This window comes from Pleuronectes platessa, chromosome 12, assembly GCF_947347685.1.
Source record: "Pleuronectes platessa chromosome 12, fPlePla1.1, whole genome shotgun sequence".
NCBI lineage: Eukaryota > Metazoa > Chordata > Actinopteri > Pleuronectiformes > Pleuronectidae > Pleuronectes > Pleuronectes platessa.
In genome coordinates, this window is record NC_070637.1 from 2,600,692 (window position 1) to 2,827,923 (window position 227,232).

The 227,232-nt window shown below is 39.7% G+C and overlaps 3 protein-coding genes and 2 long non-coding RNA genes across 22 annotated transcripts; 3 read left to right on the forward strand and 2 right to left on the reverse strand.

Moving 5' to 3' along the window:
- Positions 1-1,482: 1,482 nt before the first annotated feature.
- LOC128453346 (cadherin-1) lies at positions 1,483-16,192 on the forward strand. 4 transcript variants are annotated; one of them, XM_053436180.1, is made up of 18 exons: positions 1,483-1,571; positions 2,249-2,509; positions 2,808-2,922; positions 4,297-4,385; positions 4,898-5,137; positions 5,648-5,788; positions 6,133-6,288; positions 8,070-8,214; positions 8,605-8,777; positions 9,224-9,352; positions 9,790-9,975; positions 10,519-10,763; positions 11,418-11,560; positions 11,665-11,756; positions 11,858-11,990; positions 12,370-12,588; positions 13,550-13,628; positions 13,796-16,192. In XM_053436180.1, exons 2-17 carry the CDS (start codon positions 2,444-2,446, stop codon positions 13,606-13,608), a joined length of 2,331 nt encoding a protein of 776 aa, XP_053292155.1. In that variant the 5' UTR covers positions 1,483-1,571; positions 2,249-2,443; the 3' UTR covers positions 13,609-13,628; positions 13,796-16,192. The 4 variants fall into 4 exon arrangements, with proteins under 4 accessions (XP_053292155.1, XP_053292156.1, XP_053292158.1 ...); XM_053436181.1 differs by having other exon boundaries at positions 2,420-2,509; XM_053436183.1 differs by lacking the exon at positions 2,249-2,509.
- rasgrp3 (RAS guanyl releasing protein 3 (calcium and DAG-regulated)) lies at positions 14,118-55,464 on the reverse strand. Of its 7 annotated transcripts, none has more exons than XM_053436189.1 (18): positions 55,269-55,464; positions 49,823-50,025; positions 36,338-36,456; positions 35,597-35,699; positions 33,774-33,836; positions 33,270-33,401; positions 32,585-32,732; positions 31,111-31,284; positions 27,831-27,947; positions 27,459-27,737; positions 26,497-26,577; positions 24,764-24,877; positions 24,544-24,659; positions 23,086-23,233; positions 22,767-22,803; positions 21,922-22,071; positions 19,314-19,690; positions 14,118-18,228 (listed from the first exon to the last, which is right to left on the reverse strand). In XM_053436189.1, the coding sequence occupies exons 3-18, from the start codon at positions 36,405-36,407 to the stop codon at positions 18,220-18,222; spliced, it is 2,118 nt and encodes a 705-aa protein (XP_053292164.1). In that variant the 5' UTR covers positions 36,408-36,456; positions 49,823-50,025; positions 55,269-55,464; the 3' UTR covers positions 14,118-18,219. The 7 variants fall into 7 exon arrangements, with proteins under 7 accessions (XP_053292164.1, XP_053292165.1, XP_053292162.1 ...); XM_053436190.1 differs by lacking the exon at positions 55,269-55,464 and adding an exon at positions 53,669-54,097; XM_053436187.1 differs by lacking the exon at positions 49,823-50,025.
- Positions 55,465-56,524: 1,060 nt separating this feature from the next.
- On the forward strand, positions 56,525-59,664 carry LOC128453348 (uncharacterized). 2 transcript variants are annotated; one of them, XR_008341494.1, is made up of 5 exons: positions 56,525-57,057; positions 57,466-57,648; positions 58,273-58,359; positions 59,031-59,180; positions 59,417-59,664. It is a non-coding gene; the product is annotated as an uncharacterized LOC128453348 (long non-coding RNA). The 2 variants fall into 2 exon arrangements; XR_008341493.1 differs by lacking the exons at positions 59,031-59,180; positions 59,417-59,664 and adding an exon at positions 58,487-58,678 and having other exon boundaries at positions 56,906-57,057.
- Positions 59,665-66,645: 6,981 nt separating this feature from the next.
- Positions 66,646-208,001, reverse strand: ltbp1 (latent transforming growth factor beta binding protein 1). 6 transcript variants are annotated; one of them, XM_053436744.1, is made up of 31 exons: positions 207,221-208,000; positions 202,442-202,512; positions 185,054-185,393; positions 161,188-161,339; positions 149,109-149,276; positions 139,413-139,613; positions 137,464-137,762; positions 136,595-136,697; positions 132,810-132,869; positions 127,946-128,068; positions 124,820-124,987; positions 113,815-113,988; positions 110,348-110,367; positions 109,749-109,851; positions 108,235-108,321; positions 107,214-107,339; positions 106,175-106,300; positions 96,926-97,045; positions 95,273-95,395; positions 89,848-89,973; positions 89,302-89,430; positions 83,890-84,018; positions 80,030-80,167; positions 78,337-78,498; positions 77,796-77,885; positions 77,242-77,370; positions 75,799-75,939; positions 74,701-74,877; positions 73,017-73,178; positions 70,205-70,354; positions 66,646-70,116 (listed from the first exon to the last, which is right to left on the reverse strand). In XM_053436744.1, the coding sequence occupies exons 1-31, from the start codon at positions 207,574-207,576 to the stop codon at positions 69,944-69,946; spliced, it is 4,626 nt and encodes a 1,541-aa protein (XP_053292719.1). In that variant the 5' UTR covers positions 207,577-208,000; the 3' UTR covers positions 66,646-69,943. The 6 variants fall into 6 exon arrangements, with proteins under 6 accessions (XP_053292719.1, XP_053292718.1, XP_053292722.1 ...); XM_053436743.1 differs by having other exon boundaries at positions 110,348-110,370; XM_053436747.1 differs by lacking the exon at positions 149,109-149,276 and having other exon boundaries at positions 110,348-110,370; positions 207,221-208,001.
- On the forward strand, positions 116,565-127,820 carry LOC128453703 (uncharacterized). 3 transcript variants are annotated; one of them, XR_008341535.1, is made up of 5 exons: positions 116,565-116,802; positions 119,452-119,633; positions 119,842-120,825; positions 121,361-121,533; positions 124,785-127,820. It is a non-coding gene; the product is annotated as an uncharacterized LOC128453703 (long non-coding RNA). The 3 variants fall into 3 exon arrangements; XR_008341536.1 differs by lacking the exon at positions 124,785-127,820 and having other exon boundaries at positions 116,580-116,802; positions 119,842-120,490; positions 120,723-120,825; positions 121,361-121,667; XR_008341534.1 differs by lacking the exon at positions 124,785-127,820 and having other exon boundaries at positions 116,569-116,802; positions 121,361-121,667.
- Positions 208,002-227,232: the final 19,231 nt, after the last annotated feature.

The window sequence follows — 227,232 nt, forward strand, 5'->3', positions numbered from 1 at the left end:
AGTGTGCCTTTGCATGTTTGTGCATGTGTTTGGGACTAATAAATGCATCTTAATCTTAATCTTAATCTTAATATTTTGTGTGTTGCTTGTGGTTTTGCTTTCCTGTTTTCAAGCATACACAGAGATTCAAACACATTGTGGGCTCTAATGTGTTTGCTGTCTTATGTCTTAGGTCTAATGTATTCATGCTAATTTAAATATATCTATGTATATTTTCTATAATTTGATATAGTTATGCAATTGTATTTTAAAAATGTTTTATATTCAGTGCTGTGCAAAAGTTTTAGGCATGTGTGAAAAAATGCTGTAAACTAAGAATGCGTGATGAACATAGCCAAACTCTGCTACCAATGTGAGGTTGTGATAGACAGTTTGATGTCACAGGTCATACACCATGGCAAGACTGAGCACAGCAACAAGACACAAGGTAGTTATACTGCATCACCAAGGTCTCTCCCAGACAAAGATTTCAAAGCAGCCTGGGGTTTCCAGATGTGCTGTTCTAGCTCTTTTGAAGAAGCACAAAGTAACAGGCAACGTTGAGGATCATAGACACAGTGGTCAGCCAAGGAAACTTAGTGCAGCAGATAAAAAATACATCAAGCTTATTTCCCTTAGAAATCGGAAGATGTCCAGCAGGGCCATCAGCTCAGAACTGGCAGAGGCCAGTGGGACCCATGTACACCCATCTACTGTCCGGAGAAGTCTGATCAGAGTGGTCATCATGGATGAGTTGCTGCCAAAAAGCCATACCTCCGATATGGAAACAATGCCAAGCGACTCAACTATGCACGAAAACATAGGAACTGGGGAGTAGAAAAATGGCAGCAGGTGCTCTGGACTGATGAGTCAAAAGTTGAAATATTTGGCTGTAGAAGAAAGGAGTTTCTTCTGGTAACAGTGAAGCATGGTGGAGGTTCCTTGCAAGTTTGGGGCTGCATTTCTGCAAATGGAGTTGGAGATTTGGTCAGAATTAATGGTATCCTCAATGCTGAGAAATACAGGCAGATACTTATCCATCATGCAATATCATCATGGAGGCGTATGATTGGCACCAAATTTATTCTGCAGCAGGACAATGACCCCAAACATACAGCCAATGTCATTAAGATCTATCTTCAGCGTAAAGAAGAACAAGAAGTCCTGGAAGTGATGGTATGGCCCCCACAGAGCCCTGATCTCAACATCATCGAGTCTGTCTGGGATTGCATGAAGAGACAGAAGGATTTGAGGAAGCCTACACCCTAACTTTTGCACGGTACTGTATACAGTTATATAAAAAACACAAAACATGTTTATATTACCAAAATCACAATAGACTTATAATTCTGTATAAAACATTGTTTTAAACAACAAAATACAAATTCATCTGGTTAGTGCATAAGGAGATTTTGGTCCCCTCCCAATCTTCATGACTTCAGCCTTGCGTCATACACTTTGAGTTGTGCTGGATTAAGAAACATTTTTCTTTCCATCTGTCAGATTTGACGGTTCTACTTTGATGACATCAAAGCAATCCTCCCAGAGCCACAACCTGCCCCATCCTCACCTTGACACTTCTTTGTATCCAGGTAAAGTACAGTTGTGTGTTTTTTTTATTGATTATCCTATTTATACCAGAGCTACCTTGCCAAATTACTCATTTAAAACTGTTTTGAAGTGTAGAAAGAAATTTATCTGAGAAAAAGCCAATTCCATGAATTATAAGTTTTTGGTTTGCATTATCTTTTTTTAAATGTTTTTAAAATATTTGACCTCTTCACAAATTCTACAAATTTAGTATCGGCATGGTCTGTAGGCATATTTCCTCATCACTCCCCCATTATATTATTGAAACCTTGTGATGAAGTCAGAGCCTAGTAGCCAAACTAATTTATGATCTGTTGCTGTAATAGATATTTCAAATGTTTTTAGCACTATGTCTTTAACACGCTGAACATGCTTTTGAAGCTAAATGATTGAGCTTGAATCCGTAACTGTACAACTATAATTTATTCACAACGAATTTATAATAAAAATATTTTTTTAGTAGATTATTTATGAGATGTTGAATGACACGCTGAATACAACAGTAACTTGCACAGACACATACTGACATTACACTGTGAATACATTATAGATATTTATATGAAAATGGGGAACCTAAAACTTGAGATACTTTGCTGGCTGGTTTATCACACATGACACTTTTGAGGTTGTCTAGTTTCTGTGTGCATGTGCATGTGTGGTTAGACTGTCGTTTCTCTAGATACAGGCTGGGGGATGGCTGGTGATTGTAATCATGCAGCTCACTCAACTCAGAAACATTATTTCCTGCTGGACTCACTCTCACTGAAACCAGCTTCATGAAGCAAGACAACGGAGCCACAACAATTTAAGGGACATATTTATAATGACAATCACTTTTTTTTTTTGTTAGTTTCATTGTGAGGAATAAAGTCAAATGATTTATGAGAAGATGGCGCCCACTTGGTTCATGGCTGTGGGCATTTTATTAATCGTATTTCAGGTAAGATTTCCAGCTGCGGCTGGGATTGTTTCTTTTGATGTCCACCCATTTCCGTTATGTAAAACAAATGAACTGTATAAATAGATGGACGACAAGAGTGCAGTCCAGTAGTGAAGCCAAAGCATCTTCATTAGGTGGCCATGAAACCGCAGACTGTCTTAAGTCTTAAGCACACGTCAAATAAATGTTTTTGAGTGTGGATTTTTCTGGTATCTTTGGCTTTAATATATATATATATATTTGGTGACTGATTACACATTTTCCATGATTGGATTGACACTATGGTTTTCCCTTCTAGGCCTCAGCTTTAGAGAGCACAGAGGAGCCAAAATGTGTACCAGGATTCAAGTCAGATGTGTTGATCTTCAGAGTGACCAGAAAGCACCTGGGGCCGGGTACAAGGCTGGGCAGAGGTGAGAACCATCCAGGAAGCTGCTCTCAGACGCGGGGCTCTGAATGAAACTTGAGTGTTTATTTCTTTCCTACATTCATTGTCCGTATGATTGGATATCGTTTTTTGTCTGTGCATTTAAGGAAGAACATTTTATTTCAGAGAATTCAGATAAACATTCCAAGTAAGGGGCAGGCGGATGATATATGATAACTAGATGAACTGGTTTATGTGATTTCAGGCTTGGCTGTACGGGGATGATCATGAGATTTTCCAACGAGTTGTAACTACCTTTAGGTCAAGGGTTCATAGATAAGTCAGATTTAGAGGTTGCTGCAACCCCTCCACCTCTGCCTGTGCTTTGAGAAATATGAGTCATAATATGGGTGGGGGGCGCTGCTTCATTTAAAACTACATTTTCACCAATTTGCAAATAGGTTTCAGTTAGACATATTAAATCGATCGGTTGGTCCATTATCACATCATTAATATGTAGGCTTTTTGGATTGAGTGGCCGGATATTTAATAAAATGTTCTTCTTCTTTAAAAAAAAATTAATTTTAGCCTTTGATTTAATTAATTTAGGTTTCTATAGGATAGTGTGAGGGATATTGTGAGGGTGACTGCTCTAATAGAAGTGCAGAGAAGCGTGTAAGACTGCAACTCTGCCTCCTGGTCTCAACTCTGTATTGTCATGGTGTGGACTACTGTACTATCCCTAACAACCAACCCCCCATGAAAATGTTGTCATATTTCTAGATATGAGAGCCGCTCCAACCAAAGTTGGATGAATGTAATCTCTCCTAATCAGACCAGGTTTTCCCTGAAACTTGTGTGGCTATACATGTCATCCCTGGTCATATAAGGCGGGGGTCCAGAGTTTAAAATCAAGGAGTCCGACATTGTCTTTGCATGTGTACACACCGATTCAATATAGATTTTTGTAACTTTCGACTGACATAGTCAGTCTTTTTCAGCCTCTCCCTCTTGTATATGCAACCTCGGAATCCACTCTTAAGATATCCAGTCAGCTAACCATCCTGGGTCACGTCAGTCCTGTGAACTGTGGCTGGTTCATATGCTGTAACTGAAAATGTAACAGATTATAGAACTGTTGTGACTCTAGGAGGCTGATGTGGCAGCTATCATCTCTTATTTTATGAACTGAAATGACCCTTTTGTACAAGTTGTTTTTACATGATTTCTTCAAAGTAGACATTTATCATACATCATGCAGCCCTAATTGAACCATTTATGACAAGCTACCTCTTCCACATGATATTTAGCTTAGTGTGTGTGAGTGTTTTTAATCCAGTGAATAATACTTTGTCATGAACTGAAAATTTGCTGATTTATTTCTCTGTATGCGCTAATTGTTTCTTGTGTTCAATCCCAGTGGGCTTTAATGACTGCACACACCGCACAAGATTTCCTTTCATCAGTAATGACAGACGTTTCATCGTACATCCAGATGGGATATTGATGGTGAGCAGACTTTGACAGACTCGATGCCAAAAAATGCTTTCTAATGCTTCACCCTATATGAGTTAAAATAAATGCCACAGTTGGTTAGGTAGTAAAATAGAGTATAAGAAGGTGTTGACATTTTAAGTATATATTTTCCTGCATGTAAAATAAATGCTTGTTTTATTCCCAGGGCTTTCTATTTGGGAAACCAAACGGACTGAAATACAATTATTGGGTTTCAGCCAGATCTTCAAAATGAAAATCAGCTTTGACTCTTAGACAGCTCAATTATGAGGGATATCATACATAATATGACTCACGTGAACTCCAGGATCCACATCTATTCCCTTTGTTTAAACATCCAGCATTGCTAAACGTTTTGTCCCTTCTACATCCTCAGTAAATATTGACGGGATCCAGCGTTGAATATCATCAAACTGTCCCAGTATGCCTTATTTGTCATGTACAGTTTTCACAAGTAAAAAAGTTAAAGCGTGCCCAACTTCTCTGAGGATTTTTTTCCCATCCAGGTAAAGAGAATGGTTGCTCTTCTTGAAGGACACCAGGACTTCTTTATCCACTCCTGGGACTTGCACGGCCAAAAAATTACTGTTCCAGTCACAGTCGTGCACTATGGGCATCTCCATGGACAAAATGATGGGCATCACCATGGACATCCCGAGCAAAATGTTGAGCATCACATCGGAGAGCACAGTCACCACAACAATCAGCACCACTTGAATGAAGTTGACTCTGCTAATGAAACAGAGGTATGATTAAAGGCCCTGTTGGAGGGGAATAAAGAAAACCGGAAACTCATAATATAATTTATTTATTTAAAAATAAAATTAATTTCAAAATAACAAGTTTGATAGAATATATTGTTTTCAATTCCAACATGCACCAAGGAAAAAGGCTCTGCACTTTTTTCCTCAACAAACACTGCCCTTCTGTGGCCACATTAGATTGAGAACAAGCTGTGTGCTCATAGGATCTCAATGTAAAATATCCTTCTTTTGCCACACAGACTCAGTATTTCAGTAAAATCTGTAATATAAATTTTATGGCATGTACTTAATTATTTGTTTAATGTAGTGCCTACATGTTAATACCTATTGTCAAAACCCTGGAATGGGGTACACTTTGGACAGTAACAGGTTCATGATGATCGGAGCTAAAGCTTTTAAGCTAATGTGGATGCCGGCTCTCGGATTCAAGCATTTCTTTAGAGATTGTCTAATAAACCCTGTACTAATTAAAATGTATGCACATTTTTATAGAATGCAACCACCCCAGAGGTGCCTGTTCTGAAATTCCCCAAGTCTGGTGATGGATTGAAGAGGAGGAAGAGAGACTGGGTTATTCCTGCCATTAATGTTGCTGAAAATCACAGAGGACCCTATCCCTTTAAAGTATCTCAGGTAAGGTGAACAATTTGCACAATCAAATGTCAAATGCAAAAATATTTTAATAACAATGGTTGCAGAAAAATAGATGTTTCCTTGTAATAATGATAACAACGTTCTTTGGTGCACCATGGCTGATGTGATTTAACAAGGTTGAGATCACAAGGTAACTTACTTGATCAGAATGTAGAATATGGTAGCCAAGCCAGTCTTGTTTTTCTAGCCCAGAAATTTTAAAGCAGCAAACTTCAAAGAACTTAGCGCTTCTTCTTTGCTAAATGTAAATGGTTTTGCAATGTATTAACTATGGTTACATTCAGTCAGAATTGTATAACTGACACCTGTTGTGTTTTGACCAGATCCGTTCTGATAAAGATGATGTGAAGATGATATATTACAGCATCACTGGTCCAGGAGCTGATGAGCCTCCCTACGGCCTTTTCACAATGGACAGGATCACTGGTAGTTTGTATCTGACACAGCCTCTAGACAGAGAGAAGGTGGACAAGTACACGGTAAGCAGCCTCTTTGATGTTAGTTTTATATCTACACTTTTTGTCTAACATTGTGTTTTTCTTTTCACTTTCATTTTATGCTTACTTCCTAGTACAGTGAAGTGCATTCATCTACACTCAATAGCCCTTAATAGAACATGTACAAGTGAACCAAAAACTCATTATAGACCTTTTGCGATCAATTTGTGGTGAGTTAAGATCAGGATATTGCTATGAAACCATTTCTAAAGCTGACTCATCCCAGGACCGTAGGGATCTCATTAGTTGTGAGACAGAAGAGGTTTGGAACCAAAGGTCTCTTCTAGAGCTGCATGTCCAGTCAAGTTCACTAACCATGGTGGGCTGAGACAGGGAGATGGAAAACCAATGTATATATTTCAGTGGCTCATTTTGGTGCCTGAGCTATGTACTGAAATAGTTATCCTGCTTAGAGGTAACATTAACATCACTCCACGTGCCTCTGGTGCCAGCACAATCTACATGGCTTTGGCAGCACTTAATGTCAACCTACAGTTATCTAGTAGCTACCTCAAACTGAAGTAGACTAAACTACAAAATACCTGAAGATAAACTGTCTAAAGTATGTTTATATTTTATGCGAAAGGATTCTGACGCTAGGACATGCAGCAAATGTGCGAATAAGCCGGAGAGCCGAGAGCAACTGTAGTCCCAGGAGCAACAGCTTATAGAGTTGGTGGTCTGTTTTTTATGATCCACCAGAAAATTAGAGGAGAAGAAGGAAGACAAAATAATTGTCTGGTTCCTCCTGACCGTGAAAAAGATACTTTTGAAAGCCCCAGTCTGAACCATCTGCATGCCGAAGTGTCCTTGGGCAAGATGCTGAACCCCGAATGGCCCCCCATAGAATAACAAAAGTGCTGCAAGTAGATGCACTGTATGAATGTGTGTGTGAATGTGAAACTGTAATGTAAAGCGCTTTGAGTGGTCATCAAGACTAGAAAAGCGCTATATAAATACAAATCCATTTACCATTTACCTTGAAGATGTTCCTTGAAGAAAACCTGCTTCAGAGTGAACACAACCTAAGATTGACATGACTGTTAAACTCCCAGTGGGACAATGATTTTAATCATAATGCCAAGACAAAGCTGGAGAGTCTTCAGGACAGTTCGTGTTGCATTAAACACACATTATACAGTGTCATCCAGACTTAAACACCATAGAAACTCTGTATAGGCTTGAAGCTCAGATACCAAACAAGAAGACTTGAAGCTGTAACTGCTGCTAAAGGAACCTCTACAAAGTACTGAACTCGGGGTCTGAATACTTCGGTAAAAGTGAGGTTGATTCTGAAACCAAGTCAGTATGGGTTATAAATTGTAGACAATGGAAAAAAAATGGGAACTTGGTCCATTTTTGAAAATAATATCTTAAATACTATGTGTGGAAAAAAAATTCTGAATACTCAGATCACTATATGCAATCGAGTAGTAAGAAACAGGCAGTAAAGCCTACCTGCATTTGGGTTGACACATCAACTGCTTTTCTTAAAAAAATGTCATAAATTACCAATAATCAAAATGCCTTCTGGAGATGTCTTGTAAACAAAGTTACTTATGTTCTCCCTCTTAATGCATTTGAAAAGTCTTCTTTTAAATGTATTTTACAGTGGTGTCAAGTTTACTTGCTACTAGTATTTCTCACAGCCTACTGAGTGTAAAACTCATGGCTGGAATATACCTCACATCCCCTGAATAAAATCATCTACATGAATTATTTTAACATGTGTTGTATTATGATACGAATGTGTCTGTTCGCAGTTTGCAGCACATGCCGAGGCAGAGGGGTCACGAAATGCCGACGAGCCGATGGATATTGTAGTGAATGTAATAGACCAGAATGACAACAAACCTGCTTTTTTTCAAGATACATTTCTGGGAGAAGTTCCTGAATCATCACCAACAGGTACAGTGAGATACTTTCATTTATGATTGGATAAATAAGTTACATTTAACAGAGAAGAGCTGGCAGTTATACTCTGTGCCAGCACTGATATTTTTGTGGTCTTCTCACTTCAATTATTCACTGATTCAGGTTTCTTATAGCCGTACATTATATTTAAAATGGGAGAATAAAAGGGTGGCAAATGGAAAATCTCCAGAATGTAACCTATTAATAATTTGAAATTAAGCATACATGTTAAAAATTAGCAGATCAGTGTTTGTGGGTTGAGATGTTGAGTAGAGTCCAGAAAAATGGGGAAGAATGATTCTGCATAATATAGAAGATGTAAAATTGTTCACTTTGTGACACCTCTGTACTTAAATTCACATTTCTGAAATCTCCTTTTTGCAGGATTTGAGGTGATAAATGTCGTGGCCACAGATATCGACGAGCCGGAAAATCCAAATTCGATTGTTCGTTATCGTATTCTGACCCAGGATCCAGAGTTTCCCAGTGGCCCACTGTTTGCGATCAACCCAGTCACTGGAGCAATCAGAGTCAATGCCCGTGGGCTAGACAGAGAGGTGAAGATTTTAAAATGTACTGTATTAGCATTTTAATTCAACTGTGCTAGCATTCATCATTTTAGATATGTTAGATTATTATGAAGCCTCTGTTGATCTTGTAGTCACTTTACCAATTATAAGAGCTGTCTGTCATTGGCTGCCGGATTGGGCTGTAAAGATGAACTGAATCCATATTTGGGAATCAATATTTAAGACGCATATGATTCCACTGATGAAACTACAGATTCTGGGTTTCCAGGAGAAGTTGTTTAACAAGTGTGGAACACAAAACAAAGTCTGTTTTGCAGGTATTTGGACAATGGACACAGCAATGAGATTAGTATTACCTTTTCATCACTATGTGAGGCCTGGTATAGATTTAGTGTCTTATGATCAGAGAGTGATAGCAGAGTTTTTTAAATGTCCATTTGATGAGTTACATTAATTGTATGTCTCCACAACAGAAACACCCAAAGCACACTCTGGTGATAGAGGCAGCAGACATGGAGGGAGAAGGGTTGACTGTAACTGCAAGAGTAATCATCACTGTATCAGACAGCAATGACAACCCTCCAGCTTTCACTCAGTCCACTGTAAGTAAAACTGACAAACAGTTCAATCACAGCTCTGCAAGGATGTCCACTTGTCACCAAGCAGTGTGCTCTTTTTCTTTTGACTTCTGTCTGAAATACAGTACAGTGTTATAAAAATGATTAGAAAATCTGCAGCCATCATGCAGACATGTCGTACAAGTACAACAATCTTTACAATCACAGGAGAACAGAGCTGATCATAATCATTTTGAGTGATGAGCAACAAACAATTATTGTTTTTCATTTTATCGGATTTCAGTTTAGGTTCTGAATGTCTACGACATGATTGGATAGTAATTATTTGTCATTTACACTTTTCACATGTGACAACAAATCAAACTGAAATTCAGATATTGATGTAGGAGGGTATCTTTAAGAAATAAACTTTTATGTCAGGGAACTATACTTTTGTCAACATATCCCTTGCTTTCTCACAGTATGATGCAACGGTACCAGAGAATAGAGTGGACGCTCTGGTCATTACGATGGCAGTAACAGATGGTGATGAGCCACATTCACCAGCCTGGAACGCCAAATTCAAGATTGTTGATGGTGATCCTGGAGGCCTGTTCACAATCACAACAGGAAGTAACAAACAGGAAGGGATCATTACTACTGCCAAGGTAGGACCAAATGCATGAATTCTCAAACAAGCTCAAACAAGATTAGAGATATCAGTGAACATTTTTATTCGGAAAACTACACCTATACTAGGTAGTTCCTCCCTCAACTCCACAAGATTATAGAAACTTTCCATAGAAATTCTGTTGAGTCTTTATGCTCAGTGTGGATCACGGTTGGGTTGATCCCTGGCTCCTCCAGTATGCATGCCTCTTTGGGGGGAGACACTCTACCCTAAATTACCCTGATGGAGTGTGAATGCTCGGTGATAGTGTGTAGCTAATTTGCATGAAGACGCACTAAATGAATGTGGGAGAATTTGATGAATTTGTATGATTTATAGAATAAAGCACGAGTGGTCGTTAAGACTAAAAAAGCATAAAAAAGCATTTAAATATACATGTTCTCTTCTGTGACCTGTTGCTGTAATGAAGTAGCAGTGTTCAAGTGGCTTACTCTTTTAGAACAAGATTGTGTTGTACAGCAGAACAAGATGTAACATCGTTATCTGATAAATCAATGTACTGTTTCCTCCATCCAACCAGGGTCTTGACTTTGACATGATCAGCAAGCACACTCTGTTGGTTGCAGTGGAGAATGACATCCCATTTGCTACTCCACTGCCTACTGCCACAGCCACAGTGGTGGTGAACGTGCAGGATGTCAACGAAGCTCCAGTCTTTGAACCAGTTGAAAAGTTTGTGTCCAAACGGGAGAACCTTCCAGTTGACAGTGACGTGGTGCAGTACATTGCTTCTGACCCGGACATTGCATGCAAACAGACAGTCATGTAAGAGAAAGCTGATGAAAATTACATCATGTTACTTTGAACATTTATCAAAACACATTAATCCCTGCTGCAGAAAATAAGACACTAGAGTTTAAAACGCTGTTCACACTAGTTTCATGTGGGATTGAAATATATACGATGTGAGAAGTCCAGCTCGATTACACAAGAAGATGTACAATTAGTTTTTCTAAATAAACTGCTAGAAAAGATGGAATGTAGCTTTGTCTTATCTGATAAATAATCGCTTAATCAAAAAACAATTGCCAGATTAATCGATTATCAAAATAGTTGTTGGTTGCAGCCCTTGACTGGATACTGGTGTACAGCAATTACAGCATGACCTGTAGAAAACACTCATGTACATCTCATCATGTATCAAATAAATTAGATAATTGATCATCGTCCCACAGTCCCAGTTCACATCAGTGACACTCGCATGTCTGACAGAGTTCCTTTTCAGACTTCTTCAATCTAGTGGCTGTTGATATCAAGTACATCATCTTTACGTGATGTAAACACATAGAAGACGCTCACTATACTGTGTTGAATTCAGTATTGTTAAATTGACCAGTTGTTTGAATGTCCCATTGTGAAGCTTGTTTTTGTGATAAGCTTCACAGAAATTGACCTCACATCATTTCTCTGACTGTCCAGGTATAAAATAATCAGCGACCCTGCAGGCTGGCTGAACGTGGCCAAGGACACAGGCCTGATCAAGGTGAAAGGGATCATGGACAGAGAGTCACACTTTGTCAAGGACAGCAAATACACAGCACTCATTGGTGCATACGACAATGGTAGGTGTGACATTAAGCCTGATAATCACTTCAGAAGAAGTTGTCTAACTGTAGACTTGAGTATACATTTTATTCTGCTCACCTTGTGTTTTTGTTCTCACCAGATGAAGTCCCGGCCACAGGAACTGGTACTCTGATTATACAGCTTGAAGACGTCAATGACAATGCACCCATAATTGAGGAACGTACAATAAAGGTGTGTTTCATTTCCCAGATGCTGAACAGTTGTCATGTGTTTGAGCATTTAATTGATCTGGAAATTCAAATATTTCAATATTACATTTTGTGTTTTCTCAGGTGTGTAACAAGGAATCTGCTCCTCAGCTGCTTTCAGTAACAGATAAAGATGGACCTGGCTTTGCTGCTCCATACAGTGTCTCTTTACAGGGCATGTCCAAGAACAACTGGACCGCTCGGAGGAATGATTCCAGTATGTGCACTGATACAGGCTTGTTGTTTTACATTTAAAAAAAATAAAAAATCCCACAAATGTAACTTTTCTAACATGTGTCAGGGCTTTTGGTGCTGTTCTATTTCAGTTAACGAAAAGTAAAAAAATCTGATAAGTATATAGAATTCTTCCTCCCAGTCTGTGTACCACACAGCTCCTAAATTTGCAATGTAGCAGGTTTGTTATGGTAAATGTGTACTTTAAAGCAATTGTCGGAACAAAATGAGCGCGGCTTTGGAAATGAATCGGGAGTTAGATTAAATTACAGATTCCTGAGATATATATATATATATATATTGACATAGAATAATGCAGGGGATATAAACTATTCTTTCTTCTCATTTCTTCTTTGTTGCAGAAACGGGCATCGTACTTAATTTAGCCACTGAGCTGGAAAGTGGAGAATACACTGTGGTCCTGAGGCTTAGAGACAACGATGGCATGGAGCAGGACAACACCGTCCAGGCCACCGTGTGTGACTGCACAGGAAAGATTGTGTCCTGTTCAGGGACAATTGAGGTTGGAACAAGCCTGCCCATGATTTTTGGAATATTGGGAGGCATCTTGTGGCTGCTCAGTGAGTCTTTGATTGTAGTTCAATTTAAAAATATTCATATGGAAGTCCCAGGGATGAACTTTAGCCTTTAACTCAAAGAACAGTCATGTAGCTTTGCATCTCAACCTGCAGCTGTTTGATTTTAGTGCAGATAATTTGTTTTGTATGACATAGGAGAAGCTCTGCCTGTTTCAGTAATCTGAAAACTGCTGGAGAGTTTTAGCATAAATTATATTTCTGTATACAAATTACGTAAAGTTTGCTTTTAATTTGGACATCAAAACTGTGCATACGTTGGTGAGATAAATAACCACAAGACGTGTGGAACCAAACATGTTGGATGAGAGATGAAATGTTTCACTGAATCACCCAATGAAGCCTCCATAATAGGCTTTGGTTTGACTCACACTGACTGCATTGATTCTGATGACACAATAGTTACTAAAAACATATGGACCTATTTTTGTGTACAATGGCGCACAGAACGTGATTGTGCGCCCTTGGCATTTTGGTGACAGGATACTTGGCGCATGTTGAAACAGGAAGAGATTGAGATGTACTGGGTGTGTTGGCGATGAGGATTGACTTAACCAATCAGACATTGTTTTAAACTTCCCTTATCCTACCCTTTAAGGAGAGTGCACACTGCTTAACAGACTGAGGGCTGTCATAAGGTACATCTGTAAACTATCTATCCCCCATTCCAAATACATATTTAGTTTCATAGGATAAATCTACTTAAATGGACGGTCTGGTTATCCCGCCGTACATCCCACCCAGTACATCAATATCAGTAACTGCTAATTGAAAAGAAATGAAGAGCGATGCAGTCCATGCTACTATGAGCACGTTGCTCCTACGTTTATTATTCCATCTATGCAGTGGTACTCTCAACCCTTTATGTACACTTTCCTTTCTCGGCTCACAAGTGGTTACCTAATCCTGTAGGTGTGTTGGATTAACCTGTATGCTCTGTGTTCAGTGCTGCTACTGCTGCAAGTGTTGCTGCTGCGGCTGATGTTTGCGAGACGGAGAGGATAGAAGCTTCTCATGAATCTTATGTAAGTTCATTCAGGAAGACTGTACTCTCCCTGCCGTTTCTAATCACTTGAGTGTGGGTGTTTTCAGTAATCCAATAAGATTTTGTCATCGTCTTAATCAGCCAGTAATTATGTTGCTGTCAGGCTTTAGATGATCACCTTTCAAATGCTACTTGCTGTCATTTCAGTGATTTGCTGCGATTGTCCTCATCCCCAATTGTCTGCAGTCTCCATATTGAGCAGCTGAGTCTACATTTCATCTCATTCAAATCTTCTACCCATCTCCATTCTCTTCCAACCATCAACCACCACCAGTGTCTACACTGAGTATACTATACTCAGCTTCACACACTTTCTATCATGATGAAATCCTGAGCTTCCTGACATCACTTCCCCTTTTTTTGGGCACAGCAATACAATTTTATATTCTATCTGAATTAAATGATAAATAGTGTATTTTCTAGTCTTGATGACCACACAGCTCTTTACAGTACAGTTTTACATTCACCCATTCACACACACATGCGTACAGTGCATCTATTAGCAGCACTTTGTTGCTCTATGAGGGGCAATTTGGGGTTTAGCATCTTGCCCAAGGGCACTTTAGCATGCAGATGAGAAAGACTGGGGATTGAACTGCCGACCTTTAGGTTGGAGGACGACCACTCACCTAGGTGAGGTTGTACTTTAAACTAAAGGTAGCACATTAAAAGGTGAGGATCGATTTCTAAATTGCAAATCAACACAGCAGTGATAAAGGTCGGGAGATAATTCAACTTTGTCCCTTTTATCATCACTGAAATTCCTAAGTCTAAGCATTTACAGGTGCTAATTGTGTCCTGCAATATCCACAAATGATGCCATTTGAGTCAGCATCCGTTGGGTCTGAAAACTAGTAAAGAACTCAAAGGATATGGAGTTAACAAGAAGTGAGTTTCTAAACTCTATAAGCAGCATAACCCACCATCATCTCTGACCTTATGTTTCAGTGTCTGTACAAAACAACAGTTAGGAGAGGTTGTCCATATGCACCAGCAAAATAGTGCATGATGTAACATCATGAACTTTGGACAGGATTTGACAGTAAAGAGATATGAAAAAGATCTGTGGTTTAGCTATATTGATTTTTAAGTCTGACAATGTTTCAGTACAGTGCTGAATCTTACAAGTAAACAAGCTGGATCTTTTCACAATAGAGATCCCCCCTTCCTTCCTGGGTTGTATGGGCAGTAGCTCCTGGAAGGTACTGTACATGTGAACAGTACAGCTTCTAGTACTGCTTGTTAAGTCTTCAGGTTGTGTAACGCCACTGGAGGGAATGACGGTGGTGGACAGTACTTTCATCAGTCCAAAGCCTGATGACTCATATCATTTTTCTCATCAACCCATTCAGTGGCAATGAATGCAATCCCAATGACAGTGAATCATGTGAATTTTTGTTTCAATACTCATTTATTCAGGGTTTTCAAGATTGAAGATATCATCTTAAGCTATGGGGAGCTAAGCTATTTTTAAACTTCTCTAACATTTGATAGGCAGCAGCTTCAACTGCTGTATCATCAGAATGTCAAGTTCGCAAAAAAGAGGAAATACACAGGACCATATCTATTTCTGCTTTCAGTAGTGAAGTGCAAAGTATACGCACATATATGGCATATATACACACGCATTTCTCAATCAGCATAGAGTATATCCACTTCAAAATTGCCTGTGGTTCATTAGTGTCCTGCAATACATATTTGTCCTAGCACAGTGAAAACATCACCTGCTTTACTCTGCCTCTGATTTGTAAGCTGGCCTGCATTCGTTTTTTTGCAAATGTAAAGTTCATACAGAGTATTCTCACCTTGAGTCTTCAATCCACGTATCTGCCATACTAATCCCAGCATACAGACAAATTCTGGAGTTTTGTACATAAATTCTGGCCAGGGGAGGCTGTCTTAGCAGAAGGCTTGAGCTGGAGGAGCACATACGCTGCATCCAGAAGCATAACTCAAAGTATTAGGAAATAATCTGTCACTTCAGTGCCAGTGAAGCAAAACAGAATTATGCAACAAGAATAACTGTCTTCAAAGACAGCAGATGCTTATGGAAGAGCATCCAGGTCATTACAACCTATTGAGTACAAACATAATATCACACTGTTCAGTCTCCATGAAACAAAATTATCTGTGCAAGAATGAACAGGTTCATTTAAGCTGATATAAGTATGTACATGTTGATTAGTTGAGTCATGAGCATTGTGTGATTCAGGCTAATTCAGGCTCCATAAATCCTCTTCCTTTTTAAAGCACTTCTTGGACACATTTGACTGAGGGTAAAACACCAGCTTGTAGTTTCCACCTGTTATAACCTCCCTCTATGCCAGAGCCCTCTGCTGTCAACAGCCTCTTCACGTCACATTCACCTGACCGAGGCCTCCGAAATGTTTTTATTAATTGACTTTTGACATTGCACAAATGCATTATTGCTTTTGACATAAGTGAGAACTTGATAAAGAAATTGTTTGTGATATTTTTGTTTTAAGATGTTGCCCTCTTATACATTTAGTAATGTGTTCTATAAATAAAAAAACGTTATTATTATGATGTTTATTTTTATCCAGTGCAGAGTTCTGGTCACTGAAAACTTATTTTTTTCTTTTAAATATTACAGTTAGTTTATGTCTAGATGGTAAAAGGATAAATTAGATACATTAAACAAAATAAAGGAGAGTATGTAAATATAAAGTAAATTTAAATGTTTTAATGCTCCTTTAACTATTTTCTTTCCTATTACTCAGAATCATAAGAGCAGAACACAATTTTTTTAAATATTAAATAAGTAATTATGTAATGAATAATCACATTTATACAGTAAATATTAGGCGAGAGAAGACTGAGGAGGCTGCAGCGAAGCTTTGGGAGAGAATCACCAAGGAAGATACAAAGCATTTGCTGAGGTGTTTGAGTCAAAGACTTCACACAGTCACTGACTGTAAAGGAGCTTCCACTAAATATTGAAATACTTTAAACACCAGAAGAGCTGATGATAAAAAAAGTTGTAAGTCGTATGTCGTATGACGTAAGTTCTTTCTACATTGTTTTCAACCTACTGGGACTTCCCACTAGCATCATTTTATTTCATATGCTGAAGCAAAAAATGTGTAACTGTCCAAACACTTGGCCGTCATTGTAAAATAAGTTAATAGAAATACAACATTTATAGTAAATAAATCTATTTTTGCAGTATTTAGGGAGGTAGAGTTATTTATTGGTCTTTTAAATCTGTGTGCGAACTGGGCCAGACCTAGTTACAGTGTGATTAACTCACAACATTTACCTTTTCTAAAACGCCAAATGTATGTCCCCAGATAGCAGGTTACACCTACCAGGTCTCTTACAACTATATACAGTATACACCCAAAAACTACATCCCTGTACACTATCACTTTGATGACAATTTATAAATGATTCAATCAAAATATATATCAATCAATCAACCAGGAGGAACACATTTTCCATGCAACTCATCAGAGCACACAAAGGGGTGTTTTGTATTTCAGTATTGTCCACAAGAGGACAGCACACAATTGTCCTGATGAGTTTTCGTGAGGTGAGAGGGAGCTTCTTCCTTCTTCAACACAAAGTCACGTCATCAGTCTCAGTGACAATCCACTTCATATTGCGAGGCCCATGGGTTGGCTTCTCGATAGCAAATGATAACAGCGGATCATCTTTCACATTGTTTCTGGTTGACACTTTGGTTGTGCATCTGTTAATTACTCTGGTATGAATGTGAATGTGAATTTAAATGGTTGCTTGTCTGTGTGTGTTGGCCTTGTGATTGACTGCTGTCTTTTCGCTAAATATCAGCTGGATTGAAAGAAACCATAGCTCCAGTCCCCCTGCGAAATTAAGACATACTGGACGTATGAATAGATCGATTGTGACAATTGGAGTTAAGTCAAAATAAAGTTTATGTTAAAAACAAATAAAAATGTATGATTTGCATACTCTTCCATTCCAAGGGTCCCATTTGATTGTTGGTTGGTTGCCCTTAACCTTCACTTTCAACTTGACTTTCCCTTCATTTACTGCCCCACATACAAATATCTACTCAGTCTCTGACATGCACCGTGCTTTCTCTCATCAGTCCAATTTGGAAAGTGACAACTAAGAACTTTCTTTTTGCTATCCTCAGATCAAGCAGGATTTGACTTTATCATAGTGAACCCAAGCTGGGGTTTAAACCTAGCTGTTATGCGCCACTAAACTGAACCAGATCTGCGACCGTGTAAGGAATAAAATATGCTTCTTCTTATTCTACTTCTCACGTTTTCCAGTGCAGTTTATATGTACATTCTGGACCAATAACCCACAACTAAGTATCATCTTAGCATTCCACGTAATTCACAGTTGGTGTAGGTCAGTTATCCACTGAGCCACCCTTCCTGATTGAGCTACACTGTCTCCTACTCTAGCTGGGTCTGTGCTGAAGTCTAGAGAGGCCATGAGAACTTCACGTCACTGAAGGGGGACCTCAGGCAGCCCAGCACCTCCCCCACAGAGAGGAGCTTCCTGGTTCCTGCTGCCAGGGGCTTTCTGGACCTTCGGGATTTGCCCTCACCAAGTCAGCTGTCCTGAAGGGAGGAGGATACATATTTGTTAATTTGTATCTAGATATATGGCAACTGCATTTTTGTAATAAACCACATTTACTAAACGATGACTCTTACATGTCTTTCATTGTAATCTGGATTTCATTTTGTTTAGTTAATGTCCGACATCATTCTGTAATAATGTCCTGTGTAGTACATACAGGATGCTCAACATGTTTATATCATATATATATATAGTAAATGGTTTTGTGTTTATATATCGCTTTTCTAGTCTTGATGACCACTCATAGCTCTTTACAGTACAGTTTTAGATTCACCCATTCACACACACATTCATACAATGCATCTATTAGCAGCACTTTTATGTTCTATGAGGGGTTCAGCATCTTGCCCAAGGACACTTCAGCATGCAGATGCCCCTCAGCCACATATATGTATATACATATATATTGTCTTATCAACCACTCAAAGTGCTTTACAGTACAAGAACCATTCATAAACATTTATACAGTATTTCCACATGCAAATTTAGCTGTGTGAGAAAGTCAGCATTTTATATAAATGCTCCAAACAGGCAGCCAAGTCGCACAGTAATTCAAAATCATGAAAGCAAGGTAAGGCAGTTTAAGATGGCCACCATGAAGTGCAGCAACAACAGTTGGATGTTTCATCTCTCTCGTCTTCATTTAACCAACTGCTGACACCCAATAAAAGTTGTAAAATGGCCTCCAACACAAAAAACTGTAGAAGGGACTATCAAAGATATATTTGTAATTGAGCATTGATGATTGGTTCCCACTTGCTATATAAGCCTTTATCTGGAACACCAACATCAGTTGTTTTTTATTTTATGGTACATTGAACCACCAAATCTAGTTAGTAGACATGATTTTGTTTTGTTTTTGCCCATGGTAAATAGATGGACTTTCATGCTCAAGTAATTCCACCTACACAGATTTAATTTCGCCATGTGCCATATTTAGGTTGTCTCAAGAAGAATATATATATATATATATATATATATATATATATAGTGATGTTATTATTTATGTTAAAAGATTAAACATCATATTTAAATAAAACTTTGCAGCCATTTATTGCATTACCTTCCCTCTGAGTGTAAAGCCGTTCTTTACAAGCTCCCCTAAGCTGTCCAGCTTCTCCTGAGACTCCAGACTGCACCGTGAGGAATCCGCCTGGTGCTGCCCACCATTTTGGTTTTCCCAGCAGGCAAAACCTTTATTTTTAGATGTCTTCCTGTGAGTCCTGTATTTCATTTTAGGAAAGGTATGGGAGCCACCATCTCTGGCCCCCCAGTTGTGATCAGACCACAGGGGTTCAGTCTGGGTGGCCTGGCTGGTGGTGGCCCTCTGCAGGCGCACAGATATTCTCTGGGCTGAGCCGGTCATGAGGGTGATTGACTGAGTGTCCAGAGCTGCCCCTGCTGATGTGACAGCTGGAAACTCAAACACCTCATCCTCATCTGAAGGAGGAAACACAGAAGATAATGAAGTCATGAATTTTAATATGGTGAGTAAAATGTGTCTGCAGTCAGTGTATGAGGTGATTACAGTAATCACCTCATACACTGCACAAAGTAACAAGTAATAACAATATAAAGAAGATGAAAAACTTTCAAATAGCTTTGGTTCTGCCTGGGAGACAGTTAGGGGAGAGCGGGGTAATGTGGGACATCGGGTGATGTGAAGCACCCCCTGTATCTAGGCAACGGAACACATTTGTGGTCATGTGATTATTATGTTTAAAAGCCCCTCCCATTCCCCCCTTGCAATGAAGGATAAGTTGGTACAGGTGCTGTGGTAAGTATGTTTTTTCAGAAAAACTTATATCATACATGTTGATGAACTTCCAACATATAAAACCATGTGATTGATGCTAGCTGAAGATTAGCCTGAATTGCTAAGAGATGTTGTTTTTCTAAAATTGTGGCTTCGGGGTAAAGTGGGACAAATGCTGTGGGGTAAAGTGGGACAGTGTCTCACTTTACCCCTCCATGAAGCACAAGTTAAGTTTAGTCTTAAACATATTTTAGTGTTATATTACATTATATATGTTTTATTTTTAATGTCATAAACATTTTAGAAAAGCCATCATGCCAAGAAACTACACCAGGAAGACAACCTGTGGCCAAACACCCCTCGCATAGATGGAGAGTGCAGCCGCTGAGGTCATGCAAGGAAAGAAGTCCTTAAGAAAAGCTGGAAGGGATAGAAATATTGATAAGACAACCCTCAAAAGATTCATAAAGAAAAAAGAGAAAGGGGAAGTAAAATCAGTAGCCTGGGGTGCAGTAGCTGAGGTAAAGAGAATATTCACAGATGAGATGGAGGAGGAGCTTGCCAAACACTTGAAACAACTAGCTGACCAGTTCCATGGCCTTGCTCCAGTTAAGTGCCGTGAACTGGCATTTGAATACGCAGAGAAAATCAATATCCCTGTCCCTGCCAATTGGACAGAGAAACAATGTGCAGGTAAGCTAGAGTGTGCAAGAGATCACATGAATCATTATAATCATAAATGTGCTTAATTGACCAATCCCAATGATTCTGTTACTAGTCCGATATAAGTGGTTGTCAATCTAGCTGTCGGGATTTTAACTATGGTAGTTTAAAGTGGAAAAAGTAAGACCATATAGACCACTAGTAGGAGTAGGACCACTTTACCCCGTAGCTGGGGTAAAGTGGGACACAAGACCACTTTTTTTAAAACAATCATATTTTCACTGCCCTTTGTCCTGAAGACATTCCGATCATTTCCATTGCTAGAAAACATCCTGAATTATTGGGAAATGTGTAAATTTTACTGATATATCAGTTTAGCTCGCCTAGAGGGGAGCAAATGTAAAAAATGTCCCACATTACCCCGCTCTCCCCTACTTGGTATAAAAAAAGTTGTATCTTATTGAAGTGTGAAAATATCTTGCACTTTTTCTCTCTACTTGTGTTCTTTCGAACTTTTGATACTTCATCAATCACAGCTCAAGTATTTGCTGCCTTCAAATAGAACTCATTAGCTAGTGGATATGTGGGAAGTTGGGCACACTCTGTGTTGGCGCTGTGATGGTTAAGTCATAAGAACACTGCAGCTAGTCAACAGCAATATAGACGCTAATGTTGGCATCTGAAAGCTACAGAGGCTAACCCTTCAGCAAACTGGCAGTCAGGTAAGATAATGCAGGAAATTAAAAAGCATAATGTAATATGGACCGTATAAAGACGCTCTAATTGTGATGAAAAAACTCAATATCCCTAAGTGTTGTCTCAGCCTGTTTCATTGAGAATTCAACAGGAGCTGATGTGTGGACTTGGGCATGGCCAAGTGCCCCAGAACCAGCAATGACAGCACATAATCTGAGCCATTCTCAAAGCTGCAACAGTTTTCATCCTGGGACATGTGAATATGGGCTAAACAAATAACATGTGATTGATTGATTGATTGATTGATTGATTGGCAGTTATTAGAGCCATTGTTTTGATTTCAAATATTTTATCCAAATAAACAATTTGATGTGATGTTCAGATCCCTAATATAACCAGCAGGTCATTAACAGGTCGCAAAATGGTCTAAATTGTTCTTCGTAATCAGGTCGAAAGGTATCCATAACATGTAGCAGCATAATTTCCTGTGTTAAGTTTCACAACATATGATCCTTATAAAAATGCATTATAGCATGTTTGTACGTTTGAAACAGACCTTCACAGGTGGGCAGTAAAGGGCTGCTGGGCAGTGAGCTGTGGGTCAGTCTGGAAGGGGAAACACTGCCCACAGAGCCGGAGCGGATCAGCTTCCTACAGGCCAGAACCAGCAGCTCCCGACACTGTTTATGACAGTTAACCCCACAGTCTACAAAGTGAATGGAGACAGGTCACATTAGGGCCAAAAGTGTTAGTGAGCTTCACAATCCACTGATGACCTTGGAAACGGTCTAAATATAATGTTTAATAAGTCTCTTAAACAGGAACTTTTGATTCTATCACAAAGTCTCAACATCTTGAACTGTCAAGATAAGCCAGTAAGCCACAATGGATGAGACATCCCAGGTGATCAGAATGATGCTCAGAATGATTTCCGATGAAGACTCTGTGATAGCGTTAGAAGCTCCAGAACAAATTAGTAGATTTTGTGTTGACTGAACTCTTTACTTACAAACTGCACATTATAAGTTGGGAATGAGCTGAGTTTGGAGTGAAGAAAAACTTTTCAAAGGAACAATATTTGCTTGACCTTTCATGGAATAGCTGTGCTTTTAAGGATTCTGTGAGGGTGTGCGTTGTAGCATCTTCCTGCAGTGTATGATTAGCCCAGATGATCCTCTAATCGCTCGCTCTCTTTGATGCAGTGACGGGCTGGACCCAAGTGACGCTGCCACTGAAACACCATGCTGTCTGATTTACCTTTAGGACAATTCATTTTTATTAAGGAAAGGCAGGCTCTTGTTTGTGTTGGCTAGCCTACCATGACTGGAGACCTCCCACAGATTTATAAGATGTTGTTAAAAACATAGAAAACTAATAAATAGGTTGAAGTGTATACCTTACCTTTGCATTTATAGCCTTGTTTGATGATTCCCCAGAGCTGCAGGTCCAGAAATATGTGGAAGTGCAGAAGGTTGAAACAGAAAAAGAAAAAAAAGAAAAAAATATCTTAGATTATGAAGAAGAGCAACATTTGCTAAAGACAAACACGACTCGGTCATAAACAGGATGTAATTCTTCACTACATGTCGTGTAATCATCTGACTTCCTGTGTCTTTATTCAGGACATTATCATACATGCTGGGGAAGGGGGCATGCAGTCAGGTCAGTTACATTACAGGAGACGTAAATAGTGCAGTGACAGGATGTTAGAAATACACACAAATCCAGCACAATGTTCACAGAAAGTGGGCTTCAGGTATGTCATCTCCTGGAAGTTGTGGATGAATCCTGGTCCCATCTTACACTGGAGCAGTGGGTTAGCCCGAAGAAAATAGGCTATCATTTCATCCTTACTGATCAGTCCATCTCTGAGAGAAAGACAGAGAGTGAGTAAGATGAAAGAAAGAAAGAGAGGAGACAGTCGATAACATTTTTCTATTAATTCCTAAGATTCAAAAATAACAACCTAGCAAAGTAATAGATCGCCCCAGGTTTTCCCTCATGCTGATTTATCACAATGCTTCTCTACCTGTGATCACTCCTGCATCTTACATGGGACCAAAACAAACCTCACCTTTAATGCAAACTACAATGTATTAAAAAAACACGCACACACATTTGGTGCAGGTCATATGTGCAGCGTCATTGAACAAGAAAAAAGCAAAATATAGAAGAAATACCTGCACACACCATTAGTTCATTCTGAGCCACAAGGCGCAACATCGTCTGTTTTGAACAACCCCAAATTAAAAGTCTGTGATGATTTGTCATTGCAGTGAACTCTGCCTATTTAGATAAAGGTGTTTAGACTGTTCAAGACAATCTGCCTTCCTTTCTCTCACACGGTAAAGTGAGAGACTGTAAACAACAGTTTTGTGATGATGTTTTAACATCATGTGACGCAAATAAACACAATCTGCGAGTATTTGCCTGTTCTCCTCTAGAAATGAGGAGGGCACTACTGGCTAAAGTGACTACATTTGCTGTGTTGTAGGTGCTGTGGAACCACCGAAGTAAGCAAGTACCATGTATGGGTCCATAAGCTCATCTAGATGAGCACACAGCTCAGGTACTTTCACCGGCTTCTCTAGGCGCTATGACTAGATGCAGTCATTTCAAATGCTACCTGAAGGCAACCCATGGCTGGATTGATCACTCTTTATTCCAGGTCTGTGCCAGGACCTAAGTCCCCTGAATTTAGTTCTAAGCACTGATTAGCTTTCCAAAACCAAATGTCTCGCCCAAGTTCAAATATTGAACACAAATGGACGGAAAATGTGTTTTATCGTTAATTTACCATTTTGAAATTGTTTTGCATTTGTTTTGGACCCAGCATTAGTAAGCTACATGCTAATTTTAGTAGTTGAGCAATGACAACCCAATAATTTGTATTGAAAATAATAAAATACAATGCAAGGTACTTCAAGGGACATGTACTGTTAAGTAAAATCAGCAACATCTGCACTCTTTATTCTGCTGTGTATGTCGTTACAAGTGTAAATGTAACATGATTTTGAATGTAGCTGGAAAGCCATAACGAAATCTGGCTAAACTAGGAGTGTTACTACATTTGGTATTGCAGACCATATATTGAAAACTAAGGCACACCAGGTGGAAGTCAGTGAAATATCACAGCTAAAAAGTACAGTTAGTGTGTATAATTATTTTCCACACTCACTGATCTTTGTCCAAAACGCAGAAGGAGTCCAGGAAGGGAAAATTAGCAGCGATGCTCTCAAAGTCCTCTTGAGAAATATATCCATCATGGTCATGGTCATAATTCCTGAAGACAGACTTCCAAAAACCAGACAAGAAACACATTACTCCAGAAACATTTCATACACATCTAGGTTGTTGCTTTTCTGTGCATATTTTGAAAATGGATGATGTCTACTCACATCCACCACCTTCCTGATGTGTTTATTGACTAGAGAGGGGTCTGGTTTGGTGGTGATACCTGAGGCCCAGTCAAGTGGGGCCAGGGGCTTATTGGGAGTCGTTGGAGAAGACAGCTATGAAAATAATTCACATACACAGGACTTGAAGCACAGAGAAACTGAAATATAACATGACAAAAGATAATGAATTCAGACGCTTTGACATGACACAAGGTTAGGGTCAGTCACCTCCTATTTCTTTTGATCATCTTTCAGATTGTATTTCGGTCATCAGTTCAGTTGACTGGACATGATTTGGAAAGACACACAACATCTGCCTATATAAGGTCTGCCAGCTGACAACACACAAAAGAGCAAAAACCAAGCTGTGAGTTTGAAGGAGCTGCTGGCAGAGCTCAGAAAAAGGACTGTGGCACAGATCTAAGGAGGGCTGCTAGTGGCATTGGATCATCAAGATGGATTGAGGATCATGGTGGCATCTGATCATGGACTATTATTAAAACAAGACCGCTTGAAATATAATATGCCTACTCACATATTCTGCCATTACTGACAAGAACTCTTCCATTTCAGTTGTCATTGCTTCTCCCTTCATCTCTATCAGATATTTTCTTATGTGTAAATTCTATAAACATTGACACACTTTCCATTACGTTACAAACTGTTTCCTCTAATCAATGTTGTAAATTCTGTTATTTTGTTGATGTCCATTTCTCATCTATTGCACTTCTATCCATACTAGGAGAGGGACCCCTAACATGTGGCTCTCTCTGAGGTTTATACGATGCTTTTTAATTTTTTTTCCTGACTCTTGTTGAGGTTTAAGAACAGAGGGTGTCGCACTTTGTCAAGCTCTATGAGAAGAATTGTGATTTGTAAATATGGGCTATACAATTAGAGTGTTATAGGGTGATTGATTGATTGAAAATGTCCTACATAAAGGGGAAGAAGTTTGGTTGGAGATGCTTCTCACACGCAACAGACACAAATATGAAAAAACCATACCAAAAATAAAACATATCTCCTGATGAAAAAGCAGTGACACACACAAAAAAGACACAGACAAAAGGGTTTGTAGTTTGTACGCAGCAGAATTGATAAGTTCCATCCTGCTTCTCCCTAATGCACAACCCCTCGCCTGAAATCTTTGGGAGAGTTTGTTGCTGTTGTGAATAGGTATGAGTAGAGAATCTCACACTGCTTCGTTCATGTGTGAAAGACAAGCTGCGGAGAAAGTCCAGACCCAATACCACAGAGATCGTCTGCGGGTCATGTCTGAAAATAGCTTAAGAGAGGTGACCGAGAACCTGCTTGTCACTTTTTTACTAAGCTCGGAGATTTGAGAAACTTGTAAAAGGCAACTATCACTGCAGCACTTCATTGATCTAGGCTTTATGAAAGAGTGGCCAAGTGAAAGCATCTCTTCAGTGAATTAGACATGGAAGCATCTAAAAGAGCTAAAGGACTCTGAAACTGTGAGAATGAAGATTCTCTGATCTGATGAAACCAATATTTAACTGTTCAACTACAGCGCTATGCATCACGTCTGGAGTAAACCAGGCACCACCATCATTAAGCATGTTTGTGGTATCTTCATCTGTGCTGTGTATTTCAGCAGCAGGGATGGGGAGACACGAATCAGCATAAATATCAAATTCGTTGGAACTGGTCTCAATCAGTGTGGAAAAACCTGCGCACAAAATATTAAAAAAAACATGGCAGTTGACACTTACCAATGATTTGGGGTTACGTGGTTCCCTGAGCAATGACAGCTCATAAATCTCATCTTCTGTGTAATAAAGGTCGAGAGAAAGCTAAAAACACAAGATCATGGATTTGATTAGTTCAATAATCATTCTACAGATGGTAGCAGTTTTGTAAATGTTCTTAAAATAGACTAGAACTTTCTAATAGATCACCTTGTATGTTTCCAGTATTTCAAAGTTGAATTTCTCCTCAACTAACTAATTGCAATCTACAAAGAACTTTAAAGAAGTTTTCAAACTAGAGTTTCTCAATAACATTTTAGAAAAACAGCTCTAAGAAGTTCTTCTTTCCCCCCAGCGTGATAACACCATTTTGGCTGAAAGGTTGTTGCAAGAGAGCGGATTCCCAAGAACAGAATCGAACAGGTTCTTTAGATATCACAAATAAAAATTTCGACTGGTTTGTAGTCTCATGCTCTTTAAGACTGCTTGAAATTGAGTATAATGAACAGCTTCAAGCAACAGTCACAAATTAACTATAGGGACATTTATCCAAATGAAATTGGCCATGACATTTCATCCCAGAAATTCAAATCTTGAATCACTGCTGATTCTCATTTGGTTCAGTTTAGTGCAAAGATATTTTTTCTAAGATGTCTGCAAATAAAAAAACAATCCAAAGCTTCCATATAGCAGAAAATTACACACAATTTGAGCCCAAAAAGAAAAATTCTGATTAAACAAGAACTCATCTTGACACTGGCTCACACCAGGTGGGACACCCACCAGAATGTTGTTCTGACTATGAGCACTCATTCATATTTCCTGCATTATTACTGAGCAGTCATTATTACATTATTACAAACATAGTCAGTAGACATTACTGAGTAATTATAGCATATTTGTTATTTACCTACTTTAAAATGTTTGACCCATTACTTCCTGATTTCTATCTTACAGCTGTTTTCAGTGGAATGGTAATCCCTCACCGTTAGCAGGTAGATGAGGTCCATGTTGGGCTCCACTTGAGCTGCTGCACTTTGCAATGACACCAGCTCATTGAAGGTCATGTAGAGCTGATTCATTTTCACCAGGTTCACTTTATTACTGTCGTCAACCCAGTCAGGAAAGACCACATGCACCGCAATGAGGTCTTTGAGGTGCACACCCAAGATGGGGATTTTAAAGCCCTGACTCTCGATGAAGGCCTTGCGATAGCAGGAGTAGTTGTTGCTGGAAGATACCAACTCTGTCATCTCACTCCAGATCTGAAGTGGGGGGGATTGAGTGAGCATCATGGCTAAAACGCAGACTTGATCAAGAAATGCAATACAGATATTGAATTACATTTAAAGCCATACCTTCACAACCTCTGGAGCCAGATAAGAGTGAGTCTCCTTAAGTCGAGATATGGAGCTGTGGCTCAGTCCCCCCACTACCGCCATCAGAGTGTTGAAGTTCTGCAGCTGCAGAAGTTTCTGCTTAGAGAGAGAGAGAGAGAGAGAGAGAGAGAGAGAAGGACGTGGATTTTTATACATTTTCTATACTGCTGATCACCCCCTCTGAATTCATGACATCTGTTAACATGATACAATATTACAACACATTTTAAAATAACGGACAGACTTTTTAGCTGATAATAATATGGTTTGTACTTGTATTTGTACTTAGTATTCCCCTTTAATGCCATGTTATACCTTTACTCCACTCTTTATATAAATAAAGAATAACTGCCCTTCTCATTCCATTTAGTTTGTTTAACAGCTGTAGTTACTTTTTTCTTTATACAGACAGTGACACCTTACCTATATTTTAATGCTTCCAAAGAGACAAAACTCTAAAAACAGTCAGGAATGTAGACACGATTTAAAAAAGTTATGAGTTATTTAAACTTCTATATTTCATGTAGTTAAATTAAAATTGTCATCATCGGTTGGTCATTTGCTTAAATTGTAAATTCTCAGCCAAAACAAATCTAGATAAATGGTATACAGAATTATTTTTGACCCTATGTTAGTATTATTTTCTCATATTAGATTTGGGTTACTATATCCATACAACAAGCTCAGGTTTTAACTTGAAACAGATTTTCAATTTTTGCACATAAATGATGTTTTCTTTTAAGAATATGAAGTTAAAAGCTATAATATATTAATAATTGGAGGACATGACCATGTTGTTCCTAGTGGTGCTTGTTTTTGTCATGTTAATTATCTGAATAACAGAAACCCGTTTTTAGTATGTAGGAGAATCTATGGTGACCTTCATTTAACATTAAATTGTGAAATGCCCTCTCTCGAGCTTTTGTATGGATTTGGTAAACTACTATGTAACTTGGTGGATTCAGAAGAGGAAATCTTGATGTGGATAAAGAGGGCTCATTCTAAGTTCACAACGATTTTAAGTCATTACACACTAATGAAAACATCCTATTAACATTGACTTGTAAAGGAACATTTTTAAAGCACAGTATTACCCTTTTCAATTAACTGAAGTAGCTGTGTATTTCTTTCACATTGGCAGTTGGATTTGGTGAGAAAGGACATGTTCCCTTAGTGAACTCTCTCTAATCCTTCAAACCCATAATGATGGAGAATTTAAGCCTGATGTAAGGTAGTGTCTCTGCATGTATTAAGGCTAATATTATGCTACAATAGACTGAATATTGAGAGAAACAGACCAGCAACAAATGCTCTAATTTCAGCATTGAGAAATAGTCTTTAAATGCTTTCATCATTGAGCCCATCTGCACACAGAGACAGGATCACTGAGCTCGGACCCTGATCCATTTCTTTCAAGGCTGATGGAGGAGTATTGGAGAAGCTCTTTCGCCCCCACATTGGAAGGAGATACCCATCACAATTACCAGTAACCTTCAAAATGAATATTAATGAGACAGCTTTTATGATGGAAGGATAAGTCAACTGCATCTATATGTAAAAGAAAGAATAATGGCATGAATAATCCATGTCCAGGCACTCAAAGTGGTTTGAATATAAAGGCCTTTATTTAAATAGGCTTGACACTGAAGAAGGCATAGGCCAATATGGTGGATTTTAAAGCGTCAAAGCCCATTCAAATAAAGGGATTTTACATTTTTCAAAAGACTTTGAGTGCCTAAACCTGGATTCTCCATGCAATTATTCTTTGGACAAAAGTTTTGCAATTATTTTTTTCTGCATCTATTATTATGTTAATGAATGTAACATCTGCAACTTTTGCTTGAAAGACTGTTACTGAAGATAGAAACTGTCATCAAGTTAAATGTATCGAGTCGAAACATATATATTCACATATAAGGGTTGAACCTTATGACAGTAAGCTGAATTTGGTTTAAAGGTTCAGTGTGCAGAATTTAGTGTCATATAGTGGTGAAGTTGCATGTTGTAGTTGGATCTGTGCAAATGAGAGGAGCATTTAACATGAGCTGGACAAAATGAGCTCAATAGAATCTCAGACGCATCAGGTTAAATCTAGATATCATTTGGATATTAAATATATTTTAGCTGCAGGTTTTCAGGCTGTGGCTGAGGGGTAGAGTGGTCGTCCTCCAACCTGAAGGTCGGCGGTTCGATCCCCAGTCTGACCCATCTGCATGCCGAAGTGTCCTTGGGCAAGATGCTGAACCCTGAATGGTCCCCCATAGAATAACAAAGTGCTACGATTAGATGCACTGTATGAATTTATGGGTGATTGTAAAACTATACTGTAAAGCGCTTTGAGTGGTCATCAAGACTAGAAAAGCGCTATATAAATACCAAACCATTTACCATTACCATTTATATAGAGTTAAGTGGGTTTTAGTTTCAGCTTGTGAGGGATTTCATGATGGAATGTGCAGGCCTGCTAGTTAAATTCCCACCTCCTCCTGTCTAAATGTCAAATTGGCCCAATCCTATTTCACCCCTTGGCCCTCCCTACCCCTTGTTTTCGAGGGTTATTTTGCCCCTTGAAACGTAGTCATAAGTGGCAGTGGTTGAAATCTTCCCTTACGAATTCGGACAGGCTTTCAACCTGGCGCACTCGCAATCTTTTCTTTTTACGGTTGTGGTGAAAAAACTGACCATAATACGTAAAAAATATATCAAACTAAGATATTACAATCATTATTGTAATTTATTATCCTTATTAATGGAGAAAATACTATATTTATGGGTCTATTTCCCAGCTTGCCAGTGATAAACAAGCATTCTGGGTATCGCTCCGTTTGAAGTGAGGGTCTGAAAAATCTCTGTTTAGAGGGGTATAGCACCCCACCCCTCGGCTCTAGCCCTCCGCCCCCAACAGGTATTGGGGCACCTACCCCTACACGAAGGAGAAGCGCTAAGGGGTAAGGCCTAGGGGTGAAATGGGATAGGGCCTTTACTTTTCTTGAGCAAGAGATTGAACCCCTATTAATCCTGATGGGCAGGTCAGTGTCTTGCATGGCACCACCATCAGTGTGAATGTGTGTAAAGAGGTGAACTAGTGGGGCAATTCACCTGTTTAAAAAAGCTATATAAATGAAATCCAATTGCAATTTACCGCGTGGAAGCCAATCAGCCTCAGAACAGGATTTTAGTCACTTAAAGCCATTTTCATGTTTAAAGAAAACATTGAAGGTGGGAATCCTCTACATCGACTACCTCCTGCCTATCTTACCTGAGCCACATGGATGTATTTGGTGATGACTTCTGCACGGGTCTGAGGTGTAAGCTTGCTGAGCACCATGAGCTGGACCCACTGAGACACGCCGTTAAACAGCGCAATGGAGCGCTCCAGAGTTGGGTTGTCCACAAGGCAGCCGTGAGTCACATAGCTCTGGTAATCAGTGAACTGGGGACAAAAAAGATTTACAGATGAGATGTTAATTTTCAGTACTTTCTGCACACTGTCACCGTTGTAAGGTTGTACTTCAGCCTTTAAAAAATCCTGGGTGTAACATAACATCAACCAATCCATGCGCCATCTCCCCTTCCTTTTAAATCAATTGAGCTTGTACCCTGGTGGATGGATATCATAAGGATAGATATTACAGAAAGAAAGAGAAAACACATTGTGCACCCGCCTAAGTGAGTGCATGATACTAACACTGTGGCCTATGATAACAGTGAAATATTATCACTGACTTATGTCAGTTTGTCATTTTCTTCCTGCTGCCTCAAGATAAGATACGCTAGAACTGTACCTGACCACAACTCATTTAAGACCAAAATGCCTAAGATTGCTCAGATGAGAGCAAGGGCATATAGGATTAAACAACATGGGCCCTGAACAGAAAAATGACATCTGCATCATTCATGGTTGAATGCACTTATTGTAAGCTGCTTTGGATAAAAGTGTCAGCTATATGAAATGTAATGTAATGTAATGTAATGTAATGTATCTGAAACTCACAAAAAATTGCATTGCGCTTGGTGCTGCTTTGCTTCAGGTATTAGATAGGTACCAAGGTGTTACCTTCAAATGTTTATGTTTCTATCCAAATTCCAATAATGACTTAAATACACACTTTAAACTGTGTTGATGATGTTAAAAACCTTGATATATTAGTCAGTAGCTACAATGACCTCTAGCAAACAAACACCAAGTTTTCTAAGCTGAACAAGCTTATATCATCTTTCAAATAAATTCATCTTGTGTGAATATGCTATTTGCATAGCACCAATATAAGCTTTGCATTGTTGTAACCTTTAGCAAAATTCCTTGTAATATCCTTTGCATACACTGTACACAGCATTGCTTTGAGAAAAATGCTTATATGCTGGTGCTGTTTTGTTTGCTAACATCTATTTAAAGTACAGCAGAGGCGGATGGTACTGCATTTTACAGGTATGTTGGAGCTGAATGACAAGTCATAAAATCACAAAAACTCTTACAGGTCTGTGGCAAGTTCAAATATCTGTACTTCAGCATGCTACTAACAGTGTGCGAAAATAGAGGGGGTCTAGGGGGTCCCTGTGTTTTAACTTCATTGTTGCAGAATAAGCGACGCCCTGTTTATCCGGAAACTATTTCAGCAGGTTATTATAAAGATCAGTTCTACTTGTGAGTGATTAGAAAAGAGCAGAAAAGCAGAGACACTCTCATTGTAGTGTGGCAAATATAATTGAACAATTAAACTAAAGCTGTTTACCGATATCCTCCGGATAGACTTGAACTCTAGGAAGGTGAGATGTTCAGCCAGCTCCATTGGCTCCAGGTGGTCAAACAGTAGTGAGGCCTTGCCTTTCTTGGCCTGCTTCTTCCGCTGGGTCAGCTTACGCATCCAATCGTATGATGGACTACAAGGAGAACAAAATATCCAATGTAACAGCTGCAAAATAAGAGACTAGGGACAAACAAATGTCCCATTTCCATATGTGATGTAGGGTTAGTGCTCATCTAACCACTGCTATTCAGGACCCCCTTTAAAAATGAAGGGAGAGACAGAAATTCCTGAGTGATTTATGAACAGATGAAGAGAATCAACATGGCGACCACTGCCAGTAAATCTCTTATAATTGTTAGCCTCAAATCGTAAAAAATAAACAGGAAAAAAATATTTTAATCAAGCGCAGTGTCCAGAGGCAAATGAAAATGCAATTTAATTCCTTTGACGAATGTTTCAGGAAAATCTCTTTGGTGGTGGTGCATCCCCCCCGTAGCTCTTTTTGGAGGAGGACACTACCAGCAAAGGGCAAATCATATCTAGGAGTAGGGACAAGAGGGGGAGGAATTGGGATAGGGCCTAAGTTCCAGCCACAATTAACATGCATCTTGCTAACACTGATAATGTTAATAGTTATTAAAAGTGAGTCTGCATGCATTTGAAATCTTACATGGTTGAGATGTCTATGAGTTTGAAATGATCCTCACAGCCGAGCTGAGTAGCCACGTCCCTAAACTCCTCTGTTATCCTGATCAGACCCAAGTCCAGGTTGAACTCTGCAGGGAATGTCACGATCCAGTACCTGAATACACACACTCACATTTATAAATGTTCAGCAAATATTTGGACTCTGATAAGACATGTGGTAGAGTGGAAAATGTATTCAAATGAAATTTCCACTGAACTAGATGATGACCTTGTGACATGCAACTCATGTAGTTCAGTACTGCTTGTTTTGTCAGCCTTTTTGGCCTCCTTTTATAACAGTGTTTTCCTTAAATCTCAGGGTTAAAAAAATAACTGTGACCTCGGTAATCAAAGTGTGAAAGCTTTAAACTGTAAAAAGGGAACGTTGCCATATCTAGACAAGGGTTTAAATTGCTCTGGGTCTGAGAGGTCCAGTGAGAAAAGTCTTAATGTGTTGGGATGAATGAATATGTATGCAGCACCTTACCTCATTAAATGACAAATCTTCAGTCTGGTGTCCTGGCAGCTGTCGTCACTGCAGTCCTGGTACGTGGGCTTAAGTTAAGGTTTTTATTCACAAGATTTGACAATTGATTACTGACACTTATATTTGTTATTGTCTGTAGATAACAAATGGGAGGCTATCCTCTCCACACCATTCAGGTGCATCTCAGCCACGACTGCATCGTCTACAAGCGTCTATGCAGCATGTGTTACTGCTAATTTGATATGGTCCTGACATCACTCCTCTGCTCAGATGGCAAACTGATGTGTAGCAATGTCCTCAAGCAGAGAGACAGTTATCTTGACCAAAACCTTTTCTTATCATACCATCCCAACCACACAATCAATCACTCACATCGTCCTCACACATCGGCTGGACTGGGGTTGTAAGTGAGAGTAAACAGATTATCAACATCTCTAACAAGTCACAACATTTTCTTTTCACACAACTACATTTGTCAAATTAAAATATGATTTATTTGCATGACATATCAAAAACTAATTTACTAGAACAGTACAGAAAACTATCAACATTGACAAATGAATAGCAATGAATACAGTAATAATATATGAATATTTATGGATATGCAAACATCAACCATCATATTGAATACAGATTGTTAAATTGTATTCAATTTGGCACAAGTCTAGGTGTATGTGTCTTAATCCACTAGTCTAATGGCACAGACTTTTTTCGAAGTGCATTGTTGGAGAGGCAAGTATTTAGTCTGTCATTGGGTGTATTTTGAGTGTAATATATATATAATCGACAAAAAATGACAAGAGCTGCTTTGGTTATGAGATAGAGCCATCAGACTCCTGATTATATCTGTGCAAACCATTTCAGGATCCTGACATCACTAAAATATTGCAGATTGCATATTTTGTATTCTCTCCTGGAAGTGTGCTGATTGTCTTACACCTTCAGTTCTTCATGTACTCCAACACCACCAGACTCCAAGGAATCCTGAACAATCTCCTGTCGTTCAGGGTTTATGTTTTATGGAAATGGGTCAAATCAGACAACTGCTGCAAACTGTTCATTTCACTGCGTCTTGCATTGAAAACATTGAGCCTTAGCTCTTATCTTCAAATTCATGCAAAATAAATGCGATGTGCTGAAGTAAAAAGCCAAAATTACAAAGCTGTTATTATTTTCTCATACTACATTAGAAATGAAGAATCTGTAATTTGTTATCCTGACCTCAGTTTTCACAAACAAGAGTCTTACGTTTAGCTTTTATTCCTGCAACGAAACACCAGTTACTTGTCCTTTGTACTGTACTGCATAGCAGATCACTCCGATGGTCTCTCTGTCTTCCCATTTACACAAGAAGAATTACGTGTGGATTCAAGATTCTCTCTTTCTATCTATTTTAGTAAACTTTTGAAGGCTTAATTTAATGATTCACCAATGATTCTGTTATTCCTGCTGTAAATACAGTTATAAATTGGAGACTTCAGGAAGGTAGAGGCACAGGAAGCTACCCTGACATCTGACAGCTCAACAGACCACATAGTGAGCCGATCCAAGGAGATCCGCCCTGGACAGGATCAATATTGCTAATTTTTTACATTAACAATAGTAGTAACACAAGCAACAAGAAGAGAGCTGAGTGACTGAGGTGAAGTAAAACATGAAGAGCATTACTAATCATCCCACTTCCACTATCAAAATAACATATTTAGATTGGGTTTCCTGTAAAGCAGCATTCTACAGTAGGTAAATTAGCTTGCAATATTGTAACATATTGTAAAAGGAATGGGGTTGCATAAAACAGTGCAGTATTTTGCCAGATGGGATATATCATCAGTAGTTTCCCTGCCAGCTCTGAGGATGTCACATACCATTGATGCATCAGCAGTAGGGTTCGAGGAAGCAGGTTGTCCTGCAGCTCCCCATTGTCATCTGTGAAGAGAGCACAAAATGTCACCGGATTTTAACTGTGACAGTCACTATGTTAGTGACCCTGAGGGAAGTCATTGTATTATTTTCAGACTTAATCTTAAAGGATAAGATCTGTGATATTTCTTCTTTTTCTTTTCACCAATTAATACCTTTCGTGTGTTTAATCTTTTTGTTTTGTGCCATAGAAATCCCCTGTAAAATGCAATAATTCTCCTCTTCTCCAACAAACTCCTCAATGATATGACACTATGATAACTTAAAGAGCTCATAGTACCATATCACCCCACTAGAGCACTGCGCTCCCGGAATTCAGGATTACTTGTCGTCCCTAAATTCTAAAAGTAGAGTAAGAGCCAGAGCTTTCAGCTATCAAGCTCCTCTCCTGTGGAGTCATCTCCTAGTTTCAGTTTAGGTGGCAGACCCTCTATATGTTTAAGAGTAGTAAACTTTTCTTGTTGATAAAGCTTATAGTTCGGGCTTGCTCTGATCTGTCTTGGACCAGCTGTTAGTAATGCAGCTATAGGCCTTGATGGGGGATAATAGATGAAACATGGATCTTCTCTTTCCTCCCTTCCCTCCTCATTACATTAGTTGTCATCAATGCATGTTATTGATTGATTGATTGATGTGGTACTCACCAAATGTTTGAATGCATTCATTTAAAAGAGCATTAAGAGATGCTGCCTTTCCCAATGTGGATGATCCCATAGTCCCAAGCTGAGAGTAGGACAGAGGTCAGCACTTCTTCGCCACGGTTCTGTACTAGTCAGGATTGTTTTTGGAGCACGAGAGAGACAATCATCAGTCAGAGTGAGAGAACATTTTATGAAACAAGAGGGTAACAAGTTATCTGAAGAAGCGATGAAGCATTTCTTCTTATTATGTAGCTGATTTTAGCCAATGAGTAGCAGTAACAATCTGTTTGGAATCTTTATATGTCCATTTTAAATAAAAAACAATGGAGGCACTTAAAAATGTTGTACACTCGCCTAATACCCTTTCAATGGGTTATACATTACACTATAAGTTAGAGATCTTATAAGTTATTATAAAAAAAATGTAAACAATATAAAAGTGTGTCAGGACAAATGAGACATACCTACATTGTGGCAGATGGCAGATTGCCACAATGTAGGTAATTAATAGGAAACACTGAAACATGAGCAGGGGTTCCCAAACTTTTCAGCCCGCCACCCACAAAATAACGGTGCCAGAGAATGGCGACCCCCACGACCCTGGATGTGTTATATAATATTGCGCACAGCCATGCACACAAACTATTGGCCTATGCAAACACGGGCATTAATACAACACAAAAGAACAACAGCCTTACAGCCGTGATATTATTTTATAGCAATTTAAGAAATAGAATATAACCAGAATATAGGGAAACACCATGTATAAACAGCAGGGCTGAGTGAGCATATACTGTAAGTATAAAAAAGTGCACAGGTGATGTCTGTGCACGTTTGTATGCATAAGGAGCAGCAGACACCTTATTGCTGCCATGTGCAAAAACTTGAGGGTTATTTTAATTTCTTAAACTCACTAATGAGATATGTGGGCAATATGAATGCAGCAGAGCAAGTCCATTCTCGGCTTTATTTTGGCGACTCTGAGATCATTCTCCATGTTTAGCTGCGCTCTGTATTTATTCTTTATGTACGTCAGGGCTGAGAGAGTTGTTTCGCACAAGTCCGCCAGCCTTGTTAACCAGTCAGGGTCAGTGAGGTGGTCAGCGAGCTAGGATCCATACTCCATCATATGCGCACCTCGTCCCGCAGCTAATGTTCTGAGTTAATATGGTGTTGAGTCTAGTTTAGAGTCTAAACGCTTAAAAGTCTCTCGTTACTCAACAGCAATCAAAGACTTGGCCAAAATAGTATTTTGAGTTTTGCCAATGCAGCGCTTGCTTCATGACCCCTCACTACATAGTAAACTACACAGTGTTCATTATGAAGACAAAGGTGAATGGGAGAACAAGGAAGTGTTTCTTAACATAAAGATCTAATTAAAACTTCTTCTGAATTTATAGGACAATCGTAGGATTTTTATGAGTAAGGGTTAGATGAGGTCCAAAACAAACATGAACAGTACACACACTCATGTTTCTGCTACTACACTGGTTTTCTGCATGGACATTTGTCACTACATATTAATCCAAATTCATGTTAAGCTCCACAAAGACGGCCCATGATGGCGCTTGTCACATGGACTATCATGGCCACATTCTATTAGAGGAGTAATATCAAAGAGTGTAATGGTAAAATTACATGGATTAATTACAGTAATTTAGTTACTGCAAAATCATCAATCTTTTGATGAAACTTTATGGCTGATTATTTAACGAAGAAAAATCATATCAACCTCCATGATATAGTGTGTCTTCACATTTTGAGAGATGTGGAGAGGCTTTTAAAATGAACCGCGTTTCTCTCATGACAAATGAGTTTCCCTGCTCAGAGGTTTGCTATGAAATGTGGCTATTATAATGGGAAAAGTTGGGTTATGTGTTTAAAAATGTGAATCTGTTATGAGGAACTTCAAAGCGAGCTTTTAAAGTCTTAAGACCAAGCTGTGTCGGATCCAAGTAGTTGAGATCAGCTGATGTTTGTGGTGCACAACCATTTAAATGTACTCTGATCACATTTAAACCAATATGTTTCATTTATGATGCTCAACATGTTTTTAGATGAAACAGCTTCATGTCAGTGACATTTCTATCCACAACAAGATAAGGTACAAGGTATTTCTCCTCATCACCTGCCATTTTAATCCAGGATGTCACTGTTTATAGCTGCAGGTTGGCTGTTGCTTGGTAATGATGATATTTAGAGTTGTGTTTCAATTATCAACAATGGTATTTGCTCATATAAAGCAGGGAAATATATAACTACAACAATCAAAGTTATACTAACAACAAAGAAATGTCTGAGTGTGACTTGACATTTTCAACATTCAAAATTATAAATATTAACCAAAGCTAAAAGCGCCCACACAACTGGGCCTTTCTCGCCTGAGCAGCTTGAAGGGATACTTGTTGAGGCTGCCAGAGAAATTAATTTCATGTAATAAATCAGTCTATATGGGAGGGGGTCATGCTTCTATTTGAGTTTATGAAAGCAATAAAAAAATGTTGGGGCCATAAGGGGGAAGCTTTGCTGCAACATTGACATATTGTCACGTCATAAAGTTGTTACATTAAAATCCTTTTGTAGTTGTGAAGCATAATCAGCAAGATTTGGCAGCAAGCAGTGGTTCCACAGTAAATGTCCTTCCAATGACATTATCATGGTAATGGTGAATGATGATACTGATACACTTTTTGTCAATGTGTAAGAAGCATTTTGCTCTAAAACCTGGTCAAGAAGATGCACACATATGTTCTCTTCTCCATTCATTGCTTCTGGTTTAGTTTTGATTTTTCAGAAAACGGTTGATGACCAAAGGGGTATTGCATCAAAGTGGCTTTTTTGGTCTTTGATACGGAGGAGAAGATGCCTTTTATATATTTAACGGAGAAACATGTTAAAAAATAAGCTGATTAAGTTGTTGGTAAAAACTACTTCTTTCATTCCTGCAGTAAAATGTAAAGTTAAACCTGATGAAAAATGCAGACACATTCAAAATATGTGTTACTTGGTCTTAACTCTTTCTTCCCGTATTTATGTAATTATAATAATTACAATTATAATTTTATTTGTATAGCAGCTATCTAAACGAGATGACAAAGTGCTTCACACAAAAGTCCATAGCAAAATGATAAATATGTTGTAATAAGAGATATTCAATAGCCATTCACAACATAATAAGGTCAAGACCTTAAGTTTGTAGAGAAAACCCAACAGTTCTCACTGTAGCTGCAGGTAAAGTCATACTTGTCTGTCTTCCTAAAAAAAGAACAATGTATTTGGGGGAAAAAAATTACATTTAGGTTTATTAGGTCAGCTGGTCAGAGTGGTTTACACATACCTCATCATCTTACTAAGTAAAAGTACATGTGTTATAGTGAAGTCAGTTGCCTTCAGCATCATTTCAAACATATCCGACATTATCTAGCTTAATATCCAGAGTCTAACTGTATCTCGTGATTTGACAAATGATTTATTAAAACATACATATTTGAACAATGTAGGCTGTGGAGAGATATTACGATCACATGTGAAACTGTTTAGTTTGTAATAAAATTCTCTTCCAGGATGGACACCCAGGACCTGGATGTCTCAGGCTCTGCTCTCTCTCTGCTCTCATCCTACCTCAATGAACGCATTTACTGGGTAACTTGGTGAAGATCTGTGTCTGAACCTTGTCCCCTCACTACTGGGGGACTACTGGGGGACTACTCAAGGTTCCGTCCTGGGTCCCCTCCTCTTCTCTCTGTACACCAACCCTCTCGGCTCTGTCATTCACTCACATGGATTTTCCTACCACAGCTATGCTGATGACACCCAACTAATCCTCTCTTTTCCCCAATCTGAAACACAGGTAGCAGCCCGAATCTCTGCCTGTCTGACTGACATCTCTCAGTGGATGACCGCACACCATCTGAAAATTAATCTAAATAAGAGTTAACTACTTTCACTTCCAGGGAAAGGCTCTCCCACCCACGACCTGACTATTACCTTTAACAACTCTGTGTTAGCCCCCACCCAGGCTGATAGGAACCTGTGTGTGACACTCGACAGTCAACTCTCCCTTACTGCCAACATTACTGCAATAACAGGTTCCTGTAGATTCATGCTGTACAACATCAGGAGAATACTCCCCTTTCTCACTCAGAAGGTGGCTCAGGTTCTGCTCCAGGCCCTGGTCATGTCACCCCTACGAATGGATCGGGTCCAGTCTACATCCAGGACATAGTCAAACGTTATAGACCCCAGCCCGATCACTCTGCTCTGCATCAGCCAATTGGCTTGTTGCTCCCTCACTGCGAGCTAAACACTCAACAAAATCACGACTGTTTGCTGTCCTGGCTCCGGAATGGTGGAATGAGCTCCTCAATGACATCAGGACAGCAGAAAGTATACATCTTCCGCCTCATACCATACTGCTCTGGGTTTGCACCCTCATGGTTGAATGTACTTATTCTAATTCGCTTTGGATAAAAGCGTCAGCTAAATTACATGTTATAATAGATGCCACTCCCTCCTCAGAATTTTCTTTCCACATGTAGCACTATAATCCTAATCTGTTGTAGAAAACTTTCACATTCAATATGTCAGATATTTTCTTTCATGACGTCTCCCTAGCCTTGTTGATCATGACATTTCCTTTCTATGTGAATATGAGTGAATTCTTCATAGAGCTCAATGATCTGTTGCTCTGCTGCAGAAAAACAAACCACACATGTTTTTGTGTCTTTCAGGGATATTGTATGCTCTTTTCTACAATTCTTTATACTGGGCTGCATGCACATGCCCGACACAATGCTTATTAAACCCAGGCTAGAATGGCCTTGATTAAACCAAGCTGAATTGTGGTAGTGGAAAGGCTTAAGCCTCAAGTTGAAGTTGAAGCTCATTCAAGCTGGACCTTTCTACTTAAGCCTGGAATAGTTTAGCCATTGGTATTTAATCGCCTTATCAGGGCCATTCATTTGAATTTTTTTTAATCATGTGAGATAAAGGGAATGAAGGGATGAAAGGACTGTGTTGTGGGTGGTGGGTAAGTGGTATTTTAGACCTCTTGTTGAGAGATTTTATTTTTTGCTATGTTTACTCCTGGCTTCCATATTAACCCAGTTTTTCCAAACCCCTAAAAGACAGACTTTTAGAAAAGCCATCAGTCATGTTCAAGTCTAAAAACTCTTGGGATGCATTTTAGTTTAAAGAAAAATAGATAATGTCATATTCGACACAAACTGTGGTGAAAGATAATTTTCACTGTCCATTTTGCTGCCCCTTTGTCCCTGTTCTGCTGGTATTTGTGTATGCATAAGTTAAAGGTTTATATATGAGATATATACCACTCAGCCTCTCTCCAATTCCACCTGCACAGATGATCTGCATTCAGTAGTCAACAACTCACCTCCTGACAACATTTAACCAGCATCTCAAGCAAACAGACTCCGGCACTTCGTCAATCTACACTTGTGCTTGTTGCCTGTCTCACTTGTTCTGTACACAACACCGCAGCTCTGCCTGCTTTCTGTTTGGCTCCCAGCCCGCTCTTTTTGCTTTAGACTCTGGAGTTCAAAGATAATCTCCTCAGATCTGGTACCCAGACTTTTATACCATCGTCATTGAACCCTGTTAAATCTTTCTTGTCTCTGCTCATTCATTCAAACAGAGTCCAGACAAAAAGTTGAAACTTGTTATATCCGATAATTGCCATGTTAAACTTAGATTTTATGACTTTGTTCTACTTGTGAAGAACTCTTATTTGGTTTAAATAGTGCTCTATAAATACATTATTATTATTATTATTATTATTATTATTATAAGGGCATTATAAGGGCTATACAAATAAAAGTTTATTGGTTTATATGTGTTGATATGCAACTTTTCCATACTGTAAACTAAAGTATATTAACCCATATGTTAATGATATATTTGTATTTGTCTCTTTTATATAAACTGAATGATAAAGATAAAGTTATAACTAATTATTATTGTAGGGTTAGGGTTAGGGTTAGTCCTAACATCTTAAACAAGTTTTAAAGCAGATGCAGGATTTCAACAAAAGGCTCTTTATATGGATAATCTTGTGAATTAATCATAAGTAATTACTTACCAAGACAATAACCGAAACCTCTATGCTCCTAATAATCAGTGGTTTCTCTTCCCAAACACAATGTCTTACATAATCAGTTGAAAATGCAACTTTAGCTGACAATGAATCTTCACCTGAACAGGATTTAATCTAGTCCAGTGTCAACAAAAGTCATATCGATCCCACACGTATTGTGGTTTGTTGACATGCTGGGCCGTTTGGAATATCTGTATCATAGCAGCCAACCACATCATCCAGGCAGCTGGATGAAGACTAGCAATGCATTGTGGGAGCTGGGACCTTGGACCTATAAGGACTCAGTTTCTAATCAGCTGCCATCAGAGGCTAAAAAGACGTCACAGGCCAGTATCTAGTTCATTCTGTAATACTTGAAACAACATTAACAATCATTGTGTCTGTGTGTCTGTGTGTCTGTGTGTACACGCTAAAAGAATGAGGGCACTGTATAAAAGAAATGTGTAAATGGATAAGATCTTGAACAGGAGTAATCTTAGATGTGGTAATTATTAGTGTGTCTGGTGATTTCAACACTAACATCACCACAAAGTTCTTATTGATAAGGAATTGGAGCGCAGTGACATAACTTTTGACTCCTCCAGATTCTGAGCTTTATGTATGTGAATGCAAATAGAATGCCTAGCAGTTATGATGATACATGAACCGCGGAGACACTGCATCAAGAAACACATATGAGAGTTTGTAGGTTATGCTACTGATGGAAAATTACTATATGCACCATAAGCATCAATGCTATATTGTTGGATAAAGGCCACTATGATTACTGACTATAATTGGGTTACTGGCATTTTTGCTCTCAGAGAGAGCTTAGCTCGACACAACTGTACGTGATTTGGTTCATGATTTGAAAATGTGGCATAATGACATAGTGATGGCATAGTAATCCCATGCAGTTGAGCTGCAGTCTAATTTTTATAATAATAGGAACAAATCTTGTGTCTATTTATATTTAATCTTTATTCATATATTTATCAAATCTCTGTCTTTTCTTTTCCAGTAAAAGGGTTTTAATTGTTGATGATACAAAATGACGCATTCCTGCAGTGATTCTGTGTCAATTATTTGAACCTTTCTGGCATTTTTTACCTCCCTGCTCGGGCATAATTTATACTTAAGTTAGCGACAGGCACACAGGGACCTAATCTGCTCAACTCATTGGTTACATCTACAGGAAAGTATATGATTCTGAGGCTGTCCACTGCACCTCCAATTTAAAAGTTGTAAAATATAAAAACTCATTTGAAATAAGAACCCTTGTCTCGCTGAAGCTCCACCATTTCCTGAGCTTCAGCCAAACACATCTCATATCAGCGTACAGCTGGCAAACCAAAATATAAGGCAGAAAGATCTGGTACTGACGTACTTTCCAGGGCAACTTGTTGACCCTCCCAGCAAAGGAACCAGTTTCTGTTACACAATCACACACTTCTGAATGATCTCTTTCTGTATTTATTGAAACTGTGGTGAAATAATTCAGATTCGTTGATTCTTCATCAAATCAACAGCAATTCAACAATCTAAAAAGGCTCCTACATTTACATTTACATTTTTCATTTAGCTGACTCTTTTTTTCTAAGCGACTTAGAATAAGCGCATTCAACCATGAGGGTACAAACCCAGAACAACAAGAATCAAGAAGGTACCATTTCTACAAAGTGCTATAAGTAAGTACCATATTAGTGCTAATAAATTGTTAGTTTAAACTTCTAGTCAAGGTATACCATAACTTTTTTTTTATATCAAATGCATTTACAAGTAGTTTAATGTTAGACCACGTAGAGATATTTTTATAAAAAGCAATTCATCATTTTGATAATCAAGCACAAACAATAGGTACATGCGATGGATCACAGTAGCTGTAATGCCCCTAAGTATTTTGACATTGTGACCCATGAGTATTCCGTAGTCATTACTACATTCTGATGTAGGACATTTATCTTCTTCATGACCAAATCAAAGCCCTTTACAGTAGAGTTTTAAACACATACATTTGTACAGTGCATCTACGGGGAGAGTTTTTTCTATGAAAAGGCAATGCCTTCAAGGGCAATTTGCAGTTCAGCTTTTTGCCCATGGACGTTTGTGGAATGTGGAACACTGGGATGAAACAGCTAACCCTGGTTAGAGGATGACCCGCTCTACCCCCTCAGACACAGCTGTCTTGTGTGATTGATATTTTCACTATTTTCAGATGCTCAGTAAAATCAAAACCAACGTGGGAAAAAAATGACTCGTAATCCAGCCCTCAAACAGTTCATTCATAGGAGAGGATAATCTATGATTTTTAGGATGGTCTAACCCAAGTGACTGGAGTGTCCTTTACAAAATGAAGAAGAAGAAAATGTATTAATGTCCTTTAAAAGAATTTGCAAGAGAAGCTCAGAGTCAAAGAGTTTGGACCTGATCAGCTAGACATTATGGCTAGCTCTGCTATTATTTTTCATATACATCAGAAAGACAAAAATAAATGTTTATTTAGCTCAAAAATACAAATAAAAGACTTATTTGTATTTAAATACTCTGTTGTAATACCTTCATACATATTTCAGTCAGACAACTCACGTTAACGGTTTATTGCAGAAATGGTCGTGTTTTATAGATGGTTTTGGAGAGTGAGGTATGTCACAAGATATATGTCACATGTATGCCTGAACTAGCTTGCAAGCGTTGCTCCATGTTTGCTTGGTTTTTGGTAAGTGTATATTTTGGCAGACAAAGCAGTAAGGAGTGAGGAAGAGACATTTCACATGATGCATTTAGTGCTCATTCTTCCTACAGAGCTCTGAGAAAAAGCCACTGGCTGTGAGTCCAGCTGCAGCTGCTGTACCTGCTCTCACTGGGGGAAGCTGTGGACATGGTTACTGCCTGCCCTGAACCACAACTGCAGCTGTGTTTGAATACATTTTAACCCTTGGTGCAGCATCTGTCAGTATGACACATGTATCACCATACACAGAAGTTTAGAAATACAAGAGCTTTAATACAACATGCAGCCAGCATGAGTGTGTGTTAATTCACTGCACACACACAACCAAGTTACTGTTACACTCATCAAAAACAATGTCTTGCAGTCAAAACAACCAATGCAAAGCCATGTCTAAAGCCACAATCGCAGCGACAGCAGAAGCTACACATGCTTTAAGACCACCACAGTAGTAAAACAGTTTATATAATAGATAGATAGATGCTCAACAACTAAATAGGAATGTATTGAAGGATTCAACATTTTTGACGTCGGCCTTAAATCAGTGAATCCCCATATGAATACTGCAAAACGATTTTTCTACATCCAACAATTCCTCTCAATCATGCAGGGCGTGAAAAGAGGGGGGACAAAATTTGTACCCCTCATTCTGTAAAAAATAGAGTTAAAATATGTAACTTATTTAAAGTTCGTATTCAGAAGCCTAACGTCAGCTACGCAAACAGTAGTGCTGTAGTTGTAGTGTTTTAGTACAAATGTTGTTACTGGTCTGCAGTGAAGGGTAAAAAACACAAAGATATTTTTGTAAGATAAAGGCTGAAGAAAAACCTGCAGTAGTGTTCATATGGGAACTAAGACAGAGTTTAAAAATTCTAAGAAACATATATTACTGTTTAAATAAAGCCTTGACCAGCTCTGAGAACATTCAGGCAGATCAGCTGAGGACATCCCAGCTGACATTCAGATAGATATAAAATCATTGCAGTCGTATAATCCCTGCAGGGAATTACTCACATTCCCCACAGTCTGGCTCACTCATTTGATTTAATATAAGTGACTGCTTTTATGTAGCCTGACGTTGTCGTACTCATAATTCTAGTCAGAATATGAGTCCGATACTGCTCCATTGGGCTGTGATTATGGGGCGTGTTTCAACCGAACCAGGAAAAAAAAGGCCTCTACGCTCAATTCGATAGACCTACAACAAATCAGAGCCATGTAGTATGTGACGTATGTTAAGCGACGCATAGTTGTTGTCAACAGAACTCAAGCGAACTTACATCAACACCTATGATACTATGTTTACAACATTTGATTCAGGTCTGTGTGGAGAATACGTAGCCCCCCCCTCTCTTTTTATCTTTACTCACTGCTTGTGTGGCTGTAGTGGATGGGCAGAGGGGGACATTTAATAATGTCATTGGTAAAATTAAAACTCCAGGACAACAGAAGGGGAATTCAAAGTATGGGATGCATATTGATAATTTATATCGTATAAAATCATCAATATCATTTCAAATCATTTTTCAGTGTGTTTCCTGGTGCAATACGCTTGCGTCAAGTGCAAAAAATAGACTCGACCCTGAAACGATCGCTGCACGGCGCTAGGCTTACGCATCGCTTTCCTCTTTCAAAATGAATGCGCTGTCGATGTCTTCTAAAACAGACTCAATGGCAGCATCTACACATCTCAGCTCTCCAGCGGCAGGCATGTTTGTTGAAAACGAATTCAACCCAAGCGCTCTTTGGTGACATGGTTGATTACGTTACTGTTGATCATCTGTCCATCATCGTATAAAGCCCATCCTGACAATTTGATTGGTCCGAAGAGCTTCTGTTCGGGCATAATTTCTCCCCAACGGAGCGACTCCGGACCGAACTTCCCGACCTCAAATGTTTCGGGCGGGGCTAAGTTCTGTCTGGCATCCAGGCTAGCTTTTATGTCCTTCCTGGTAAAATACATTTTAAGTACTCTTCATTTATAGACAGTTCAAGACACTTAAGAGACTTACATAAAAAACACCAAATAATAAAAGTCGTCCATGACTGGCCTTGCTAAATGCTTTTCAAGGATTTGCAGCCTTTTCTGACATGTGTCCTTGTTTCAATGTACTGTAATTTACTTGACCTCAGAAGAGTTTATGCAGCCAGCACACATGGCCTACAAGCTTACGTAAAATTAGAATCTGCACAACAGTAAAGTTTGGCATCCAGTTTCTGATCTCATCGCATAATTAAACTCCATGTTCCCCACAAGGAAACATGGAGTTTAATTATGCGTGTGGAGCGATGATGCTTACTCAGGGTCCAGGTGAACAATGAGGTGGTGGGGTTTGGGAATCGGTGGTTCTTTCCCCTGTTAATACTCACTCTTTGTGAGGGTTAAGGGGAGAGGACTTCGCACCTTGTTAGGCCCTATTAGAAAACCTGTGATTTGTAAATATGGGCTATACAAATAAAATGTCATTGATTGAATTACCCTCCAGGCGTTGCCTCATTTGTTGTGTGATTGCATACGTTTGGATCATTTCTCCAAGCACATGCTGAAGGATTGATTGTCCTTCCATCCATTAGTTACGCCTGCTTATCTTAGGGTCCCAGGGGGCTAGAAGTTGTCTGTGCCTTACACATGGAACAGTAGGAAAGGTTGCTGAAAAATTGTAAAACTTGTCAAACCCATCCGTGCCAAAGCATTCACAGGTCTATTCGCACTCTACCCTAGCAACCAACAGACAAGGTGAAACATCCTTATGTCAATATTCGAGAAAAACAATTGAAAAATTGTCAAATACTTATTTTTGTGACTTAAAACCTAAACAAATAAATTATACTTTTCAATAACAAAAGAAATTTGGATTTGTAACAAGCAGTTCCAGTCACCTTTATGCTTTGCACTCTACCTTTTACACAAGTGACAATACACATCATTTCAGTTTTTATTCTCCAGTAAGTCTCTACCCAACACTGTCTCCACCAATGCAAACACCAACCCTAATAACTGGTTTACCTTTGTGGACACTTATGGTGCTAAGGGAACATGTCCTAAAGATATTTGCTAAATGGATTTATCATTAAATCTTCATAAAAATTGATTTGTTCTGTGAGTTTCACAGTGTGAAAGGGAATTGTATAATCATAGAAACACTTTCAAAGCGGATCCAAAATGAGTAAACCCCTCTGGTCCATTTCTTTTAAGCCATGACTATGCTATGATACTTTTTAAACAGAGTATTTTAAGCTGATGGCACAAAAGATGTTGCTCACTGCATCTGACGTGTACTTGCCATTTAATATGTTTCTCACACAAATTATAAAAAAAAACTCTCTGTATCCTCATTAGATAACATTTGCACTTAAAGTCACATTTGGGATAATGCCACGATATATATAGTGAGCAAACCTTTGAGCATCATAAAGACATGGAGAGAATTACATAACCATGTCCATTCTAAAGAAGGAAAGTTGAGCTGCTCTTCCGAGGAGACATTTTCTCTTTGTAAGTGGCTGTGATGCTAGTAGCCATGTGATGCCTGCTCTCAACGTTTGTTCATAGAGAGTTGGACATTACTTAACCAAATTTCAGCCAGCCTCTTGTCTCTGTTAGACAGATCCTAACCAGGTCGCCAGTCGATCAAAAGACGAGCTTAACACACAGTATTCACTCTCAGATTCACACCTTAGGCTTGTTTACAGTCTCCCAACCGGGGATGTATTTTGTGTGTAGGAGGAAATTGGAACCCCAAGTGCAAACCCACACAGAAATTCAAACTCGTCACAGAAGCCCCCCAACCCCCCAGTCACAGTACTTCACAACAGTACTACAATCGGAGAATGAACAGTGCCTGGTGTCAAACTAGTCCTGGCTATCACATAAAAGGCTTCTGGAGTGAATTTGATTTCAATATAGTTCATTACACAAATCAAGTGTTTACCAAATGCACTCTGAGAAATCAAGTCAAGCCATGGCATTAAATGCTACTCACAGTCTGGTGCAGACATGCATCACAAGCAACCAATGGACAATTATGAAACTGGTGTGTGTGTTCTCTTTCATTTTGTGTGTGGACGTCGTGCTGCTCCGTGTGTCAAACATTAATACATTATATGTCAGTGGCACAAGGATACACATACTAACACATTGCAATGTTTACTTCCCTTTGATTTCCCAGCTCGGCTGTGCATGTTACAGTCAGCTGTGCCCTTTAGAATGACTTGTGCTTTTCTGCTTCCACAATGGGTCTCTTTGTCTCTACCTCTGGTTTGTGGATGCGTCATTGCGTTCTTATGCACAGTCCAGTGACATACACTGCTTGTAGGTACATGCACACACACACACACACACACACACACACACACACACACACACACACACACACACACACACACACACACACACAAACACACACACCCACACACACTTCAAACCAAGTGTCAACCCTCAAACCAACTTTTCAATTCGTGAAGACCAGCCTAAATGTCCTCACAAAGTCAATAAGTCCTCATGATGGTATTTAACCAAAATTATCCCTCATAACTATTAAAAGACAAGCACACACACATTCGGACATAAAGTATCGTTTCTCTCTCTTGCAGTTAACATCTAAAATGCTGTCACAGAAATTAGCAAGTATATATGTCAACCCAAACTACACAAACAGTCAGATCTTACCGCCTATACAGCAGCGTGTCAGCAACCATCCAAGTTAAAGATTAGTCCTTTCAATGAGATAACTGTTACTGCTGCCGCATGCTGCAGGCTGCAGGCTGCTATTGGCTGGGAAGCAGAGAGACTCCCATGATGGATACTACACTATGACCTCCTCCTCTTGTTGGTAAACACAGCAGCCTGGAGCGACAGCGGTCCTGACAGTCCTGTGACGTGCGCACGCACACACACACACACACACACACACACACACACACACACACACACACACACACACACACACACACACACACACACACACACACACACAACATTTTTGTACGTCTATCTTAGTGAGTTATTTCAGTTTCACTCAAACACAGTCAATTGCTAGTAAGCTCAACGCTAACATCAGCACAGCTTGTGTATTCTAAGACGCAAATAAACATGTTTAACTAATCCAATAGATTCAGAAATGTTACATGAATGGAATGGTAGTTGTCATGGTTATCTGTTAGTTCAGTGTTTCCTGTTTATTTTGTAGTTCTGATCTCCCTCATGTGTCTCAGTTCACTTTACTTCCTGCCTTTGTGTTTCCCTCCAGTGTTGTTTGTCCCTCCTTGGTTTGTTTAACCTGCTCGCTCGGTGCCACCTGTTTTTTCATGGGTTCGGTTTGTATGTAAGTCCACTCCTCAGTTCTGTCTTTGTCCAGTCACATGCTTTGTTCCTGTCCGCTTGTTCTCCCTGAACAGTTTGAACAGTATCTCCTGCTGTGCTTGCCCCTTAGTCTATTTTATAAATTTTTCAATAAATTCAGTTTTTTGGAATGAATCCACCTCTCCTCTGCACTTGGGTCCACCAGCTAACCAAATGGCAACAGTAATAATGTGAAAACAACCTAAAAGGTGTGGATAATATGTGTAGAGCTGAGGGGAACTTGGGAGTTGGGTCGATCTATGAACTGTGATTAGCCCCTCCTTATGAACTTCCTGTCTGTAGCAGGTTTGGTGTTTCCTGTAAAATCTTTGAAAATATTATTCCTGTTTTCTTTGGCATCAGTGCAAATGTCCATAAACTGTCTTGTGATGTTGAAGATAATGATTAAGAAAAGATCCAGGCCAAAAATGAATCAGTTCCTCCCAATTAATGAAAACCTTCTTGGTGTTGGTAATTATACATTATACCTTTCTTATGACATTAGTATTATTATAATTATGGTGTTTTCTTATTAGAGCCATTAGTTGATTGATTGATTGATTGATTGATCATGGTGCCTTCACTCTCTGTTTTAGGGTTTATTTGTTTTGGCTCTGGTCTAATGCTTCTCGGGTCTGGCTCTTTTCTTATTCAGAGATTTCCCACAAACTCTGTGTTTGGTGAATCTTTCATTTAAAGGAAAAAGATGGCTTAATTATTTTCAACCTTTTTTATCCAGCCTGAATCTCTCTCATGCAGGTCAAATGCAATCAAATGCATTCAATACTTTCACCCATTTAGCATTTTTGAAAAGGCCGCATCCTTTTTAATAAAAATGCTCTGACTCATACAGTCAAATACATTTGCCCAAAACGTACAACAGCCTTTTTACAATATAAGACAAAACATAGGGCTAATGTTTTCTACCCTTTTTTTCTTTCTTTCTTTTCTTTCAAGGCCCGACTGGCACTCCTAATTATGTGAACTCTTTATGCCATGCTATGGCATAATGGCACAAACTGAAAGCACCTACTATTGATGGTAATGTATGGATATACCCATAAATCTGTATTTTCTTACAATTCATTAATAGTGTGCCTATTATTTGAATGGACAGCTAAGCTCCAGTGTTCCTGTAGCAGTGAGGGTTATTCATTAAACCCGTAGTCGCACTGTGGTCAAACTGCAGCCTGGTAAATAGGATTCTGAATAAATGGATAATGTTCTATGAATTTAAAGGAGTAAGAGTCAAATTACCATTTTCTCAGGTAACAACCAATGGAATAATTATCCTAACTAGAGTTTGAATGTGTCAGCCGTACTGCTGCTCCTTATGAATGTATGCAAGTCCTGTTGATAGTGTTGAATGAGATCCTGTTGGCACAAATGTCTGTCCACATGTTCAGATGTACCTGTAGTTGAATTAGAAAATACTGCAGTGTCACACACATGTCCATCACCCTACTCTACCAGCAGTAACTGCTTTGCTGTTTACGTGTGGATGTGAGACACGGTTGGAGTAAAAGTGCATACTGAAGGATTGTCTTTTTTAGTTTGGCAATTTATTACAGAGTCCATTGGTTGAACACTGAAATTGAATGCAAATATTTAAGTGTAATAGAGTGCTGTAAATGCTACAACCACAAAGACAGAGCATGAATCAGCTGTAATAGAACAAACAGAAGAGTTCAGTTATTTGCTACCTATTTATGGTCACCTTTTAAGTAGTGTCCATTGATAAAGTGGTTCTCTAGTCTGTCAACCACTCAAGTCTTTTTCAGTCACACTCATGCATGTTGTATGAGGAGCAGATAGGGGCCAGTGTCTTGCTCGAAGACACTTCAACACATTCTGGATGAACTAGGTATTGAAACCTCTGATCACCATGTGTCCCTGACAGCCTCCTCTCTGCTTGTAGCAGCCACAATGATGAGTACACATCCTGCTCTAATAGATTCTTAGCTGCAAATGTTAAGTCCTGCTAGTGGTTTTAGCTGAATCCCAACAGTAAAGTGAATCTCCAGGGGTCATGATTGCACCCAGAAGAGGGCAATCTGCTAATGAGACCATGGGAAATTTTCTGCAAATGTGACATCTGGTCATTAAGGTCTAGTGGAAAGTCATGATGTGTCTCAGATGGAAACAGTTCAATATGAGCAATCTGTTGATCTGATGTGAAAACAAATATGAAAACAAGAAAACAAATCAACAGCACCTCAGGCCAAACACCTATTAAGAAACATGGTGTCAGAAGACATCTTCAGGCCACAGTAAGAAGTAGTAAAAGACAGACATTTGCAAATGGCAAATTACAAAATAGAATTCTTTCAAATCTCTAAACAACACAACTGAACTATACAGAAACCTAACTGTATTTGGTCACCATTGTCTGACATGAATACAGTACTTACTGAAGTCAAATTAACAACAGGTGAAACAATTTAGTTTTGCTCTTGAATTCTGAAATACTTCACAGCGGCAATATTTCAAAAATTAAAGCAAAGATTTTCATCTGCTAATCCACTCGCATGTAGAGTCGACAAAAGACTGAGTCTTTGGGGGAAGTTTGCATCTACAAGAAAATCGGTGTAGATATAAATAATCAAAAGCAAACATAATGCATCCCTCTGTCCAAACTAATACCACAATTAAAGGTGAAAGAAGATAATTGTGTAATTAGTTAACAGAAGAAAAAGGAGTGTGTTGTCAATGTCTGAATAAATATACTGGTAATACAATCGGGGGAATTAATTGAGTTCACGTTTGTCTCCTCCTCTGGGACACACTAATTAACTCATAATGAAGACAGCAGGACACACCATGGAGAGCAGCACACGATATACACATCATCATGTAGAGGAGTGTGTAGAAGTAGTATTTCTTTCATGTAATGGAACACATGTACAGTACCATATGACGTGGGGCGGTAACACTCTGTGTTTGATACACATAGATTGTTACTGCCCCACTAAATGTCTGACACAGAGGAAACACTCTCCATCCCAATCAGCTCTATAATGACTTAATATGCTGCATATTAGAGTTAAGCACAAATCAGAATATATGTTTCAGGTTCTAATTTCACAAGGTAGTAATGTAACCCCCAGCAGTGTTTTTTTTTTAAATTAAAACCAATTGCATTTTTTCATCGAGGCAACTGCATGTGCATCTTACCTGATTTGTGACCTCCAATATGTTGAGATCTATCGGTTGACCACTCAAATCCACCTTCTAAACATGTTCACGTCTAGATCCAAGCTGTCTGTTTAAACCCACATCCAAACGCAAGACTAGCTGGATCCACAAGGACTAGCATAGCTATCCAGTCAGCGCTCAAGCGAATATTTCCCAAGTCTTTCTTGTAATGCTCCTGTGTCCCTCCGAAGCCCTTTGTCTGTCTCAGCCATATACAGCACTGCTGCTGCGTGTTCAGCCAGAACTGATCCCAGTGTGTGAGCTGTTTGTCTAAACGGCCACTAGACTTCCTTCAATTCTTTCCAAACTTAGTTTTCCTGCCTGTGTTGGTTGGTTTCCCTGGACTGAGCTAAATATAGGGACCACACAAGGTAAAGTGGAACAGAGCAAAGCAGGAAATGTATCACAATATGCGTGTGCGCACATTCATGTTTGTTTCTGTGTGTCTTCCTGTCTCAGCAACAACAACAGTCATGATGAATGAGTCCAATGACATGTGGTTAAATGTTAAGTTTATCAAGGCCTGAGTTTACATGACTTTATTTTTGTTAGTATTGGTATTGGTATTAGTATTAGTATTAGTATTAGTATAGTATAATTATAAGTTTAAGTAGCCGCTTCAGTCAGCAGGGTGGAGTGAGTGTGTGCGTGTGTTCATGGATTGTTGTTGTGTGAGAGGCTGAACCATCCCGTGTTCCACTCTAATGACGTTGTGCACATTGTTTTGTCTCTGGGTTTTGTCTAAAAATGTGTACCTAAACAAAAACACTGACGGCACATCCTGCTGCTTGCCTGGACAAAAAGAAATCACACTTTTCCAGCAAAGGGGCAGCTTCTGTAAGGACACTCCAATGTAACGATTTCTACTAAATTTGACCCTCTGCTATTGATTCCTTGATTCCCAAGGATGTTTCTTAAAAAACACATTAGCTGTTGCGGTCAAGCTTTACAGAATGTTTTTAAATGGGACCAGTTGGGGTTTATAATGAAGATGTGTTGTCAGTTAATATATTTAACAAGTATCAAATGATACAAAATGTACAAAACAACATGTTTGTTTTCCACCAGTAACTGGTCTCACAGTACAGTCTGCACCTGTTGTGACTCCAGCATTATCAAAGTGATTCATGATTCTGTTCAGACTCTCAGAGCTCTCGGTTAAGTTTAGTGGAAAATCCTGGTCTGGTTTAAAACATGAGCCTGACCTTTGCCTGCACTGCAGCTTCTCCACAGAATGAATGTTTCTACTGCACAGCTCAATGAAACTTTGGTTCATTAACCCATTTTGCCTACTTTGTCACACTAATTATAACCCACTACACTCATGGTATCACCTTTTACTACTGAGCCGTCTCTGACTGCTACATAATATTATGAAACAATTATATACTCAATCTAATATTTGATCATGTGCTCAGTTATAGTTGTCTAATGTACACTAATGTTAACTTGACTCAATTAAAACACAGAAACATACATTACAGTGTGGTCGGTGACTGCAGGTTAAAAAACATGATTACCTCCTGAATCAATACTCCTCTCATCCTGGACACACATCTGTGTTAAAGGAAACACTTACCTCACTTTGATCCAGACAAACAGAACTGCCAAGTTAGTCCCAGCTCATCAGGACCACCACTGACACACACGATGACTTCAAGTGCTGCAGGTTAACTGTCTCTGCAATAACTCAAAACACTCTCTCCCCCCTTATCTTTTCCTCTCTCTCTTTCTCTCTCTCTCTCACACACACACTCTCTCACACATACACGCACACGCACACGCACACACACGCTCACAAAGTATATAAATAGATTTTGAGTTTACTGGAAACTCAGGATGGTGTTCAGGACAGCTATGCAAATATCAGTTACAGATAGAGATAGAGTCACAGGATCTAATCCAGAGGAACAATGAACATATGAACATGTTATAAAGCGGAGGACAAAGATGAAGAAATAAAACACGGGATGGGTCTGCAGTAGTGTAATAGTGTCACACAAATTCTGCCTTTCATTACAAGATTCACAATTCAGATGTCCACAAGAGGTTTGACTCAGGTGGACTGTAAGTATCCTTTATTCAGGCAACTGGAGTTGACAAAATGAGTTCCATTTAGCAGCTTCCCGGGAGCTTTACATTTGTTTTTTATAACTTGATCCTCCTCAACAGACGGAGTTTAAACCAACATGGGTCCATAAAGTGGAGATTTCCACACCGGCACTTCCATGGCAACTGGGAAACCCCCACCAGCTGAGGGAGAACATGTGATATGATTGAGAGCTCCAGAACTGGACCTTGTGGCTTTGGGTATAAGATATTGTCGGCCAGTCAGTTGGATAGATTGTTGTGGTAGTTGGTGCAGACATGATGAATCCTGTCAACAGCAGTGATGCCCCTAACTTTGTCTAGAATGCAACCAGCTGGTTGACACTTTTTATTTCTATCTTTCGGAGGGATCGCCATCGCTACGACGCAGCTCGTGAGAGGAAAGGGAAGCAATACAAATTTCGAATACTCATCCTCAGATTCTTAACAACTTCAGATCCAAATTACTTCAGTTTTATTGTAGAGCTGGACAAGGTTCCACTGCCATCAGATTCATGGCGTAGGCAGCGAGTGGCCACACCTCCAGCAGCTAGAGTTGTTGTATTCAGGGATTATCACATCCCAATTGGCATAGACCCCAAAACCAACCCAGTCTCATCAGAAAACGTTCAATGGCAACGTTGGTCCACTTGGAACGAAGTTACCATCACACAATCTGGCCTCTCAGATTGTGAGATGGTAACATTTAGTCCTCCCATTGTTTTGCATTGGCGTGTTCTCACGTCACGTGACTCTCAAGCTCCCGTCTGCGGAGAGGAAAACATGGCGGAGATTCCTTGTTTTTTCAGATAAAAATATAATTTTATAACTTAGTTTGGGCATAAAAATACATTCTGACACCATTTCTAGCGAGAAATGTGCTCTTTGCTTCCACAGTCTTCAGCCAGTTCGTGCTTATGATAAATATTTTAATAGTTATCACGCATGTTTTTATCGTTGCTATGACGGTTGCCATGCCACCACGGCGCAGCGTGGTGTTTAAATCACAGTCCCTGCGTGGTGTCCTTCAGTGATCGTGAATGTTATTCATGTTATATAATAGTAATATTTGAGGCTAGATTACATCTCTAATGAGAAGGAACCTGCGAGTCTGTTCATACCGAGGCCGGCCCGAGTGCGCGACCGGACCGAGTGCGCGAGCGGACATTACGTGTGGCTGTCGTAAAAACCCTATTTGTAAACAACCAGTCCTTTAACTCAGCGCTACGTCATAAACACGGCGCGCTTGGAAGACCACGATGTCATCTTCCTTCTGTCAGGTAAGTAGTTTATTGTTTTTAAAGATCGTTACGATCTAGGTTTACAGTCCGAGTGCGGAGAGAGTCCGTCAATCCACACTATGGACGCTGTTCATCAGCTAATACGCCATTGTTAGCCACATGCTTCAGCCCACGGTAGCCTGTGCTACCTGGGAGGTGAATACATGGTTGTTGAAACCAGTTCAAGACGCTTAGCTCATCATTGAGGGACGCTACAATATAAATATAAACATGAATTTGATTTATGAATGCTTTAGATTAATAAGGAGTGTATTTCTCTACTATTACTCCACAATATCAGGTCAATTTGGTTTAATGTATAGTATGCACTATGACAATAATGTTTCCATGTTATGGAGTTGCGATTCATTTTATAAAACAATTGCTATGTTCTGTTTTTTAATCAAGGAGGATCAAAGTGAAGCTACAGGAGTTTCATTAACGTCAATAACTTGGACCGAACGGTTTGTTTTGCTTGATGAAGAGCAGGAAGGGCAGCCTGGAGAGAAAGAGAAGCCGGGTTGAGCCCACTACCATCATCCACGTACCACGAGGAAGATGAGGGAGAGAAATGATCCTACCATTAAAGAGGTACTTTTAAGTTACATACCAGAAACACCATTTTATATAATGTGCTAAATATACATTTTATTACATCCCCAAAGTACGCTTGCTGAAATACAAGTTTATATCACACTGAAAGAATTTTGATCAATCATGCTTCCCTGCTGTGATTGTTTAACTGGGAAAACAACTTTTTCCACAGAAAGGCAAGTAAATTTAAGGAATACATGTGCAAAGTTTTCCTCTGTTATGTATAATGATGACCCCCATCAAACATCTAATAATGTTAGCAATATTTACACCTTTTAATTTATACTGATTATTTCTGTCTACATGTGTGAATTTGCCTTCATTAGTTTCAGAAAAGAGCGATGATGTATCGGTCAGTGGGCGGCAGCACGAGACTCCGCAAACTAGTCTGTAAGCAAAGCAGACGAAGGCATCGAGGTTGCGGCCTGCCATCATTGTTATTTTTGCTTAAGGGACTGAATATGTTTCATGCAGGAATATTAGCATTTCCCTTATATCCACCAAAACTGCTTGTTTCACAGACTGTAGTTTTGTTTTGATCCGATGTGGTGTGCAAATACAACCGTATCTGCAATGGGTTGTGGGGCATTAACATTTGTAACTCTAATTTTGTTTTGACAGACTGTGAAAAGAACGTTGAGAACATCACCACTCTACAGGAAGACACAGTCCAGTAATGGGTGTCAGTAGTTCAGTAGTGAACGACAGGTACTTTGGAAAAATGTGTGTCATTGTTGTACAATGTCCTTTGACTCTGTTTACACAAGGTTAACACAAAAAGGTTTGATTGTAAACTGATATTGGTATGAATTCATGTTATTCTCCTCTTCACAAGAAACAAACAATCCAAATTACCTGCAGAAAGCCCTTGATGGACGCTTCAGCTGCATCGTCAGACTGGCCAGACAGCAAGATGCCAACTTTAATGCCAATTTATTTGTGTAACATTCTGTGACCAAATGTATAGATAACTTTTTGTAGATTGTAAAAAAGATAACCCATTTATTACAAAAAAACTACACTAGAATTACCGCACTGCGTTGTATGACTCCGCTAACCAGTGCAGTGTCCGTCTACATATTTCTACATATTTTCTCTCGTATAAATGACACTGTGTCTCTTGACAACTGAAACCATAAGATGAGGTCAGTGTGGCCTTGACCTTTTGACTTTAACACAAATACACAGTTAGACAATCCGAAAACATACAGTTATGCCAAAATATATTTTGTTTCACATTCTAGATGGCATAAGCAGAGACATCAACTCAGGAAAAATATTTCTGTAGAAAAGAAAGCCCTGTACGTGTGTACGTATGTATACATACACACGTACAAACGCACTATTGAGACGTTTTGTTTTTTATCATATATTCTCAGGCAGTACTGATGCATTTACTGAGAGGGGACGTGAGGGCCTACTCTGCGTGCTCAGAGTTCAAACCCAGCAGGCTGCAGCGGGCCTGACATATTCTGGAACAGAGCAGCACAGTCTTTGGATGACTCCTCTGAAGATGAAAACATGGCGAGGTACTTCTCCACTGATGAAGAACTGTGAGGGCTGTGATTAGCTACACTCTCTTGCTACAAGGCTACTCTTGCTACTCCCTGGCAGCCTTAGGAAGGCATTAGCTTGCTGTTGGGTAGCTGTTAGCTTCAGCATTTTTAGTTTTTAGCGGCCTGTGTGATGTTTATGTTTAAAACCAAAAAATCAGAGGGAACCATCTTCATAATTTAACACTATGGTTTGTTTGTGTGTCCTTCAGTTCTTCTCAAGAGAAGCAGTACAGGTGTGCCTCAGCTCCACGGTCCCTCCTGCAACCTCCGCTCCTGATGCTAACCTCATGTCTCCATCCCACCAAGCAGCAGACCTGGATTGACAGACCTTCTCCAGAGCTGCCCCCTCCCTCTGAAACCCCCCTCTCCAAAACACTATTTGTGTAGTTTTTAAAGTATTTTTTGCATGAGAATTGTTGATCATAACATTTCCAGCAGATGCCTTAATGTAATGTTTGTGCACAATAAATTACATTGATCAAAACATATTGGTATTTCCTTGCACTTCTACACCATGATATTGTCAGATAAGATGCTGATTACATTAAAGCAGTGAATGCAGTCATTTATAGTCACAGCAAAGCACACAGGTCTGGTTGTCTAGGGACACCCATATCATATTGTTTAAGATGTGTAACATCAAGTTTGTGTATCAGTGCAAAATACATACCGTCATTAGTCAAGAGTTCACTCTCTTGTTTACACTAAATTTAGGTGACCCAGATTTTTCACAATGCATCTGATAAGGTCTTATGAGAAACATTCTTAACATTAAAGAAATCAACACAGAGGATAGCAGTAGATGTTTGACTTCAATCCGTAGCTGATAATCAGCGGCCTGACTTATTCAAACACATTAATACTACAATGAATGAGGCAGGGGTTATCTATCAGAAATCATTTCTGGGACATTAATTTAAAAGATCTCCAGTATAAGTAAATGTGTTTTAAAATTGGTTTACATCCAAGTGAGAGGCTGTCCCATCACATGGATTTAAAACATATATATTGTTTGTATAAGCTGTCCCTCAGTTAAGTACTTGCACTTCTTGAAAAGCTCTATATAAATAAGATGTATTATTGTTTATACATTGCTTTATACATGTTTTCCTAAAAGTCACTGTAGATACAGAAACAACAGTATGGTTCAGGTGACAGTGAGTGGAATGTGAAGGTAATTTCAATGAGCTCAAGAGAAACCTAATGTGACGATATAGTTGATTTCTGATAGATAATCCCTGCCTCATTCATTGTAGTATTAATGTGTTTGAAAAAGTCAGGCTGCTGATTACCAGCTACTGATTTGAGTCAAACATCTACTGCTATCCTCTGTGTTGATTTCTTTAATGTTAAGAATGTTTCTCATAAGACCTTATCAGATTGCATTGTGAAACATCTGGGTCACCTAAATTTAGTGTAAACAAGAGAGTGAACTCTTGACTAATGACGGTATGTATTTTGCACTGATACACAAACTTGATGTTACACATCTTAAACAATATGATATGGGTGTCCCTAGACAACCAGACCTGTGTGCTTTGCTGTGACTATAAATGACTGCATTCACTGCTTTAATGTAATCAGCATCTTATCTGACAATATCATGGTGTAGAAGTGCAAGGAAATACCAATATGTTATGATCAATGTAATTTATTGTGCACAAACATTACATTAAGGCATCTGCTGGAAATGTTATGATCAACAATTCTCATGCAAAAAATACTTTAAAAACTACACAAATAGTGTTTTGGAGAGGGGGGTTTCAGAGGGAGGGGGCAGCTCTGGAGAAGGTCTGTCAATCCAGGTCTGCTGCTTGGTGGGATGGAGACATGAGGTTAGCATCAGGAGCGGAGGTTGCAGGAGGGACCGTGGAGCTGAGGCACACCTGTACTGCTTCTCTTGAGAAGAACTGAAGGACACACAAACAAACCATAGTGTTAAATTATGAAGATGGTTCCCTCTGATTTTTTGGTTTTAAACATAAACATCACACAGGCCGCTAAAAACTAAAAATGCTGAAGCTAACAGCTACCCAACAGCAAGCTAATGCCTTCCTAAGGCTGCCAGGGAGTAGCAAGAGTAGCCTTGTAGCAAGAGAGTGTAGCTAATCACAGCCCTCACAGTTCTTCATCAGTGGAGAAGTACCTCGCCATGTTTTCATCTTCAGAGGAGTCATCCAAAGACTGTGCTGCTGTTCCAGAATATGTCAGGCCCGCTGCAGCCTGCTGGGTTTGAACTCTGAGCACGCAGAGTAGGCCCTCACGTCCCCTCTCAGTAAATGCATCAGTACTGCCTGAGAATATATGATAAAAAACAAAACGTCTCAATAGTGCGTTTGTACGTGTGTATGTATACATACGTACACACGTACAGGGCTTTCTTTTCTACAGAAATATTTTTCCTGAGTTGATGTCTCTGCTTATGCCATCTAGAATGTGAAACAAAATATATTTTGGCATAACTGTATGTTTTCGGATTGTCTAACTGTGTATTTGTGTTAAAGTCAAAAGGTCAAGGCCACACTGACCTCATCTTATGGTTTCAGTTGTCAAGAGACACAGTGTCATTTATACGAGAGAAAATATGTAGAAATATGTAGACGGACACTGCACTGGTTAGCGGAGTCATACAACGCAGTGCGGTAATTCTAGTGTAGTTTTTTTTTAATAAATGGGTTATCTTTTTTACAATCTACAAAAAGTTGTCTATACATTTGGTCACAGAATGTTACACAAATAAATTGGCATTAAAGTTGGCATCTTGCTGTCTGGCCAGTCTGACGATGCAGCTGAAGCGTCCATCAAGGGCTTTCTGCAGGTAATTTGGATTGTTTGTTTCTTGTGAAGAGGAGAATAACATGAATTCATACCAATATCAGTTTACAATCAAACCTTTTTGTGTTAACCTTGTGTAAACAGAGTCAAAGGACATTGTACAACAATGACACACATTTTTCCACAGTACCTGTCGTTCACTACTGAAATTCTGACACCCATTACTGGACTGTGTCTTCCTGTAGAGTGGTGATGTTCTCAACGTTCTTTTCACAGTCTGTCAAACAAAATTAGAGTTACAAATGTTAATGCCCCACAACCCATTGCAGATACGGTTGTATTTGCACACCACATCGGATCAAAACAAAACTGCAGTCTGTGAAACAAGCAGTTTTGGTAGATATAAGGGAAATGCTAATATTCCTGCATGAAACATATTCAGTCCCTTAAGCAAAAATAACAATGATGGCAGGCCGCAACCTCGATGCCTTCGTCTGCTTTGCTTACAGACTAGTTTGCGGAGTCTCGTGCTGCCGCCCACTGACCGATACATCATCGCTCTTTTCTGAAACTAATGAAGGCAAATTCACACATGTAGACAGAAATAATCAGTATAAATTAAAAGGTGTAAATATTGCTAACATTATGTTTGATGGGGGTCATCATTATACATAACAGAGGAAAACTTTGCACATGTATTCCTTAAATTTACTTGCCTTCCTGTGGAAAAAGTTGTTTTCCCAGTTAAACAATCACAGCAGGGAAGCATGATTGATCAAAATTCTTTCAGTGTGATATAAACTTGTATTTCAGCAAGCGTACTTTGGGGGTGTAATAAAATGTATATTTAGCACATTATATAAAATGGTGTTTCTGGTATGTAACTTAAAAGTACTTCTTTAATGGTAGGATAATTTCTCTCCCTCATCTTCCTCGTGGTACGTGGATGATGGTAGTGGGCTCAACCCGGCTTCTCTTTCTCTCCAGGCTGCCCTTCCTGCTCTTCATCAAGCAAAACAAAGTGTTCGGTCCAAGTTGTTGACGTTAATGAAACTCCTGTAGCTTCACTTTGATCCTCCTTGATTAAAAAACAGAACATAGCAATTGTTTTATAAAATGAATCGCAACTCCATAACATGGAAACATTATTGTCATAGTGCATACTATACATTAAACCAAATTGACCTGATATTGTGGAGTAATAGTAGAGAAATACACTCCTTATTAATCTAAAGCATTCATAAATCAAATTCATGTTTATATTTATATTGTAGCGTCCCTCAATGATGAGCTAAGCGTCTTGAACTGGTTTCAACAACCATGTATTCACCTCCCAGGTAGCACAGGCTACCGTGGGCTGAAGCATGTGGCTAACAATGGCGTATTAGCTGATGAACAGCGTCCATAGTGTGGATTGACGGACTCTCTCCGCACTCGGACTGTAAACCTAGATCGTAACGATCTTTAAAAACAATAAACTACTTACCTGACAGAAGGAAGATGACATCGTGGTCTTCCAAGCGCGCCGTGTTTATGACGTAGCGCTGAGTTAAAGGACTGGTTGTTTACAAATAGGGTTTTTACGACAGCCACACGTAATGTCCGCTCGCGCACTCGGTCCGGTCGCGCACTCGGGCCGGCCTCGGTATGAACAGACTCGCAGGTTCCTTCTCATTAGAGATGTAATCTAGCCTCAAATATTACTATTATATAACATGAATAACATTCACGATCACTGAAGGACACCACGCAGGGACTGTGATTTAAACACCACGCTGCGCCGTGGTGGCATGGCAACCGTCATAGCAACGATAAAAACATGCGTGATAACTATTAAAATATTTATCATAAGCACGAACTGGCTGAAGACTGTGGAAGCAAAGAGCACATTTCTCGCTAGAAATGGTGTCAGAATGTATTTTTATGCCCAAACTAAGTTATAAAATTATATTTTTATCTGAAAAAACAAGGAATCTCCGCCATGTTTTCCTCTCCGCAGACGGGAGCTTGAGAGTCACGTGACGTGAGAACACGCCAATGCAAAACAATGGGAGGACTAAATGTTACCATCTCACAATCTGAGAGGCCAGATTGTGAGATGGTAACGTCGGTCCAAGTGGACCAACGTTGCCATTGAACGTTTTCTGATGAGACTGGGTTGCCCAAAACACTATGAGAAAGGGTTAGAACACTTGAAGACGGGGGTCACTAAGCTTCCTCCAATGTTTTTATAACTTGAAACACTAGGTGGGCCTGCAATGTATTTTCATTTAATAAATGAACAATCTATTAATAGCATGTAGAGTGAGCAGTGATGATAAGGCTACAATGTGACCTTGTGAATAGTGCATCTGTCTGCAAATACACCAGCACCTTCAACCAAAAACTTACTTAACAGTTATGTCTTCTTTTTCCACAAGACCCATTCCTTTCATCTCTTCCTACTCTCTTTATTCCATGAAGTAAAACGCAGATGTGAAACTTCTGTTCAGGTTAAATATTTTTAACATTTGCCTCTTACTCTCATTTGAAAGGACAGGGCAAAGGAATTTGAAATTTAGCTTGTTTATGCTCCTGTGTAAATCAGAGCCTGAATGAGGACAGATGACTTTCTAAAGATGTTTGGTGTTTGTTGGGTTCTGTTGACATCACTGTAAACTCAAGCTTCACTTGCGCTGCTGCCAACAAAAGAACAAGCTGCTTTGAAATCGACCTTTCATCCCGGATTTAAAAAAGGTCAGCTTTGTTTTTATTGGCTCGACTTTTTAAGACGTTCTACCTGTTGTCACACTCTAATGGCTGTTTTGCTGATTGCATTCTTCCCTTATACAGGAGTAATACATACATTTATTCATTTACTTACCTAAACCGGATTGAATGAGAAAACTTAGACCAAGTCTTTACCCTTAACCAGCTCTATAAAAGTGAACCAGAACGTAAGAACCAGCTCGATATATAGTTTCCATTAGTAGTTAACTGTTTCATCATAAAGTACAAGTACTCCTCTCTCTCTCTGCCTGCTCTGTCAGTGTCTCTGCAGCTTCTTTAATTACAGTCTAACAACACCTTGTGACCAGAGAAGGAGATTCTTCTTTCATTCTCCATAGGTAATCATAGGTTAATGATGAATCCCAAACCAGATAGTAAAGATAGTAAACTGTAACAAATTTGTTATATTCCATATGTATAAAAAATGGTTTAGCCCACTTCAGTTTTATTTCATGATAATACCAACATTAGTGATATAAAGCATGCAGTATTATTAGAAAATGTAATGTGTGATTTAACACACATTTAAGGTTAGACTTAAAAAGTTCCTCTTTGACAAAACTTAGTTCATCGCTGGCTCAGCTGAGTCCTGAACCATCTCTAAGTTATGTTGCTATAGGCCTTAATTGCTGGGGGAACTCCCGTCATGCACTGATCCCTTTCTCTCTCTCTCTTAGTAATTATTATTATTATTTCATTTTTATTGTGGCTGTTATTATTAATATTATTATTACACATCCTGATTTGCATAAATCCAAAAACACAACAAGAAAGGACAAGAAAACCTGGAGTGGGGCTTGCATGTTACCCGACAGGACACGTGTCACATTTAGGTTGTTGATGAACCCAGAAGCTAAGAAGAACTTAGGTTTCTCTGGGTATCTCTATGGCTTGGCAACATAATGTGTGAAATCTCTCTTGGAATGTTTCCAAATGTGTGACCTTGAGTTGATGGTCTTTGTTTTTGTTTTTTGGCTTAACTAAAAGCCACTGACAATGAAAACAGAAGCACTGGGCTCAGTGAAGCCACAGTGGCACCGTCCTAAAGGTTTTGGAAAGGTCACACACACAGCTACACAGTGACATTCTGAGGTAAAACACAACATATGACATGAGTGTATCTGCCACTGAGGACAACAGGGTCATGTCCCAAATAAATGTATGTTTAGAGGATTTTAAATGTCATGTTTCAATTTACACTCAGGTTTTCTAACATTCAGTTAAGGTAGTATTCTGAAACTCGCAGTAACTTGACCTGCAGTAACTTATTTCTTGGCCACTTGGAACCAGTGAAAATAAGGTGTGAACATACCATTGATATTTAACCACCTTCTAAGCTGTTATGGTGAACTTGTTCTTGAACTGTTGCTTATCCAGCAGTATTCAGCTCCTTTCAATCTTTACCGTCTCTACCAACTCAGACAAATATTTGCTGCATTAGCTGCTAAATGTTCCTGTTTTGTCAGCTGATAACTGAGTCTGAATCCATCTTAGCTTTTGTATCAGGTAATAAAGGAACACAGTTTAATCCACTCTGTAATAGCAGCCTCTAAATTTATATGAGGTATCTCTGGTGTGTGAACTAGGCCAGCTCAGCTGTGATCCTCTCCTCAGAGATCATTTGAATTAAGTTATATCGATGAATACAAAATATGCTTACGGGATTTTTAAACTGAGTTATGGTATTCGTACCCTAACCTGAGTGAATTAACTCTTATTACTGAAAAAGCCAATAAAACTGAACTAGTCAGCTGTCAGGCCTGCAGCCCTGAATCGATTGGATCATTTGGGCTGCTCAATTCTAGTCCACAGCTTTAAATTCCCAAGATGCAATCCTTCATCTGTAATGTAACAGACTCATGTTTGATATGGTAAAAACTAACAGGCCAACCGGTTAAATATCACAATTTGTGGTTGAATACCAAGGGGTTTATTATACATTGTATTTTGTATTCATAGAAAAAGATATTTACCCATGTACAAATTACAAATACATAGCTATGTTCTCCACTCTTTTGTTTAAATGTACATAAGTTTTTTCTGTCCCATAGCAGCTTTGCCACCTGGCAAGACTTAGCAGTGAAATGTAGTAAAGAGAAGTATGGAAAATAAAACATTTCAGTCATCTCAACACATAGACACAAGGAGGAAGGAATACCAGGTAACAAAAAGTCTTTAAGCTCTTTGTAAGAAACAGGAAACAACAAGTAGATTTAGGATTGCATTTTACAAAAGTAGTGTAGCGTGGTAACAGGCTTTTCTTAATGGCAGACAGAGGGATGGCGAAGGAGGAAGAGGAGGAGCAACAGCTGACCTCTTCACAGAATTAAATATCCACAATCAGTTCGACTGGGTGCAACATAAAACTGGATCCCCCAGCACAAGTCCAAAGGGTTTGTCAATTTGTTAAAAGAGCAATACGGCATTGTGTAACACGTAAATCTCTACTTACAAAATAAGAAATAGCAACATACATTTTATACAGTTCTGTGTTTCTACCACCAAAATACGATGACTCCCAAGAGTAGATTAAGTTGAATCTTCATCTCAAGTAAATTACTATTTGTTTCATTTAGTGTGTATTTTATACAGTGCAGAATATATGGGCTTTGATTAAGTAAGTGTGTCTGTGTTTTGTGTGTGTGTGAGTTTTTTGTATTTCTATACTTTTAAGGAACCACAGTCTCCTCAAGGATCTATGTCAATGTTTCCCAGCTTCATCTCAGCATTTACATCCCAGTTTTTAACACATACACCATGATTAAACATGATAATAAATGGCTTGTCAGCGACTCCATCAAATGTTGAATTAAGTGAAAAAATACATGTGGAGGGAAGTGGAAGGGGAAGGTTAGTTACTCAGGCAGCATAATAGTCTGTAAAGTAGCGGTTCCCAAGCTTATTATCCACACTGGTGGTGTGGCCTTAAGAATGACAGTGTAAGTAAATCCACCGTTTTGGTCCAACATACTTTCGATTTGGGTAACAACTCAGAAATAAGTTGTATAACCATCAAGTGCTATCAAAGTAATGCTCCGGTCAGGATGAACTACAGAAACTGTTTGATCCTCCAACTTTTCCTTATTATCATTTCAAAATTAGAATGTGTCCATTACTCTTTGGTTTTTCCATCAGCCTCAGCTGTGATTTGCTATTTGGCAGATGCTTGCAAGCTAACACAATAAAAAAAAGATGTTTAACATGTTGAACATTTAATAGGTCAAACATTAGCATAAAGCAGTAGAACGAATAACCTTGTTACTGCCTACAGACAAAAAATTGCATTAGAATGAGAAATACTGTCAATTGCATGTACGGTACTTTAGCTGATTGATGTCACCTTCAAATGGGACTGTGTTTATCCTGTTTACCTTTTTGGTGTATTCACGCTTTGGATGTTCATTTCTCCTTAGATGATGAGATAATGTACAGTAATTTTAGTCACCACTATGCCGATGGAGGGGTGGGTGAAGTGTTTGAGTCCACAAAACACTTCTGGAGTCTCAGGTGTAAACAGTGTTGCAGCAGAATCCAATACATTTGAAATCAATGGTGACCTACACTTCAGATGTAGTAAAACAACAGAAAAAACACAACATGCCTTCATGCAGCTCAAGTTGCGTCATCCAAGTGTCTGCAAGCCCTGAAAAAAGAGGTAATTTACATCAAGTTTTAAGCCTAAATGTCCTCTGAAATCTTCATACCAGGTGCATTCACTGACCCTCGGACACATCATCAAGTAGCTACGTCCGCTAGTTTAGCCATTTTTTGTCCACAGGACTTTATCTTCCATAAATAAATAAAGAAAAAAATAATTAAAACCTGTGTTTATTCCTTGGTATGTTCCAGGCAAAGCCACATCACCCAATATGTGTGATGTACTCATTGCTGTTATCATAGACACAGAAGCAGTATGTTGGCATGTTGTGTTTTTTTCTGTTGTCAGGTTCATTGATGCAGAAATGAGTATGTTCCCCCATGTACACAGAGGATATCAGCTGAGTAGGCTGTCCTTCAACATGGCCAAGGACACATTTGTGTTTACACTGCTTAGAGACTGTATCAACATGCGTCCCAGACCAACTCTGAACGTGGTCTGAGTGGTTGGAGCTCAATGGCCCTCGCTGGCATTTAAACCTGTTATGACAGCTGCCCAATCGTGATCGGAGCACCTAAGACACATGTTAGTGGTGGTTCTAAACAGCTTGTGTTTCACTATACACCGGTAAATGTGACTCTGAGCACTTACACTATACACTGTGCCTGAACACATTCTGTACAGACACATGCCAAGCTTTGCAGCTGCTGCTCTCACACTACAAGTCCTGTCAGGACATATCGTTCTACACGTATTTCAGCAGTTTGTTCTCTACACTGACTGTTAAAAAAATGTAAAGGTTCTGTCCTATGTCAATCACAACTCATCATTAAGAAAGAGTGAAAATACACGGTTTTTTTATTTATAAAAATGTTGTCATAAAGACGGTATGCCAGGTGTTTCCTCAAAGCACATACCTAGGCTAATGACATCTTATGAAATCCTATCATCTATCTCTCTGGAGTAGTAAACATATCCCTAAATGCCATATATTTCCTGAAACAAGGTAGACATAACAGATAAAGCTAGTTACCTTATTACCGTGCAGTCACTGAAAATCTATAGAAAAATTATACTTTCAGGCCTTTTACAAAATTAGGCCTTAACATTGGAAGTCCTTATATAATATTTGGATTTATTTTATTGGAAAACTAGTAAATGAAAAAGTATAATAAATATATTACAATAAAGGTAGACTAAAAAACAGTGATGGAGAACGGATGGGAAAGGCAGGGAGTGAGTGAAAATAGTGACAATGACATGGGTAAATGGCAGATCTGGATTTAGATAATCTTTAAATTGGGAATACGATTTGAAGTTGATTCAATGGACAAGGTTTAAATTTAAACAGTTAAAGGCTCTCTCTCTAATTTGGGTATATGACCCCCACATCTCAAATAATCTTCCCGATAACTGCTGAGGATGAGCTATGACGTGTTTTGGGAGCGCTGCTGGACACTGACCAAACCAGGGAGTTGAATTATGAGGTTACTGTTTGGATGATTTGGCACTGACCGGATGTATTGGACGTCCTCACAAGTATAGTAATACAAGCTTGTGCGTGTGTTTTGTGTCTCTTGTCACCTGTCCATGCTCACTGTGTGTGTGTTGATGTGTGGTGTGTTGGAACCTCCACACAGTAGTTGGGTTTGTCAGAAGCAGTGAACCCTGGCAGACAGACACACTGATAGGAACCCACTGTGTTGATGCACTTTGCGTTTTTACACAGCGACATCCGATTGTTCAGTTCTGAACACTCGTTCACATCTGTTGACAGAGAGGGAAACATTATGACAGATATTTCAAAGGTGTTTTCCTTTTTCTTTCGTTTTGTTGTGTGTGGCTGCTCTCTTACCAATGCAGGTCATGCGAGACAGGTCCAAGGTGTATCCATCGAAGCAGTCACAGGTGTATCCCTCCTGAACCCGCACACACCGGCCATTCTCACAGCCATTCAGTATCCCACACTCCTCTGCTCGCAAACCCTCAAATGCTTTGAATGGATCTATAACAAAAACAGACAACATTCAGTATTCAATAGATAGCACTTTTGTTTGTTTGATTAACAAGAAAGATAGTTTAAACCATCAGTAAAACAGAGGTTGATTACCACAGTGTTAAGCTTATGGTAAAAATTGTCCACCATCAAGCAAAATTAGCTAAAGTTTCCCTCACACAGGTGTGCTGGCACAGCATGAACTAATTGTTTAATCCATGTGTGCCTAACCCTAACCATCCTGAGATATATCGCATTCACAAGCCATGTGTTTTGAATAGTTACAGTGACATTGACCATTGACCACCTAATTCAGGTAATCCTTGAGTCCAATTGAACATTTGTACCAAATGGGCATTCCTGATATATCGTGTTCGGGAGGCAGACACCATCTGTTCATTTAAGAGTAGGCTCAAAACCTTCCTTTTTGATAAAGCTTATAGTTAGAGCTAATTAGTGCGGCAGAACATTACTTTTCCTATGTTCTAAAATAGGAAGCGTTTAGTTTAAAAATGCATAGCGGTATTGATGGCTGATCTACTGAGTGGGCCACATGGTTTTCATCGTACTACCATACAAACCAGTAGCCAGTCAGATTTACCTTGATTTACCTCAGCCTCAACACTGACCCTCTGAACAGTCACCATTTACATTCTGCTCCCCCACTCATACAAATACACTTACTTCACATATATTCATATTATTTAATTTAATATTCCCCACTCCTTCACCCTGTAAACTGCTGCTTCATTTGACTATGTTATATGTTACAATGTTATATGTTACAATGTTATATGTTGTATGTTATATAGAATGTTATTTTTCTATTTTGTAAAGTCGTCTACTGCGTAGATGTTGCATGCCATGTCACAAGAATTTCACTGCTCCGATGACGCTGTCATTGGTGCATGTGAAAATAAACTTTGATTTGATTTGAGTGTACTCCCAAGTTCGGCCTGTATCATTGTATCATTGTATCATTGATTACGAGGCAAAAACCCCTGATGACACTAAGACGCAAAGGGAATTTATGACACATGACACAAGGAGCTTCTCTTTCCAGCTTCTCCTTCCTCTTCTCCATCCCTATCACATCGAAGTAAGTCATATCTCATCAGTACATGTTACTGACTTGACCCCTTCCCCAGAGTCCCTTTGCTTTATCGGCCGCAGATCCGGGCCCGCTGTGGCCGCACCATGGATTACGATTGTGGATCGCGCAGCAGAGGTCGCAATGGTGGATCCAGTATGGCGGTTTCTATATCTTGCGGGCTGATCGTAGTAGTAATGGCGGATCCTGTGTCGCGTTGGCATCATATAATGGTGATGGACCACGGCCGAGGCGGCGGCTGATGATGGATCCTAATAAGCGGCAGTGGACAATGACTGTGGACTATAGTGGATCCGATCTGGATGATGGATCATGATCTTGCTGGCTGCTGACCATAGACTATGATTGCAGCAGGACTGCTTGACATATAGTATTGAAGTTATTCTTCAAAATGTTTACCCTCATCAATGATGCTAAAAACTTTAATCTTAATTATGTTTTCCTACAACTGACATCTATTGCACTTCTGTCCTTAAATCGACCACCAAAATCCAACCAGGTGTTCTTCACCTGGTTGCTGGTCTGGAGTGAGGGCAGCCGTCTTTTGGACATTGTTAATGTAGCCATAAGATTACTCTGACTTTTCATTATGCGGATTATTAATGGCGTGGCATCAAAGTTCATCAGCCCGCCATGACACACGAAATCGCTGTAGCTTCCGTGTTCATGGGTCAAACTACATGTGTGTAGCAACAGCCCCCCCCCCCCCCAAAAAAAATAACTGACTAGCTCCCCCTAAAGGGCAGCCCCGGCACTACGATATGCCTACTTCAACTAAAATCTATAGGGACATGTGTCTTTTCATGACAAAGAAATAAGTCTCTTGGACAGATATGATAAACCACACAGGAAGCCCGCCATATTGGATTTGGTGGCCATTTTGGCCATATTCCACACTTTTATTTTGATGAACTTGTTGTAGAGCTTTCATCAGATCAACATAACATTTTGTTGAGTGTCATCACAACACTATGGAGATAAAAAGTTATTAAAAGATCGATTTCTACTCACACGGTGTGACCATGGAGTGGCGTCAAAGTTTGATTACACGCCATCAAAACACAAGCTTCTGTATCTTGGACATATTTGGTCCAATCTAGTCCAAACTAGACATGTAAGACAAGAGTCGCAACCTGATGACATCTACAAAGACACTATGACTTAAAATCATAGCGCCACCTGCTGGCTACAGGAAGTAATGCTTTTATCCTTGCTGCAGAGCTTAAAACGCACGAAAGGCAGAGACCTGCGCTTGGTCATCGATCGCTCTCTCTTCACCGACCGCAACAGACTTGAAATCGCCTGTGCTCGGGCCCGTTAGTGCTACAACGTAGCCCTAGTTATAATATTAAACCAAATTATAGAAGCAGGTAAAGGTTATAATAGGAACATTCTAACTGTTTCAAAAAGGTGTTGATTCATCTTTATGATTGTTTTGAGGGCTTTTAGTTTATGCTGCTTAACAGCTGTATAATGAAATAAAGAGATGGCTGTCTAGTCTTTTGTCCAAACCAGTTCCCCGCTGTTAATATAAAGGAAACATATAATGCAAATACTTACGCTCCTGGTTCTCATAGAAGGGCAGGACAGCCTCCTGCTCAGGTGATGGAGAGTAGTCTGGCCTCACTTCATATTCATGGTCTGGGCCAGCAGTGAGGGCATCATGGCCATATGGCCGTCGCCCACCACCCAGAGGTATGTTACACATGGATGCATAATCCTCTGAGAGAGAGTGAAGTGAAGAAAAAGTAAGAAATACCAGCAACAACCGCTATGTCATTGTAAAACCCTAATATTCTTGGTTAAATCATCAATATAATGAAGGGATTTGTGTTCCCACAGGCACTTAAATGGCTAAGAGTGTGTGAGGATACTTATCCACAGCATACTCACCAACAGTGAATATCAAAGTTCAGGGCTGCCAGTTTTAAAATGAATCCCCATTTAACATTTTTGTGTGCATGTGTGACAAAAGTGACATTTTAAATATTCTTCATCTAACGATTTAAAATTTAAATCAGCAATACAACAAACTGACAGGGTCACAAATCACATCGTTTGATCTGGTGTGGTGTGTGTGTATACACTATTACAGAAATGAAGTCTAACCAACATCCGGACAGCTACTTATTCCATGAAGGTCGGTGATTCGATCACTGCCTCATCCAGTCTGTATGTTAAAAGTGTCCTTGGGCAAGATATTGAACACGTAATTACCCCAATGATATACTATTAGAGTGTGTGTGTATGTGTGTGTGTGTGTCCGTTAGAGAAGGGATTGAGTAAGTTGTACTGTATGAAAGCATGTGTGAATGTGACCTATACTAAGAACTGCTTAGAGTGGTCAATAAACTAGAAAGTGTAACATAAATGCATTATAACGAAACATATCAATTCAGTCCATTAACCATGTGTATTGGTATAATGTAATGTCACTTGCCCTGATTCTGATGGATGATATGGACAGATTTTACAGCATAAATCTGTATGCATGTTGTAACACATGCTGCTATCAAACATCTGAGCAAGTGAAATAGTTCACTAATAGGTTGGGTAAATGTAAAGATCAACACTAGGTCTTATGCTTGCTGCAAATTATCTGACCGGTAAATATCTGTATTTATATAGCGCTTTTCTAGTGTTGATCACTGAACCTAGTGGAACGGGCTAGACTGGGATCAAACCACCGACCATTTGTCAGTGGACGACCTGCTCTACCTCTTGAGCCACAGCTGCCCACTGGTGCTTTTTCCATTATGAACTTCATTAACAAACCAGCTGTTTAGGAAGATGGATGTCATAATTACTCTCCTAAAGTGAACCGAAAGCCTGGTGGCTGGCTCCTCGATGTTAATGGATGGGACACGGACCAAACTATGTCAAAATACATTTCGAATAATCTTTTCTGTAAGATCGTTTCTTTCATTCATTTGTAACATGACGCTATACAATGTCATTACTGACAGCTTAAGCTGACTCTCGGTTGGTCGAGCCCGTGTAGATGGCGGCATTTAAATCCTGGATATTTAGGCTTTATTTTTTAATAGTAGAAGGAAGTGGAGAATTGTTGTCCTCCATCTTCTTATACAGTCTATATCTGAAACGTAATAAACCAATTCATATTCAGCTTGTATCAACACTAATGATACATGCACAATGTAAATCAAGTACATTTTGGTGAACTTGAACCTGCCCTGATAGTGTGTATGTGTGAATGTGTGTGCAAGGTGTTGTATAGTTGTACCGGTGTTTCTCGGGGGGCAGAGGGCACAGTCCATGCCCCAGGCTTCTCCGTACAGACAGCAGCACTCTGTGTATGTGGTCTTCCTGTTGCGACCCAGTGGGTGTGTGCACGTCATGGTCTCTGTAACCGTCTGCCAGCAGATCCCCTGGTAGTCGATCTGCTCTATCTCATGTTGCTCTGTAAACATATACACAACAGGACGAGATGATGTCAGCTTGTGACAGATTTCTTTTAAGGATAATCTGTTCCAAGCACAGCTCAATCTCCCATTACAGTCTACGGTAAACATGTATTATAGTCTTTTAATGTATTCAAATAAAATAAATGCATAAAATTAACTGACAGTGCAGGTTAACTATGCAGTCATTTTAGTGACAGCTAATGATATATTATAATTTATTCTATAATTCACAAATATTGACTGAAAGATTGAATCCACTGTGTTGCACAATAAGCAGGTAATATGGATGTAATATGCCCTGAGTTGAGACATTGTCCTGTAACCTTTGTCTCTTTACTTTTGTTCACTCACACACTGGATCAGATTCAGCCTCAAACATGTACACATGGTTTCGAGAAGTTTCAATTTCAATCAGTTATTTTCTGTCACTAGGTTTCAGACACATTTTTTTGTAAAACTTTGACAAAAATTTCCTAAAGCTTGGCCTTTTCTAGCATATCATTGGCTGTGTATACATTTGAGTGGATGTCAAGCCAATCTGAGGAAAGTGGCTTTTAAGGATGCCTGACTGCACTTCACCTGTTTTAGTCTGAGGCTAAACTTCTCTAGTGTCCCAGAAAAAAACGGTAGAGTGATGTCAGTGTAGTCAATCAGAATTGGACAATACATTTTTCAGGTAGGGGTTTGAAGCTGTGCTCTCAGTAGGCTTCAAGAATAATATTGATGGTTTGAGGAGTCTGAGGTTGAGCATGGCTGTCTTTACTGAGATTTAAATTCGTGAAACTCGTTATAAAGTTGTTGGCTAAATTGTGTCTGAGACTTAGTTACATTTTTTGTCTAGAATTTTCTTGCTTGTCTAGTGTGACTATTTTTCACGGACACTCTGTTGGGATAAGAAGAATATGCAGGTTTCTTACCGGCCACCTCAGGAATGAAGACACATTGGTTACTGTTGGGGTCCAACACCATTGGATGTGTACAGAAACACATGAATGAGCCATCTGTGTTCATACACTGTCCACCGACACACACAGACTCATCAAGACACTCATTGATGTCTACAGAAAAGAAAAACAGAGAAAATTCTGAGAAAACCAACTCAACAAAACCAAATTATCATACCATCTGCATTATCTCAACCTGTATTACATGGACATACATAGACATACACACAAATGCATACTGACAGGATTAACCAGCTTTCTTTGTGTGTTTTCCGCGTTAATGTGTTCCAAATTGTAATTTGCAGGACTGAAATGCAGAGTGAAATCACTTTTGTGCTGAGTCTGTTTCAATAGAGAATAATAAATTGATAATAAAAATATTAGCTCAAGGTTCATTTCATTCAATGAAATAATGATAATAATTATTAAATCAATAATTTCTCAAATTGGGATCAATAAAGTACAGCTATTTAATAGCTACTTGTATGTCGAAATCTCTCTGATAGAGAGAAGACTGCCTTTACAACAACTTTCAACCAGTATGAATTCAAATTATTTGGCCTGCTTAACACTCTGGACACGTTACAAAGGCAGATGCAAAGTCGCTTGGAGGACATTGTAAATGACTCACTGTTGATTTATTATGAATAATATGGTTGTGATTTACCCTGGTTACAATAGTCATGTGAGCCACCTGAAAGATATCTTCAAGTGGTTCCATTTTGACTGAAGCTGCAGTCCAAAATGTGCCACCTTGTCAGCAGGAGGTGACTTATGAAAAGTTATTAGGGACAAAGAGGTCACTAAATATTTGGCTATGATGGAAGCTCAGATGAGCGATTGGATTGCATAACAACTGAATGCCCTGACACATGGTGCCACCACAGATGAAAAAACAGAAAGCTCTGACTTCTCTTACACCTTTAGGCTGAATACAGGGGCCAGTTTTCAGGGCATGTGAGTATAAAAAGACACAGCGTGAGCTACAGTACAGCAAAGGACAGTTTGAGACAGTTCTGCCTTCACTGCCAATGCAGGCAGAAGTGGAGAGAAGAGATAGAGGAGACTGAGAGTCTGCCAGGAAGCTGAGGTAATGGAAGGATAGTTCTTTGTCTGTTATAAGCTAATTAAAGAGAAGTGACCAAGCAAAGAGTCTCAATTTATTTTGTGACTGAGGGAGCTTTCTTCTCCTTCACAGCAGTCTTAGTGACTATGCCACATCCCTGGAAGATAACGAGACCACTTTTCTTTGAACAATATCATTACAAATACTATAGCATTTGTATTTTCAGGACAGTCAACAAAAGTGTTTGTTTACATTTTTTTTTTTTTATCATAATGAAGTATAGTATCGTATATTTTCAATTGTGGACATTATTCACATGCACAGACATTATCATATAAGCAAACCCTGACCTCTGCACTCCAGCTTGGAAGGGTCGTAGTCCTGTCCAGTCTTGCAGTAACACTCATAGCTTCCCACAGTATCCAGACAGAAGCCTCCTTTACACACCTCCTGGCCAAACAGTGTACATTCATCTGCATCTACAGGCAGAGAGAAGGCAGCACATGTTACTATTCTACTATTCTACTAGAGCAGTCATGTGGATCTGAATTCTCAGACTCTCTATCTGAATTTGTGGTTAGCAAAATAATAACATTTTATAGAGGGTGACAAATACAGTCAATATAGTTTTGGTGATTTCATGCAGGGTAAATATAGTGTGCTTAATACAATAGGACCCTCCTCTCCAATAGCAAACAGGAGAACACTGACAGTTTTTGAAACCAGTGTTGTAAGTCACATGCCGTTCCTCTCTTATTTTCCAGGAGGTGTGAACCTACCTGACACAAGACCAGTTATGTGCTGCATGTGTGAAAGTGCAAATCCAGACAATAGAGTTATTATGTGAATATAACTAACTAGAACAGGGTCCGCTATGTAGCCTACATGTGAGGTCTTGTCTTACCTTTGTAAGTGTCAGCAGTGGGTACTCCATACAGCAAGTCAGCACTGGGAAAAAAACCTCTTCCATATGGACACATCTGGTTAAAGTGGTCTGAAAGGGGACAGAAATTGAAGTATTAAGGTTGGCATGTTTGTATGTCTCAGGTATATACTGTAAGGGCAATTTATCAGGTATACCTCACTATGCAGGCTAACAGAAGAGATTAGTTCCTGCTTAACTGTTTAAATACACAGATTCAAGCCATGGTTAATGTTGGCCTTTGTTCTGATTGGACCATGTACAACATATCATATCACAGGCTCGAGTAAAATACTCGATGAAATTCATTTACCCACATTCAAAGATCAGGGACATGGTATATGCAGTGGATAAGTCTGTCTGCGGTGGTACACCTCATTAACCAACGACACACAAGGGTTTTTAAAATGATAATTAATAAAATGTGATTCTAAAATCTTATGGTATATAATTCTACTGATATATATCACAATACTGAGTGTATCAATGTGTTATGATTGTATCTCCTCCTCCCCTAACTCACCTGTGCCATTGACAGGGCAGGGATGTACCTCACAGTTGTCCCCCCAGCCAGCTCCCAGCGTGCAGCAGCACTCCTGCAGGGTGACGTGGCTGGTCAGCACACTCTCACACAGGTTCTCATCATTCAGATGATAGTAGCACTCCTTACGCTCCACCGACGACGCTGAAGCAAGAAGGAGAGAGGAACACACACACACACACACACACACACACACACACACACACACACACACACACACACACACACACACACACACACACACACACACACACACACACACACACACACACACACACACACACACACACACACACACACACACACACACACACACACACACACACACACACACACACACACAGGAAGTGCCAAGGATCAGATGGGAGATATACAATGTATTCAGCTCAGTGGTTGTCAATGATGTGAAATCAAGACAGTTGTTTCTGCAGCACAACTGAATACCAGTGCCCCTCCACACAATGTTATACTGTACATGTCATACGTATGAAAGAAAATTATTCCGTTGTAAGGACCACATAATACAGATTGCAGAATATCTATATATATATATAGATATTTATAATAAATTGGGATTCTGAGCTGAAAGACATCATCTGAAGGGACCAATGCAAACAGAACATATGACATTTAATTGAACCCAACAACGGATTTGAACACAAACCTTTTGTGAATTATTTAATAAAAATCTCTGTTTGCTCGAAACTCAGATTGATGATTAGAACTTATAAACGTCACTTATATGTCTATTGGAGATGTCACTTTAATCACATCTCAGTTGGCCCTGAAGCTCAGTCTTTGACTGGTAATATGTTCAACAGCGAGGAAGAGTGCAATGAACTAAGGGGCCTATAACACTCACTGCAATATCATGATTGTCATTCAAACAATTATATGAATGCTGAACGTGGTTTCAACTCTCTACTTATTTAATTTTTTTTAAAGCCTAATGTTGTTAAAGATAACTGAAATTCAGGATTAACAAATAAATCAAATTAGCTGGTTGAGATATAACAAGATTATCTCAGACTGATAATAACATGTGGTTACCCAAGGTTACCCTAACCCTGGACTAGTTATATTATGTTTAAAGAATTGCGTTCAACCTGAAGAGTTCCAAACTAACATTACAGAGTAGGATATCATCAAGTATATAACAGTAAATGACTAAGTAAATACATAAGCATGTGAAGATGTGCTGCTACCTTCCTTCTTTACTACATTGAATATAAGGGTTGAATGCTTGATGGCAGAACTGTGTTAATGGAGTTCTTGTGTATGAATATACATTCTTTAAATTTCCCATTACAGGATTTCGTCGTACCATCATAACACTGGCTTCATTCATCATGAAGCCAGACATTCTTTATTAAGATATTGCTGATAAATAAAGGATTATTTTGTTTATATAAACCATCTAACAGTCCACATTCATGTCTGGATTTAATTTTTGAATCATGTAATCCTTTCATGAGTGTACTGTTACGTAATGTGATTGGCTAAAGGAGACTCATCGTTGTTTACGTCATCTGGCTTCCTGGTCTTCTGTAGCAGTAACAAGAGAATTGTCTTGTCTTGTGTCTATTCACTGATATATTGTGTAAGTAGCTCCGTTAAACAAATTGTATGAAGAATTGGTAGTAGCAGTACACCCTGATGTCCTCGGGTTGCTCACCTGTCGGAACAGGCTCACACTTGGCGATCATGACGTTATAGTCCTGGCCGCTGGGACACATGCAGCGGAAGGAACCATCCAAGTTCACACACTTAGCTTCTCCACACACACTGCTCAGCAGCTCGCACTCATTCAAATCTGTTGAGAAGGAACAAAACATAAAGTTATTGGTCAGACGGATTAAAGAATTAAAGACTACATAGATCCTGTCTGTCTGCCTGTCTTTGGATGGAACATCTGTGAATTTGGGTAATCTGAGATATAAAGGGATAACAGATATACCTTGGGTGGTGATTATGCATGTAAAGCTAAAGTGTTACGAAAAATTGTGTGTGTATGTGTGAGCGGGGGGGGCACCAGTAGGAGAGGATGTGGACTAGTGGCAGAAACTTGGACTTTGGACAGAAAAGGTCTCTGGTTCGTCTCTGGTTCGACTCCACGGAGAAACAACAAAAAGAGGAACCTGGATTGATCTGTCCAAAAATCCAAGAGGATTCTCCCAACCTGTCTAGTGCCCCTGAGCAAGGCACCTCACTCCCCCAACATCTGCTCCCCGTGCGCCGTACATGGCTGCTCACTGCTCTGTGTGTCTTGCACCAGATGGGTTAAAAGCAGAGGTTAAATGTCCTACATTGCATGAGTGTGCCTGTGCATGTCTGTGCCTGTGCGCATGTGTCTGGGAGAAATAAATGTATCTTAATCTTAATCTAGCTGCATTGTGCTATAATAAATCACCTCATTCAGTTTAACCCCTTTAGGAATCTGAAAGCAGCGGGAAGGATATGTTGATTAGTGTGGCGCCTCTATTTTCAGATATGCCACATAACAGTGCAATTGTGTGTGGTTATTCATTGAGTTAAATTTTGTTGAATCACATGGGCACTCGGCTGCTTCCCAAAAACCACACACTGCAAACATCACACTGGTCAATTATATCTCTGTATTTTCTGTCTATATAAATAGCAGATGCTGGATTATGGAAGATCATTCATTCTTGGCATCATGACCTTGTATCCTAAATTTCAGTTGTGCCATGTTTTATAGGTGAAATGCATTAAAAATCCATCTTGCTGTATCATATCAATTACAATCAGATGAGATCAATCATGAAGGAACATAATTAAAACTTAAACTATTGTCTTGGTTCAGTTGTGTAAACAACGTCAACTAACTTTACATTTTTGGATTATTCATTTGACCCTTATTGTTAAATATAAGTGTAGCCTACATCTGACCTAGCAACAGATGCAGTGCTAATAATATGATTGATATATTCTATGGATCATCTAAATTCATAGACAATGTAAATGTTAGATTAACATTGTATAAATATCAATAGATGCCTTGTGTAATTAAATCTTAGATGCTCAAGTCCACTGAACAGCTTTAAATGTTACAAAGGTCAGTGGTACACTGCCAAGGGTAAAAAAGAAGACGAGGTTTCCAAAATCCATGTAAATTTCATAGGAAAGTATTTGTCTGGGCAAAGGGATATCGGAACAAGCTGTGTTACCACAACCTCTGATGCATTATTAGGACAAAACTGTTCTGCAGGAAGTAACCTGTATGTTTCTCAGTGGAGTGGTGAGAAAAGAGCAGTAAAAGATGAAGACAGATGGTTGATCAGAGCTTCATCCTACAGCAACATAATGAAAGACGAAGAGAAGCAGACAGAGGCTTCACATGATGAAGAGCAGCTCAGTCTCCAGACTCCAACCTCATTGAACAGCTTCTATGAAGTGGACACTAGATGAAAACAAAGGGCACCAACACACATACACACACACACATCTCCACATGTCTCTCTGACCCCTGCTACATTCTGTAAACATACTAGGGGGAATGGTTTATTGCCTTCATAGGGGCCAAACTGCCATTTTGAAAGCAAACTCACTCCCACAGACACACAGACACACACAAACTCATATTCACATATTTATATAGTAAGTACATATTTAGTAATTTGTGTTGTTATACTTTATTATGTTGATAATAAATGTTTTTCTTTCCCAAGTGTTCAAGAACTCTATATCCTTCAACTTTGCCAACTATCAATGTGGTAATTTTGTTGTACTTGTAGAGTTGGTGGCAGTATGCACCTTGTCGATCAGTGAACTTAAAGAAAAGGAAGGGAGGAACACGACTAGGGATGGGTATCGTTTGGTTTTTATCCGATACCAGTGCTTAACCGATACTTTTAAAACGATACCGGTGCCTAAACGGTGCCTGAACCGATACTTTTAAAACGATAGCGGTGCCTAAACGGTGCCTGAACGGGTACTTAAAAAAAAAAGTTCACAAAACGATGCTTGACGACATTTAAGAAAGGCTTTTTTATTTTCTAATATATTAACTGTTTAAAGTAGATTATAAATATAAAGAAATACAAAACACTTTTTAACTGAAAACTCTTAATTATATATGAACTGTTAACAAAAGTTTACACTATACTTAAATAAATAAAAATAAATACAAAACCGCGGCTGGGGCTGTCGCAGGCAGGCTTTGGCCCGCCTTCGTCCCCCCAAAATGCAGACGCTTTTGTGAAACCTTTATCGGCATTGACTTCCTTCCTCCCGCACTCAGCCTTTCCAAGCCGACCCAGGGTCGGTCGCGGCGCACTGCCATGGAGGAAATGCACCCGGCGGGGGCCAGCCAGCGCCGGGGAGAGGTCTCGCGAGGAGATCCTCCCAAACCTGCGCGGAAGCCCTGACGCACACGGGCAGAGTTTGTCCACCGGCAGACGCGCCCGACTCATGCAGGGGCCCGACGGGAGGCGCCCCTTCCCGTGAAGGAAGGAGTGGAAGTGTGAGGAGGCGGTAGGAACGACGACCTCAGTATTCAATTGGCTCAGGCACCGAAATGAAGCACAGAAATCTGCGTTGCATTTCGGTCCGGGTAGGTACCGGTTGTATTGGAACCGGTGCCATATTGGAACCGGTTCTCGGTACCCAACCCTAAACACGACAGATTCAATGAAGCACCTGGTGACGTACAGGATACATTAGAAGCATGACCTGAGACAAACCAGCCCCTCGCCTTTCTACCGATACCTGACCAGCAGAGGTTTAAAGTACAAATACTTTGAGACTGTCCTTAAGGAGATTTTTCAGGTATCTGTATTTTATTTGAGTGTGTATTTTCCTGTCTAATTTTTACTTTCACTACCTACATTTGAACACAAATATCTGTACTCTCTGCTCCTTACATTGTCAAAACTGGCTCGTTACTTGTTTCAACCTCCACAGATGACGACATCATGTAAAAGACATAACAACACAGAGAGGGAAAGTCAACCGCGGACAGAGGGAGTTGAGTGAGTGTACAGTTTGTGATACAGAGAAAAATACCAGCAGCGACACTGATAAAGAAAGTGAACCAGGAAACATTGCCCAGACCCTAAGCATCTGGAGGTTGACCGAGATCGAGCGCCTGTTTCTGTAATGTACATTCCTGAGGTTCATCTACCAACCCCACAAGTATCTCTACTTCCATTAAAGTAAACAATGAGTACTTTGCAACCACTGCTGACATGCATAGGATTGCATGTCAGCAGTGGCTGCAAACGAATTTGGGCTTTCACAGCCCATGACAGCCCTAGCTGCATTTTATTTCTCACCTGGCTTGTTACTCTATATTCTTGAGGAAAGCCATGCAGACATCAACTATACTGTATATATCATATTTCGACAAATGAAGATATCTGTCACTTGCAAGCACTTACAGTAAGCAAGGACTGGACCGTAAGCATATTACTTGAGGTTAATACAAAAATTAAGCTGTGGACACGTTAAAAGTAAATGCATTATAATATAATACATCCAACTTAATATGTAATGCAACAAAACTGCAACACTTACCTGCACAGCCTTGGCCATCCTCGGTCTCCCGGTAGCCCTGGTCACAGAAGCATCGGAAGGAGCCCAGTCTGTTCTCACAGAAGCCGTGAGAGCCACATTGTGTCTCATTGAGACCACACTCATCAATATCTGGAGAACAAACACACAAATACCACAAAGATCATATATATTTTTTCCTGGAGTCATTTGTTCCATACTTTGTTTATAACATCGTATTTATTGTTGAGGATCACACGCAGACAGACACATACACACACACCTAGTCGCTGCTCTTTAAATATTGCATTTTCAGTGAAGTTGAAAAAACCCATTTAGTGTAGACTTTCTCTCCATTTCAGCCATATCTGGCAGGGAGCATTGGCAGGGTTACAAGTTTGATGCTTGATACTCTGATTGTCGACCATTCACAGCCAACTTGCATTAAGTTCTTCAGGATTCCATGACTCTTCATCCTACCATACTAACTGGTCAGCCTACAAATATATTTATAATACTCAATATATAGCTCAGCTCTAATATTCTGTCTCTTTCCTGTACAGGGACATGGCTATTGACGAGTTTGTAGTTGTATGTTAACTAGTAAAGTCGACTTTGTTTCCTGCACATGTCTCTAACATCATTAAAATTACTTGAAGCCCATCTCTATATGTCAACAGGTTTCAAATGTCTTATAAGTCAATTCATCCACAACAGTCAGTTCTCACACAGGCGAAGAACTGATCAACCAATAACTGATATTGTGAGTGTCTCAGGCTTTAAAGTCATAGTTTTTGCAGACCAGGCTACAAGAATCCTTTCTTTGAAGATAAATAAAACAAACATAAAAAGGCAATGTCCCACATTGCCCTACTGTATGGCCTATAATGGCTAGGTCCTCATATAGTCATAGCCCTGGACTCTTAACACCCACTAAGTTTATAATAATGTGGATTCCTTTTGACTTGCATAAATTCTACACAGTCGCAGCAACATTCATGGATTCTGGGGAGAACTGTCAGGGCAGCTGGAAAGTATTTGGCCTTTTCAGTTTTCTGTCCCATCCTGCTTAATTTGGCTAAATATGGCATTACCATGTCTTTGTTTTGTTTTTGTGCATAGTGAGGCCACCTTCAGCAGTTTTATCCTATATTCAGCTCCAGTCCTGTTCAAAATGACCACATCTAATTAAATGTGCATGAGAAAAGGCTGAGCATCTTCAACCCTAGATTCATACACTCCTGTGCTTGTCCATCACCCATTTTATTCTTTTCAATTTAATAACACATTTGGAGAAAATATTGATATTCCAATTTTTCTCAGTCAATATGACTTTGCATTTACAACCGCTGTAAATATCAGCGTCCATGTTGCCTAGGAACCATGTTCTCACATCTTAACCAGAGTAAAAAACTTCTCACAATGTAACCACGAGAAATTATGCATTTTCACTTTTTGTTTTACACTGCAATGGTGCCACCAAGAAAATTAACGATTTGGCAACATTTTGATTAGTTTTTTCTCCAATCAAACTATATGCATAAAATTCTTATATAGATCTTTTTTATTGAAATAAATTTTTTTCATGGGCTTCACCACCACTTCCACAATGATCACCACCAGGATCCTCATTCCTCTTTCCAGAATGAACGAGTTGGATAAATCTCCATTGATTTTGAATCTAGCAGTTGGTCTGCTATATAGTGCTGCAAACGTGTCAATTATAGTTGTATGAAAGCCAAATTTTGAAAGTACTTTATATAAAAAAGACCAGCTCACTGAGTCAAATGCTTTCATTGCATCCAAACTTAGTATAAACGTCTCCAGTCTTTGTTGTGTGACTTGTCTCATAACGTGTAGTGTTTTCCTGATGTTAACTTGGGTCTGTCTTTTTCTGACAAAGCCAGTCTGGTCCTCATGTATTAATACTGGTAGTATCAATTCTATTCGTTTAGATAATATGGAGGTGAATAGTTTATAGTCGTTGTTTAAAAGACTTACAGGACGGTAATTCCCACATTCCAATTTGTCTTTCCCCTCTTTAGGTATGGTCGAAATTACCGCCTCCCTCCATGAGGGGGGGATGCTTTTGTTTTCCAAAACCCAGTTGAATGTTTTTAATAGTGTTGGAATTAGTTGATCTTGCATTGTTTTGTACCATTCTGTGGGAAAACCATCTGTCCCTGGAGACTTACCCCCTTTCATCCTCCTGATTGCCAATTGAATTCCTTCTTTTGTTATTTTAGATGTTAATTTTCCATTTTGTTCATCAGTGATCTTTGGAAGGTTTACCTGGGACAAGAAGGCATCGATTTGGTTGTCGTTGCTTGTCTGTGGTTGGGAATATAATTTTTTATAGTATTCTCGGAAGCATTGTTGTATTTTCTCCTGACTAGTTTCTATTACATGCGTTACAGAGTTTCTTATTTTATATATAGTTCTGTCTGCTTGTTATTTTCTTAACCTATATGATAAAAGTTTCAATGATTTCCCACCTGTCTCATAGTATTGTTGCTTTGTAAAAAGGAGCTTTTTTTTAAATTTCCTGAGTATTTATTTCATCTATTTCTTTTTAAATTTTATAATCTTACATTTGTTGTCATCTTTGAGAGACTTTGCATGTTCTTTCTGTATACTTTTCAAGTCCTCTTCTAATTTTTTTAGTTTTTGCTACCTAATTTTCTTCTCATATGAGGAGATGGCTATTATTTTGCCCCTCAACACTGCTTTTAATCCATCCCAGAGAATGGGTGGGGTCACTTCCTCATTATCATTATTTTCCAAATATAATTCAATTTCACTTTTCAGTTTATCTTTAATAATTGGGTTGTTCAGAATACTTGAGTTCAGTCTCCAGAGAGTAGATTTCTTATTATTACTCAGATAGATTGACATATAGATGTGACCGTGATCTGAAATAGTACTGGGTCCTATTTCACAGTTATCCACCCTAAAAAAATCTCCTTTAAGCATAAAAAAGTAATCGATGCGCGAGTATACATTGTGAGCGTGCAAGTAATGTGAGTAGTCTCGGCTCGTCGGGTTTATCTCTCTCCACACGTCAACAATCCCCACTTCACGCATCCAAATATTTAATCTTCTGCTTATGTTTTTTTTGCGTCGGATTTCCCGTTTGAAGAGTAAATTTTCGGGTTTAATCGGATGTTAAAATCTCCGCCACCTATTAAAATCCCTTGACTTTTTGTCGTCATTAAATCAATCATATGTTTATAGAAGGACCAGACACTGCCCGGGGGAACATACACGTTAAGGAGAAGGTATCACAATACCTTCTATTCTTCCTTTAACCATTACAAGTCTGCCTTCCTTATCCTTATGTTCTGATATGTGTTCATAGTTTACCGCATTGGATATCAGAGTCGCCACTCCTCTCCGCCTCCCCGATTCATGTGAAGAGAAGTAAACATGTTTATATCCTGATTTATTCAATTTAGTTTGTTCGGAGTCGCTGAGGTGTGTCTCCTGTAGGAAAGTTTGAATTTTATCTTTCTTTAATTTTGATAAGATTTTCCCCCTCTTAACTGGATTGAGTACTCCATTTATATTAAATTATGCTATTTTTAAAGACCTGTTTTGCATCTACGTGATTTCCTCCTCCATCCCAAACAAAAACCTGGTGCGCTTCCCACTCCCCGCGTAAACCGGCAGGGAATGAATAACTAACACATTAATAAACATCAAACTGAACACAATTTGTCCTTGTGACTCCCTATGTAGGGGTCTGTTAACCTGACCCTGTTGAGCCTCCCGAGGCGGCTCGAAGGGAAAAGTCTCCCTCAGTTCGGAGGGAGAGGCCCTTACCTGCAACAGTCGCATGTTGGAAAAAGGAAAAAAAAAATGAAAGGTGAAAAAATTTGCCCCGAACGAACCAGTCTATTAAACAGTGGATCTCCACCACTAATTACAGACATAGTGCATGATCGATTTCACAGTTTATTCCGTCATCCTCAGGCCGTGGGTTAAGTCCTTTAGGTCCCGGAGGGGGACGGTGATGATTTCCTGAAGGCTCGGAGCTTCTCCTTGTATCCCGGCTCCCGTTCGGCTGTGCCCTTCCTTGCCCGTCGGTCCACTCTCTTCCAGGTCAGCCGCTGTACCTGCTCCATGAGCGTCGCCGGAGGTGTGGTGGTTGTCACGGTGTAGCCTCTTCTCAGCAGGTCCTCTGATGCCTCCTCCATGGTATCGTAGGTTTTGGTCCCGTCCTCGTGTCTCACGCGCAGCCTGGCAGGGAAGAGGGTCTGGAACTGGACTTTATTTTCCTTCAGCACTTTGCATATCTCTGTGTATTCTCTTCGTTTCTTGAGTATTAGAGGTGGGTAGTCGTGGTCCAGGTTTATGTGGTTTTCTTGCCAGGCAAACCCCTTCTTCTGCCATGCCTTGCGGAGTAATGTGTCTTTTGTTTTAAAGCTTAGACACTTGATCACAATGGAGCGTGGCGGCGCGTCCGCCGGCGGCTGCAGTCCCAGAGACAGATGAGCTCTCTCAATCTGCAGGTCTGGCATGTCGTTAGTCAGCTCGAGACCTTCGCGGAGTAGATTTTCCACAAATGAGATCATTGTGGTTAATTCCTTCTCGGATCCCTCCGGTACCCCATAGATCCTTATGTTCTCGCGTCTGGAGCGGCTTTCCAGATCCAGCAACTTGTCCTCCAGCTTGGTGTGCAGCTGTAGCATAGCCGTGATGACTTCTTCGGTGTTTTGGATCCTCTCTTCTGCTCTCCCAATTCGCCCATCCGCCTCTTCCAATCTGGCATTCGCCTTAACTATTTCTTCTTTTATTGTCCCTAACTCTCTTAGTTCTAGCAGGATCAGTTCCGTGTCGGTCATTTCTCCACACTGCACCAGGCTGCTCGTAAACTTACCCCTGTTAGCTGCTAATTGTTGCTGTGCCCGTCTTTCTCAACCCCGTCTTCAGACGACGTTTACTGCTCAAAGTGGTGATATTACTTTTTCTCCCCTTTCTCTACACTTTTTGCGGAATTATTTATTTGGTTTGTATGGGGGTATTTCTCTTATAGCTCTGGCTCAATCGGGAGCTCTCTTGCTATGCGACCATCTTGACGGTGTTCCGACCGGAAGTCGTCTATTGAGCTTTTTTTATAGCTACATGTTCCACTTTGATGCTCACAGTTAAACTAATATTACAAAATCTCTCATCATATTTATGTAGATGACACACAACTTTATGCAACAATGTCACCAAGTGAATACCTTCCTTCACATTTATTATCACTTATACTTACTTATCTATTTAAATGTGCACCTTACTGAATCATAAATTGTGAACGGACACATGATTACTTACATTGTTGCCCTAAATATGTTCCCAAATATTTATTAATGCTATTAGATTTAATATAACACAAACTGTGTGTCTGTGTGTGTGTGTTTTTTTCCTTTGTATGACATTGCATCCTACCATCACAGGAGGGTGTGTCGAGGTTGGCAGTAAATCCACTCTCACACGCACACAAATAAGATCCTTCTGTGTTGAGACACTCGCCATTGGGGGAACAGAGTTCTGGCTCATCCATACACTCATCAACATCTGGGAGGAAACAGAAAGAGAGATACTTAGAGGTTTGTGTGTATGTGCCTAAGTAAGTAAGTCCATCTGTGCATGCCACAGTGCAGTGATGGTTTGACACTGCACCGCTCCTGCTGGAGGAAATTTGACAAGATGGGGGCTACAGGGGGAGAGTAAACCCAAGGAAACCACCAGCACCCATCTGCACAGACTCATTCCAAACCAAACTTTAGGAAAACCCCTGATTTTCATGTATTGCCACGATGTGTCAACAATACTTGGCAATTCAGATAATATTAACTAAACATAAAAGGCCAAAGGTAACAGGAGCGTAATACCAACATGTGTGCGATATGTGTGTTTTATTTGTTCAAGCAGAGCAACACAATCACGTGGTGGTGGAAGGATGCTTCCTTCTGTACGAGCTCCAGTGCTCACCTCTGCAGCTGGTACCATCGATCTGCTGGTATCCCCGTGGGCAGGTACAGGTGTAGGAGCCCATGTTGTTTACACACTCCCCTACAGCCTCACAGGGCCTGGCTTCCTCCACACACTCATCCACATCTAAAATATACACGTCAGACCCATTAGAAGAGTTTGTTCAGATTGAAACAGACATTTAGAGACACAATCATATACTGTTCTAGTCTTCACTATTTCAAATGACGTTTTAAGACTTGGTTTTAGGGTTAGAATTAAGGAAGTGTGTGTGTATGTGTTGGTTCCTGTACTTATATCTTCGTGAGGACCATTTTAAGCATACACCATGCAGAGTTAGAACTTTTTTGTAAAGTGAGGACATTTGAGTGGTCAAGTCTATCTGTAGTTATGAGGGCCAATTTCAGAACAATACTATAACTGTGTGCCTATTTTTTATGTTTTGAGGACATTTTGCCTGGTCCTCACAAATTCAATGGGCTGTTTGAGGGTTAAGACTTGATTTTAGGGTTAGGGTTAGAAATACGTTTACGTCAAGGTTAGACATTTAGTTGTAATGGTTAAGGAAAAGGTAAGCGGCTAGGGAATACATTATGTCAATGAGTGTCCTCACAAATATAGAGAAACGTGCATCTGTATGTGAGAATGCCCAGCTGCTAAAAGCATTGATATTTTTATCTGAGTCACCTTCAGTTGTGATCATGTGTGTGGTTACCAGCATTTTTACAGGTTGCTTTGCATTATTAGTAAAGACACTTCAAAAACATTACTGTTATCTTTAGTATTAGTAGATAACATTAATTTGCAAACATTAACAGAGGAAAATATATTTATACACAAGATACAACAGTACCTCATGGTTAACTCTCTGCCCTCTAGTGGCCCTTAGGACGAATTGATGTGTACAGACACCACAGGTTAACAGCAACATTCCTCCTCCTCCTCCTCCTCCTCCTCCTCCTCCTCCTCCTCCCCTTCCTCCTCCTCAATGTAGTACCACTCAACCACTGAATTTGCAGTGATTAATGTATTTGACACTGTGTCCTTGTTAAATTAAACATAAATACATCACATGTTTTCATGTTTAACATCATAAAAGGCAGCAGCAACAGACCCGAGGAGGTGGGATATTACTATTCACAGTTGGTCAATACGATTTTTTATATTATTACTGGAATGTAACATATTTAGAGAAAATGCTTTTTCTAGTGTCAATCAATTTACATTATGAGGGGCAAACTATAAATAACTAGAATAGCACTCAGTGGAGCACATCCCTCCACCAAGAACCATCAGTCCACTTAAATTAAATTAAACTGCACCAAAATCAACCCATTATTGAATGGGATGATTTTAAACGATATAAATTACATATTTTATATGATATAAATGATCAAATATGCATCCCATACTTTGTATTCCCCTTCTGTTGTCCTGGAGTTAAAGTTTTCCCAATTTCCCCAATCATATAATTAGATGTCCCCCTCTGTCCATCCACTACAAGCACACAAGCAGATAGACTGAGAGAGAAAGAGAGGGGTAGGGGGGGGCTATGAAGACCATCATCATTAACCCCCGAACCCCTACATTGAACGGGTTACATACAACAACAAGCGGAAAAAGCAGAATCGCGGGCTGACCGACGCGTCCCGTGTGAACAGCCTGCACTTTTGACTTTGATACAATTCTCCATTTATGTTAGACACTGTCTTTTCTCACATATATAGTAAAGATTGTTATTTTATTGACATGTTCTGTTACACATGGCAACTATTGCATTTATCAAATCCCGCCCCGCTTTTGGGAAGTCGGATCATGCTTCCATTATGCTCATCCCAACCTACAGACAGCGCCTAAAACAGTAATTCAATGCAATTCAACGCTGGAGTGCTGAATCCATTAGCACTCTCCAGGACTGCTTTGAAACAACAGATTGGCAGATGTTCTGTGTTGCAGCTGATGGGGATTATTAACGAATACACAGACACTGTCTCTTCATATCTCTCCAAATACATCAATGATGTCGTCCCTAGGGTCAGTGTCAGGACTTTCCCAAACCAAAAGCCCTGGGTAAATGGTAATATCCGTGCTAAACTCAGAGCACGGTCCTCTGCCTATAACTCTGGTGACCCAGAGGCTTTGAGGAAGTCCAGATGTGACCTGCGGAGGGCCATCAGAGATGGAAAAAGAGACTTCAGGGACAAGCTGGAATTCAACTACCTCAGCTTTGACCTGACCCCCGACACTTGTGGGGTGGCCTGCGACACATCACTGGCTATAAAGGGAGAAGACGACTGCACTCTGTCCCTGACCGTGGCTGACCTGAGGCGAGAGCTTCAAAGAGTGAAGCCTCGAAAGTCATCTGGGCCCGATGGAGTTCCAGGCCGCGTCCTCAGTGGGTGCGCCAACCAGCTAGCGGAGGTCTTCACCTCCACATTCAACCTCTCCCTACATCTCTCAACAGTCCCCACCTGCTTCAAGCAGGCCACCATCATCCCCATATCTAAGAAATCATCCATCACCTGCTTAAACGACTACCGCCCTGTAGCACTGACCACCACCATCATGAAGTGCTTCGAGCGGGTGGTCAAAACCCACATCTGCTCGACCCTTCCGAACACCCTTGTCCCCTTCCAATTTGCATACCAACCTAACCGATCCACGGACGATAACATCGCCCTGACAACACACACCACCCTCTCCCACCTGGCAAAGGCCAACACATAAGTGAGGATGCTGTTCGTGGACTACAGCTCCGCGTTCAACACAATTGTGCCTGCCAAGCTCGTCCCCAAGCTCAGGAGCCTGGGTCTTAAAACCCCCCTGTGCAACTGGATCTTGGACTTCCTGACGAGCAGACCCCAAGTGGTGAGAATGGGCAAACATACCTCCTCCTCACTGACCCTGAGTAGGCCCCTCAGGGCTGCGTACTCAGCCCCCTCCTGTACTCCCTGTACATGCAGGACTGTGTGGCAACACACAGTTCTAACATCATCCTGAAATTTGCAGACAACACTACCATCCTGGGTCTCATCTCTAACAACAATGAGACCGCCTATAGCGATGAGGTCAGGGGCTTGGCAACATGGTGCCAAGAGAACAACCTGTGTCTTAACGTCTGCAAGACCAAGGAGATGATCGTGGACTTCAGTAAGCTGCAGAGGGGGGGTCACGGTCCGATACACATCGATGGAGCTGTAGTTGAGAGTGTCTCTGAGTTCAAGTTCCTCGGTGTGTTCATCACAGATGACCTTACCTGGTCCGTACAAGCGGACCCTGTGGTAAAAACTGCACAAAAGCGCCTATACTTCCTGAGGAGACTCAAGAAGTTTGGCATGGCTGCAAAAACACTTACAAACTTTTATAGGTGCACCATTGAGAGCATCCTCTCAGGCTGCATTACTGCCTGGTATGGTAGCTGCTCCGCTGTTGATCGCAAGGCCCAGCAGAGGGTGGTGAAGACAGCGGAGCGCATCATCGGCTGCCATCTCCCTTCCGTGCAAGGCATCTACAACACAAGATGCCTGAGAAAAGCACGGAAGATCATCAAGGACCACAGCCACCCAGGCTGTGGTATTCTCACACTGCTGCCGTCTGGCAGACGTTTCCGGAGCATCCGAGCACGGACTACCAGACTCAAAAACAGCTTCTTCCCCCAGGCCGTAAGGCTTCTGAACAATCAACACTGACCCATTAAACAGTCACCATGTACATTCTGCTCCCCCACTCATACAAATACACTTACTTCACATATATTCATATTATTTTATTTAATATTCCCCACTCCTTCACCCTGTAGACTGCTGCTTCATTTGACTATGTTATATGTTATATGTTATATGTTATTAGTTATTTTTCTTTTTTGTAAAGTCGTCTACTGCGTAGATGTTGCCTACCATGTCACAAGAATTTCACTGCTCTGATGACGCTGTCATTGGTGCATGTGACAATAAACTTTGATTTGATTTTGATTTGATTTATTACATCTCATCCCTGCTAAAAGTTTTTTTGGGGTCATTTTCCTCAATCTTTTTGAGGGTTAAGGGCAGAGGATATTTAGCCCTATGAGGCAAATTGTGATCTTTGAATATGGGCTATACAAATAAAATGTGATTGATTGATATTCAGATCACATATTCAGTTGAGTTTGTTTGTTAAATATCTCACATACCAACTAGGTAAATGACTATTGAATTGGATGAAACTATTAAGACAACAGGATTAAATGTAAAGGACTTAATTATTTTTCTCATCATTGAAATTAGTTTTGGTTTAGTTTCTCTTTTGTTTCTACCTTGAAAAGATGAAACATCTGGTTTTGGGGTTAACCCTAAACTGCATGGGTCACATAATTTTTTTTTTCTTCCCATAAACAAGTTACATCCACATACATATCTTAAGTTAAAGTTAAAAAGTCTAATGCCTGGTTCAGCTTACACAATTTTTAAATAGATTTTTCACTCACTGATGATTTTTGGAAGTTGCCAACAAAAGACCAAGATCAGAGCCAAATAAGCTTTCAATTGGCCGTCGAAAATTGCTATGGGTGAACTTGTCGAAGATGGATACAAGGCGCTAAATATAGATGACTTGGTGCCAATTACAGCCAATCAGAGAGCAGGGATAGGTTGAAGGGGTTGAAGATACATCTAATGGTGAGCTGCCTCCCTTTTGCACATTTCTTTTATTCCTTACTATAGAAATCAATTTAGCAGTAAGCTAAGTTTGACTAAAACCACACAAAACAAAAGAAATGAAAGTGTGTAATATCAAAAAATAAGTACATTTTCCTGTGGTATAAAAAAGTGTAATAATGGCAAAGTTGAGAAGGCAATAAATTTCCATTATTTTACAACGATGATGTGAAGGAGAACTGTTTGACCTCTCATATAGTTTGATGTGTCATTCTGTTAACAGCATCACAAAGAAGAAAACAGCATCACAAAGAAGAGCAGGAGCATCAGGCAGACTTAACTTGTGTATGTTTTCAAATGTAGGCTTTCTCCGGCTGGAAGATTGTGTAGTGTCTTCTTATATACTCTTATGAGAGAGTTATGTTATATAAGTGAATCTGACAGCAGTCACCCACCACCACACCTGCCCAGTTCCCCACCAACCCTCTTCACATGGCTGTTATTCCTTCATTTCTCATGATCACTGTCTGCTCCTGCTCTCCTGGGCACCTGAGAGGCTCATAATTACAAGGCTGTGATCCGTTGATGAATTTCCAGTCAACATCTTTGTTCAACACTAGCATTCTGATATATATTTCCCTTTAATAGAGATGAAAGCTTTGTGTGAAGCCAAATCCAAGTTCTATATTAAAAAGCTGATAACAGATGCTACAGTAGATAATAAATACAGAAGGGTAAGCGAGTTGCTGTTTCAATCAAGGACCTAGTACTGATGGTGTTCCATATCATACCGTCACACTCGTCTCCAGTCGCTGACACTCTGAAGCCTGGCCCACACTCACAGATAAAGGAGCCTTCAGTGTTCAGACAGTGGCCTCTGGTACAGACCCGCTGATCCTGGCACTCATCTATATCTAAAACAACACATAAGGAGAAAGCAATTGACTTTTATAACATTTTTGAGCTGTGGTTTCATTGTTTAACAGCAGTGAATGTAGTGAAGCTTTGATTTAAACAGTCTGAGTGACACCGCGTTGAGAGCTTATCTAATTATATGTCTGAGGCTGAATTACCTACAGCGACCGGTTTATAAGGTAAAAGATACTGTCATTGCATGCTCCACTGCCTGATTCTGCTTTCTCTTCAATTTTTTTGACCTTGACCGTTGACTGATCATATCGGAAAACTGAATCAAGTATTATTGTACTATTATAATGACACCACAGTCTTATAAAAATCTGTCTTTAGTGATTTTGTCCAGCAGTAAATGTTGTGTGTGCAAAGGAAAGTTATCTTAACTGATAGGACGTGGAAGCTTGAGGGATGAAAATTCAACTTTACTAAATAGAGTTGAAAAGTTAGCTTGGCAAGAGTCTCAAAACAGAAAATGAAAAACCTTCATTACATCGTGGATTTTCAAAGGGTACTTTATTTAGAGTCTGTATTTCAATCATTTACCACTGCCTTGGGAAATAACATGAAGAAATGTTCAGAATGGGTGAATGAGGTACAAATACCAGCATTTAAAAATAAGCTACTAGATGTGGAATTACTCTTCAGACACACACACACACACACACACACCCACACAGCTCTAGAGGATGAGACATATTTGGCGGTGTCACACAAACATCTGCGAGCTGTGTAATTAACTTTTATAAAGGACTCTGTGGCATGGCCTTATTATTTCCTCTCTCTGCCATCATCATCCACTGCCACCCCACTGTGGCTTGGCCTGGAATGCATGATGTGGTAGCATGCAGTCAAAACCTCACAGCTAATGCTGTGTCAAGTGGGATAAAAGCAGCAGTAAACTACTGAAAAGGAGAAATGGGAACACCTTTGGTTTCTGGTAGAAATAACATCACTTCCAGGAAAATGTAGGCCCATACTGTGTGTTCTTTGGAATGAATAAGTGGTTTGACTGCTTCATTTGTGATTTTTTATTATACCTGTGTTTCCTGACCTAATTTCTGTATGTGTTGATGGCAAAAAAATCACACGCCATGTGGTTACGATGTAATCTATTTATTCCAAGAATGGTACATTCAGTTTAATGTGCAAGTAACATATTGGACATTCAGTGACTTCAGAAAGTGTCCTAACTAAGTCCAGTCGATTTAGTTTACCAAAAGGGTAATTTCAACAACAGGGTGTGTCTGACCAGTGTATGGGGTGCACAGAAATGGGGCTAATCATTTCTGTAAAAAAAAACGATTATAGTTTTAATTCTTAAATTATTTTTTGTCTTTTATTGCTATCTCTTCGTCATCATATTGGTTTTGTATAGACTAAAAAATTGTAGTTTGCCCACTCAAAAGTAAATCATTACGTTTTATTACAAGTGTAGACAGTTAATGTGACTGAAACTTGTGTCTGAATGTCTCTGAAACCACTGTACACATACACACATACTGTGGGTGCATACAAAGTGTTAGACCTACCTGCACACTGGCCTCCCTGTGCCACGAAGCCATCAGGACAAGAGCCACAGTTGTAACTCCCTGGCACATTGAAACAGATGCCAGAGGGGCATACAGTTGTGTCTATGCATTCATCGATATCTGAAAAAAATACATGAAATCATTAAAAAAGAATTCTTTCACACATAGCCAGGAATGAGAGCCGTAGAAATCTTTAAAATACTAAGAATAATCAGCGTAAGCGAAATCCACACAAATAAATAATTTAAAAAAAAATAAAGATAAAATAAACTGGATATGAATCATTAGGAATAATTCAGGTTGAATTAAATGCTAGATAATGAAAGGGTAATATTCTAAATTAGATTTAAGGATGTTTCAGAGCTTGGGGGGAGATACCGAGAAATGTTTCGGTTTTAAGACTGAAAGTTATTGAAAGAATAACCTCAGTTGCGTGGGGCAGAATATGAGATCAGGTGATCAGTGAATCAGAGCATATTGTAGAGAAATTGTTTATTTTTATAATTAATCCTGGTTTTGGAAACTAAAGGACAATTTGTAATCAGAAAAAGATGGAGTGGATTAAACCCATATTCAGATAGTTGCAGAAATCAAGATATCCTTTTAAATAAACATGACTTTAACTTTGATTTAGTTATTCATTTAGCTATGATTCTAATCTGATAAATGCTGCCCTTCACAACACCTGTTTATCAAAATTAAGACTGACACCTCTAGGAAGACCTCCGTTTAATGGCTTTTTAATCAAGCAACAGTTGTCAGTTGTACTGCTAATTTAAACTGTTTGTAGTCTGCATACCAGGGATTAAGATGAAGATAAAATAACCCAGAAATAGTGTCATAGAACTGGCTCAGAGCAGATGACTTGAATAAAGTTACAAGAAACTGAAAAAATGAAGAGAACAGCAGAAAAATTCCCTGGGACAAAGCAGACAAACAAGCAGCATCAAACTAGACATGTTTGTAACATGCATATTACTATCAGAGGTGAGGATTTGTTTAGCAAATTGTTTTGGCTAAAACAAGCAGAGCAGTATCCTTGTTTTCATAAGACATCAGACACCTTGCTAAACTCAAGCACTTCCTGCCATTGCATTAGAAAAGTATAAAAAAAGGAAAGTAAGTTGTGTTGTTTTATCTAAAATGTCAGTGGTTTACATGAATTATAAATACAATATAAAAAATAGCAATTGGCACATTGAAACAACAACGAGTACAACATGTAGAGGTTATTAAATGATGGCCTATGAAGGATGTTGTAAAAATTTAAAGGACCCTTAAGCATAACCAACAACAATTCCTCTCATATTACCTCATCACAGCAAAAAGCTATTAGTGATGTAATGGAAATATCACAAGAGGGACAAAACACAACAACAGTCCCTTCCCTTCATATGTTGCTACCATAGGGGTGGCAACACATGAAAACAAAAATGTCTGAGTTGAAACCTGTTTACACTCTGTTCCATTGCAAATGCAATTGGGTGAACATGAGGACTTGAGAAAATTTGTAAATATCATGACTGTAGGTAACTACAGCTCTTATACTGTTATGTTTCTATTGTGTTTTTACTCTCAGATGCATCTGGCATATTCTATTTTATGTTCTCATTAAAAAAAATATGTATCTTTTTGCAAATATTTTCTTTGTTACAAAATTAAATTTTTTACAGAGCCCCCCCGGTATCAGGTGAAGAAAAATAAATCTGTTCCCTCAGTTTAACAGACACAACGTTTCTCGGTTGAACATGTGACACAACACAATATGGTGTTAATTCTGACCTTAAGTGGATAAACTGGATTTAGTTAACATTACGTGGCTGGAGCCACGCCTGTAAGGAAGTCCCCCTTCTGCATGCAGAGGGTCTTCATTGGCTAAACTGAGGGCACAGATTATTAAACTAAGGGCACGGATTAGTTAAACCGAGGACATGGATTAGTTAAACCGAGGGCATGGCTTAGTTAAACTGAGGGAACAGTTTGTTAAACTGAGGGAACTGATTTTTTTAATTTTTTCTTCACATGATACCAGGGGGGCTCCGTGCATTTTCCTTTTCAACAGGTGTAATTTTGTGGTCCAATCCCAGGTACAAACTTTTAACATTAATATGGTATCACCATCTCTACAAAAGTACAGTATTATAACTTAATCATTTTGAAAATAAAACACATTTGAAATCAAATTGAAATTTGTTATCCTTGATAGAAAAAAGGTTATCTGCCCCTGAATGCAGTATATCTAAGCTTTCTTTGGAAACATGACCTTAAGACTGAAGCGAATACTTAAACTTTACAGTACTATAACTCTAAATGATAACAGCACCAGTGCAAGCAGGTTCAGCAGTTAATATATATGGTAGGACAATCTGCTTGGTTGAGTTTGACCCAAAGTGTAATAACTCTTTTTAAGAATTCAAAAATATGTCTAAAAAAAAAAAAAATCCTGCTCTTTAGCCTGTTTTTGAATTAAACTATTTTAGATGTATTTCAGAATGCATTTGACTCACAGAAAATCCCTGATCCCTCCACAGCTGAGGGTAGGAGAGTTCAGAGGAAATAACCATCAGGCCTGTTTGCCCTCACAGTCCTAATTCAGTATCATTTTGGTGGGTGGGGAAAAACTGCGTTGAAATCTCAGGAAACCACGTAATGACAGACTGCCTCATATTTATATCCCAATACGGGGGAGAAGTAGGGAGGAGGGTGGTGTAGACACTGTTTAACAGTGTGGTGGCTTGTGTCGTCCAAAATTCCATAGACTTCTAATTCTATTAGTTTGCACTTAGTGTGCTGAGCTGATCTTTGCCTAAGTATTTGACAGAATACTGACCAGCGTCAGAGGCTGCGGCTGTACATACCATACATAGTGTCCTTATCAATATGTCCATATCCATTGAACACATTCGTATCTTGACCGCTTGATCGGCAGAAAATATGGTCAGTAAATTGTTTTTTTTTACCCTTAGGGGATGATTTATAAAAAATTTTAATGGAGAAAGATATTCATGGTCGAAGAAGAAATTATAATATTTTCAGTTAGCCCGTTGATATTTTGTCTAGCAAAACCTTTTGTAAATGAAAAAAAAACAAAAACTTCAGATGTAAATCATGTTACCCGGAACAGTTATGCGTTATTAGTGCTAATTCAGTAGTGCTTATTGCTTCCTGAAAGTCAAAGATACTACATCTTTATTATCATCATACTCAGGTACAATGCAATCGTGTAAGGCTTCTCCCTCCAAGATATATCTATATACATGTGTAAAAAATGCATGAACCAGTCGAACTGGAATCTATAAGTTAAGTTGAGTTAATTTATCATGTGTCAATCAGGGAACATTTTGGATCCCAGAATTTTAGCTGCAGAATGAGCATTCCTCACTTTCTTGCTTCTTTTCTTTAAGGGTAAAATTATTTGACTCATCAAGTCACCCAGTGATTTTGACCTGGACCAAGACCGAGTCTGAGTGAGATGGTGGTAGGTTATCTGCAAGCTCCGAGGTCATTGTACCTTCTGCTGAGAAGTGGTGAATATTCAGGCCACACTAAGGCTGCTCGCTTATGGAAAAAATCATAATCACGATTATTTTGGACAATATCAAAATCCCGATTATTCAAACGATTATTAATATGTGCCCTTATTATGAAGTCTATGCTTTATTTTTTTAATCACTTACGGTTCCGGTAAACACCGGGGACGGCGGGGTGTCTTATTCCTCCGTGAAACCAGAATATCGGTGCCCGGTTATTCAAACCCTTAATGATGGCAACCCTAACACTCTTTGACCGACTGACCGGTGCGGAGAACTGCGGGTCCGGTCTGACCGGTCTGACCGGTCTGAACAGCCAGGCAGGAGCGCACCTGAGAATAGCGGGGTGCGGCGCGGCGCGGCCGCTACATGGTGTGCTGCTGCTTTTCCACTCGCGCTGTTTTTTCACTGCCGGTCACCACACACACAACTCGCCTCCTTCACTTTACAGGTGCTTGAGAGTGAGTGCCAGTCAACTGGGCCGCTGAATGCTTTGGGGGAAGGACTGAATTGAGCATGCGCGTCTCTTTCGAAAAAAATGCCTAATAATCTTTTCAACTCGATTATAGTAGTTTGGAGATCGTTTGACCCCATAATCGAAAACACGATTAAATTTCCATTAATCGAGTAGCCCTAGGCCACACCCTCTTGGGGCTGCTTCAAACTAGAAGATCTTCAACTTTTGTCGAATTAAACAAATTTGGGAGACCACCGACGTAAAAAAAAATTACATTTAAAAGACTTGAAATCTCCCAGAAACTCTTCTTCATTTTTTATGGCGCTTGGCAACAACTTTTAGGCACATTACCGCCACCTTCTGAACTAGAGTGTGATTAAATGCTTTTAATCACACTCGGCCTGATTATCCTCTAGTGCACTGCAGCCTTTAACATGAATAAGTTGTACAAACTCTAACTCTTATATCATATCTAACATTCCTGGCCTGTCCTCAGGCATCACTGAGCCAGGATGTGGACACATAGACCCTGTGACATGCAGGCAGACCTACACTGAATGAATCTTCATATCATAAAACATCAATTTCTAAATGGATTCAAAAACAAGGATTGCTGTTCTTCCAAACAAACTGCTTCTAATGACAAATATGTGTAGCACTGCCAATAATTCAGATGGAACTGACTGAAGGGGTCAACATGCAATGCCGCCTGGTACCCATGCTCAACTCATTGTCTTGACTTCCTCCCTCCCCCATTTCAGAGAGGTGCTTACCTTCAGTAATTATCACAGACTGAAGCCATAATTCCACTCTGAACTGAAAAACATCAAATTTTATTAAATGTCTGAAGCAATATGAGAAAATCTTTCAAACTTTCTTTGTTTCTTTTAAAGCCTCTATACGGACTTTTAAACTGTTTTTAAAAAAACAAACTCATTTTAATATTTCTGCCTTTTTAGGCCTACAACAAACAACAACACTTACTCCACATCATATGTGATATGCGTTAATATAAACCATATTGATACTATATATCATTTTATACAATAATACTGTCTTTTGCACACTCTGTCTACATATTCTTACACTCATAGTATATTATATTATCTATTGTATCGTCAAATACTTATATTTATACCCGTACTATATATCATATATTATATCATACTCTTTGTATATTCTTTGTATATATAAGTCTATATACACATATTTATACATGTGTACATGTTACTATTATTATTATTATATTTACTATTATTATTATATATACTGTTGCTGCCATTATTACTATATACTGCTATTATATTGGTATAATTACTATCATACATAAATATATATTATGTTATATATTATATACTATATATACTGTACTATTTTTTATATACTGTCTAACAATAACATTACCATCATATCATCAGTACTATTACCATCATCTGCCACTGCACCTTATCTACCTATTTATCTTGTGTTTCTGTTTTCTATTCTTTCTACCTCAATATTTTTTATTTTATTCTATTGTATGGTATTTTATTGTATTCAAATGTACCGGCTGCTATGACGACTTAATTTCCCTTCGGGGATGAATAAAGTAATCTATCTATCTATCAGATAAGCCAATCCAGGATAAAAATGGCTTTTTCTACAAACTTTCTTAACGTCTGTGGTCTGTGTTAACCTGTTAGATTACAGGTCAGAGCAATGATTAACGGCAGTCAGACTGGAAAAGCCTATGTTTACATTTCCGCCAGCATGAGGTTCTGTTAATTTTGGCAGCTATTTATGATTTAGTCTTAGTCTTAGTCTTTTGACGAAAATGCATATTAGTTTTAGTCACATTTAGTCATTTTTATCCTCAATAGTTTTAGTCTTGTTTTAGTCGACAAAAACGAATTACATTTTAGTCTAGTTTTAGTCGACGAAAACGAATTACATTTAGTCTAGTTTTAGTCACATTTAGTAGCCACATTAAACTCCTTTATTCTCTTCTCAGGCCCAGGGACCCTGTGTTGTGTGTAAAACTGCATAATAGTCTAGCTTGCAGTACTTAAGTTGTCCATTAGATATCCCTACCAGCATAGGTCTGTAGCAGGGGTCGGCAACCTTTACTATCAAAAGAGTAATTTTGCCCCCTCTTCCCCCAAATAAAATTTGTCTGGAGCCGCAAAACATATTTGATAACAAAGCTAATAAAGTTTAATATAAAGTTATACTATACTAAACTATAGTTTGTTGCATTTACTAAATTATAGAATGACAATAAAGAAAACTCTTGACATTTTATTGCTATTTGAACCTGTTACAACAAAGGAAAACACCGAACACTTATGAAGAGAAGAAAATACACAGGCAAGTGTCGGGCTACTTTGAAATAAATTAAACACAGAACTATGTAGGGCTATTTGAGTCCTCCCCGTATTTGTGGGAAATGTATGAAATAAGAAGTACCCTATTTTGAAATAGATAAAAACATATAGCTGCAGCCTAATAGCTTAAAAATATATATTTAGTTTTAAATGTGAAAACAAAAAGCGAGAGGAGGTCAGACTTGAGGCGGACACAGAAACTGAAGCTCGGTACAAACCAACTGCAGCTTCTGCTCTGATCAAGAAGCTGCTAGGCTGATCTCTGAGCAGCTGAGATCAGAGAAACTCAGTATTTCACTGTTTCCACTGTTAAGAAGCAGTAAGTCACTGAGCGGGTGCTTCACGTGAACGAGCTCTGATCTCACTGTGTCTCTGAGCGAGTGAGCGGGGCGGGGGGCGGAGCCTCGGGACCGGTGCGCCATCTGGGGCACACACACACACACACAGACACACACACTCACTAGCCCGATCCTGATACTTCATGACAGCCTGATACGATGATGTTTTAAAAAAGTATTGTGACTTTGTCAACCACCAACATTTTTGTCTCGTCTCGTCAACGAAAGTTAAAAAAGATTTAGTCATAGTTTTTATTTTCAAAGATCCGTTTTCGTTACGTCTTCGTCTCGTCTTAGTCATGGAAAAAAGTTCGTTAACGAATATTTTTCGTCATAGTTTTTGTCAACGAAATTAACACTGGTTCAGTTTCAACACTTTTATCGCCCTGGAGATGCTAGGCTACCCTATAGATATAGTATACAACTAAGTGCTAGAATAAAAGCTAGGCTAAAAGCTAGGGGTGGGAATTGGCGAAAATGTGACGATTCGATAGTATTGAGATATTTGGGCCATGATTCAATATTATAGCGATTCTTAACATATTGCGATACAGCGAGTATTGCGATTCGATTCTGCGATATATTGCGATTCATGTCTCCCATATTATTCAAAGGCATTACAAAAAATGAGGAAAATAAGACTGCTCAACTCAATTCAAAAGGCACATTTAATTCTGTGAACAACATTAACTGAAGGGCAAAAACTAAGAAAGGGTAGTCTCACTGAGCAGACAGATATAATAAACACACCAAATCTCTCGCTTCCTGTCCAAGCCGGATATATAAACACCTGCCGTACAGCTGCGTCTTGATGATGGTAACGGCGGAAACGACAGGACGCCAGCTGTACGGTGATTGCCTATCTTAAAGACGTTTTTAATCCTCGTTTAACACCCCTCGCCGAGCGGAATGAGGTAGGAAGCTGGTTTTCATTCCCTTTGCAACAGGTAGCGCGGAATATAAGTCGCTATGTCACATTAACCCGTCAAACTTGTCTCACGATGTTATTTGTTTGTTTAGCTTAGGTATTTTAACGGTTGTATTTGTCTTTTACTAGATGATTATGTTGTACTTGTTGTCTTCTAGTTTTACGGTGTTTCTACGGCGCCTCGATGTGATGTTTAAATAAAGAGCCGTGACGCATTAGTCTGAAACTCTCCTCGTAATGCTTTGCCAGCCATGGGCTGTTACATATATAATTAAATATTGCAATACTTTGTGCTACTGTATCGATATAATTGCGTGCGCAAAATATCGCGATACTGAACAGAAACCAGCACTATGAATCATACCTTCAAATACAACACAGTCTAATTCACTTAGAGCTTTACAAGTTTTATTTCAAATATTAACATTAACTTAATGACTGCCGGGCAGCCAATAGAGAAAATAAATAAAAATGTCCCCTATTATTGTATAGTCCCTGTCAACTGCGCAGAAACTGACAGATTAAGAAATGTATGCCACTTAGGCTACTTTTAAACAATAAATAAAAATATAAACTTTGAAATAAACAAAAAGTAGGCTATGCTGGTCAACATACTCTGGGGTGAGTTTGGTCCTCCCCCCCCTATATCGCCCCCACGTATAAAACCAATAAATATATGTTTAAGAAAAATTTAAAAAAAGAGTCATTCATAAGAATCGCGATTCGTAACTGAATCGATTTTCCCCCCATCCCTACTAAAAGCTAACCAGTACAGACCAGCGCTCCTGAGTCTTTTCCTCGTCAACTCCAGGTCTCTTACAGGATGAGATCAGAATGAGAATTTTCCTCCTAGAATATATTAGTCTATAAATCTCGTATTTAAAATAAAAAGATAATGAAAAAATACTACAAATATAATTTTTTAATGTACCAGGTTGTTAGCTTTGTGTTCTTTTGAAGTAGAGAACGGAAAGTAGAGAATGCATGGCTTCTGATTTAATAGTAATTAAATAATTACATTATCTGAATTTGTTTTGATACGAGCTGGAGAACCTTCATAACATGTGCAAATTCATCATAACACTACACTATTGTGTGAGCATCGCAGTCACACTGAACCATGTTCAAAACTTGTCTAGTTCCAAAGAGTCTTTCTTAATAGCCCATAGAAAAAAAAGAATGAATGGTGACTGACAAAAGGATTAGTCAGCTAAAGCCCTAGATTGCATAGATGTGGAACCACACAGATGTAAATTTTTCCTGAAAACGTCAAAGAAAAAAATTGAAAAAAATGTTTTGCCCAAAACTGGTAAGGCTCACAGAAAAAGAAAATTACTAAGTCTTGTTAATTTCCAGTTGAAGGAAGGGTCTATTGAATAACTCTCTTACAATTAAATTAGTTGTTTTTTTGTAATAGGAGTTCAAAATAAACCTCAAAAGAGTGACATGTACATCCTCATCACGTTTAATTTCATTTAATGGTTAGTAAAGTATTGATCGATCAAATAAAAAATACTTTACAAATACTTATTAGTCTCTTCTACAGCTGTTGGGTACCCGCTGCATATATGTTTATATATAAGGGTTTATGTAAGAGAAAATACATAGGTTAGCAGAAGTTTTGAATATTTACCAACACAACTGGTTCCCTCTTTATCAACCAGGAATCCCCATGGACACACACACAGGAAACTGCCCTCTGTGTTCTTGCAGTCACCGCCAACGCACAAAGATGGGCTTTCCAAACACTCATCTAAATCTGGATGGCACACAGCATACAACATTAGTTAGAACTGAAATGAACAACATACGTTATTAGCTGTGGCTACTAATACCAGCATATATCATTTGTAATAAGAAATTTAAAGTATATAAAAGAAAGGTCCACAGTTAAATAATTTGTCATACAAAGATACAAAACAACAGCCTCTGTGTCTTATTGGTTGTGTTATGTGAAGTTCAGTTCACCAATCAGAAGGTACTTTAACTATCATGGAAGTATTTCTCATCAGATGTGCTATTCTAAAGGCTGGAGACTTACGAGGTCAATAATAAGAATGCAGCTATTACACTGTGCTCTGCCTACCTGCTGAGGATGGTTAAAATTTGGATGGGTTGGAAGTCCTGTAACTACTTAAGATCAATGGGTGAGAGAGGGTCAGTTTGAGGTTTTTATGTTGTCATGAACATTACGCAACTGTACTGGGACAAATTGACAATGGCAGATGGTAAATGGTGAACTGTGCTTGCCTGCTGCTCGATTAACAGCAGCTGCAGATATGTGGTGATATGTAGATCCTCACGTTGTACTGTTTATGCTAAGGTTTGCGCCTTTTTTTTTTTTTAAGTGCAACTTGTCCACTCGGTAACCAGCTTATTGTCAGTTAACATGTGTCAGTTATTAGTGAGAAAAAAATGTCAAGATGACCATCCCTAATAGTTGTGGGACACAAAAACATTGACTCTTTGTGTCTTTTGAGCCCAGATAACACTTTAATTTAATTTATGTATAGGACAAACCTATCTTAGCAGAGGAGCAGATACTCTGAGTGTGAGACAAAAAACAGTGGAAGCTTCAAAATCCCTGCAAACATAGCTTGGTATAAATGAAGCCAGCCAGCTGCAGCAGATGACCTTTGACCTCAACTGACTGTGACCAATGGACACCTCACCGACACAGGTGGTTTGGGCATCATCCAGGCGGTATCCTTTATCACAGTGGCAGACGTAGCCCTCAGCGGTGTTGTAACAAATCCCCTGGCCACATATGTAAGGGTTGATCTGGCACTCATCCACCTCTTTGACCGAAAAGAGAGAGAGAAATGTATGAATGCAGCAGTTTAAGAACTAACAATGGGTCACAAAAAATATTTTTAAAAGCTGAATCAAACACAACATAAAATGAATGTACCACAAGTAACTGTTCTATATAAAGGAAACACAAGTTCACAACATGCACCACAATGTAGCCTCAAGCAACAGAGGGAGAATGCAATTCAAGTCATATAAGTCATAGTCATTAACATTTTACCAAAAATAGTAATTTGCCATGTTTCCTTCAATTCAAGCTCTTTATGTAACTGTGATGACATTCTCACTAATGCCTATGAAATACTTTATTTGTCTCATTATTTCAGGCATAAATCCTTTTTTTACTTTAACAGGTCATGCTCTCTGTCAGAAACTGCTTTAGATAGATATGTTCCCCCTAACTAACTATCCTTGTGTGCTGTCTTACCCACAGTCTAAAAGACCATGTCACAACATTTCATGACTACAATCAATGAATGTCAGTAGAATAATTATAATCACACAATCCACTAGAGGTAGTAGAGAAAATTCCTTTTTTCAGTTCAAATAATCAAGTCCGATACATGAATCTGAGCTGCTTGACACAATGAAACATTATTGACAGTCTGACCTTTAAAGTAATGAAGAGCCAGGGAACATTTCTAGTTTTCAAAATATCAACCTCTTCCTTTGACTTATTTTCTAGTCTCCAATGAAGTTACTATTAGTTTTCCAATTGACATTTTAGCAAGCCAGCCAATCCAATTTAACAAAAAGCTGGGGCAACTTTAACCTCTTAAGAGGCAGGGTGAAATTCGCCTAAGTAAACTAGAAGGGAAAAGAACATTTTAAAACTGTGAAGTAAGAAACTAAAATAAAGACTAAGGAATGTTTTGTTTTTACCAGTTGACTGGGTGGGGGCGATGTCCTGGCCTGCGTTAGATGGGAGGATCTCTACTGGTGCAGGTGGAGAACTCCTCTCAACCAGCTCTACAAGAGCAAAAACCCACAGTTACAGACATTTAGTCCATCATATCTTTATTTTACTATAGAGAAAACACACTTTCTTTGTCAAATATAACACATTGACTTTTGAATACATCCGCATCATCATTCTTAGCAGACACACACTATATTTGGCTTAAATACATTTGTATTGTTATGGAGAAGATACCTTGCTGTATGTAGCCACTGCATCATTATGACACTGGCAGCTCAGCACCTCAAAAAATGGCCTTGACAACATTTAAGGTTTAGTTTAACATTCAACATTTTAGGAAAATATGCATATTAACTTTCTTGCTGAAAGAAGATGACTCTCAGCCTACGAGCTGGAGCCCAGAGGCTCACAAATTAAAGCTCACAAATTAACGTAGAAAGTAGAAAAGGATGACTGTTCTGCTCCAGCAGATGTGCTCTCCATACAAAGAACCTCCTTTTGAGGTTTGGATGGGTGTAGTCTGCATTTTGAATTGCAATTTATGCTACTTTCCATCGTCAGCGGCCAATTTGCTGTAAGTGATCTACAGATCTGGTCTTGCTTCCTCTCCATTCATATTCAGTGTGGCGCAGTACTGCAGTGCATTTATGTTGGCAGCCAGGGGAGGTGGTCTATATTCATAAAAGGAGACCAGAACCTGGTTCAACAGCCAGTATGTATATATAGATGAAGTCTGTGCAGCAGGTTTTATAAACACCAATAGTGAGGCAAAACTTCAGACTCTGCAGCAGATCGGGATTAAAACACACTGATCATAATGAGAGCAGAGGACCGTTCTTAACCATGGCTACAGCTATGTAAAGAAGGACTCAATACAATACAATGGCATTGAACCTCTAAGTGGTTGGGTTGTAATAGTAGAACGTTTTTCCTGGAAACAGACTTCAGCAATCACCCAAACTGGAAGACTGAGGAAAATAGGAACATGGAGTGAATGTGAGTGAAGCTGCTGAGCCTGATAACATTCTTATGTACTGAGAACATGCACCTCACATAAGCCAGTATACCACTGTAATAAGACTGTTTCACCATCCTTAAGTCCATTTGTATGAATGCGTTTAAGTGTGTGCGCATTCATGGTTTATGGTTGTATTGACATTTTTTTGTTTGCAACCATCATTGTGGGGCATTTTTCCATTCCAATTTCAATAAGCTTTGTAATGAGTAAACAGTTTATTAGTGGGTTACATTTATAAAACATTACATATTTTACACAAAATAAAACGTCTAATGCCACTGTTAAAATATCAAACATCCTCACACTGAGCTGAGACTTGTTTTTCTAACAGACTAACCTAAAACTATACGGCTCATGTTAGGATTCTAATAAACTATAAAGAAACTTGAGTACACGTGAGACGGACAGCCTAAATCTGTCCGCTTTAGCACAAAATAAAAAGCGTAAAGAAACAGACACCTGGGTAGGCTGCCTCCATCTTCACAGTGGACACACCTGGAGATAGCTGGGGCTGGATAGGTTCAACTACTGGCCTAACACTAAACACAGGAACTATCAGCTCCTTCAATGAAAAGACAAACAATAATACCAGAGGGACAAGGTCAACAAAGCACTGTATGCATATGTTGCAGTCCAAAAGTAATCATTTAAGCTTTGCACACTGTCTGACATGCAAAACAGATGTTGTGCCTGGAAGCAGATTAGCATTTAGTTTGCATGGCAACTCGACTGGAGTTTAATAACAAAGCAAGAATGAACAGCTCAGAGACCAAAGCCAGGAAGTCAAGACTGCCTGCTGCTTCTACACAGACCTCTGTCTGGATTTCTTTGGAACGGAGTCCAGGATTTCAGGCCATCTATTACTGCTGATTGCGTACACACATGCATATCAAAGGTACACATACTCTGACTCCCTGCCCTTCGCTGACCAGCCAAATTCATGCAGCAGTGGCACTGACTTCATGCAAAGGTGATTCTGCAACCCCTCCGTGGCTGGGGGGAGTGTGTCTGTGCATGCACACTTTCTACAGTTTGGCTCTCGAAAGCACCCAACCTACCTGATCTGTTGCAGTTGTTGCTACTGACCGAAGGGAAAAAAGAAGCAAACATGTGGGTTTGTAACATAATATGCCATACATCGCATCTATTGATCATGGGAAATTTGAATTAGTGTTTTAAGTAACAGTTTAAACTGTTATTCCAAGTATAAGAAACTAGATATTTTACATGTTTGTCCCAACATATTAGTTGTCTTTTATTACCCCCTGTCTAATAGTTTCATTCTATATAATGGGTTGATTTTTTCCAAAACCCTTTGGACACTGCAGTTTTTAGCTTTGGTGTAGCTGAAGATTTGTTGACAACTCTAAACATGTTGGAGTACTTCAAAGTTTGAGGAAGCAGAATGGTGTATGTGGAATCAAGTCAAAATCGATAAACTGCCTTTGTTCCTCATAATGTAGACCTACATGTCAGACAATAGGTTAGCTCACCAATATATTTAAAGGGATAGTTCACCAAAAACTACAAATTGACTCATTATCCTCCAAACAGAATTTCGATGGAGGGGTGGGTAAAGCGTTTCAGTCCACAAAACCACTTTAGAGTTGCAGGGGTAAAGTGTTGCAGCAAAATCCAATACAATTCAAGTAACTGGTGACCACGTCATTAAATGTAAAATAACATAAAATGCCCCCATACTGCTCGTGTATTGTCATCAAGTTTCCGTAGGCCCTGACGTTCAAATTCGACTTGAAACGGCATAATTTACAACCTAAATGTCCTCTGATAACCCCTGGAGCCACGTTCACGTTTGCAAGCACACACCGCACACTCAGCCGAAATGCTTCTTCTGGTAGCAGACATTTAGGCTAACAACATGCTTTAAATGACGCTGTTTCAAGTCTAATTCGAATGTCGGGGCTTACAGACACTTGGATGACAAATAATGACATAGAAGCTTTTTTTTACGTTTGAAGAAGGATTTACCATTTACCTCAATTGTATTGGATTTGGCTCCAATGCTGTTTACCAATGAAACAAGTGTTTTTTGGACTCAAACACGTCACCCACCCCTCCATCAGTATAGTGGTTAGTAGATCATGAGTTAATTTTAATTTTTCTGTGAACTATCCCTTTAAGTCACATTAGCTTTAACACAATAGCTAACATGACTATTTTCAACTTTTACTAAATTAATTGATTCAATTCTACTGTAATGACAAGAATAAAAATGGTCCTCTGTGATCTTAAGCATGATCTATAAATATCAACTATGAGAATTACCTTTATTGCATAATACCTGTTGCTAAATAGGCCCATATTTCATGTTGTGAAAAGGTCATCAACATTGCAGACGATAATATAAATCTGCATTTATAAAAAAATAAAATTCTCTCTTCCTCCAACCCACAACAATTTCCTGCTGTGCCACAAGGCCAATCTGTATGGCTGCCAGGTGCCATATTACTTTCTGCTTATACCTGAACACTAATCCATGCAGGTTTTGGGTGGTAGATTTCTGTCAAATTTTTTTCAAGGCCTGTCCTGTGTGCCTGGAAAACTCAGTGCTCCTCTGTTCAAGAGAAGCTTAGCAGCAATTTGGATTCTGTCTGGATTTGGCTAAGATGTTGCACAGTTTCTCCTTCCCTTGATGTCTGCCAAGCATGTCCTGAATAATAACAGGAGAGGCTGAAGCTCCCTTCTCTCTCAAAGCCAGGTCTATCTCCCCTTCTCTGTCCCTCTCTTGAAGGCCTGTGGGCTGGGTTGTGTTTGAAGGGAGTGTGAAGTCGGCAAAAGGACTTAAATCATTGTCGTCTACAAACAAATGTCAAAATTTGGACATTTGTTTTAATGGGTTCCTAATCACAGGCAGGAGGGATCATAAATCAGGACTTCTCACGTTTTTCTTTCAAAGCTGTAATTTGCAGAAGTGAGATTGCTGTTCATCCAACGGTGTAAACATTCAGAAATAGGATATTGGCATTGTGACATGGATACATTTAAACAACAGGTTTATTCATTATGGAACAAGAAGCATGACTAATGTCTCCCGCTTTGACAGTGAGTCAGTGTTTGGACACTGAGAAGTTAGATGTACAGCTGAAGAACAATCATTTGTTATATTAGTCCATAATTAACAGAATTAGACTGTAGTTTACTGCCCTGGTAGGAGTCTAACAAACAAAAACAAGTCCGTCTCCCTTCACGTCAGTCAAATGCAATAAATCACCTCAATAACATAACTGATCAATAAAATGACAGAAAAAAGATAGTTATTAGGTTGTTTTTGGGGTTGTCCTTTGGGATGTTTACCCTCATCAAATGCTGCTAAAAACTTTAATCTTGATGATGTTTTCCTGCACGTGGCATCTATTGCACTTCTGTCCGTCCTGGGAGAGGGATCCCTCACATGTGGCTCTATCTGAGGTTTCTACATATTTTTACCTTCTAAAAGTTTTTTTTTTGTAGTTTTTCCTTACTCTTGCTGAGGGTTAAGGACAGAGGATGTCACACCCTGTTAAAGCCCTATGAGACGAATTGTAATTTGTGAATATGGGCTATACAAATCAAATTTGATTGATTGATTGATTGATTATTTCCACATCAGCTTTGAATTTGTATGTGTGAAATAGTCACAAAAGATGAGATGTGTTTCTTCTGAAATGCTGAGGTAAGGAAATTTGCATTTGACCAAATAATCAATAAAAAGATGATTATTAACCCATAGCTCAGTAAAACTGGCTGTACCTAGATTTGTTTTTCTTTTGTCAAGAGGCAGTTCACGGGTTTCATCTTGGACAAAAAATGATTTACAACGTATTAAGAATTTCAACTTTGAACCAGTGGTTTAGCACTTTATAGTCAGTCATTCAGCAAAAATATTTAACATTTACTTGATTCAGCTTTATTATTTGCCGATTTTCTCTGTTAATACCAACAGGGGATAATTGCTGCATCTTTAGGCGTTGATGTTTGTACAAAGATTTGAGAGAAAACCAAAGGACACAGGTTTTTTTCAGTAATGTGAGGAAGAGAGGTCCCCAGATTAATAGCAAGTGTAATCTTATCCATTCAGTCAAAATGTCTAACCTTACGGTCAGCTACTATGATGATATTTTCTCTCTGTGCAATCCTTAGCACTGAAAGGAGCCAATATATGTAGTTTGGGTAACTGTCCTGGCAACCTTCCTCTATAAGTGCTCTGGGCATGACAGACTTGTGGGAGAGACCTTGGTGGACACTTGAGGTACTAACTTCTCCAGCTGCACCAATAATTCCTGGGGACACCCAGGAGAGCTGGAGGAAAATCCTTGGTAAAAAGATGATGGGCTGTCTGACTCACACTGCTTCTGTTTTATTCATGTGAACCATGCTTATAAGGCAATTCAAATCTAAAAACCTTTACCCCAAACACAAAAAATTTGGCAAACATTGAGTTTGTACTAAGCCACAGTGCTTAACATGTGATGTTAAAGTAACAATGTTCAACATCCACTGGTACAATGACACAACAAATGCTCACCTGGTATCATCTCCTCTGGTTTCCCAAAAGCCTCCACCGGCCTCTCTGGCGTTGGCAGGGGCTGGGGGGGTTGAAGGTCAATGGGCTGCTGGTAAACAGTGACCGGCTTATTTACAGGTGGATTTGGTAGAACAGTGTAGCCCATTCCACCAGGACAGATCTCTTTGAACTTAGCTGGATAAAAAAAAAAATACCACTGGTTATCCAAAATCTCATCATTCATATTGACCACATGAAACTTTGTTCAGGGCAGAAAATAAATCTCCACCTTCTTTTTCAGATGATTCTTTTCTTCATTTCGACAACGGTAACTCAACACAAACCACGTCTCCCATGTGATAAGTTATTTGTCAGGGCTGCCTATTAATGGCTCTGCTGTATTTGATAACTCCTCACTGAGACCTCATAGGATGGATAACAGGACAACATAAAAACTAGTCTGGCAGACATAGTTTTTATGTTGTCCTGTTATCCACTTTCCTCTGTTTGAGTGTATCTCAATTTAGATTTACATCTTCAGTATGTCCAATTGTATTTTCCCTGACTCAAGTTCATTTGATTCCAAAGCATCGACAGTTGAAATATAAATGTTTATCTTCTCTGTGTGTAACAAATTATCTTCAGGATCTGCTATATCAGCTGCCGTGTAATTTTCTTTTCAGAGGGCAGAGTTGCTTGAATCTCTCTTTAACAGGATGGATACATTTAGTTATGATGACAATGGGAAAATTTAACTGTCAACAAATTTGTGTTAAAGTGAGTAAGTTCATCATCGAAACCTGAGAAATGATCAGGTTTCAGGGACGATTCAGGCCGATTTGTTTTACAGAGCTTCAGGGTAGGTGGGACTAGATCTTGGTAACTTATGTAATAAAAGAACAAAATCTTGTTTTCTATTTCAAACTTATTTTTACCAAATCTAACTAATTATTTGTTGTGCTTAAACGCCATTCGTTTCTTGACATTCTAATCAGCAGATCAGCCAACACAAATCCTGCTATGTAGTATCTGTTTGCAGAGTTCAAGCCATTAAAAGACTGAGCAAACCAGACATATTGTACATGCCATGCTCTGAAGTGTCAGGTGCACACACACAGAACAGAGAATGGTGACCTACAAAAAAGCCACAAGCCTACAAGGGACTGGAGGACGCATTGCTGCATATGTATGTATGTATGTGTGTGTGTGTGTGTGTGCGTGTGTGTGTGTGTGTGTGTGTGTGTGTGTGTGTGTGTGTGTGTGTGTGTGTGTGTGTGTGTGTGTGTGTGCGTGCGTGCGTTTGTGCGTGCATGTATGCATGTTTGTATGTATGTAGTGACACACCTCTTGCATATATAACAGTCCCTAACCCTGCCGAAAAATATCAGAATAGAAGCCCTAACCATGCATAGCAAAGGTCATCTCCTAAGCCAGAAATGATGTCTATGAAACTATTCCCTTGGAACATTCGATGTTTCAGCTCTACTGCTAAAAGATGCAGAGAACTTAACTTCAACAAACATATATCTACCTTAAAAAATATGGCTGCAACCGAATCTCTGACACTGTGTAGCACCATGTGTACTATAACTCATAGGGAAGGGGAGTCAGTAACTAACCTCAGTGCTCTATCATGAACAGAATGTCTATAATAGATACAAAGGGAAGATTTACCATAATCGAAAAACTTGGGTGAGACAATGTAGCTCCGAACAGACTCACCCAGCATGATCTATACAGCAAAGCGACCAGGTCACATATTATCAAAGCAGGTGATTTTTAACAAACTGAGTCCTCACCACTCCACAAATCCTAATCACCTAGTTTCCCTGCATTCTACAATCACTTTGTCTGCCATTAATTATATTGCCATCTACAACCTTACACACCAGGGAGCACAACACTATGTATTTACTAACCTTCCTTTGGCTTGCACCTGATCTAAAAAATGCTCCTAGACTACTTCCAGCAAGAATGGACATTCTTCTTAATAGACAATGACCAAACAAACATACACGCATATAACCTGCCAAAGCTTAGTCAGCCTGGAAAAAGAAAAAGAAGTTGAAGAGATAGAGACACCACTGAAAGAATCAATAATTCTAAGGAGCGTCCCTTAGTACCAAGCTGGTACAACACAAGATCATATATAAATTAGCCAACTCCTTAGTATCTACAACTATCCACACCCTGATTACAACCCAAACACAGATTACAATGTTCTTTCTGAATGAATGGCAGTGAGTTACTTTCACAACCATTGGCTTTACTATACTGTATCATAGCTACAGTATCTTACACCAGTCTCTTTTCTTTCTCTCACTTTTTCTTCACTATGGCAACCATGTCTCATCAGATACCGTGTAGTGGCAACGTTGGTCCACTTGGAAAGACGTTCCCATCTCACAATCTGGCCTCTCAGATTGTGAGATGGGAATGTCTCTGTCCGCCCATTGTTTTGCATTGGCGTTTTCTCACATCACGTGACTCCCAAGTTCCCGTCTGCGGGAAGGAAAACATGGCGGAGATTCCTTGTTTTTTTCAGATAAAAATATAATTTTGGGCATAAAAATACATTCTGACACCATTTCTAGCGAGAAATGTGCTCTTTGCTTCCACAGTCTTCAGCCAGTTCATGCTTATGATATATATTTTAATAGTTATCGCGAATTTTCGTTGCTATGATGGTTTCTATGAACGCTGCCATGCCGAAAACCACGTCGTAGCGTGCTGTTTAAATCATCGTCCCTGCGTTGTGTCGTTCAGTGATCGTGAATGTTATTCACGTTATGTAAAAGTAATATTTTATGATAGATTACACCTCTAATTCGAAGGATCTAAGGAGTCCCGGCGACTCTGTTCATACTGAGGCGGGCCCGAGTGCGCGAGCGGACCTGCCGTGTGGCTGTCGTAAAAAAAGTTTTTGTAAACATCCGGTCCATTTAACACAGCGCTGCGTCATAAAGCTGGAGCGCTGGGAAGACGACGATGTTATCTTCCTTCTGTCAGGTAAATCGTTTTGTTTTTTTTAAAGATTGTTACGATCTAGGTTTACATTCTGAGTGCTGAGACAGCGAACGCGGAGTCCGTCGATACACACAATGGACGCTATGCATCAACTAATAATCTGTTATTTTGCAACAGGCTGCGGCCCACGGTAGCCTGTGTTACCTGGGATGTGAATAAATGGTTGGTGAAACCAGTTCAAGACGCTTAGCTCATCATTGATTCTATTAAGTTTGATTTCGTTTTCTCAAATTAAGGATGGTTTATGATTTAACTTTGATTTATGAATGCTTTAGATCAGGGGTCCGCGACGGCATTGCAGGGGGTCCGCGAAATTGGCTTTGATATTTCAACACATTTCCAGATTACTCTTGAATATCGGGAAAATATCGAAAATAAAAAAAATATGTCTAAAATAATATAAAGGTGATGAGGGGAACCTTGAAACCTGCTTGGGGCTAGAAACTGCCAGTAATTTCCCCCTGTGCATGCGTGTTAAAGGTAGACGTAGAAGAGTGGTTGAGCTAGGTAGAAAAACTCTCAGGAGGTCTTGGAGATGTAGTTTGTATGATGGGAATTTTTATTTTCCAAAAAAGAAGGCCCAAAAGGGAAGAATTAATAATGAAAGTATTAAATAAAACAAAAGAGCGAAAAACAAATACTTTGTAATAAGAAAAATAAATTGGCATAATAGCCAAAACATTAATTGCAATAACAGTAAACTTTACCACGTTCGCTGGTTGAGAAACAATTTCTTAGGAGAGCTCTAGGACTAACGTCTATCCAGTAGCAGTTCTCCCGACAGAATGAATAGACACGCTTAGACGGGTCTAAGCACGCCCCTACAATTGGCACAAATAAAGATACCACTATAAACAGGAGTGTCCCAGGTAAGTGAAACCAAGAAGCTTTAACAGCTAGGGTTAGGGTTAGGATCTTTAAAGCACTTGACGATTTTTTCAAAGATCACAATATCTCATGGCAGAAGTGCGTGGCATTATGTAGCGATGGGGCCAGAGCCATGATTGACAACCAGACTGGACTGTTTGAACATGTAAAGAGGGGGGCTCCGGGGAGAATCTGGACACACTGCATGATTCATAGAGAGTCTCTGGCCTCCAAAGATCTCAGTGTTGAGCTCAGTGATGTGTTTGGTGTCGTGGTCAAGACTGTTAACTTCATTAAACGTAATGCATTGAATACACGCCTGTTTTCATCCCTATGTCAAGAAGTGAACACAGCTCTCTCCTTTATCACTCAGAGGTGCGATGGCTGTCTCGCGATTTCTTGTACGAGAAGAATTGTACTGATCTGGCCTTTAAGTTCAATGATAGCCACTGGTTAACTAAGCTGGCGTACCTCACAGATGTTTTTGCGGAGCTTAACAAGTTGAACAGCTCCAAGCAAGGGAGAGATGCAAACGTCATGCAGCTCTACGAAAAGCTCGAGGCATTCGTCAAAAAAAATGTCAAGGTGGATAGAACGAGTGGAGAGTGGAAACTTGGCGATGTTTCCTTCAGCTGAAGAATACTCTGAAAGCACTGACATCTTGTGCGTCAATTCCAAAAGTACTTCACTGATTCTAATAAGTGGCGTCGTGACAGAAAGTGGATCCTGCTCCCATTACAAACTGCATTTTTATTTTGTTTTCAATTCTTAAGCACTGAAAATTAAAAAAGTTTTTTTTGTTTTTTAACACAGATTTTTCTAGATTTGTTTGAGGTTTTTAGGTAGATATATCTAGATTTGTTTGAGGTTTTTAAATAAAACCAACATGGAAAACCAAATGTTAAAACTTCCTTCTATCCACATGTAGGCACACACACAAGTAGGCGCGCACGCGTAGGCACATCAGTGGGCCGCGGTTACTTTCTAGTCAGAATGGTGGTCCCTGGGACAAAACCAGTTGAAAACCCCTGCTTTAGATTAACAAGGAGTGTATTTGTCTACCCTTAAGCCTGAAACATGCTTCTGCGACTGCGTCTGCGTCTTTTCACGCCGCTGTGGCGCAAGACTCGTTGTCATTCATGCTTCCCCAACCGTTGCGCGTCTTACAAAGCAATTCCGCGCCAGAACACTAGGCGGAGTAATGCTTTTTGTCGAAGACGACCTGAGAGACGCCTTCTTTCTTCTTCATCGATTGTTTATTTACATAGCTACTGCGGCTCCTTGTAGCATTTTTCAGGCGGACAAATACGCCAGTCAGTGACGGGTTATACAAGTGGACATACTTTCGGATCTCTTCTGCCAAACGCTCTTCTATTTGGTCCATATTCATTCTTCTAAATCTCCCGTTGTTTCTGCCTGTATTATAGGGCATGAAACCGGAGATGCAGCTCCAGGAGGGATGTAGAGCAGACCAATCACAGCCTTGCGGGCTGAGTGAGCTTGCGGAGCTTTGCCGTAAATTTTAGAAAAGGGGGTCGACACCCGTCAGCACGTAAGGAGGGATACATAAGCACGTAAGGGACCCGGAAGGGCTCTTGCGCTTACGGGCCCGTGAAAACGCAGAAGCATGTTTCAGGCTTTACTCCACAATATCAGATAAATTTGGTTTAATTTATAGTATGCAATATGACAATAATGTTTTCATGTTAGGGAGTTGCGATTCATTTTATAAAACAATTGCTATGTTCTGTTTTTTTTATCAAGGAGGATCCAAGTGAAGCTACAGGAGTTTCAGCAACGTCAAAAACTTGGACCGAACTGTTTGTTTTGCTTGATGAGGAACAGGAAGGGAAGACTGGAGAGAAGGAGAAGCCGAGTGGAGGCCACTCCACCATCCACATACATCGAAGAAGATGAGGGAGAGAAATTATCCTACCATTAAAGAGGTACTTTTAAGTTACATACCAGAAACACCATTTTATATACCAAATGGACATTTTTATTAAATCCCCAAATTACGCTGGGTGAAATACAAGTTAATATCACACTGAAATAATTTTTATCAATCTTGCTTCCCTGCTGTGATTGTATGCAGTATTATCATTTAAGATTGCTTGTGCGTTGAAATAATTGCTTTTTGTCTTTGGATTTCAGGGTGATACAATCATATACTTTTTCAGTGGACATTGCTGATCTAGTTGAAAACCTTGTAAGCTGTGGATTGGTTCACTATATATGAGGATCTCAAGACTGCGGTTCCGGGAATGTCACATCAAGCTTTTGTTAGCATGCCTGAACATCGCACAAAAGTCTTAGGCCGTTGAGTATAAAATGGAAGTAATTACCCACTGCTTGCAATATGTTTCCCATATATTTACTGTAATATAGTGTTTGATTTTTGTCTTTTTCTAGCAGATTGTTAAGATATGCAGGGATACCATGCTAAATGCATTACTGGAATAGACCCATGCCAAATTTGAAGTTGAGGGGCTGTTTCAGGTGCAGCATTCAGTGCCCTGCGTGCACACCCTCCCTGTTGGCTTTTGCAGTGCATGGGATCCGTAAACTGTACGGCTTTAAGAGCCAACGCACCTGTCGCCTGTCTCAAGAAATACATGTGCAAAGTTTTCCTCTGTTATGTATAATGATGACCCCCATCAAACATAATGTTAGCAATATTTACACCTTTTAATTTATACGGTTTATTTCTGTTAACATGTGTGAATTTGCCTTCATTAGTTTCAGAAAAGAGCGATGATGTACCGGTCAGGCGGCGGCAGCACAAGACTCGGCAAACTAGTCTGTAAGCAGAGTAGATGTAGGCATTGAGGTTGCCGTCTACCATCATTGTTATTTTGCTTAAGGGACTGAATACGTTTCATGCAGAAATATTTGCATTTCCCTTATATATACAAAAACTGCTTGTTTCACAGACTGCATTTTTGTTTTGCTCCCATGTGGTGTGCAAATACTAACCGTATCTGCAATGTGTTGTGCGGCATTAACATTTTGTAAATCTAATTTTGTTTTGACAGACTGTGCAAAGGACCTTGAGATCATCCCCACTCTACAGGAAGACACAGTCCAGTAATGGGTGTCAGAAGTTCAGTAGTGGACGACAAGTACTGTGGAAAAAATGTGCGTCATTGTTGCACAATGTCCTTTGACTCTGTTTACACAAGGTCAACACAAAAAGGTTTGATTGTAAAGTGATATTGGTACAAATTCATGTTATTCTCCTCTTCACAAGGAACAAACAATCAAAATACCTGCAGAACGCCATTGATGGACGCTTCATATTTTCTCTCATATAAATGTCACTGTAACCTCTTGACAACTGAAACCATAAGATGAGTTCATTGTGGCCTTGACCTTTTGACTTTAAGACAAATAGTCAGTTGGACAACCCGAAAACATACAGTAATGCCTTTGGCGACTCGCTATTGCAGAGGCATTAAAATGTTAGTGTAGTAGACTGGATTTTATTGGTGTTACATTGGACATCTTGTATGGGTATACAAAAAAATATATTTGGTTTCACATTCTAGATGGCAATAAGCAGAGACATCAACTCAGGAAAAAGATTCTTTAGAAAAGAAAGCCTTTTATGTGTGTATATATACATACACACAAACGCACTATTAAAACGTTTTGTTTTATCATATATTCTCAGGGAGTACTGAGGCATTTACAGAGACGGGACGTGAGGGCCTACTCTGCGTGCTCAAGAGAAGATTGCACAGAGTTCAAGCTCAGCAGGCTGCAGCAGGTCTGACATATTGTGGAACGGCAACAATGTCTTTGGATGACTCCTGACTGATGAAGAACTGTGAGGGCTGTGCTTTGGTAAACTCTGTTGCTACAAGGCTACTGTTGCTACTCCCTGGCAGCCTTAGGAAGGCATTAGCTTCGTGTTGGGTAGCTGTTAGCTTTAGCATATTTAGTTTTTAGCGGCCTGTCTGACATTTATGTTTTAAAAATCATAATAATGGTTTTATTAATATAATAATTTAACACTATGGTTTGTTTGTGTCCTTCAATTCTTCTCAAGTGAAGCTGTACCACTGTGATCCAGCTCAACGCTCCTTTCTGCAGCCTTTGTGTAGTTTTTAAAGTCTTTTTTGCATGAGAATTGTTGATCATATAATTTTCAGCAGATGCCTTAATGTAATGTTTGTGCACAATAAATGACATTGATCATAACATATTGGGATTTGCTTGCACTTCTACACTGTTATTGGCAGATAAGATGCTGATTACATTAAAGCAGTGGATGCTCTGCTTTAAGCAAAATAAACACACAATGATCCAATGGATTTGAAGTAGAATTGGCACATTACATACTGTATAGAGTACCTCAGTTATGGAAGTCAGAAAATTACTTTCTTTATCTGAGGTTCCAGTCATTTATAGTCACAGCAAAGCACACAGGTCTGGTTGTCTAAGTGGCGCCCATATCATATTGTTTAAGATGTGTAACATCAAGTTTATGTATCAGTGCTAAATACATCCAGTCATTAGTCAGAGACCACCCTCTTGTTTACACTAAAATTAGGTGACCTAGATGTTTCACTTTAATCAGTAGCTGGTAATCTGCAGCCTGACTTATTCAGAATGATGGGAAAGATCATTGCTGATCCTTCCCATCCCGCTCACCACCTGTTCCAGAGACTCCCGTCCGGAAAAAGGTTCCGGTCCATCAGGACTAAAACCTTGCGTCACCTGAACAGTTTTTTCCCCATGGCAGTGGGGCTCACAAACAAGCACCCTGCATCACACTGACTCCGCATCACACTGACTCTGCTGACCCCCCCCCCCCCCCCCACACCACCCTTGCACATTCATTTATAACTCTATATTACTGGCACTATTACCAATCTCTGCACCTTAAAACCGCACGTAACTCTTTAACTGTATATATTGTTGTTTTTTTATATTGTTATATTGTTCGATATTGTGTTTTTTAATTTGTTGTTTGTAAAGTGCACCAACCACACCAAGGCAATTTCCTGTATGTGCAAATATACATGGCAATAAAAATAATTCTGATTCTGATTCAAACACATTAATACTACAATGATTGAGGCAGTTGTTTTCTATCAGAAATCAACTATATTGTCATATTATGTTTCTCTTGAGCTCATGGAAATGAGCTCAAGGCTGCAGGAGGGAGCGTGGAGCTGGAGCACAGTGGTTCAGCTTTACTTGAGAAGAACTGAAGGACACAAACAAACCATAGTGTTAAATTATGAAGATGGTTCCTTCTGATTTTTTTTTTTAAAACAAACGTCAGACAGGCCGCTAAAAACTAAATATGCTAAAGCTAACAGCAAGCTAATGCCTTCCTAAGAAACCATGCACTCTCTCAGTCCTCAACCTCTGTTTTTCTTGTCTGCCTCTCAGGGGGCAGCCTGATGCATGTCACAGTCCTCTCACAGCAAAGCTATCTGCCATTGAATCAAATAATTACTGAATGTCAATACCATGTCATCAATGCATTTTGCTGCTAGCAAATATGCTCAGACTGACCAGCTGATCCCAAGAAACCACAACAACTGAGCAAATAGTTTGTCATAACTTCAGTCTGCATCAAGGACATTCAAAAAGCATTTAATGGTTTCTGACACTGAGAAATTGGAAATTCCCCCCAAAATACTGAACTGCCACTTGAACGACACCACATTCCCTTTCTATGTGACCTCATTTTAATTAACTGATGTAATAACTGATGTAATATTGTTGCTTTACATCTTCCCTACAAACAACACAGCTAAAGCCAATAGGTATTATGTATATTCCACATAAATCTCTGACAATGCATTGCAACACATAACTGAGAAAATATGAGGTTTACAAGAAGACAAGTATTACACAGACAAACAATGTAAATTCCATGTAATTGCATTTGCATTGATGCATTTTCAGAATACACCAAACTGCAATGCCTAAAATGAACAACCGTCAGACTAATTAACATGATGAGTTGTGTGGGAATAAAGATATGTAGTAAAATCAGTCAGGAAAAAACTACTATAAAGGCTTTGCTAATTTTCTAAGAGCAACTACTTAGCCAAGCTGATAAACCCATGCAGGTAAAAAGCATCAGGATAAAAGAATGAGAGATTTTTTCCTTCTTTCAAGTCTGTGACTTGTTTCAAAGTCACAGACTTTGAAACAAGTTGGAAGATCTTATCCTGTTGTGAAACCCTGGTTATACCAGCATCAACCTCAAACATGAACACTGAACTTGACCTGATTATGGTTCTAGATGAAAAGTAAAAGGATAACAATATTATTTAAATTAATCCTGAGGGGGAAACCATTCAAGGATTTTTGAGACATTCCAGTCAAAAACAAAAACCTCACCCTAGAGTTTTTTACAATGGTCACGATCGTAATTCATTGAGTTAGCACATTTCCAAATGAGCACTAACGACAAGGTACAGCTGAGGCTGGTCATGCCTCAAAGTACTGGTTGAAAATAAAAAGAACAGCACCCGGTTATGAAAAGCGCTCTATAAATAAAATGTATTATTATTATTATATCAGTACATTTGAAGGGGTACATTTAATATTTGTACCAAATTCAATGTCAAAAACAGAATTCCGATTGTGTTGAAAGAGGAAAAGTCAGGGAACCATCATTAATTCATAATTTATCATTCATTGTTTAGGGGCCATGAATGTTTGGACCAAATGCGGTGCCAAACACATAGATTTTGAGATATTTCACAAGGTTAGTCAAAACCAAGGCCCAGTGGTGGCAGAACGTGTTGCTAGAGGAACAGATAGAAGACATAATGACACGACATTCCCCAGAGTCATGGGATAACATGGCTAAAATCTCTTCCAATAATTTACAAACTAGATAATTGGAATTCAATTCCTCTACTTGTGTGACTAATTTGAAGGAGGATCAAAGTGCTGCAGGAAACTGGTCTACTGAGCCTCAGATGTACTGAAGTGAAAATGTCAGTTTTTCTATTACAGTCAGTGTCTTGTTTGCAAGGCCAAACTAAACTGCAAGATAACTGAGTTGTTTTCGGTATTAAATTTGCCAGGGCATAATAATTGTTGGGCCTTTAATTGTCATTAAGACAGGATGAATGTCTGATGTGGCTGGAGACCTTACCTGTTCCTGGAGGGGGGCATTTGTCACAGTGAGGGCCCCAGGCTTTGCCCACACTGCAGCAGCAGAGCTGTTTACTCAGCTGGGCAGAAACTGGGTGCAAACACTGTCTGCCTGAGCTGACCAAACGGAAGCAAGCCCCCTTCTCCTCTTGGATGGCAGGAGTGTCGGCTGAAGAGGAGCGCAGAAGGTGGACAGAAGGAGGAGGGGGAGGTGTAGGAAGTGGAGCACCAGAGTGTAGGAGACATATACATGGGAGAAAGAGAGGACAGAGTGGAGAAATAAAGGGGTCCCTTTCACCAAAACATGTCCCCTTCTCACCTGTACAGAATTGTGCCCTTAACACTACAGTCTAAACTTTTTTCTAAATCACCAGACTACATAAAGCAAAACATATTTGTTACAGTGAGAAGTGGGGAAACTAAATATTGTGCTGGCACAAACAATGACAATGATACAGTTTAAGATTTTACACAAAACACAGACATAGAAAGCACATACAATATGTTGCAGGAAAGAAGCACATACAAAAACATGGCAAAATTTCATGCACTATGAAGGTAAGGCGTTGGCTCAGATTTAGGCATGCAGGAGGGTTTGGCTTGGTCTGTGTTTTCCGAATCCTTGAGTTTTCCATTTTGTCTGAAACTAGTTTTCTCTGGGACCCTACCTAATGTAACCAGTGAGGACATGGTAAGTGCACATCATTGATATGAAACAGTCAGGAACTTGGGAGTGATCTTTGATCCTGATTTGTCCTTTAATTCACACCTACAACAAATCTCTAGGACATCCTTTTTCCACTTGCGTAATATCTAAAAAATTAGACATGTCCTTTCGCAACAAGATGCAGAAAAACTAGTCCACGCCTTTGTTACATCGAGACTGGACTAATGTAATTCATTACTATCAGGCTCCAGCAGAAAGTCGTTAAAGACTCTACAGCTTGTCCAAAATGCCGCAGCACATGTCCTGACGAGAACCAAGAAAAGAGAGCACATTTCTCCAGTATTAGCATAGCTCTACTGGCTTCCGGTTAAATCTAGAATAGAATTTAAAATTCTCCTCCTCACCTTCAAGGCCCTTAATAATATGGCGCCTTTTTACCTTAAAGAGCTGTTAATACCCTATCAACCCACTAGAGAACTCCACTCCCAGAATTCAGGCTTACTTGTCGTCCCTAAAGTCTCTAAAAGTAGAGTAGGAGCCAGAGCTTTCAGCCATCAAGCCCCTCTGCTGTGGAATAATCTACCACTTTCAGTTCGGGAGGCCGACACCATCTGTTCGTTTAAGAGTAGGCTTAAAACCTTCCTTTTTGATAAAGCTTATAGTTAGAGCTGGTCCAGTCTTACACCTGCTCTTAGGTATGCTGCTAGAAGGTTGATTACCTCAACTGGCGCTATGCCTTAATTAGTGCGGCAGAACTTAACTTATCTTATGTTCTAAAATAGGAGGCGTTTAGTTTAAAAAGGCATAGAGGTATTGATATCTGATCTACTGAGTGGGCCACATGGTTTTCATCGTAGTACCATACAAACCAGTAGCCAGTCAGATTTACCTTGAGCCTCAGTGTACCCGCAAGTTTGGCATGTATCATTGTATCATTGATTACAAGGCAAAAACACCTGATGGTGCAGAGGAAATTTATGACACATGACACACGGAGCTTCTCTTTCCAACTTCTCCTTCCTCTTCTCCATCCTTATCACATCAAAATAATTCATATCACATCAATACATGTTTCTGACTTGACCCCTCCAAACAGAAAGTACAAGTCAGGCACACTAGCTGCTGTCTGAGTATGTACTTATAGACACAGCCGTGCTAAGCTAAGTTTTATGTCCGATTGCTGTTTTATGTCCAACGCACCAACCCCACCCAGTCAATTTCCTGTATGGAATTCTGATTATTCGATCATGGAGAAAACACTTTCATAATAACAGTGCTGATATGCTGATGTCTACCAGTTTGTTTAGCAAGATAGCAAAATATGTTTGTTTTTATGTTTGTTTTGTTTGATGAGACAAAAAAAAGCTTTTGGTCATAATACTGTGCAAAACTTTTGCAAAAAATGGATAGCAGCTAATAGGTTATTTAGTTTCCTAAATGTTCTTATATTTTAGCTCTTTATTCTCTCAGATTTGTCAAGGCCATACTTTTGATCAACATCAAAAACTGCTGTCAAACCTCACCAAGGTTGAACTTGAAAAAAAATATTTATTGGAATTTACCCAATGTCCAGCACATGTTTATAATAGTCAAATCTTTTGTTTTAGCTTTTGCTGTAATTTACCTACATTTTCGATCATAATTAAGCTATGTGCTTAGTGATTGTGAATGCACAACTGTTTTAGAAAGCTGGTAACAATAACACTCCTTTGCTGAACCTTTGTTATCATTACTAGCTGTGGTGACGGATGGACACTTGGCTTTCCTTGGCCATGAGATATAAAGAGAACCAAGACACATACACAGTACGAGTGCTGTATTACTCAATTCCAGAGCCCAAGCCCAACTGACTCGACTCAACTCAGACTTGAGGTTTAGTGACTCAGCGACAACACTGTATAGTATGCAGACAAACACATGTACATTACAAAACCAGGAAAACACATGCTCAAAACATGTCAACGTATAAAGAAAACAACAATGAGTACAGCTGATTAATCATCAAAAGGAGCAGCTTTACTTCAAAATACATCTTCCTACTGTTTCTTCTTCTCTACCCCCTCATATTATGCTGGGTTTTTTGTTCTGTGATACATGCTAGAGACAGCATCTGATTATTAAAGAAACACCATGCGTTTATCCATGCACTGCATTCAAATGTATATTAACCAGCACAATTTCCTTAGCATCATTCCTAGCAGCCTTTACTATCTAGCTAGTACTTTGGAGCAATTGACCAGGAAAATCAATGGAATATCCCCTGTCATAATATGATCACAAAGGTGCCACTCTTATATGAACATTTTCCAATTATAAATCTGCACATTAAAGAAAAACATGCAAATGCAATGCATTAATCAATTAATTAATTTAATTGAGTTTGATGATCAATGATAAATGCAATGATGAGACAAAGAAAATGTGATAGAAAATATTTGGTGTTTGCAGTGTAGATCTTACGTATGCAGGTGGTGAGTGTTGGGTCCGGGACATAGCCCGGTTTACACATACACCTGTAGCTGCCCACGGTGTTCAGACAGTTTCCATTGGGACATGCACCCTGTAGCTGGCACTCATCCAAATCTGTGAATCATCAAAATAAAAAAGACACAATAAATCCAGGGATTTTAGTATGGATTTCCTAAAAGTGTGAGACAGAAAATGTCACCACAGTCTCAATTACTACACAAATGTATGCCAGAAGTGTTTTACAGTCCATATTTTAACAATAATTTCAGTCAGCTATCTTTCATGTTGCTATCTGAAGGAATGGGTTTGAGGATTAATGTCATCAGGCAACTGTCTAAATATGCCTCATGATGCTTACTGAAGATATATCACCAAATTATCTGATATTCAAGCTTCTCCTCACAAGGTCAACAGAGACACACCACAGTATTTCAGTGAGCAAGCAAAGCAATCCAGCATCTGAATAATATAGGTGACAGCTGTTATGCCAGATTGACATAAAAGAGTTTGGATTTATCAAGAACAATAAATCAGCTGTGCTATTGAAGAGCACACTTACGATGTGATAATAAGTTGGCAATAGACACCTGAATCAAGGCTCATCTACCTGAAACCTACAACTTTAAAGACTGAAAACATAACATTTACTACACAAGGCTGACCATTTCAAATGCCCCTCCCTCCTCTAGAGAAATGTTGTCCCCAACCTTAACAGTAACCCTTCTTTTACTCAGATTAGGAGAAAATGTTTAAGTACTTTTTGTTTAAGACATTTAAGATTTCTTGTCTACAACCTTCAGAAGAAACAAAGAGCTGTCAACTGCTGTTTCATAAGGGCCAAGAATAAACTCTCAACTTCAATGCCAGCTTTGACAAGAAAGCAGTGGGCACTTTAACATTGTGCTGATGAAGACCATAAAGCATGAACAAGCAAGTACGGATCAGAACAGAATAGACACTCTGTGTGGGCTTTTCAAGGTGCAACATCGTCTGTTCTTGACCCTCAAAGGTGAGAAAAAACTACCACATCATACATTTTTTTTACAGCTACAGGATCGTGATCCAGAACAACGGCATGTTTGTGTCCAGTGACAGCTGACGTCTCAGCTCTCCCTCTACTGCATTTTAAACAGGGGTGGAAAAATTAAGCACATTTAGGGGACTTATTTATGATCTGAGATATGCGTTGTACTGAGTGCCTTCTCGTTTTAAATTTGACAATATATTTGTGATCAGAATCTGAACGTATATAATAACTACAATCAGAACCAACGGGCTCGTTGCTACAGGTCAGCCAGTATTGAAAGTAAGACTGAAGCATTCAAGGTTTTGTCCCTTAGTCTTCCTGGGATTTGGAGGAAATATACACTATGATCTTCTGAGGTTTTAATAGCTTTTCAGAATGAACAACACACTAAAACTTCAGATGAATGATCAACAACAGCAGAGATCACATCAGGTTTCACTCCTGTCAGGAACAGAAATGTGAGGCTGCAGTGACACAGACTCACCAACACTGGACATTTGAAGACAAAAAAATGTAGCCTGCTCGAAAGAATCTGCATTTCTGCTGAGGCTGCAGATGTAGAGTTAAAATCTGGAGTCAACAACATGAATCAATGAAGGCAACGTGCCTTGTGTCAACAGTTCAGACTAGTGTGATGGTGTGAGGAAAGTTTTCATTACACACTTTGGGACCTGAATACCGATCAATATTTTTTAACGTCACAGTCTATCTGACCAAGTTTGTCCCTCTGTGGCCACAGTTTACCATCGTCTAGTGGCATCTTACAGCTGGATAAGGCTCAAAATGGTTTCATGAAAATGGCAGTCAGTTCAGTGAACTTCAGTGACCTTACAAGCCCCAGAGGTAAATCCAGGTAGAACCGGAAATTAGCAGCATGAATATGCAGCTGATGAATCTGCAAAAATGGTGTGATGCGGAAAATGTGAACATGGAGAAAAATCTTTTGGAAAAGTTTACAAAATCTTGTGGAAGTAATGACTTGAAAAACTGAGATTGTTTAAGACACAGTATTATTATGGTTATTATATGATTTCTTCTGCACAACTAGCACAAACCTTGTGTTAATGAAGTCATTAGGATTTATTATTTGAAAATGATGGCAGTCAATTCAAGAGTTGATGGCAATCCATCCAATTGTTTCGAGCAATATCAGACTGAACAAACATGTTTATTGTTGCAGAGAAATCCAAAGTCAAATGTTGCAGATTAACTTTTTTTTCCATCCCCAAACACTACTGATGTTTCAAAACTCATCTGTGAAATGTGTAGACTTCAAGAAAGTCAAATTCCTTCAGTGAGAACACACTTGGCCCATATCACAGACTGTGACTCATGTCTGCATCCCAATACATTCAGTTTACAGGTGAAACGGAGTGCAAACCTTTCAGCTGGTATGTTTAAAAAGGGGTGTTATTAGCCGCCTTGGCCTGTTTACTTACTTACTTACTTTTTAAATATAATAATTCTAATTGGTGTCCTAATAAAGGAGGATATGGGAGCTCAGAGTGAGGCTGATGAAGATGTCCTTTTCATGTGGATGACCAATTTTATAATGATTTATTCATGTATCTATTGCCTTCTGTTTTCTGGCATAATCACTCCAATTACCATATAACCAGAAAACTGATGTGTTGATTTATATGTGTCTTATGAGGGATGGGCCATGATAAGGCATGACACTGAAATAACATTCAATTCCATTCATAACAATAAAAAAACTAACACAAAAGTAAAACACAGAGGAATCTGAGCCAAACCAAGTGCACATACTGTGTGTCCAAGAGTAGAAGAGAGGAGGGGCTGTTGGAAAATGATAATTATAATAAATGAGAAGAAAAGGATGCGGTGGTTTTGAGTGAGTTCCAGCTCCTCTTACAGGGTAGCCAAGTGTAGGGCTACACACAGTCACACACCCACAGACACACACACTGTGTATGGTCCGACAGCAGTCTGAAACGGCAGCGGCCCTTCTTTCTCCTGTCAGAGTCCTTTTGCTTCCAGCCACAGAGCTGGCCAACACTGTGGTTAACATGGCACTGTCCCACTTGACTGGGGCTTATGGCAAATCCAGCACCCTCTATTGTTGAAATAAGAAACAACATATGACTGTAGGAAATGGCCTCAACATAAAAATGCTTATTTCACAGGCCATTGTTGATATTTGAAGAAGGGTTAATTTAGTGCTGAAGTGTACTACTATAGACTTCAGCCACATCACATGATCTTCACTGGCGGATGGCTTCTATCTAACTCTTCTGATATTAAAGGATAGATTCAATAGATACAATTTTTCTGTCGTTAATGGTAAATGGTTTTGTATTTATATAGCGCTGTTCTAGTCTTGATGACCACTCAAAGCGCTTTACAGTACAGTTTTACATTCACCCATTCACACACACATTCACATTCATACAATGCATCTAATCGCAGCACTTTGGTATTCTATGGGGGGCCATTCAGGGTTCAGAATCTTGCCCAAGGACACTTCGGTATGCAGATGGGTCAGACTGGGGATCGAATCGTCGACCTTCAGGTTGGAGGACGACCACTCTACCCCTCAGCCACAACCGCCCAATATTTAGCTACTTTAGCTATAATCTTGATAGTGTCTTTTCACTGAAACTGTTCTGGTCAGCTGTTTAAGTCACCAATTTTGGAGCTGGTGGAGAATGTTTGCCATCTTTTGAGATAAATGAATATATACATTTTAGGACTGAGTCCTCTCTTTGTTGTTAATGTGGCAATCTTGGATAGCACATTTTGCACACCAGATCAATTGCTGCTTACTGATAAAATCCTAATTCTCTTCCACTGCATTTTGGGGGACATCAAACTGAATTGTTTGTTGGAGAAGGTGTGATATCACTTTTATGACCTCTGGAAGAAGAGCTGGAGCAACCATTGAATGGGCCACTTCCACGGGTTTCTACATCTGCTTTCAGATATCCCACAAAATCTGTCATGCCAACAGCATGCCCAAAATCGCTTCCTGTTGGGCTATTTGTCTTCATAGTAAAAGCATGGTTGTTTTGTTGCTGCAATGCCTTATATCAAGCTGCATTACAGAGCTGTTATTTTGAAAAGCGCCGTGGAGCATGTCGGGGCGAAATTCTCACAAGAACTCAAATAAATGCCCCGTCAGAATTCAAAACACATTTGGGGGGAATTGATGACAGAGAGAGTAATTTTATTCTTAAATATTGATGAATGAAGAAAAAATTGGGCTCAAGCAGAAGGGCACTTTTCTCATCCAGGGCAAAGGGGTCTATCTGTGCACGTGCCTGCTGACATAGCTGACATGCAATTTATGAACAAATAACAGCAGACCATTAAATCATTCAAACTTACATAAGCCACATGTGAACACTAGTAAAGCTAATTATTTTTTATGTTATGAAAACATGATAAATCAGGCAGGATAAACACAAAGTTTTCTGACTTGACTCTGCACCATAGACTGTTTATGAAAAGCTCTGCACACAGCATTCAGCACACAAACAAAAAAAGTCCCAGTGTTAGACCTGTTTAAAGAAGACTCAAAAACGACAAGGAAGAGTTTTGAAGTATGCCGTGGAACATTAGCACAGACCAAGCAAATATGCCCGTTTAGAGCAGGCACTGCACTAGTTTCACTAAAAAACACAAAATTCAAAGCTGTGGTGGTACCAGAGGAAAAGTCAGGGGATCAACAAAGTCAGTAGCATTCATCACCTGGGGACCATAAATATCTCAACCACAATCCATCAAGTAGATTCATATTTCACAAAGTAAGTAAAAACTTCAACCTGCCATACTGAACAACATTACACATATAAAAATAACTCTTACCTTGGCAATGCGAGCTGTTGATTCTCTTGTAGCCCTGAGGACAATCTATCAGAGGGATAGCTAATGCAGTGAAAAAAAGAAAGTAAAGTGTGAAAACACATTAGTCATTCAAAAAGTTATTGAATGATTCAGAAATATTAAACAAATACATGACATAGTATTAAATCCCAATTTCTCATCATTCAAACACTACCGCCAGTGATCATCGCTTTCATTGGGGCAGGTGTTCAGGTATTGAGTCACAGCCCTCCCATGCAAGCTGTGTCATAGACTGTATGAAAAGATGAATGACATGGTCCATAAACCCCAACTCCTCCATGTTTATAGAAAAGACATGGAACAAACTCAAGGGTCAAAATGTGTCAAATGAGATTTTCCCAAGATAGTTTAATATTTGAGCTAACTGTGATGAAATTGGTGTATTTTATACACATTTGGTTTTGTATTTATATAGCGCTTTTCTAGTATTGATGACCACTCAAAGCTCTTTACAGAACAGTTTTACATTCACCCATTCACACACACATTCATACAGTGCATCTGTTAGCAGGACTTTCTTGTTCTATGAGGGGCAATTCAGGGTTCAGCATCTTGCCCAAGGACACTTCGGCATGCAGATGGGGAAGACTGGGGATCGATCTGCCGACCTTCAGGCTAGAGGACGAACGCTCTACCATTCAGCCACAGCCGCGTTTCTGAAAAGTTTGTTTTAAATTAATTATTTGATGCTATTAAAACCGGGTGAAACATCATGATTGACAGCTGAGACTGTGTTTGGCTGTGCATGTGTATTGGCGGAACCTTGATACAACGACTCCATCTTATCTTTAAACGATGCAGACTCGGACTTCAAATGATCTCTGTCAGTTATGCACTATCCCTGCTGTTTTGTTCATAGATTGTTGCCTAATTATGTGTGATTAATTGAATGTCATTATATTCTGTATGTTATATGATCCATTTTTTATTTTAATATTTTTCAGATGTAGGCATGTCTGTTATAACATGTTTTTTCTAATAAGATTTATTGAGTATTGAGTATTTTTTATTAATAATATCACTGTTAATAATATTAAGCAATCGTATAATTTAACATTAGATCATAACAGACTTACCAGTGTTTATATTGCAACAGAATCATTGGTAGCAGGCAAAAAAAAGGAAAACATTTTTAATAATGTAAAGAAAATGACTATGAAGAAAGAATGAGATCCCCTGATGAATTAACATGAGACAGTGGGCAGAGATAGGGGGAGCTGAAGGCTGATTGGCTGGAAGCTGTTTGGAAAGCCATTAGCTCAGAATAAACCGCATATGGTTTAAATCTTTGCTGCAGGTTGGAGACGAGCCCCTGCTGTAAACCTGGACAAAGGAACACTGGGTAGGTGGTAGCCAAGCACCTGATAGCAGATTGACATTTGACTCAACAGGAAAAAACAAGGCTTTGTTTGTTCAAGCGGTAAAGCCAAATTATTTACCAGCTACCAGTTGCTCCATGGCACAAAGTGTTTTTTCACTCTTTAGTTTAAAGGGGAAAAGGTCTCATGCCACTGCCATTCCTATGGATAATTGAGGGAAGGACAAAACTTTAACTTTGTAGTGACTCCTGCTGAAATATGTGAACAGTAAGGCTGAAATGCAGTGTGGTGTTTATGAGCCAAGTGGGCTAAAAGCTGATGTAACTGATCAGTGATACACAATGTCTGACACATTTCAATGCAAAACAAGATCGAACATACTAAATTGACTGCATTGCACTTTCCCAGTATCTATTACAACTCAAATTGCTTCACACTGCAAGGAAAATTCTTCCAATTCAACACACACATTTATGGAGAGATATATATGGAGCACTTTTTTTTATTACATATCATTCGCACTCAACAATTTGGGGTTCCTTAGGAAACTTCAGCCTGCATATTAAAGGACCTGGTAAGTGGATGGTCTGCTTGCTCAAGATGTAGGAATGAAGAACAAATTAGTTAAAATCTTCTTCAAATAGAATGACTTCAATTTAAAATTCATTAAGAATTGAAGGGCACTGGAATTTTCCAAAAGAACTGACGATGGTCGAGTTGTAATGTTGGTGCCAAGATTTGTCGAGGAAGAAGCATGCACCGAACAAGCTCATGTCTCTATGCTCTCGCCTAAGGGGCAGGTGATAACACATGCAATACTCAGCAGTAACTGCAGCTATGCAGCTATGCAGCAATGCTATCGGAACTAACGATGCTACTGCACAACCCGGACGCACAACCCGGGCACACCCTTGGGCGAGAGCTTGTGTGCACTTGTGTGCACGAACGGGAATGTGGCTCCAGGCAGAAGTATAACAGAGGACATTTAGGCTAAAAACATGGTATAAATGACTCTGTCTCGAGTCAAATTTGAATGTCGGGGCTCAAGGGCACTTGGAACACACCATATGAGTAGTATGGAGGCATTTTATGTATTTTTTCTGTGTTTTTTTTTTATTTGGTCCCCCAGTTACTTTAATTGTATTGGATTTGGAATGGTTTTTACCCCTGAAAATCCCAAAGTGTTTTTTTGACACAAAGCCTTCACCCGACCCTTCATCGGCAAAGTGGTGAGTAGATAATGAGTGAATTTAAATTTTTCAGTGAACTATACCTCTAAAGCCTCTTTTAGATATTTTGAAGGGGAGGGCCGGGGTCACAGGAATTTAATTAGTTGCAATCTGAAACCTCATCACTAGATGCCACTAAATTCACATAACCTTAATTGTGTTGGCACAAACAAGACCAAACTGGATCATTTGAGTAATACATTTTTGGGGTTATATACAGGTGTACGTTATGGCCTATTTATTGATTTATTCACATTAAAGTACCACCTGTCTCCTAGGGGAACTGTAGGATTGTATTCTAGCTCTTACACCATGACATGGCTTATCTTGCCCTACATTCAATACCCATGTTCCATAGATCTATAAAGGGAATTGGGTTGAATAACCAGCTACATCATAAAAAGCACAGCCACATTCAGGCAGGCTATCCCCCCCCCCCCCCCTCCTCCCAACCCCCCCCACACACACACACACAACCACACATTCAGTTTAGCTAGGTAACAACGTCTCTAAAAAGAGCTGGGAGGCAGAGGCCAGCACCGCGTACCACCAAGATGTTTCAGTGCTTTTCCTCTCTGGAAATATCTCTTGGGGTGAAAGTCACCTGTCTTTTAAACCCAGCCCAAAACAAAAATTACCTCAAGGTTGTCTTCAGATGTCACATTCAAGCCCTTAAAAACATCTTTTGTGAGGCCATTGTGACCTTGACCTTTGACCACCGAAGTCTAATCAGTTAATCAGTGAGGCTGAGTGAACATGTGTGCCAAAGAATCCCCTTGACGTGTTCGTAAGATATTACATTCAGAATGGTGTAAAAATGACATTGACCTTTGACCACTTAATTCTAATCATGTCATCCTTGAGTATCAATTAATTGTGCCAAAAGTAATGAAATTCAGTTTGTACCAAATTTGATTTCATTCACTTTAGCTGATCTTAAAAAATATCCCCACTGTGACCTTGACCTTTGGCTACCAAAATCAAGTGAGTTGATGCTTGTGTTTCAGTGAATGTATGTGCCCGATGTGAAAGCATGCACATTTTTATTTAAGAGGTCCTTATTTGATTCTGACCTTTGACCTCCAGAAACCAAAATCAAATCAGATCACTTTTGAGTTCAAGTGAATAAAAACATTGTTCCTCAGTGCAGGCAGAGCAAAGAGGTATAAAAACAACTAAAGAAAGTAGTTGCACTTACATGGTTTATTTGGACACTTCTGGCATTTGTGGAAGCCCCAGGATGTCCCGATGGTTCCACAGCACTGCTCCTGCTTAGTGAGACCTGGCAGAGCCTTCCCACACTGTTAAATGTGATACATGTGATACATGTGATACATGTGATACATGTAACACAGTGGTAGAGGAAGACAGGGATGGAAGAGGATCAATTATTATTTATATATGATAGAAGGACACTTGCAGAGCACATTACACCCCTTCATCTCCACCCCTCCCTCCCTGACAGAGCCATATCTTTATGGCAACATTTGCTCTGTAAAATGTGACTTGGTGATTGTGACATGTGATTCATGACCTTTTCTGAAACTCATTAATAAATCAGCTTTTCATTTTACACCCCTCATCTGCAGTGCTTGATATCAATACCAAACGACATTGCTTTTTTTGGATTTTAAACGCCTTTTCTGGTCTGATTGCTTTTAATTTTTGTGTTAGTCTAGACTGGATCGGTCTTAGATATTTTCTTTTTACCGGATGCACTACGGATTAAACTGTTATTTAAATTTTTAAAATATTTGTTCACTTTATCACATATTTTCCTAGAAAGAAGAATATCTATTTGTTAAGGTACTTGATGCTAGATGGCAGCATCACTACAGGACCTCAGTAGGAGGAAAAACACTGTAACTGTCTCCTTATCATTGTAATAGACAGCTTGATTGTTTTGTATTTCATACTATGTCATGTAACCTGTCTCAACCTAGTTTTAATTGTATTGGCTGAATTTACATTTTGCAGCAAGTTCATTAATAGTGAGTCTTACTTGTTCCATGAGATGTTCTGGACTTACACAGAGCTAAAACACAGTCGGAATGTCTGACAGTGTACCTGACTGCCTGTAGTCTCCTGGAAGCAGCGGCCCAGTGTGTGTGAGGTAACAGGCTGGTACTGAGGGACCTGGTAGCCGTGCTGGCCCGGATAAACTATGTTATATCCGTGATGCTGGATCTTCTGGCTGCTGTCTGTGAGGTGGTAATTGTAGCTGGTAGATGAAGAGGAGCCTGACTGGGAACCTTTCAGCTGGTGGCCGTTGTTGTGGAAATTGTCCAGCTGGGACACCTGGTGAACCTGGACAGAGGCTTCTGGAGGATGTTTGATATGGATGTTGACGACACTGGGATTGAACACTGGAGACACAAGTCAACATGAGTGTTAACATATTTCTGAGAAAAAAAGCTGCAAAAGTGCTGCAAAGCGCAGCACTTTTGATAGGACACACAACTAATCGTAATTATTATTAAAGATGTACTTAATCGTCGTCAGGAACAGTTGCTATCTTTGCTGTCAACCAACACACTCTGATAATGGAGGGAGTTACGGTGTTTAAAAACTGTGCACACTACAACCATGTTCGCCACAGGCGAATAGCTTAGATTTTAGGCCTCTAGCTGTTGTCAGCCACTGCACATGCATTTGTGCGCAGTTTTGACAAGAAGGCATATGGGAGGGGCTGGGATGTATTGGTTGCATTTTTTTAATGTGTAGTATAATCTTGCTAGCTTTTCAAGTATTACCAACCCTAGCTTTATTATCAGTACCTCCATTCTTCTTTGGTGATTCGTCTGTTAATGGCCAAAGTTTGTGCTTGTGTTCCTGAATGTCCTTGTAATCCTTATGTTAACCTCACATGAATCAAATTTAGTTAAACTGAATTACTATATTACTTTTAAGTCAACTAATTGTTCCATAACTACAAAACAGTTTTTTTCAAGACAAGCATAACGCTGTGCTGTAAGGGAAGGAAAGGCGAAAATTCTACTTCTAAAATATTAAACTGAACCAGCTGTTATGTATAATAGTTACACCTTTAGCCTGGAGGCATTATCGTCTGATGATGGACTTGATTTGTCAAACTAGAAACGGAAACCAGAAGGCTTCTTACGTAAAATCCTCTCCTTTGCTTACCGATTTTAGATATATTCACATGCAAAATCTGTTCAAACAGATTACACCTGACGTCAGTGTCTCAGTTTTTGTATTTAATTAGTCCACGGTATGCATTGTTGCCAGTCTCTGTTCCTCTGCCTCAACTTTTTCCTTTAGTGTAACTTCAGTATATCATCATCATTTTTGTCTACTCTTAGGAGCAGTGTGTTTGGATGTGATTGGATACTGAGTTGCTCGATACACTGATAGATAGAAGAAACGCTTAATAATGGTTGAATAAAAATAATAATTAATTTGAAATATTTTCCTTTTAACATGATCACATGATTCATGTGATTCCTCTCACCCTGTATCTTGAAGAATGGATAGAGGAGGAGACAACAGGTTTTCAGAAAGTCAGAAAGTATCAACACATTTTCTCACAAATAACAATATGTAATTGCTGTATCTATTAGAGGTAAAAATCTCAATAGCTTGCTTAACTAAAACACACTAAGCTAAAAGTGCACCAGAACAAACGGACACATTATATAATGAATTGATCTTAAAATGGTTCAATGATTTAAGATTAAACAAGTTATATTGTAGGAAACAGGGGTTGTGTTACTTACAGTAGTGTGTGTACACCTGCTTTAGCCCATTTACCACTAATTATATTCTACTTAACATGATTGTTGACCACCCACCAGAGCTGCAGCAGTTTACATTTGTCACAGTGTTCCATGAAGCCTTTGAAAAGCGTAACGAGAAGTAAATGAGCTAAAACATGCTTCCTTTTGAGAAAACTGAGCGATAAGGGACAGGAAAGACTACTTTTTCCAGCGACATCTTCCATACAGCTCACAGCTGTCACTCTGCCCCTGGTATCACAGTCTTTGCCTTACACTCACCGTTACTCTGGCTGTTGCTGTAGGTCAGTGGCAGCGTGTGTGTGGAGTGGACCTGAGTTTGGCTGTAGCCGCCTGCCTGCTGCTGCTGTCGTACATTCTGAACCGGCATCTGGCAGAACTTTCCAGTAAAGTTGGGAGGACACTGACACTTGTCCCTAGAGCTGCACTTTCCACCATTTATACATGGAAGGTGACAAACCACTGAAAATAGAACAAGAAAGCCATTATGTGAATGTATAAATGACCCCGCAAACACACACCAAGAAAAATAACTTTTTCAAACTGTACTTGTGAGTGTGTTTGGATTCACATGTGTGTGACTTTTTAACACAGCTGTCAATAATTATCCTTCTGAACATGAGGATCAGACTGGGTAGCGTATCTGAAATGTTTTTTATGATGCATTTGATGCACATAGAAAGCTCAGGAAATCCAAGACGTCACATGCATGTTAACCACCTCTGTACATTAAGATTAAAGATTTGCTGTCAGGGAACAATCACTGAAAATGAACAGTGAAATAGATATTTTAAAAGAGTTATTGTCTGTTAGTAACCGCACAGTTTCACCAGACATCTATGACATGGTAAATGGTCAGTATTTACAGACAACCTGTTTGGTTTCTGATTCAAGATCTCTACTTAAACTCTGTTGGAGCCTCTACCATCACCTTCTAACAATACTTCCCATCCTTGTTTTTTTCAAAACCAGTTTATCAAAACACAAATATTTCACATTTTTCATAAATTGTTTCATTCTATATTTGACAGTTACAGTGTCTGTGACAGTGGGAGAGAGGCTTGCTGACTTTGTGCAGTACAAAATGCTCAGGATTGAAGATTTAAGAGTAAATAAATAATCCACAATTTTATTCTGGCTTGATAGTGTTTTATAATTGTGTACTTTTATTACTTATATTTATACTCTATGATCTACATTGTTTTACTGAAACTTATTTGAAATTTATTTGAACTTTCTTTTATTGTTGTATTTTCTGTTGTTTGGCTTTGCATTAGTCTCTCAATGTGAATGTTGTAAACAAATGTTTAATTTATTTATATAATCGTAGGTCTTGTCAGTGACTTTAATTTGCACATGAAGTGTTTACATTGTGCTATCTAAATTCAGTTTATTGATTGCAGTAATTAGTTTTTAATAATGTTGTCTATTGGAATGCAGTGCTACAGATTTTCTATGCTTCTTATGAAGTTTATCTTTCTCGCCTATTTGGCAATAAAAATGCATGAATTCAGAGGCTCAGTAGCAATATTTCATGAAGCTAGAAAAAGAAAACCATGACCACATAGTCACTGTTGACAACTGATATTGTGGCAGCTGGCCACCGTCTCCAAGTAGATTATACTTGGAGACAGCCCATCCTGGTGCTGAAGAGGGCTCATTCATCCTCCTCTTAACACCATTTTGTCTTTTGTTGGAGTTTTGATTTCTGTATTGTTAATTTAGCATTTCACTTTATTAGTCTGCTACTAGCTGTTTAAATATGTTTTGTTGAAAGCTACCTTCCTTTAAAGGGGACATTTATGAAAATTCCACTTTTGTAGTGCTTCTACACGTTAATTTGGGTATCTGGCATGTCTACCGTCCCAAAAAATCTGCGATCTGTTGTGGTTCCTCTATGTCAGAAACTATAAGCTAGAGTGCGTCGAATGGGATTACGACCAGAATTTACGTCATAGTCAGTCTACATGGCATTCAGATTTTTATAAAGATCAGCTCTAAGTGTGAGTGATTAGAAAAGAGCAGAAGCAAAGAATCTCTTGTTGACCGGCGGAGTAATGCACCTCAGTACCGACAAGGGGCCAGGCAGGTTCACCCTGATAAAGGATAAAGATGAAGGTATCCCCTAATATACAGTGTGTATATATATATATATATATATATATACATACATATATATATACAGGGTAAATTTGGTTAATCATTTCTTGCAATTTTTATTTCTGTGACTTATTCCGATATCTGTTTTACACATTGGATCAACATACTATAACTTTCTGTAATCCTTAAGAAGTTTTGTAACCACAATAGAAGAAAGAATGATGATATCATACTCAGAGGTGACACAGCACAGCTTTTAGTTTTCTTTAGGCCAATAAGGAAAATTCTGCCTGAGTTTGATCATCTGGGACAGGTCACTTCGTAATCTGGGACACTTTAATTAGGCAAAAAAAAACTGAATCACCTTGCTTTATGCATGTCAATAGAACCAATTTTTTTAAAGAATTATGAAAAAATTAATAAGAAAATAAATAAGAACCTTGGCTTAAATAAAGAAACTATGAAATTAATTTAAACTAGGGGAGAGCGGGGTAATGTGGGACATTTTTTACATTTGATCCCCTCTAGGCGAGCTAAAATCAGTAAAATGTACACATTTCCCATTAATTCAGGATGTTTTCTAGCAATGGAAATGATCAGAATGTCTTCAGGACAAAAGGTAGAGAAAATATGATTGTTTTAAAAAGGTGGTCTTGTGTCCCACTTTACCCCAGCTATGGGGTAAAGTGGTCCACTTACTTTTTCCACTTTAAACTACCATAACAACACATGTGGTGTGAGGGCCCAGCCGGTAAGCAGTGCCCCACATGGCTGAGGACAGCCAGACAGAGGAAATCAAGGGGCGTGGTGCTGGATGGGTGGGAGGATTAACTGCTGTCTCTCTCTCTATTGGACCAGGAAGAGCTTGTGGAGTTACCTTTATAAGCCCTCTCCCCTTTCCCTCTCAGTTTAAATAAACTCCTGAGTTTTATTCATCACAACCCCTGCGTCTGACTGCTCTTTTTCCAGTTTTGTGTACCCACTGTTCACTCTTGCAAGGCCAGGCTCCCACAGTGTTAAAAGTTAAAATCCCGACAGCTAGATTGACAACCACTGATATCGGACTAGTAACAGATCAGGGGGATTGGTCAATTAAGCACATTTATGATTCATGTGATCTCTTGCACACCCTAGCTTACCTTGAACATTGTTTCTCTGTCCAATTGGCAGGGACAGGGATATTTTGTTTTTCTCTGCGTATTCAAATGCCAGTTCACGGCACTTAACTGGAGCAAGGCCATGGAACTGGTCAGCTAATTGTTTCAAGTGTTTGGCACGCTCCTCCTCCTCCATCTCATCTGTGAATATTCTCTTTGCCTCAGCTACTGCACCCCAGGCTACTGATTTTACTTCCCCTTTCTCTTTTTTCTTTATGAATCTTTTGAGGGCTGTCTTATCAATATTTCTATCCCTTCCAGCTTTTCTTAAGGACTTCTTTCCTCGCATGACATGTTTGGCCCCAGGTTGTCTTCCTGGTGTATAATTTCTTGGCATGATGGCTTTTCTGCAATGTTTATGACATAAAAAATATAACATATATAATGTAATATAACACTACAATATGTTTAAGAATAAACTTAACTTGTGCTTCATGGTTCACAGCGTTTGTCCCACTTTACCCAACAGCCACCGTTTTAGAAAAACAAACATCTCTTAGCAATTCAGGCTAATCTTCAGCTAGCATCAATCACATGGTTTTATATGTTGGAAGTTCATCAACATGTATGATATAAGTTTTTCTACCTGACTCAATTTGTTTTGACACAACAGTTGATTAAGTTCAAAGCAAGAAAATTTATGTTTTGTGAAAAAACATACTTTCCACAGCACCAGCACCAACTTCTCCTTCATGGCAAGGGGGGAATGGGAGGGGCTTGAAAACATAATGGTAAAATGACCACAAATGTGTTCTGTTGCCTAGATACAGGGGGTGTCTCACATTACCCCGCTCTCCCCTATTCTATTATAAAGATGTATCAAATTGAACAGTTTATTCATTCAGTAACTCACCATTAATTTGAGGCTACTTAGGAAACAAACAATACGTACAGGTGAGAGACGATCATCATCATCGATCAGCATATTGTGTTCTCCACATGTTTCTTGAAACCAGTGGCTGGAGACCACAGACCAGACTCTTCTGTGCTTTTTGGATAATCGCTGTCCTAAAGAGCTCAATTTAAAAGGTTAAACCATCCAAACCCTGTTAAATCCATTTCCCAAGCCTTATATTGTCAATTTTTGTATCAATGTGAAGCCCCTCATGTCATCATGGTATGTGAGCATGTTGAAATAGATCCAACCTTTCCTTCTACTAATTCATAAATCAACACTCTTCCCTCTCCCCCGCTCTCATCAGGTAAGTGTGATAAACAAGACAGGGGCGATTTAGTATGCCTTGTCTCTTACACTTAATCTTAGCGGCAAAAAAACTTTCATCTGCCCAGGTCTGCACCCTGTCACAGGGACGAGGAAAACAGAGTAAGAAAGGAAGGAAAGAAAGACTGAGGGAAAAGGAGGAACGAAGCAAGCCTGGACAGGCTCTCGAGTCTGAAGCTCTATTTATCTACCTCCCATCAGATCCAGGTGCAATGTGAAGAAACTGTTTTGCAGGTTCTGCAGCCTTCGCTTCTGCAACATGCACGATCACAATGTCAACAGCTGCTTAGAAAATAATGAAACGTATGCCTAATTTACAGTTTTTCTATTTCTGACTAGGGTTGCAAAAATTCCGGGAATATTCCAAGTGGGAAACTTTCCATGGGAATATACGGGAATATACTGGAAATTGTGTGGGTAATTTATACTAACTATATTTACCTTGTCATATAAAGACATAAATATAAACATTTTGTTTTGTCATAGGCTGATTTGAGCCCTGAAGAAACTTTGGGCACTTGACTATATGCTTCTGGATCTTTGTGTCACTCAACATAGGTCTTTGCACAGTATTTGCAAATGTACACGGCCTTTCCTTCTACATTGACTGGGGCGTAATGTCTCCACACATGAGATAGTGGAAGTGTTCTGTAGAATAAGATGAGAAAAAAAGCTTGTAAAAAAACACTAATGCAATGCCAGAGATATAAATAGTTGGCCAAACAATTGGAATCGTCTTTAAAAATATTTTACATTGATAGATAAATGAATAGCAATAGGCTAGATGGACAGATGAACAATCCTCAATCAGCATGCTAATATATTTCCCCCAGTTATATCATCAAAACTTACCTGACTATTCCTACACACTACAGCAGGCCTCAATAGCCCTGCTGTAGTGTACAGGATCCTGGGAATTATCTGTGCATATGATGGAGAAATTCAACGTGCAGCGTGTGCTGCATTCCATATATCTTTAGAATAGAGTTTTGAATGATGTTTTTATTGCGTTTAATTTGCGAATATTTTTTTTTACAAAATTCCCAAAATTACTGAGTTCAATATTTCCATGGAAAGTTCCGGAAATTTACCGGAAATGTTCCGCCCCTTTGCAACCCTATTTCTGACTAACAGAACCTATAGCTTTTTATATATGCTGATGTATTGAGTGCTTTGGTTTTTGGTGGTTTACTTAAATTCTTCTCTAACACTGAGCCACTACAGTAAAGAGTGACATTAAATTCCAAGGAAAACCCACCTGAGTACTGACTGGAGCAACTGATGAAATCTCTGGATATTTCAGTAGGCTACATCATAACTGATGTACAAAGTGAAATAGGTTTAAACTATAATGAACAATCTACTGGAGTTGTATAATGTACACCACCATACAATAACAGCAGAATAATATTTTACAAGAAACTTTTCATCTAACAGGAAAGTTTTCCACTTTAAATGTCTCATTTTCCACAAATAAAAATTTGTCAGGTTTATTTCTGTATAGTAAAGATTTTGATCGAAGGATTAAATCTGAAATGTTGCACAAAAATCAGGAAATGGACGTAGTATTCACTGAGCAGAGATGTCCTGCTAAAATCTTTTTATCTGTGGATGTCAGTTTTGTTCACTCTTCCATCCTGGGATCAGATTCAGGCTCAAACACATACAGATGGATATGAGTAGTATCCATTTCCAATAAATTAATAACTTAGGTTCACAGTTTGCTTTCACAAGAGCAGTAAGAGGCTGAAGCATTGCTAACAGGTGTTGGGTGTGCTACCCTTTAGCAGGTTTCTGGATGTTCAGCAAATCAGAAGGGCTCTTAAAGAGGCCTGAGCTATATCACCTGTTTCATTCAGAGGCTCAAGTGAGCCGCTGCATAAAAGGTAGTCTGAGACAAACAAGGAGTTTGCAAACTGTGAATCCTACAAAGCTGTTTTGCTGGAGTCCTAAAATAAATAATAATAAATGTAGAACTATGAATTAGCATACACAAACACGCACACACACACTAGTGGCATGAGCTCAAATGAATCATGATACATCACAATACAGGTCATAATACATCCTTGTTATAGCAGAGGAAAAAATAGCACTCAATTCTGTTTTATGACTGATGGTAAACCATAGAAAATGATCATTCACTCTGTCTAAATAGAAGTCAATAAAAAAAAATGTAATCAAAAAGCAAGTTTTGCACATTTTGGACTGTTGTATGACCACCTTCTCAGAGGTCAGAGCAGGATGAAGACGTTTGATCATCGGTCATTGAGTCAGATTCACAGGTCCAAGTTAGCACAAATATCGACTCATATGCTAAAGCACTACAATAATTTTAATATCTGCCATTAGTGAATCTTGACATCATTGAAATCATTTCTGTAAACAGAAGAAATCATTCCTGCAGGCCATGTTAACAAAGGTACTGTTGCCGATGTTACTCCAGTTATACTAATTTGTGGAGCTGAGTCACACAGGAATTCATCTTGTTCTGCTCCTCCCAGGTTCTTGCATATGTCAGGGCCAGAGACGCCAATCAAAGGACTGAGGCAGGTTCAGACTTGTTGGGTTTGTGCGTCACATTAGAGAAACACCCATGAGCTCCATTACACAGGAGCTTCTTCATGATTGCCTCAGATAGCTACATTATTGTATACATTCAGTTAGAAAACATTTACTCCCAGTTTAATCATGCTACACATGTCACCCTAGCATTATTGACAATGGATCTGGCGTTCCAAAAATAACTATAACCTGTAAATGAATCAGGTAGAAATACAGATATATTGGTTATCCAAAGTGGGAAAATTCTCTAAACCAAAACGAGTCCGTCGATGCAGCTGCGTGGCCTTCCGCGGTTGCAGTCGCAGGACTATAATTCGGCCTTTACACTCTAACTCCACTGAATGACTGACATACAGGGTTATTTGATTTATATAAATTCTCTGAGCCTTTATTTGAAATGTACAGATGTGAAGACACTACTCAAAAACAGTGCTTCAAAGTGGCCGAATACATCCCCTGTCATTATTAGGGTTCCTACATCTTTCTAAAAGTTTAATTCCAGGGCTGGCCCAATTCCCTCAAATCTGGGACCCAACACAGCGCAGTTAACATTTACATTTTATAAAATATTCATAATGTCATCAGTATTACATAAGCTTGCAGACAACAAAGAGAGAGATGCTTAAACATGTGAACTTTTTTAACAGTGATGCAGACTATGTGCTCTCCTGCCTTCAAACCAACGCAAAATAATATAAAGTATGTTGTCAGTCTGACTATCATGACACAAGTGAGACAAATCGGCCTTATCTTATATCTGCTGCAAAGTCACACAACGCACAATACAAGTTTTTGCTAGTTTCAGACTGACACAGATGCCTTGACCATGAGCTGAGAAAGTAATGACTTAGTTGAACAGCCAGAGAGCATGACACAAGACAGCAGAATGAAGCCCATTTTCCAAGCAAAAACAGCACATTCAAATAACTTCAATTTAAATGTTTGTATCAATTCAAGTGCCCTCAGTGACCTTTGTCTATTAAAATCAATTACCAAAAACCTTTACAGTGATTGGACAGTTGTGCTGAAGTATAGAGAGGGTCTGACTGTGTCTCTTAAGCATGTTATTCTCTACATTTGTGACTCATCTTGACAAGGAGATCAGACACAAGTCTCCTGATGGCTCATCTGGTAGAGCATGGTACTGCAGCAGCCTAAGTACAAATCCAGCCCAGGCCTTGCTGCATCATTTCTCTCTCCCCTGTCATACCTGTCACTTTCCACTGTCTCCATAAAACAATGTGACAGGATATCTGGGCAACAGCAGGATGCAGGAGGCAGCTAAAACTGGTCTGAACAGTTAATCACTACAACCGCCTCCTTTATTAATACACATAATCATTAGATCATGGGTTCATATTAAAATACTGACTCATGTAGTTTTATGAACCCACTAAGCACCCCAGGCTGAAGGTCAGATTTTGTAAGTGCAGTTTGCAGGACTTTGAATAAGATCACAACTGGTATGTGTATAACCCTGTACACCAGGGGTCTTCAACGTTTTTCAGGCCAAGGACCCCAAAACTGGTGGAGAGATGGAGCAGGGACCCCCTACTATATAAATTGTATAAAATTGTCTTTTATATTAAGCTGGGCCTAGTGCCATATATAAACATAGCTACCCTGTTATTGTGCATTCAATACTAAGCTATTCAAATATAACACAGGCTCATATAGTCATGTTTTTAATTCAAACATGTGCTAGGTACAGGGTTGCCATGCCACTGCCATTTATAAACATACATCTTGCATACAACACCGAGCTATTAAAGTAATTCACAGATTCATGTTTTAATTTTAAACATACATGTAGAAGAGATAGTGAATCCTCAAGCCATCTCTGGATGACACACATACTCCCACATCAGTGAGATGTCTGACCCTGATGGGTAGCACACAACTTATCTAATCTTGGACGGATGGAGGCTGTCAGGCAGAGAGTCAAATCAGCCTCTCAATATGTCAGATGCATGTTAATGTGTATTTAAAGACATTTAAATTTGTGAAAAAAAATTGGTTAGAAAATAAAAAAAAAAAAAATTTTACATTAAAAAAATTCTAATCAACCAAACATTTCGCGACCCCCCTGCAGTACCTCCGCGGACCCCCTAGGGGTCACGGACCCCCTGTTGAAGACCTCTGCTGTACACCATATGTCATGGGTCATGGCAAACTTGGTTTAGATCCGCAGCCAGACGCTGTCCTATCCAAACCCAGACAAATTGTTCAGTTTTGACTGGCACTGCTTTCCTATCCCAAAAAACTCATAGAACAATTGCATATGTTGTAAACCATATAATGTGAAGCCACTCATTAAAATCTATGAATTCTGATGACCATTTGTTCCAACCGGAGTCGGTGACACACCAGGGAAAGACGAGAGATTTGACATGACAGATGAGTTATGTGAGTCAGAGAGAAGTAAGAAAAGTAACTTCAAATGAAACTTTATTAAAAAACAAATACCATTCGTTCACCAATTAAACCCACACATGTGTATGAGAATGGCCCTGATACATTTCCAGCCCAGATTTAAAATAATTGTAAAATAAAATATCTGGACATCTCTAATTTGAACTGAATACCCCAGGCGTGTTTGTGTAATCCTCTTGTAGGGACCTAAATCTGTTCACAAAGTCAGAGTATGAAAACGTGTCTAACTTATGTCAACAAAAAGCCAGTCCCTATGACGTGAATTATTACACTTTAGGGTTAAGACATGCTTAAGACATGGGTATGGTTAGGATAAGGTTTGGGTCAGGATGAGTCTCCAGGAAATGATAGTAAGTCAATGAAATGCCCTCCGAAGTCACATGTGGCAGGAAAGTCAGTGCAGATTTTTCCTTTAAGCAAAATATATATAAATTATATAGTATAAATGGTATAAAAGGTAAGTAAAAAAAGATTTCTTACCTACTCTGAAGTTGGGTGCTGTCAGGGTGTCTGTGGCATGGCCATTCTCACTGATGATGGTAGTGGTGTTTCCCAGCTCACAGTTGTTGTGACACCTGCCTCCAATGCAGGTTAACTTGCAGATGGTGGGTGTGAAGACCACCTTTATCCTTCCCGTATGGTTGCCCACTGTTGCCGAAAATATGGCGCACACCATGACAATGAGGGGTAGGAAAAGCAGACGAGATCTGATTATTCTTTGATCCATCGGAAAATGTTAGATCACTTTCAGGTTAGAGCTTGTCACAGATCTGCAGGGGAGGCTCCAGTCAAAGCAACAACAAATAATCAACAAAGAACAACTGTTCAATTCGGAAAAACCTATGACAAAATCTGCTCCCGGCACTCGTATACTATCTGTTTCTCCTCCTCCTCCACTGATCATAAGTCCAGTGGCGCCTGTGAAGCGTGAGCAGCAAAAAAAAAAAAAGAAAAAGAAAAAAAGAAAAGAAAAATCTGGGAGAGACAGAAAGACAGCAAACAAAACTCTGGGATGCCTTCCAATTCTTCATCACCCTGTAAGACTCTGAGGTGGATATTGGCATATTGACCATGCCAAGCTTTCTTCCAAAACAGACAGCAAGCATGCCACCTTTAGCCCATGCCTCTGCATTCCTCTCTTTTCAATTCTTTCTTCCTCCTTCCTTTTTACTCTTGAGGTTTGTGAACATTTGCACTTCAAATAAAAAAAAGATCTGAAATTATGTTTCTTTGAGTCAAGACGGAGATTAGGACATAATCGCACTAGCCCTTGGAAGCACTGTAAGACAAAAGCTTATCTACTCGTCTCCCCGTGTGCTGTGTCTTCTCCCCCGCCCACATCAAACCCAGCCCTGAAAGCAGATTCAAAAGAAGGAGAGAAGAGTGAAGAGTACTGTGTTCTTTCTCAAAGTACTGTGAAAGGATTATGAACATTTTAAAAGTTTGAAGCTGCTCACTGCAGATTATTACATTGCATGTCCTATGCATTAATGGAAATACCGATATTATATACCTTATGTATGTGATGTATGTATTTAGTTAATTAATCAATCAATCCAATTTTACATGTAAAGCCCATATTCAAAAATCACAATTTGTATATTAAGGCTTAACAAAACAATTAAACTTAATCTAAGTTATGGATATATAGAAATGCCATTGAGAGTTTAATTTTAGAAATTGGTTTCTGTTTTCTATACTTTCTTAGAACTGGGGATTTTTAGCCCCATTGTTGCACTTCTGTCGGTGGTCAAATCACAGACTCGACCTTTAAGAACCTAGTTTAAGAAATGGTGTCTAGGTCTCTGACCATTTTTTACTGTTCATTTAAACCAAAAAAGTAACTTTTTGGCAATGACTTACTGGTCTCAGTTTATCCCCAGCAATAAAACATGAGAGACAAGTTTAATCAAATCCAAATATTTTTGGAAATATATCTGTCAGGGCCCTGAAAAAACAAACTTGTGCTGAGAACAACTTATGGATGTTTGACCTAAAATATGAGTTTGACTCACAGCCCAGACATTCGGAGCTTCTGTGACATCAGACTAATAAGACTACGTATAGTGTGTACTGTGAGGAAACACCTTATGTTTCAATAACAGACTGTGTTGGGGCTGGGTGAGGCCTTAACAATGGTGCATGTTCTTGGACTCTGCTGTGGTAGACGTCCTGCAGAGAGGGTAGTGATGTACTTGTAAAGGCCAATGTATGCTTCTCCGTTTTGACGGACACGGACAGATAGGACCGCCTTCTCTAACGTGGATCGCCCTCTCCGGGCCTCTCCGAGGCTCCTCGGAGAGCTTTTCGTGCAGCTCTCATTTTTCTAACTACACGTCGAAATGGCAGAGAGCCCACGGATAGCCCTTGGCTGTGATTAGTCCGCTAACGCCAGCATTTCGGGACCTCAAACTTCCTGTTCCATTCCCTACATCACAATAAACAAAAATCACAACTACGACTCTATGATTAATGTGACAAGTGTGTTAAGCCAGCGGCGTTGTCCGGCTGACGGTGGCTGGTTAGAGCACTTACGGCATGTGTGTACGGTCACATACGGTTATAACAAACTTTCATAACGGGGCTAGCGGGCTAGCCACCATGCTAACTGCGGTGGGAACAGCGCAAAAACCCGCTGACTTTAATCCCACGGCTGTCATGACACTGTTTCTCAAACACCGTCAGGTTAGAAGCAAACACTTGGTAGTAGTTAGTATCGGGTGTCCCTGCTGACTGTGTGTGGAAGCTTCAAGCTGTTGCAGCTGTTGAATTACCAACGAAGTTTGGAAACAAGACTGGGGAACCGCTGCGTTAAGACACGATAACATAAGCATTGTGACGCTGGGTGTCACTTTATTTCAGCAAAAACTGTCGCGTCATCAACATCCTTTTTCTGTTAGTTGCCATCGTTCACTGTGTGTGAGGAGCTGGGAGGACGTAAATAAACTAGCGTGGACTTCTTCTATATACCTCATGAGGCAGGCTTCTCTAAGCTCGACTTCCGTTGCGCCATCTACTGTTCTGGCGGTGAATTGTTTTCACAACAAAAAGGCTCGTAGAACTATAAATCAAAAATGGTCCGTCCGACGTCCGTCCATCAGTCCGCAACGGACTCGGAGAAGCATACAGAGGCCTTAACCCTCTCAGTAGTCTTTACCACTCTCTGCAGGCGCTTGCGGTCCATTCCAGTGGTGCTCCCATACCACATGGTGATACAGCTGGTCAAGATTCTCTCAACAATGCAGCTGTAGAAGTTGCTGAGGATCTTTGGTGACATCCCGGATTTCCTCAGCCTCGTCAGGAAGTACAGCCGTTGTTGTGCTTTCTTGACCAGCTGGGGGGTGTTTAGAGTCCAGGTGAAGTAATCACTGATGTAGAAGAACAGGAATTTGAAGCTGCTTACCCTCTCCTCCTCAAGCCCACGGATGAACAATGGCCAATGAGTTCTCCTTTGCGTTTTCATGTCCATGATCATTTCCTTGGTCTTGTCCGTGTGGAGTTTGAGATTGTTCTCTTCACACCATGGCACCAGACTTGCCAACCCACGTCAATATACTGTTTCCACACTGCTGGAGGTCTTGTAGTTGGCGTGGAATTAGTTGAGCTATTCAGGCAGGGTGATCCCTGTGGTGTTGCCCTTATACTCTGTGATGTATTGCAGACCCAGCCACATCCGCCCAGCATCGACAGTAGAGTCGAAACTGTACAGTTTCTCCTTGTAGGGGAGAGCGGGGTAATGTGAGACACCCCCTGTATCTAGGCAACGGAACACATTTGTGGTCATGTGACCATTAAGTTTGCAACCCCCTCCCATTCCCCCCTTGCCATGAAGGAGAAGTTGGTGCTGGTGCTGTGGAAAGTATGTTTTTTTATTGCAGGTAAAAGTAAATTTTCTTGCTTTGAACTTAATCAACTGTTGTGTCAAAACAAATTGATTCAGGTAGAACAACTTATATCATACATGTTGGTGAACTTCCAACTAATAAAACCATGTGATTGATGCTAGCTGAACCTTAGCCTGAATTGCTAAGAGATTTTCTAAAATGATGGCTGTGAGGTAAAGTGAGACAAAAGCTGTGGGGTAAAGTGAGACATGATGCACAAGTTAAGTTTAGTCTAAAACATATTGTAGTGTAATATTACTTTACCTATATTTTATTTTTAATGTCATAAACATTGTAGAAAAGCCATCATGCCAAGAACCTACACCAGGAAGACAACCTGGGGCCAAACACCCCTCGCAGAGATGATGCAAGGTCATGCAAGGAATCAAGTCCTTAAGAAAAGCTGGAAGGGATAGAAATATTGATAAGACAGCCCTCAAAAGATTCATAAAGAAAATAGAGAAAGTGGAAGTAAAATCAGTAGCCTGGGTTAGCTACTGCACAGCTGAGGCAAAGAGAATATTCACAGATGAGATGGAGGAGGAGCTTGCCAAACACTTGAAACAACTAGCTGACCAGTTCCATGGCCTTGCTCCAGTTAAGTGCCGTGAACTGGCATTTGAATCCGCAGAGAAAAACAATATCCCTGTCCCTGCCAATTGGACAGAGAAACAATGTGCAGGTAAGCTAGGGTGTGCAAGATATCACATTAATCATAAAAATCATAAATGTGCTTAATTGACCAATCCCCATGATTCTGTAACTAGTCCGATATTAGTTTTGGAAGGTGTCGTTGTCAATCTAGCTGTCAGGATTTTAAACAATACAACATGTGTTGTTATGGTAGTTCTAAAGTGGAAAAAGTAAGTGGATCACCTTACCCCCTTGATTTCTCTGGTCTGTCTTACTTTACCCCTAAGCTGGGGTAAAGTGAGACACAAGACCACTTTTTAAAAACAATCATATTTTAACTGCCCTTTTTCCTGAACATCTGATCATTTGCATTGCTAGGAAACATCCTGAATTAATGGGAAATGTGTAAATTGACTGATATATCATTTTACCTCGCCTAGAGCTACAATGGTTGTGGACGTCTCCTCACCACGAGTTGTTGACAAACACTTTGGCTAACAGACGAGTCTCTGTGAAAATTAAAGCACAGCAGTACCTAACTTCCTGTTGTGTTATGATCCTTGCTCTCAGCTCATCAAGTTTGTTCTCCATTGACTAGACATTAGCTAGCAGGAGGCTGGGTAGCGGTGGTCGGCTCGCACAAGCTTTTAGCCTGGCATGGAGTCCCCCCTCTTGCCTCGATTGCGTCTCTGCAAAGTCACCTTTGGTCACCAATTCACCTGAGCTTGGTGCAGGGGGCCTTCACGGTGGTGGCGGTGGTCTTGTGTTGAACGAACATTGAGGTGAAGCTCTGCTACCGTGGCGATATCTAATAGAGTGTTCTTGTTGTAAGTCCAATAAAACACACATGGCGTTCAGGAGGGAAGCAAGCAAACACATCTGCTAAGGTGGGCGCCATGATCATTGAAAAAAAGTAAACACAGGTAGTTTTATCTGGGGATAATTTCAATTGAGTTTAAGTATTTGACTTTAAGTTGGAACTGGCTCTGTAAGGATTTGGTTATGCCCCTCAATGTTCAGCACATTCATATAACATTCATACAAATCTTTGCAATGTCAAAACTAAATTAACATGGTTCTGAGCAGCAGGTGCAAAGCTACAGTAACAAGATTATTTATCTGAATCCTAAAAAAGCTCTGCTACTTCCCTTAACTTCAATTCTAGGCCTCTATGCACATGTTGTTGGCAGAGGTCCTTGATTATGTCGATCATATAGAAAGGGAGTCAAACGAGCATCCCAGCCGCAATATAGCCATCAATCAACTTGAAAGAAGAAAATGTTCAGGCTGAGACTTTAGAGAGGCTGGAGAGAGTATAGTGGGTAGGGATAGAAACATATAACTACTGAGGTCAGGGGGGCATTTTTTTTCTTCTTTTTTTCTCTCTGGCAGCTGATCCAACAAGACTCCCTGACATAAAATATGCCTAGTCAGATACTCTACTGACATAAATCCTCAATTCATTAACTTTCAATTTTGTAAAAACTGTTTATTCTAATCAAGGTTACAAGTGGCATCTATTGCACTTTTACAATTTTTTGAAACAAACAATTTAGTAGCACTTAAATAGCACTCACTATAGCACTTTGTGGTTTTGCTTTATTTTTTAAGAAATTGTACTTTCTTGCTTCTTGTTGTTCTGGGTTTGTACCCTCTGGGTTGAATGCACTTATTGTAAGTCGCTTTGGATAAAAAAAGCTAAATTAAATTTGAACGGGAGTGTGGTGTATAGGGCTCGAAAGGGCAAATGATCTCCCTTCTGTAAAATGAGTGGATCAAGGAAACGAAAAGTGGACAATGAGTGCAGAGTGTTTAACACGGAGTGGACAGCAAAATACTTTTTCACCGAAGGCCAATCGAAGGCTGTATGCCTGATATGATGAGAAACTATCACAGTTTTCAAGGGGTACAACATCAGCCGCAGTGTTAATTTCGTTGACGAGCAAAAAGGACAGGGAAAGAATCAGCAAACGAAACTACAGTCTTCTTCGGACTGCATAATGGTAATTAAAAAAGACGTTTGTCAGGCAATAGGATAACATTACGCTTTTAAACTTGTTGCAAACAAGTTTAAACAATATTTTTTAAATGGATTGTAGAATCCTGCGCACAGGTATGTATACGTTTATATAGCAAGCTAGCTAACAGGCTATCTTACCGAGGAGATGTCAATCGTGACTCCTCCTCAAATGCGCGTATCCTGCTTCCATGGAGAGCAGGTCCGCCCTACAGATATTGCACCTATTTTTTTTCTCCCGAAATATTGACTTCCTGGCACGCGATGCTGTTGCAGCAGACCTCGCCATTGGTCCATGTTTTGTTTCTTTTGCATATGCGCGACTTTCAGAGATAGGAAGGGAGCGAGATGGCTCACTCCTCAGCTACTTCCATCAGCACCTCCGGTGAAACAACGTTTAGTTCAGCTGCACGGCACGAAAAACACGCGCTATGACGCAACCAACGAGTCATCGACGAGTAAATTCGTCGTCGACTATTTTTGTCATCGATGTTTGTCGACGATGTCGATTAATCGTTGCACATCAGGTTCCACTACTGCCAAGAACAGGAATGATGGTAGGATGAGAGTTTAGTATATCTGCCAAAATAGAGGTCTTCACCGATAGACCTGTGCGGGTTTTGATCAACATTATATAATCAGTCGTGTCTGGGTCGGGTCATGTTTAATTAGCATGTGTGTAGACAGACTTATAATTGTAAAAGGGTCCACAGTCCTAGCAATCTTTATAATACTGCAACAAAACTGCCAGACAGGAATAACAGAAAAACTGCCTGTATTATTTGAGCCTTCTTGGGGGATGGACGATTTGCATCACAGGCAGGCACATTAATTCCTCTTTGCAGTCTCTTTTTGTTTATATATCGTTTACAACTCTTTTTCTTTTCATGCCTCTGCGCCGGAAGCATTGTTTTCGGGGTTGTCAGTACGTCCGTACGTCCCATTCCTGTGAACATGACATTATATGCCTTGAAGGTATTTCCCCAAATTTGGTACCAATATTTACCTGGACTTGTTTATATTTTTCTTGAACATGATATCTGAGGTAATGTCTTCAAATATTGTAAACACATTCACTTTGACTCAAAAATGAATTGATAGCATTTGGTGGTCAAAGGTCAGAAGTTTAAGGTCACTGTGACATCTTAAGTGTTGACTGTGTCTTGTGAATCTCTGAACAACATCATGGGATTTTTTTCACTTTTGGCACAAACATTTACTTGAGCTTGGAGGTCAAAGGTCAAGGTCACAGTTTCTTAAAAAAAACATGTTTTGGCCTCTTGAATGTGATTTCTCAAGACTGCTTAGGGGACTTTCTTCAACTTTTGATCAGTTGTCACTTGGACTCAAAGATAAAGTGATTATGTTTCAATAGTCAAAAGTAAACGTAACAGTGACTTCAATATGAATCTGTTAGAAAGTATATGTAGAAATATGTACACAGAAACTGCACTGTTAGGCGAAGGCATAAAACTGCAGTGCATTCCGTCATGTTCAACAATATCCAACTTTTCAGGTGCCACCTTTATGAAAAATCGTGGAGTGATGCATCCTGTTTTGGTTGTGATGTTTCCTGCTGTAACCTGATCAGCTGACTGGCAACCATCTGTTCATCTCTTTCTCCCTTCATTCTGCCATAGCACCACCATTGCTTGAAATTATGTGATGAAGTCATTTAAAATATGGAAAATAGGAAAGTTTCCAACATCTTGTTGAATGTATGACACCTACAACTGAGATGTTTGAAAATCAAGGGAGGAACTACCTAGTGTTATCTAAGGGTTCCTGATTAAGTGTTTAAAAAGGATATTTAGGGTTTCCCGATGCTGTTTCCAATTTGGACCCAGATCAACACCCAAACAAATATTTAAACTTTTCTTACTTTCAAAATATAAGCCAATGACAAAATGCAATGTATTCAGAAGGTGTCACTGTCATATTTTCAAAGTTTTAGTATTTGAACCACCAGTCAAACAAGTATAAGCCTGCGTCTTTTACGTTTTTTTTTTGAGTGAAAGGATCTATGTCACTTCAGCAGTTAGTATGTCAGAGTTAAACATTCAAAGAATATTGTGGGCTAGACTTAAGTTACATATTCATGTTGAAGCTGAACTTATGACCCCATTTACACAGGCGGGTCAGACAGCTATTTGATCTCATTAAAGCATAGTGTGCATTCATCCAAGAAGTTTTCAAGAGGGATTGTCTGAATCACCTCTTACATTTTTGTATTCCATTCTAGCCAGATGTTCAAAAGGTATAAATGCAGCTTTCTCTCTGGGATACAGATACAATCTTTATTCCGCAATAGTGTAACTATGTCTGTGAGTGGAAATATATACTCATTGTCAGATTTTCTTACTACATGCATTGTCAGAGTTCTATGGCAGCTAAAGTTACACTAAAATGACACTGAAATTAGCTGTTGTTCTCTGTCTCATTTAAGCAACACGGTCTCTATATACATCAAATACAAGACACACTGAGCTGCTGGAGTGTTTGTACGGTCCCTGATCAACCACTGAATAATCTGCGTGAGAGAAGGAGGGGCAATGAAAAAAAATCTTCTCTCTTATTGTTCTTTAACATGATGCATTTAAGGATTTGTGCTAGATATTTACAGTTTTTTTTTATGCACGCTAAACTGTTAATGTATTTAAAGCGACTCTCACTTAGCATGAAGCCCGACAAAATAAAGATATGTGGTGTAAATGTATGTGCTTTAAATCTCATCTGGACACGAGGCACTGGACATCATATTTGTAAATGTGAGTGAATCTGATACATAATTCTGATGTTTTTCTTACAACGTGTGGCGGCTGTGGCTGAGGGGTAGAGTGGTCGTCCTCCAACCTGAAGGTCGGTGGTTTGATTCCCAGTCTGAACCATCTGCATGCCGAAGTGTCCTTGGGCAAGATGCTGAACCCCGAATGGCCCCCCATAGAATAACAAAGTAAGGGGATAGATGCACTGTATGAATGTGTGTGTGAATGGGTGAATGTGAAACTGTAATGTAAAGCGCTTTGAGTGGTCATCAAGACTAGAAAAGCGCTATATAAATACAAATTCATTTACCATTTATTTGATGTATACGCATATGTTTACTTTGATGTTGACTCTTCTTTCACTGACTGAAAAAATTTAACCTGGAAAAAACACTGTCAACCTTTCAAGGCAAGCAATTGTATCATTTGAACAGATCCTGTTCATGTGGAAACTATAAATTTGTAGTTACACTTGGTAGATATTTGATACAATGTAGACAACCAGTAGAGGCCTGGACAGTAATTTATAAAAAACACTTGCGATTCAAATCAAAATGTTGGTCAGACTAATTGTAATTGGATATTTTTGTCACACTATGGTGAATTCTGTGGTCTCTCATTTGGAATGGAGTACTGCTTCAGTATAAACACCCATGGAGTATCTAAGGCCCCACTCTGGTGAGATGGCACTGTACATTTTGACCATGTACAGTGCTTCAAATAATGCAAGTCTTGAAATAAGACAAGCATTGCTATATATTTATTTGGAAGCCATATATAAAACCAGTAATTTCTGTCTGGTTTCCCTACAAATGTACTGAATGTGAATGATTTGGAAATTTTGGTGGCTGCCCTCTCACCGCTGTGTATGCATCTGTGTCCCATTTCCCTCTCTAACTTTTAGGTCTCACCATTTCATTGGCATTTACATACTGTTAGCTGAAATTAAACTGAGCCAGAGGTTATTTTGACGTGTGGCCAGGTCTGGGTCTTCTCGCCCTCCCCATTAATAACCCTCAGTTGGTCTGTCTGGCTGTGGCCAGAGGCATAACCACTCAAACTACAGTCTACAGATTCTTTGAATAATATTGACTTATTCATAGATGCATACAGAAGTCTGTCACTCGATTTTGGCCTTGAATTTATGAAAAGCCGCAATAACAAACCACAAGCTTGTGAAATATGACTGATATGTAAGAGTTGCCGAAGTTGGTAAATTTTTTTTACTTTTCTGTTTAAATGGTTTGTGCAGCTAACATATGAAAAGTGTCTAACAAATATGTGAGTGCATGAAAACAATGGGATCTGCCTTAAGAACCTATGGTTCTGTTCATGCTGACAGACGCACACACTGCTTATGGTTTCTCAGCAGAAGCTAACTTGGAGTTCAACATGATAGTTCTGTGTCTCTTTGCACTTTCACCCATTTTGACACCCAATTCTCAGGCTACCTGGACCAACAACCAATCTCTCTCCCACAGCAGAACCTCTACAAATATTTAATTACTTCAGTTCATCTTTGGAGTATGTATGTTAATAAATATACTCCACCTTAAAGTGGCAGTGTGTAGAATTTAGTGACATCTAATGTTGAAGGTGCATGTTGCAGCTAAATACCCCTCACGTCATCCTCCCCTTCCAAACATGAAAAAGAACCTGTTGCAACCTACACCTTTCATGAATACTCAAAAGGGTGTTTAATTTGTCCAGTCTGTGCTACAACAAGAAACATGGCGGCCTCCATAGAGAGGAACCCCCCCCCCTGTAAATATAAAGTATTACAATTTAAGGGTCCATTCTTGGATAAATAAAACAACAATTTGTATAATTTATATGAAACACACTCGTGAAAACATCACTAGGATTACTTTATATTACATTTCTGTCAAAAGATCCCTTTCACCTAAATCTTACACTGAACCTTTAAGTTTCAGCAGCGAAATGTAAAGTGAATTCCCGGTCTAGTTCCTGTGACTGATATAGTATTCTATAATGCCAGAGGAAAGAAAACCCGCCCCCCCAGTTCTGATACAAATCTTTTTCAGTTTTCAGACAATTCCTCTAATCTATTGGTGTAGGTGAGATATTAGGACATTTATTGAGTGTAAACCATGTGAGGAGTTTAGATGGGAAAATCACGACTTGGTGGAGCTAGAGAGTGCATTGTTTTCAACAGCAGGCAATGCTTAAGTCTTTATGCCATTACTGCTTGAGCTGCAATTTGAACAAATCCTGTTATTACCCAACTGCAAGCTCCATAGTCTTCCCATTTAGTCAGTGTCAGAGCAGATGGGATGAGTTGTGTGTACGTGTGTGTGGTGTGAGCATTTGTGGACAACCTCAAGTTGAAGATTTTCCTGCAATTTCTATGATTGCTTCCCAAGAATATACAACTGTTTACCAGGGATTCCCAAGATTTCTCACTTGGCCAGTTCTCTGAGCTTGATGCTTGCCTTGCTGAACAGCACTCTGCGCTACTGCTCTGACTCTACATGGAGAGGTGCATCTCTGGTTGAGGCACTTACTAAACTATTTCCAAGTATATTTGCAGATGTTGCTTTTCTAAAAATTTACTTGATACGGACTAGAAATGTAAACTGATGTTTTGTCATGAAAATGTATTAGATAAAACATTAAGGTTAAAATCAAACAAGCATAACTGGACTTTGTAGAAAAAGATTTTTGCTCTCTCATTCATGAGTCTTCTTCAGTTCTGACTGACTGCTCGACCTCGGTATTCAACCTTATTAAGGCCAGACAAGCAAACAGACTCATCAGAACCCCAGACTGTGGCCAACTACTAGAAGGAAGGAGTAGAAAGCAGAGCCCTGAACTCCTTCAGAGGAACAGAACTGAGCCACTGATTTAAATATGTGGACAACACATTAGTTAAAATTGAAAACGAGCATGTGCAAGTCTATGCAGTAAACATTAACTCTTTTGGACACCAAGATCATATTCACACAAAAGGGTGTCAGCGACAATGACATTTTGGACTCTGCTATACACAATGAATGAGACAGGAATTCAAATCATGTCTCCTTTAGTATTGTTTATGTTCTGCAGTAAGTCAACTCAAGTAAAAGCAAGAAAAGTAATATTTGACAATGACACAAGCATTTGTGGCTATCATTGATTATTTATCTCAAGCTTGAAAAATAGTTTGAGAGAACCACAGGAAATTGCAGACTAACGGGAGAAAACACATTTGAAAATAACTTTCCAAACCCATTATGTAGAATTTTCCAATTGTTACTCACCGTGGTAGGGGTTGTGTCCGACTCTTAGGGGGATTGGCCTCTCTGGTTGGGACTGAACATGTGTCTGTCTGTGTGTAGTGTGTGTGTGGTAGTATTTGGGCTTTATAACATACTGCTGGCTCTTAACTGGGTGCATGGGCATGGACCGGATGCTGTAAGTAAAGAATCGTAAAATTAAAATAAATACAGAGTTCTGAAAATGAAATGGCAAACAATGCATGTATACATAGACAGCACAGTTACTTTGACAAAACAATAATGGACAATACAATTGACTCTTGGCTTTTATTTGAGTAGGTTAATATCAATATAGAAAGGACAAGTATGAGAGACATATCCCTTTTAGGGTTCAACAGTCCAACAGTCTCTTGGGCAGCAGTGTGTTTTTTCTGTATTAATTCATTCACAAAACTCACATGTGGCTCAGGGTTGACTAAGAGTTAAGAGCAAAAAGGCAAAGCTTCATTAGAGCTATCAAAGGAAGCTGGTTTGCCAAAACATCACTTGGGCACTTTCTAAAAAAAGTGAGCCTAGTAAACTAGAAAATAGTGTTGTAGAACAACACTGTCTGTGGACTGATACAAAATAAATCAATCTCTGTTAAAAGAATGTAAATGTGCTTCCTCATATTATATCCGAAGAGCAAAATGGTTTTATAAAGGGACGTCAATTGTTTTTAATATCCGTACACTTTTCAACATAATTTACTCAAAACATTCTGCTAAACTTCCTGAACTTGTGATTTCGTTAGATGCTGAAAAGGCATTCGATAGGGTAGAGTGGGAGTACTTGTTTGCAGTTTTAAAGAAATTCGGATTTGGTGATAAATTCATTTCTTGGATTCGTCTTCTTTATTCATCCCCTAAGGCCAGTGTTCATACCAATGATGTTTATTCTGATTATTTTGCCCTCGAACGTGGATGTCGCCAAGGTTGTCCTTTATCACCTTTGCTTTTCGCCATCGCTATTGAGCCTCTGTCTATTTCATTAAGATCTTCCCCTTTATTCAAAGGAATCATCCGTAATGGAATCGAACATAAATTATCACTGTATGCGGATGATTTGTTACTGTACATAACTGATCCTACTCTTTCTATCCCTGCTGTTTTAAGTACTTTGGAGAACTTCAGCACCTTCTCAGGTTATAAATTGAATCTGGGGAAAAGTGAGTGTTTTCCCATCAATACTGCAGCATGTCACATTCAACAATCAGATTTACCTTTTCAACTTAGTCCATCAGGGTTTAAATACCTAGGTATTAATGTAACTCGCTCTTTATCCAGCCTTGCATCTGCTAATTTCACTCCTCTCACTGAAAAGATTTCATCAGATATTCAAAGATGGGGTAACCTCCCCCTTTCATTAATTGGCAAGATCAATGTTGTTAAAATGAATATTTTACCAAAATTTCTATTTTTATTCCAGTCGCTTCCTCTTTTTTTGCCAAAACATTTTTTTGACTCACTGGATAAGATGATACGTTCTTTTATTTGGGGTGGGAAACCACCTAGGGTTCGTAAATCTATTTTGAAGAGATGCAAACTTAGTGGAGGACTTGCATTACCTAATTTTCAAACTTACTATTGGGCTGCTCACATTCATAAACTTTGCTATTGGTTAAAATCTCCTGGATCCTCTTGGTGTAAATTAGAATTATCATCCTGTAGGGGGTCTTCTATACCTGCTCTACTTTATTCCTCTTTACCTACAAGACCGTCTTTATATACCGATAATCAAGTGGTTCTTAACACTCTCAAAATCTGGTATCAATTTAGACGGTACTTTAAATTTGTAGCTGCGTCTTCCCTAGGTCCTTAAAATAACAACCATTTATTTCCTCCATCACTTTTGGACTCGACATTTTCAGTGTGGTACAACAAGGGTATTACACAATTCAGATATTTATATGTAAATGGTGTCTTTGATAGTTTTGCAAATTTGTCATCTCGTTATGACCTCCCTGTTACTCACCTGTTTCGCTATTTTCAAACTCGCAAGTTTGTGGCTAGGTGTTTTCCTAATTTCCCCTCTTTGCCTACAGAACACCAGTGGGAAACCATGCTATCATTTGTTCCTCATAACAGAGGAATCATTTCAAAGCTGTATGATATTATCTTAGCTTTTAGCGACCACTCTAATGCTAAACTTAAGTGTACATGGGAAAGGGAACTGGGAATACAAATACATGAGGAGTCCTGGGAGCAGGCCATAGAGAGGATACGATCTACCACTTCTTGTGCTCATCTTGGACTTATTCAATTTAAGGTCCTATACAGGACACACTTTTCTAAGTCTAGATTGTCTGAACTGTATCCAGAAGTGGAAGACAAATGTGATAAATGTTATAGCTCTCCTTGTCACCTTAGTCACATGTTTTTTCTTTGTCCGGATCTGAAAGGTTTCTGGGCGGGTTACTTTACTATTATGTCCACTGTTCTTGGAGTAAACCTCCAACCTTGTCCTCTGATTGCTATATTTGGGATTCCTGACTCTTCACTTGTACTTAACCGTACACAAAAGGACATCATAGCTTTCACATCCTTATTAGCAAGGCGTTCCTTATTGTTACACTGGAAATCTGCTAAATATCCTTCTATCTCCCAGTGGCTCAAAGACGTAATGTTTTTCTTAAAACTTGAGAAAATTAAATATACGTTGAGAGGATGTACAGTCAAATTTTTCCACAAATGGCAACCCTTTATTTCCTATTTCACTAATTTGAGGGTACTTCCCAACTGAATGTGTGCCTGTTACTGTTGTATCTTTTATTATTGCATCAATAACAAGTAATATGTGAGTTGATCATGAGGCGCTGAGTGTGGACGTGGGTGGGGGGGTTGTTCATTGTTTTTACACGGTACTCTGTACTAATTTAATTCAATCTGATTATCTTCTTCTATATTCATATGTGTTTATGTGTCCGTGTGCATATCCATGTGTTTAAAAGAAAAAAGGAAAGGAAATTGTATCTCTTTCATTGGAAGTATTGTAATGTATCTTTCTAATAAAAATATTTTGAAAAAAAAAAAAAAAAAAAGAATGTAAAGGAAAAGGGTATGGAGAAAAGAGTAGGAGCGTGGGACCCAACCACCTCATCTATCAAATATGGTGCTATTAGGTTAGGTTTGGACATGTATGGCTACTAACTGACGCACCAGCATTTATTGATGATTCCACTACTGACTGAAACAACAGGATGGATGCAAAGGTTTGCTGGAGCTTTCTATATAGTTAAAGCACTAAGCTTTTTTAGGGTGAAGAGGTGGAACATCATCGACTGGCCGAGTCAGTCACTTGATCTCAGACCATCTGAACAATATTCTATTTGGCGAAGAGCATACTAAAGGCACAGACCACAAAACTAACAAGAGCTAAAGGAGGCTGCAGTGAAGCTGGGGGAGGGAATCACCCAGGAATATACAAAGAGTTGGTTGGTCAAAGCCTTCACAGTCACGATAACAGATGTAACCCAGGTTAAAAAGAAACATGATTTAGAACATAAATTAGTGAATAAATATTATTAAAATTTACCTGAGTTACGTTGATATTAGTTATAAAATCCAAGATTTGATCTAATTAAAATGTTTAACCAAACACTAAAACAAATATCAAAACTATTACAATAAGGATCCATATTATTTGTTGTGAAGTAGTTTTAAGTGCACTGTTGCTTTAAGAAAGCACAGTTGCCACAGCCAATGGGAAACCAGGTAGTTCTCCTGCTCCGGAGAACGGCAGGTGGAAGACAGGGAGACGGAGAAAAAGAGACTGTTTTCCAAACGATGAACTTAAGTTACTAGAAAACCTGGATTTGGACTGTTGTAAACTTGTATTTTATTTTCTAAAAGTGTTTGAGTTATAATCTGTCTTCGTCGGTAGACTGTGGTTTTTTTTGGGACATTTGAAAAGTGATTTAGACTGACTGAAAGATCGCGAGGAGCTTAGCATCCATGCTAGCATCGTAGCTTCATGCATGCAGAGGAAAAGATGGCGAACCAACCGAGCGAGTGACCACACCCTTTCCAAAGCGTGACCACACGGGACGGAGTCCTGTTCATCGGAGGACAGCACGTGTTTTTCTGGAATTTACGGACTGCAGCACGTGGCCGTAAGAAAGATCGTCTGAACTTGTTAATACACACTGAACTGGATTTACATCACAAGATTCACCGTATGATTAGAATGTGTTTTTTGTAAATATTATACTTGATATTGATTATATTGTATTGAATGAATATTATTTTTTCCTTGTGTTAGTTGTATTGAAAATGTGTTATATGTTGCCTGTTTATCATTCTATCTAAAACTACTTTTTCTATTCTTATATAAAAGTCCGGCATTCCAACTTATTCTATGGTCTGGTGTGTTCATTATATTTATATTTATATTGTTTAACTATTTTACTGCTCCCACCAACTTAGACTCTGGTCCTGTTTCCAACTTAACTGCAACTAGCAGTAAGTGTTACATAAAATTGGCGAACCAGCCAGGAGCAGTTAATTGATCAAAATAAGGGAGATTATTAGTGAAAATAAATTAATCTGAACACCCAGACCTAAAATAGAATTAAGTCCGGACAATATGGAGGTTGTAGATAGAGAAAACATTAAGGTCCCAAACTCAGTTATTGTCAGTGGACTCACTAATACAGAGCTAGATGAGGCGGTAACTGTCTTCTTGAACAAATATGGGCGAATTGCTAGAATCGTTAGGATAGATGACCCTGAATCATCATACCACAAAAATGCCATTGTAGAGTATGAGAGTGGAGCTGCAGTGAGAGCCCTTGAACCCTTATTCCCATATAGTTATGAACGTTCCAGTGAAGTCGCATACCTGATCAAAGCCCTGCCCTGTGAATATGTTCCCACTGCAACTGTGAGCGCCACCCAGAGTTTTTTGAGTGAACTGCAAAAGATTGCCAAATTGAGTGGCAGACCCTTTGAAGAAATCCTACAAGAACAACTCTCACAATGCAGCCTATCAGTAGGACCTGTCGAAGAGCCTGAAACTGAGTCTCCCGATACCATGATCCAGAGCAAAGTAATTAACCCCATAGCATCTCAGTCGCAGAGAGTTGAGCGGGCCTCCCCTGTTAGCTCAAAGGAGAATGGAAAATTCCCCCAGAATGGAACTGAGACTGGAGCATTCGGACAGGCCAAAGGAAACAAAGCACCTGTTGCTGCTATGAGTTATGTTAATCATAGCATGTAGTGAGAAGTGAAGCCCCAGTATCACCAATGAGTGCATCATTCAGACTCAGAGTATTTTCTGGCAGAACTCCTTGCCCCAACCATGAGGTTGACTTCGACACATGGCGAAATAGTGTTGAGCTCATTCTGAAAGACCCAGCTGTGTCAGATGTACAGCGCTCTAGAAAGATACTAGACAGCCTTGTATCACCAGCAGCTAATGTTGTGAAACCATTAGGCCCACAAGCCTTGCCTACAGCTTACCTTGAACTCTTAGACTCAGCATTCGGAATAGTAGAAGATGGTGATGAGCTTTTTGCTGTGTTCCTCAACACATTCCAGAACTCAGGAGAGAAGCCTTCTCAGTACCTACACAGGCTACAGACAGTTCTTTCCAGAGCACAGAAAAGAGGCGGAGTATCTGCAACTGAAGTTGACAAACATCTTTTGCGCCAGTTCTGTCGTGGATGTTGGGAAGATGTGTTGATAACTGACCTTCAGCTTGAACGTTAGAGAGACAACCCACCTCCATTCCCTGAATTGTTGCTGCAGCTGCGTGTTGAAGAAGATAAACACAGTGCAAAAGAAAATCGGATGAAAAAACATTTTGGTGCACCAAAGCAAAAAGTCAGTGCACATGTGTTAGCTGTTAACTCTCTTGAAAATGACACACCATTAGAGACTGACATCACTGAAATAAGGAAGCAAATCGCTGATTTGAAGAGCCAGCTCACTGGATTAAAGATGCAGAAAGCAGAGCCAAAGGTGTCATCTCCAGATGCTGTTGTCGCCGAGTTACAAAAACAGGTTGCTGAGCTCCGTAGCCAACTCACACACACTAACAGCCAGAAGATGCCTAAGACTAAGATCAATACCACTGGCTATGGAGGAAACTGGAATAAGAAGAGCAAAGCACCTGGACACTTGCAGTCAACAGCAGATCAAAAGCCTAGTAGCAGACCCAAGCCATGGTATTGCTTTCGGTGTGGTGAGGACGGGCATATTGCCATTGCTTGTTGTAATGAGCCAAATACAGCATTAGTAGCTGCAAAGAAGACCCAACTAAAAGAGAAACAGTCCCGATACGACAGTCAAAATGGCTCAGCTTCTTCCCAGCCTTTAAACTGAAATCAGCCCTCATTGTGGGACAAATGAGAGCTGAAGACAGTGACCACAGTCTCAACTCTGACACTGAACATAATAGAAAGGAAAAGTGTTCACGTTCAAAACTTAGCAATATGAAAATACCAAGAGGTTTGATCGGTGCTAAATACACAGCTAAAGTGCTCATAAATGGACAAAGATGTAACTGCCTTCTTGACACCGGATCTCAAGTGACGACAGTGTCACAGTCTTTCCATGAGAGCAACCTCTCAAACTTAAAGATCCACCCTTTGAATGAGCTGTTAGAAGTAGAGGCTGCAAATGGTCAGGCCGTACCCTATTCAGGCTTCATAGAAGTAGATATCACCTTCCCCAAGAGCTGCTTTGGCTCTGAGATCACTGTGCCTACCCTTGCTTTAGTCGTACCAGACGTGCAGTCTAGCGCACAGTCAACACTGTTGATAGGCACAAATACTTTGGACTTAGTTTATGAGAACTGCTCTAGTAAAAACACAAACCTGCAAGCTCTATCCTATGGTTGCAGAGTTGTTATGAAAGTTATGCAGCAGAGAAATAAGCAAAAAGAAAATAGCAGCCTAGGGTTAGTGAGGTTGTCAGGGAAAGATCCTACAGTCGTACCTGCTGGACGAAGCTGTGTGATAGAAGGATCGGTGCATGTAAAAGATAAAGTCCCCGACCGGTGGATTGTTATTGAACCACCTGTGTCGTCTTCTTTACCTGGAGGCATGTTAGTTACCAGCTGTTTAATCAGTTTCCCCGACACACCATCTAAGAAAGTACCAGTGGTGTTACGCAACGAAAGTAAGCATGACATAATTATTCCAGCAAAGAGTGTCATAGCTGAAATACATGCTTTGCAGATAGTGGTGCCAGGTAACCAAAGGCCACCCAGTACAGCGCACCAAGATAGTCCACCAAAGTCTCCTGAAGACGTGAAGCTGAAATTCAACTTTGATGGCTCTCCTCTTTCGGCTGAATGGAGGGAGAGAATAGAGAAAAAGTTAGGTGCTATGCCAGAAGTATTTGCTCTTCACGACTCAGACTTTGGTCGAACAGATAAAGTTAAACACCAAATCAAGTTAAGTGACCAAACCCCCTTTAAACATCGATCTCGACCCATACGCCCCCAAGACCTCGATGCAGTGCGGAGACACCTGCAGGAGCTAAGTGAGGCAGGAGTAATTCAGGAGTCAGAGTCACCATTCTCCTCACCAATAGTGGTGGTTAGAAAGAAAAATGGAGACGTACGACTTTGTATCGATTACCGGAAACTGAACCTGCAGACTATCAAGGATGCCTACACTCTCCCAAATCTGGAAGAGACTTTCTCTGCGCTCACAGGCTCAAAGTGGTTCTCCGTCCTGGACCTTAAGTCAGGTTATTATCAGATCGAGGTGGAGGAGGCTGACAAACCCAAAACTGCCTTTGTGTGTCCATTGGGGTTCTGGGAGTTTAATAGGATGCCCCAAGGCATAACTAACGCTCCCAGTACATTCCAAAGGTTGATGGAGAAGTGCATGGGTGATATCAACCTAAAAGAAGTCTTAGTGTTCTTAGACGATCTAATAATCTTTTCAGAAACCTTTGAAGAACATGAAACCCGCCTTCTCCATGTACTTAATCGCTTAAAGGAGTATGGCCTAAAACTGTCCGTAGAGAAATGTAAATTTTTCCAGACATCTGTGAAATACTTAGGGCACATTGTGTCGCAACATGGTGTTAAGACAGACCCCCAAAAGATTGAGGCCTTAAAGACATGGCCCAGACCTCAAAACCTTAAAGAGCTACGTTCATTTTTAGGATTTGCTGGATATTACAGGCGGTTTATTCAAAACTATTCCAAGATAGTGAAGCCGTTAAATGACCTCACAATCGGTCATCCTCCACTCCGCAAGAGTGACAGATCTAAAGAGAGTAATGGCCTGTATTACAAGCCAAAAGAGCTTTTTGGGAACCGATGGACAGACAGCTGTCAACAAGCCTTTGAAACCATCATTGACAGGCTCACTACTGCTCCCGTTTTGGGGTTTGCCAACCCGAAGCTGCCGTATGTACTACATACAGATGCAAGCACAACTGGACTAGGGACAGCCCTCTATCAGGAGCAGGAAGGGGAAATGCGTGTTATAGCCTATGCCAGCCGTGGATTGTCCAGAAGTGAATCACGCTATCCGGCTCACAAACTTGAATTCCTAGCACTGAAGTGGGCTGTAATGGAAAAGTTCTCAGATTATCTGTATGGAACTTCATTTACAGTGGTCACAGATAGTAACCCACTAACTTACCTGCTCACCACAGCAAAGTTGGATGCAACGAGTTACCGTTGGTTGTCTGCCCTTTCCACCTTCAGATTCCAGCTTCAGTACCGAGCAGGGAACCGCAATCTCGATGCTGATGGCCTCTCGCGACGTCCACATGCTGAGCTCGTCAATGATCTAGTCTCACAGAAAGAGGAAGAGCGGATAAGCCAGTTCATCCACCGACACATACCTGAGTCTGACGAATTCACTCGTATCTCCTGTAAGACTGTTAGCGCCATCTGTGAGAAACATCTAGTCTGCCCTCCTGCAGATGCCAACAGTAATGATCACATAAGTCCTCTTATAGTATCTCTTGCCATGTCTGCTGAAGCTATTCCCGACAGCTTTGAGCATTGTGATGGATTTCCAGTCATCTCCAGTATATCAGAGGAAGATTTGAACAACAGAGAGACGATCCTGCCATCTGTGAAATCCTCCGTCTCATGGAGACTGGGGAGAGCCCTCCTCCAGCTGTAAAGAAAGAGTTGCTAGACCTTCCCATCTTCCTTCGAGAGTTGAACAAGCTTGAGTTGAAGAACAATATTCTCTACAGGAAGAGGCATGTCGGGGAGAGAACTCAATACCAGATAGTCCTACCAGAAAAGTTCAGAGGTATAGTGATGTCAAGTCTTCACGATGACATGGGTCACTTAGGCTTCGACCGTACCCTTGACCTCATCCGAGCCAGATTCTTTTGGCCAAGAATGGCTACTGACATAGAGAGAAAGATAAAGAGATGCAGCCGCTGTGTCTGTCGTAAAACACCGCCAGAAAAAGCAGCTCCTCTTGTAAGCATTCAAGTAACTAGACCTCTTGAATTAGTCTGTATGGACTTTTTATCCATAGAACCTGACCGGAGTAATACACAAGATGTGCTTGTGATCACAGATTACTTCACTAAGTATGCTGTAGCAGTTCCCAGCCCTAATCAGAAGACTCGAACTGTAGCAAAATGCCTGTGGGAAAACTTCATGGTCCACTATGGTTTTCCTGAAAAACTGCATAGCGACCAAGGCCGAGACTTTGAGTCTAAGACAATCAAAGAGCTATGTGATCTAGCAGGAATCCGTAAAATTAGGACAACGCCATATCATCCAAGGGGAAACCCTGTTGAAAGATATAATAGGACACTCCTAAGCATGCTTGGTACGCTCAAAGCTCAAGACAAAACTCATTGGCGAGACCTATAATTGCACCAAACACGAAACAACCGGGTTCACGCCGTACGAGCTCATGTTTGGGCGGCAGCCTCGGTTGCCTATTGATCTTGCCTTTGATTTCCCATTGAGCCATAGCGATCATAAGTCTCACTCCCAATATGTGCGTGCCTTGAAAGCCCATCTTCAAGAAAGTTACCAGCTTGCTTATAAAAATGCTGCTAAAGCTGCAGAAAGAAACAAAGTCAGGTTTGATAGACGTGTCACTGAATCCACCTTAGACGTGGGTGATCGTGTTCTAGTCAGAAATGTGCGCCTAAGAGGAAAACACAAGCTGGCTGACAAGTGGGAAGCAACTGTGCATGTCGTTGTTAACCGGAAAGGAGACCTTCCCGTTTACACCGTCAAACCAGAACATCAAGATGGTCCCCTTAGAACATTGCACAGAGATCTACTGCTACCTTGCGGTTTCTTACCAGTGTCTGAGGTGGAACCTCCCACTGTGCCAAGAAAACCCCAAAGGCCATGTACACGACAGCATCAACAACCTGTCCCTGATGAGCGAGAGTTAGATTCAGAAGAAGATGATGACTTTTTGTCATATTCTTTCCATGATCCAGTCTCAAGATTCACAAGTTCCACTCATGAATACCATGTGACAATGCCTCTCAGGGAGCAATCCAGTTCTTCTGTTGAGCCAACCTGTTCGGATACTGCAGCAGTTTCCAACAGTGTTCCAAAGGAATCTGATGAAATCCCTCCTAGGAGTCCATCCTTACCAGAGAGAGAATGCTCACCTGAAGTGGAACCCATATCTATAATTAACCAACCTGAAAAGGAAAACTCACCAGACGAACCTGTGGATAACATTGAAATCCCACATCAAAATGAAATGGAGATCAACGAAGAAGGAGATAATAGAGATGTAGGGGAAACCCAGAGTACAGTGAGAAGATCTGTAAGACAAAGAGAGCCACCAAAAAGATTCAGATATCCTCAATTTGGGAACCCTTTAGTGACCATTGTTCAAACATTATTTCAAGGTCTGAGTACAGCTATCACTAATTCCCTGGTAGAGTCTAGTTTAATGCCCTTACCTGAACCCGAGATAGTATAGCCTGTATGCATAACCCAGGTTAAAAAGAAACATGATTTAGAACATAAATTAGTGAATAAATAATTGAATAAATATTATTAAAATTTACCTGAGTTACGTTGATATTAGCTATAAAATCCAAGATTTGATCTAATTAAAATGTTTAACCAAACACTAAAACAAATATCAAAACTATTACAATAAGGATCCATATTATTTGTTGTGAAGTAGTTTTAAGTGCACTGTTGCTTTAAGAAAGCACAGTTGCCACAGCCAATGGGAAACCAGGTAGTTCTCCTGCTCCGGAGAACGGCAGGTGGAAGACAGGGAGACGGAGTAAAAGAGACTGTTTTCCAAACGATGAACTTAAGTTACTAGAAAACCTGGATTTGGACTGTTGTAAACTTTTATTTGATTTTCTAAAAGTGTTTGAGTTCTATTCTGTCTTCGTCGGTAGACTGTGGTTTTTTTTGGGACATTTGAAAAGTGATTTAGACTGACTGAAAGATCGCTAGGAGCTTAGCATCCATGCTAGCATCGTAGCTTCATGCATGCAGAGGAAAAGATGGCGAACCAACCGAGCGAGTGACCACACCCTTTCCAAAGCGTGACCACACGGGACGGAGTCCTGTTCATCGGAAGACAGCACGTGTTTTTCTGGAATTTACGGACTGCAGCACGTGGCCGTAAGAAAGATCGTCTGAACTTGTTAATACACACTGAACTGGATTTACATCACAAGATTCACCGTATGATTAGAATGTGTTTTTTGTAAATATTATACTTGATATTGATTATATTGTATTGAATGAATATTATTTTTTCCTTGTGTTAGTTGTATTGAAAATGTGTTATATGTTGCCTGTTTATCATTCTATCTAAAACTACTTTTTCTATTCTTATATAAAAGTCCGGCATTCCAACTTATTCTATGGTCTGGTGTGTTCATTATATTTATATTTATATTGTTTAACTATTTTACTGCTCCCACGAACTTAGACTCTGGTCCTGTTTCCAACTTAACTGCAACTAGCAGTAAGTATTACACAGAGTTTTGTATTCTTTTAAACACCCAACATGTGTGCATCTTGTGATAGAAGGGCTGTATCTCCCACAGTTTTGGGCAGTCTGTTGCCACCGGTTCATATAAACGTAAACTTGGTTAAAATAAGCCTGAATCTTAGCTCTATAACATGGTATCAATTCTTGAAGCACAGAGCACGAAGAATAAACAAGTGAAATTGTCCAAACACTCATGGTCTGGACAGTAAACCAAACTTGGGATATGTGAGTTTTGAGTATATATTATAATACCTCTGCTCTCAGCACTTCATTTTTAGGAAGACCAATAGGACAATCCGCCAAAGACATTACTTATTCTATCAATCTGTAGTTTAAACGTCAGAGCAGTTGTTTTTACCCTGACTAGTGATGAGTGACTACAGACAGATGTTATTAAGAGTTCCAACACATAGAAAGCAGTGAAGCAGCATCTTCTGCCTTTTATTTAAAGTATGTGATCTTTAGCCAGAACTTTTCTGATAAAACTAAAAATGCTTTAGGCTTCAGAAAAAGACAGTTAGTGATTAGTGTTGAAAACCCCACTTTCCACACAATGATTCCTGGAAATAGCATCACTTCCTCAAGTGTTCCCAAATTCTTCAAGTTCTTCAAGACCAGCGTCATTATCCTCCACTTCCTCTCACCACTCCTTTCCTCTCTTATCAGACTGGGCCCTCGACCAGACTACTGGGCTTAAAACCTCCCCAACGATGTAAGGTCTGTTACATAGTCATTTCAGAGAATGTGTCCTGTAAGTACAGAGCAAAGTAGAGGACAGACATTTATCACCTTGACAGCACTAACAAATGTAGTATTATGGCAAAAACAAACAGAAAACCAGAGGCAGTAGTAACCCCTGTCCACCTGTGATTTATGTTTTAGGCTAGCCTCCACTATTGAGTTGTAAATGAGAGAAGAAGGGAGTGATTTCAGACATAGCCTTTGCCTGGTTTATACATTTAGCAGTAACGTTTTCAAACGTATTTTCTTGATCTCACATATGTTTGCTGTCTGTCTGCAAGGATAAATGTTTGCCCAAGTGAAATAAAACCTAGCGCAGCAGACTTAACATTGGTCCAGTGAAAAAGAAGAGCAGAGTGTAGCATAAAGTCTGTGGACATGTTGAATTTAAATGCTGATGTCAACTTGTTATCATTTGTTAGTTCATGAAAATTCCTTTCAAGATGTAACTGCTAAATGTATAAACCAAACTAAACCGACATTTTTATGTCAGCAAATAAAACATTTTTGGACTTTTATACTGAGGGTTGCGTAGTGAACATGAGGTGAGTGAATCATGAAGCACAATTCAGTGGATTATTGAGCTACCTCAAAAATCTGATACTATTTTAGAGACACTACTGTTACTCAAGGGGCATTAATGAGCAAGTGGTCAAGTAGGTAATGTAGGTGACCTAAAAACGTGATATGGGTTTATCATAACTGCAAGCAAATTTGGAATTGAATGAGATCTGGGCTGAGCTTGAAATTGAAATTGAAAAGTCTGCTGTTAACTTAGTGATAGAAACTGCCAAAAGAGAAAAACTTGAAAAAAAGAAAATATTAAGTCCTTGTTTACCTGAAATGTGCACTTTATTATTTTATTTTGTACCACCCTGTTTGGAAATGTTGTTTTTCAATAAAATAAAACATTTGCATAAAGCAAGCTAATCCACTTTTCCATGTTGATAAGAGCATTAAAACGAAAGAAAAATCATGAAAAAAAAAAAAAAATGAAGGGACATTTAGAATAGATACAAATTTGCGATTAATCGCGATTAAATATTTTAATCATTTGACAGCACTAATATATATATATAAAAGCTATTAGTACACTTCTGTGTTGATTCACATTACGCGGGGCTGTGGTCTAAAGGTTGTGTTCCCAGTTGCACCTGCTGCTGTTGCAGCAGGTGAGGTTAGGCAGGGAGACCCGTCATGGTTCTGTCTTCACGTATCTTGAACCAAAACCGTGGATGTCTGGACTGCGATTTTGGATGTGGTCTGAGAATCATTACAGCCCTATTCTGTATTATTCAAAATTGTAATGGACAGTTTCTGAAGAAACAAATTCAGACTGATCAACTCAACCCCAAAGGTTGAGTGGTGTTTCATTGACAAAAAGTCAAACAAAGACAAAGAAACCAGTGGTTTGAGTCATTCAATTACTCAAAACAGTGAAACACTGAATTTGAATCCTATGAAATGTGGTCTTCTTTACATTCCAGAAAGTGTATGATAAATCTTTCTCTCTCTGCTCCATTAGAGAGATGGCATGGATGAGAGCGTGAAGCCGTGGTTGCTTTTAAACCCTGGATTTAGTGGGCTGAGGATTTGTGTTGACCCTTTCTGAGACAAGCCAGCATGCTGCCCTGGTGCTGCTCATTTTAAGGAAATCAGTAAGGAAAGTTTTTTTTATCTTTGCAGATGCAAAATCTCTGATATTACTCCTGGTCAGCAGGCAATGAGTCATTGATTCTATACTTAAGCACCAAATGTGGCCTGAGCGGATCCTAACATGCTACAAAGCAAAGTAAAAATATGGTAATAAGGACAGCTAAAAACTGACCCTCTACTTCCACTTGGTCCTATGAGAAAACTTGTGTCTTTTGAATAAGGGCTATTTCAATAATATTTGGTCTTTTTGGTCATTTTCTTTTTTCTTTTTTTTCTTTTCAAAAATAATAAAGTGGTTTCATTGGTTTCATTTTTGATTTTAATGTTTTTGAGGCTACAACCTTCACCATGTTTGTTGGAGACCCTACTTGTTGAAAATATGAGCCCAGAAATCATCTGTACAGCAGCTTAATATTATCCATAGTCATGTTTTATTGTTAGGGAAACTCTAGCAACTGTAGTTACTATGACAGGGGAGGCGGAGGAAGTCGGCTTATATAGTATTAAGAACAATAAAAGTTAAACTCAGTAAAATTTGTGTGGCTTTATTTCAGATGGACGTGCAGCAAATATATGAGCAATAGACGAGAGTGGGACTTCCGTGCTCGGAGTTGGTGGTGGTATGCACTTTAAACTATAATAATACATGTCTACCTTTAAATTGTGCTTTTTTTTGTCTTGATGACCTCTCTTTAAGTCTTTGTTGCCATTTACACATAGTCATACAGTGCATCTATGTTCATCATTTTCTCCATCACTTATCACTCATACACTGCTGACACTAGAGGCAGGGGCAATTTGGAGTACAGTATCTTGCCCAAGGACACTTTGACATGCGGAACGTGAAGACTGGGGTCGAATCGCCAACCCTCTGGTAAGTGGATGACTCGCTCTCTCTCCTGAACTTTGTCTCCGAGTTTTTTTTTTCCGTTAACAGACCAATTACAAATGTAGATGTAATTTTGAAACTGTTCAGATAGAGCTTCACTCTCTCTGTTTTCTCTCGTAATGCTACAGATTCCTAGGCTAGAATTACCATAGCTAACTGAGTTTCTTCAATTCTATTCAACTTTATTAACCTGAAACGGGGTTAAAAAAAACACATCTCGCTGTTTTGTTTTAAAACGCACCCAGATTGAGTCATGATCTTCTTAATCATAATGCAGAGTTAGCACCAAAAATGTGAAGTTAAAATCTTATAACATGAAAAAGAAGCTTAGGTCATCAACACAATGACCACCAACAGTTAAACTTTGAGACTTTGTTTGACATAAAGCCAAATGGGACTGCTTGTGTTCTACTTTAGCATAGCAAAAATAGTAAGTCTATTTGAGCCCCCAGATCCTGGCATGGGCTTGTGGTAAAAATAAAGGTCAGCATGATTATGTTGAATAATATGTGTGATCATCCCTGTTTGTTCAGATGTTAGTGATCAGAAGCATCCTCTGTATCCTCAAATTAAAAGTAATGGTGTGGATCCCTATATACTGCTTAGAAATATACTGTTTCACATCCTTTAACTTCTCGATTAAGTCAAGTGAACGAAATAACTACATATTTATTTAAAAATTTCACAACAATTTATCAATTGTGTTGATTGAGGTTCTAAAAAAAGTAGAATACATAGAACATAACATATTCATATTGAAGATTAAACACTGATTGTTAAATAACATGGCCTTCCTCAGGTTCCTGTGTAGGATACAAGGAGAGTGCAGGGCCACAGAGAGGCGATAATGAACCCAGAGGAAGAGCCATTTGTCAAATTTACATATTTTCATCCTATTCATATGACAGCTCCCATGCGACACTATAAATAGACACAAAGTGATACCCTTGTTAATAGCTCTGCTATGACCCTGTTCTTTCTTAAACGGCTCTTCTGTTTGGGTTATGTAGCCATGTATAGGATATATGAATCTCCTTCATTAGTTATGTGTTGACAGGTGTTACAGCCTGTATGAAATATTCACTTTTACTATATAGTCGTAAAAACGTGCTTGGGTAAAACCCTCTGGACAGTCTCATGAGAATTATAAATGAATGTGTGCTCATGTGTTCAATAAGTGGGTAATTGTATGTGTTAACATGCTTCTGCATGTGCAAGTACAGTATGTACACACTGGCGTCTGAAGTTTAGTGGATGTGAGAGGTGGCAGTATCTATATTCAGACAGACATATAGATTGTGTTTTTAATTAGCCTTGTCATTGAGGTCACAGCTGATTGCTCACTTATCCAAACAATCCACCCAACAGTAAGCTTCAGTTAACCATTTAAGAAGTCATTAATTTTAATGTGTTTTTGCTATATGGTGAAAAACAAAAAATATTTCAGCTTTTCATCTCATAGGACTAGAACATATTTGTTCAAGACTTTGTCACATTTTTTTATACCACAAGTGGCAGTGTGTGGAAATGTTTCCCTGAATGGCTCCCTGCTTTGCTTTATACAGTGTCCTCCGTGAAAACCGCTAGTTTGGGTATTGTTTACATTTTATCGATTACGATTCTGCTTATCATTCTGGTTCTTATCGATTCCCCATTTTGATTAAAAAATGGTAAAAAAAAGAGGTCAAATGTTTAGATAATAAAAATATCTTTATTGGACTGGACGGATGCACAGTAGCTGGGCTTCATGTTACATCGGGACAGCAGCGGTAACGCCTTGTGGTAAACAGGCAACATTACAAAACAAAACCCAAACAACTAATTTCAGAGCCAAAAAAAGTATTATTCAACCATACAATGGTTAAGAAGCCTGACTTCTGTTTAGGATGAAGATTATATTAATGTTCCATATGGAATAGCAAAGAGAACTGCTAAAGAACTGCTGAGTTGCAGCACCATTGTTTTGTTTTTTTATGAATAAAAAAAGAAAACATGTTAAATGCATATATCAGTCTTTTGTCATAAATCTTTTTGTTCTCAGAAAAATATACAGAGAAAATCTGTAATGTGATTAATCATGATTAATCCACAAAAACCTGTGATTAATTTGATTAAAATTTGTAATCATTTCACAGCGCTAATATTTAGACAAGTGTTGTGAATTAGAATAGAGACCACTACAATCCCAAATATGTCAAGCTGTCACCTCTCTCAGCCTCTGGTTTTAGTTTAAAAACACATTTATTCTGCTGCATTTACTCTAGACGTCCACATTACTTTGGTATATTCAACCATCTAAAATTTTGAACTTTGCAAACACCGATGGTCACATTTTAGCTTGAAAGCTCCAGGCCTGTGTTTTAGTCTGGAAAGGCAGAAACTGAGACTTCTGAAAGAGATAATGAAGTCATCCACATTCACTTCCTGATTGGTTCTTATCAGTCACAGGTGACTTTTGTATCTGCTAGCATTTTTAACAAAGATTTCCGCTTTGGTGTTTCTCAAAGAAAAAGGAAATCCCTGCTTACACTTTTTGCCATTGCATTTCATTCAGTGTTTTCTGCAACTTAGTAACCAACTACAAACAGAGATCTCCCTCTTGTTTACACTAACAAACACATCCAGTGTACAGTTTCACGTATGTTAGTAGGATGGAGGCTACTTCTGATATGGCGCCTAAACACTTGTCTGGCCAGGGATTGTTTAGTTTTTGTTGGCTTAAAACTTCAACTTAGTGTGAATGATGCCTCTGTCTGGCTTATCTCACTTGTTTTTTTATTTACCTTAACATTAAATGTCTACCCACATCTGTTACAGGTCAACCTACACACATTTTACATCTTGTATTTAACTTCACCTTGTTTTATTTAAGTGTAAGTGTAGGGGAAAAAAACCTGTACATACTGTGAGGCTGTTTTAGTCAGAGATGCAGAATTGTGTGCAAGTCTGTGGTGTCTTGATATGTTTGATTTTTAGCAAAAAGCCAAAGCAGGCAGGGATTATAGTATCATTTTTTTATACATGCCCACAAAATATTATGGCATTAGATTAACATCTAGATCTACAGCGGCTTGATCCTAAATCTGGCAAAGAGACTCAAGCTTGAACGAGAGCTGTGAGAGATAGAGTGACGGCAAGAGAGAAGGTATAAACATAAGATCTCACTCCAGTCTCAACAAAATATCTGGCATGTGTGTGCTGGCAGTGACTGCACCTTTAAATGAAACAAGTCAGATGGGTTTGGAGAGTGTCCAAGGATGCTTACAAGAGCCTGCTAGTGTTAAATATCAGAAAAGAGATTTTACTCATTTCTACATAAACACATTGGTCAGTTAAGGTTGAGGGAGGGAGAGGTGTATATATGTGTGTGTGAGGGCGGTTGAATCTGTTCAGTCTCTGTCTTAACTGCTCTGGCCGCAATCACAATCCACAACCAACCTCTACGTTCTAGTCGTCCAAGTGTTCTTCCCCCCGAGAGCTGACATACTCTGGTGTACCGAACCCACTGAACCTCAACAGAGCACTCTCACATATTAGCAAAATTGCAACTGAGGGCAGACAGACTTTATCGAGGGAAAGGAAGACACTTTATGTCAAAGCTCTGTTCCCAGTAACTGGCTGTCTGACTGCTTGAATGAAGGGATCAGAGAAACATGGCTCTCATTGAAACCATGACACAGTTTTGAAAGGATCTGTCATTGTTTGATGCACTCTATGTGATCATTATTATTAGTAGTAGTAGTATTACTACAAAGATGAACACATATTTGAAAGTTCAGTGGAGCAAAAAACAAAAGCAATATTGCACTGGTCACAAAAGGCTAAATGTTTCAAACGAAGAAAAGTCTGCTCCTTCCTTCCTGTAGACCGCCTCTGTGTTTCGCTCATAGTCCAGTCAAATGTCAAGGTGGAGAGTCATATGTTTGCAGAGGAATTTTGTGAAATTTTTTGCTTAAGGGCCTACATTCAATAGACAGATGCTACAATATTACTGGTTATCTACATGCAATTAAACTGGATTTGCCAAGCTTACCATACAAGTCAATAACCACCCCATCTCCACTGGATGCCCCTGCCTCTCTAGTCTGTCCCCAGCTCACTGCTCTGACTGCTGGTCGTCATCCAGCTCCACTCACAGCTAAGTTTTCTTTGGCTCCATCCTGCAAACTGCCATTCCTTGTTTGCCCCCAGCATTCGCCTGCCAGAACCCTCATCTCCCCAATAAATCTTCACTTTATCACTGCGTTCTGCATTTAGGTTCACACATCCAAATATGACAGATTCTGGACTTACATCACAAGTACTTCCTCTTTGTTGAATCGATTTGCAAAGTATACTAATTTGATTAGGTTAACCGCTGCAGGTGGTGCATTGAGTTTTATGTTTTTTCTAGTAAATTTGTGACTTTATAATCTCAGAGAATATCCAATTTTTTTCCCCATTAATTCACTATTCTGATGTTGGAAATTTCTTGCAATTTCATCGGCTTCGTAGGGCACGATCCTAATACACCATTCCTGAAAACCTTGATATTCAAAATAGAGCATACACATTCACTTTACATCCATTATCACAATAGTAACAATTCGGATACTCAAAATCTGATGTTTAAATTAACAACCAGCTGGCAAAAAGGTTTGCCTATACATTATGTGGACTGTAAATTAAAAGTGTACTGTTAAGCCCTTTTAAATAGGAATTTTTGTCACTTACAGACAAAAAACAATCTATCTATCTAAGCTTTCATTCCCTGATCCTGGGTAGCATACTTTGCATATTACATAAAGTGCAGCTCAAAGAGTTCTAGCCATTCATTGCATTATACAGTTGTATTTCTGAGATCATCAACACTGCAGAACACCTACGCTTAGATCAGGGGTTCTCCAGGGTCAGAGACTGAATCTTGTGCAGAGAGAATGGACATTCTCCTCCTGTAATTCTATATCAAACCTAAGGTGTACATTTTGATTCTTGATGAAAATTGCATTGAATTACTCTCTTTTTCCCCAGGTGTCACACCTTAAAGGGTTCAGGTGTAGCATTTGACCCTTGCAGCTGAACCACAGTGACAGCCATTACAATAACATTACACTGTCAGCTGTGATTTATGGGATGGACTGCGATGATGTGTAAAGGACTCTTCATCACTTCCTATAGCTTTATAAGCACACACAAACCAAATGGGAATTTCAGTGCCACTGATATCTCAAAGCAATTGGTCATCCTACTGCTGACACAGACAACGTTTTGCCTGGACATTTGTGTTTCCCCTTTTGTGTGCACCTTTTCTTCTTCAAGTACTGGCCAAGTATTTCACAATTCATCACTTGTCACGTAAGAAAAACAATTGGGCATGGTAAGAAAAAAGACCCACAGTGTAACTGTTATGTTACAGGTTTCACTTGAGCTGTGGTTAAGTCACTATTTTTCCATAGGTTGGTAGCCCCAAAAATCATATCCTGTTTTGCGGTACCCAAATTCTTACCCCTTGTTTAAACATGCAGAATCAAGCAAAAATGGCTTGAATGCCTGCCTGAAAATAAATCCTATATCAGAGACCCAGATACCATTGCAAAAACAGACATTAACATATCGGCTTCACTGGCAGAGGCACAGAATAAACTTGGGAAGGGAAAAAAATAAAAGCTGTGTTGCAGAGGAAGTCAGTGCATTTCAGTGAAGAACATCAATTTCCTAATGGAAAGTCTTATCACTCAAGGCCCCTCCAGCTGCTGGAGGAATGGTGAATTCCGGTAAGCCAAACACTACCACTTGTTTTTGACCCACTCAAATGTGGATATAATTTGTCATTTACAGATTTACACAGAATTACTGACTCAGGTTGAAACTATTACCGGTTTTACGGTCTACCAAGGTAAAATTCCCTATTGTTATATGTACAGTTTAATCTTTAATGACCATAAAGATTTGGTTGATACTCTCAAGCTGATCATTTTTCCCAACTCTGACATTTGAGATACACGTCTGCACTAAACATAACAAAGTTTCAACCTTCAATAAATTATTAAAATATTGTCAAACCATACTCAAAAAAACTATAGTTTGTGTGTCAGTAATTTTTTAACATTTACAGCACATTTGAACCATGCCGATAATAGTGATACTTTTGGTCAGTATAATTGTGATTCAAACTTTCGCACCATTTCATCTACAACTTCTACTCAGCATCTATACACATCTGCACAAAATATTTTTGTTTAGATTTTACCCAATTCTATGGAGTATGGATCGATGGGCATATACTAAATTACAATATACTCAAGCTCCAAAAGTGAAGAGGTCTGAATAAAATGTTAGCGATCAAAATTCAACTTCACTATCTCTTTGGCATTTACTCAACACTATATTCTGATTAGAGTGCCCTTACCTTTGAATTAATTTCCTATTTATATACTTTGTTGCTGGGACCAATTGGAGAATAGATCCTTGTGAGAGATAAATACCTTCTCCAAATTGAGAGCAGCTTTCGAGGACACAGATCTGAGAGCAATTACTTTTGCCTGGGCAGCACATTAAAAAAAACGTGACATTTACAGAATACATGTAAAACACAAAATATATATCCATTAATATAATAGCCTTCATTACTATCATAAATCTTGTCTGATGTGTCCCAACATTAACTACACAGTAATTTTTCCTGTGTCTGATATTCTATAGCTATCTGCTATATTTGTCTGCTCTAATGCCTGTCAAGATTAACAAATAGTTAACCCCAGCTGGAGTTACTTTTCAATTCCACTTATAAAACCGTCAGGAGAAACTAATCTAACCATTATAACACTGGTATGTGGTGATAATTAAAGAGTATTGGCAAGGTTAACATCCAGAAAACAGCCTTCACAGAAGGAAATTGAAACTCCATCAGAAAACCATGGCTAGGTGTGAAGTAGGGCTGCTCGATTATGGAAAATCACAATTATTTTGGACAATATCGAAATCACGATTATTCAAACGATTATTATGCCCTTATTCTGAAGTCTATGCTTTATTCTTTAAATGACTGTAACCGGAAGTGTCCCTCACATCTGGTTCAGGTAAACACCGATGACGGCTGCGTGTCTTATTCCTCCGTGAAACCAGGATATCGGTGCCTGGTTATTCAAACCCTTAATGATGGCAACCCTAACACTCTCCAAAAAAACACTTTGTAACTGAGAACTTTGAAATTTCCTCTCATTATTAAATGTCCCCATATGCAAAAAGTGGGAGGCAACAATGTTATACACACTGCATAGGTATGTAGCTGAAAGGGTCAATCGTTTTCACACTGAGTTGGTTAAGCGCACACATCTGGATTCTCTTGTTGATATGAACCTGAAGTGGGCAGACAATAAGAGTACTGCAGGTGCAACCTATGTTCTTATTCTCAGGACATTTAAAGTCCTTTGAGGCAGTGTTTTCCAAATCAGTACATGGCCCTTTAACATTTGTTACCAGGCTTAAGGGAAACTATATGATGCAAAAAAAATGAATAAGAATAATTAATTTCATAAGCAAGTATTGACTATTTGTGTAGTAATACCCTTGGACGGAATGGTTTGTTAGTCTTACAGCTCTCCTTGTCTTTTCTTGTCAAGACCACAACACAAGACTCGTGCTTCTAAACTAGGTCATTGCTATTAAGAATACCAGCTCTCTCTTTTTCCCAAATCTGCATGCCTAGAATTCATTGGATTCATTTTATGGAAGATAACATGGGACCAGGGAATACTTTAACATTGAAATAAGGTCAGTCATCAGCAGTGACAGAATGAATCCCACTGACAGCTGCAAACATGTTGAAAAGCAAGAAGACTATCTGAGATAGCTTCCCATTCATCTTACTCCATGCTTTCCTAAAAAAGCTCACCATTCATCTCAGACAGGATACCACTCACAAGAAAATGTTGGAATGAAAATGGTTTGCAATGAAAAGGAAACAAGGTCAGATCATCAGAACATCATGCTCAGTAGCAACTTTCTGCTTTAATATCCTGAAGAAAAAGTTTTAGAGTTAATAAAAAAAATATGATTAAGAATCTGATTCAGAGGGCTGGTATTATACCTGGCACTGCTACTAATTTGCTAGAAATACCCTTAAGTGAAGAACCAAAAGAAAGGTTCAGTTCTTTAACATGATGCTACATTCTGTTAAACAAGCCCAGATGCTTCAAAGAAACATGCAGAGTCTGTTGTGCTGGCAGCTGTGTTTGTTTTATATATTACGGTTGGCTGCATTTATACAGTGATGGCTCCATATTGTTCTTTATAAATTAATGATTTGGTGAGAATGTTTTTGTTGGGAGGGCTGATAGCTGGTATTTTTATAAATTGATTGCCTTTGTAGTGACTTGTATTGTATTAGCTGACTATGGTGCTTGGTATTTTAATAATGGTGTATTAGTGATGGGCCTCATTCATGAAACATTGATACACACAAATGTAATCCTAACAACACTCACAGTTGTTCCAGTGGAGTTGCTCAAGAAATATCGATGGGAGAATGCAGATAATGGATGACTTGAATGGTTCTAAAGGTTTCTCCCAGAGTCGTTTAGGGAAATTTTAGGGAAAATTTTTTTTGGACAGTATGGGGTTGAATTTTTTGAACAAAAAAAAGAATTGAATCAAAACGGAGTACTTACTGTTGTTGAATGTGTTGTTGCACATAATGTGGTCGCAGAAGCTGAGGGTAGGGCTTGACGGTTAGTTTCATCTGAGCCATGTTGCTAGCTGGTGGGGGGGCAGAAGCGTACCCACTGGGAGGCACTTGCTGAGGTATGGGCCGCTGGGGTATTACACTGGTATGTCCATTTGTGTGACCAGTGTTGTGCCCATTGGTAGGTTCATTCCCAGGCGGCGCTGGAAAAGGGTGTGTGGACACCGTCTTCTGTTCACATGCCTTCCCTTTCGAGCCAGGCTTACAGACACAAAGCTGAGGCCTGAGGCACATTCCTCCATTCTGGCACGTAGGGAAGCAGTTGGCTATAACAAAAAACCCAGACATAGAAGAAAGAGAAGAGGAAAAGAGAAAAGAGAAATGGATGGATAATTAAAATATGAGTGATATAGTTATATAATGACATAGATGCAAGCATATGGATAAGCTGGACTTGAATTTGGTTATTGCGATTCACCCATTCACACACACATTTAACCATCTATAGAGCATCATTTTTCTGTGAGGGGGCAATTTCTGGGTTTGGTTAGTTTACTTTATTTTGCAACCGTAGGTAGATTTGTGTTGCAGCAAGAAGGTATCCATCCAAAACAAAGTTAAAAATTCCAACACACTGACAGAAGACAAGACTGGGACCGAACCGCTAACTTACTGATTAGAGGACAACCGATCTACAGCCCCGTAGCAGCCTTTGCCTTAATAGAAAGCACAGTCAACTGAGCGGGAGTCTTAATCTAAATAAACAATCCAGCTAATTGCTTCACATCAATTTCAGACAGGTAGCCAGCCAGTGGCTTGATAATTGGTAAGTTTAAATGGGAGACAGTTGGTGAACAGAGTTGACATATCCCATTTAACTATTGATGTTATTGTTTTAAGTATATCCCTTTAGGAGCTTTGGATTTTCGATCCACGAGGTAAATATTAGCTTTAGCAACTAAGAGTTTTAGCAGTGAAAAGTTATAGTTCAGGATCTTCAGTCCTGTGTCAGAGGTGAGGACAAGGAGCTCCTAATATACGGACCAAACAAGAGAGGAAACCAGTGCTCAAGAGACTGGATGCTAATACAGGGCAATTACATTACATTACATATCATTTAGCTGACGCTTTTATCCAAAATGACTTTGGGGGGAATTGTTTGGCGTCCAGCATCTTGCCCAGGGACACTTAAGGATGAGCTGGGATTTCAGCCACCGGCCTTCTGATAAGATGACAATTGCCCCCTCAGCCACAGTGACTGATGAAGTCCAGACCACACAGTTACAGTTGGAGCTTTTTTAATAGGTTGCAACAACTGGTATTTCAACATATTATAAAGTGGCAATGCTGACGTTACATTTGTTTAACCGTTTTAATTGGCCTTGGTAACAGGTATTTTAAATTGAATGGACAGGAATCCCTCACTTATGTGTACGTCTGTATGTTTATTTGTTTAAAGTCAATGTAAATACATACCATATTCCCATTGACTACCATGTTAAAAAGCCCGACTTTAGAGCAGAATTAAACCTGTTTACAGCATGGTTAAAAAATTGGTTTTAGTCTCAATCGTGAGGTTCTTCCTTCATGACAACTCTGAGGGGGGTGAATTTTTTTCTTACTCCCTCGTTTGAAAGATATAGAGGTTTGAAATTCATGTGACGTCACAGTGAGTGCGACAATGGTTAGCACCGATGGTTAGCATTGTCGATGGTAGCCGGTTAGCCGTAGCCTGAGCTAACCAGGCAAATAGAGCTCTGCTGGTGTCGCTCAGCTGTGAGTCTTCACTCGCGCTCCTCGTCCTTGCCCATTGATTGGTTAGCCAGGAACTAGGAGGAGTCAGCACCGGTAAGATAGCGCTGGGGGAACACCTTCTAGTAGCCTCATTCTCACTCTGCAGAAACCAATGGGTGACATCACGGACCCTCCGTCCATACAGTCTATGCCACATACACAAAAAAATACGAAGGTCTGGGCCAAGCCCCCCGGCCCTGTAGCGGACTGTTGACAGTGCGCCTCAATCGTAGCGTGGCGGCGTTCTGAGGGACAGCTGGCAGGTCAGGGGTGAGTTGGGCGCAACCTCGTGTCTAAAATGAGAAGTGCAATACAGTGGGCTATAGTCCACTACATTTCATTTAGCTGACGCTTTTATCCAAAGCAACTTACAATAAGTGCATTCAAACCTGAGGGTACAAACCCAGAACAACAAGAATCAAGAAAGTATAATTTCTTGAAAAATAAAGCAAAACTACAAAGTGCTATCACCAAGTGCCAATTCAGTGCTACTAAATTGTAAAAAAAGTTTTTGATGAAGGCCAATTAAAAATGGATGGCGGGCCGCAGTTGGCCCGCGGGCCGTAGTTTGGACACCCCTGCTCTAGACCTACTAAACCCTAAACAAGAGATTTTATAATACCCTGTGAGAAATCCTCCCTTTCTGATATTTCTGTGTATAAACATTACCCTTAGATCAACCTCTTGAGTTCCTATTTAAGGGTTTTTTTCCCCATATTTCTCATTATTTCTTTTAACAATCTAAAGATGAGGTCCAACTAGGAAAATTTGCTTGATGGCTGACTGCCCATGTTGTTGGTACTTACATCTTTATTCCTTTGCCGATACAGTATACACATTAACACAAGACAACAGCAGGGAACAATTAATAAGAATACATCTCAACAATTAAAACAATTTAAAAATTATGTTATCTGTGCTATTTTCACTGGAACGGAAAGCACAAGATTTAAAGTTTGTATACATAGGGGAAAGAATTTTGGATTGTGATTTCTATGCTTTCCATATACAATTGCATAAATATAGTGAAACCACCTTTGATTGTAACTCCACCCACTGTTGACAAATACAAAAAACTGGGCAGGGGGTTAAGGGCCGAGGGAGGTGTGGCTGGATGTGAGAGTGACAGTTTCCCAAGACAACTACAGTGCCTTGCATAAGTATTCACCCCCCTTGGACTTTTTCCCATTATGTACTGTTACTAACTGGAATTCAAATAGACTTAAATAAACTTTTTCCCGTTTGATCAACAAAACATGCATAGTACTTTGGAGGTGCAAAATAAATTTTATTGTGACACAAACAATAATGAGAACAAAAAAGTTGACATCTGTTGGGTGCATAAGTATTCACCCCCCTGTGTCAATACTTGGTAGAACCCCCTTTCGCTGCAATTACAGCTGCAAGTCTTTTGGGGTATGTCTCTACCAGCTTTGCACATCTAGAGATGGAAAGGTTTGTCCATTCTTCTTGGCAAAAAAGATGAAGCTCAGTCAGATTGGATGGAGACCATCTGTGAACCGCAATCTTCAAGTCTTGCCATAGATTCTCTATTGGATTGAGGTCTGGGCTTTGACTGGGCCATTTTAAGACATTAACATTCTTTAATCCAAACCATTCCTTTGTAGCTCTGGCTGTATGTTTAGGGTCATTGTCCTGCTGGAAGATGAACCTCCGCCCCAGTCTCAAGTCTTTTGCAGACTGCATCAGATTTTCTTCAAGGATTTCCCTGTATTTGGCTCCATCCATCTTTCCCTCTATTCTGACCAGTTTCCCTGTACCTGCTGAAGAGAAGCATCCCCACAGCATGATGCTTCCACCACCATGTTTCACTGTTGGGATGGTGTGCTCAGGGTGATGGGCAGTGTTGGGTTTTCGCCACACATAGCGTTTTGCATTGAGGCCAAAAAGTTCAATTTTGGTCTCATCTGACCAGAGCACCTTCTTCCACATGTTTGCTGTCTCCCACATGGCTTCTGGCAAACTCCAAACGGGATTTTTTATGGATCCCTTTCAACAATGGCTTTCTTCTTGCCACTCTTCCATAAAGGCCAGATTTGTGGAGTAGACGACTAATAGTTGTCCTGTGGACAGATTCTCCCACCTCAGCTGTGGATCTCTGCAACTCCTCCAGAGTAACCATGGGCCTCCTGGTTGCTTCTCTGATTAATTTTCTCCTTGTCCGACTCTTCAGTTTGGGTGGACGGCCTCCTCTTGGTAGGTTTGCGGTTGTGCCATATTCTTTCCATTTTCTTATGATGGATTTTATGGTGCTCAGAGAGATGTTCAAAGCTCTGGATATTTTTTTATAACCTAACCCTGCTTCATATTTCTCCACAACTTTATCCCTGACCTCTTTGGTGAGCTCCTTGGTCTTCATGATGCTGTTTGTTCAGTAATGATCTCCAACAAACTCTGAGTCTGTCACAGAACAGGTGTATTTATACTGAGATTAAATTGCAGACAGGTGGACCCTATTTACAAATTATGTGACTTGCAAATGTGACTTGTGAATGCAATTGGTCGCACCAGATCTTTGTTAGGGGTTTCACAGTAAAGGGGGTGAATACATATGCACTCAAAACTTTTCAGATTTGTATTTGTAAATAATTGTGAAATCCATGTAATATTTCCCCCCACTTCCAAATGATGCACTATTTTGTGTTGGTCCATTACATAAACTCACGATGAAATAAATTTTAATCTGTGGTCATACCATGACAAAATGTAGAAAAGTCCAAAGGGGGTGAATACTTATGCAAGGCACTGTATGCCACATAGGATGTTTCCCCTACAGAATCTACTGAAGTGGGCATTAGTGTGGTGGAGGACCCTGGTGGTCCCAGGCCGTATTAGTTTGAGCCGTTGGTTTAGAAAGAACCTAAGCTGGAGCTCTCTGTTTGAGGGAATGGAAGAGGGTGAAGGCAATCTCTCAGCAGTAATATAATGTTAGTTAAGGCTAAAGTCAGTAAATGTTGAATAAATTGTCAAGCCAGGTGAACAGATTACATATTATTCTATTACATGACATTTCGAGGACTGACACAAATATTGAGCAGAAACACTGTCATCCCCATCAATAATGCCCTTAAGCCAGGTGTGCATCCAGCCACAACAGTAGCCTGTCTCCCTTAGAGAATGTGTGTTATAGGTATGTGCCAAAGCTATATGGAGGACCATACATGACTTAAGTATAAATAAATAAATAAATAAATGCATGTACAAATAAATGCAGAAATAAATAAATACAGAAATAAATAAATAAATACAAAAATAAATACAGAAATATATAAATAAATATATTTCCACATTTATTTATTTCCACATTTCTGTGTCTGTATGCTAATGAGAAAGGCGGGCTAACCGCAGTCTCATGCAGGATTGGTCACAGGAGTGTAATGATCCAGCCCTACTACTTCTGCCTCTCAATGATGACTGGTGTCCAGCAGCTGTTTGCAGCGTTGAGTCAGTTCACACATAAAATGAACTAGTTCAAGTTCAGAGGGTTACTTAAGGTTATTTTTATTGGGATGATTTAGGTCAGTGGTCCTGACTGTGAGCGTCACGTCTCGGGTTGTACTGAGCACAGGGAGCGAGCCGAGAGGAGAAGGAGGAAACAGAAACTCCAGCTCGGTACAAACCACCTGCAGCTTCTGCTCTGATCATGAAGCCGCTGATCTCTGAGCAGATGTGACCAGAGAAACTCTGTGTTTTCACTGTTTCCACTGTTCTACAGAGTCACTGAGCGGCTGCTTCACGGTGACGAGCTCAGATCTCAGTCACTGCTTGTGTCTCTGAGCGAGTGTTTGGCGGTGTGGGGGGCGGAGCCCCGGGGCCTGTGTTTGTGTGTGTGTGTAGCTCAGTTGACCAATCCTGCTCGAGACTGTGGTTAGGCCCGCCTTTGTCCTTAGCATACGGACACAGAAATGTGGAAGTAAATAAATAAATGTGGAAATATATTTAAGACGTTTATTTATACATTTCTGTATTTATTTCTGTATTTATTTATTTATTTCTGTATTTATTTATACATTTATTTATTTATTTATACTTAAGTCATGTATGGTCCTCCATAAAGCTAATGCTATGCCATTAAATTAAGACCAGACCACAGTTTTTCTTTAAACACCATTTACCAGTCTAATAAATAATCTGCCCACATTATTGGGCATTCATTTTAATGTAAACGTCATGACGTGCAGATTTTTTGTTACCACCATTAATGTATTTTAACACAGCACTTTTCATATCATTGAGTTTAAATTTCAAAAACTAATCCAAATGTGCTGGTTCATTTATAATTGACCAATTAAAGAGTCCAGTGAACCAATAATTATTTAGTAGATGTAAGTATAAAATAGGTTTGTGTGTGTGTGTGTGTATCTGCCCAGGAGAGCAGCAAAAAGCCTGTAATTACACAAAGCCCTACTGTCCCCAGGCAGCTGATGATAGGGGCTTCCATTCATCAACTACAAAGGCTCCCTTACAGACAGCATACAGCAGTTTACATACTCAACTCCAACACACACATGTACATGCATGTACATGCATGTACAGATGTGTTGGTAAAACCAAACAAAGGAAGGTGATGGAAGATAACACACAACCACATCTGGACTTTCCTCTGACTGCATCCATTCCTCAGCCCAAATAAAACACTGATCTTAACTATTATCTACCTTCTTTCACACACACACACACACACACACACACACACACACACAGTGTTCATGTGTATGTGAATGACTCAGAAAGAGACTGGTCCCTCTCATTCCCCCAGGGGTCCCTGAGAGTGTGTCACCTCTCTATTTTGCTTATTAGTCTAATTAGTGGCTTTGACATTTGTGAAAATAATTACTGAGGGAAAAACTAAGCCACTAAGACATCTACTGTCAAACTCACCCCCTCTGAGTCTGTTCACAACATATTGTACAATATCTTTAAGTGAGTGATTTGAGTGAGTGAGTGAGTGAGTGAGTGAGTGAGTGAGTGAGTGAGTGGCGTGTGCAGTTCCTATTATGTCATCAGGAAGTGCAACAAATTTGTTCTGGCCACTGTAACTCTCTCAGCTCCGGTGTCAGGTTTTTGCCCAGCTCTGCCTCCTTGTTGGGAACTGCACACCCATCACTGAAATGCGCACAAACAAAGTGGAGACTACAGTGGTATTGCAAGTTAAGACTGGCTAATGATACTGTGAGCAGCCCAGCAGAGGAGAAAATCCAAGATGTGGTAGGATTTCATTACTGAACTATGACCAAGTCCCCAAGTTTATGTCTATATGGTACAAAAGGAATGAACACTTGAATCTTTAACTTAGCAAGGCACGCCCATACATGCTCCAGAAGGATTTTACCTAGTCTAGTTTCAGCCACTCCCCAAAAAAGTTCAGTAACAATAGTAAACTTATGGCATCACCACGGTCGCTACAGTAGCTACTACAATAGCTGTCAGGTGCGTATTTTAACTAATGCATTCCCACTCTGATATCAATAAATCTGCATTTTACACTGCTTCAAAAAGCATTCTTAACAGATCTTGAAGTACCGTGTTTTTAACATGACTGTCTTATTATGGGAGGCAAACTATAACGTACACGTATGTGATTGAGACAGTTTATAATTTGCACAATTGTTGGCTTGTGTGAGCAAGTTTTCATTCTATATATGATATTGCTGGAAACTAATTTCCATATGCCAAGGAACCATGAAACTAAAATATTAAGTGTGCAAAAAAAACCTTGTTAAATACATCTGAAATGTTAGTGTTAAGGTTAACACACTTTAACAGTATGGAATTTCCTCAGTCCAGAAACTAGTATTGACTTTCTACTTTCATCATTTATTACCAGTTGAGTTACAACCCTCCTCAATAGAGTAATTACCTCAAAGGTGACATCATTATTGTATTCCCCCCCCTGGAGCTAAGTTACTTGCACATTTTGAAACAACCCCACGGCTAATTTTCCACTTTGGTCATAGCTTTTTAGCTTTTTTCCCCAACAAGTGTAAATAGTTTTCATCTCCCCCGCCCCACCCCCAAACCTCTCTGGTCTGGAACAGAGGCTGCCATCTGTTCTGCGAGAAGTTTTCACTCTCCCTCTCTCAGACTGAGGTCAGCTACATAAGAGCTCTGTTTAGGGACGACGGTGACAGACTAAGTGATTGTAATTTACTTGTTAGCTGGGGACAGGAAAGAGATCAGTCATGCTGATGCCCTTGCCCTTTTGATCAAACTCTGCTGAGTCTGGCACTCGGCCCCCACCCCACACCCAACACTAGGTCTGCTAGTGGTCTGCAAGAGTTAAAAATAATTTTGGGTGTTTGAGTGATCATCTGGTGGAGAGGTATAATGATTTTCTTTGTGTCACTGTATTAATGCCTCAAAATTCCATAATGAAGAGAAGAAAATTGCTTAGGCTTTATGGGTAACTGCAAAAGTGTGTTTATCCTTGCATGTGGCTGGGACAGATGTTCACTGAATTCAGATGCAGGTAGTGATGGAAAGATATGACATCGCTATATGAGGTATTGAATTCCACATTATCTGAGTCACTGCTGGGCCTCAGAGCTCAGATTGGCTCTGATAAGACTGTTGAGAATCTATTGGCTTCACTTATCCTGTGGGCGAGAGTTACACTTATCTCTTCACTGGCTAGGACTGACGCCAAACAAACCCTGTCATATTAAATAGCCTATTTATTCAAAGTAATGCACTACATATACTTTGACTTTACTCCAGTGATGTATATATCACAAGGTAAACAACCACTTACACATACAAAAAAAAATGCTTATCTACCCAGGATGATACAACATATTAGTGATCATTTTTGAGTCAACAGGTCAAAAGATCAGTGTGTGGGCAACACTGTGACAGACTGTAAAAAAGTCTTAAAAATGCCTGAAAACAAATTGTGGTGTCCAACTCACAGCAGAGTCAACAGCCCTGCCGGAGAGGAACTCCATGGAGCAGTGGGATTTCATGACTGAGCTATGACCAAGAAACCAACATTGACTATCTCTGACTGTGTAGTTTACACATCCATAATAATGAACACAGACACTAAAACAGTTTTAGTTGAAACATTAATCATATACAGGAATATGGTGTGGTGCAACTGCAGCTGAGTTGAACTGACAGCCCATGAGCAGAATGAATAATGTATTTCTCCTATTGATAGATATCTCGTAGCCTCCAGGTGTATGTATATCTCTGGCTCAGCTGTCACACATGCATTCTTTGCATCCTCTTCCCTCTTTCACACCTTCTACCTAATTATCACCGCAAAAGAAAAGCAAGGAAAGCAATTAGATCGTATTAAAGATGAGCACAACCAATTGTGGTTGTAGACCACATTTGGTTGTGCTCTAGTTATAATGATGAGATAAGGAGAGTAACATGAATTTTGTTTTAAGATTAGTAAATTGGAAACTGCCTCAGGGCACAATAGTCCTGGACGAGTTACTGCATGTCAATTTGTTGTAGGGGAGAGCGGGGTAATGGGAGACTTCGGGTAATGTGAGACACCCCCTGTATCTAGGCAACGGTACACATTTGTGGTCATGTAACCATTATGTTGTCAAGCCCCTCCCATTCCCCCCTTGCCATGAAGGAGAAGCTGGTGCTGGTGCTGTGGTAATTATGTTTTTTCACAAAAATGTGTTTTTTGCATGTAAAAGTAAATTTTCTTGCTTTGAACTTAATCAACTGTTGTGTCAAAACAAATTGAATCAGGTAGAAAAACTTATATCATACATGTTGGTGAACTTCCAACATATAAAACCATGTGATTGATGCTAGCTGAAGATTAGCCAAAATTGCTACAAGATGTTGTTTTTCGTAATATGGGGGCTGTGGGGTAAAGTGGGACAAATGCTGTGGGGTAAAGTGAGACATGAAGCACAAGTTAAGATTAGTCTTAAACATATTGTAGTGTAATATTACATTACATATGTTTTATTTTGTAATGTCATAAACATTGTAAAAAAGTCATCATGCCAAGAAACTACACCAGGAAGACAACCTGGGGCCAAACACCCCTCGCAGAGATGGAGAGTGCAGCCGCTGAGGTCATGCAAGGAAAGAAGTCCTTAAGAAAAGCTGGAAGGGATAGAAATATTGACAAGACAACCCTCAGAAGATTCATGAAGAAAAAAGAGAAAGGGGAAGTCAAATCAGTAGCCTGGGGTGCAGTAGCTGAGGCAAAGAGAATATTCACAGATGAGATGGAGGAGGAACTTGCCAAACACTTCAGTCAATCAATCAAATTTTATTTGTATAGCCCATATTCACAAATTACAATTCATCTCATAGGGCTTTAACAGGGTGTGACATCCTCTGTCCTTAACCCTCAGCAAGAGTAAGGAAAAACTACTAAAAACCCTTTTAACAGGGTAAAAATATGTAGAAACCTCAGAGAGAGCCACATGTGAGGGATCCCTCTCCCAGGACGGGCAGAAGTGCAATAGATGCCACGTGCAGGAGAACATCATCAATAATCAAAGTCTCTAGCAGCATTTGATGAGGGTAGACATCCCGAAGGACAACCCCAACATGACATGCCAAGCAGTCCCGCTGCAAGCACAGTCCATGCTCAGCAACCATCTAGACCACGATCCACCATCCAGACCAGACGCCACTCCAGTCCTCAGTCACCGTCCACCGCCACCCACCAGGACCCATCACAAGCCACCACCGCGGTCCTGGTCCACCGCCCGTGCCCAATCTCACTTTACCCCTTAGCTGGGGTAAAGTGAGACAAAAAGACCACTTTTTTTAAAACAATTATCTTTTCACTTCCCTTTGTCCTGAAGACATTCTGATCATTTCCATTGCTAGGAATCATCCTGAATTAATGGGAAATGTGTAAAGTTGACTGATATATCATTTTAGCTCGCCTAGAGGGGAGCAAATGTAAAACAAATTCTCACATTGCCCCGCTATCCCCTGTACAGGAACCAATGTAGGTTCCTGTATGTATAGTTGGTTGTGTTGATGAGATTAATGTAACATTTTATGGAAAATCCAATGGGAAAACGCAAGCGTCAGCTAAATGAATTGTAATGTAATATAATTTTTGTAATGTAATGTAAAAAAAGTTTTACAATCTCAACCCCAGGATCCTCCCCTAGGTTACTGGATGGCAAGCAGGCATTAGCCAGAGGAAAAGTGTAACAAATATATCCACTGATGAGGTGATTGTTATCCCCTATGTAATACTTCACATTTTTGTGAGTGTTCACATTGTGCAAAAAATAAATATTTGTCAAAACGACAAAAGCCTTACAGTTGATAAGATAAATACTTTAGTGATCCAGAGAGAAATTTAGCAAAAGCCGTTCCCTTACTCTGAATCAATGCTAAGTCATGACGTTGAAAGCGCTGAATCACAAACACTTTAGGGTGGTGGCTTAAATGGGGTATGTGACCGACAAAGTTCTTTGAAAGATTAAGTCCCTGCAGTACCTACATGGGTATATATCCAGTGCTTACATAGCAGCAGAAGAGGAAGAATGCTATGGTGATCATGACAGCTATGACCACTTGTGTTCTTAGCTTACGCCCTAAGTTTTCGTGTGTGTGAGAGAGAGAGAGAGAGAGAGAGAGAGAGAGAGAGAGAGAGAGAGGCAGAGAGAGAGAGAGAGAGAGGGAGAGGCAGAGAGAGGCGAAGTTCTGAAATTCTCTAAGTCAACATTTAATGAAACTACAGGCTTTGTGATGTTTATGGTATTTCCTTACTTAAAGTAGTCCTAGGTTCTAGGTTCTCTAGTGAATACCAGTATTATACAGTATGTCTCTCTCTCTCTCTCTCTCTCTCTCTCTCTCTCTCTCTCTCTCTCTCTCTCTCTCTCTCTCTCTCTCTCTCTCTCTCTCTCTCTCTCTCTCTCTCTCTCTCTCTCTCTCTCTCTCTCTCTCTCTCACACACTCATTTCAGGTAATTTTCAAGGCAACCCCTATGTGTAAACATAGCAGCAACTCCGCTGCAGAACTACTCTGATTGGACAGAAGCATTACAGAGTGTACCATCGTCACTGCAAAGGCCTTTGTCTGAGTATAGACATTGGCTGTGTCTGAAATCACCTACACACTCACATAGGCTTTGGCTGAGGGGTGGAGTGGTCGTCCTCCAACCTGAAGGTCGGCAGTTCGATGTGAATGGGTTAATGTAAAGTTGTACTCATTAAGATTAGAAAAGCGCTATATAAATACAAAACTATTTACCATATACATACACTTCACATTTTCTCTGGGCTAGTAGTGACGTCCTTCTCGCAGGATTATGACGTCCAACTGCGGCCATTGGAAAATCCATCAGCTAATTTAAAATGTTTATTTAACACTTACTATTTATCGTTTAATGTAAAAAAAAAAAACTAAGTTTCAGTTTGACCCGACATCGGATTTTGCACAGAATAAATGTAGCAAAACCTGATGTGATCTTTGGTGACTGTGGCTCAGGAGGTAGAGCGGGTCCTCCTCTGACCAACCATACCACATACCCAAAATTGCCCCAGACGGAGGTGCCGACAGTGTGTGATTGTTGTGAGAAAGTGCTTCCCATAAATGCTCAGTATGAATGGGTGTTTGTAAAGCAGGACAGGATGTATTATTCAACTATGCATTTGCTCTTTAGGTTTTTAGGTAGGTCTTTAGGTAGAGCAGGGATGTAACACCAGCATTGGCATTAGTTCAGGTTTACTTTAGCTGATAGAGATCTATTAAAATAGGCACAGATGAGTCAAACCAAAAGATTTACTCAGAACTTCCCTAGTGTAAAATAATGCTGGTCATCCATTGTTACAGTACGGATAATATGACTAGGTCTTGTAGAGCAACCCTGCGTCAATTTCAATACTAAGTTTATTTTTACCGTGTTTTAAAAGAGGCAGCAGTCAATATTTTGGCTGCTTTCTTTCAGGGACGCAAACTGTCCAATTCTGATTGACAAAGATGTTTTGTCTGAGACATAGACATGATGGGTTCTCTTTGGGCGGATTTGACAAAGCACGATTCTACACTGCAATTCAATAATCTGCCAACATCTGACTTCATTCAGTCTGGGGGAGAAACTGGAATGTCTCCTAGTCATTTCTCCTGATTCAGATGGGTTTAGTGTAGGTGAATCACAAGTTGACTTCTTTGGCTGCCAAGAGAAGAAACAAACAAAAAAACTGTGTGCTCTAGCTCAACACGGAAAGGGCCAACAAACACTCAACGAGTGTCAGGATCAGGAACACCATACCATAGATAGCCCTTATTTTCTAAAACTGCCTCAGGTCTTTGTGTTACCCTAACACTAACCCTATTCCACAGGAGTTGTAAATGTTGGAAAGATTATACTCCATGTTCACAAGACTGCATCACATCATCTCTGCTGATTTGTCAGCTGCACATTCATACTGACAATCTTTTGTTCTACCACATTAGAAAGGTTCAACTGGATTCACAACTGGCGACCAGTGTGACTGTGGCCATAGAGAGATGAACATAGTTAGAAACAATATACATATAGACTGTGAAATTCATGGTTTATTAGGGCCTCAAATGTGTCCAAAAATCACACCAGCCGCAGCAGTCTGAAATGTTGACACAAGGCATGGATTCATGATGTGGACTCCAGTTTGTGACTCTACATCTGGAGCCTCAGCAGAAATCAACAGTCATCAGACCAGGCTACATTTTCAGTCTTTAACTGTCCAGTGTTGGTGAGTCTGTGTCACTGCAGCTTCCCATTTCTGTTCTTGGCTGACTGGAGTGAAACCTGATTTGGTCGCTGATGCTGTAGATCATCCACCTCAAGGTTGTTGTTCATTCTGATGCTTCTCTGTTCACCACAGTTGTAAAAAGTGGTTATCTGAGTTACTATAGCCTGTCGATTGTCAGTCTGACCACTTTTCTCTGACCTCTGAACCTACTCAATCACCAGCATCCAGTTTCCACCACTTATCTGGGTATAGCTCACTGCGAGGTAGGCCAGATATACATAGTTGTGTACTACAGCTCTTCCTGGAGGATCCAAAGGCTTTCCCAGGCCAGATGATCATGTATTCCCTTCAGCATGTTCTGGGTCTGCTCAGAGTACCTCCCGGGAGAAATTCTGGTAAAATTGAATGAACTCTGCACCATGTTTTTAAGAATGAGCACAGCCACTCTGTGAGGAAAACTAATTCCATTCTCTTGCATCCATGATCCTATTACGTTGTCACTATCAAAAGACCATAGGCGAGGGTTGGAATGTACTAAATCAATCAGTAAATTCATAGCTTTGTTTTCATGCTATGGTCTATTTTCTCAGTCTGTTAGATAATTTACATTACAGCCTAAATCAACCTTAAAATTATTATATAGGGTATATAGTTCAGGATGTCATAGGTGTGTTAATTTCCAAGGAGCTCTCGACACTTGAAGGCCCAAGGAGGCCCAGATAACTGTAATAATAAATGTTGAAGGCTGACATCCCTCAATACAGAAAAATACTATTAATGCTATTTCTAGATTTCTTCACATATGAACTTAACTAACTAGATAAGTTATTCACCAGATTGATCTATGTTTGTTCCATTTTTAATTAGGAACCCCATATGATCAGGATATTAATATAATATTTGTTTTACTTGTTAGCGCAAGTTTTTTCAAGCAATATAAAAAATTTGTGCTTCAACTGATTTTTTTAAATACAATTTTACATTTTAAAGCAGTAAAAGCACAGGGCTCTGCATGGTGACTTATTCATTTGTGCATATTTGTGAAGGCAAAACATTTTAATTTATTCTCACAATATGAGCATCACACATTAGCTAAATAAACTGTTTATGTGTATGTATGTATGTATTTAGATCTAACAATAATCCTAACTTTGTATATAAAGAATCAAAGCTGTTTATTTGGTTTGTGCAAATGTATAATTGCACAAATGTGTGAATAAAGAACACTTTGAAGTCTTGGGTGTTAATGGGGTAGCTGAAATTAATTTAAAAATGTATATCTATATTTAGCTTCTCAAAAGCAGTTTGAACAATACATTTACGTGCACTAAAAAAGGAAATACTCACCTTATTTATTTCCTGCTGACATGGGTGTGTGTATGTGTGTGTGTGTGTGTGTGTGGTAGGGCCCTGATTCTTCACTCTAGCACCATTCAGCTTTGTGCAGTGTAGAAAATCCAAGTTACTAATGATACGTTTTCTTGCCAATATCAGGGAACCATGCACCATTTCAGCAGAGGTTCTCATAATTCTTGATGCAGAAATACTGTCACTGATACACCCATCAGTCTATATTCTATCTCACGCCCTCGTCACTCCTACCATAAGAAGACTGAAATTCTACAAACAAATCAAGTGATTTCAATGAAATCCATGGTAGTCGAGTTGGTAACATTTGACACAAACATTTTCCCCATCAAAAAATTAACAACTTTGTATTGCTGGCCTCTGGGGAAACGAAAAGCAAGAACATCAAAAACGATGGAAGCTATTTTAACCTATTAGCTTCAACATAATTTTTAATGCCACCTTGCAAGACTCGAGTGTCTGTTGATCCACAAATCATAAAGGGTCACTCACACACTGACAGAACAGCTGTCAGGGATATCGACAACAGAAAGGAATGTACTTGAAGATCCCAAACACACGGAAATTTAAATACGTTGATCCAGCTGACCAGTATCAGCCAGCACCCAACATTTTTGCGCCAACCTATTCTTTCTTGGTGCAATTTCTTTTTAATGGTATATATACGTTTCAGTATCTTCTCCACAGTGGTTCTCTGTTGTGGAAGATAAATCAATGAAGGAACTGGAGAGAAGCTGTTTACATATAAAAACACAGTTGAGCAACTTCAACTTGAGCGATTAAATCCTCGGAGTGTATTTACTGCTTCCTAATATATATCCAGGCTTTTAATAACACGGTATCCAACCCAGTGTATCACAATGCAAACCCCACTGTTAATAAGCAAATAATTTGGCCTTTAGTACTATTTTAGTGTTTCATTGCCTACTCAGGTTTTGATTAGTTTTAGAAGCTAGAAGTAAGTGCAAGCCGACAGCCATTTATAACTGTCTCATGTATGTGAACTATGGTCCCAAGGAGGATGATAAAAAGTTTTAGAATACAAGACTGTGATGTAAAACTTTCTGTGAGTAATGTTACATTCATCTTTAAGAAATAAATATATTACATAATATGTAATTGAAGCAAACAACACAAGATATATTTAAAACTCTACAAGATGTGTCTTCTAGAAATTACATTTCTTTACTATTAATTTGCAACAGCTCAAAATAAGATGACTTGTCAGCACGTCAATGTAATGTAATCATAATGAAAAGCGTATTTTTTTTTACTTGTTGTCAAGTACTGTAGAAAAAATGTAGTTTTTGTTAGGGCTGAACGATTTGGGGAAATAATTTAAATGCAATTTTTTCCCCCAATATTGCAATTGCGATTTAATGTGCGACTTTTTTATTTTATCCTTTTTTTTTTCCCAACAAAACTTAATGAATGATTTAAATATGACCAGGACAATATTAGATACATTTAGTGTAAAATATTCTTTCCCACGTTAGACATTTTTATTTAACTGCTCATTACAGAAACAAGGACAACAAACCGGTGGCTTAGCCACTGTGCATTTAAGTAATTTAAACAAAGTAATTGTAAGTATAAACACAAGGCATGCACTTTTTAAACACTGTGTGCAAAATTTACCATCTTAAGAAAAAAATTATTTACAATTAGAGGTGTCTTAATGCTCCCAAGTCAGTAACATTTCGAACAACTGAAACATTGAAAATATTTTGTCAAATCTAAGTAAATAAAGTTTTAAATAAAAAACGGAAAAATGCACAGGTCACAAAGTCGAACAGTACAACTGCATGTATGAACAGTTTCCTAAAGCTAATGAAATGGTCCCACTCCTCAGACTTTGTTTTTTAACCTTTTCGAACAAGTCACCTAACAGACAGAGTGTGTGTGGAGCCACAACGGAGCAGACATGAGGCGGTGTAAAGACCTTGAGCATCCCGTTCATGTCCGGGTGGTCGTGCAGCGGTACGGAGGCGCCGGGCCTCAGCAGGAACACCCCCATTCTGAACACCTCCGTCTCGCAGATGTGCATGTAGGTGACCGGGGGGGCTCTGGAGCCCCGCCGCCCCGGAGCTCGGCTTGCTTTTCCAGGGAGCTATTTTCAGGTCCGCCGCCCGAACCGCTTCACCAGCAAGATGAGCTCGCTCTGTGTGTCCACCACGTTGGACGAAGACTTGAGGCCCCTGTAGGTGATGCAGGCCTGCTTCGCTATCTTCTGGATCAGAGGAGTTTGGTTGTCCCGCGTCATTCTGGCTGCGGGTGAGGACAGCAGCCCAGAGCCCTCTTTATCGCACGTTGTAATCGTGCACGTTGCGGTTAGAATATCGCGTTTTATCATATCGCGATTTTAGCGCAAATGCATTTAATCATTCAGCCCTAGTTTGGGTGCCTGGTGCACTCTGGCTAGCATCCGTTGTTTTGATATGTGGCTGGGAATTTCTGTATTAATATGAAGACGCTGTTGTGTTGAAAGGACTTCTGTATGCACTTACGCTTTGTGCACCGCTGCGACCCCTGAACCTGGCTCCATCCATGACAGCACTGCCCTCCACAGACGTTCACCCTGCAGAGAGAAATCCAGCACAGGCAGTTGAAACAAACAGACGCTAACGTCGAAATGTCAAACACAACAGCTACATAAAGAAACCCGAACTTCCCCTGCTACACATCAAAACTAAGAGTTGAGTTGTTTTCGAGTTATTTTCACATTGCTCTGGCTCTTTTAGCTTTGGAGACATGTTATTTCAATTAGACTGTACATTTGACTAACAGTTATCTCCTTTAGTCAGATGCCAACATCAACTACTTGTTCAGTTCACTGGAGGAATGCACGTCTCGCTGGGCTGTCATCAGACTTTACTTGTGATTTTTACACAAGGGGCTGTTTCTGAATATATTAAAGGTAAGAAGCAGGCCATGTCAACTTCAATTTGACGTCTGCAACATCAACAGCAGTTCACACTGTTGTGCAGAGAGTTCATGGGGTTTGAAACAAGTCACGTCATCATGTAGATTTTCCACCAAAGTTATCTGATTTTTGGCACAAATCAGGCTCCACCAATTCTCACCGGATATTTTCCAGACTTGAATGGCCTACCAAACACAGATCTCATGATATGTGGTTTGGCCTTGTGACACTAAATGTGACAGGGAAGGCAAGCATTTTCAATGTTACAGAAGTTACTGAGGTGTTGTGTTTATAGGAGTAGGTTTGTTGAAGCCAACCTGAATCTGGCCAACTTAGTTTTACTACAAAACCTTGGTTTTGAAAAAAGGTCTTGATTGAGACAAGCTGTTGGAAGCTGGGAAGTAGAAGCTGGGAACTCACGACTCAGATCATCATCATCATCAGAGACTGGGTCAAATAGACTCACCACCTCCTAAACCTCCTGAATGTGAGAGTTTAAGATACAGACTTAGAAAAAAAAATTAAATGTATATTATGCAATTGTGGGCAATCGTAATGTAGAAAATGTATTAATACAGGCCCTGGTGACTACAGCTGAGAAAACCTTTGTGAGAGAGGATCAGCTGTACTGCACTTCATAAAGGCCACCAGCACTGGTTTAACCTGCATCAAGGTGTCTGTCTGAATGAAGTGATATGACAACAGTACAGTGTTTCCCACAAAGAGACGGTCGGGTAGGGGGAGTGCTTCTCATATGGTAGTGAGAAGCATTTCGCTTGAGAATCAGCTGTGAAACAGCATTGCATTAATCAGTTGTCCATTCCTTGCCTGTAATTTATTTAAAAACACTTAAATACTGCCATATTTTTTAAATCCAAGTCACACATTTGACTATGACACACAATATGTATAATGGAAAAGGGTAGTGGGCCATAAAACACTAAGTAACACTGCTAATCTTACATGATGTATTGTGAACAGCCTTTTCTGCGTTTAAAAGGTAACTGGTGCAATAGAACAAAAAACTTCTATTACTAGGCCAATTTTGTTCCCTTAATATGTCATGAAAACAAGACAGGCATTGACACACACACACAAACACACACACACACACACACACACACACACACACACACACACACACACACACACACACACACACACACACACACACACACACACACACACACACACACACACACACACACACACACACACACACACACACACACACACACACACACACACACACACACAGGTAATGAGTCTGACAAGAGCTTTGGGTAGCGGGACACCAGTACACAGCCAAACTGTATTCACTAATCACACATCAAAACGTTCCACTGGGCCACAAACTGAGCAGCTGAGGTTAAGCTGCTGGACCACACACAGTCTGATGAACTTGTGTTCTTCTGCTGCATTTCTACTGTATCACAATCAACACCGCCACCAACAAAGCTTGTTGCTTTGTGTTCACACAGAGCTGTTATCATTCTGAATGTCCGCTGAGACAGAAACCTCCCACATATTTGGATGTATCCCTCTGGTCAAAGGTCTGGATTTAATTAGGTGGGAAATGCTTATTGATGTGGGGAATAAATGCCCCATTTTAAAACTGGTGTTATATGTGAGAGAATCCTATTCAACCTACGGGTAAGACTGTTGTGAATACGTTTTTTGGAGGGTATTCTACATTGAAGGGAGAAGCATCAGAGTCAGTGGGAAACTGGATATTCAGGCCACATTCTTCAACAATGGTCATGAACATAGAAACATAAAATTAAATGAATCCTACGCTTTGGTTTGAAGAGATATGGCAATGCAACCAGTCCATATGACACTATGATAAAAACAATTATTTCTTTTTTTTTCTCGTTGTACTTGCTGCTTCAGGGTCCTGGTGTTGTTCATGATGATTATCTGTCAAGGCAGAAGCAATAACTCTGATGGAATGTGTAGTTGAAGTAAAAGCTGTTCCACAAAGCATGGTTTGAAGGCTGTTAATAAACAGGAGTCCAAAATATACCTTTTGGACTTCTTAATTGTGTGAATTTGTTGTTCGATTGAGCAGTAAGCTAACCAGGATTGGTTATGAATCAGGAGGTGGGGCAACTAAACAGAAGTTGGCGGTCGGATCACTGGCTCCTTCTTTCTCAGGCCCATTTCCTTGGGCGAGACACTGAGCCCCCAAATTGCTCCTGATAGCTGTGTGTCTGGATCTTCCCCTGGAGCTAGCCAGTTGGCTAACACTGTTAGTGAGATTGTTAGCCAGAAGAGCTTTATTTTCTCTCTTACTACATCTCTATTTTGGCTGCCTCCTATTTTATATGAACAAGTGAATGTGAGTTTGTGGTGTGAATATGGCATTACACTGTCATGGACTAGAACATAGCAACTGTTAATGTTATTAGATTAAAAAGTATACATTCAGAGGAAATGATGGTGCATGAGAGGATCAATCAGAGGATAGTCACTTTCAACCAGGACTTACATACTAGTAATCTAATCCAAGGAGGTTAGGTTTTGACCCCTGTCCTTTTGTTCGTTGTTTTTGTTGTTTTTTGTTTGTTTGTTCGTTTGCTTGTTAACAGAATTACATAAAAATGGCTGAACAGATTTCCAATATGCTGCAGATTCAATTAAAAATCCGAGTCGGCCCGATTTAAATATTGTTTCATATAGGGGTAAGCCTTCTTCCAGTGCCATTCTAGCTAATGACATGTTCTCTCCCTGGAACATGGCCACAACAATAACTTCCAGAGGGTGCATTCTAACGTCTTTTCAATCACGTAGAAGGTACTGAAGAGTGAATGCAACAATTCCTGAAGCTCTTGGCATGATACCATTATCACCACCACCCACTGCCAGTTGGCAACCACAATTGACAGCAAAGAAAAGAAAGTGAGAGAAATAGAAGCAAAACAAGAGTTAATACTGGCATTGCATCGCAATGCAGAAGAAAACTGATAGCGAATAAAATAATAATATAAGTAAAAGAAAGTAGACTACTTTTAATATAATGTCGTAACAGAAAAAAATTACATATTGCACCTTTAAACTTCCGCTCAGGTTGAAGTCCGTTGTCTAATGCTATGTTCACATTAAAGGCCTTATTGCTAAATTCCAATTTGACAGATACAACCTTTAGTATGACTAGTACTGTGCCCATTCTGGTTTGCTTGGCCTGTGTTATGCTCCAGAGTCTACTGCAGAGTTCATACTTGTCATTAGTAAATCCTCCCAAAACGTTTTGCAAAATACTGTCACTTTTCAATGATTGTGTGCTGGGCAGGGGCCACAAGACTTCAAACACTGCCAGAGTTCATCCGAAGACGTAGATGAAGACATGTTCAACTTGGTGTGCAGACTGAATGAACACTTCCCCGCCCCCACTGACTGCAAGGAGCTGTTAGTCAAAATTCATCAATGTTGAACATATCAAGGGTCCAAATTGCATCACGTTCGACACTGCATTGCCTAAAGCCACCAACAATACTAGTATACTAGTTATTTGGTCTGTTTACAGATCAGTGTCAGGATTGTGTGACTTTAGGCCAAGCGAGATTGGATTAGGGCCATTTCACCATGGGATGTAATGTAACCTAATAGGGCCAGGAATGGGTCAATGAACAACAGTCCACAGGAGAGGTCTAATTAAGCAAAATAGAGAGAAACTCAGTGGGTGTACCAAGAGTGCTATTTACTATAGAGTTCGTATACAAACTATAAACTAATTGCTTTGGCTGAGATGTATGTGAGACTTTGCAGTATACCACATTCTGACTGATATATGTGCTACATTGCAATGCAGTGCTTTACATGTTAAATCTACTCTAGACCCGAGAGGGACCGGGCCAGCCACCAACACGTTTGAGGGTTGTCTGCTCACTAAGGGATTCGATGGAGAGTTCACAGGACAAGTTTGGAACAGATTTGTCTATACATGGAGATTAAGCACAATTAGACAATATCAGATTTGATTTAATTCCAACAGCATAGTTCACATTTAACAAAAAAAACATATCACCACTTTCACCTCTACACATGTGTCTGAAAACAGCTAAGTTCATGTCGGTGTCACTGAGAAGTCAGATCCTGATGACACTGTGTTTGAGATCAATTCCACCATGAAGAAAAGACCAACCCAAACACGGTTCTGTCCATCATGTATATAATAGTCTTTAAGATAAGGTGAGAGTGCAACATGAGGCTACAGCCTAAATGATACCATGGTCCAAATGTGCTTTTAAAATTCATTGTGGTGCCTGTTTAGTTTAAGATCAAAGCTGACAGGAAGTCATTAAGTTCATTCTCAGTCCCTTACATTCCTCCGGGCTGACATGTTTTTCTCTGATTTTCTTACCCGGGCAGCTTCATAACCTGCCGCTGCTGGCTCTGCTCCTGTCCGCTCTGCCGGAACACTGATGGCAGCTGCGAGCTGAACTGGGGCACCGGATCCGCCTGGTTCCCCATCCTGCGGGTCCGGACCTGGCGCCCGAAGTTAGCGGTGAGCTCCACGTTGTACGTGTGCGGTTGCCCCGCCGCGCCATGACGCGTCGAGATGGAGCTGACCCGCACTCCGCCGTCCCCTCCGGCCGAACCCGGCCCGGGCTGCAGTACGTACAGCCTCCTGAAGCCGCTCTGGCCCTGCTGCTGTTCCGCTGACACACACAGCAACACACCGAAGGCAAATAAGAGGCCCCGGTTAATCCAAGACATATCGACACCGAGCAGTGAGTGAAGTTTGGGAGGCAGGGAGTGAGGGAGGGGGCTATCCAGGTTAATTCCGGCTCCTTTAAAAAAACCTCTCACTTCTTAAAAAGTATTAAAAGCCTGTGTAATCCTGAGCTATTCATGTAGGTATCGACCTCCAACCTAAATAAGCTAACTTAACCAGAGAAAAGCGTCGGTTCTTCTGTCAAAAGTGTCAAATAAAAAAGGGCATGTCTCGTAAAATCGTTCCTCGCGGGGAGAAGTGAACGAGGCTCCGCTCCGTGTCCTCCTTTGGCTCGCAGGGTATCCAAGCTGCCGCGGCTTCCTCCGGACAGTGAGTGAGTCGCTCCGCGGTCAGAGGAGCCGAGAACTCCAGGAAAGTTTCTCTAGAGGTGAACGGTGTCAGCAGCGCGAGCAGCCAGCCTCCAGACGTGACGTCAGGAGGGGGGAGCCTGCACGCTGTGCACGCTACCCCGAGAACTGTTCTCCGAGTTTCCTGGGGCCCAAGGGTGAGAGGGGGGACCCAAACCCACACCCCTACCCACACACAGGCTCACTGTCTGACCCACACACATACACACACTCATGTATTTACGTCGATCTTAGTGAGGACCAGGCCCGGATCTGGACTGCTCAGATTGGGGGGGGGGGGGGGGGGTTGCTTTTTAAAAATTTTAATGAGCACCTCACAATATTGTGAAGATCAATTTTAATCAGAGAATAGTTGTTTGAAACCCCACCCTATGTCCAATCAGCAATTCAGAAATCAGGAAATTATGACACATGAAATAAACGTCATTGGCAGATTCAAATGGCACAGAATAAAGCTGACCATTGGGTGGGTATAATGAATCCCCTAGCTCCTTACCCTAAGCTTAACTATCACAACTCAATGTCTAACCCTAACCCTAAAAGCAAGTCTCACCCCTTTAAAAGTGAGTCCGAAAGTGAGGACCAGCCTAAATGTCCTCACTTTCCAAAAATGTCCTCACTCCATAAGGTCTATGCTCAAAATGGTCCTCACAAATAGTAATTACAAGTACACATACACACTCCAGGTCTCTGTTACTAGCTAGCTTTTCAGTTAAAATTGTTTAAATGAGTAAATTATACCATTAATGCGTAGGTCAAATAGGTACCTCTGCAGTTAGTTGTGATCACTACAAACACAGTAGGTCCACAGTATTTATTACTTATTAGTATTTAATCAGGCTGTTACCTCTGAAATAACAACCTACTATTTTGACCCATTAAAATTTTATCATGCTCCAAAGTTCACTGTCTTATTACTTTATAATCAGTTCCCAAGTTATCTTTGGAAATAAAACATAACTTTCTTGTTATTACTTCTTTATTTTTTATCTTAGGATAATGTGAGTCATCCAATCACAGGATGTTGAATTATATATGTCAGCAATGGAAAATCTAAAAGTGTTCACTTATTCCCTTTTAACGTTGATGAAGTAGTTTGCATTAAGTAAAAGGTTTTCCTTTTCTTGGTCAAAATATTATATTTTAACGAAAGACAAACTGACAGAAGATGTATTATAGACTATGACTATGTGAGCCGGACTAAGTTCACAAAACTTGATCCAGACTGAAATCAATTATATATATATATATAAACACACACACACCTACCTATATCTACTTTTTTGCAGTCCGTCAGCATACATCTCAAGTCAAGGACAATGTTCAGACATTCACACATTAGCACTTTATTTCAATCAATCAATCAAATTTTATTTGTATAGCCCATATTCACAAATTACAATTCATCTCATAGGGCTTTAACAGGGTGTGGCATCCTCTGTCCTTAACCCTCAGCAAGAGTAAGGAAAACTACTAAAAACCCTTTTAACAGGGTAAAAATATGTAGAAACCTCAGAGAGAGCCACATGTGAGGGATCCCTCTCCCAGGACGGACAGAAGTGCAATAGATGCCACGTGCAGGAGAACATCATCAATAATCAAAGTCTCTAGCAGCATTTGATGAGGGTAGACATCCCGAAGGACAACCCCAACATGACATGCCAGGCAGTCCCGCTGCAAGCACAGTCCATGCTCAGCAACCATCTAGACCACGATCCACCATCCAGACCAGACGCCACTCCAGTCCTCAGTCACCGTCCACCGCCGACCACCAGGACCCATCACAAGCCACCACCGCGGTCCTGGTCCACCGCCCGTGCCCAATGCCAACGCGACACAGGGTCCGCCACCAGCACCACGATCAGCCCACATGACTCAGAATCCGCCACAATGGATCCACCACCGCGACCCCCGGTGCACGATCCACAAACCGCAATCCATGGTGCGGCCACAGAGGCCCTGGATCTGCGGGTGATAAAGCAAAGGGATTCCGGGGAAGGGGGATAGGGATGGAGAAGAGGAAGGAGAAGCTGGAAAGAGAAGCTCCGTGTGTCATGTGTCATAAAATAGAACAAGTAACGTACTGGCGCACTAATTAGCTCTAACTATAAGCTTTATCAAAAAGGAAGGTTTTGAGCCTACTTTTAAACGAAAAGATGGTGACTGCCTCCCGAACTGAAAGTGGTAGATTATTCCACAGCCGAGGGGCTTGATGGCTAAAAGCTCTGGCTCCTACTCTACTTTTAGAGAATTTAGGGACGACAAGTAGGCTTGAATTCTGGGAGCGGAGTGCTCTAGCGGGTTTATAAGGTACTAACAGCTCTTTAAGGTAAAAAGGCGCCATATTATTAAGGGCCTTGAAGGTGAGGAGGAGAATTTTAAATTCTATTCTAGATTTAACTGGAAGCCAGTGTAGCGACGCTAATACTGGAGAAATGTGCTCTCTTCTCTTTGTTCTCGTCAGGACTCGTGCTGCGGCATTTTGGACAAGCTGTAGAGTCTTTAACGACTTACTGCTGGAGCCAGATAATAATGAATTACAATAGTCCAGTCTCGATGTAACAAAGGCGTGGACTAGTTTTTCTGCATCTTTTTGGGAAAGGACATGTCTAATTTTGGAAATATTACGCAAGTGGAAAAAAGCGGTCCTAGAAATTTGTTTTAAGTGACTATTAAAGGATAAATCAGGATTGAAGATCACTCCCAAGTTCCTGACTGTTTCATTGGAAGCAAGGGCAATGTCGTCTAGCGCAGCTATATCATTAGATAATGCATCTCTAAGGTGTTTGGGGCCAAGTATTATAACCTCTGTTTTGTCTGAGTTTAATAAGAGAAAATTGCGGGTCATCCAGGTTTTTATGTCCTTGAGACATGTTCGAAGTTTAGTTAATTGATTACTTTGTTCAGGTTTTATTGACAAATATAACTGGGTGTCATCCGCATAGCAGTGGAAATTTACCGAGTGTGTCCTCATAATTTTCCTAGTGGAAGAATATATAATGAGAATAAAATTGGGCCGAGCACAGAGCCCTGTGGAACACCATGGTTAACTTTGGTGAGCACAAATGACTCATCATTAATTTGCACAAATTGGGAGCGATCAGAAAAATACAATTTAAACCAGTTAAGGGCGGTTCCATTAATGTTAATTAACTGTTTGAGTCTTTGTAATAAAATTTGATGGTCAATTGTGTCGAATGCTGCACTGAGATCTAACAGAACGAGGACAGACACAAGTCCCTGATCTGAGGCTATTAAAAGGTCATTAGTGACTTTTGCCAAGGCTGTCTCTGTACTGTGATTGGCTCTAAACCCCGATTGAAAGTCTTCATATATATTATTTTCCCGGAGAAACTCACACAGCTGATTGGCAACAACTTTTTCTAAGATTTTAGAGATGAAGGGGAGATTAGATATTGGTCTGTAATTGGCTAAAACCTCTGGGTCTAGGGTGGGTTTTTTGAGTAGGGGTTTGATGACAGCTATTTTAAAAGACTGTGGTACATAACCTGATGATAATGACAGATTGATAATGTTAAGTAACGAACTATCAATTAGGGGCAGAATTTCTTTAAGTAATTTGGTAGGATGGGATCTAAGATACAGGTTGTTGGTTTAGAGCCTGAGATTAATTTGGTAAACTGATCACGGGTGATCAGAGAGAAGCTGTCTAAGTAATGGGTAGGATTCTCAGCCGTTTCTGAGATCTCTGTTGTTGGGAGGGTATTAGTGCCAATTGAGGGCAGGAGATGGTTGATTTTATTTCTAATAGTTTGAATTTTATCATTAAAAAAGGTCATAAAGATATTGCTATTTAGGGATCGAGGAATACTGGGTTCGGTGGAGGTGTGACTCTCTGTCAGCCTGGCTACAGTGCTGAAGAGAAACCTGGGGTTGTTTTTATTCTCTTCTATTAGTTTTGAATAGTAGCTTTGTGGAGAGCCTTTTTATATTCTTTAACACTATTCTTCCAGTCTATTAGATTTTCAACATTGTTGCTGGAGCGCCACTTCCTTTCTAGTTTTCTTGATAATTGTTTTAACTCATTTGTCTGGGAATTATACCACGGAGCTAACTTACTATGTTTGACATTTTTCTTTTTTAGAGGCGCTATTGAGTCTAATGTTAATCGTAATGAGTCTGCAGAGCTATCGACGAGGTGGTCGATCTCAATGGAGCTCAGGGTTTTAAAGAATTTGTTGTTTATATCTACTGCTAATACGGGTTTAAATGTAATTGGGATTATTTCCTTATTTATAACACAATACTAACACTGGGTAGCTCCTCCCTTTAGATAAGCTCACTATTGACATGACTGCATCTCACAATTTCTGTAGAATCCTCTTCTGCACATACTGCCAATCCTCTGTTCAACACACATTACAAAAGTTCTACTGGATTCACATCGGCGGCTGTGGCTGAGGGGTAGAGCGGTCGTCCACCAACCTGAAGGGATATTAGATCCTCAGTCTTCCCCATCTGCATGTCGAAGTGTCCTTGGGTAAGATGCTGAGCCCAGAATTGCCCCTCATAGAACAACAAAGTGCTGCTCATAGATGGACTGTATGAATGTATGTGTGAATGGGTGAATGTAAAACTGTTCTGTAAAGACATTGAGTGGTCATCAAGACTAGAAAAGCGCTATTTAAATACAAAGCCATTACCATAACTCACTATCATGTTCCTGTTCACACGCACACACCACACACAAGCTCTCACCCATATGAATGTCAGGGATGCAAGACACTTGGATGACAGCCCAGGAGCAGTATGGTGGTATTTGTGTTTTTTTTCTGGAATAGATCACCATTTACTTCAATTGTATTGGATTTGGCTGAAACACTGTTAAGTCCTGAGACTCCAGAATTGTTTTGATGTGGACAAATTTAAAATAATGAGACCTTAATTTTTTAAGATAGCCGTATGTGGATGTAGTTCCATAAATGTGTCCTTACAGAACATGTTAGACAAAAAATATGTTATAATGGAGCAAGAAGTACATTTTTCATATTCAAAAAAATATAGAGATGTAAAGATTATTTCATTCATGAAGAAGATACTCATAAAAGATGAGCCTGAATTTCAATCTCATGTTTTCTTGATAAACCCAAATAAGTCACCATCTTTTCTGTGGGTGTGGAAGGAAGTATATAATCCACAGATTTGATCTTTTATCCTGTTTCTTTCTACTATGAATTAATCATGTGACAAGTACAAATCATTCATACCAAGCACTAAGAGTACGGAAATTTTAATGTTCCTGTAAAGCAAATTATTCAATCTTTAGCACTTCTGTGTGACTTCTCATTTTGATTCATTAACCTGCAATTCCAAAAGAGAGAGAACAATCTTGATATTTTCATTTTATCAACATAATAAAAATACCGAGCTAATGTTGGATAGGAAAATTGACAGCTCAGAACTTAGTTTGGTTGTATAGCAAAACTATGGAGAGAAGCGGGATCTGGAGCCCCCAGTGCTGCCACTTTGTCTCAATGGCCACTGGTTTGTTGAGATAATTAATCACTGGTTTTAATCTCTAGTTAAATCCAAAAGCTTTTATATTTGTAAGAGAAACAGGAATGTATATGTGCACTGGACCACATTAAGCGAAAAGTCCAAAGAAACTAAAAAAAACTATTTCCTTAAGCACCCTTTCATGAGTAGATATTTTCCAAATAACATTCAACATTAAAGAGAAACCACATTTTTCAGTGTTGCGCTTTATACATAAAGGGTTACATTGGCACTCAGAGTGGATAATCCACTATGTGTGACAAATAGTGATACAAATTTCCTGGAACCTTAAAGGGATGCATACAACATGTTACCTTCCTGCGGGTTCATAGAAAAAGTAAATTTTCATACATCAGTCGAAGGCACAAGTCTTTGTCTCTTCATTATGTGAAAAAAGCTGGACTACACCAATACTAGTAAATGGCCCAAGTGCATGAAGCACTTTCACTATAGGGGAGAGCGGGGTAATGTGGGACATCGGGTGATGTGAAACACCCCCTGTATCTAGGCAACGGAACACATTTGTGTTCATGTGATTATTATGTTTAAAAGCCCCTCCCATTCCCCCCTTGCCATGAAGGATAAGTAAAGTAAAGATTCATAAAGAAAAAAGAGAAAGGGAAAGTAAAATCAGTAGCCTGGGGTGCAGTAGCTGAGGCAAAGAGAATATTCACAGATGAGATGGAGGAGGAGCTTGCCAAACACTTGAAACAACTAGCTGACCAGTTCCATGGCCTTGCTCCAGTTAAGTGCCGTGAACTGGCATTTGAATACGCAGAGAAAATCAATATCCCTGTCCCTGCCAATTGGACAGAGAAACAATGTGCCGGTAAGCTAGGGTGTGCAAGAGATCACATGAATCATTATAATCATAAATGTGCTTAATTGACCAATCCCAATGATTCTGTTACTAGTCCGATATTAGTGGTTGTCAATCTAGCTGTTGGGATTTTAACTATGGTAGTTTTAAAGTGGAAAAAGTAAGTGGACCACTTTACCCCGTAGCTGGGGTAAAGTGGGACACAAGACCACTTTTTTTAAAACAATCATATTTTCACTGCCCTTTGTCCTGAAGACATTCTGATCATTTCCATTGCTAGAAAACATGATATATCAGTTTAGCTCGCCTAGAGGGGAGCAAATTAAAAAAATGTCCCACATTACCCCGCTCTCCCCTACCACCACACTGAGACCTGACATTGACCTGTGGTCAGCAACCGAGAAGCGTGTCCTGATAGTCGAGGTGACTATTCCCAGGGAAGGGTGCACGCAGGAAGCATGCAAGAGGAAAAAGCTGCCGTACACAGATCTGGTGGCAGAATGCCAAGAGAATACTTGGAGATCAACAACTTACCCAGTCAGTTGGCTGGCAGAGTTGCGACAGCCCGAAATGTTATGCAGTGATAACACCAATCTGTCTCTAAATGAAGCGAGAGAACGTTAACTTTGAACAAGCACGCCAGTGGAACCAGTACCCGGGTGAGAATATGAAGTCATTTGTAACCCTGGTGCACACACTTGCTGACCTTTGTGAATTTTGAGCCCTAAAAGAAGAGCTGTCTCAGGCTCTGCTCTCTCCCTGCTATCATCCTACCTCAATGACCGCACTTACTGGGTAACTTGGAGAGGATCTGTGTCTGAACCTTGTCCCCTCACTACTGGGGTCCCTCAAGGTTCCGTCCTTGGTCCCCTCCTCTTCTCTCTGTACACCAACCCTCTCGGCTCTGTCATGCACTCACATGGCTTGTCCTACCATAGCTATGCTGATGACACCCAACTTATCCTCTCTTTTCCCCAATCTGGAATCTCCGCTCCCTTCACTGGTTACCAGTGCCTGCTTGCATCCGTTTAATAAAAAAAGTACTTGCTTACCTTGCTGCGAACGGATCGGGTCCAGTCTTCATCCAGGACATAGTCAAACATTACACCCCAGCCCGTCCACTCCGCTCTGCTTCAGCCAAGGTGCTTGTTGCTCCCTCACTGCGAGCTAAATGACTGTTTGCTGTCCTGGCTCCTAAATGGTGGAATGAGCTCCCCAATGACATCAGGACAGCAGAAAGCGTACACATCTTCCGCCGCAAACAAATCCCATTTTCCTGTGTATACAAAATGATGATTAAATGGGACTGCTAAGCTGTTATAGCATGAATAGCTGACTTTATTGCACCGCATGAAGGCTTCTCAATATGACCAATAGCCACTTCCTTAATTAAAATCCTTAAGGTGACCTTGCAAAGTCAAGGAATGTCTTTTTGTTCAGCACTATCAACACTATCAACTATCAATGTGCACACAGAATGTTTGTGTGCGCATGTCTATCTATACTTTTGGTTTAATACCATCATTGTGACGACATTTTGGCTGGTCCTCACAAATTAAATTGGCTTTTTGAGGATTAAGACTTGGATTTAGGGTTAGAATTAGGTTTAGGTTAGGGTTAGTCATTTAGTTGTGATGGTTAAGGTTAGGAATGCATTGTTTGTGTGCATGACTCCGGGAAAAACTAGTTTCAGATAGAAAATATGGAGTTCAGAGGGTTGTGCCAGTTGCATTTCATACAGCGTGTTCCAGGGAAGAAAAGGGAATATCAGCAGACACATCTGTTTTGGAGAAATTCCCTGCACGTAGCTATCTGTCAGGTGCATAGTTGTAAGTCCAGATGTACTGTATGTCTGACTTCCAAAGTGCACATTTGAATATGAACTCTTCACATGCATATATGGTATCTCAATTCTGAATATGGTCTACTAGCCTGCACTTGTGAGTCAGAAACACAGAGATTAGTAAGTGTTTGTTGTGTGTGTGTGTGTGTGTGTGTGTGTGTGTGTGTAATCTCTTACAAAGGACACAGGTTTATTAAAACGTGTCAGTGACAATGAATAATGCTGTCACTCAGAGTGATCAACCCATAGCACCAGATCTTCCCTCTGCTCTTTGAGTTCACTGGTAAAACACAACTTATCTGTTTTAGAGATTGCTACAAGTCCCCTCACCAACAAAGTTCCTCTGCTATCAGGTGGAGAAAAGAAAAAATCTGTTCCCTCAGTTTAACAAAGCGGAAAAGAGCGAGCGAGCAGCTGATGAATGCGCAGCTATGAATAAAGATTTAACTCATTAATGAAAGAATCGATCATTATGTGATGATCAGTGTCGATAAAGGGCGACAAACAAATCAACTTTTAAACTGTAGCGAGTCAGAGACGTCAGCTGAGAGACAGAGAGACATACTCAGAGCAACGGAGTCTGTGTGTGTGCTGTTACTTCCCTCAGGTTCTGGGATCATAAATAAGCTTCCAAATTATTTTATAAAATCAACTGCTCATATTGATGAATAAACATGATGAATTAGTTTCCACAGTACAATTTAGTCGGAGCGACGCAGCTCTCTATTTTCTCTTTATTCTCCTCATCATTATCTTCTTCCGACAATGATTCACTGATGGAAAACCCCGTCAATTATTAGAATGTCTTTAAAGACCCCTTTCAGATTATTAAAGACCCCTTTCACCCCAGCCATAAACATTTTTGCCTGCTGCCGTCTGGCCGACGGTACCGCAGCATCCGGGCCCGCACCACCAGGCTCAGAGACAGTTTCATCCCCCAGGCCATAAGACTTTTAAACTCCTCTCCATGACATATTTGCATATTTGCACTATTGTTGTTTTATTTTCTCCTCAGCTTTTTATATATATATTTGATATATATACTTTATTTTCTATTTTAAATTTTGATATTCTATTTTATTCTATTTTATACTATTTCTATTTTATTTTATAGGTTGTAATTACTTGAGCATTGTTAGAAGAGAGCCTGAGACTCAAGCATTTCACTGCTAGCGACTGCTTAATGTTATTGTTGTGCATTTGACAATAACAAATCTTGAATCTTGAATCTTGAATCTTGAATATATCATCTATGGCAGCAGAGCCCCATCTGATTGGCCAAATATATTGTACATGCAGAGCGTGAATGCGTGGCGCATGGATCATCACTATCTCGATAATGGGAGCTCGCACATGATTAGGACAACGATTTAATTATTTTCTTGGACAATATATATCGCAAACCCCGAGATTTCAGGTAAAAACATAGACTGAAGTCTAACCCCAAGGCTTTCAAAACATTACTGACTAATGGGGCAGGAATTTCTTTTACAGCAACCCTGTGAACGAAGCTCTGACTTCCCTGCCTGTCCAGATGAGGAATAGATGAGCCTATGATGCTCCAGCCGAGCTCAGTTCTCTGTGCAAAGGGTTCATTATCTTTGCCTATGACGGCTTCAAATGGGGCTAGTGCTAACAGAGAATCATAACCAATTAGCAGTCCTACTTCACAATCTTGAGGCCATCGTCTGTTAGGGCAGAGACGTTTTTTGTCGCATCCCCTTGTCCTTTCATCCACTCCTCATGCAGGCAAGTGGGAAGCCTACGACCACAGGTATTACATGCATGTCGCCCTTTACAGTCTTTGGTGATATGTCCCTTCCAACCAAAACAGAGGCGGTTTTCGTGGATGAATGCCTTTTTTTCTTCCATGGGTTTTGCAGCAAAAGAAGGGCACCTGACAATGCCATGCGTTTCATCCTTGCAGACCACACATCTTCCCCTATAATTGTCCGTTTCAGGTGCATCTCGGGTGGCCTCCTTTAATTGAGCAGTTGTATTGAGGGATCTGGCTCCCTTCTCGACTGCGGGTTTGAAGTTCATCCAATGTGGGGAGGTGATAGGATTGCAAGATATCCGGGCTTCTTTGTTCAGGAACGCTGTGAAACTTTTCAAATCGGGGTAATTCCCAGATTTATACAGGTTATCGTTGACGATTCGGCCCCACTTTCGTACAATCCATTCAAGTAGTTTTTGAAGTAGCTTGTGGTTGTCTTTGCAATCATTCAAGATGGTCAAACCTTTAACGTGTGGGATTGTCTCTGCGCAGCCTTGGAGAAAGTCGTTAAAATCTCTCAGTGCTAAAGGATCGGTCGCACAGATTTTTAGCTATCTGGCGAGCTTGTCTCTGAAGATCCTCCGAGTTCCTATAGAAGAACCCTTCCACTGCTTTGCGGGCTTCTCCGATGAGGTAGATCTTTAGGTAAAACATCTTCTCGCTTGGTGAGAGAAGTTTCTGATCGATAAGGGTTGTAAAAGACATCTTCCAATCAGTGAACTGCATAGGATCGCCATTAAACGTTGCTGGCTCAGGTACGGGCAAGCGATTTATGCTGAGTGCGCTTGCTATTGCTTGGGCCAGAGAGACGGTACCTTCAGATGCAGTTGCTCTCAGAGGTGCTCGTTGAGGTTGAAATGATGACGCATTTGGATTCAGCTGAGCTTCATAATCGGTCTCCTGGTGAGCAGTGTCCGATTCATGGTTCGTCCCTTTTTGGCAGTCATCTTCGAAACTATTATAGGCTCTTACTCTAGCAGCTGCTACCTGGACTTCCTTCTCTGCCTTCAGCTGCTGCAGGTTCATCCTTTCCTCTTCTAGGTTGGATTGTCTCTCTGTCCTTTTACGCTCCACTTAATAACATGTGGACACTCTTCGAGTTTCCATTCGCTTTCCAGTGTTCTGAGCTTGGATTGCTGAGTTAGAATGTCTTTTGTCGCCTTTACCTCTTCTTGCTTGGCTGCGAGTTCTGCTTCTTTATCTTGTCGTTTACTAGAGCTTGTCGAGATGGCAATTGATTGGTCTGAGATCCGAGATGCTTCTGAAAATGTGGTTTCAGTATTTGTAAGTCCAAAGATGGAGCCATGATCTTGCTTACTCAGCACTATTCTGACTCTCTCCTTCTCGACTCGTTCGTTATAGTTGCCATCGATGATGTCTCTGTGATTACTCAAAAGAGCAAGGATTTCTTCGGTCAGAGCAGAGCAGGTGTCCATTTTTCCAACAATATCTGGAGTGGAGGTTTGGTTGCTTGAGAGTGGCTCATAGTGATGATGCACCGCATCATGTTTTGTGGTAATGTTGTGTTGAGTTTTGTCGAGGTCATCTGGGGAGCAGTAGTTTTTTAATTCAGTCCGAACTTCTCTTGCTGACAACTTCCTGGACTCATAGGCCTTATAAAAAGTATTTTTGTGCTTTAGGGCAGTCTCTTTGTGCAGTTCTTGGACCTTATCTGGTATTTTTCTTTGCCGTGAGCCTGGTGTGTCTTGATGTCTGGGAACTGATTTACTCGTTGCTGCTGCGTCGAGTGACATTTTATTTTACTTGCGTTGCTATTTTGACTATCAGACCTTAATCTTTAGGTGTAATATGCATTGTGCCTGAATAGAAACTCTACAAGTAGTCGCTCTAATTTAGTAACTGCTGTTTCTTTAACCAGACATTTACAAGACAGTTGAATACTCAGAGTTTCAGTACAAAACGGATGCAACATAAATATTATGAGCAAAGGAAAAAGGCTTGACAGGCACAAACAAAAGAGGATGCGCTATAAATATCAATCAATCAATCAATCAAATTTTATTTGTATAGCCCATATTCACAAATTACAATTCATCTCATAGGGCTTTAACAGGGTGTGGCATCCTCTGTCCTTAACCCTCAGCAAGAGTAAGGAAAAACTACTAAAAACCCTTTTAACAGGGTAAAAATATGTAGAAACCTCAGAGAGAGCCACATGTGAGGGATCCCTCTCCCAGGACGGACAGAAGTGCAATAGATGCCACGTGCAGGAGAACATCATCAATAATCAAAGTCTCTAGCAGCATTTGATGGGGGTAGACATCCCGAAGGACAACCCCAACATGACATGCCAGGCAGTCCCGCTGCAAGCACAGTCCATGCTCAGCAACCATCTAGACCACGATCCACCATCCAGACCAGACGCCACTCGAGTCCTCAGTCACCGTCCACCGCCGACCACCAGGACCCATCACAAGCCACCACCGCGGTCCTGGTCCACCGCCCGTGCCCAATGCCAACGCGACACAGGGTCCGCCACCAGCACCACGATCAGCCCACATGACTCAGAATCTGCCACAATGGATCCACCACCGCGACCCCCGGTGCACGATCCACAAACCGCAATCCATGGTGCGGCCACAGAGGCCCTGGATCTGCGGGTGATAAAGCAAAGGGATTCCGGGGAAGGGGGATAGGGATGGAGAAGAGGAAGGAGAAGCTGGAAAGAGAAGCTCCGTGTGTCATGTGTCATAAAATAGAACAAGTAACGTACTGGCGCACTAATTAGCTCTAACTATAAGCTTTATCAAAAAGGAAGGTTTTGAGCCTACTTTTAAACGAAAAGATGGTGACTGCCTCCCGAACTGAAAGTGGTAGATTATTCCACAGCCGAGGGGCGTGATGGCTAAAAGCTCTGGCTCCTACTCTAATTTTAGAGAATTTAGGGACGACAAGTAGGCTTGAATTCTGGGAGCGGAGTGCTCTAGCGGGTTTATAAGGTACTAACAGCTCTTTAAGGTAAAAAGGCGCCATATTATTAAGGGCCTTGAAGGTGAGGAGGAGAATTTTAAATTCTATTCTAGATTTAACTGGAAGCCAGTGTAGCGACGCTAATACTGGAGAAATGTGCTCTCTTCTCTTTGTTCTCGTCAGGACTCGTGCTGCAGCATTTTGGACAAGCTGTAGAGTCTTTAACGACTTACTGCTGGAGCCAGATAATAATGAATTACAATAGTCCAGTCTCGATGTAACAAAGGCGTGGACTAGTTTTTCTGCATCTTTTTGGGAAAGGACATGTCTAATTTTGGAAATATTACGCAAGTGGAAAAAAGCGGTCCTAGAAATTTGTTTTAAGTGACTATTAAAGGATAAATCAGGATCGAAGATCACTCCCAAGTTCCTGACTGTTTCATTGGAAGCAAGGGCAATGTCGTCTAGCGCAGCTATATCATTAGATAATGCATCTCTAAGGTGTTTGGGGCCAAGTATTATAACCTCTTTTTTGTCTGAGTTTAATAAGAGAAAATTGCGGGTCATCCAGGTTTTTATGTCCTTGAGACATGTTCGAAGTTTAGTTAATTGATTACTTTGTTCAGGTTTTATTGACAAATATAACTGGGTGTCATCCGCATAGCAGTGGAAATTTACCGAGTGTGTCCTGATAATTTTCCTAGTGGAAGAATATATAATGAGAATAAAATTGGGCCGAGCACAGAGCCCTGTGGAACACCATGGTTAACTTTGGTGCGCACAAATGACTCATCATTAATTTGCACAAATTGGGAGAGATCAGAAAAATACAATTTAAACCAGTTAAGGGCGGTTCCATTAATGTTAATTAACTGTTTGAGTCTTTGTAATAAAATTTGATGGTCAATTGTGTCGAATGCTGCACTGAGATCTAACAGAACGAGGACAGACACAAGTCCCTGATCTGAGGCTATTAAAAGGTCATTAGTGACTTTTGCCAAGGCTGTCTCTATACTGTGATTGGCTCTAAACCCCGATTGAAAGTCTTCATATATATTATTTTCCCGGAGAAACTCACACAGCTGATTGGCAACAACTTTTTCTAAGATTTTAGAGATGAAGGGGAGATTAGATATTGGTCTGTAATTGGCTAAAACCTCTGGGTCTAGGGTGGGTTTTTTGAGTAGGGGTTTGATGACAGCTATTTTAAAAGACTGTGGTACATAACCTGATGATAATGACAGATTGATAATGTTAAGTAACGAACTATCAATTAGGGGCAGAATTTCTTTAAGTAATTTGGTAGGATGGGATCTAAGATACAGGTTGTTGGTTTAGAACCTGAGATTAATTTGGTAAACTGATCACGGGTGATCAGAGAGAAGCTGTCTAAGTAATGGGTAGGATTCTCAGCCGTTTCTGAGATCTCTGTTGTTGGGAGGGTATTAGTGCCAATTGAGGGCAGGAGATGGTTGATTTTATTTCTAATAGTTTGAATTTTATCATTAAAAAAGGCCATAAAGATATTGCTATTTAGGGATCGAGGAATACTGGGTTCGGTGGAGGTGTGACTCTCTGTCGGCCTGGCTACAGTGCTGAAGAGAAACCTGGGGTTGTTTTTATTCTCTTCTATTAGTTTTGAATAGTAGGCGGCTCTTGCTTTGTGGAGAGCCTTTTTATATTCTTTAACACTATTCTTCCAGTCTATTAGATTTTCAACATTGTTGCTGGAGCGCCACTTCCTTTCTAGTTTTCTTGATAATTGTTTTAACTCATTTGTCTGGGAATTATACCACGGAGCTAATTTACTATGTTTGACATTTTTCTTTTTTAGAGGCGCTATTGAGTCTAATGTTAATCGTAATGAGTCTGCAGAGCTATCGACGAGGTGGTCGATCTCAATGGAGCTCAGGGTTTTAAAGAATTTGTTGTTTATATCTACTGCTAATACGGGTTTAAATGTAATTGGGATTATTTCCTTAAATTTAGCTACAGCACTATCAGGTAGACATCTAGAAAATGAATTTTTTATTAGTGGCATATATTCAGTTATTGAAAAATCAAAGGTTATTAAATTATGGTCTGATAGAACTGGATTGCGCGGAAGTACTGTTACATTTTCAATTCCGACACCGTACGATAATACAAGGTCAAGTGTGTGGTTACCACAATGAGTAGGTTTGTGCACACACTGAATGAAACCAATAGAGTCTAGTATTGAAATAAATGCTACGCTAAGGCAATCTTTATTATTATCAACATGAATATTAAAGTCACCAACAATAATAATTTTATCGGTCTTTAGGACTAAGTTTGATAAAAACTCAGGGAATTCCTTTAAAAATTCAGTATAAGCCCTGGGAGCACGGTAAACTACGGCAAATATGATTGGCTGTTGGTGGTTCCTGGATTGGCGTGGAAGACTAAGAACCAGACATTCAAATGATTTGTAGCTGAGTTTAGGTTTAGGATTAATTGATAGACTGGAGTTAAAAATAGTAGCAACTCCACCTCCTCGTCCAATTTCTCCAGGAACCTGTGAATTGATATGACTGGGGGGAGTAGATTCATTTAGACTGACATATTCATCAGGATGCAGCCACGTCAAACATGCTTAGCAAGCTATCCTAGGCAATTTAAACAGTGTTTACGCTCCTCAAAGAAAACAATAAAGAATGTTGCAGCATGACACATATTTACCATTGGTTGTTATAATCGTCATCATCATTATTTTGTGATCAGTTTTGACTTTAAAACAGCAGGAACGTCCACAACATTTTGTATTTACATTTGAAAAGCTTCATTAAAATTGCATATCCATGTCTCTCAGTGCATCTATCGTGCGTTCACTTTTGATGCGTTATCCGGTCTTCCCTGACCGTCGATTTGTAAGTTTGTTTCTTAGGGTGACGACACAGGTCAGGAAGACGTTTCAGTGTAGCATCGAGTTTTACTGTAACGGCCCCCCGCTTCAACAAACATGATGCAGAGTTTCTCTACTGATGTCAGACGGCTCTTTATTGTTCACTTCATCGTACCCGTAAATACACCATAAAACTTGAATGACATTTAGAACACGATATTTTAATCCATAAAACCAAACACAAACGTTAAAATACAATAAATAAACAAATCACCACGAGACAAGTCTGATGCATTAACGTGACATAGCGACTCCCGTTCCGCGCTACCTGCAGCAAAGTAAATGGGACCAGCTTCTTTACCTCGTTCCGCTGGCGAAGGGGTGTTATCATGGTCCGCTCCTTAAACTGCAGGTATTTATGCGAGGGGAGTCGCTATGTGTAAAATAAAATAAGCCCAACCCAAAATAGCAGAATAAAACAGTATGCATAAAGTGGCAGGTGTAGCAGTCAGTTACAACAAATAACAAAACCTATTGATTTAATTATTATCATGATCATACTTATGCTACATGCATTAAGTGGTTTGTAGCACTGAGGCAATGGACACCACCTGAAAATTAACCACGACAAGACTGAACTACTTTTCCTTCCAGGGAAAGGCTCTCCCACCCACGAACTGACTATTAACTTTGACATCTCAGTGTTAGCCCTCACCCAGACTGCTAGGAACCTGGGTGTGAACCTTACTGCCAACATTACTGCAATAACACGTTCCTGTAGATTCATGCTGTACAACATCAGGAGAATATGCCCCCCTTCTCGCGCAGGTTCTGGTCCAGGCTCTGGTGATCTCACGCCTAGACTATTGTAACTCCCTCCTGGCAGGCCTACCTGCTAGCGCCATCCGGCCTCTGCTGCTCATTCAGAATGCAGCAGCTTGACTGGTTTTAACCTAAATTCACTCACAATACTATTACTTGTAAGTCGCTTTGGATAAAAGCGTCAGCTAAATGAAATGCAATGTATAGAGAGGGAAGACACCATATCAGCACCACTAGTGATCGTTTGTGATGGGCTGTTTGCTTGGCCTGTGGTAATGCTGGTTGTGGCCTTCTTTCTGAATCTGTAACAGTGACCTGCAGTAATAGAGCTACAGCAAGAAAAGTTGTGCTGCAGGTTGCCTAATCCAGCCCTAAGTATTTGCTTTATTAAAGATGAACATTTTAAAACTAACCTTTAATTTAGAAAAGGTGTCCGCTTCCTGAACCTAAACTGAGAGCTGGTTACTCATGAGAGGAGCCTGGTTGCTGAAGGAACCAGGAACCACAAGTATGCCTGCAATCTTGTTGTGTAGTGTTATAGTCGGGTAGAACAGTAATATGAGCTCTTTTAGATGTGTTGGGACCTCTGACCATTAATGGCTCTGATTTAGATTTGCTATCTATTATTGACTTCATGGAGAATCAGAGCAGAGAATCTGTTTCAGTAGAAATGTCTACTTTCCTAGTTCCTGCCAGGCTCAAGCTGCAGCATTTGAGAACAAGACATATTGAGGCCACCTGAAAAAAATGAATTGTGATAATCAAGCCCTGAAAATAACAAATCAATGGACTCGTTTTTTTGCCACCTTTTTAAACAGATTGTGCCGGATTTTTTCAATGTGTGTACACTATTGAGATTTATAAATACATCAAAGCTGCCTTTCCAAAAAAGAAAAGTTATTACCAATCTACATTTGTCGGGCAACATTGTGTAATATCAGATCAAGATATGTTTGTATTGCTTTGAGCTTTGTGCTCTGTGGCGCTGGGGATTAGTCCCACTTCAATCTGTAGCAAAGAACCCCAGTTCAAATATCGGTATAGGCTCACCCTTCTTTATGATTGGTAAAATCTACATAGCTGCATCTCTGGGTGACTGGAATGGCGAGGAACTTCCATAGCTAAACCATCAGGTTACAGTGCCAAAACTCCCATATATAATTTGAATTAAATTGCACTAAAGTGCACATTTAAAACGAGTAACAAGGTTGTAAAATGGAAAGTTTCCCCTATAATTTTGTCTGGGCCCTGAGTATCTTTTGTGTGTCTAAACATACCATGGCAAAGGCTCATTAAGTTGTTTCACTGTCAAATCTTTGGTTGAAGGTTGAAATACCAGTGCAGGCATGTATTTATGAGACACATTTTGTTAACAATTAAAATAGAAATAAGCATGAAAATGCTCCCATTCTGCTTGGATGCTAGTGGCTGCCGTTATGTGTTCATTTTTTTTTGCTGATTTTTAATGATAACTCACCTCATTAGCTTCGTATATTATCATGTTTGAAAGACACTAGAGGTTAAAATATTGTATTGCTGAGGCTGATAGAAATGTCATTAGTTTTTGAGTCATTTGGTCAAAAAACAAAGCAACACACCTTAAAAGTTTGATTTGATGATGGTGCAAAATTTAATGTCAAGGAATTTACAGTTACTAGTATTCATCATCTGCGAACCATGAATGTATGTACAAAATGTCATTGTTATTCTACCGAAACGATAGACCAGTCATATTTGGCTATATTATTTATCTTTTGACTCATGGATTTTGTGTGTTTGAGCCAACTTTAGTTTGAATCACATAGTGAAATGTATTAAATTATAAATGTAAGTATTGTATTTATTTATATTAGAAAAAAAATGGAAATCATCCATTCCTAATTACCACTAAACACGAAGTTCAAATAAAAGTAAGATTTCTTAATAAAATTATTTTAAATGTTGGAACCACAAACTAAAATCTAGATACCATCTTGCATCATGCTGTCATGGTTACAAAATCTGTCTGTCCACAGAGACAGACACCTGTCAAAGAACTCAAAACCACATCTGTGGTAGTTCCTGCAACAGTAGCTGTCTCCAGAAATATCTTACAAACACACACACAGACACCGTTACACACACACACACAAGGGGAAAACAATACAAACCACATGCGGTTTCAGCTGCTTAACAATGTTGTTACATTGTTATACTGCAGCTTCTCTGAGCATGCTGTGAAGGTTAAAGGTCCAAAGGCAGAGTGTAGTATCGGCATTTTATAAGGAATGCGTGGGTTCCATGTCAATGATGGTTTTCAATACAGTAATCAACCTAAAAGAACATAAAATGAAAGCATCACAATTTACTTTCCATCTGTTTCACTCTTTACTGTCCTGTCTGAAAACACAATACTTCCTCAGCTTCACTGCTTCTGCAGTTAATGATATCTGTCTTTGTGAGTTTTATTTAGGGGACCACAGTTTTAGACTTTAAAGATTCCAGGTCCAGACTGGTCCATGGACCGTACACACCTTCTTCTATCCATTCTCCTCCTCAATGATAAGATGTTGTGCCCTGTTTAAGAGGTTGGGGTTCAGATCAGGGCCGGGTCTAGGCAGGGGCAAGAGGGGGCCTGGCCCCCTCAAATAAATGTTGTGCCCCCTCAAACTAAATAGGGTTAGGGTTAGGGTTAGGCACAATGCCCCCTCAAGATGTGTGGCTGCCCCCTCATACAT

What these genes read in the sequence shown, in the direction of transcription:
- LOC128453346 (XM_053436180.1), top strand. Translation starts at nt 2,444, where the DNA reads ATGATTTATGAGAAGATGGCGCCCACTTGGTTCATGGCTGTGGGCATT. An exon ending in TTTTATTAATCGTATTTCAG is followed by an intron (nt 2,510 to 2,807) that starts GTAAGATTTCCA and finishes TTTCCCTTCTAG; the next exon opens with GCCTCAGCTTTAGAGAGCAC. An exon ending in CATTGGTGCATACGACAATG is followed by an intron (nt 11,561 to 11,664) that starts GTAGGTGTGACA and finishes TGTTCTCACCAG; the next exon opens with ATGAAGTCCCGGCCACAGGA.
- rasgrp3 (XM_053436187.1), bottom strand. Translation starts at nt 36,407, where the DNA reads ATGGGATCATCCACATTGGGAAAGGCAGCATCTCTTAATGCTCTTTTA. An exon ending in AAGATTTGTCATTTAATGAG is followed by an intron (nt 33,402 to 33,773) that starts GTAAGGTGCTGC and finishes GTGTGTATTCAG; the next exon opens with GTACTGGATCGTGACATTCC. An exon ending in TGCGTTTTGGACAAAGATCA is followed by an intron (nt 23,234 to 24,543) that starts GTGAGTGTGGAA and finishes TCTTTCTCTCAG; the next exon opens with AGATGGACTGATCAGTAAGG.
- ltbp1 (XM_053436743.1), bottom strand. Translation starts at nt 207,576, where the DNA reads ATGTCTTGGATTAACCGGGGCCTCTTATTTGCCTTCGGTGTGTTGCTG. An exon ending in GTGTGAGCCTGTTCCGACAG is followed by an intron (nt 78,499 to 80,029) that starts GTGAGCAACCCG and finishes TTCTTGCTTCAG; the next exon opens with CGTCGTCGGTGGAGCGTAAG. An exon ending in CTGCCCCCCGAGAAACACCG is followed by an intron (nt 73,179 to 74,700) that starts GTACAACTATAC and finishes ACTCTCTCTCAG; the next exon opens with AGGATTATGCATCCATGTGT.